Source organism: Neodiprion fabricii, chromosome 2, assembly GCF_021155785.1.
Source record: "Neodiprion fabricii isolate iyNeoFabr1 chromosome 2, iyNeoFabr1.1, whole genome shotgun sequence".
Lineage (NCBI taxonomy): Eukaryota > Metazoa > Arthropoda > Insecta > Hymenoptera > Diprionidae > Neodiprion > Neodiprion fabricii.
The window spans coordinates 36,729,217-36,968,566 of NC_060240.1; the positions used below are offsets into that span (position 1 = coordinate 36,729,217).

Consider the following 239,350-nt stretch of genomic DNA (forward strand, 5'->3'; position numbering starts at 1 on the left):
TCATTTCTTCTTCGCTGTTGACCCTCGAACAAGACAGCGGTAAAGCTCGACCAACAACAGTTCGGATTTGCTAATCCAGTCTCGACTCATCTTCGGAACGAATCACAGTGCGCCGTAAAATTTGTGCATCCCAATGAGGGAGAAAAGGAACGGTTTCCAATTAATTCCGGTGACTATTCGACGCACGAGGTGAGTGGACATCTCATAGATCCTACCAATTAGCATTACGTACAGTATATAAGGTTTCGCGATACCCAACGGAGGAATTATCGTTTCTTTCCGTACAACGAGCGTCGAAAGCGTCGAAAGCGTCGAGCTTGCACGGCAGAATTGACCGACGACGGGCTGCTCGATTGGAGGGATTTTCCCGGGGGTTGGCGCCCCCGGTATCGCGTAGACAAACCGGACACCATGATGACCCTTAATGGCAAATAATTAAGTTCAATCGGCGCTCCACGGGCGTCACGTTACCTTCACAAAATTTCACGGATTCGCTGACCACTTTCGTGGTGTCCGCTGTTCGTTAGCCGGTGCCTCTGCGGGTTCGGATTAATTTATATATTATATATATATTGCATGTAGCCCCGATGACGAGGGAGGAATTGATGATTTGTAGGTTTCAATGCATATCTTATATAGTACACGTGGGAGATTAAGAGTGCTTTAATTTTATATTTACGAAATTACATACATATCATACAATTTCATTGTTGCAATATTCGTCGCTTAAGGATCTGTTATAAGTGTAATAATAATTCGTGCGGGTTATATTTATAGAGTTACAGAAATATCAATTTTCATTTAATATTTGATTGATATATTTTTACTCTCTGGTATGTTTTTTTTTCTTTTTTTGTTTTTCATTTTGTTTCAACTCGCTTCTAATTACTCTCAAATTCAAAATTTCCTTTCAAAGGAATTGTTTCCATTCGGTCGTACACTACATTTATTTATTTATTTATTTATTTATATTCGTATTTGCATATATTCATTATTCTATAGAGTATATGCAATATTATTATACCTGTGTGCATAGATTGGAATGTTAGACATGTTATTTATTTTCACCTCTTTCCGTTTCGTTTTCTCTTTATTTTATATCGCAGCTGAACTTTGGTCGACAAAATTAAAAGTGATATTGTAATTATACATTATAAGCTCTGATTCTTTCGAACCTTTTCGAATAAAATTCTAAGCATTTACATATATATATATATATTCGAAAAGAATACATATTATACATATTATGTATGTATCGAACATCGTCTTAGCTGATTCTGCAGACGTATCGCAGTATAGACAACAAAGCTCCTCGCCGAAGAGTCTGTACATGAACATATACATAAATAACAATATCTATATAAATGTGCACCGTACGATGCATAGCCATAAAATTGTTTATCATACATTCGTGCCCATCGGAGTCGGTGCGGCGAGGCAGGACTGCTGCACCATCTCAAAAACGACCCTTGGACTCGGTCTCTGGAAACGAAAAACGTCTTGCGTATATCACACACTATACGTATACACGTGTATACGCGTGTCTAATCAGGGGTTATAATTTATGCGTTCCCCGAACGCCGGGTTCCTGAAGCGGTGCTGAGAGAGCGCCAAGCCGAGCCGGCGTTGCAGCTCCGTTCTCCTAATCTCCCGGAGCTCCGAGCATCAACGACACCGCCTGATCCTTGTTTTCTTCGTCCTTCTCGATTGGGGCGGCACTTTGTAACAGGACGCGCGTGCCGCTGGACCCGTGTGAGTTCTGCCTGCCACATGCCTCATCCGCCTTGTTAGCGTCTCTTTTTTACCATCCTCCTCCTCCTCCTCCTCCTCCTGCTCTTCTTCTTCTTCCTTCCTGATAAGCGAAATACCCTATTTTCCTCTCCTCCGGATCGATCGTGGGATTGTATTTCTCCAGCCGGTGAACCTTACGCGCGTGGATGCTCGAATTTTGACTGCGTCCGTCTTCGTATCTCGCTTCTGCGCCCCAATCATTAACTTGTTCATCGATTCCCGGGATGAGCCTTCTTCGTGGACGGATCGGACGCTCGGCGGCCTGACTTTGGTTAACGCGAAGCCGCCAAGTGGCGAAGTGACCTGGAGCTGGAGGGCGAGGGAGGAGGTGAAAGATCCAGAGTTGGTTTTCTCCATCCCTCCTTCATTCTTCTTCTTCTTCTTCTTCGTCTTCTTCTCTTCCCGCGTTTTCCTCTCGTCATGCAGCCGTCCTGACACGTGACTCCTGCCGGCCGTCGCAGCCGACGCCGAAGCACGAGAAGCGATCATCAGTGATGGTACGCAGTCTCGACGGCCCACCCATGATTCCGCTCGACGGTTGTCAATCCCGGACGTTTTTTAATACCTGGCAAAAAGACAATTGGGTTCTTCGTTAACTAGAGGAGAAAACTTACACGTGACGTTCAATATTTCATGATTATGTTACGTACGGTGGACTTGACTGATTAATTATCAACTAACAAGAAGAAATATCGCATCTTGTATCTTTTTGAATGGATCCATCCACGAGAGGTGCAGATTTAATTAAGTTCAGATAATGAAATTTCGGGAGCGGACTGATAAACTAATTCGAAAAATCGATGATCATCTAGTTGGACGCAATAATACGTAACGTAAAGTAACCGAATATATCCTCAACCGATTGATGAAAACAAAATATATCACACGATGAAACCTTATGCCAAAGAAAATTCACCTCGATTTTCGGTGTGAAACGCGCGTGCGGCTGCCTCAGAAATTTAGACTGAATTACAAGTGTGTTGGGCTCAAATCGACCCTGGCACATTTCAGCTTTATCAGCAATAAATAATATTACGGTTATTGAACAAATCGTGTTCGATTTAGATACCTATGTTTACGTTTCATCGTTAAATTGTAACGAATCAAATTACCGTAACATGAGTAAATACAAATGAACGGAAATGAGAGATCCGTTCGAGATAATATTTCGATTATTTTTCCTTCTCTTTTTCTCCCTCTTCATTCGACAGTCCGCATAATTCACATAACAGAAAGATTGGAACAAAGCAGGGATAAAAAAAAGGCAACTGGAAATAAAAAAAAAGACAAAAATAAAACAAAAAAAAAAAAAAAAAACCAGTAATACAAATTGTTGGATGTGCGACAGCCGAGGTAATTGTCGCAACAATTCTTGGTTATTATATACATCGTACACGAACAACTACTTCTACGCGCGGAATTGTAGGTAATTGCCCCTCAATTGCGGCGGGTATAATTGCATTGTCATAAAATTAACTCTACACTATTTGGTCATTACCGCTAATTGAGTTGTGAGTTTTGCATAAAGTGATATCGCACACACACGCACACTCCAGATCTCACGTGCTGCTGGATTATAATGCGTCATCATATCGCAATACAATTTGAATAATAATTATTCATAAAACTGTTCTACCTGTACGAAGAGTACAAAAGATGGCAATAATTTTTTTGTCCGTCTGATTATTTTTTTGCCATACCGATACGTTGGGTACGAAGGATTGATCGATTTGGCAATGAATCGCGATGATAGGTAATCGTTAAATTATATCGCCAATGCGATATTATAATCATATACACGAAAGTTCTGATTGAAAATTATTACTATCTCAGTTGCCTGTTACATTTTATATCCGTGCGCGTGAAATCGTTAGCTGAATAACAAGAAATCGTAAAACAAGTTATTTCTCCGAGCCTAATCCCGACTCTGGCACGACTATTTCGACTGGTTCACGTCCCGAATCCTACAGAATTACGCAAGTCTATCGTGTGCCGATCGGCGATGGTCATAATTCGTTAAATGGCTTGTTTATTCGTGAAAGAAAATTGGAATTCTAATGACGGAATCGGCTCGATTATGGTCAGGTTAGAAAAAAGAAATCGAAAAAAGTAATCGATCCACTACGAGTGAAATAAAAAATAATAAAAAAAAAATTGTAAAAAGCGATCGTATCATTCTCCGCAAGTAGGCCGCAACAGCGTCTCTGAATCGAGTATACATGTATATATCTATGTATACAAGGCACGTTTCGTGGTCCATTATAATAAATTCGAGAGTCGGCATCGCGGAAAATTAATGGACGCAGTTCGAGTGCCGACTGTCCGCTAGCGTCTCTCCGTACGGCTCGCGTTATGCGGCATTACGTGCGCCCGGTCACAGGGCGTCGACTATTGCCCTGACGTAATTACCCTCCCTCGTATATATATACATATATATATATATGTGTACGCGTGAACACGTGTACGTATATGCGTATCTACAGCAAAGCGTCAAATACATTCGCAGAGGGTGCCGGTCCGGATGACACCGAGATGCGGCCGCTCTCGCCAATCAATTATGCATGTGTGACTGCGATTGTCATCGACACCCCTGCAGCGGTGCGGAATTTGGGAGGGAAAATTTCTCACCCCTTTAAATATTGTTCGTAGAAACAAACTCGTCTCTCTTCAGCCTCTTTTGTTCGTGTCCTCGATTTAAATTCTATAAGACGCACAATGAGTAACTTCTCCCTTCATCCGTTTCTCCGATGGAGAGTTTAAGAATTTGACAAGTTTTCAACCCTTTATATACGGCGAGATCACCCGACAATTATTTTCCGCGTTTTGTAGGGTTAAAATCTAGAATCTTACACATCGCACTCGTGCGACGTATAAACGCGCGAATTGTGTACCAGAGTGGGAGTTCTGGAACGATGTTGGAGCTTGCCAAGCCGACGACGAGCGCGAGGCAGCAACCCCCTCGCGACCGGTTGCAAATTGAATAACAAACGCGGCATCCCCCGTTGGTTAAATCAGCCAAGCGACCCCCCGGGCTTTTGCGAATGGCACGACATTAACCGCATCCTCCGTTCGCCACCCCATCGTAATTCCCTACCCTCGGTAGTACCTCGTAACCTCCACCCCACGCCCCCCCCCCCTCCCCGCGCGCTTCGCGACTTCTGCTTTGCATAACGATCTTATTCCGTAATCTCTGCCATATTGATCCACTTTACGGGGGACGGTTTCACCCCGTTTCGTCTTGATTGGGGGTGAAAAATTTCCGTCGCTGTATACTTCTAATTATCTGAGCGCATTGTAGACGAAGGCTCGTTGCCTGTATTATAATTGCCCTAATTACTTTCCGAAAAGTAAACCGAGACCGTATCTGCTCTCGATTGAATCGTCAAGCCGAATTCTGATCGCGGCCGAAGAGCCAATAAATAAGCCTGCCTAAAATCGTATCGACTTTCTACAGCACAAAAGTTGGGTTCGCCCGGTTCTCCGAGCCGATGGTAAACCTGCAGGGGGACATGCGTCGAGTCATCCCCGCTAATAATGCGGAGCATTTGATTATCTTTTGACCCTGAAAGCTGAAAAGCACCCTGCGCTCCGATGACTCTGCTCAAAGCCTCTAGTGTATAAGCCACGGCTCGTAATTTCATTCCGGTGAATTTTATTTGGTCAGAATGTGTGGCTATTATAAGATAACCATCTCAGACGGAGAGCCGCCAAATTGATCGGTGAAAATATTCGGGTAACTAAATTTTTAGCTACGTGGAGCAGATTGGTTTCATCGATCTCTGCGTTGCGCGATACTTAATATATGTGACAATATAATCCTGGTTTAGAACTTATCGCAGAACTTTCAGCAGCCGCAGGATTTACTCCGAGGAGAAAGTTAAACGGGACTTTGTGCGACCCACTCCAAGATCCGTATCGATTACCGGTCTTCTGCGGTCTGTTACATCTGAAAACAATTTATCAACAGACGTAGGAGGTTCGCCTCGGTGCTAATCGACGATCTATCAAAATTCAAAGACCGATTGGTTGCATGACAGAATATAGATGCGAGAATGGTAGTTTGAAAAATTTAACACCTCGAATCAAAATCCCACGAGTTCAATTTTGTTGGCCTAAAACAATTCCGAACTAAGAACTTGGATTGAAAAAGTTTGTCCGCTACGAAAGTCAGAAAGATAAAACTACTGTGCGGCTTTCGTCTTCGAAAATGCTAAATGTATATTCCTCGTAAGAATTTTGGATTTAATTCAAAGCTGATTTAGAAAATACAACCTTTAGGTGAAAAAGATCCTCAACAATATTGTAATATATTTTTTAGATCAAAGCACAAGCATGTTGTTTAAAACACGTATAAAATGGGCTGCGATAAATTCACATGACAACTAGAATGAATCGCGTTTGGGACTCGCGCTTTTGCGAAAAAAAAAAAAAACCGTCAACGTTTATTCACGCATGCTCTCTCTCTTGCACGCACGGTACGAATGTGTCTCAATTAGATCGGTCCGAAGTCGGCTAGATACAGAGACGAAGCCGTTGCTCTCGGAGCGCAGAGAGGGTTTTCAGATGAGCGCAAGCGCGGATTGTCGCAAATAAGAAGAGAAGACGAGGCCGGTGGGCGTACACCGAGGGACGGAAAGCCGATGTTACGACGTGGCGTTTCATGCATCGAAGAGCCGGAGCAAAGAGGTTCTCCGCTGGCTAACGGCGCGTGCAATATTACATGCGCCGAGCCGGCGGCTTTCCGCTTTTATTCCACTTTTATGACCTCGCGAAATTTGTTTAGCGCGCCGCCGGAATCAGTTACGCGATGAACGAGAGGAGATTCAATTTCCCTCGTCAGCGACGTTATACCTCGTTAACGCCGCGCCTACGACTGTATTACTTGCAGCGAATTTTCCCTCGCGTGTTTCTTCCGAGCTTTTTTGCAGTTTCTCGTACTCGGACGTTCTGTTCGGCGATACCGAACGGAGTGCAAATTTTTCCCGGCTCACAGTCTTACACGATACAAACCTCGGTTGTATATTTTCGCCCGAGTTACGGACGTGACGACATAATTCGTGCAGCTCACATTGTACAAACCCAACGGTACGAAAATTCAGTAATTACGCTGATTGCTCGCTAATTACTAGGCCGTATAGTCACGCGATGTGTATACTTCAAACCTACCACAGCCTTATTCACTTATCTTACGGAGCGCGGTGGTTCGACTTGGCCGTTTATGCCTTTACGCGAAATCACCGGCAATTCGATAACGACGCGGCCAACCCTCTTACGGTTCTCTCCGAAATCTTTCCGCACCCCGCGCAAACTTGCGCACAGGCTGCAAAAGAGCTCGACAGTTCAATAACGCCGCTGGCTGACCCCCGCGGTGCTGCCGATTGTCCGCGTTAAGCAAATCACCGAGTCTCTGTGTTTGCGTATGTTTTTGCGAGCACTCCATTCTCCAAATCAGTGAACCATCGCGTGTGTTTCGTTGGGTCCCGTCACAATAACCGCGGGATCCTTCGGAGGGTTGATTAACGCCGAGCGTACCCCGATCTGAGAGAAATGACACGTGGAGTACAGCGTGAAAGGAGTGAAGAAAACGATAGTTGGTCGGCCTGAAGCTTTCGGAAGACCGAAGAGTTCGACAATGTGGCTGGTAAATGGTGCAGCTGTTCTCAGGGTGATAAACGGCGAGGAACGCGTGTGCCAGAGTGAGGAGGTCTACTTTCTCAGTTTCTCATATCAGTTTCGACGAAGAGGCAAAAACGGCGTCTTTCCCTTATTATTATTATTATTATTATTATTATTATTATTATTATCATTACTCTTTCGTTTTTTTTTCACCGCGGGATCGGAAGGTGCTAGGCTGAAATAGGCTAAAGAGACTTACGTATGGATCGCGTAAAACCCTATTACCAAGCCGAACAAGACGTGTCTCGATCGAAGGGCCCCGGTTATATATTTCCCTCGTCTTTAGCTTCACCAATACTTTATCCCCGCGGGCCCCGCGTCGATTTGTTCAAGAGGGTAGCAGGAGGCTGCAGCGGCGATGGCGACGACGACGACGACGACGACGACGAACGGAGACGACATCGACGTTGTTCCTTCCCCCTAACACCTCAGCACCGAAGATCACGAAGCAAGACGCAAATTGCAGATACGCAGCAGCGAGCGGCACGAGCGAGGGGCAGGCAGCGAGGACTCTCGTCTCATACAGCAGGCGTCCTTGACTTTTCTCTCCCCGTTCTTTCTTTCTCTTTTCTTTTCGTTTTTTCTTTTTTTTTTTTTCTGGTTTTCTATCGGGATTCAGGTGAGTACGGAAGATGGGGTCGAGTGAGGAAGAGAGTCGGGGTCGTAAGGCGGAGCAGGGCATAGACAGGCGGTGGGCAATGATGTAGTCGAATTGAGTCTAAGTACGCGTTATTCACAAAAGCATCGTTTATTATCCTCTGTATCTTTTTTTTTGTTGTTTGTATTTTTTTTTTTTTTGTAAATGATTTTTCATTAATAATATTTATAATAATATTTTAATAATAATTAATTAATTATAGTACGATACTAGCTTTAGAAGGGAGGAGAGAGAGGGGGGGGGGCGTGATATGCGGGCCGGTCCGAGGCTATGTTCCAAATGTCATAAATAATGGTATACGTGAAACAGTTGTAATTGCGTCCGAAGTTATCCACCGCAGTGCGTATATTGGATACTTTCGGCTGCGTATAGTCGGAGAAGAAGAAAGGCTAAAGAGCACGAGGTACGGAAAATTGAGATTCGGGCGGAGTCTCGTAATTTTCAACGATCGGAATCGAGATTCTTGAAAGAAGCGTGATATGATATTTGGAACTTAGCCAGGAGTTGAAAAAATTCGGGGCTAGTTTTTGTGTGCGCCGAAGGGGTGTTTGGTGTATGGTACATCCGTGTGTATGTTTTCCTTTCTTTGTCTCTCTCTATTGGGTTGTTTTAGTTTTTTTTTTTTTCTCTTCGTTTCGTTTGTACAATATTATATCGTTTTAAATATAATATCATCTTTCACGCACTATGTATAGTATTTACATGTTTGTATCGGTGTTTCTCATCTAGTTATTTATCTTTGTTTCGTATCATTTTCTTCCAACTTTGTGTCCCATCGTTCGTTTTCTACTAATTTCATATACCGCAGTACGTAACGAAGGGTCGCGGTTCCGGGGGTTGGTCGACGACGAGGTCGGGGGCGGAGGCAGAGGCGGAGGCGTTGGAGCCAGACACAATATAAAAAATTACAGCAGCAATATATAATATTTTATACAGAGAACGGATCGTTATCAGGATCTTTCACCCAGAATAGAATTTGGTCAAAATCCGGCAAGGGGGGTTAGAAGAGGGGGCGTCGGGTTAATACTCGTCTCATCTCGTTACACGTACCTAGAGACTATGTACAGGGGCGGGGGAGGAGGGCGAGGGGGTCTGCGCCGTGCCCGGGGTGCCGGGATTTTGCTGCATGGAGTAGGAGTTGTGGTGATGGTTGGCGGCGGCCGCGGCTGCCGCGGCTGCGGCGACCGCGGCGGCCTGATGATGGTGATGATGGTGGTGGTGGATCAGGTTGAGGTTCAGGGGGTAAGATAGGGGGGAGCCCAGGGCCGTTGCGTTGTTGGCGCATGCGGCTCCGGGCCCCACCGGGCTCAGTGCATGCTCATCCCCGTGTGATGATGATGATGGTGGTGGGTGGTGGGGACCACGGTGGTTGCGTGATGATGATGGTGGGGGTGGTGGCCCATTAGCGGCGGGAGATGCGGGTGGTGGGGATGATGGGGTGTCAGCGGGGTTGGAGGGGTCATCTGCATTGGGGTCATGGGGGTTGCCGGTTGCTGCTGGGTGCTGTTGGTGCTCGGCTGACCCGCCGTGCTGCTGTCCAGGGCCCCCTGAACCAGGGGCCCCGAAATGGGACTCTGCTGACTCGCGTTGTCCTCGCTGTCGGAGCAGGACTCGGCCGACGAGCTGCCCGCCCCCGCCGCCCCCTTGCCTTTGCTCGCCCCGCTGCTGCCGCTGCTGCTGCTGCTGCTGTGCGTCTTGACGTGCTTCGCGAGGTGGTCGCTGCGCATGAATCGCTTGTTGCAGACCGGGCAGGCGAATCTCTTTTCTCCGGTGTGGGTTCGAAGGTGCCGCTGCAACTCATCCGAACGTGTGAACCGCTTTCCACAGAATAGCCAGTTGCAAACAAACGGTCGCTCACCAGTGTGCCACCGCAAATGGGCCTTCAGATGAGACGTCTTCCCGTAGACCTTCCCGCAGCCGGGGATGTGGCAGCTGTGGATGTTCTTCTTCCTCAGGTGAACACCGGCAGGTCCGAGCCTCTCTGCCTCCTGGCAGTTCGGGCAGTCGCAGGTCGCCCGGCCGGTGTATCTCCTCTGCGACCTCGGCGAGGGTGCCTGAGCGACGCCGGCGCCTCCGGCCCCCTGGGGGCTCCCGGCCCCGCCCCCGCTCGTCGCGTGATGATGCAGCCCGAAGCCGGGCGGCCCGCCGGGCAGCATCGACTTGTAAGTGTCTTGAAGCAGGTTGTGGCCGGCGGTCGTCGAGCCCAGCAAGTGATTCCCGGCGAGGGCGAGGCTCGTCGAGTAATCCGCCGAGTAGTTGGCCATTTGGGCCGCGTGGACGCCGACGCCGACGGTCCCGCTAACGTCCAGCCACCCGCCGGTCGCCGCGCTGTGGACGTCCCACCAGCCCCCGTCCCCGGCCTTGATGCCGCCGTGCGTCGCTCCCGGCATAGCGTTGAACGGCCACGACTCGTAAGGGTGTCTGCCGTAAACGGAGCCCAGGGTCGCACCCTCCACCTTGCCGAGCAGGCTGCTCTGGTGGTGGTGGGGGTCGCTCGCCGGCTGGGCGCTCGCCGTCCCGGGGAAGTAGAGGTCGCTTCCGTACTGGGGGGCGGTCGAGGCGCAGGAGGTTACCGGAGGCCTGGCGTAGCCCCCGGTGCTGCCGGCGCTGCTCGTCGCCGTCGGCCTCTGCGTCACCCCCGTTGTGGTCGTGCAACCGCCGCCGCCGCCGCCCCCCGAGTGTTGCGGCGAGCTCCCGCTGCTCTGCGGGCTCTTTTTCCACGGGTGGAACCCCTTGCCGACCGCCGCGTCCGCCAGGGGCGGCGGACTTTTGTTGCTCAGCTTGTTGCACTGCGCCGCCAGCATCGCCAGCGGGGTTCCGCGCAGCCCCGGGTGATCCTGAAACACGAAGAGAGAACGAGGATTAGAGCGAGGCACGGAGCTAAGGAACCGGCGAAAATCGTCGTCGGGCCGTGACCTTTGCGGATCGTTGATCGAATCGATCGCTACGTAGCTCGGTCGCATCCTCGTAGGTTACATAATTTTTTATTAATTTTCAAAAATTTAAATCGATGAAAATTCACCGATCCCCAAACACCACTGGCAGAAACCAGTGCGCATGCACCGACGATTCGGTGACTTATCAGCGATATTTCCCTGATATCCAGCGTACCTGTATACATGTACACCGATTTTTTCCATCGACGTACTCATAACCGATTCGCATTCAGAGAGAAACAACAAAGCACGCGTAACGTTACGCGGACCTGGGCGGTAAAAAAATGTCTCGAGTTCCGGGTATTCCGGGACGACGCGAAGGATGATGAAAGATGATCCCGCGTGCACGACGAAGGTAAAATAAGGCCGGGCGGACCCGGAGGATCGGAAAAACCCTCGGCAGTCCGGACGCGGAGTATCCCTCTCCAGGGACTAACGACGTCATCTCGCGGGGCTGTAATAGCTCGAGATTAGCGTCGACCGCGGAGGAGCGCTAGATGGAGCCGGGCACCGGAGGATAATGAGGCCTCCGGCGCGGCGGCACGGCGGTTCGTAGCTTCGCATCAAGAACACTTTCATGCAAATCGTTCGTCTCCGGGATCTCGGTTCGCGGAGCCGAGGCCTCGGGGTGACTACCGAAACTTCGGGAGCTCGGGCGTCGAGTCGGCGCACCGCGACGCTCGGGATTCTACGGAAGCGACAGGAAATTAAAGTCTGGCTGCTGCGGCCATTAACAGTCGGCGCCATCCCGGCGACACGCCCCGAAACCAGGTCCGAGGACCTGCCAACTTCGCTGCAGACGCCGACGCGTATCGCCCGACTTTACTCCGATCCGGACTCCTGTCCTCCGGATTAACCGGGACCCCGAACCCAGAGCGCGTCACCGCGAGACTCGGAGGCCACGCCCATGCCACCCTACGCGAGCATCCCCACGACTCAGGACCCCAGGTAGGCGCGAGGGTTGGTTCAAGCGTATTGATCCGCGCCAACAATGCCCCGGATCTTCCGGGGACAACGGCGACTTCCAATCGCGGCAACCCGTCCTGCTTATCCTGGGGGAAAGGATACGTGACTCGAACGGCTGCTCCCGCGATAAAAGAGATGCCGGGATCCTAGCCGCGTGAGCGTGACGCGGTTTCGACTTTTTTCTTCACACATCGCTTCACCGGTTTTCTATCCGCACGATCGCGGTACGAGCTCGACGTTTTGACTTTGCAGCAACGCTGAACGGGTCGAGAAGTAGTCTGCAATGACCGTATTCGGGAATTTTTTTTTTTTTTTTATATTTCTGGCGCCCGAGAATGGAAGTATGAATAAATAATGATGCAATTTTCGAGGTACAAGCAGTTGAGAAGGAGAACGAACGCCGGAGTGGATCACAGCCGTCGTTTATTCGTTTGAGAAATGAATCGTGTCTAGGATTGTAGCATTAAACCCGTGACAGCGAAGATGCAGATGTTTGAATTCGTAAATGGTGTGAGACGTCGGTCTGTGACAACTGTAGACCCGTTTCATTATGTTCTATAGACCGAAAGTTGTCGGGGGGCTGCAGAGAGCATTCGTGTTAAGAAACGACGGGCGGAAAGAATCGTTGACGAAACTTGTTCAGAGACCTTTTCTTTCAATGGCTCGACTCTTGCGTGAAACACTTAGCTTCAGCATCATCGGTTCAGTGGTTGATAAAAAAAAAAAAAGTCAATTTAAATTTTGACGCAACGAAACGGTACGTTCGGACAGCTATTGATTGGAAAATTTGAAACTTGATTTTACAGTGTACGAAAATGAGAGCCACGTTGCAGGGAGTGAAAATCCTCCCCAGACGATTCGATATAAAATATTGACCCTTAGACGGTTCTTGTACCTCGTTCGCAATTAGAAAGACAATTTCCATTAGACATTCATCAACGTTCTGTGCGAGCAACAGGATCGCGTACGAATGAGTAGAAAAGCGGGGTGCGTACGCGGAAAGTAATCGAGCGGGCGAGCCGGGCCGTGGGGGTTGATGGTGGTAATTGGCCACGGATATAAAGGGGGTGGTGAGTATCCGCGAGGCGCCAACGAGACTACGGTATATATCGACGTCTTTTCAATCTTCGCGGGGTAATTACAGGCTGGGGTTTGCGGGGTTTGGCACGGAGGGAATGATAACCTCATTACCGGGTCGACCGGCTGAAAAAGCACCCGACGTATCAAACCGCGCTGATTACGAGCCGAGAAGAAGTCAGCTCGACGCCTCCGCCGACAGCGGCGTCCTTTGTATCCTTTGTTTTAGGGCCCCGTCTCGGTGACCCAACCGACCCAACGGACCTTGGGCCCGGCTGCTGTGCCTACTGGCTGCCTTAATAACGCCCGGGGCCCGAGCAGCGCGGCGCATAAATTAAAACCCGAAGAAGCAAGCCAGCCAGCCATCCGTGGAGCACAGCTCGGTTACAGACGCGGCACCTTCCCGGAATCGCACCGCGATACGCGGATTCCGAAATCCCAAGCCGTGCCCTTCGGCTGACGCCCGGTTTAAGTTGGGGGCGATTAGCGGCGTGAGCGCAGCCATCACTGCGGCCATTAGAAAGAAGTACAACTCGACGTTTCCCGAGTCACCGTACCGGAACTGAAACCACCGCACGCGGTGCGGCTCGTTGGTCAACGGCACGTGACAGCTGGGTGGGTGGGTGTCAGCGCGTGGTCGAAGGGGAAGGACGGACCTCCACCCTTACAGAGCTGCGGAGAGGACCGACAGCCGTCTGACGGAGCGGCGTCGCGACGCCCGGGGTGCGAAGCGGGAAAATCCGCGGCGAACCGCGACTGACGCTACGTTTCGCGATCTGTCGGGTGGATTAATTGCCGCGCAGGATCGGCGGGATATCGAAATAATTTGCGTCGAGGGTCGTCCGCGGTTACGGGGTGGAAAGTAATCGCTGTTATCATTTTTCGGGGTATGCATTGTTTGTGAAATAACGTGGAGAGTGTGACGGTCGAATCACTGCGGGTATGAGTTTGCTGCGGATTAGCTGATCACAGCGTCGGAATTATGTACGTGTGGAGGAATTTTTTTTATACCAAGTTTTTTTGGTTCTCTGAACGGGCGGGGGAGAATTTTAATTTATAATCATTCTCGTCGCATGTGGTCAGCTGCGTCGAGTCGGGTTTGGTTCGGTTAACCTCGCGTGATGTGGATTATTGAACACGAGAGCTAACGGCTGCTCGCTTTATTAAATTCAAATCATTCCCGAAGAAGTTTACCTCAGTTAACATTGAGTGAACATGGTCTCGGAGAAACCGTCGTCTCTGATCCACAGCACCTGACTCGATATTAGGTGCGTACCTAAGTCACGAAATTTAATCGTCACCCGCGATCAACGACCGATAATTAATCTTGCGCAAACATGAATCATATTTTTTAATTTAATTTATACACCTTCGTGCCATGCGGGCTGAAAATCATCTACTACTAATTCAAACAACGGAACAGAGAGTGCTGGATTGATTACATGCGCGTTGATTATGGAACTAGAAAAAAAACTTATACAGCGACTTTATACCGAGAAGATAGTCAGATGTTAGATCCGAAACGTTGTCATTACATTCGTTAACGGAACATAAAATAAAAACATGAATAAGATTCTACTCGGTGTGAATTATGAAAAACACAACACGTTAATCTAATCGACTTGAAAATTGGGTCAGACATTCACTTGATTCTGAGGATTGTTAATGCACGTGCGATAGCCGCGGGAAACAAGAATCGCGCCTTGGCCCTTTTATTTAATTTTGAAAACTCACGCGCTGCACGCAGAAAGATCCCTTCGAGTCACGAACAAGCCGCAGAGCATTTAATGTACGATTTGACATGCTCGTTACTCGTATAAACAACCGCGGGTAAGCACGTTAGTTCACAGCAAAGAATTCTCCGTTGTTTTTGGTCCAAATGTTTGTGGGTAGCGGAATAAACTGTGAAATACCTACATATAATGTAACGAACGATAAAAAGGATGTTTGCACTCGGACCAGAGCATGAAGTCAGCGGATTCCGTAATAAATAACAGTTATTAATCGGGCGTCAGGTACGCGTGGGATGAAAGTAAGAGATTTTTATTATCTCCTCGGCTGTAGAAGCCAGCGATAGCCGGTATTCGTTTGCCCGATGAACGCACTTGGGTACTCTTCAATTAAACGCACAACGTCGTGAACTGGTTATTCGGTGACACGATCGACGATACGGCGACGCTTCCGGCGGCACGCGCCGCCGTTTCTTTTATCTAGCGGTGTCTGAGAAGCCGGCGCCACAGCGGCAACTCGGACAAATGGATTTTTAACACACTTTTATCCTTTCCGACGAAAGCAGCTTCTCACGTAACGTACGTCCACATCTCGCTGACCACGACCCGCAAGGTATATTAGGTATAACGGAGTGTGTACGAGGAAAGCCTCTCGTCCTATTTAGTGACACGGTAATCGAGGGGCTGGCTTTCGAACTAGAACCTAAATCGATTTAGTCCCTTACTTCCGTTACTGTTTCCAGAGCTATTGTTTTAGCCTGACCGAAGGAATCCCGAGGAAAAACGAACGGTGGAATTCATTTCCGAACCACGCTAATTGCTTTTTCGTCATCGAACCGTACAACTTGACTCCGAAATAACTCGAATGAATACATTCAATAAAGCCCATCGTACTCAAGGTTTCACCTTCATGCTTTGCGAACTTGTCAACACTGGAAAGAACGGACCAGTTCCCGAGCCGAACGATTAAAGCCTTTAGCATGTCGAGGTCAGCCATAGTTGCCGAATAATATCCAGAGTCGATTTTCCCATTGGCCAATTCCGGCGATGACAAAATGCGATTGAACGGAGCTATCGCCAAGCTTCGATGGACGTTTGGTGCGCCCCTAACGCTTCGGAGGGCGCAATTAATGGGGTTATTCATGAGTGACCGCAGGCTGGACCAAGACTACCGATCCTGCTCCGCCCTGGCGAGGTCCAGGTCACCCGCGTAGACGATGCTTGCGCCGTGGATATTATGTATAATGCGAGTGGTGTCTGGGTCCTTTGGGTAAGTTCCCACCAGAAGAGAACAGAGCTACCTGTTATATACCTCGGTCTAAATTATGTTTTTAATTAAAAACCACCGTGAGAGCACGCTTCCATATTCTACACGGACCGCCGCTCTCCGGTCTGGCGATGAGCAGCTCGTCCATGCATCCTACTCGTGTACGAGTAATAAAGGGTTCCCGACGCTAGTTCGTCCCTTCGGGCAAACAAGAAGCTACCTTGATTTATCCGCTCCTACTCCGGCGGACCTTTTCGCCTTACAGGGATTAAATTCAGGACCAGATTTAGGTCATTGACTGAAACAGTTCGCGTCTGGTCGCCACGGGATGATGACGTGGCATCCTTGAAACTTTAATTTCACCCTTCTTATTTAACAATTTGTACGACAGACCGCGTGCGCAGAAACGGATTCTTCGAAGGGTTTAAATCGTTTACGATGCAAAAAAAGAGGACGTATTTCAAGGACGCGAGAACGCCGTCATTATGCCAAATTTCTGAGCTACCTGGAAAAATAATCCTATCCTAAATTCGGCAGGCGATCTATCCGGGATCTATATTCCCCAACACGCGATCCCCCGGAACTGCAAGGCTGGAATTTAAAAGGATCATATTCTTTGGCAGGATCGCAGGACGACTTGGAAATTGCGTTGGAAAATGAAGTTTTGGAACCTCTCCGAGTCGAACGCGACGCTTACGTGATCGGAGAAGTTATCTCCGACTACGGCAAAGGCGTCGTCGGGAGTGCGAAAAGGTTTTACGAGAAGGATAAAGGAGAAGAACGATCGGATGAGGCGAGGAGGCAGGGCTGCCAATTCATTAGGTCCCGTAAATTGTCGCTATGGCGGCGCTGAATATTAAACGCGCATTACAGCGCGGCTATAACTCGCGGCCAGTTAACACGACTGAAGCTCTTCTCCCGGTTCCCGCATAAAAAATTTCCTTTATTTTCACCTTGGCCAATTTTTCTTCCCTCTCATTTCTTTATTAATTTATTCAAATTCCCTAGCTCCGTATTAACGCGCGTCGTTAAAAACTGAAGCCAAAACGCTCTGCTGCAGCTGCGAATTTATTACACCTAGTTTCGTGAATTTTAACGCAAATTCATTGTGACGGAAAATTTTTGGCTGATGAAATTTGCGAATGAAGTGCAGGACGCGCGGCTATGTTCGACTGGAAATCTCTCAACATCACGCGCGTTATTCAACACTGAGCGCGTCTTCATTAGGGTAATGAGCCAGCGGTAAATCTTTCGAGGTATGCGCTTCTAGAACTGCAGCTTTGACGGAAGCTTTGCATTTGCATCGAGTAATTTAGTGGCTCGTAAAAATGTGCACCCAATTAGCGAGCCGGTGTCCGAACTGTCGCCAGACCCAAGTTTTATTAACGCGCGATTATTATCGCCAACCGTATTTTTGCCTGTCCGTTTACGCGCGTAAGTTCCCGAAATTTTTACTATCTGCAAGCGAATATTAAATGTTTTTTCCCTCCACTTCATTATTTTTCTAGTCTTCGGCGCGTCCAGCCTCCTATAATAATACTATCCGTGGAAAAATTTGAACGGACCGTAACTCAAAGTGAAATCGAATGGAAATTTTATAGTGAAAAATTCGAGAAAATTTCCCGGTAGAAATATAGGTGTGGCCCCCAAGTTTCTCGCAGAAGTCAGGTTAAAGGCGTAAAGTTATGCCCACATATCGGAAGCCACGCATTAGCATATAGAGCGAGTCGAGTTGCCTTCTGGCGATCTCTTTTACGTCTTCCGAGGCTGCAGGCTTGAGGTAGCTGTATAATATAGGTAGCGGGAAAAGAGTTTGTAGGTATTTGTTAACGACGTACTTTTTAAAGAATCGTTCTTAGTAGTTCTTAATTAGGCCGCTGTTAGAGCCAATCGATTTTAGAGACTAGTCGCTACCGCGTTGTCGCTCCTAATTTTAACATACGCGCGGCTCGGACGGTGAAAAGTGGAAAATCAAGATGAAAAATAATACTGGCCGGGTTCACGGGATCGGCGAGAATCTTTTCGTCGGGTTCTAACCGCGCCCTGATCTCCGGCGGGGGGAATAGGAAGTCGAGGAGTATAAAATATTCAGATCTAAGCAGGGCTACCGAACACTTACGACCGTATATCCAGATGTTTATTACTATAACGCGGTGGTCTCCAGAACTCGGGTTGCTCCGCGTAGTTATTTAACCGACTTCGGTTCGACCCGCGCGGTCGTCTTTCAATTATGAGAGCCACAAAGAAATTGATATGCAAATCGCACCGCCAAAGGGTCCAGCCGCGTAATTACACGGAAATAAATTAACGAAATGAAGCCATGAGGATGGCCATTTTGAAAATTCGTATTCAAATGAATGTTGGACTAAAAAATTCCATATCCACGTACATTCGGACATGTTGCGGTGACGACACGGCGTTATGTTTACCCTTGCGAGAAGCGCCGATGTCGGCGGTAATGCTTAATTATCACCTGGCGCGATCCGACTATTTGCAAGTTGAAAAAAAAAAAAAAAATGACAACTCCATTCCTGCCAAGGATCCCAGGTTGTCGCAACGCTTGTATACAAGTTCATCGTCGGAAAAAAACTCCTGTACCTTACAGATCAAGGAAGCAAGCTATCGACGCGTGCGCCTGTTCTCAACGAGGGAAGATAAGTAGCAACGAAATAAAACGAGTTCGTACGGAGAATCTGGCAAAAAAATGGGGCACGCGATAATGGGATCACGTAGTAGCGAGTCTGACCACAACGACACCTGCGCTTTGCGATGCGACTTTCATTTCTTTGGTTACTTGAGTCTATCATTATACCGTCTTTACGATGATGCAAAAATAAAGAGCGAGATAGGCGAGCTGCAGCTACGCCAACATCCGACCGCAATGAGAGTTTACTTTGAATATCGTCGATCGAAAATTTCCATGCACTTAAGGGCAATCGACGATTACTGCGGAGTCGCAACGTGTCCAGTCAGTCATAATTTGTAAAATTAGTACCGATAAGTTAAGCTAGCGATACCAGTATGGAATTTGTCAGAAGGTGCGTAGGTGACCCAAGTATATACGGTTCTATGTGAGTCAACCGGGTCTTATCGTGGCCGTTTTAAGGTGAAAGATGGATTTTCGTTAGGGTTGATAAGAAGCTCTACCGGACGATAAGAAACATCGCAAATCCAGTGGTACGCGGATGTCCATCCAGTACTCGGAAAGATAAGGAAGCTTGGAGACAACGATTCTCATCGAGTTGATAAATATAACATTCGACGCGGAATTTGAGAACCTGTATAAAAATCGCCTAATAGAAACGTCTGCATACACAAGTAGGTACTGAAGCAAAATTGAATCCTGCGGAGATGAAAGGTCAGTCCGTATTACAATACGGAATGCTCCGAGAGTCTATTTAGAAAACACTGACCCTGTAGAGAATATAAAGAAACGATCCATAAATTCTCGCCGGGGAGAAGAAGCCCCGAGAAGCGGTGGTGTGCAAGCGCCTAACTGAATAAGTACCGAGCGTAGGTACGTTGGTAGATACTTTGCCGGGAAACTAGTGCCGGCAAACGAGCGTTCGTTGTGTAAGTGAGCATGGCAGTCCGTAATTGTGGGCGCATTGGCGATGAGATACGCCGACTGGCAGGCAGGCAGGGCTGGTTTGTTGGTATCGTGAAAATTTACATAGATTGCCGTAACAACTCGGTGCCGAGCATGGCACGAGAGAAGAGCGCACGCGTACCTGCCTAGTCGAGTGTTGCAAATAACAGCGGTGCAACAAACCGGCAGTAAATCACGCGGTCATTGTGCCTCGGTTCTTCTGCCCGCAACCGAAACGTCTCCATCGACGAGCGTTTGCTTCTCGTTGGGAAGGAGGGGTTCGTGGAGACGGAAAATCACGGGCATATGCTAATACAAATTGACCCGTCTGCGGTAAAACCAACGCGGCCTTCGTACACGTCTCAATGATGAAAGCTCAGCGTGCCGTTTGTCAATGGCCTGAGGTCGGGAGAGTGGGTACAATATAAACACCGTGCACTTCTCGACCGAGAACAAACTAGGACGATACCCAAGTGCACCGAGCTTAACGACCCCCCGAAGCTTTATCGGATCGTCGCTATTGAATCGCTCCATTAGGAGCAAATGCCGCAGCTTCCCCGCACATTCGTACGTCTATCATCGCTTTGTGCACCGACACAGTCCAGCGGTGCGTCGACGGCATCAATGGGGTCCGCATACACAGTGTCCAATTTTATTATCCCCGAGTAAACAGATGGGCCGATGGTTTTACGGATTTTTCGTCAAGTCAGTCGACTCTTGGGATGCCTGATAAAGTTTCCCATGCTATTGATATTCACGCGGACTGAGGGCGTCCGTCGACGAAGAGATATCCGCTACGAAAACCAACCAGCAACACCCTGTAGAAGAAGAGGCTGTGTCGGTTCGAGATTACTGCAACAGACTGTGACATATTAGGTCACCCCCCGGAGGCATCATCATCATCCCCATAAGAACCCTATAAGAACCCCTCCCGCAAGAGGGTCGCCTCGTCAAGGCTCCCGCGCAGATTTATTGTTTCACGTTTTAGCGGTTGACAGAAGCCGTGGGAGTAGCCCTTGCCGTCAAGGGGTCGCGTCCGTTAAGGGCTCGGTAACAAAGGTTCGTAAGTCATCGATGGCCTCGGGTGCCGGCAAATAAGATTGGGAAATACAAAAGTCGATTTGCGAACTTGTTCTACATTCGCTGTTGTAACATTGATGTGATTTCGAAAAAGGTATCGGGCAGTTGTCGAGGAATTTTGCTTTTGAAAAATCCGGCCAAGGATTGACCCGAATTTTAAGCGCCTTCCTGGTTCCAGGGATCAAGTTCACATGTTATACGATCATGGGCTCGCTTTCGGAAACGCGGACTCAGTGCCTTCCATAAAAATTCATAACCCTGCATCTTATACATACGCATTTCCGTTTCGGGGAAAAGCAGAAGGAATAAACCCACTGGGAGACACTTTGTCAAGCAGCTAGCGTGCGGTATAATAAACATCCGCGAAGAGGGGGACGGGATGACGCTGTAATAAATTTAGCTGCTTATTTCACGGTGAATTGTTGACTTTGACTCTATAAAAGCCGTCCGTCACGCGTTCAAGTATTATATCGCAGTCAACGTTCACGAGTCCAAGTAGACTGGATTTCGTATGGAAAATACATCACCGGAGAATCGGGTATTTCTTTATTTCAATTCACGGTGTATGAGTAAGCCTGTCGTTTTTTTTCTATCTTTTCACAGCTTTTTTTAAAATTATCTTCTTCTTTTTTTACCTGCAGTCAGTAAATTCCTGCACGTGACGTCTTCATTTTAATTGATCCGCTCTCACGGTCCTCATTCTCGACGAAAGGAACACCAAAAACAGGCATCGATTTCGTACGTAACAAAGCCGTGTATCATGCCTCGGGCCGTCACGAGCAGCGGAAGATTTGACGAAACCGTTAAAATTTCGTATTGTTCTACCGGCAAGTTTTGGCCCCGTTTTTTCCCCCGTTCGAATATTCATGCCGAGTACAGGGGAAAAAAAAGGAACTGGAAGAAGAAAAAGAGATGTGCAAAAGATTTTTTATCGTCTGTCCTCAACACGGTACAGAGAACTGCAATAAAATGCAACTCTCGGAGAAATAACAGCTGGTTATTTGTTATTACCAAATGAATTATCCTGCGCATGTACGGTTAATTACCAACAGCGAGCAATGATCACCCAATTACGAGTGATATTCACCAGGGAGTTTGAACATCGGCATCAGTAATAATAACGGCTAATGATGATAATTCCCTCGGAGAGTATTCATCGCGTAGTTCATTCCTTCGTTTCTTTCCTGGAGCTTGCAGCAAATGATACTTTTGCTTCGCTCGCTCGTTCGCTGGATTGCTTCGCTTTCTTCACTTCGAGCGTTCGGCATTTTGCATACGATTATCACACAAACACGTGAGAGGCGTTCGATCACGAATACTCCGCTCACCTTATATGTTACAACTTGAAAGACCCTGGCTGCAGTGGAGGGCGAACGAAGGCGAACGAAGGCTGAGCGGTACGAGAATATATATGTATGTAAGTAAATTGTTCTTATGGAATATAACGATAAACCGGAGAATAAACGATGTAGAATTGAATTGCCGTATTTCTCACAACGTTGAAAAATAATTTTACTGCCGTTGATTCAGTTGGCCTGACTCCGATGTAATACGACGTTGCGTGATGTTTTTGAATCGTTACCGTTGGGTGTGAGCCGATTTCCTTGCAAAGAGTTTCTGTTTCTTCTCTTTATTTTATTTTTTTTCTGTCCTTTTTGCAAGTTTGTTTTCCCCCCTTTAATTATCTCCTCCGTCCAACCCTCTTATTTCTGCGCGCAAATTGATACGTCGTAAAGATAAAAGCGGCGGTAATGCACTGCGTATCTGTGAACTACAATGTTACAACATAGTTCTTGTCCGAGACGATAACGATGCAAAAGTGCAACAACAATTACAGTTGATTGCGCGTGCGTCGAAACCAGCCTTATTACCAGTTATCGTTGCTCCATATTCATGAAATGGCATCGCGACCTAGCTTTTATCGCCTGGAATGCAATCTAACGCGCACCTCGAGTATCGCGAGTGTCAACTGAAAAGTACGGCAACCGAACCGCGGCAAAACAGTGTTAAGCGTTACGTGTTATACGTGTTATACGCGTTATACGCTGCATGCTCGGAAGACCCGATATATTCTTCTCGCCACGGTCGTCAAACTCAATCGGACATATCGTCGGGTGGACGGATGGATAAATTACCCCGCTACGGGTGCTTGCAAGCACGCTCCCCTCCGGGTTGGTGTCGCGGTTCGCGCCCCGGGGGATCCCCGGTCATCTTACAAGCTCTTCCTTCTCGCCGATAAAAAAATCACGCCGCACAACTAGGTTTATTAATTTCTCCGTGACCCCGGACCCGATGACTGATCAATAAGCGTCCGACCGTTTCAATGACGGGCCAAATTTTTTCATTCCCAATCCTTCCGACTCCGAAAGAGCGAGGGAGAAGAAATTGGACAGCGTGAAGAGAACGGGACAACCTTGTGCACGGTTCGGCAGGGGAATAACAGTTTCTTGGTATACGACTTCCGGTTATTATTTCCGACCGCACAACCGCGAGTGATAGGCTCTACGTCATGCGGAAAAAGTGCGGAGTGCACTCTCTGTAATTATTGGTCTGACGCCCGGTCGACGGACATTCGGAAAAGGTTTTGTACGCGGTGGCGCTGTGCACTCGACGACGGAGGATAAAAAATGCATGTGTGAGGCACGGACAAACGAGCGTGCGAGGGATCGATCGATCATATTTTTCAAACTGTTTTGTCGCCCCGTTGTGCGGTCCACATGCATACGTTCTGAGGGTGTGCATGATCCATGTGCCCACTGTGAACAGGGAACGAGGAACGAAGAGCGGCCATGTTGTCACCTCGAACATCTGCCACCCGGTTGCTCGGTTCGCAGGTCGACGTTGCAGTGTAGGACTGGTGTCAATGCGAAACGAGCTGGTTAAACGTGTCGGCTGAGTGTTTGTCCGAGCAGGCCGCCGGCGATAATTCCGGCGAAAATGCGGTGCCGAAATCATCGCGAATCGGGCTCGCGTTTGAATGATATCCTACGTACGTAGATATTCAATTAGCTAAACCACGCCGCGATCATATCGCACGAACGCCGGACGGGGATTTAATTATAACCGTCAGTCAGACTCTCTTGCAACGGTGTTAAAATATTTCAACGAAAAACCACGATCTGGTCTCGTGGTAATGTTATTCCCAAGGATAGATCATCGGCTTCGTATATTCTGCGTGCCAAACACGCATCAAGGACAATTAGTGCGAGGATATCTTTTTCGATGACGCGATCGAACGCGATGAAGAAGTGAACAAAGGAATACCTCGACTGGAGGGCCTGGAGCCAAATTGCGGCTAAGAGAGAAAGAGAGAGAAAGAGAGAGAAAATTTGTCTGCATACGTACACGTCGAAGGGACAAATTGGGACAAGGTTTCCGCGACATCCGGCACTTTGGTTAAAGCCTCTTACAGGACTTTGGGCACGGCATAAAGAGGCCAAAAGGATCCGGGAGCCCGGTTCCAGGGGTGGAGAAACTTTGTGTCGAATGGGACGCGCTCCCTCCGCTAAATGCCGGGCTGCGGCCCATTGTTGCACTCAAAAATGTCAACGGCGTCACGCTTTGAGGACGCTCGACGCTCTGTGCTTCCAAAGATTTCTTTCTATACACGGATTACCATTGCTCCTCGAGTGCTGCGGGGATTCGAGAACCTCGAGTAAAGTGCATTACGGTTCATCCGCGCAGGGATCGAGACGACAGGTAGAAAAATTCGTTGCGTTTATTCGATGAACCGGCCTCCCGTAATCCACGCAACGAGTTGGCCAACATTTTTTCCGTACACTGCAATGGGAGAAAGGAAATGATCCGGTGCTCGAGGCAAGAAATAATCATTGACCTAAATTTTCACCGAACCCTCGTACAGGTCCGAATCGGACCGATTTCGTTTCCGAGACGAAGCACGCCTTCCCGTTCAGGAGTCAAGTCATTCCAAACGGGACTCCAACGGTATCCGAAGCCTATCTTTTATGCAGAAACCTCTAGCTTCGAGTGTACGCAAAGTTCCGTGCGACGGGACGTTGAGAACTAAAACTCTGTGTGCATTATTCAGGAACTTGCTACTGGCATTTCTTCACCGATGGTACAAATAACGAGCCATCACTATCAAGTTGTCGTCTATCATTGATGCAATCAATAGGCCATGAGATTGAAGACTCGACTAGTCGAGCCTCTGCACTGCTTGAGAACGAATGAATTTTGTATTCCTTGACGTATGAGTTACCTATCCACGCAACGAGCAAAACTTCGTTGATAGTTTGACTGACGGGAATAGAACACCGGGAAATAAATAGACGAACGACGATGACGCGTAATGGCAAATTTCTTTATCTTTTTTTTTACACTATCTACTTGTCCATGGATCGATACGTTTTTCAACCTCGCAACGCGGAGTTCAGGTGTCGAGAGGAAGGAAGTGGGCAGGCCAAAGTATCTAGTTCTGTCCTGAGCATCCTGTCAAGTGGATCCTCCGCGTACAAAAGGATCAGACCCATAATTGGCTCCTCAAAGCACCTGCGAGCTCGGCTAGACCGTGCTGCAGCAGCATTCTTTGACCCTTGAGAACCTTGCGCAAGGACCTTTGTCTGCCGATATTCGATACGTTCGGGTCGTATGCTGCAGGAAAATTGTCGGAGAGAAAGAAAACTGAGAAGAAGATCAGAGGGACCCCAATTTCCACAATTACGAAAAGGATCCGATGAAATACACTGCGGTACAAGCGCAAGGCTTCGAAACTAGGAGACAAAGTTCTGGGCTCTGTAGAAAACGTGAGTATACAGTTTTGGAAGGGTTGAAAAATCGACAACTGTAATCGGATACACCATTAATAATACATGTTTTGCGCGAAGATTAATTTCGGCTTTCTACAGAAAGATTTTTCTCAGCACTTAATTAATATTCTTCTAGAGTTGGTTTTCTTTCTCGTTCCTTCCTAGTCCCATATATTTCATTACTTTTTTACCGCACCTACTCGTAAATCATCTTGCGGCATACGATCTTCACACAGCCCGGGTAAGGGTCTTCTCTTTTCTGGCAAGTCGTAAAACGAGAAAACTCTCGTACTAGAGCAGACCAACACGTGTTTGCTGGTAGCATAATAGAGCCGTAGATCGTCGCCCGTACCTCGAAACTCACCGTCGCACCCGCCGACCGTCTCTTCTGTCAAAACACGAAGGATCATCCAGGATGATCGGTACTTAACGGGATTATCCTCTCCGCAATAGAGCTATAGCTACTAACTCAAGGATCAAATTTGAACTGGATAAGATTACGGTGCCTGTCACATCATCGAAAAGATTAACAGATCCTTTTCCCTTTTTCTTTCTTCGCTACTTTTTACCGTATTGTGCCGCGCGAGATGGGCGCGATGTTGAAGAGTCAAATCGAGGTCCCGAAGGTTCAAGTGCTAATTTACTCAGCTTTTCCTCAAGGCAGAGTTTGCCGATCTTATCATCCCCAGGGTACAGGGTATACACCGTACTGGCTTTTGGCAAACGCGACAAATCCCGGTCTGAGCGGCACTTGATTCGTGAGGTTTTACCAGGGATTTCGAGGATTAAGATCGTCTATCCACAACGCGAAGGGGAGACAAACGATCTTCCGCGGAAGTGGCTCATTCGGTTCAAAATCGTCTTTTCTGAACCTTGTCTCGGCCCTGAATGATGAAATCGACTTCGTACGCGGTTATTTTTTTTTTTTTTTTTATCTCGACACGCAACCGGGCCACATTGTCCGGACGTCGACAAAGCTCAGCCGACAGAAGAGTCAATTTCTGAACGAAGTAGCGTTCCAACTCACCACGTGACTAGCTGGGGACTTGGCGATGGATTGTAGCTGCGGATAAAGCTGTCCGGCCGCCGCCGGAGTCATGTCGGTCAGCATCTCGAGGACGTTGACGAATCGTTGTTGATTATTTCTTTTTTTTTTTTTTTCAAGAAGCACTCGACGAACTTAAGGGTCGTTACTCGAAAGTCCTTGCGGGTATTAACCGAGCTTCGGGCGAGCCCCGTGAGTATAACTCGAGGAAAACGAATCACAGATCGAGAAAGTAATTGTTATCCTGCACGTGACACTGGCTGTAAGGTACTTCCGAAAATCGGTCAGTCGTACGGTACGCGGTCACCCTGCGGACGTGACAGCCGACGACAGCGGTGCGGGCCAGGTAGATTTTACTCGCGATAAAAATTCCGGACAACATGGGAACCGGTTGCGCGTGTGGTTCCCGTTCTTAGCCCCGTGACAGACTGGCGACCAGCTCAGGATCGGGTTCGGGCCGCGGCAGAGAAATGGGGGAAATCCCAGGCGCCCCGACTCTGCCCCCGACCTCCGCCCCTCTCTACGCCGACAAGAAAAGAGGCCGTTCCCTCGGGGGCGGGGCACCCGCGGATCGGTTACCGCCTTCTGTCGCCCCTCGCCGCCCCCAGAACGAGCCGCTCTTTAACTTTCCCCCACCGATCGAGGGGCCGCGATGCGCGCGCAGCGCCGCGACTCCTGGAGGGAGACACGCGCGCTCTTCCCCGCGGCGGGTCACGCTTATCGTCACCGGAGCTCGAACGCGCGTCGATGGGTTCGACTCATGCTCCGCGGTTCACCGCCCGGGGAGACGGGCTCTGGATTTGGTCCCCTTTTCGACCCGACCAATGGAGGACAAAATGACGGAGGTCGCGTGGCGAACCGGCGTGACGCGGATTGGACCATTTTCCGTCGCAACGTTGCCGCGGATCCCTTTCTCGAGTTCCTCGCATTTCGCACTCCGAGGATCGCGTGATTCATTGTGAAGTCATCAACGTTCATGTTGGCAGCCAATAAAAGACCACGGGAATCGCTTGCCCAGGGTAGTTTCGAGACGTGTTATTTGTTAAGTTATACGAGCGCGCACCGAACGACCCAAAGAACACCGGTGATCGAACTTGCGGTGTTGCAAGAGAAAACCAGCTGCAGATATAATTGGCACTGCAGCAGTTGCAACCGTTATCCTCAGCTTTTTGCCTTCCGCGCTCATACTTCTGTGTGCCATTCGCTCGGAGCTGCGCCGACCAATTCAGTAGTCGGTCAGAGATTCACGCTTGGAAGTGTACCGTGCGCCAGCTGCTCGCTGCTACTGGGAACGCTCGTACGCAAATGAAAGGAAAAACCTTTCGAAGGAAAAATTTTTTCGATCTCTTTACAGGTTTGTTACACTCGCACGACCTCGAGTCTGTTCTCAATGAAACGTATCCGCGGTTATATGCGATAGAAGTAATTCTTCGTTAAAACCGGCATCTGGTATAGATGAAAGAATCGAAACCGATCGCATAACTCGTCGCACGTGACCAACCACCGGTGTAATTTCGTACGCGTAGGTATTCGTGCGGGGCGTGATATTAATTGTAGAGATTGACACACCGTAATCGATCCGAAGGTGAAAACGTGTTACGATTGTGAGTGATCGACGCGTCGTATCTCTACCTACCACTCATAAGCTCGTATAACGCATCGAGACAGTCTTCGAGGCACACGCCAAGGTATATTCCTCTTGAGGAGCTGTATAATACAGTACAAATTACAATACAACTTGCGGAGTTAATGCTAGCCTACATAGTACGTGTAATATACTTGCATACCTACTGCCTGGCTACCGCAACCGCATACCGACTATCCACACCTGTGCGTAAAAAGTTTTACGATAATATCAACACTTTTTATGTGGTACAATTTACAAATTAGCCAAGGATTGACGTGACCGGTACTTAGCACCGGACTCAGTCGAGTTACTTCGGTGTTGAACGACGCGTCGAGCATTGCCTTCAACCGTGCCTTCGATCTTCGTACAGCTTTCTCACTATACATTCACTGCAGGTTGACACCACGCTGTTTTCATCCTTCATATACTCAGACAGCCATCGAGAGATTGTCAATTGCACTTATGAACCTCTCCAGCGCACTTTGTCGGAAGAAATTCTTACGAGTCCAGCGCTTGCCGTAGCTTATATTCTCGAGGCTTTGTGTAACTTTTACCTACAAAGATCGTCAAAGCGATTGTTAGACCACGAGATTAATCGCACGAAATTCTTCGTCCTCGCGGGTGATATTTTCTTGTGTTAAAATATTGCGAAATTCAGATGACTCTGGTTTTTTACTCAGGTACGTTACTTCTTCCTACTCGAGTCACGAATTCAGAGATTTTGCGTCGAGGTGACTGGGTCGCTGCTCAAACGAAGGGCGTTTAAAAACGGTTACGTATTAATTATGTATGCCCGAATAGATTACAACAATTTCGATAGAACGTTCAGGTATGCGATACCTTTTATGAAAATCTGAACCAGCTATCGTACGAGACCTTACACACGCGTCCAGCCGCTCGTATCATGCATCTACGGCGATGGCTGTGTGTAAGGGTATAATGTCAGCCAAATAGCGGACCGTTCCCACAACGTCCTAGACTTCTAATGTGATTTTAATCGGGGAGTTTGAATTTCAAATCCTGTATCGGCTTGAACGTACCGAACGAAGTATAATACACTCGATGTAGTAGAATAGAGAGGACGTCAATTACCTTTCCTAGGTCAATAGCGTAGTGTTGCAGGTTATACATCTCCGTTACACCAATAACAATTCGTCTAATTTGTCATTTCCTGCTCTCTCCTTTCTTCCTAAAGCTCGGGTTATCTTCTCTTTAATATCAATCGAATCGTGGTCAATTTTTCGCCCACGGCTTAGTTCGTTTCGGGATTACCGATATCGGTGCGATAATTTCACGCCTCGTAATCGCCTTCCTTATCCACTTCATGACGGGTGATTACGGTTTAGATATTTTTTTTTCCTTCCTTCCTCATCTCTTTAATTATTTTTTCTTTATACTTTCCGCGATTTTTTCGCACGCATCACTTAACTCTCCGCTGCACTTTCTCACGATTTCGTACAGCCTACGCTGCTGGACGCTCTATGGACTTTACGGTCGGCGCTGCATTAGCTCCTAATTTCCCCATAATGGGAGGACACAGAGGCGCCAACCCGGCCAGACCAGACCGCCACATAATCGCAGATCATTCATGACCGTGTAGCTGCAGCAGCCACGAAACTTCGTCCTGTCTGAGAAGATGAAAGGAGAACGGATCTCCGCGGTTTTCGCATATCCACACAACGCGTACCGTGCATAAATTATTAACCCACCTCGTGACAGCGATCTCGTATTTTCGTCAAGAGGCTGGCTGGACAAAAAATATTGCAATCGCATTGAAAAAAGTGGGTCTGCAACTTGTTCCCAACAATTTTTCCCAGTTTCAATAACAATTTCGTTCCGTACTAAAATTCATCTTGCTCCAATTGCTTGTAGTGAAAATTTTCCAGTTATCAGATGTAATTAAACACTTTAAGCAAGTTAGGGAAGTACTTTTCCGAGCCCTCAAATTCCTCCCCTTTGATCTGGTGTTTTTCGAGAATGAGCTCGAAGTGCGAAGTGCAAGCCAGCACGAATTGGCCTTGTAACTCGATAGTATTCACTCGCGATACCTCGCCGACGATGATGCGAACATCGCGTGTTGCCCTGGACAAAAGGTCCGTGATACCTACACTCCCCACGGTTAATCGTACAGCTCGGAAGAAGATCATCTATCGCGTTGCCCGTGGAGACACGCTGAAGAAATAAAAAGTTGGAATACAGGAAAGAAGATTTCGATTCAACGCAACTGAAATCGCGAAATGAACGCTGAGAAAATCTTATTGCGCCGTCCGTATCTGTTAGATTTATCGACAATTTTTGTTTCACTTGAAAAATTCTCCTCCGACCCTTCGAACGGCGATTTTCTCAATACGGTCCTGCGCTCTGTGCGAATTAGTACGAGTAGACGAACACGCGGGGAAGTTTGTCTAAGCCTGGGCGTATCACGCCTCCCCTACGTCACGCGAAGCGCTAACAATATACGGACAAGCTATCGAAAGGCTTTGTGGTGTTTTATGAAAAGGGAAGTGGATCCATCAGGGTCGAACACACGCCTCGGACCAAAACCTACCCTTCCTTCCTTCCTTCCTTCCTCCCTTCTCTCCATTTTCCCTTTCTCCCTAGTCTGCCCCAATTGTGAGGGTAAATAAAAATTACTTTGTCTGATTTATTGCGACGTTTTACGTAAACCGGATCGCAGATGCGTTCTCGTTCGGGGTTCTTTGTATTATTCTCCAGTGCTTCTGTTCGCTCAAAAGTATTCATGCCAAGGCGGTGGATGTAAGCGCCGCGTCAAAACTGCAGTAACGCATCGTGACTCGCGAGTAAACAGAGGTTTCTTTATTTTCATGCGGGACTACAAGAGAAGTCAGTCAATTAGGAGTAAAAATCTATACTTATCGACTTCCGATCGAATCGACTCTTCCCGATTGATTGGCAGACGCGTGGGCTTCCTCGGGGTTTAAATAGAAATGAAAATGGGTTCGCGGGTACGGAGGCGGGCTTAATAATAACAGGGCGGCCTTGTCCCGGCAAAGTTCAGACTCAAGGATCCATCGCTTGCCTTTTGGCTTTCGCCTTTTGCCATGTGGCCATCGAGCGAAAGATGCTGATGGACTAATAATTACCCGGACCTCGCTACGCTGATGAGCCAAACCGTACACACGTATATGTCTTTCCCTGTATGCGAGCTTTTTCGCCCCGGTGCAAGCTCGTTCAAGCTCGGTTCTCTTCCCCCGAACCAGCAGCCCTTGATACACCCTCGATTCTTTGTCTCTCGACAAGTTGTTTAAATTAATATACAAATATATTGTGCAAGTTGAGATATTCGTCACTTGCCTATAGACGTTTCGAAGAAAACTGTTTTCTGTTCTTCGATTTGAATTGATGCATCTTTTGTTCGCAACAAAGACGATTGAGAGCAGATCGAAAAAATTTTCATCACTTTTTCAAACTTTTCTATTTTCGCAATGCTTCCAAATTATTTAGCGAAAGGGGTTGAACATTGTTTTTTACTCGCAATCAGAACCAGCGCGAAAAAATTTACACTCCTCCAACTCGTGGCCGCTAAGTGACATATCTAGGTGCGTATTTTCATCCCAGATACAATCCGCGGCAATGAAAGTGAAGCTCGTAAATTTTCGCGAAACGAGCAAAATACGTTTCGTATAATAAGGTTGATTTATGCGAACCGCGTTATTCAAAGGGTTGTATACAATGCTCGCACGGTTTCCCGCAAGTAGGTGTACCGTTCACCATAAGATCTCAGCCTCGCGCAGCTCTGAGACCCGCGACTGCAGCATGCCGTGCACTTTTCCATGTACGTGTAACACACCTCGATATATTCCAACGTCGTTATACAGGCTATAGTTGAAGACGCTAGACAAGCGGCGCAGAAAACGGCCGATGTTATGATTGCAGTTCTCGCCTCCATAAATCCATCCAAATCCCGGCACATGCCGACAACGAAGAGTTAGTCTTACACCACAGATCCACCCACCCTTCAACTCCGATGCGCACTTACATCTTCGACCTCGAAAAAATCCAAACAGCCTGAGATGATCGAAATTTTTACGGAAATTATCCTGTTTGATATTACAAATATATGTAGATAAGTTTTTACTACTTTGGTACATCACTTTTTGCACCTGATTTTTTACACGAGATTATTCAAAGGGCGTGAACAGTGCTTAAAAAGAAATATTTCTTATTCTACAGGATGATACAAATTGAGTAGTTTTCCGATTCTTTGAAGACGGCAATTTAATGCTGCACGGTTCAAAGATCACGAGAAAGATATTTTCGACTTCGCTAATTGCTGCTTCACGTTTTATTTTTTTTTTTATTTTTATTTAAGCTAGACTGCAAAATAATGATCATCTTCTTACAAGTAATTAGTACGAAGATAAAATAAATACAGACATCAATCCAGGCTTACGGTCGTAAGTTTACCGGTTGTCTGCACGAGCTATAAGTATAATTACTGATAATGGTGATAATAACAGCATGCAGGCAGTAAGAGGTTTGTAACGATAATAATTAAACGTACCTATACTAGGTACGTTATATCTTACACGTGTCAGATAGTCGGGTATTTGTTGCGCCTCAATCGTTCGAGATCAAAAAGTACAGTGTTCAGAACGTAATGAGCGAAGTTGGTATTTTTTAAAACAATTATCGCACAAAGTTTTACTCACATTCGTTGTTGTCATTCAAGACTGCAGTTATGAACTTGGGCAGTGGTTGAAATCATTGTAACTTCGAGAGTGCGAATATACCGGGTATTCCGTATACATGCGTGCGCGTATAAAGTGACGTGAATCGTGTAATTTATTTATGTAACGTACGGCACTTATATACGCGTCGAACGATTACAAAGATTTACGAGGCCATGCGACCGTCTCCGAATTAAACAGCTTTATTAAAATATTCCAATGCCGTCGAGGACGTGAACAAATTACGGGAGGATCGCGTTACTCAATGCGTTTAAAAGTCATGTGAATTTATGGTATAAGTATTGCAATCGATTTTTAATTCACGGTGGTACGTGAATACAAAAGACTTAAAAAAAAAAAAAAAAAAAAAACGAAAAAAAAAAGAAAACTTTCAAACGAGGTAAATTTTCCGAAACTTTCGCCGGGCCAAAATCTGTCGCAAAGATGTAAAGGTAAAGTGGTGGTGCATTGGTTTGCGTATTTTACACTGTTTTCAAGCCTGCAGGGAATAATAGATTGATTTTTCAAATAATCATTTTTAATGAACCGTAATATAGCGATGCAGATGTTTTCGTGCAAGTTGAGATTGCAAAATGACGTGCAAACTAAGAGACGCCTTTCTCCGCCCCCTGGCAATGCGGTAATCACTATAATTACGTATGGAGCCCTTGTATTAATATCCTCAAGCTATAAACCTATTCCCATATAATATAGTTGTGCGCATGTATTCGCACGAGTTTACACCTTCACATTTACATTATACGTGGAGGTATTCAAAATTTACTCCTTTTCTCTCTTGAAACCACCAACAAGTGACTTAATTCGTTTATTTTTATTTTACCGCAATCATTTTTTGACCGTCGTACAGAATCAAATTTTTTTTTTTTTTTTTGCCTTTAAATACCTTTAGCTACCAAGGATCGCCTCACGGATTTTGCAAAATACGTCTAAACGAGGTTCGCGAGTGTCGAGCGTTGAGAGTCCGTGGAAATTGGTCGGTAAGTGCGTTGGGGGAAATTCGATTGGCAGGTCCAATTCGAATATGGGAATAAATTTGATTTCTGCAAGTAAAATTGGCGGTGCGTGCGATGATTTGAACTCGTCGAATATCGCGCGTATATTGAACGGTGACTCTCTAGGTGGTAGGAGATGACCAATTAGCGGGGGTGGAACCGATCCGCCCAGGACGCCGTCGCCCGGGGTCTTATTCTGTCAATCGGTGGATCAGACGCATCGACGGTTGAACGTTTAATTATTTTTCAATCCAAATTCACCCCCGCCTTAACATAATAACGCAAGCTCCGCGACCCTTGATTTGAAAATTCATACCGAGGATGCAGCGCGGTCATCGTTAGAAAAAAAAAATAAAAATCTGCATACTTCGAGACGGTTGCTTCCACATTTTCAATGCCCTAATCACTAATGTATTGCAATGGCGATGAAAATACCTCGAGGAATTCCGTGTCAGTTGCTGGATGGTGATTCTGCTGGGGTAGGTTTGGAGTCATTATTACCGCTCCTTGAGGGTGAGCTGGCTGAGGGTATTGGTAGGCGCAGTTCATCGTAAAGTTGCGATGATTATTTTCAGTCGAAAGCCTTCAGCGGAAATCTCTCCTCGTCGCGTACGACAATTCGACGAGAACCGTCGCTAGGGAAACACCCTGCAGCAGTTGTCCACCCCGTATGTAGAGTTTCGCTATTTAATTTCACCCGTCACACGTGCGAGACGTCAATATGTACTTTAAAACGTCGATGGCTGGTATGGACACTTCGGAAAATTACCACATACACGAGTCGGCTGTTTGATTATACGGGAATTTTTTATTGAGTTACATTTTCAAGATTGTCAAATCCCGCGGCTATCGGTCGACTTGTTTAGCAAGAATTCAGATGCAAGAAATTCTCATTCGCGTCATAAATGTAATGCTGGTATTTACCGGATCAGTACTCCCGGCTTGTGTTACCGAACGAGCCGATAAACTCAGTTTGTAATGCGGGAGAAACTGAATTTTGTCTTTTTAACAAACATTTCTTGCCGACCGTTTTCTTCAAGTGACTTGGATGCCCTTTAATTCTTCATTTTCCACCTTCGACATAGGTTTCGACCGTCACAATAGGTATAACGTTCCGAAAGGTCGTCTCACGTATATCGTTCAATAAGAGATAATCACAGTAATTTAAGAGCACCACGAGTAATGGAGGCGGAAGAGGAGGAGAGGAGTAGGACGACGACGAGGAGAAGGAGGAGGTGGAGGAGGAGAAGAAAGGGGGGAGAGCAGCACACCGCGGCGATGAATGACAACGACGAGAAGAACGGTAACAAGAAGAAGAACACCGATAATCGAGCTTGACACGATAGGACACGGGAGGAGGAAGAATCGGGAGCGTGCGTCTCTGGGTCGGCAACAATTATAACTGAGCTTTTTGGTCCCTTGTAAGGGGCACGACTCGCGGGAGGCGGATCTTCCTCTCTCCTCTATCCTTCTCTCTTTCTCCCTCTTCCTTCGTCATCTCTTTCGCCCTTCTCTCTCTCTCTCTCTCCCTCTCCCTCTCCCTCTCTCTTTCTCCCGACGTGCAACGCACGCGTGTGTCGCACCCGCCTCGTCGTACCTACGCGGTATGCATGTTGCCATCGAAGAAGGTGTTGCTGGTGGGGTTCGCCATCCCGCCCTCGCCCTCGCCTTTACCTTCGCCTTCTTGATATCCCCCTCGCTCGCCTCTCGAGGAAAACCCTTCGCGTTCCCCCCTCGAGCCTCCTCCTCGGTACAACCCCAACCACGACCCGCCGGTGACTCTCGGCTCGACCAATTAAAACCCATGGGGATCACGTGGCACACCCACGGTCATGCGATCTTTTACGTTTTTCCGTACACACGTCGTTCCTCGGCCCAGCCCCGGTTATTTCGTTTCTCCTTTTTACTCCTCTCTCTCTCTTTTTCTCTCTCTCTCTCTCTCTCTGCGTCTTGGTACAACGGATCGCTTGCGCAAGACGCCCGCCTCTCTTACACGTTAACGGGGTTGCGGGCTTTTCAATCAGCCCCAATGTAGGATTACTTACACACTGGAAACGCTAGACTTTTAGAACCGTAATCAAACGACGGTGATCAAAAAAGCTCTGGTATTTACGCACTGGGGGGGCTGGCGTGTCTTTTCAAAAGTCGAATACTATTTTCAAGCAATTTTCAAATCAGAACTAAGAAGCACAGCGATCGTTTTGCCAATACGTTCGATGCAATATTAAGTCTCATTTCAGGAAACCGCAAATAGTTGATAACAGAACATAATGAACTATCCGAAATTAAATTTTTAATCATCTGCAGGAAAAAGTAAATCACCAATAATATTATAGTTGATAAAATATCAGTAAACGTAGAACCATACGTTGAGCCTGTATCGCGAAATTCGATCAGCGTGTAGGTACGCATATGGCGTTAAAGAGCAAAAAGCTCTGATACAATGGAACGAGCAGCAGGTATTGCGAGACATGCAATCTATGGGAGCGTTGGGAACCGTATCGAATAAATTATTCTAATATACGACATTTAGTCGCGCATACCGTAGATACCTATGCGACACTATCGGAATTCCTGGAGGAACGCGAAACTTTCTACATACACCGACACGATCTTAACATTAAAGATTTCGATAGGTCAACGAATCTTGAGGCTATGCGCATATTCTTCGAACGATCCATAGGACGCCTTGGTGAAATTTTTCATCCCATGTATATCATCGTACCGCGAATTCAGACAGAGATATAATATACAAGCTTCGCGTACCGTACTTGGTGCTTCGATGCCACGTCGTAACCTGTACTTGATGGGATTTGACGTGGGCAGCTATATAATATGCGACGTCTCGAGTTGAGATTTTCAGGCCTTGAGTTATGCGAGGCATAACCACGCTGGAAAAAAACTCGGTACACGTTCGTCTCCGACAATCTGACTGGGAAAAAAAAGCAGTGAGACGAAAAAGGAGAAGAAACATGTGCTAGAAAAATACCACAGGGCGTTGGTGAAACAGGTACGCGTGTAATTACACGCGTGAACCCGTCGTGTCATACGCGCGGTGCAAATTCAGGGTGACGTGCTTTGCATGATGATACTTGATTGTGAGTGGAACGGTTTTTACATCGCGTAACTGAAGAATATTTTTTGCAGAATCATTAGCCATACGATAAATCAACTTAGTCAGGTGCGACGCTGTGTATCGTGAATAATTCAAATAATTGTATCATAATGCAATGTATTCAATGGATCGACGGTGAGTGGCCGCTTTGTTTTTCGAAAGTCATTGCCGTATTATAAATGATATAACCAAGCGTCGAATTTCAGTGAAACAATACTCGCGAATTTCGCAATAGGTTTCATTCGTTTGTCCGAATGTTTGAATGAGGCTACGATAAACGTTTCCAAATATCTCTAAAAGCCATTGCAAAGGTTTAAAACGAAAGGTAACTAAAGCTACTCGCAAGTTACCGGATTCGTAATTCTCTCACTTGAAAATGACAAACGTATGACACGTAAATTTCAACTGCCAGAATATTGAGAGGATCAAAGGTGCTTGATATTCGTCGAAGCACCAAGAACCGAGAACAGAAAGTTAGAAATCACGGCATTTGATCGGCAACGATCACACGAAAACGGCAGTTTATTCAAATCCGGCTATCATGTCATATCATAGATGACGTTTTGAGGGTACAATTTGGTTCAGCGTGCAACAGGTCGTCGAGTCGCGTATACGTGTAAGCATGTGATGATGAATACGTAAAATTCGTGACGATATACTGGCGGAATTGGTACGTCGGTACGAAGCATCGTCGGTGCATATAATGCGTGTCTATGACGTAGACGGTACATGCACGCATACACGTGACGCATTTGTGCGTTGGTTGAATTGGCTCGACGGGTGAATGGGTGCCCCTCGCATGAATGGAAATTTATTCTCAATATTGTACCCGAGCACCGCGAGTATAGCAGTGTACCTCGTTCTTGGTTTGCTCGGCGTGTAATTCGATACAGTGGGAACCCCGCAGTCTTCATTCATCCCGAGGACCGATATGTGTTGAGGAAGGACCGAAAGGATTGGTCCGCGACGACGCTGGGTGCTCCAAATTCGAAATCGCGTCTCGCCTTTGGGTGGTGAGCGGCTTCTTGTGGAGAAAAAGAGGACGATGGTTTTTAAGGATGGAGTTACGTTGAGTGCGACTTGAGCTAAGCTTAATACAGGTATGTTTTATCCCCGGACGTTTCGACACCGGTTTATTAAACGCAAGCTGTGTAACAGCGACGGGGAAACGGTATTATCTAATTTAAATCGTGATACAGCATCTGGGATGACGAAAGCTTGCAGCAAAAAGAAGTCGCGACGCTGCGTTCTGCCGGAGATTTATAAACTCCACCACGTCACAGTTTCATCAGGGCGGTAAACGCCTCTCGGCAAAAGATCTATGTAATTAGAAGAGCGAAGGCACGCCGAGTTGGAAATCTGATTAAACGCGGCGCTGGATGAAAAATGTGTCGATTGGCCACCACAGCACACCCACGTGCACGAGAAATAAGCGAAGACGCGAGGCGTCCGATGGTCGTTACGTGGTGGCTTCAGCCACGTGGGCATCGACGTTAACGCCGAGGGTTAACGAGGTGCATGTTGTTCTAATCATATTTTAATGGGCTGCCAGGTTGTCTGATAAGCGAATTAACAGGATCGCTAGGATATAAAACTTGTACACGTGTATACGTGTGTATGTATGTATTATAAGGTATAACCTCGGCTTGTAACCGTATCTGCAGGCAATTAGCCACCCAGCTGATACTCTTGTGAATTAGTGAGCTAGTTCACGGTGGTATATGAGGTATAGATTGATGCATCCGGCCAGGTGGAGGTAGAATTTTTCCAGAAATTAACAAAGGTACACATCGCGGTTAGCGGAGATTAATGGAGTGCAGCAAAGCTCAGGCACAACGGACAAAAAACGAGGACACATCGATACCGGAGTGCGGCGTTGTGTAGTTTCAACAGCGAGAGATCGTTTCTAGCGGTGAAAAATTGTGCCGGCTATGAAGAGAAGCGAAAGATGAAGAAGAGGAGTAGCAGAAGAAGAAGAAGAAGAAGAAGAAGAACTGTGCGCCGGTTGAACCTGCCAGAGGATCAGACGAAACGGACGGGCGAAGCTTCCAAGCACAGACAGACGCACTCTGTTATTATATCTCGCTAAGTTTCGAACGCGTTTGAGGATACGTTCTGCGCTCTGTCCGTGAAGAGAAAGAATGATAGCCTCCCCCCACGCAGCCTGCAATTAAAAGAGAAATATTCCCAGGGAGGAAGAAGATCGCCGCGCTCTTCATCTCCGTACGGAGTGTAACGGATCATTTCGCTCTGTATAACCGATCGACGGAGGCTCCTTTGCGACCGAAATGACGAGTCCTCGCAAGTCGTGCGACTCGATCGATGAAGTCGTTTACCGATTCTCGGACGATCGTTCGTCCGCTGCGGAGCAACGCGGATCCGGTCAAGATCCCTCCGGAGCCAATCGAGGCATGGAAATGATCCGAAATCGAATCTTCCGTGGGATAGGCAGAGTTTAAAGTGCAGGTTAGCGGTGGCAAACCGACAATTAAAGCACGCATCGGGGCAGCCGAGGCCAAGGGATGGCTGCAACGGTGGCAGTGGCTTCGCCTGCATTTACGGGTTACGCGGGCGTTGTAATCACAATGATTCGGACTTGAGGGTGGTCATCATCTCGTCACTACGTCACCCGCGGCCAGGAACACGGACGTTGGTTATTCGCACGCACACCATCCGACACACCGGCACGGTCGGAAAGGGAAACGATGCTTTATGGACTTATCAATCATTTGGTAGCCGCACGGTTTCGGGCACCGTTTCACCCCGGCCGGCCGCCACGTGTGCCGCAGTATGTGGGTAATTGTTACAGATGCAGCCTGTTATTAGCAGCGATTAAAACATTCCTGCGGGCGCAGCCGCGCATGTGGTGATAACGATTCCTCCTCTTCTTTCGACCGTTCTCCGCTTTTGTTGTATTATACATCTCCGATCCTCCTTTTGTTTCGACCATTGTCAAGATTTATCGTATCTACGTTCGCGCCTCGCCTCAGGCATTCGAATCACACAGCGATATTTCAGTGTCGGTACAGCGTACGGTACGCACGCTCTTTATTTATACCTACGTACCGGATCTTTGTACCAGATCGTGTGCCACGTGAGTACTTATCCGCCGTTCCTGGTGCCGGAATTTAATCGTCGTCGGATCTTACATTCACTTTACGTGTGGCTTTAAGGAACGGTTCGCGATTGGTAAAAGTATCATCGTGAGTTCGTCAAATTCATGGGACGTATATTTACTCTCATAAACTTCGGTGTCACCAGCTTGCGCAAAACTTTGCGTTCTCGAACCAATATGTGGAAGAATTCCTGCTCCACAATTAGCGACTAACGTTTCGGTAGTTTCAACTCTCCTCAACCAAATAATTTCATTCTCAGATTTGCAACGGTAATAGAATCTTCAGATTCTATACTACGTCATGAATATCATTGTGCCGCAGATGAAAATGATTCTGACCTCAAACAAATCCTTCAATCCTGAATTTGGTGCATTTTTTTTCTAGTACGTCGAACAAAATTTTGTCCGTTTGGAGATATCACAGTTTTATTCAGAACTGCCCAGTCCTTTATGTTCGGATAGACTACTTTAGGGTGTCAATGTTTCATTCAACTGTTGACCAGATTAAAGTATCGTGAAATTTTTTCCTCCAGCTAAATGCTTCCGCGCAAAACGCATGAGCCAAAGAAGCGGTTAAATTCTGTGATACCGAAGCGCCGGTCGAAACGTAACGCATGAAAAATCCACCGGTCAGTCTGGTACCAATATGGCGTCCCATTCGAGGAGTTTGCCGTGTGTGAAAGTACGTGCGCACGTCTTAACGAAGTGGTATGAGTCAAAGGTGAAATATGCCTGGTTCGTGCAGCTCGATGGTAGGAGTTGGCGATGGAGGGTCAAGAGGATAAGAACCTCGGCGTTAGAGGGGGGAGAAAACACCGTAAAACACAGAGCGTGGGTGTGAAATAAAATGGAGGGCGATCGCGGAGGGCGAAAAGTGGCATTATAACGTCTGAAATAACCGTTTCGCGAGTCATAAATCAGCGTGCTTATGCTCGCGATGTCCGCGTTTCGCTGACCCTCGGCATCAACGTCACGCTTGCAAGTGTCGCGTACTTCCGGCCACGTTGTGCGTCAAAGTCCCAAGTCTCGTTATCCTCTCTCGTCCATCTACGGGTGCTTCTCTTTCCCTCGGCACAGACGATATGTGGGCACTGCGTAGCGAGGCCGGCGCCGCGGCGTACAAATGTAGGTACGTAGGTACGTGTAGGTACCAACATTCGGTAAGGGACGTATTTTCTATACGGGAGAACCCGTGGCGGGGCGGAGGGGCTCGAACCCAGTAATTAAATAGCTGAACCCTGCAATTAGGGCCACTAAATCGTGGCGGGCCCCCTGGACCCGGACCGGCGAAGGGCCCGCCAGACACAAAAAACAACGTCAAAGCATTGCTCAACTCAAAACTCGTATGGCGCACAGCGCGCGCGCCTCATACCCTGTCGCGGGGGTGGCTTTCGGATATGTGGGAACCAGCCGTGGACTCTACCCACTCTCTCGCTCTCTCTCACTTTTCAGCTAGAAACCTAATCTCCTCGGACCAGCCCCGGAATAATGGGCAATATCTCAAAATTTCAAAGCTCAAATGACTCCGCGTCAAAATAGTTAACCACTATGCGTTTCCGACGATCAATATAAATGAGTATTTGATTATCTGGCGTTGCATCGCCACGGATTCTCATGGGTTCTCACTACTCGAGAAATGGGCTGTGAAACACGTGGAGATAATTTCTGAACCACGGATTGTCAGACGATTAATCTAAGCTTCGAATTACCAAAAATTGATTTCGTAATGAAATTACGATCTAAAATGTCAGGGTGCAAGAGTGGTATAAATTGGAAAATTCGATTAATTCAGGACAGAGATACGTGAATTTTGATCGAAGAGCAGATTTGCTACATTGAAAAATCGCGAGTAAATTTTTAGGTAACGATTACCTGCGCCATCGACGTCGGATGCTCCACTTCCTACCGTATTTACAAATTAACACTGCTAGGCTCGAAGCCTCTTCAATTCCAGTGTACCGGAGCAGTTAGGGGAACGGGTAGATGACAGATAGCGGAATGAAGGATGGGCGAAGAAGCAGCTTCGTAAAAGGGGTTGTAGAGATAATGGTAACAAACAGTTTTACTTCCTGAACAGAGCGTGGGGCACGTATAACACAGTTCCTTGTACTCAGCCTCACGCTCGCGATCAGCGTCGGAGCTGCCATGCAATGCATCATGATTTACCTATGCAAAATTGAACGTACGCACGCACAATGGAGTCCGAGAGATGGACGATCGGCCATCACGCTCCCCGGCGTATTAAAATATCAGGCTTGGGGGGGGAGAATCTCCTTTCTATCGTACATTAAATCATCCTGCACCCACCGCAAGGCCCACGGCTATCTCGCGGGCCTATCGCGGATATATCCTACCGCCGTATATGCACGCTCGCACTCGCAGTCGCGTATCGAGGATACGTATACGCGTGTGTACGATGCCCATGCATATGTATGGTACCCATTGCCTGTGTACCTGACGCGGCCCGGTTTATCGCCAGTTCAACTCGCTCTCTGTGTTCTTGTCTCAGGAATTGCACAGCGAGACACCCGGGATAAGATCGTTTTTTTGAAAATTCTATGTGGTTTTCGAGGAATAAATACCGTGGAGAAGAATGAAGAAATTTTAGTTTAACGGGAAAATCGAACTTGATTGAAGCCAGTAATTACTCTGCGGTACCAGTCGAGGCAGTTGAACTTTGCAAGAGGATACTACGAAGTTGATTCCTTTTAAAAAATTCTTTGGTAGAAGAATATTTGCCGAAATTTCTTACGCTGAAATATGTAACAAGGAAAAAGGAAACGTCGAGCCACAAAATCAAGGCACTGTAAGGGGGGAAATTATAATGACAAACCGAATGGTTTGACTGTTGCCCGAAAGGTTTAAAAAACAATGACAACGACTCGACGCCGCGATGTACGATAATTGAGAAAGATTACCGAACCCTGGGCAATTGCAAACCGAAAACGCCTGTGCTATACACTGAGAAAAATTTCATTTGTCACAGTAACTGGAAAAATTCGATAAAACAGGTATCGTTAAAAAAAACTGTTTCAATATTGTTGGAATTACGAAATACGAGGTACGCTTAACCATTTGCGCTATCGTCGATCCTTTTTTTTGTAATTGCAACGCAAAATCAGCTTGTGATGTTTACTCTACTTTTTTAGTTAAATAGGCCTTCAACATTAATTTATCGTTGCGCAAGCATTAAATTTTCGCAAGACGAACGAATTCGGGCAAGGAAAAATGGCTGGAAACTCGGAGTCTTGCATCGTCCGCACTTGTTCTCCACGCGATCCGGGATGTAAGACCGCAACGTATAATGATGCAAACCGCTGTATCGCTATATGTATAAAATTTTTGAAAATATCGCGTTATAAGCAAGGACTGAAGCCGTATCGAGCGCCGAAGAAAAGGACGGAGTAGACAATTTAATTTTCTAATTATCGCGCATCGCGCCGCGGCCATCGTACATGTATATAGGTAGGTACGCGGCCCGTGACGGTTCCTATCTACGGGTCGCATCTATACGTGGGCATCGACTATAACGTGGGTTATACGAAAGCTAATGGAACATCATCCGCCCTTTGCTTCTCTCCGCATCCCCCCGCCGTCCATCCCTCCCCTCGCCCTTGCGTCCAGTCTTCAATCTCGTAAATATATAACCGCCGGTGCAATACCGGCCGACGTTTTATCGTCGGGTGCAGCAGCTCGGCGCTCGCATGTAGATAAATTAATTGATCACAAGAACGATAACTACGAGAAAGAAAGAAAACAAAGAAATAACCCTCGGAGATCGCGGCAACGAAAAAAGACCGAGCATTTTTCACAATTAAGAAATTTATTAAGCAGTCAGAGAGTGTAACGAAGGGCTTATTACGAATCCGATCACCACTTGAAACGAGGGCAATCTTGAGGGGCAAAGGAGTCGCGGGTCGATCCTGGGCTTTTGTAAGGATCCCAGGAGGGTCTGGTGACCCAAGGATCAAGGAGGGAGGCATGCTGAGAACGCACGCTGAGCGACAACCGCGAACCCTGTCCACCTCTCGGCAAAGGACGACGGGTGGCTAAGCGGTTACAAATAGGATGCTAATGTGTCGACCCCGTTCGCACCTTACCTATACGTAAAGAATCAGAGACTCGTGCCACGATTTTCGTGTTGAGGTGCGAGGGTAAGGGTGTACGTACAGGTATAACGATGTCTTCGGTAGATTTTTGTAATTCGGTTATTTATTATACTGTAACGTTTTAGGACGTTACGAAATAAATATGCGTTCGCGAGCTCATTTGGAGAATCAATCAAAGGCGCAAATAAAATGTTGAGGTCAAGCTTTAATAGCAGAGTACGCGTTTTCGGTTTAAAGTCTGAAACAGGACTGTTTTTACAATAATGTTGGTTGACGCAGCAATCTTATTCTTTTTAAAGACGTAAGAGTTTTATAAACTTCTTTTATCTATGATGACTGCTAGATCATTAAAAAGCGGGTAAGATGGGTGATTTCACCCTTTGTAACAATACTATATATAGCATCTTGAGACCAGGGTTCGAACGTAGTCTCAAAATTCTTCAAACCTTGAACGTTATTATAAAAATTGGTAAAAATTTTATTTTCGAATTTCAATTTGGCAGGGACGATAATTCTGTAGAAGTCTACACTATTTGAGTGTCGATTTCAAGACCTCATTGGTGTCAAGAATCGAACGACTTACACCGATGATGTTTAATTTTACACTAATCGGTGTGGACTTTTGTTAATACCGTGAATGTTCCGACAGCGTAAAATGAGCATCGATGTGTTTGAAAAATATTTCGGACCAATACGCGGTTAGTGGGAGACAACACTACCCAGTCTCCCTTTCAGACTCCTACGCCAGGATTAGTGACGAATAAAGTAAACGGCGTTTGTTGTCATTCCTTGTTTTCGTCTCAACGCGATCAGATAGCGACGAGGCTCGATGAGTGGCGCCTTTTGCGCCCTCCTTGTCGGCATGTGACACTGTAACGATTCGTCAGTTCAGTCCTTATTCAGCTGCGAAACGAATTGGTAAGTGAGACTTGATAGCGACTGTACGAGGCATCGATTCGTGTCGTCTGCGGAGTTCGGATCGTGGCTGATACGGTTGAGTGCGTTGAGTGATTCCGTGCATCTCACGTTGTTGTGATCTAGACTGGGGAAGCTAACTGCGTACAATGCACCCGTCTGGAGGTTGAGCACGTTTCTTGAAAAATCGTTGGAATCTGGTACGTCTAAAATTATTTTAATTCTTATTTTAGCCTGATAAACCGTAATTGTTTTCCAAAACCTCGACGTTGATTCGATCGTTACCTACGAATATTATAATCTATTTTGCGACTTGAAAGAGTTTTCGAGTCCCTTTTATCTGTTGATGGAATAATTTTACAACGAATAATACCTGACATATTTTATTTTGTGTTAACGTAAATTTGACAAAAAATCAATCGTCAATACTTAACGGATTTCTGAAAATTCGCTGCTACTATGAGATCACGTCTGCTGAGCAATGTATTGCAATTAAAGGATGGTTTTTTTCTTCTAAAAACGTGAGCACGAAAATTATCGGTACGGCGTTTAGTTAATCAGCAGCTACGTACCGCACAGTACTGAATTCTTCTACCGTTGTTTCGCTACTTTTCGCCAGTCTTCCGCTGTCATGACATCGTGTCAGCGCAGTGCAATACAGAATCGAAATTTTCCGAAACAAAAATGAAGCATATATAAATCTTGATCATAGTAACTAATTATAACTCAATTACGCCATACCTAATTCCCGGTTTTCAGACAATCATTCTGCCAGTATTTACAAACGCAAGGCCAAATTTCACGAACCCATCGTTTATTTATGTATCCATTTATTTATTTACCGAAGCAATGCAATTTACGTAACATGTAAATCCCACAAAGATAAACGGTATTACTTGTTCGCAGGACTGGTAAAAAAACTAAAAGAGAAGCACAAAATAAACTCACGTAAAAGAATACAACAAAAAATAGTTTTATTTTCATTGGAAACATGCCGTAAATGCTTTCGCGGTATATGTATATGATGCACCCACGTGGGCGAGGCGGGGGGATAAAAATCGGCGTCCACGCATCGAACGGTAAGATCCACTCACCAATACCCCGTTCTCGAGTTCACGGCGGTGGGCATTACAAGCTCGGATAATGGGGTAGCACCACCGGTGCACGGCAATCTCGGGGCTCTTTGCTTTGAGTGGTTTCACACCTTGCGTTCGCTCGTGTGCTGCTGGCACGGATCGGAGAGTTGGAGGGGTCGGTTGGCCGCAGCCTTTTTCTCGTCTTCGCTCGCCGCTACTCGCGCTAGCAAAATATCCAGAGAGAGAATTATTAATGCTTGTGGCTAAAGAGAAAGAGATCGGGGAGAGTGCGGCATATATACAGGCCACGAGAGGTCAACTTGATAACCGCGAGGCAACCGCGTTCTCTGCCTTCAAGAGGTGGTCCGACGTCGCTGTGGAGCGGAAGAAATTAAAAAAAAAAAACAAAAACGGAGAAGAATACGGCTTACCGACCACAGCCGCGCGAATTGTCCGCATTGTGGCTGAATATCTCGGCAAATTCTTGCAAGCTCGGAATGATTGAGAGGGGCGCAGCTTTTCGTATCTACGTCTGAACTGAACAATTAGGATTCGGAAGGCGGTATGAAAGAGAATAACGTTACAGAAAGCTTGGGATCATATCCTGTGAAAATCGTCCAATTTTCTTACGCAATGTCTTATTACAGAACTTGACTTTTCACCAGAAAAATTCCGTGCCGAATCGTTAGAAACGTTTTTTTATCGATGGTAACGTTTCGAACGGAATGAATTTCGAGCTTTGGGATTCTTTGCTGACGAATAAAATAATATCCTTAATCTTGAATAGTTCACGCTCAGATGGAAATGAAATTGGATTTTTATACCAAAATAATGATTAAAAAAAAATAAAAAATAGTGTCCATCATTAGATATTCGTTAAAGAAAGATGCCTGGCTAAAAATGCATCGATCTATGCTCACATCTCCAGTTCTCCAAATCTTTGATTTACTTTACTTTCGCTGCGTGGATTGAAATTTTTCTCGCGTGCTTACACGGGGCAAAATTCTCCGAGGAGGCAAAACGGTGTCCACGTTTCGTCCCGCCGCAAGCTGTCCAATAAATTAGATAAGGCCATATATCTCGAGGTGCTCAAAGCTAGGCTCGAAGACGAAGAAGGACAAGGTTGAAACAGACAACGAAAATACTCGGTCCTCGACGTACGGAGCCGTTCAGCAGTCAGCGGAGTAGAATTATGGCCGCATTCGTCTCCATTACACGGTGAATCATTGAGCCTTCGACCCCGACTTGCGGGTGAACCATCCTCGATATCTGCACCGCGTGTCTTGGATGGATTGTAAATAGTTGCACACCTGAAGCGTTTCCCGCGTAAATTGCATAACGCCGAGCACGATGGAATTTCTTATCGAGAACGTTTTCTACTTTGATTCATCAATTTTTCCGCGAACTCGCGTGAAATTTGACTCGCACGACGGACGAAGTTCAAAGTGAACGAGGCGCGTCCGTTTGGTACGAAAACCCAGACCCATCCCCTTGCATCCGGGTAGATATAGGATATCAAGCCGCTTCGTGTATTCGATGCGATGGTAGAAGGTTTGGGCTTCGGGCTGATTGCCGGCATCATTTTGTATCATTTTCCCGCCACACGCGTACCGCCGATAAATCATTCCTCCTGACGCCGAACTCCAATTGTCCGCGAGTCTGAGAGCCCGTGTTCGTAGCCTCGGTTCGCATTGACGTTTCGCCGACGAACCACCCCGACGGACAACAGATTTCCGAACGATAATTTGAGTATAAATTTCCCTCGTTCACCCGGACGAACTGTTGTTGTTGTTGTCGTTGCTGTTGTTTTTCTTGTTATTATTATTGCCATTATTTCGCGCTGAAAATTTTATACTCAAGTATAATACGCCCGACGCGTAGGTATACCTTTACATACCTGCCCGGATTGGCGTGCGAAATATACCGCGGTATTTCAATGAATTGCTCCGCGCCGCGTGGCTGTCGCGTCAAGTCTGTGAAATAATCGGCAACCTGCAAATGCTCATTTACCTTACCCGTATACACCTCGCCACAGCCTGCGAGGGCAGGTATGTGTGCATAAATTATTCATGCACGCCTCGCTTGACACTCCATGGAATCGGCGATAAATCCAATTACCGGACTGTAAATCGCGTGGGCTGGCACTGACTGTGAAGGGAGAGGATGATGAATATCGACTCTGTATACAACGATTGAGGCTGTTTTGAGACAAAGTAAAAATTCACCCAAGCTCTCGGCGATTATTTTTTATTTTTTATTTTTTTTTTTCCATCAATTCGTAAGTTTTTTCCACTCTCCTCTTTATTCTGCGTGGCACGAAAGGTGCGAGAAAGTTGGTAATGCTTAAACTGAGGTGTACCACCCACATATATACCTACGTATGTATACGTATACCGAAATTCGTATTATCGATAACGTCGTACTGCCTATACGTACAGTAATACGAAGGAAAGCTTGAGAATTTATTATCCTTAATTAAGAACCATTAACAAATAATCACAGGGTTTGCCATTGAAAGGAAAATATACCCGCGGCCAGTTCAATTAGACAGAAACACGAAATTTCATGTCGCCTAACAATAGAACGAACCGGTAGACCCCCGACGGTCCGTTCGTATCTGATTAGATTGAAAATGAAATTAGCAAACAAATCCCATAAAACAATTTATCTACAATCTAAACCCCGCAGCGGTATAAATAGCGCAAGCGCGCGTCCTTGAGCGAGGTCTCCTGCGGTAATTTTCGTTTCAGAAATTCATTTCTACTTGTTTCTTGTTTTTTCTTCTTCTTCGTCTCTCCCTGTTACGTTTTGCTTATAACGCTTATTTTTCTTCCCGTTTTCGTTCCAACTTTTAGCCTTAACGCGACTTTTCACCTTCCTCCGTTATCAGATGAAATTAATCTTTTGCCTAAAATGTCTGCTGAGATTTATCGTCGAAAGCGTACAAATTAACTCTTTCGTCAAATCGTTGGCAACGCAACGATTGCTTACCCAAAAGTATGAAATTTGTATTCCGCGTATTTTAAATTACAGTTATCTGGCGCTGTTTCAAACATAGAAAACACTTCTGCGTGATCACAATTCTCAAGTATAACGTGAAACTTTGAAACAAGTATGTAGCTCGGCTAATTTTCCGTGAAAAAAAAATTTCTGACGATATTCTGCGAAAATTTATTTTGGATTACCATTAAGAGTGAACGGTAAATTTTCCGTTCACCTTATTGTCGAAAATATGAATTCGTGCTAATGGAGCGAAAGTAACGCGGGACGTCCGGTGAATTTTTTCTTCCCTAGTTTCGTCGTTTTTCCATTTTTCCAATCCCCATTTCCTCGATCCACCGATCGAGAACCAATCCCGAATGAGTTAGTAGGGTTAGGGCCGAGCCTGTTAATCTCAATAATGCTCGCGAGGACCGGAAGTTGTGAGCCGTAAATCGGGCTTCGCATCCACCCATCCCCTCCCCCCCCCTTCCGCTGCCGTCCATTTCCTTCCTCCGAGAAGGGCGAAACTACCCTCAACCATTCCGTTTCGTTCGGATATCTGAGATGCTTTTATTTCACTGGACGAAGAACCCGCACCTTCGTGTTTCTGACACGTCCAAGTCTAGTGTACTCGCATATGTATACAAACGTGCATGTACATAGGTCCTTATGTACGTCGCGGTACATAAGGGAATTGATCATTAATAATTCATACAATTAGCAGACGTGTCGTGCTCTCGGCTTTATGCACGCTGTAGTCGGACGCTGACACTGCAGGAACGGAGGGTGTCGATCCACCCCGAATCCCGATAAAGAATTGCAAGGTATACAGCGTTCGGCTGCGGCGAAAAAGAAAGAAAGAAAAAAAAAAAATAATAATGGCCGTCACGGAACGAAAAATATTACAAGAGTATCTTTTTTTTTGTTGAACGAACAAAAAACGTTCCAGGTATGGATTGCGGAACGAAGGTACGTTTCTATCCACGACGAGTAGCTGATCTTCGTAATTTTATGCATTTTCTATCTGAGGATTATTGAAAAATTCAAGCATCGAGAGTTGAAAAAAATCAACAATTCACTACGTTGAAAAACCTGTCAGTAATAATTGCAGAATTCAGCATCATACGTATACTATCTACCTGCAGTTACCCTGTAATCAAGAATCGCGAAGCGCGTGCAGTAATTATTATATACCATATATTTCTCTGTCATCAGCGGAACGACATTCACGTGGAATTGCGGATAGGTTATATATATACGCGGTGCAGGGGTGCAAGCCTTCTAGCTTTCGGCCAGTCCGCAAGCGCACAACCATAGATGAGGTCGCTCCACACCAACAGCTCTGTGCCAATCACACAACGCTCACGGATTCATGCACGCGGAGTGAAACCGGTAGCGGCACCGCACCTCGTCAGCCGGCATTGTGGCGGATTTATAATTAGCACGAGTCTCGTTACGTTTACATTCAATTGACTCCGCGCCACTTTGGGGTCTTGGCTGCTCGCTGCTCGCTGCAAAGGGTGCCGCTGATCACCGAGGGGTCGTTGGATTTTAAGGCTTACGAGCTCGGCTTTCAGACCTCGGGATATTTTACAGGGTCTTGATCAAATCGTCCGAAGTATTGGTATCGCGGTGGAGCAAATTTGAAATTTGTTTACGCGTGGTTAGAAAAAGAAATTGTAGCACTGATTGACGAGATTTGGTGAATGGGACGTTATTGCGACCCGTTTCAACGGAATATCCTTGGAAATATCTCGAATTTGAATCTCGCGATTCTATCTGTATCGTGGGAGCGTGCGGGGATTCAATGATCTAAACCCTCGGTCAAAGACTGCGCCATCCGCTGATCCGAATGAATAGAAACTCGCACGTGCCGTGTTCGGTACAACACTCTGAAAGGGAAGAGAGATCACAGGGTGCATTCTTAATTCAATATTGAAGAACGTTAACGTCACGTGATGCAGCGAATAAAAGAGTTTTTACGCGTATGAGATGTAAAAAAAATCGGTTTCATACCAATGATGGTTAAAATTTTTATAATTCACACGTTGTATATCCACAAGTTTTTAAATGGTTGCAAAAATCAGCACTTTTCGGTAAAGCAGGCCGCGTATTCACTCGACGAAACGATCCGGTGCTTTCGTGGATGGGATTCGGCGGGGGAGGAGAGACGGAGAGCAACACAAATCTCACCTACGACTGGGGCGAGTTGAGTCTATAATTTTGTAGGACGTTCGGCTGTCAAAAGGATCGTGGAGCTGGACGCGGTTCGAGACCGAGGGTGTACGGAGCTCACCCGAGCGAAATATACGACGCGGCACACCCTCGTCACTTGAAAAATCTTTGCCCCGTTGGCGGGGACTAGAAATAGTAAATCTCGCCGGCGAGTATAAATAGGTATAAGCGATAATGGCCGACTGGTCCCATAAGACATCAAAGGTAGCAGTCGAATATCCCACTTGAGATTGCCCGGGAGAATGAGTTGGATCCCTCGCATCTCGATGCGGTTTATGTTGGCATAAAATTAAAGCGAGCTAATCATTTTTTAAAGGCTGGCGCAAGGTGAGCCGATGTGTAAAAGCCGAGCGCAGGATGCGGATAAACTGCAGCTGAACCGTACTCGACTGTCCATAACAGCTAGCTGCGTGTTGTAACAATAAGGAAAAAAGGTTACGGCAGGAATCATGAAAATGAATGGACTGTGTAACGTTGCCAGGGTCGGTAATTATGACTCCTCTAATTACCGACAATTACAGGAGTAACCGGCCCCCGGCTATCCTCGGCGATCCCGGCTGTCCAGACGCGCGAGGAGGATGCGGAGGCTCTGGCAGGATCGAATCAATCACACAGCCCAGAGAAACGGATCAACTCTAGGTATAACAATAATTATCAGTAATTAATAACGATTACTACGTAATGGTAGGCCGAAATCAATCATCGTCCGCATGGCCGCGTGTTTAATAGCCGCGGATATCTGCGCTGCGTTTATTCGCATGCGGCCGCGTGGTTCTTGCAACTTTAAAACCAACGTACGTCGCTTGACTCGCAATCAGCCGCGTAAAAATTACAATCGTAATCCGTTTTGGTTTCGGATCATCGAGAAGAGACGCGGCCTCCAAACTGCAGCTACAAATGCGTGCAGGGTGCGCATTACGCAACCGCATCAGGAACGGTCTACCGCTGAACCGTCCACCGACGGACATCCCAAACCGGCAATTAACCTCTTGAAGACCAATGTGGTGTACCATTACATTCGTCTCGTGAGTTATTGTTTCAGGTCAAGGGATCGTCCGTACTACGGTCAAGCGATGCCTTCCACCACGGTACCCGAGGTATCTGATTCGCGATAATCCATTTCGCCTCATCTGCTGCAATGCTTACCAGTCAGTGGTGATAATGACGTTGCTACGAGCGGAAGACAGCTGTGCGCTCCTTTCCCGAACGCGTCTTTTGCCGACGAGTTACCGGTGAGTTGCTCTGTTTTCGGTTACTTTATTCTGGTCTCAGGTAACGAGATGCGCCGGAAATTTACCAGCCCACATCGTGCCCACCATTCGAACTCCGAAAGGGACACTGGAATCTTGACCTCGGCAAAGTCCATCGACGAGTTAGAAAGACTTGGCGATAACTCGGCAGATCAGATGTCGGACCATTTGCGAGCTGAGTAAATTACGTTTCTGGTTGGAGTTGGAGTACTTTTGGAAGTGGACATCGCGGATACCGGACTCCATCAGGCGCCTGGAGCAGGGAATATTACGTCGATGGTCGGACAATGAAATGACCGTTTACTGGACGGCGCTATGTGTTTAAAACAACACGCGCACGCTACCCGGGGTGAAAATGGTGAGAAGACAGCTGTTTCGTACGAGAAAAACCTCTTGTCTTGAGATGCTATCGGCACAGCTGTCGTCGTGCGTATAACGTGCGGTACGAGTACGGGATGGATGCGGGATGCCAACCCAGAGGCTCTGTTGTTCGATGGTTCGGAAACTGTCGAGAAGAGAAGAAGCAGGTTGCGGCTTATGCAATCTTTGTTGGGCTTTTCTTTTTTCATTCTCTTTTCGCGCTCGTGACTGATTGCGATACTTGTATGGCTGACATCTCACTTCGAGTTTCAAGGCATAAGTATTGGCCTGTTTATCACCAGGTGGTTGGATTCAAAATGCCCGAGGCACTCCTCGCAACCGAGTCGTCCGGCGATCGATTACGATTTCCTGAATGCCTATCCGATAATCGTAGCAACCGGTGATGCTCTTCTCTGAGACCAGAAAAAGCTGTCTCGAACCATCGAGAGACAGAGAGAGCCGATATGTGGAAGATACGAAATGCAGGCAAAAGAAGGTCCGGAGAAGATCATCAGGGGGAGGGGGGGAATGGAAAATAAATAAGTAAAATGAAAAAAGCGCAAAGAAAGGAGAGGCACATTATCCTCCCACGCTGGGCTGCGAGCCACGGGGCGAGCCTAAAAATTCCGCAGATAAAATCGGCTGGACTTGTTGGAACGCTGCGGCTGGATCCCGAGTGCTGGGCGCAATATATTCATAATGGGTGATCCTTTCTTTTTACACACTTGAATTTTTTTACCCCTCTAGGTACTTTTCATTATTTTTATCACGAGTATATACGATGAAATTCAGAGAAACGTCGCAGGTCATTGATGCTGGAGGGAAGACACACGACGTCGTACCATTGATAAAGAATATCTAGTGCAGTGGCGGGGTTTTTGAATAATCAACTTATTTTTAAATGAAAAAATTTCACTTTTCTCTCGCTTGAAAATATCGTCGTTTGAATACAAATTCATGTATTTTTCTTTTGGTGAAATTTATGAAATGTTGGACGTGTATTATATACGTGGAGATAGATTCCGTGACCTGAAAATTCAAATTCTTTCATCACTGGTTAAAAGAATGGTGAAGAGTTTGATTAATTTGAAACGTTGAAACGAAAGTTGAAAACGATTTTTTTCCCTTTAGCAGATGATACGCTAATGTGACAATGATTGGCTGGAAAATAATCATATTCTTTCAATTTTAAGATCTCATCAAATTGTTTGACGGATATTGAAACGGCCGATAATAATAATTGCAGCTCGCGGAGCGTATCCCGAATAGAATCAGCGCTGTGTCAGCTGTACTTAACGCGTTCTGGCTAGCGGATAATAGACGAGTCAAAGACAAAGTAGCTGAGAAACCGGGGGAGCGAAGAAGGGATAAAAAGATGTAGAAAGGAATCTTTCGCGCGTGAATTGTGAAAGTGAAAATGGGATCGTATATACACATAATACACGGCGTCGTCGTTAAGAATGCCGCAATGCATTCGTATCAATTAACCCTTGCGGGTTGGCGCATAATGCATGCACTGCGTATTTCCACAGACACGCTGTGCGTATAGCGTATACGCATTTACATACCGACAAAGTCGTGAAAAAAAAGAAGAGAAATAAAATTAAAAAAAAAAAAAAAAAAAGAAAAAAGAAACTCGACGTTACCGTGCAATTGCTAATTGCAGTTCTCCGATAAAAGCGTTGGAACGCTTTTCGTTCGATTGCACTCTTCCGCACGTGTGTTGCTGCTGCTGCATGCGTTACGTACCTTCATACGCGTTGCACGGATGAAGTATCTCGCCTTGTTTGTACATGCGTGCATGTATGTAGACAGAGTACGGTCGCTGCGCTATGTGGAATTATTATACATACCACCCTGGCAGGCATATACCTAACCGCGATTATATCCAGGTATCAGATATTATCCGTACGCGTATCTCGCCTCGTTCCATCCGCTTGATATTATACCCACCTCACACCTACTCGTTCTTCGATATTTATTTTTTATTTTTCTCCGCACCATTTACCGCAGCGTACCAGCCTCGGCTCCGCGTATACGGTATATGCCGGTCTGATGTAAACCGGTGGTATATTATTCAGAATATCTGACACGAGTACGACTTCCTGGCTGATCCTTGCGCGGCTACTCACCTCGGGGAAACGGGACGCTTCGGCGTTTCGAGTCCAGCAGGGGTCGAGAACAAGTGAACCTGTTTGGAATTAACGAATTGACCAATTTTTTTAATTCACCGTATCGTACAGAATTCACGGTGCGAACTACTCTTACGATTATTTGAAACAGAGTTTACCCTCCCGACCGAAAACTAGGATAGCTAGGATGGTAATTTGTTCGGGAAACGCGCAGCGAACTCGAGGAATTATACGGTCCAGATTGTACTCTTTATTAAAAGTTAATCAAACGAAACGAGTTGGAGGCATCGGCCAGGCTGCGTTTAGCATAATCGATGCCAGCGCTTCGAAGGCACCGATTAGATTAAGGTTACGTCGCGGACGCTCAACTCCTCCGGGATCCTTCTTCCTCGCCTCAACGATTAACGATCATCTTGGTCCGATCATTCGGTTCCCCGAGACTTTTTTCTCAGCCAATTATACATGTGGCTTTTGAAAAATTGACCCGGCTGTATGTATAGTTATCACTTACATAGATAGAAGCGTATACAGAGACTCGATGTACGCAGGCACGTTAATCCTACAACCTGAACAACGGGTATTTATAATTATCACCGGTGCACAAAAATTCCGTCAGCTTTTTCACGTGTCCTGCAAACGTATCCGTATATTACTTATCATCCCTATTTTTATTGGCTGGGTTTTGCGGCTAGTTTCGAATTAGAAAATAAATTGACTTTCAAAAAAATTCATGAACCTAACTTTTTAACAGGGAACTTATGGTTCACGGCTTGGACGAGATATGGACGTATTATTATACCACAGGTGTCTGGAAAGTCGACGATAAAATAGTCGACTTAGTTGCGGTATAACTTCGCGGTAAGAAACCCGGTGCAAGGGAAAAAAATTAATTACAATTTTCTTTACGTACAGAATGGATACTTATTATTTTGCACCTCGCTTACTTTGCACGGTACATTTAGTCTTCTTACGTAGATTCATCGGTTACGTATTGGATACTGGGGAACCAGTTCCTACCCACTGACTGGCGCCATTTCATTCGTTATTTAAATTTTTTTCGTCTGTTCGCGGCAAAGGAGTTGAAAAAGAACGCTTTTGGCAAATAATATATGTAATATTTCGTGACTGTTTATCAGTTGTATAATCCTTAAACGAATGAAAACCTGATAATCGAATTTCGTTACACTTATAGGTAGGTCATCTGTCACGATTTTTTGGTTGAAAAGAACGTTTGGAAATAAGCAGCTAAGCGCAAAAACTATAAACAGCGATTTTTCGTCCGAAACATACAACCGAGCGTGAATAAGCTGGATAAAATAAATTCTGTAAAGCGGGACAATTTTTATTCAAATATACACCTACATCCGAGCCGGAGGGCTTATTTAGCAGACCGTATCGTAATATCACTCGCCGCAATTGAGTGAATATTCATGAGCGCCGCCGCGCCCGAGGTTTCTGCATAGTTGAACAGCCCGTGCTGTCAGTTTCAGCTCTCGACCATATTGCTAGCTGCACCCTGTGCAGCAACGATCCTGTACAATATGTGCAGGTGAGATGTCCAGTCCGTCAATAAACCTCCTTGTTTTCGTTTTAGGGGCTATTTTTTTCGCTCATCCTCTAATTAATCGTTTTTCCGGTCGTGGACTTAACCACCTGCAATATCACCGCGCTAAATCCCGTCATTTCGGACTTGAGTACTTACGCACAGTCGTCGCCACATCGCCGTTTCATCGACCACTCGACACGAGCCAATGGAAGTAAAATTTTCAGGTCCCAATACGCCCGTCGACTTACCGGCTGGAAATAGAAATAAGAAATTGAAAAAAGGTTTTGTCTTGTTCTTGTGTGATTTATCGATTAGTTATTGCTCTGCAGTATGCTTCGTTTAAAGAATACGCTTACACGTGCGGTGATTTGTTTATTCATGGGTTTTAAATACAAGATAATTCCTGCGTTTGCCGTTTAAAAAATTAGACACTTGGGTCAGGTGGCGCAATAGGCGGAAAAGACCTCATTGTATCCATTTTTTCGTACGTAAGACGGGTATATTTGGAGTCATAATGATCGACGCCCAATTCGCTTCTTTCGGAGGAAGCCCTTGACACAATCACGCAGGCAAACATCCCCAACCGAGAAATTCCGGCGCTGCGAACTTTAGAGCTTTCGCTTTTCTGTTACCGAGCTTGCGACGCTGAAAATTCAGATCGATGAAAATAAAAATCTACGTACTACGTGTAACGCGGAGATCTGCTGAGGGGTTGAAAAGTTTTTTTCCTGTCGAAGAAATTCGTCGTCTGGCGGCCAAAAATTTTTCGTCGAGAGACAGCGAGAGGCGCGGAAGAGGGAACCGCGACGATTCCAGGCTCCTTCGCGGGAGGAAGACGTGATCGATGCCCGTGGGACGCAGGGCGTTCCTGGTGCGGGAGGCGCTCGAGACAAATGGACGTCGCGCGTCTCTCGACCACGCCTTCAACCCGGCTAGCTGCTCCCCGAGGATGCCAAGTGCGTGTGCTCCGCGCTCTTACTTCGCGGTCCGCGATAACCGCGCCGAGTCAATAGAGCCCCCGGAGATAAGTGCGGTCTTTGCCGTTCGGGCGTCCAGTCGCCATTTCCGGATCTCTCGAGTACCCACTCAATGGAACCCCGGCTGAGATACTGCAGCTTCCCCTTTCACGCTTTCTACACCCTCGAGGTCACGGTCAAGCCGGATTTTCTCTTATATCCATCGGTTTTGCCGATTTTCGCCAGGCATCTCACTGCGATAATTAAATTGTGCGACGATTTTTTACCGTCGTTTGATTTCCGAGATCACAATTCTATGGTTTGATCGAACAGTTTCTTCATTTTCGATTCTCGAATATACCAATTTGACGAGCCTGTAACTTCTCGATCTATTAATTTTATACCATTCCGATTCTAGATCGTTCGATTCGTTAATTTTTTGATTCCTCGATTCGCCGTTTGATCGATTGTTTCTATTCATAAAAGTTCCCAATTTTTCAAACTGCCATTCTTCTTGTCTTTGGTTAGATACTCGATTACTGGAAATTTCGGCTTCATGTCTGCGATTCCCCGATCCCTCACTTCTCCAATTTATCGTATCGTTGGTATTCTCGTTTTTCACTCACGAATTCCTATGATCCAAAAATTTTTACACGCCAATTAATTGTTCCTTAACTTTTCAATGTATCCCCAGATGCTTCAATTCATAACTAATGAATATTTCAATCGTTTAAGCCCTGTATACGAATGTAATTCCAGTTCCTTAATTCTTTAATGCTTAGATTCGACGGTGTCTCAGTTGAAAAGCTCCATAAACTAAATCATTGAATCGTTTAATCCTGAAAATTGTCAGCAATTAGTCGATTTTCTAATCCTTATACAGTATTTTCATTTGATAAAAAGTCGTGATAGAGTTACCCTTTCTTTTTACCGTACCGACTACTCTCACGTGACAAATTCCAGTTTTCATTCACCGCGTCGAAGTCCGTTCAACCTACAATCGGGAACCGGGAATCAATTCCTTCGGCACGTAAAGCAGACCAATTACAACCGATGGGGTAAACACACGAGGGGGGAAAAAAAAAGAAAAGGAACAAAGAATAAGTAAGTACGAAAAGCCATAAAAACGAAGGTCGACGTCGACAACCATGCACTATTACATCCATTCGTGTGCCTTATCGGCCAACCGGGCTTCAGCAACACGTACACACGTATCGTAACTCTATTCACCGCGAGCCAATATGCCGGAGCTACTCCTGCGGGAAGTTTAAATGGGCAAACACCATTAATTGCTTTGTTTATGTCCCAAAAGCCACACAGGAACTAAAAGCCTCCGTTAAACTAAAACAGGAATCGAACTTTGTAAATAGCCTCCTGGGTGAGCAGATCGCTGTAAGAAGATCCTGCGGTACAACGGCCCAACTTTCGTGCCGAAGAATTGAGTTATATTTAACGTTCCCTTGTCACGAACAAAGAGTCACCCATAAGCTGCAGTGCTGCCTGCATGATCGATCGCTGACACCCGCGAACTACCTTTCAACTTGTCACTTCAATTTCGAACGAAGCGATTCGGCTTATTTTTTCGTGCACCCCTTTACACCAAGTACCACTTTCGGTTATTTTAGTACCGTGGGCACGTGGCCATCGATTGATCCAGAACCGCGGTGACATCAGTGCATCGTCTTTGATCGTTGTAAAATTTGATTTTCAAACAATTCCAGTGCGTTAAAAAGTTCGGATAAACGCTAATCTTGATCGGAATTCGCTTACGAGCAAGCGTCGCGGAACAATGTTCTGAATACTTGTTCTCCGGCATGTCTGAGAACTGGTCTATGGATGAGTGCGAGAAACGAAGCACCGACGAGGCGAAAAAGACGCGTGTTAGAAGAGGGGAGGATGAGTCGCCGCTGGTGTATTATACGTCAAATCACTAGCCGGGGTCGTTAACAATCGCATCTGGCGCTCGGACGTCAGTTAGAAAAGGGAACGGGGCGACGTCCCATAGCGAGACCACCCACCAGGTAGACGCGGCATCACGGCGCCCTGGAGCAGGCATCATCGGGCCCTCGAAACTCAGGCCGGCAGGTATCACCACGGGGCTAACGATACGATAAGGATACGGGCGTACGGGCAAGGTGCAGGTGTTTAGCGCTAGCGCCAGTCATCCTTCTGTCATTACTTTTACCTATCCTTGTAGATCGCGACCGGGCGTCGCGAGGAACGTCACTGAGTCACCTTGGGACTTCGTACACCTCCAGTTTCAACCCCGCCGACCTTCGCCGCGGGGTGCGACACCCTCGAGCTCACCTCGAATCCCGTAACGTCATTCCGATACTCCATTCACCGATATTATTATGCTTTTTCATTCGTCTCAGTGATACTTGTGTACTTTGGTGCACGGTGAAAGGATTTTCTTTTTGTTATTGATCGGGGTGCAGGGTGATGATTGAAATCATACCACTGATGACCTCGCGTGAAAGTGCAGAAGAAAAAGGAAACTGACAATGAGTCGCTAGATCTGTTCATTCCTAAATAACAATCTTCAGTTTCTAGACATCGTTAAGTGATTTCCTTGAGTGTGGTTTCGTTCGGTATATCCTAATTTAATCCTGAAACCTTTCGCACGATTCAATTTCTTTTACGACAAGCATTGGAAATGAAACAAATCCTACGATTCGTCCCTTGCGCTTGATGAAGCTCCGTTTCAAAGCTTGGTATCGGGGTTCAATTCATGCCCACTTACAGAGTTCGAATCTTCCATCAACCGTATAAATGCCAACCCACGAGTCATCGATCTATCGACTATGACTCGAAAGTTTCCATGATCAGTATAACCGATATGTAGATGGATAAATTAAATATTCATTAATGAGATGCCTCATACCTGTATTCACAATTTGGAAAACCGAATGGATTACGAAGGAGCAGGATCGATTAACAATTTGCCGGATTGCGAACGTCTGCGAGAAAATATCAGGCTCGATATGAACGGACAGGGCCAGTGGATCAAGCGTGTATCGCATAGTACGTATAAACCGCGTGACGCGAGGAGACCTCGAAGAACCCGAAGAGACCCACGACGAACACCACGCCCACGTTCGTAAATTTATACGAGCCACGAGCGGTACACACTTTATAGACGGATGCATCGACGTGTGCGTGCGTACGTGCGATACATGCAGTATCGGGGGATGTGCTCAAACTAAAACTCAAACCCAGACCGCGGTGCTATCTTGATTTGGAAACGCCTACCCGTATGTACCTACACACACCGTGGCTGAGTGTGCCTGCACACTTGCCTCAACCTGAGTATCGGTATGCACGTGAAGTAAAACATTGGCCGATAGCTCAGACAATAAACGTCTGTACCACGAGTAACTATGAAACGAGAAAAGAAACTTTGATCAAATGGATACGGACAGTGAAAACATCTTCGGTTTGGATGAATGTGCTATTCCGGTTCGGCTTGTAAGAGAAGAGGCAAAGATGTGGGAGTAAAATTTTAAGAGGATCTGCATTGATGGTTAGCTAGTTCCTCGGTTGACCTGGACACGCCTTGTCTCCGAGCATGTCGTATTTTAAATAGCGTGAAGCTCGAGTTGACCATGAATCAATTTCACTAGTTTTAGCAAACTCAGAGTACGTGATCACACGTGACATTAGGTTCGAAATCTGAGAGGTTTAGTGAAGCGTTGCATAATATTACGGTCTTAATAGTCTCATTTGAAGTGTCATTTTGAACGCCCATCTCTCAATCATTCTTTGACTCAACTTGACATATTGCACTTCGGGGCGACGCCCGCGTTGTGAGTTCGTTGACTTTGTTGAAACGGAACACCCTCTACGTAGGTCTTACAGTATAGTGGAGCACGTACACGACAGGTTACGCGGTTTTAGCCTATCTGTATCAGTATGCACAAATTCGTCAATGTGTCAATGTAGAGCAGGTGAGTTCACACGCGTAGTTCAAGTCCGGAGCGATGTATAGAGTTCTCGAGTATGTGTAGTAAATAATATATATACGAGTGGAGTGCCCGTGGCCACAACTGTACACGAAGCACCAGACGAATGCACATATATATACATATACATGTACAGTACATAGTACAGGTACAGTGTATATGATGTTCAGTGGAGGAAATAAGTGCTTCATTTTCGCGCTTATGCAGCCTACAATTATTTCCCTGGATCAGAGGCTAAAATGATTTACTACTTGTTGGTAAAAAAAATAAAAATTGCATATACGAAAAGACAACGAATAAACGAAAATCATAACTCACATCAAACGCGTGTTGCGCGATCTGTGAAGACGGTATAAGTGCAACGGTGGCGTTGATCTGGCGATCATTCGCCATGGATATGATTACCAATGCCTTTGGCGTAATGAATACGGCGATGATCAATATTTCGTATTACGATGTTTCATTCGACAAAGGTATGTGGCATAATTGGGACGATGATTTCGACGGCGATGACGACGCGACGCGCGACGCGACGATGAAGTTAGGCGTTCGTTCAACTTTGTCGCGGTGTTTGGAACGCGGAACAAAGTTGGCGCTCTAACGAGCTGCGGTCGCTCTGAACTAGACCCGTGTCATAATTATCCCGTGCACGTAATTACAAGGATTTCAATGTAGCCACACCAGGCAAAGGCATGCTCACCTACTCGACTATTCTCGCACGCTGCAACCCCTACTTTCCTGCAGCTACAGTCCACTCGTTTTCATCCTGCAATCATGCAGAATGTGGCAAAACGTAAATTAATCCAAGATATTTTTCTACCCTCGTGGTACCTGACTTGTTTTTCTGCCTTTGATTTTGCTTCCTAATCCGTTTTATGATCCATGCTTTTTCTCTTACTTCTACCGGCACATCGATACCTGCACACCGATTTCAGTGTGGTAAAATTAAAAAAACCAGTTCTCGCAATGACTATAACTTGAAAAGAAAAAAAAAAAATAATGCTTTAAAAGATACCGTGTACCAATTTTCTGCTTGCACAAGATGTCGAGGAACTTTAACTCTGTCCGCTGATCACCTCCGAAAGACAAAGCTCGCGTTAACGGCAATCAAAAGATGAGTTGAAGGAACCCTACAGCTGCAGTTGCAAGTTCAATGCAAGCTTGCACTCTTTGCCCGAGTCACCGCTCAAGAATAACGTCGTCAATTTTTCTCCACCTCGTGTTTTTTTTTTTTTTCTTCTCATTCATTTTCCCTCTGCGTTCTCCCGATTCTTTTTCACCCGCGATCCTCCACCGAGGCATAATGTACGAAACAACTCGACTTCAAATACGCTGAGAATTATTAATCGTGTCGCTTGTCGCCGCCCCAGCATCCGTTTCTATTCCACTCGAGGCGTCGTCGCATCGTCAGAGGCGCACGCGCCGAAACACCCGCGTCTCGATCCGTTGACGGAGTCCTCGTACCCCGGGTATTCGGTCCTCGTCATCTCCGTCACGCCCATCACGGGGCATCTTCGCTCGTCCGTGACAGCAGCGAGACATGTCGGGTGAAAAATTGAAGGAAAAAGAAAAAACGATTCGGACCTGCGTCTATGACTTGCGACCGACTCGCTACATGCAACCAAAAATCGTGATCACTGGATCTCATTTGCGTTCGAAATAATAAAAACTGGTTAAGAATTTTGTAGGTATGTACAGGAGTATCAAATGCGAAGACAAAATGGGATCTCAAATTTCAAGTGCAGACAATTTCTATCACCAATATATTTACTGTTCATTATTTTCTTATCATCGACCAGATCGGATTCGTTTATTACGGTAGAATACACTAATTTTTTTCGAAAAGGGGGTCAGTTCGGAACTTGAAGTGCTCTTTGCAGAAGGAGGTGAATTCTGGTTTCTTGAAGAAGAGGCCGCGATGACTGCCGGTCCGGTAATTACCGCGGGGCGTTCTGGCCCCTTGGCCCTAATTCCGCCCCCCCCCCCCCCCCCCCCCCCAGTTTTTTGGTTCCTCCGAATCGGTCGATGCAGGCATTTCGCGCGAGCTTTGATCTTACAACTGTTATTATTCGGTGTACAGTGCGGGCACGAAGACGAGGAGGCATGGCTTAAGATCGAAAGAGTCCGCGGTTCATGCCTCGCCGCACCAGATATAATTCTTCTCGCAGCATCTTTAGCCGCAGCGGCATCTTCGCTCCTCGGCGCAACGGATCAGAAGCCATTCTGACGCGAAGATTACTGGAATTAACGCTGCTGCACTCTCGCCAATCGGTGGGATAAGAACAACCCTCCCGGTCGCCTAAACTCTTCGAGATCATTATATTCGCACTCTGATTACTCTCCACGCGTCTCGAGAAATGCCGTCACGCTTGTCGAGCGGTTTTTCTTTATTTTTTCTACCAACTTGTTTCTATCTCTGTAATGGAATATAACGTGCAGTGAAAATGCTGGTCGATTCGAGCGATGGATTTCATTTGATTAGAAAATTGCAAAAATTTAACGTCTTGAAGGTACCTAATTGATTTTCGAAAATACTAAAACTTCTACTTTACGTAGGTATTGTATAAATTATTTAAGCTCAAGTTTTTTCATTCTGTTGGACATATTTATGAATGGTACAACAATACCGAACGAGAGCTATACTTTGATCTATTTTTATGGGGGTTTTCCAGTCCAGAATACGATTTCCGTTGAAATCATGGATTGTCCGGAGTGTCAGATCAAACTGACAGATCGTTCTAGCCTCGGAACGAGATAATCGCTGCAGCCTCTTGGACGTCAGCCCCGGAGGCTCCGGATGACGCTCGACAATTTAATTGTTTAATTGAGCGGACGATTAGCGAGCTGGAACAGCGTAGCGACTTGGAAAAACTAAGCCTAGCTGGAGCTATCAATGGCAGTTGATCTCCGTAAACACGCTAATCTCTTGTATAAGAAATCCGCGCGACGAATTATTATTAGCAGAAATTGCGAAGTTCAGCTGCGTTTAATCGTCCGGCACAGGCTTGGCGATAGCTGAGCTGAATATCTTTTACGAGTCGGTGATATACATTTCAACGGAAGATGATTCAGCGGATCACGAGCAAATGAGAAATGCAGGGAGGGAGAGAGAGAGAGGGGGAAAGTGAATTCTTATCCATTTCGTTCGAAGTGCCGTAATTCGGGGCAATTATATCCAAAAAGATACGAATCCGGTTTCGTCGACTCCTTTCCACCGAAGAAACCTGAAACTGCAAATGAAAGCCGTGGATCTCCACCCGCGTCAACTCGGATTATACACGAAGGCCGCAAAGCGGCAATTATCCGAACCGCTCCTCTGACTTTCCAATTTTTAAACTCCGTCCAGCTGCGTTCAATCGTGGCAGTTATACAGAGGCATTATCAATCCTTGTACGAGGGGTTTGCGATTCAGCGTTGAAAATAGAAGGTGAATATATTGAAAGAGCCGGGATTCTTTACCCTCCCCGAACGACGAGCGACTTTGCGAGATATATTAGTTATCTGGATTTACTAATGGCGAATAATTTCGTAATAATAGGAGAGGCGGCGCAGGCTGCTCCTGCGGGTTCCGACACCTTCGACAACTGACTAACTAGGCACTGCTGCTCTATTATAGTCATTATATTGGCCCGTTGTGTTATTTCGCGTACAAAAGATTCCGCTCCTCGTTATATCGGTTCTTGACAGCAAAACTACCCGGCCCGGATAATCCAGAAAGTGTTCAGTCATCTCTGCCTTTACGAGTACCTACTTAACGCAACTGCGAGTCCTCTATATATCGATTTGAGATGATAAAAATAATTCTCGATATTGGTATGAGGTTCGTAAAAATGTTGTTACTTTGGTAGTTGCTCTGCTGGTTTGGTCAGAACTGAAGAATTTTGTTGATTTAATTGACGTCCGCCGTTTGATCGATAATTATTTTATAATTCCCCTCTTTCTATAAAGTGTTGAAATATTTTCCACAACTGTAGATACAAAGAATGCGGAAATTTGAAACTTTTTGCGACGATAATTCATTCTATCGGAAGATCCTTGTCATCAAAAATTGTTCAAAAGTTTACCGCGAAGGTCTCACGACGCACAGGAGCCGTATGACAAATACGAAACGTGTAATCACGCAGCGTGCTATCTTTAGTAGCCGATGGACAGGGTGGGATAGCGCCAGTTGCGCACATTCGTGCCACCCCCTGCAAATCATAGGTTTCGTAATATTTGGTTCGGGGGTTATGCCGTAGCCGGACTTGGCAGAGTCAAACTTTTCCACGTGCGAAAATGGGGCAAGAGGAAAAGAAAGAAACGGATAAAGACACGAAGAGTAGAACGTTACGCGAGGCGAGAAATCAAACCGGGAAAGATAACTAAACGTTAAACGCGTTCGAATTGCCCCTTGGCGGGGGATGAAAGCGCAACGAGGCGAATTCCCGGGGGACATTACGCAGCCCTTGGAAACGGCGAACAGCCCTCGAACAGCGGTGAAACCGAGCGAGGATCCCGAAGACCCTTAATCACCGCCGGAGTCAATATCGCCCGCCTCGAAGCCTCGGCGCAAATAGCGAGGCCATAAATAACTGGTGCCCACCATCCCGCAGCCAGCCCCACGTGTTTTGATTATATTACCTACTCGAGAGCTTGCGCGCACGGAGATCGCGGTGAGAGCTGTATACGCAAGCACGCACACGCGTGCACACCAGATTAAATCAGTCCCGGTTAACCTTTGATTAAAGTTGGGATTGAGACCGTCCGTTAAGTTCCACTCTGTTCCGAATTGCGTCCCCCGTTTCGCCCCGCATTGACGTCCCGACGTCGGACCAGCCGGCGCCTGATGAGCTTTCGCCGTCAGCCTCCGTTTCTTGTTTCAATTTTTATCTCTCATCTCGCTCTTTTCCTGTTTTATACTCACTCTGTTTTCTACGACACGCTCAACTCGCTTCCCTACTGATCGTCGCCGCTGATGCAACTGTAAAAGTTTACGAGACGGTTGTAAAAATGTGACAATGCCGAAAGGTTCTTTGCCTTTTCTCCATCCTCCAGGAAGAAGGGGGATATAATAACAATAAAAAATGAACACGGAATTGGGAAAAATAAATGAACGGAAGTTACGGTGTGCGAGTTATGGACGGAGTTTTGAGGTAATAAATTGAAGTTTGTCCAAACGATTACGATGATACCACGCGATCCATTTTTCATCCCTAGGCCAGCATGTGTGAATTAATCAATAAGATCTTTCCTCCCTTATCGTCCGTGTCCTTCTTTCTTTGCGTTCACATGTCAAAAGATTGGAAATGTATAAACGTGAGCTGGTCATCAGGTTCCTTGCGACACTGAACTACTTTGATGTTAACTGCGATATTAACTGATGGATTACAGGAATCTGCCAAGAAACCCCCCCTCAGACACCCCACTTATAAAAAATGTTAGTACAGCTCTTTAGGTACTAATCGAGGTTTCATATCGAAGATTTTAGTGTTTGAATTTTTTTTAAATTCTTCTATGTATATTTCTCTGCTGGCGCAACGTCACAGTAGCAAAGTACGCTTGGAAATCAGTTAGGCGAGGATAATTTGAGAAGTCAGTCAGCGCAGTGATTTGGTGTTTTTTAAGTGCTGATTAAGGTTTGACGTACAGTCCTTTTTATGAATATAATTCTCCGTGCACCAAATGTTCGTCTCTCAAAATTTTCCGTTAAGAAAGAATTAAGTACCTAAATTTTGAACAGGTTACCTGATTAACGCCTGATTAAACTGCACCTAATTTTGCTGGAATTCGTTGCTGGATTATCCAATATCGCTCTGCCAATAAATTATCTCTGTCCTTTCACTTATCTTCAACTTTTAAAGGCACCGCTTACGAGGGATGCAAATCAAATCGGTGTTACATCCGTACAACCGTCTTCCGACGAGGCAAAAAACCAGTAGCAACAAATCACGGAAAACGTCAGTTTTCATACATTGCAGGTGGTAACAAACGATTATAGAAGATGCTCAAAGTGAAATAGCTTTACGGTGATGCTTTTAATGCCAAAAGAGCGTATAATTTCTTTTTTCATTGCCAATCGTTACGTAGACTTATTTTTAAGCTATCTATTGAAAAAAAAACTATACGTCCTTTTGGCATTCGCAGCGCGATATAATATGAAAAGTTGCCGATTGATGCGCTTGATTGCAGCGTTTGCGAATCACGCCTTCGAGGCAATCGTTATCCTAATTTTCAGAAACATATCTAGATTTTTGCCAGATTTTCCAGGCAAAAACTTGCCCGCGTGATTTGCAAACCTTTCACAAACTCGGCGTTCAGCATCAGAATAAAATTCATTTGAAATAAGTGTAAAATCCAAATCCTGGTTGAGCAATATTAAAAAATAATTACATCATTAAAATCTAAATTTCAGATTTGTCCGTTCTGATTTTCCCAGTTTTCATTGCCGCGCGCTGACAATCCGCGTGGTTTCTTGAACGGCTCGGAAGTCTTTTAATTGTTTTCCTGATCCTTAAGGTGTGCTGCGTTTGTCACGCTCGGGGAAACCGACGCCACATATTATATCCATACCTATGTACGTTCCTTTTGTCGGCGCCTACCGCCATTATGATACAATCAGCTCACACTTGCTCCTCCGCTCAATCTCAGGCTCCTCGCAATTACATTTTCTGCCACGCACTCAAACCGAGGAGCTACGATCATTCGCGATAACGCCTACACACGTTCTTATTATTTGTAGGTAATTTATAGCTGTCAAAATGACACTGTTTTAGGTCGTGCGTCTTAATTATTTTACTCTTTCCCTTTTCCTCTCTATTGTTAAAGAGAATTAGTCTTCATTTATAAGGCCCGGGAATTTTATACTCTACTACCGTTCAAGAAGTCGTTTTTTTCTCCGCCTGCTCACGTCAACTTCTTTCTGTTGTTTGCGACGTTTTGACCATGAAGGCGGAATAAAATAGAGAGAATTATTTTGTGATATAAATCTTTCTAAAAAATTCTGAATTATCGTAATCGTTATACATATCTGCAGGTTTTCAACCGCAATCAAAAATCTCAGACGAAAAAATTTCACCGTCACACTTCGGAACTTCCACAACTGGCTGCTGAGAAAAAACCGTAGAATCTTTCAACTTCGCGTAATAGAATACCAATTGACGAATACCAATTTTAGAATCCAAGAATTTGACTATCCCTAACCTTGGGCTCCCCTCAAAGTAATCAAGAAAATATTTAAAGCTTCTCAACAATTTGAAAAAACTCAGAATATTTCTCAGGATAACGAATGTGCGACAGCTCGATCTAAACAGAAAAAACCATAAGTAAATAAGGGTGAAAGGCAATATTGTCTGCTCCCTAAAGCGTGGCGCATGCATAGATTTCTCTCGCTGCAGTGCCTGGTGTCTGATGCCCCGCATAAAACTGTCCCGTACACCGGTTCCCCAGAAGTGATAAATAATTGATTCAGATCCTCAAATTAACGGGAGCCAACGAGAGATCATGTGTATAACCCAAGGACCACCCGTCGATAGATAAATACATATATGGATACTGTACTGCAGCTTTGCGGGAAGGTTCTCCCTTAACGGGGCGACACCGTTCAAGGGATCCAAGGGTGTCCGACTTCCCGCCCTTCACCCCCTCGCACACCATCCTGTATACGGCCTGTGTGTTTAACGCACGCGTACCCGTGCATCTGTGCGCGTGTGCGTATAAGGTATGTACCCCACTCGACGAAACCCTGCAGGACGCCCTCGACACCCTCATTTCTCTCGACCGCTAATAAATTATTAAAGGCCAGCTCCTGGGTGTGACACCATTGCTCGTGCATGGTTGTGGGAATGACTGTTTTCCTTGAGTAGATCCACCGGTCCCTCATATCTATTCTTTTTCGCTTTACATGTATGGGGTGACGTGCAATGATGCGAAATCAAAGTTTTCGCGAACGGGGTTTAAAATTGTAGGCGAATTGAATTGCTTTTTTATACTAGCCTCCAAACTGGGAAAACGTAACTTTATACGTAGAACTTTGTCTACGATTGGCTGCATTTCTCCTTTTGTTAACAAGTTCCTAATGATCTTGTTCCGTTGACAATTATTGTAGTGAAAACTTGTTTGAAACAATTACAGAATAACAGTGCAGGACAAAGGGGACTCCGTCGTGTCAATGATGTTTATCTAAAAAATTCGCGAGTATACGTATAATTAACTTTATTTAAAATTCTTTGTCACCCGTTATCTCTTCCGTCTGATTCCCTGCGATAAATTCGCGATAGCTGTAATACCTAAGGCCTATTAATCATTTGACACCGCAAGGATGGTGTTTCCATCTTGTAAATTGCGATTTGGAATATAGATACAATGCTGGCGTTGGGATCGAGATGGAATTCCGTACGTGTACGCAGGCGAGCATCGCGATACTTCATCGTCGCAACGGTAAAACGTGCGTGCGATACGCAAATGTGGAGTAATTCTTTTTATCATCACCCGTTCCCTCATAAGCGCCGCGTTTATTTGCAGGTGAGACCGCGGAACACATTCCATTAGCAATATAAGTCCGCAACGGATAATTTAGTAGCATTTAAAGGACGACGGTTAAAAACAACTAAAAACCATCGTGAGTTATATGACGTACTTCGCAGGTTCTGAATACGGGCACCCTCTCGGTCTACGAATTACCGTACGAGAATAATTACGCTCAGAAAATTTCCTCATGGTGCGTACTTCGGGGCCGCATCTACTTGCATTTACGGGTATTATACATGTGAGGAAGTTCTGCTAGAATGGCGAGTGTTTTCTAGAAAACGCGTGCATGGCGTGAGAGATACGAGTCCCGCGTTTACGCGAGCTGAAGCCTTTCACTCGGATTCCGTGAAAATTCATGAAAGTATTTTTTAAACGACGCTAGTTTTACAATTCCTCTCACTCTGCATTACCGCGGTTATTTTCCATTCTGCGAACAAGATACAATCAATCTCGAATTGTATTTACAGATATTTGGACAAAATCTTCTTCCGTCTTGACAATGAAGTGAATTTATATGAAATTATTTTTCAATCAAGCTGCTTCCCGAAAACGGATGCAATTTTCCGATTTGCTAAATCTCAGAGATCAGAGATTTAGATAATTAGTTTCAAAGCATCAAAACCTTCGTTTTTGTCGCACAGATTCATTTTAGTTGATTTTAAAAATTCGACTCTTGCATACATAATTGCAAAAATATGGAGTATTCGCGATTATTTTCCAACGTATTCAACCCTTCGTAGAATTTCTCACCGAGTCAACCGACAAACTTGACCGTTCGTATAAAATCTTAGAGAAGGGTGTCTTTCACGATTTCGAGAATCGACCAACGATCCTTCCCCCCTTTCACCCCAGCCTCGGTCTCATGTAATATTGATGACGTGCCGGGGGTTGAAATGTCCCCTGTGATATACCCTATGATCCGGATGGTGAACTACGGGAAAGCGAGCCGGGGATACGAGCCCTGATTTTCAATGGGTGGAATCCGAATTTAAACTATGATTACCCCATGCGGCAGTCAGCGCGCCTGGTAAGTATGGGGGGCAGCAGCTACCTCGGTGCAACGAGCCTTTGACAAATTAGAGCCTTGAAATTAGCCCTATTTTTCTCTGGCTTGTAACCTGTACTTGACGGCTAATGGAACGATTCGTTTTAGAAGGATACCCGCGCTACCACCAAACTCACTTCGGCCTTAATTACCAACTTGGGTAAAAATAAAAAAAAAAAAAAAGACAACAAAACGCGAAGAGAACGACTCACGCGCTGCTGATCGTACTACAGCATCCCTAAAATTCCACACCAATAAGCTTTGCTCAAATCCTTATTACGCTCGAGTTTCTCATTCCTTGACTTTCGTTCTTCTTCAGAGACAGTTACTTGGCTTCGACTGTGGAGAAATACAATTTACGAGCAATGGCACCACCGTTTAAAACTGCAACGCGTCTCTTTCCTCCAAGTAAACCCTGCAGCGGCATGCGCGTGCAGCACCTTGGATTTTAGTTTTGCAAAAGGTTGCGTCATTTTGCCGTGTATAGGTATAGGTACCTACTTTTGGCGTTAAACTCCTCGTGTGAGCGTCGGCGTCTCATAAATATAAAAAATAAATTGAATTATCTTCGGCGGCACGTAATGATAGGTTAGTTCTTCTTCGCGTGGTCCCTTGCCATGCATACATGTGTGTACATTGTATACGCATCCAACCGGTGTCTCGTTTCGATCAACTATAGAGCCACCCTTCCACCTGATCCTGGAATCGAAAAGTTGCCTTTTGCCCAATTTCAATTTTGAATAGGTACAAAGTTTTTTGCAACCTTGTGATATGACGTGAACCTGCGTAGCTAGAAGATGCACAAATTCTGTTCAACACTCAAAGAATGATGAAAGATATTAATCCACGTTTGAATCCAAGTCTTGAAATTTACAGTCCAATTTATAATGACAAATCGATGTAATTCGCCACTAAAAAAATACTAGTTTATTATTTGAATGATTAGTGTTCCTTGGAATGATTAAAAAATGTAAAGCGAGGTAATTTTCTTTCCATTTATTATTTGCAATAAATTTTTCTTTCTTTACATCGAATACATTTTATACAATTGACAAGAATTAATTACACGATTAACTTACCCTTTTATATACACACTATGTACAGATGAATTATATCGCAACATTGTTTTATTTTCGATTCCCAAGCTTTTTCAGCGAGTGCAAAATACCGGAACACCCTCTATAAAGTGTGAACCTGGGCGTGTTTCCCTCAGAGTCGGTGGACACGTGTTTCATGTATAGCATACGATGCAGACGTAGAAGCGGGATAAGAAAAAGTGGTATTAGTTTCGGGTGAATTTTGTTTTCAGGGATTGAGACAGGGCGGTTTATTTAAATCGGTAATCGGCCCCGTACTAATTAACGTAGGGTCAGAGGGTACCGCTTAGAGAAGATCCAGACGTTTAGCTCTGTCCCAGGGCAGAGTGGCCGAGGGCCCATGGCGCCTCAGGGAAATTAACTTTTTCGGGAATAATTTGTTTCTGCTCTCCTTTTCTTTCCTTCACCTTTTTTTTTTCGTTCCTTTTCCTCCCTCTCCCTCACCCTTCGCAAGGTGCGTCATAAGCCTCCTGTCCCAGCATTATTCGTCCGTACGTATAATACATTATACTGATGTATTCTAATGCATACACCAACCGTTTAGCGACCCTGTTAACTGTGGGAAAGGATGAAGCCGATGTATACTCTCTGAAAATCTCCCTCTCATGAGTTTCGAATTTCAATTACAAAAACACGGAAGAACTATAGAGACTCACTTTCTTTCACGAACGGTCATTAAGACAAATTGTTTCTCCCAACAGGACAACACGTACAACAAAAAAAAAAAAAAATGCAATCCTGACATTGAGAGCTTGAATTATAACCTAGACGCGGGAACTGCAGCATTGGTATTCATGCGTCGATAAATGGTTCATCCCGAGTCTAAACGTATATTCCGAGTTCGAGTGGACTTGTATTTTGCTGCAATTCGCAAACCGTAGGGTCGACTCACCCATGGTGCAGTGGCATGGCGAAAACTCGGAAAAGGGATCTTTATGGAGCTGTTTGCCATCTCCGTTCAAGTGGAGCGAGGTATTTTCACGGGTTTTTCCCTCCCGCTTTTATTATCAAACTTTTCCCCCCAACCACTGCTGTAGTCCGAATCTAAAAACTGGCGATACCTACAGCTCGTTTATGGAAATACGACGCATTCGAATTCACTCGCTCGGTTGTCGATCAATTTCGTCGATTCGACAGAGCCGAGATTCGTTTGAAAATTCATTGCCAGACTGGTTTCATTTTCGTTTCACTTATATGTATAGCTCGCATTTTGATCAAGGAGCATCATTCGAAACCAAATCAAACCAAATCAATTATGAGATTCACGTTTTGGCTGATAATTGCTACTTCCAATTAAACCGCGCGCACACTTGCGACATGTCTTATCAGATGGGATCGGGACAGCCGGAGGGACCCGATACGGTAAGAGATACCTAATGTTTCGTAAAAGAGGGATTAGAAAAACACCAAGTCAGCACCGTCGCGACTTCTCTCCGACTCGAGCATCGATTCCTCGGCGGTCACGTAGCGCCAACTCTCTCTTTCTCTCTGTTTTTCGGGAATTTTACTCCCTCGGTATCTCCAATACTCCCTTTCTCGCCCTCTCTCTCTCTCTTTCTCTCTTTCTCTCTGTCTCTCTCTGTCGTTTCCACCATCTACACCATTATAGTGCTACTTCAGACGAGTATACCGCTGCCTCGAAACGCCGTCTCGAATTGCCACATCGTCAGCATTCTCGACTACCGACTATGCCATCCAAGAAGAATACGGTCAACTTTTCTTGAAACTATCACATGATTACATTTCTCTGTTAGATACTGCTCAAAATCAGATTGAAGAGCAAAATTTAGCCCAATCAGTTCGTTATAATTCCCTGTTTGACTAGTTCGTATCAAACTGGATTATCATAAAATTGAGCTGGCTATGCAGTGTAGCTTCTTCTTCTAATTCAATTTTGAATCAAACCCTTTATGCATCGATCTAATTGTGACCAGAACAAATCGAGGAGTAGATTTGATCGTTTATATCAGCTTCGAGTCATCTTGGCAAAATCATTACTTAACATCGAGTCTGGTATAAGTTACCATCAATAGATAAATAAAATTTGGTGCTTATTGAATTTACTCGTTGTCAGTCGTGGTAAGATCCCGATTCAATCATCGGTTCTGACTTCGATTAACGAGGTGTCCAGCCTTTCGAGTTTTAAAAGCGTTCACCGTTCAAACGACAGATATGCTCGTAAAGAAAAGAAAGCGACGTGGGTTTCTTCGGTGGCTAGATAACGCAAGTCACATTGCAATATGTCCACGCGTAAGGACGTCCATCCGGAACGCTCGGAAGGCCTTGCGTAGAAAGCTGCATATCCACATGTCGCGGCCAGCTCGGCGGCAGCCGACTTGCTCCATTTTGCACAATCTCCGCGTCTTATTGCGTGCCGCTTCTTATTTGCCGAACGAGTAGGTAAGATCTCTTCTCTCCTCTCTTCTCCTCTCCTTTTCGCGACCTCCGTTCATCGCTCTGCTTGATCGCCGCTTCGCTGCCTCTGCCTCGGGGTTCATCAGCCTTGTCCTCAGGCCGTTTCTTTCCTCTCTCACTCTCACCACTTGCATCTGGTATGCATCATTCTCTCGCCGCACCCTTTTGCCTCCAATCCTTCCACTTTGGTGGTCATCTGCCTGGTACGGGATAGGGAGGAAAAAAGATTGTGCACCACCACGCACGAGTCCAACATTTGCTCTGCAATTTTTATGCAATTAACCCGTCGTAATGAACCCACGGTCTGCATCGACCTCGAGCATCTTTCTGAGAGAGGAAGAGAGACCTTGGAACAAGGACGAGGATGCAGCCACGGATGGACGTCCGTAATGACGATTACTTTCGAAAGTACCAGGCTTATCTTTAGTCCATTTCATAACTCGGTTTGATCTCATCTTGAATAAACATTTTTCTTCTTCATGCTTCTTCCACGTGTCGGCCAGAGACACAGGGGCTGCTTTATAGACATCTGGAACTTCGGTACTAGACTCGAGTTGGACAGCAGTTGAACTACCCTCACAGTAGGTGATTATCCTATCGAAGAAAACGGTACACAAGTTCCCAAGAAAAATATAAAACTAATCCTGACTTCCACGGTAACGGTATGCCTACGTGTTGTGCGAAGACAAGGAATTACGGTATCGCTGAACAAAGTCGGAGGACTGTCAGAGAGTTATCAAGTCAAGTCGCTTCCTTCAACTCTCTGAACTTCATGTTCTCCAAATAACAAAACGAGATATAACCGATAAATGAAAACGAAATCCGCATAACTTTCATCCCGTTGGCAACGAAAGGATTCGTCGTCCTTGTCGAGCGACTGGTTATCGGCCAGTCGAGGCCATAGTCCAATGTAGGTGACTTGGACGACGCACAATCAAAGCACGGCAGACACGCAAGTTGATTCGTGTGTGAACCGCGTGTGCGTCAGTCAAATAGCGAGCCAAAAATTTCTCATGCAGGTGCCTAAAGCAGTCCGTCTTTGGTCTCACGGATTGAACGTAGAGCGGGTACTCGGCTTGACAACTTCTTGGCGTTTCCTGAATTATTATTTATGGCGCATGACTTAACGTGGCGTGGATGCACGCAGACATGCGAAGCCGAACATTTTTGGAGTGCGTGTGTAGAGTGGAATTCCGCAGTGTCACCGAGACGACGGAGATATCCGCACTCTGCTCTCACCTACTGCCCCGCTTCGAAATGAACTGGCTGAACTATAACGAGTGGATGTTACGCCAGTCATCGGGGTTACTAAAATTCTATCCCATGAACTCGCTGGATTTACGGTACCAGCTTGGATAAGAGCAGAGGAAAATCGTGGATATGCAAAGATTGAGATTCGAGCTGCTACTTGGATAGAGGAAGTGTCACGAAGTCCGTCATCCCTCCCGGGAAGAGGTAGATAATCGCACTACTTTGCAGATTGACGTTCTTCTGCAGTCCAGTTTGTTCTTCGTTGTCAATTTCGTATGCGAGAAGATTATTATACGGGTATGGCTCGCCTTCCGCAACGACTCGCTGACCAATCAACGAACCAATTAGGAGAACCCCGGCAAATTTCCGACCAAGAGAGATTACTTTCCTGTACATTATCCACGGCTCGGATGAGATGAGTATTCTTTGACGACAATCCAACGTTCCATGGACTTCATTCATAGTTTACACCCCTCTGTAGGTATACTTTTCCGTTGTCGCCAGCTAGCCGCCGCAAAACGTCATCCATCGCTCCTCCACTCGCCCCTTCGTTTACGTAAAAGTACCTACTATGAGAGCGGGTATGAGAACGGGCAGTCAGGTATCGCCATCGCGTGTGTATCTCTTCGTACCGACACACACGCACATTTTTGCTGGCATATAACGACCGACGACGCGACGGTTCTTGTATTCCTCATAGCTGTATGTTCGTGCGGTGTTTGTTACGTACCTATTTACGTGTGGAAAACAATTCTGCATAACAGTGTACCCTCTTCGGTAACCGAAGTTAAATTGACCCCGGAAAGTACTTTTTAATACGTTGAATCCATCATTTTTTTAACGTATTTATCCGTGCAGATTTTTGACGCTGCGGTGTAAAAGTGTTAAAACCTTATTTTCAAGGAGTTGACAATTAGTGTCGGAATGTGTTTACTCGGATGGAACTGGATCTGACGGTGAACCATTATTCGGCGACATGTCGTACGTGGTTGAACGCTAAAAGAGACTGAACGAGTCCCAGTAAATGAACATTGTAACCTGAGTATCTTTTTGAAACGAGTCTTTATTTCTGGATAGAATTTTCAACCCTTTTTCCACCATGCAGCGTCAATTGTGCACTTAAGCACAAGCGACCCATAGCATCTTACACATATAATGTCTTTGGTTCGTTACCTCTACGAGTCGTTGGCTACTTGGCGAAGATGATGATGATGATGATGATGATGATGGCGATGTTTATTGCGCCGCGAGGTGCGATGCCTCGTTTGGACAACAAGCTGTTAATTAACCCGCGGTATGCCACAACCGGAGTTTCAAAATAATTATCTGTCCAGGGCACGATATACATATATAGGTACATAAAGCGCGATTATGGTCGAAATTATACCCAAGCTTCTTATAAAATCTTTTCTTCAGCTCACGCCCTCGCAGAACTTTATATTTTCGCCCGATTCCCAAACAAAGCACGCGTATACGATCCTCGCTAAATTTTGGCTATACGTAGGTACGTTATATGTATATCTGCGGCCTTTAGTGGCGCGCATGAGAGTTCTCTGGACCAGTTTGCGGCCGTTGAATCGGCTGAATATGACGTTCGTGTGTATGCCAGCATGCAAAAACCGAACACATGCCTAAACCCTCCGCAAATTGTATCAGGCGATTTCATTCTCTGCATGTACACGATCATACAAAGTTGCCACGGACACGCGACGCGATATTAGCCAACCGGCTGAACGATCTGTTAGACACGCGAATGCCGATTTTTCTCACACAACTTTGTCGGCTGAAGCAAAGCCTCCAGAAATCACTCAACAAAGTGACAATGATTGCTTTGGCTCTAACGTGCGTGCAGCAGGCAATTCAAAGCTCCGGGTCACCCCGCAGCCAACAAAGACAAGTTTGCCAAAAAACACCTTCACGAAGCTGCTTCTGACTTCTCCTTTTTCACTCGGATGTACGACGTCGAAACACCCGTTTCTTGTAATACGCGTACTCACAGCTGACGAGACAATTCTCGCACGAGGTGCGACTCGTTTAAACCTGAAATCGACTCTCACCGGAGCTCGAGAAGTGATACGGTTCTTTCCTGAAATATCCCGCAGTTCAAGGGTGTAGGATAAAAAATTTTGGTACAGGGACAAAAAAATTGTCTAGGTGTTCGATATCCGGACTCGCGGCACGGCACCCGGGTAATTCCATCTCGGATACCGCGCACGTTGCATATAGAATCCTGAATACAGACGGGCAGGACTCATCCACACGTAGGCAAGAGCACGTAGATGCATACGCAGGTATGTGTATAAACGGAATGAGATACACTCACGGAATATTAAGTAGTAGCAATTACCGACCTATAATTATCCCCGTTTGGATACTCTTGTGCCTCTACGATTCCTTGGGACGTGGGAACGAGGCGCGACCGCTTGCGAACGGGCCGCGATATACCGACTTGTTCCAGTATATTTACACCGCGCTATTCCGATGGACGTATTATAGGTACGATCACGATGCTGCTCTTGGATCTATCCTCGTCCGAGTGATCGATTTGTCTGCTCGTTCATACTCATGCCCTGTGCCCACGTACCTTGAGGGCCAATTAGTCGATGCATTCGTACTTGGAATCCATCCGATCCTTGAACCAGGTGACAAAATCAGATCGTTTACATTGTCAAAATTATGCTATTCGATTCAGCATCGTCCAAATTTTTCGGTGGTCCATTTTCTTCGATGTTGATCGGCATAGATTTTCCAACCGTTCGTCGTCTCTTTCGCATGTGTAAAAACACTGCTCTTGGTCTGTCAAGCAAAGGACTTAATTGGCAACATTTAGGCGTATCGGACACTAGACGGTGCAGCGGGCCGCTGGAGCATTACGTAACTCCAGCGTTGTCACGGATCGGTGTCTTTTTCTTTTCTTCTTCTTTTTATTTGCACTACACGCGTGTCTACGCCATACACGAATACCACGGACCAAGTGATTCCTCAAGATGATGGGTGCTGCGGTAGTTTTCCACGGACACTACAAACACGCGATCGGACATACCGAGGCTAGAGATAATCACTCCGAACAACTACAGCGTTCAAAGATATTCTAATGAACCGATTTGCAGTATGGTTCTTTGTTATCGCGGTACAACTCGCAATTGTTATACAAAACTGTTCCGTGCAGATTTGTTCATTTTTGATGACCTGCAGGTGAGGTAAACGCTTTGCATTTTTTTTTTCCTCTGCTTATAGTTCCGCACGAATGAATGATAAACTGAGGATCTTGAGTCGGATAGGATCCGTGGATCGATGGTTCATGATCTACACATCGAGTCAGAATTCCTAAACGGAAGAATCGCTAGGGATGGTGAAGTAAATCAGACTTTTAGAAATCATTTCCTTCCCCCGTTCTTTGGCACTTCGGTTTTTCGATCCTCGCGGTCAGTGATCCGTTATATGACCTTCGTGTAATTTTGCATTTCTTGCTGTGCAGTGGGTAATTAAAACGTAGTCAGCGTTATCTTGCAGATGGTCGGACAGTGATTAAAATCCATCCAAGTAATGTGTGTGTAAGTGTACTTCGTCACGCGAAGTACTTGTCAGACAAGCTATGCGCATCTTTTTTTTTTCATCCCTCCTCCTCGCTCGGCATCGGGACAAGATAAATGATACGCGGTTGAAAAGTTTTCCTTATTACTGGAGGACGAATAAACCTGCACCTATATCATGTATACAACGCAGAGTCGTTTTTGCCAAATCCTGTAGTCTCATCAACTATACGCGCGGACCGCCAATCATTTACACACGCCTATTTCGAGCGAGAACGATGAAATGCTCAGGATTCTCTGCACGCTTCGTTTATTACCGATGTTACCAACTTTTACAAGAAATAAAAATTCTTTCATTCCGGCCGATCGGTACTCCGTACGTGCCGTATGATTCACGAACAGAATTTCAAGTAGGATGAAAAAATTGAAATAAATCAAGCTATAATTGGGTTTTAACATAAATCACGCGAGTGTACATATATGTTATATTTTATACATATATATATATATGTATATATATATCTACGTATATATATATATATATTACTGTTCGGACAATATCACGGAATTATGAGAATCCGAGAATTTCTTGCTTAATATTGATGACAGTTATGATCTTATAATCTTGGTTTATATCTTAAAAAACGTTAATTTCAATATCTTGCAAATAAACGATTTGAAATCGATTCATCCACTCCGCAGGTGGTTAGAAAAAGAACAGTTCTATGTAGTGTTTTCTAATTAACCATTGCGATGCGACTAACAATAAGTCAATCCCGACGTTCAAATCGTCCGATTATTAGGCATTTTATTTTATTTTATTTTGTTCTTTTTTATCTTATTAGGTGAACTGATCGCAAGGTTTTTTCCGCGATAATCGCAGAGTCGAATCAACGTTCACGGAAGACATGTTAGTACACCGTATTATAATGGGTTGTTTCGAGGTTAACAAGAGCTTGGGTTTGGCAGTGCTGGTGTTGTTGTCGGCGCAGAAGCAGAAGTGACCACTTTGTTAAATGAATTCACAGCATTATCCAATTTGCTCGGAGCGTCAACCTTTGGATTCCAGAAATTCAGTAAACACGGGAAACGCCAAGGAAAGGGTGGCTCCCTTCCCAGAACGCATCGCGTAACAAGACGTCAGGCTAATAATAGGCGCGTTACATGTACCAAGGCGAAAATAAATTGACGGGCATTAATTGTCTCGTGTTTTAACGCCGCGAAGTCAGTCGGCTGCCTCATCCTTGCCTCGAGAGAGGAAAATAATGCACATAACTGTACACCTCCTTCTGCATACCCGTATATTATAAATTATATACACATTTATACGTACATGTGATACAGCGTTGGGGAAAAACACATCAATTTCAACAGTTCACAACTCGCTACAGCAGTTGCAGGGACCTACAAGAGGCAGGGTCGTTGGGCCGCAAGGTGTGGCGGCAGGCAACACCGTCAAATAAAAACTGGTTATCTCTGGCACATTTAGAAAATGGCGGGTCTCACCGGGCCAGACTTGGGCCTCACCGCGTTCGTCCCGGCGTCCACCGATTACCCAGGAATGAGGCGACCCCGGTCTTGTATATGCCCCGTAGCCGCCATCCGTTTCGGTACAGCTGGCCTTATCGTTGGGCCCCGTCTGAGAGGCCCTAAACTCGAGATACCATCGGTCGGGGGGAGAGGCTCGAAGAGAAGTTGATTAGAAAATTTCTACAGAGCTATACACTTGATTTGAAAGAAAATTGATTTTTTTCCGTTCACTTTTGAGTACGAGGAGAAACTCTTTTCAAAGAAGTTCGCGAGTTGGAAATAAATATTTTTTGGTGATTTTCGTTACAAGATAATCAATATATCTATATGTGTACAATTTTAATCACAGATAAACGAGTATTTTTTTCAGCACAAAAATTGTGGCGAGTATCTTTTACTGTGAAAATATAGATTATCCGTTACTTTTTCCAAGCTTTCGTGCGAAGTGAATGCAACGATTATCGCCGGTTGTAAGAGCAATGAGCATAACCCATACAGGGAACGACGAGACGCTTGTTAAGAACTGCCCCATTTTGCCTCTCCGATCAGCTCACAATCGGTACATCTTGCGTACATACGTATAAGCCGTGTGCGCGAATAAGTTTACGCGTTATTATGAGGGCCTGTTATGTAATGTGAATTTTATTGCCGTTGATCACCGCGTCATTATAGGCGGAGAGGCACGCCGCTGCGGGCGCTGGCTAAGAAAGCCTGTAACCGCGGTATTATATACACCGAAGAACTGTTATCCGACCATCTGTCAGCCCGATCATTACCCGCGTGTAAATATATGCATAGGTAATGCCGCTTGTTCCTCTTTTGCGAAGGGGCTTCGCCCGCTTTTCAGTTTTCACTCCCGCGAGCGGGATTCAAAAATTGCCGCGCTTTTCGCCCGCCCCGGAGCGCGGGATATTTGAACTCGACGAAGAACTCGGACCCCGTAGGTTCGCCTTTATTCCGTGGTGCGTCGATGTTACGTATTCCCCGATTCTCCAAACGCGGATCTGGGCTACTCGTGGCCGCCTTTATCGTGCGTGCTGCCTTCGGGCTCCGGACGACTTTCCAAACTGCTATCCATTACCACCGGGCCCTCCATTCCGGCGAGTTGTATGCGGATCTCACGGACCGGGCCGCTCTTGTTCCCTTCTGCTTTCAAGATTCGCGTTAAACATTTTCGGGACATTCCTTTTTCTCCCAACGATCCAATTCCGGGCTCCCCGAAGGAGTCGGGCTTCGCTGCGGATGCGATGAAGGGACTCGTTTATTATAATCACGTGTACCGTTGATCAAATTCCCCTTTCTGCGAAGATCGTTTGTTGACCCGACGCTCGCCAGAAGATCGAAAAGAACTCGAGCGGCTTTGGCTCTTTCAAAAATTCCACTTCACTGAATACCACGTATTGTATACGGTTCGATTCACTGCGAGGTCGAGAAAATCTCAAATCGCACTCTAAGCGTTAGCAACTTTTATAAGAAAGAATTTCAACCGCCGGAAAGTCCAATGAATAATATCCTGCGATAATTACTCGAGGTTAATTAATTCAGTTCACCGATTACAACGGTCGCGTACATCGAAGCGACTTCAAAAAATGTTGTCTGAGACAATAATCAGCAGAAATTTTTTCAATCACGTTTTCGCAAACTTCTTTCCAACTAGCTTAACCATCCAGCGTGATGCTGTAGGGTGAAATTCGAGCTCCCCTACCTATGAAAATTAGCGTAAAATCAAACAAATCTCGCAGCGATTTTCAGGCTGCTATAAAATATGCCTCCTCCTTTAATTCCGGGTAAGTTATTTAGCGACGTGATCATCGTTCCCCCGATATTGCAAAATGGCTGGCGTTAAGGCGCGCGCGCCTTACTCGGACTTTTTGCACCTGTATAATCTGCACGAGGGTACCGAAGTTGGCGAGCGTCGGCGGTTCTCCAAGGTCATCGGGGTCGAGTGGCCGAGCCCCGGGTAATCCTTTCCGCTGTTGCGGTCGGGCGGGGCTATCGAGCCTCGCACCTAATTACCTTAATTGAAATTTTGATTTCCCCCACATTGTGTGCAATATTTTGTACAAAACGTACGTCGAACGTAAACTTGTCCGTATTATACGCGTGTGGGTCGTAACGTTGGGCGCGAAATTGGCGCCGGGTTCAGAACTGGGGATTAAAAGCTCCCGCAACAATCTGTTGCGCTTTTCTGCCGCGCACTACTGCAGTGAATTAACTCGGTGCAACTGCACGTGGAGGCTGCTGCGGCACACGGTGCAAAACCCGCAAACTCACCTGCCGCCTGCAGATCACCGGCCCACCTACCCACTTGTGGCCGCAGTTTACGATTCATTAACCACCGCATTGAAGCGCTTCGCATTCTGCGGCTGTGTCTCCCTATCTACTCGCTCCTTATTAACCGTTCACCTCATGCGCCTCCTTACGCTTATTCGCGCTCGTTCCTTATTCACGGATGTGTAATACACGAGCCTTTACCGGTTACTTGCGCTTTCTTAACGCCACCGGACGCCACGAGTACCTACACACTACACGTGTGCCGAATGTCGCGGCAAATTATTGCAAATTGATTGGAAAATAGAAACGTTATTTTCTTTCTCGTTCACCCTAATTACGCGTACGCATGCGTGGCAGGGCTCGTGCAGAGCCGGCTGTATAATTCCTCGACATACGGGGAGATGTAAAACAATTTAAGACTTCTCTGATTTGTGTATCCTGTTATTATATTCATTCACCGGAGATTTTAATTTATGCCATTTGCTCCTGATACGGCTAAATTTTACTTCGTTTTACAATTCTTTTTAATCAAATGTTAATTCATCATGCTGATGTTCGTGCATAATGGACGTAAGATAATTGGTCCTGGTTCCATTATAACTCTGGTTATTCGTGAGTCCTTGCTAATTACGGCACCTCGCTAGCTGCTTCTCATTTCCTCCCTCCCCCTCTCTCGCTCTCTCTCTCTCTCTCTCTTTCACCACTCTCGCGCTTATGCATATCGAACGCGAACGCGAATTCTAAAAGGGCGAGGCTACAGACGACGACGGCGAGAAATCGTAATCATTTTAATGCGTCATGGCTAGTGTCGGCTTTACAGAGTACATTTCGTGCTCCGGGACTGTTCCATCGCAATCAGCTGCGACCCGCGTCCTCGTGCCCCGGTTTTTTTCTCTCCCCTTGTACAGCGATCTGATTACGGTGCCGCCACAACTATTGAGTGTTTTTTCCTCCTTTTATACATAAACAGTATTTTTTTTTTTCAATTATTTCATTTTGTTCCACGTAGATTTCGTAAAAAATGATTCACGCACGGTACTGGATCAGGCCAATTGTTACAGTAGGTACCTGAAAGACTGGACGTCATCGAGAGAGAATTTTCCAGGATAAATCATCGGAGAAACTCGAGAGGGGAACGCGTCTGCGACTAGGACTAGAATCGGTTGGGGGGATGAGAGGGGTGAGAAAAAGTATGGGAGGTGGAGGAGAAGAAAGAGCCGTTCGAACGTTCGTAGGAAGGTTCTTCTTGCCGAGGTGCATCGGGAAAGGAAGTATGGAGAAACTCTGCTGGCCGGCACACACGGAGCAGCGGAGGCTTCGCAGGTAATTGCCGGACCGACGGGTCGATAATGAGCCCCGGCTTCGGGGAAGCGATTACACCCGGCCCAAGCCCGCAGCCGAGGTTACCCTGGCTCTCTTGCGTCCTCTGCCGCGTCCTCCGAGTCCTTCTCAATCGGCTCTATTTTTTTATACAACAATCCATGGAAGACGGGCCGATCAACCTGCCAAAAACGGGGAAAACGCAAAACTCCTGCAGACGTATTATACTCGCGTTAACTGTACTCGAGGCGTGCAAGCAGGCCACAATTATACGTATCGAAATTCACCCCACGTGCCTTATTTTTATTACCTCAAAGTGGATTTCGAACTCCTTTTGTATCGATTCGCAGATGGATTTAACGATCTTTTCCACGTATGGGAAAAACGCCCAGCGGAATCGGCGCGTTGTTTTTTTTTTCTTTCTTTTTCTCTAATGAACTGTTGTGACCCCCGTGCGATGGTTGATCACGTGATTCGGTTGTACAGACCTGAAACGACTATTTCGCAAAAACTTCAAGGGCTTCTACTAACGAGAAACTTATTTTTTGCAACGCTGAATTAGCTGTAAGGCCACGGAATCCAGTTTTACTAAAAGCTCTCATCAGAATAATGTGTTCCAAAGTGGTACGTTCAGTTGGAGCATAAAAGCTTTGTGTGAAATTTGTAACTCTTACCGAATATCTCGAACTGCAGACAATGAAATACATAGTCTCGCGTTGGAAATAAAGAATAATTTTTGTTACCACTTTACGCTGTATAAATGAATTTCCAGCAGATTTGTTGGTGTTTTTTTTTTTTTTTATCGTTTTTAAATGCAGGGTGATTGTTTCCGCTGATTGCATAAAACATTTTATAATTTTTCCATGACCAAAATCCCAATTATTGTACAGCTGCAGAAGTATATCTTTAATGCAAATAGTTCTTCAGTTTTATAAGAGAGCAAGTATTCGATCGCTAAGAGAACCAGAGTTTCACAGTACTTTCCGCTTGTATAGGTAGCTGATTTCCGATTGCACATGACAGATTCCCGCGTAGGATAAAATGACGGGGCAACGGTAAGTCGGAGTACCTAATTGGTCGTGGAGAAAAATGAACGTAATGAAAAACCGGGAAACCCGTATCACTGATGCAAGATGACAGGTGATTTGCGGTACGAAGGACATTATACGCGTTACATCTGATCTCAGAGCATGCGGAGCTAATTATTGAATTCCCGGCGATGAGTCGTCGATGAGTACAAGAAGATGATGACGAGTAGGAAGAAGAAGAAGAAGAAAAAGAGGAAGGAGAAGAGCGAGAGGAAGAAGTTGTTAAAAATAAGCAAAGGGAGAAGAAGGAGTCTTCCTGCATGCGATACGACGTGCCCGAGGCTTGCTACCGGGATAGGATAGGTGATCTAATTTCCCGTGCAGTCGTGCAGAAAATGATCCTGCCGCGATTACGAAACGGCTTCCAGTCTTCGCCGGCACCGAGTATTCGCCTTTTTCTTCGCATATTTCGCATTTTTTTTTATTCCCGGTCTCGGTGCATTTTTCCCCGGTAGTTTTTCGCGCTCGACGGACTTCCTGCATCTTCGGATCTCGCAGCTGCGATTTCCCGTTAATCGAATCCATACCCACGCGTCTCGCAGATGCGTTTCATAACCCGGCTCGAGTGTCGATGCTTTTCACCCTGCAGCCGAAAATCTAACCCGGTACCAGCGAGCTCACGAATATTGTCCAAGGGTCACCTCGAAGACAGGATTTCCTCTGCTCGAGAATCCGAGGGAAAAACTGCGACGGAATAAACGAGAACTGTGGACTCTAAGCTGCCTCCTGTCAAGGATCGCGTTTCCCGCGGGCACGGCGTTCTCGCAATTAACATAATGAGGTAGAAAAGGTTGATATTAACGCTAGGCTAGTTAATAGCCGAGGTGCACTTACAGCTTCGAGCTGCCGCGGAATGCAAATACGCTCCGGGTTCCCTCGGCTTTAAGTATCAACACGCAGCCACCGCGTTTCGCCGATGATGCACAGGCGTTTCAGCCCATTATCCGATATTGCATCCTACAGCTGTAGCTTGCAATTAGATGCCTCGAATTCACCGTTACGAGACCCATTGCAATTACTCAATTTTTCAACACCTTTGACCGTATTCTTTACGGAATTCTTTATCATTTATCTGCAATATCTCGTTTCCGGTTTATCTCATCGCTGCGGTCTTCGGAGGTCGTATAGAATTGCTGCACCACTTGACCGCTGAGTACATGTTTTCAACGGTCGAGTCTTCTCCATTCACTCTCACAAGTTTCCAACGCATCCAACGCCTTTAAAGCTTTCCGACGGTTCGGTGCATTGAAGTTTAAACTTTAGAGACCAGTTTGCGCTGTCGTCTGAAGGAATCGAATAAGTTATCCCTGGTTATGGACACTGAGTGCTCTTCAAGGATGAAAGCTTGCTGTATCATATTCATATACGAATGAATAACTTCCGAGGAATATGTGCACAAATTATGCGAAAGAAGTTGTATTTACCAGGCGAGAAACCTGCAGCTTCAATGCCTGCGAATATTCGGTATCAACAGAATCATCGCCGGTTAGAATTCCTCGGGTTTCAATTCCCCTGGATCACAACAGGGTGAATTCCAAATGGTCACGCTCCGTCGGTCAGGCGCGCACCATCGCCTGGGTATAAAACTGAGGTCTTCATCACAACGACGACGTGGCGAGTAATTTTGCAGCAGCTGTACAGTCGGATGGATTGGTGCCTCGGTCTTTGGGCGCCAGGTTGATCCAACCCTCTGTCCAGGTTAAGAATTCACTCAAATCGTTGGATCGTTGGCTCTTGGCAGACGTGATTCGAAACCGACGTTCATTATACACGGTTCGTCGTCGTGTATCTCGAAGGGCGAACGACTTCGGACTGGGGTCAGGCGACACGTTATAGGTATACCTATCAATTTGCAGGTGCAGACTACACCATGGAAACGATGGTCTTTGTATATACAAACGAAGAAACCACTAATGGCACTCATCCCTTAATTTAGCTTCTGCTCGCTACGTACGATTTCCGCCGTTCATCCTGTTCACGCTTCGCGTTCATTTAGTTCGTTCGATTATTCAATTCCCCTTTAACGCGTGCATCGGATCAACGGTGTAAGAAAAACGCAGTTCTTCCCGTATACGATTCGTGCTCGATCCGACGGCAGGCGTCACGGCGGCTCGATCGAGGACGCCAAATATCGCCTGCGCTTCTTATCGTATACCGTCTTTACCATTCCGATACCAATCAGTGGATCAAAGACCGGGAACTGTGTATTTTGGGTAAAAAATTCATGGGCTTGGGTAGAAAATCGTTCAACTGCAATTCGAGGGTACGGTACGTATGCATGGTCGGGGGTGGGATTCATAAATAAGCACAGAGCCAAGGCGGAGTCGACACCCGTAGGATTAATTTCGTTCCCCTGTAAACGTCGATAGCGAAACAGAGAGGTCGAGCAGGATGAGCGAAGAGTCGCGGCGGCGGCGTCGGCGTCTCTGGGCGCCGGTCGAAAGGCAATCAGGCAACGAGGACGTCTTTTTGTAGAGGGCCGACAGAGGCAGGCCTACAGGTCTCCCTGGAGGGCAGTGGCGCCTCGCTCGGGTTATAAATTAATTAGATTTGTGCGGGGGTGTGTCGGCGATAACCCGCGCCCCACCCTCACACCGGGTTCAAAAGTTGCTCATCGCCCGGTGATCCTGGTACCTCCGTTCCTCGCAACTTACAGACGACCGGTTGACCCTTCGGACGCACCTCGGCTCTTCCGCGGCGTGCTGTATATTAACTCGTCCGCGGTTCGTTCGCCGTAAATTGGCAAGGTTCGAGCCAGGCGGTAAGATACGCCGAATTGGCACCAACGTCTATCTACCTGCGGACGAACCGCAGTCGCTGCATGCCTCGACCGGACGACCCCGCGTATCCTCCACGAAACTACTCTCTGCAGGTATATAGCAGAGGCTCGCCGTTACATGATGAATGGGGGGCGTAAACACTAGCGGTAACATTGTAACGTTTATTATATTGCAGCCCACCCGACAACGGGAGGATCGCGGCGTTTTTTCTTTTTCTTTTTTTTTTTTTCTCGCGGAGTGCAGACGATGGTACCTCAACTTCCGAAGCACGGCTCCAATCGTCGTTTAGGCTCTGAACCGGGAACGAGAGAACCGAAGAACTACCCATCGTCACTTTGACGATGTTTTGGCACGAGATTCGTCGTCGATCGAAAACGACCTAAGCAACGTGTGACCTTGGAAAATACACCGCCAACTGCCGAGCTCAACTCCCGTCAATAATGGACATCAATGACTTACGTTAATGCTGCCGATGGTGACGGGAGGACTGGACCCTCTGGGGGCGGAACCGCCTCCAGCGCCAACGTTGGCCTCCAGCTCGTCGGTGTCCCTCGGCCGACCTTTTTCACAATACACACAAGAAGATCACAGACACTGACGACGAGATTGACCCGACGGGCGATCGAGGCGAGGTGTAGAAAGTCGACGACGACCGGCGAGCGTCGCTGCTGCAGGGGTGGTGGTGGTGAACGTGGAGATCGAGATCAAGAAACGATCGGGGCATTTCCGGTCGGTTTATCGCTTTCGAATAATCGGGGGTGGGAGATCGGCAACTGCGACAACGGCCCCATACGACAATTCGCAACAATTTTCCGCACCTCCCCGCAGAGCTTTCGCGCTCGTTTATCCTGGACAGGGATCTGATCGGTTCCGCGTTCTCCTCTACGCATGCTCGACTCGTCGGTCCACCTTCAGCCGCGCACTGACCGCTCGTTTCTCTCGGTAAACTCTAAGGCTGCCGCTCTCCGCACTGCTGCACTCTTTCGCATCCGCTACTCGCCTCGCCTCGCCTCGCCTCGCTTCGCCTTGCCTCCTCGCTTCGCCGCGATCGCCACTCGCTGCTGACCGTCAGATTCTGGATCGCGTGTAACGGCTTATACCTTTGCCTTTCGTAACATGACGCGTACCGCGCGGGTACCGAGCAATTGTTGCGTCTCCGCGTGCGTCCTGCGGTCGAGCGCGAGTCCGCAGGTACCTGCCGTCGTGGCGCCACCCCCACCCTCCCCCCTCTCGGCGGCCCCTCCCCCACCCCATGACGGTTCTTCCCCCCCGCCTGTAATTTGCTCGGAGGGTTCGACTTTTCGTTTTATTCGTTCGTTCTCTCTTCGGCTTCCGATTATCTCTCTCCCTTTCTATCCTTCGGTTTGTTGCTTTGTCTTTTTTTTTTGTTTTTCTCAAAGTGTTTTTTATTTTTATTTTTGTTCATTTTTTTACCGTTTTTTCATTCTGACCCCTCTCCGCGGGTATCGTTGTATATATATATATAGACCTATATACTCGCCAGCCATGAATCTTCCGACCAAACGAACCAAAGGACGCGCGCGGCGCACGCGGTGACCGCCCCTTTAATAGATCACGCTCGTATCTCGCGGCATATACGCGTGTCGCCATCTGTCGGCTCGACCACATTCCGATAACTTCGGACTACAGTTCTCAGCTGGCGCTGCGGTCACTCTCACCTTTGCCCACCTGCCTTAGGGAGGATCCTGATCCTTACTGTCCAAGAAACGTCGTATTCGGTATTGGTAGGCCAATTTTACCGGAGCGGGATGGGGGAGAGGGATTCAGGAACACCCTGTGGTATCCAGTGACAGGAAGAACGAAAACTCGGGTAGTATGTAACGTGTATTTATTAAAGTTGCGAAGGGAGAACTTGATACGTTTATGGGAGAGGAGGAGAAGAACCGGGACGAAACTGAATATCGCCATTGTACTTATTTCTGAGATGCGTCTGCGTTATCCTCTCTCGGATCAAATAAAATTCCGCTCAATTGAATCGGAAATATATATATGTAGGTATATATATAATACATGTACATATATACAGATACATGAGTATAATGTAGAGATCCATTCCTCCGGCTTGAAGGTAAATATCGTCAGAATCTTCGTCAGAAAGAGAAACGCAAAATTTCGAAATGAGGAAAAAGAATTTTATTTATTCGAGGTTTGCCGTTTTATGTAAAAAAAAAATATAATATTTAATTTACAGGTACATTATATTAACTTACACAGATTAGAAGGATGTATGTATAAAAAATATATATATATATATGTAAGCATATAAGTTGTGCCGTGTATTAATATCGCAAATGTATTTTGCTACAGCACGTTTATTTACAAAATTAAAACGAAGTAGGAACTTTCATTCACGCTTTTACGTACAGTGTACAATCGGATCAATCGCAGCGAAGATACATCTACAGGTATATTGTATGCACAGGCATCAGAGAATCGATGCGAACACCCGAGGTGTCGAATTCCGAACTTCCTGAACTGGACGACTTTTGAGAAACAATTTTGTTGAAAAGAAACTGATCAATAATTATCTCTTATCGATTATTTCGAATAGTTTGCATACGATGGGAACAAGCTTAATCGCTTTTAGTCCGATTTTGAATTTTTCGGAGCCTCAGAATCCAAACATCGGATGTTAGCGCGCGTCTTAATTAGCAAGCGCGTGTAATCGAATGACAATATCAATCTTCTTCTCCTTCGTCTTCGTCGCATTTCAGGGCTCGGGATAGCGTCCAGGGATGTGATACTGTCGGGGGGAAAGGGGGTCTGGCAGGAAGGCGGAAACAGCGGTCTCGTTCTCCTTGTTGGCGTCCTTCCTGGAGGATTTTCTTTTCTGATTTTCGTGGGTCTTGACGTGTTTGGTGAGGTGGTCGCTCCGCATGAACTTCTTGTCGCAGGTGGTGCAGGAGAACCTCTTTTCCCCAGTGTGGGTCCTGAGGTGTCGCTGCAGTTCGTCGCTCCTCGTGAACTTTTTCCCACAAAATACCCAGTAGCACACGAAGGGCCGTTCGCCGGTGTGCCACCGGATGTGGGCTTTCAGGTGTGACGTCTTTCCGTAGACCTTGCCGCACCCGAGCACGTGGCAAATGTGCTGACGCTTTCCGTCGGCGTTCAGCGGCGCCACGCCGTCCATCAGGCAGTTCGGGCATTGGCACCTGGTGCACTTCCTCGACGCCGGTTTCGCCTCCTCGTTCCCCATCAGCCGGTGCTCAGCCGGCGGCGTCAAGGGCATCGGGGGCCACTGATAAGGGGTTGCGTGCGTCTGGGGACTCGTTGGAAGGCCGGGGGGTGTCGGAGGCATCGGGTACTGCTGGGGGGGGATCACCGGGGGCATGTGAGCCTGGGTGCTCCAGGAGCTCGGGCTGCACGGCATCGACTGCATCGTGTAGGACGGGGTCAGCGGCTCGGGGATCTGGCTGTGGCTCGATGTCGGGGCCGAGAACCAGTAGGACGACTGGCTCGGGGATTGGAAGTGGTGCGGACCCGGGTTGTAGGAAGGGTAGTGAACTCCGCCACCGTAGTCCATCACGTGGCTTTGATGGTGCATCTGCATCGACAAACTCGACATCGGGGTCATGCCCGCCATTGGTGACATCGACGGCATCCCCGACTGGAAATAAAAAAATGGAAGAGACGCTGTTAGACGAATTCTGCAGGTCTTAGCTCGGGTGAAAATAATGATTGAATGTTCGACGACGTCTTACCGCGACAATTAACTGAAGTAGAGCGGGGATCGATTCAATGCCTAATTGTAAAAATGTATTTGAGAAAATTCAAAGAATCGTTCAATCTGATTATCTGCGACCAGGATTTTCGTGGATATGTAGTATACTAATTTGATTTTTGCAAAAAATTTTAACGTCAAATCTATGAATTTATTAGAAAGACTTGCCAACATGTGTTCAAATGACTCCACGATATCTGATTATAAATCCAAGTTTTTGTAAACACGCTTACCTTTATTTAGGGAACATTGTTTTAACGCAAGCGTAAATCTAATATGATACACAAGTTGAGTGAATTATGGAATATACTTCGTAATAAAATTTCGACCTTACTGTAAGTGGATGGAAAAATTTTACACTTGCAACGTTTATCGGTCGTGACGCATAGCATATTTTTATTAAATTTTTGGACAACGATCATTCTATGAAAGCGCGCGCGGATTGGATTTGAAACAATTGCAAACGAAACTACGAAAAAAAAAATCGCAATTCTTACCGAGCGGCATAATACAGAATGAGATGAAAATTGTTGCAGAAAAGCAATAATATTTTTTAACATTAATCTCGTTTAGAATTTTCACCAAGAACTTATGAAAATTGTTGATTTTATTTACCACGTATTCTAAACCGAACCACTCGTATGCGCTCATTCACGCATTATAATTCTTGAATTTATTACATCCATGCGTATGAATATCAAAAACTAAAGATAATTAGAATAACTGTAACATATAGTAATACGCATTTATAACGGACCTGTTGATACTGCATCACTTGAGCCATCGCACTTTGCACTGCTCCAAAAACTGGCGTTGGTTTTTCACGCCGTTCCAGCGATTGTGTTTAACGATGTTCGAGAACAGAGAAAAAATATCACCACGGCACTACAAGATTCGTTGAATTGTAAACGCACGCGTGCATATTCCGAATTTTTGAGGTAAAACGTTTCACTGCACAAGCCGCTAAACTCGCAGCGAAAACAAAACTAAATGACGAAAAGAAGCAAAAATATGAATCAGCGTTTTTCATCGCCTTCTTTTTCTCCCGCGTACAAGTTTTTCACCAAGTTAACCGGACTCGCATCGTCGGCCTGTTCGCCTAAGGCCGTTCCTCGTATAATTGCCGGTTCCTGGCGTGTCGCTAGGGTTTTAATAACCTGGTGGACACCGCGAGGAGTAGAGGGAGGCTGCAACGGTGCCCGGAGTTCGGCGGTGGGGGGAGGCGTTGCATCCTCAGCCACCCGAGGGCCATAGGACCTTAGGGTCGGGACGAGGCGCATGCGCACTCCCCACCTCGCCATCGACGTCGACTCCCCCCCCGCCTCCCCCTGAGGTCCTGCAGGGGTCTCGAGGAGGTAGAACGGATTCATAAATCAACCCTAGCTAGGGATCGGGGTGTACTTCGACTTAAGGAGGCCCCGAGGGTTTCTTTGGGACGCTGCAGGAACCGCGGAGATTCTTAGGAAATTTTTTTACCCCCACCACTTCACACCCCGCCAGCGAGATGAAATGATCCCTGCGTTACGGGGTCGTGATTTCTGTGTCGTAAGGAGCCTTGAAGCTTCTTGATTACGGAAATTACTGGTATTACCGTGTCACGGTTACCGAATCATCGGTTTCGATGCAATCGCATTAATAAAATATATCTTCATAATCGGTGTTAAATTCTGAATACAACTATTACTGGTTGAAGTTCAGCGGTATCGTATTTGAAACCGAATCAGTACCGTACTGAAACGTCAAAGTGGGGCAGACCTTATTCATTATTTGCCAACTGTGGAAGTAGCATCTGCTGATCGTCTTATCGTTTCAAATCGAAAGAACACAATCCGAGTATGGATTTCTTCAAAGCTCTTAATTCGATTCTTAATAACAAACTAAAATTTCGACACAACTTGTATTAACAATTCTATTTATCGACCACTAAGTTTTCAATGTGTTTTAAGTATTCATCATCACATAGTTTTCCGTTACAATCATGGGATGAAAGGGAAAGCACCGTACATAACGAAGTGAGAAATGGTCCGTGTCGATTGGATTAGCACGGTAGTTTTGGGGCATGAAGAAGCGAAATCTGGAGAAGGGAATTTGGTGAAAAAGGGTTTTTGAAATTCTCAAGACAGATTGAAGACGTGATGAAGCTCGCGAGGAACCGGCACAACGTGATAACCGGCGGCATCCCAACGGTGAGTGTAGGAATCTAGGAGAATGGTGCAGTGGTTGTTGGCCCCATAAATCCGTAAAGCTCGAATCGTCGCGAAGCAGGAGGTGTAAGGTACGTACTAAAAAGCCAACAATACACAAACCGGCAGGGCTTCCATCTGGCCTTAAGGTTCCGGTTTATGACCGGCTGTAAAACGATTATCGTCACTGACGTAATGACACTTTCGCGTGCTACCGATCTGTACCGGTCTCATGGTACTTTTTTACTGGCAGACAAATTTACAGCCTCCGTCAAGCTCCTGGCCAACCGATCACACGCACCTTGCCAAAATTCAGCCCAACAATGGCAGACAATGGGGAACAGTACAAGCCCCAGGCCAAGGGGGTGTTTCATTTTCGCCCTCTAGATTTGGCGGCCATATACCATGGAAAAAAGGTTACCTTGGGGCAAATTAGACGAAGAATCTTACGAATATTTAATCGATACAAGCAGTGACAAACTGGGTCCATTTAATTGAACCGAGTTTCAAGTGAACGATTTCGTGGACGATCGAAATTTCGAAGTATTAGTCCTTTTGGAGGATTTTTTAACGATCGGTAATTCTACCTTAGCCTCTTTTTGCAACTGCAGCTTATTCTTCATCCATATTTTTTTTTGTTTTTTTTTACCTTTTTTCGTTTGGAGTTTCTTTACAACTAATTAGCACAATCGTTGAATGTTATCAATTCACGTGCATGATTGACATCGAGCTGCTAATCGCCTTTACCCGTTGCTATCATGGTCGTTTTATGCCTGAAACTTTGCTACAGTCATTTATCAGACATAAGATACTCGCAGGTTTTATTTACACAGCTTCAGAACGCCATTAACTCGTTGGACTGACAACTGAAAGCTGCAAGAACGAGATAAAGAGGGAACGGTTTTTATCTTTTCAAATCTTCAGGTATCACAGAACAGAAACTTGCGCAGCGGGTACAAAAAAGTAGCGGTCAAGTGCGACAATGTCTCTAATTCCACTAATTATCACTGAACTTGTGTTTCGCCGAAAAAGGGTTCCCCGTCAAAATTCAAAAAGATGCCATGTGGTTTTTACCCTTGCGCATGAATAAACAGGCATCCGTCAAGCTTAGTGACACGAGATAAAACAATCAATAGATACAGTCTACACTATTTTTCGTCGATGTCATCAATCATTCGTTTGTGCAGATGCTACGTGGTCTTGTCCGCGTGTCTCGCTCAAAATCGATTCTTCGAACTTACGGTAGAGACGTCTTTATGCGTACAGCAGGGTTTTTCCTGTAAGCGAAGTTTTGCAAACATCGACCAGAAGCAATGGTAGAAATGCCGGATATACTTCTGTCCGGTACCTGTGTAAGTTATGTCGTAAATCTTAGGCGCATCTCCGTCATAAACACGTTGCAGGAAGCGATCCTCCGCCCAGAGAAACCCTTCCTTGGTCAGGGATGCATTGTTCGCAATAATAAACTCCTGAGTGACTCCGTTAGGGGTAAATTGCTCAACCGGTAAACACTACTCCCACGTTATCTGCAGGACCCCTCCCATGAAATTTCATACATCCCTCACCGCAAGAACTTGCTCGGAAATAGCGTCGATCACCCACTAATCACGATCATTCACCCTTAACAAGACGAACTTTGGACTCGACTTTTACTCAAACAGCGATCCCTTCTCCCATTAGAAAATATTACTCACGATTCAATGCAAAACTTTTAGTCATATCAAGTTTGGACTCCCAAATTTGCTTACTAATTGTAAGCATGGTCAAACGTTCTCACATTCGACAGTTGGAAATACTCGATGGAGTCTTGGAGGCTGAACAGATTACTGGCAGCGGTCACTCGCAACCAACGGGCTGGTCAGTCATCATACTTGATACCGCACAAAGTTTTGCGGTGAGTAGACTTCGTCACTGTTCGAAAACAAAAGGATCGTACGAAACAAATCACGCTAAGGGTTGTGGAATGTCTTTTCGGTGGTCTGAAAGGCACCCCGTGCGCCGAGCAAGGTGTGTCTAATCGTTGAGTGGGGTGAAGAAAGAGTCCTAAAACGAACCGGGTGGGTGCCAAGATTTGAGAGACATTCAGGCGCGATGAAGCGATGCAAATCAGGAGGCAGGTTTTCGCTCGAACCCTGATCCTCACCCCCGAATTTTTGCCTTGCCATTCCTTTGGACCACTCTTTGCACAGGAAGCCGTAAAATGCGGCGTAAGAATCTCGTGGAACACTTTGTTGGCAAATCACTGGACAATCAAAGATGTTGTGAAATTAATTTAATCCGGTTCTATATTCGAGGTGGATTTTCGTTCGCGTCTTAAGTGTTTGAAAAAAATGTTAACGATATTTATAAAGGTTAATACGGCTGTTAGCGGTTATGGTTATCCTCGGGGATGTTTGAGAATTGTCGGGGTAATAACGAGCTCCCTTTCTTACAATGGAAAGGAGATATCCTCTCGTCAATCGTAACTCAAAAACGTTTATAGTTTCTCTTTTAAAGAAATCGGCAGACGTTTATACGCTCCCATCGCGATAGATTTCCTTCTTTATGGGATCCGAGACCCGGGCTCGCCACCTGCACCGTCTAGCAGCCAGAGGAGCATCCCTTACCTCGGATAGGCAACCTGAGCAAGGATCAGGTGGACTACACCGCCAGCTCACACGACTATCTCGCAGCGCCAACCTTTGAAGAACTTGTACGGACACTAATCTGCTCAATGATGCACCATGACCTGCCACGTTCCCAGTAAGGTCGCTGTCGGGACGCGGTTGATATTTCGGTTGTTTTTTCCGCCCGATGTGTTTCTCGAGCGATTTTAGGAAAGCATGCGAACACTTCAGGTTACACCGAGATTCCTGAAGGTGCGTGAATTTCGTTGAAAGCCGAGGCAAAAAGTGAAGCGCGAATTCCTGTTCGCAGCATTTTTGAAGTCCCAAACGTGGCCTAAGCTGACCCGAATCTGCACAAGAAGACGCTAAGCACCCTGACTACATAGAAAGCCATACAATCGAACAATGGGACCCTGCACAACTATCGCTTAGCTCCGAAGTGTAAAGGCTAATGGAGCGAATCTGTGCAGTTTCGAGTTTTCACACGCTGCCTTATACGAACGTCAGATTTCCAAAGCTGCCCACGGCTGAACTCCTCTGCAGGCAGAAGACGTCGGCCATAAGCCGAGGATTAAACGGATCTGACTGAGGATGAGCACGCTGGAAATGCCCGTCGCTCACGTGATATCTGCCTTATTTACGTACCTGTAATCTACTTTTCTGCACCCAAAACTCTGGCGGGTAGGGTGTACCCTCACTGAATATAATCCCAGACCAGCGGTAGTCGAAACCTGTAGGTACGGTTAATCGGGTTAAACTGGGATTAGCATGTCGTAAACAGAAGATTACAACTGGTGGATGAGTGTCATTTGGCCGATACGAGAACGGTGCAGTTTCCTTGATCCAGAGGTGAACAAAATATATCGAACGATCACCACAAGTCGATGGAAATTGCATGGACTCAGGAGGATGACGGGGCTGCGGATGTTTAGAAAACGACTGAATCACCGCTCTCGGACTTTGGACAATTATCAGGCAAATGCCTGAAGACTTACACAAGTGTTGATGCGTGGCACGTTTGGCCCAACGCTTCTCGCAGTAGGAGTAGGAAGAAGGGGGAGGATATTAATTGAATCGGTAATCAGCGGTGCCTAATTACAACTCTTGAGTTAATCGGCGTCGTTTTCTCGCGTCATTTGCGTGCAGGCATTTCAGGATGACTCGAATGGCCCGGGGGACGCTGAGCGGGAACACGGATGGACGGACCCGACCGACTCTGCGGACGCTTACGCGTCATTAATCATTTTTTGGGGAAGCAGTCGAGCCTAGCATAGGTCTTCGGTGTTGGTTATGTCGGATACCAAGCCGACGAGCAACCGCGAGCCTCGGGTCTGCGAACAATGGCGCCCAGTGCTCATTTGTTACCCGGTCTTTATAGACAAAGACCAGCCGCGATTGAACCTGGACACCGGGAACAAAGCATGGCTAAAATTTTGTTTGCTTTCGACGTTTCGACCCCTTACACGCTTTCACGCTTCGAGCTCCGCGATTACTCGCTTTGTATCAATTACGATCTCCGCGGAAGAGATTATTAATATAACACCATCTTCGAAAAGATTGTCCGATTCACGACGGATGATCGGATCTGGCTTCGAAGTGTTTTTTTGCTTCCTCTTCTCTCCTTTCTTTATACAACAATTGTTCAGAAGGTGTCGGAAGCATCAGAGACGAAGTGCCGAATTTAGGGGAGAGTGAGAAGAGAAACCCTTTGGAAGGTGATGTGTCTGCGTCACTACCTGTTGCGCGTCTCCTATATTTCTCTGTCGAACAAGAGGTTTTGGCAGGATCGCGATCAGCGGCGCTCCGAAGAGATATAAAAAGCTAGCCGGCAGCTGGGGTGCCTTTTGCGTTATGGTAGAAGCCGCAAGCCCCGCGTGAGAATTCGCCGGTCAAAGAGCACCGGCGTATTGTGACGTAACACTATTACACAACCAACTTTTGTCCGCGAGTCCTACACACCCGTTACCATGGACTACACTCGCATTCCGCCCCCGATCTGCAAAAGACTCCAAAGTCATCCATCCAGCGTGCAGACGTGGAACATTGTTGCTCAACTTTTCGCGTTCGCCAGAAATCTTTCAAAGGAATGAACCTTGTTCACGTTTTCACGTTTCGCGTAATCGTTCCTGCCTCTGGCGACGATTGAAGCCACGTGTCAAGCATGTGTTCGACATCCCGGTTTCCATTAATCCCTGAACCAGTAACGATGGGATCTCCGATATTGTTTTCAAAGATTACAAAATCCACGGCGAGGAGCTCAGGCGTATACAAATGAGATTGTAAAGGTAGGGATGGCACTTCTCTCAAAACTCGACTCAGAGTTTGAAAACAAGTTAAGATGACGAAGATTATCTATTAAGCTTATAATCCCGGTGACTAATCGGTGAGACAGAGCGCTATTACGTCCGCTCAATTTTGACCACATGTATTCACTCGTAATTGGCTTAACCGCAACCAACATTTGGCCACCACCCAGTAGCGAGTACTTTTCTCAGCCCGATTTACGTGCCGTTTAAATGCGACGGTCGGATTTCATTCCCTTTTGGCGTACCTAGGTTTCGGGGTTATCCTCCGTGACAACCATTGCACTGTGCCCTCTTAAGTCTAGGACCCAATGCTTGATTGACACTGACATGATCTTCCAGTACACCCTTCCTAGCACTAACCCTTTGGACTCCCTAGGTAGACAAACGGTCGGAATTTGAATATGCAAGAACCCGGATAAATTCAGTGGTTAAATTCTTTCGGTATGTCGTAATTTCTGACTTTTCCCAGTTCCCTCAGTCTGCCTCAACTCTCTTTTTATTTCCCCCACAAAAACCGGAAGTCCATGAATAAAACGCACACAACAGCCCATCACTCAACGGATTTTTCGAACGTCTGAACACAATTAGCCGAGCAGCGGATTAAGAAACTAATTGTCGAATGCATTATGCATCTCCGCATATTACCGACCGTTACAGTGCAAGTCATGCGACATGCAGCTGACGCAGCGACGAAGCAACGTGAATTTATACGGAAAGAAAATTTTGTCGAAGACTGCAGCGGTTATCCGGATTACCGTTTCACGTAAACATGGTTGTAGGACCATGTCTCCAGGCTGGATAGACCGCACATTTCTGTGTAGCTGTGCACGTGGATGAAAAGTGCCCGAATTTCCCCAAGGACGCAGTTTACAGATGTCGGTAACATACTTTTCTAGACCGTAGCTCGAAGACTGTCTTCTACACTTCGCACAGGATTAAGAAGTCAGAGTTCTTCCACCGCCTTCGAGGAAATTTCTGAATCCCGTCGGTCAGTTATTATCTATAATCTACCCTCTGCAGCGTGCGTCTTTACACCGATCTACGTAAACGTGAATAATTTTTTTCCCGGAGCGCAGAGACGGTAATCCTCCTCGAAAAGTCGATCCCTAAAGAATAGGTACCCGCACCCCCCGCTGCTAGGGAAGTTGACTTTAGCGGTGAGAAGTGCAGGCGAATTTCTAAAACAACACGCCCAGCTCCCAACCAAGCATCAAGTCAAAACGTACGCCTGCCTGCAAATATCGGTGTAACCCGAAAGAGTAAAAAAAAACTGCATCTGGTGACGGAAAACATTCCATGCAGAGTCACGTTCGATTCCACTTCTCAGTTTCGGTAACGCGGTTGCCGTCTTTTCGCCGCTCGAGTAGCGTCTGATATTCACCCAAATAAGGCTCGAAAAAATGACTACAGGAGGGATGCTGGGAAGGGAAGGCGAAAGGACGAGGAACGGCGTTGTGCCCCAAGGGCTCATCGGCGGGGCAGGTTTAATTACTACCGGACCTCTTTGTTTTAACGGACGTTGCTGCAGTGGCGGTTAACGCTTTTGTTGCGAGGGTGTTTCGGATTTCTCTCCGGCGGCGGGTAGGCACAAGGATACATCCGAGCCTAGGATATGATTTGTGTGTCAGCCTCCAGGAACACAGACTCCGGGCTGCAGGGTCCGAGGTCCGCCGCCGATGGGCCCGGCTACGCGGTGAGACCGCAAGGTCGGACTGATCAAACACGTGTCCGTATCCCATGTCAAGCCTGAACGAAATTAAAATTGATAATTGCTTCTCCTAGAAAATAGCCCACGACGTTCCAGGTAAAACCGTAAAAATATTTGATACCAAACTCGGACTATATTCAGCTTTTTTCCTATCCGCGGTTTCGCCGACAGCCGCGCGGAGGTAATTATCAAGATTCAATCCAATTATAAGCCTGCGAATTACTTGCTGGTAACGAAATAAATTTTACTTGTTACGAATATTTTCAATCAAAACTAACACGTGTGTCTGTGATACAGAAAACTCAGTGGCATCTTCGAATCTTAAATTTCTCTTCGTGTAATGTGTACCAATTAATTGGGCAACCACGTCAATGTATAGACCTGCATTTCTCGCAGTAAAGAGTCGTCATTAATCACCCGTTTAAAATGTGTGTAAGTGGTTCAATCGGTATGAGATATATATATGTATATATATTCTTTGCAAAACACATACAGACACACGGGCATTATTCGCTCGGTCATTTACTTCGGAGTAGAAAAACAAACAAGTCGTGCACTGCCGGCTGAGAAATAGAGTGGTGATGATTTGGCAAAAGTTTTTTTTTTTTTCTGTTGGTTTCTTCTTTCCGACGAAATGGATGTTTGCTATTGGGATTCAACAAGTATCGGCAAAGGCTGTTGCGTTTTGGTCGAGGTGAAATAAGTTATTCAATCGGGTATTTCATTCAACGTACATTCAGGGGGATAAAATAAAAACCGAGTGACTCGGGCTTGAATGAAATATCTTAATCAGTTAGTTTGAGGATAAATTATACACATGTGTTAGTATATATAATGAACATAGTAACTGTATCTTTTTATTTTATATCAAACATGTATAGAACATTAGCCGTCATTACTTTTTAGATTTATTCGTTCGTCCATTACATCATTCATTCAATCCATACGTGGATTATTTTTTTTTTTAACAGGTGTATAATGTCGTAATTGTAAATTTAAATTGTCTTTTCATTGCTAAAATTGTCTCTTAGATGTTGATTTATTTATTTTCTTTTTTCTCTTTCAACACTCTTTCTTTAACTTTTATATTTTTGTTGAAGTTTTCACTTTTTTTGTTTTGAATGTATGTCTTGATTATAACTCGACTTTTGGTTACCAGTTAACGAACATCTTCGTAGATTGATGTTAACGATGGCAACATGTTCGTCAGAATGCTAAATTCCTCTTTTTGCATTATCGAAGATCACTCAAACAAGTTTTATAGTTGTTTCACTCTCTCCGGGTCGATACGTAATAATGGTTAAAATTATTATCGCAGTATAATTGCTCAGAATAAACCTATAGAATACCGAGAGACTAAAATTTCAGTACGTTTTTCTCTGAAGAGAGTTCTTGGCAGAAGATGCATCTTACGAAGATAAGTGTAGCTAGTAAAGAATCATACCACGCGTCTAACTCCATAAGTCAAATTCTCATCAGTCCTTGCTTTGATTATTTAGCGGGTATATTCGAATCGTTAGAGACTCTCAAATATATTGAAAGTATAAAAATGTATCATGCATAAATTGCAACAAGTATCTGAACGATTTTCTCACTTTACCCACTTCGAGCACTGAAAGTCTTCGTAAAAGGACATGGGGAAAAGTCAAAGCTCGGACTCGAGGGGCAGGTTCACGCTGAGCCCCGAATACCGAAAAGGTCCAAGACTCCCATAGCGCGTTATTCGAAGAAATGAGATTGGCCGCGGCGTTTGTCCTGAGTTAAGGAACGAGTCCTGGGGCGCATTGTGTGGTTTTATCTTTCAACAGCTTCGTTTGTCGAATCACCCAGAGACCGGCAGGACTCTTTTGCCTCCGTCCGTTTAGCTGCCCCCGCACATTATACACACAACCATGCAGGGAGCATAAGCGTAAGGTCATGCCGCACACCCACTGTGTCCAGTGTCAAAGAATCCGCCGAACCATTCAACGCCCGGTCGGCTACGCGATCAATTGGATAAATGCATGTGTGCCCGTTGTGCAACTGCAGGTACGACACAACACTGCGCCGACTACCGACAAGTGCAACTGCGAAATTGATGCCCGATCTTTTTTTCATTCACTTTTTCTTCGCGTTTTCTCACGAAGAATGGGAATTTATGGGAATTTTTTGTGTATTTATACATATTTGTATTCCGACTTTCTGAAATTACTCAAGTACACCGAGCGAAATAATTCATTGAATTAACTGAAGGTAAATTTAATTGAAATCAACTAATCATTTTATTAGATCAACAGATCTTGACTCGACACTGATGAACATTCACGTCGCCGTCCGTGACAACTCGGTTAATTGATTCAATGACTTACTTCTCTCAGTCTAGGTGGTAAAATGTTTTTCAATAAAAATTTTAGTAAAAGTTTTCCCTGATAAAATACAATAGTAATAATAATGGTAATGTTAATCCGAGGAGAAAAATGATGGCGTATAATTAGAGTTAGGTGAGGAAGAGACGCGAGGATGAGTGATGTAATTCTGACGGACAATCCGAAGGCTTAGGGTCATTTCGACGCGGTTTACGATTTTATAAATTTTCTCCGGGAAAAGGAATTCCGTATAATCGCGTGATTTAACTATACGAGGACTCCGGCAGTCCCGGCGAGTTTTGACCCTCGTCGGTTGCAGCGATGCACACGGTGAGGTTTTACACCTGAGTCAAATTTTATAGCCGAAACTCGTTGTGATTTACCATTTCATCTGTTCACGAGGAAGGGAATTAACGTCACAACAGAATCGCTGGACCCCCAGGACCCACGGGGGACCCACGGGCCCCGGGATCCTAGGATATATAAATGATATTTATGTCAACATTTTCCGTGTAGCGGGCGGCCTGTCAAAGGCAGAACCAGTGTCGAACAAAGAATCCTGATGTTTAAGTGGCCTACGATCCTGGATGATGGCTAGCTCGGATCCCCTCGAGTCACGGACCGGGAATGATCTTCTTGTCGCGCTTTGCGGTCGGAATCTTCATCCTTGACGATCGTCGTCAGAAAGCGAGGACTTCGGGAGAAATTTTCAAATTTCAATTCCAATTGTCCGTCCAAAAATTATGCTTTCATTAAGATAATCAATTTTTACATATATTTCACCGAAAAGTTTTTATAGATATACAATTGTTTGTAAGAAATTGCGATAGCGATCTCGTCACTTTGACAAAATAAAACTTGTTGCATGATATTGTCAGAACAATCAAGCAATAGACGTAAATACATTGTTTCGCACAGTTTTATATCGATTCTATTTAGCGAATAAAGGGTAGTCAAATTTGTCGAAATCATGAAAGTCACTTATCATCGGTTACCGCAATTAGATAATGTAAATTGCGAGTGGCAGAGACACGATGTTCGAGTTTTTCAAAATCGATCAAGATTTTGTCAAAAATCAATAAGGGTTAGTCTGAATTTTTTGTCGACGTTGAGGACCCAAAAACTTGATGTCTCAGAATTGATTTAAAGAAAAAGTCAAGCTCTTTTCTTTCTCAACAGCAAGATTATTTCTATACCTTCACACAGACGCCTACGGAGATGGCATTTTTTGAGATTGGAAAAAAACTGACCGGTCAGTTGGTTGCAGCAGGGCGCGTGGTCCAGAGGATGGATTGACATCGGCGCGTTCAAAGTTCACCCCCCGGGGTTCGAGGCCTTCTTTAAATTACCGACTTTTAGGTATACTCGTAGATCGAGCAACATAATCGGGCTGTGCTAACTTCGAACGAAAGATTCGTCTGACATTCGGTGATTCGGCTGAAAAAGCTATTCGCAGAAGTTTACAGGGTCAGGATTCATACGCGTCGCTGCCTGCGTGTCTCACACGTTAGCCTCGTTTTTCATTTTTATTTCTTTATTTTTTTTACGGGGCAAACACGTGTAGGCACAAATTAGAATACATAAAAGTTTTTTTTATGTGTCTCGTATAGCCGAACGATTTTTGCTCCGGTTTTAATGGTAGCTCATCTTTTCGTTTTCTTATTTTCCGTTTTTTTTTTTTGTTTGTGGGGAATACCTAGGCTACCAACGCATTTCCCGTAAAATTTTATTGTTTAGATCCATGCAAGATTTTCGGGGACATTTTATTGCGAGACGCTAGGTGGCAGAAAATTGGATTTTGTTGTAAATTACGGCTTATCGACGGATTACGAGTGTAAATACCGAGTGCGCAGTTCTTCACGTCTTAGAAATACTTCCAGTTCTTCTAGCCGTAAATTATTCTTGAACCCTTTACAGTGAGTGCGTTTCAAAGGAGATTAACTGCAGCGCAATACAGTAGGTATCCTGAATATCTCCATGAACCGAGCCATGGTGTATGGCAGAACTGTATTTATAAGCAGACTCGTAGTAACCGTAAGGCTTATAGAAACGCTATAGCTTTAGGCCTTCGAGATTTTCGACAACAGGAGCGAAGAGCGAAAGGAACTATGAGGTAATACAAAATGTACAATACTATTATGTACAAAACTTAATTACATAAGAGAAATATTATAACAAAACGTTTTTCTCAACCTTAGTCGATTTAATTTTCTTTCTGCATTTTTTAAATTCCCAACCGATCGGACCATCTTGCAGGACAGATATTCGGCCTTTTTTTAGAGATCAGCCTTAGGTTTCGTGCACCCTTAATTCGGACCTGTCTTTAAGCAACGAACTCTCCATGCTGCATTATATGTGCAGCTACTCGCGACGTGAAGCTGCACACCTGATTGTGAGTTGGACCTTTTGTCGCTACACTCTTTCCCCAATAAGCTCTCCTTTATTCGAACATTAAGGAGCGATGACGCTTTTGTTGCACCTTTAACCTAACCCTTTAACGGGTTCTCCTGGTTACTTTCAATAAATCTTTCGCTGAAACCGTTATTTCCTGTCGGTTTGTAAGAGTTAAGGAGGGACTCGGATGAAATTTCGATAATAGCGAGATTTTTGTTTTTGAAATGAATCAAAAATATGTTAACAAAAATTCCTTGCAGCAAAATTTAAATGATGTTAGTGCGTATTCTGAAAATAAATTTCAATCTCCTGCGATGAAAATATGTGCGCAACGAACTTTTGGCAGAAAATTTCCAGCGTACCGCTGCTAATGTTTGATCATTGCGAATATTTATTTATTTCAAAAAGGAAAGTTTAAATTTAAGTTAAAGGAAGCTTTCATTTGTTTATAGCTCCCGATTCATATATAAATCACATACTTTTGACCGGGAAAAATTCTTCTCCCACCACAAATATTGAGATTCGAAATTTTGCGAAGTACCTTAAATAATGAAAGATTTGTTTGCGCACTTTAGACGATTTTAAACATAATTTATTTGTTTTACTGTAATATTTTCAACAGTACAGTATCGCGTAAGAATATTGAAAAAATATGTGAAAAAATTTACTGGGTACGATAACGGATCCAAGTACATGTAATGAATAAAAACCACAGTAATTCCAACCGTTGCGCAACCGAGAAGGAAGTTTAATGAGTCACGATTATTAATCTGTCCCAAGCACGCGAGTTTTATTACAAACTACAAAATTTTCTAACTCCGCTTCAGACGGCTACCCTCGGAATCCTGATTTAAAAATCAATTTTCCTTACATATTGGTTTCACATTTACTCAATCGTAATTCGATATAATGCATAAAGAATAATACAGATTTAATTGCGTCCGTCCAGCCAGCGTTAAAATTATATCTGATTTCGGCTAGAAATTGAGTCGATTATATGTTCCGAAAATAATTGAACACCGAAGAATATCCTCCTGTCCAAATATTAAACTTTCACAATTTCAATTCCATGTCCAAAAATCGGTGTTATTTCCATTTCGCGAACTGGCAAAGGAACGGAGGATTTTCAAACGGAATAGAACACGGTCACGTGACACCATCGCAGGGCTCCGATTGGCCGGCGGATCTCGAATCAGGCGCGGCAACGTGCCATCTATCAGGATCGATACATTTCGAGGTCTCGCACGTGGGTATAAGCGGCGAAGCGTGGATTAAACAGAGGGAAACCTGATTAAACACGGAACGAACGAAGTATCGATAGGCGGCGCCATCGGTGGCTAGTATACATACGTTTACATCCGAGTGTCTGGCGGTCGCCGATGTCTGTTAAATCGGTGTTCGATGTCGTTATAGTTTAGGCGAACATAATGTGGGCATTCAGCGATATTACGAGCGCAACGCTCGCGCTTTTCTCCTGCCTTATGGTGAGTTAAAATGAAAAATGTGGGGTCTCGGTTCCTCCCTAACTCGCCGAAGGTACGGGGAATGCAACAGTCATGGGAAGCTGTCACATGAATTCCGGGTTCCGGGCCGATGATCAGCTCTTGGCAATTCCAGGATCTCGGATTTCCCGTCGCAATAGTGATGGCTTTATTTACTTTGTCGTGGTTGTCTTTCTCCACTGTCTAACGTCATCATTCTGTCATAACCTAAAAACACATTCTAACCTTGAAAATCAGGCTCGGCAGTAAACTTTTCGCATATACAGCTACGCTTCGACCGGTTTCTGGTCACGTGGCTGGACCTGATTATCATATCATTTTTATGCAGACATGCCGAGTCTTTGCTATTTTTGCTCAGTCCCTACCGCTTCCCATCGTCGATCGATGAACACAGTGTTTGCGGTCCTAATTATTTTATGTTTAACTTGAGCAACGAGAAACTTCTCGTTACAATAACACTCGTAATGATTTTGTCGTCTTCAATCTTATAGGTACAGCTGTTGTTCAGACCTGTCGATGGCGGTGCGGTTCCACTTACGCAGGGTAACATTGATATGACTTTAGGTAAGATGTTATCTTATTTTCATATCATTGATAATCTCGGCAGCTTCTTGCTCAACTAGATTGCAATACTGTATTATGCGCCAATGTAATGCGAGGCAAATGTTGATTTATAGATTGTTAAAACTTTACTACATGTCTCTTTGTCAGACATATTCTTGCCAAGTCTTACCCAATGAAATTTCACAACCAATGCTGAAGATTCGTATTTATTGATTCTTTGTGGCTCAGTCCCAAATATCAATATATGTAAAACTAACAATAGCAATTACAAAGGAAAGCTCCAAAGTTTAACTTTTCAGGTCTGAAGTATCCAGGAAATTTCTAATGTGAAAGTATCTAAGAATTCTAATTCGTATCTTATGACTCAACCGCATATTATACACCACTTCATCCTCATTTATTCATTACAGCATCCAATGAATTAGTCTTTATCAACTTTTACGCGGAATGGTGCCGGTTCAGCAGTATGCTGGCTCCGATATTCGATGAAGCAGCTGACAAAGTAGCTGCAGAATTTCCCGAGGCTGGGAGAGTTGTAATGGGAAAAGTGGATTGCGACTCTGAATGTGAGTATGGAGAGACAAAAGATTAATTTGGAATACAGCCATGCTAATTCCATTCCTTGAACAAATTTTCAACGTCATATTAAAACTGTGGCTGCAGTTTGACATATGCTTTGGTTTTGGTATGAAACATACCAAATAAATTAGGATGTCACTCTATGAATCTTATTATTGTTCATTTTATGAGTATTTCAAGACGTTACTTGACTGAATAGATTTTCAATTCTTTTCTAAATAAAATGTACCGTATTTTTTCATTAGCCTCCGTTGCATCAAGGTTTCACATCACAAAGTATCCAACATTGAAGGTGATAAGAAATGGGCAGCCGACGAAGCGAGAATACAGAGGTCAGCGTTCGACAGAAGCATTCGTACAATTTGTGAGGAAGCAGCTTGAGGATCCTATCAAAGAATTCTTCGAGCTTAAGGAGTTGAATGAACTCGACGATAAGAAGAGAATGATTATTGGGTACTTTGACAGAAAGGATGTTCCGGAGTACCAGATGTTCAGGAGAGTTGCAACCAACTTGAAGGATGATTGCCAATTCCACGTCGGCTTTGGGTAAGTCAATGCTTGACGAGTTTTTGACTTATTTTGTAGATGATTGCATACAGGGTATTCGCTAGTAAACTTGATGTGTTCTAAAGTTGAAAATACTGATCCAAATAATGCGTTGATGAAAGTTGATTCACGCAACCTTCTTGTATATATATATATGTTTTTTCTTGTCAAACTGATGTTGATTCTGCCGCAGAAGCTTTTCCTACATTTGTGCAAGCATGATAGTTATGCATTTGTTTTCTGCAGTTTGTCACACTATTTTATACGGAATATTGCAATTTTGTATACGGTGTAGATTACAGCATATCGTAACTTGTTACAACATCCCACTGTTGCTTCCATCGTTGTATGAGATATTGACAGATACATGGAAACGAGAGGTTTGTTAGCAGGAATGCAGACAGTAGATGTTTGTGTGAGAGTATAAACAAGTAACATCGTTTCCTCTCTATATGATGTGTTTGTCTGTCTATATGTGTGCTGCTTTTCGTTAGCAAAAACATTACAATCATCTAAAGCACTTATTCTCGCCGCTGTTTTTGATGTTCAATTAATAATACTGTTATTGTTTGATCTGACAAGCCCTTGCTACAATCAAAGCTGTGAATTCGGACAGCTTTTTAATTTGGTGTAAGTAATATAATATTTCATAACCATTTGTACGTATGTATTTGCTATTGCTCATTGCTTCTCTTTCCTCTTTATATTTCTGTGTATGTTTTCGTATCACACCAATTTTATGATATATGTTTCCTGTATGAGCTAATTTTGTTCAAAGATACAGTCTGTGATTAACATACAATTTTTTTCAACTGTTCCATGCACTTAGCCTGCGGATTGAATTGCCTTTCGTTACGTTAACTCCCTGTAAAAAATTATGCGAAAAGTTTCAAACCCAATCTGATTGATAACGAGCAGTGAAATCACGTGTGATTGGTTTTGGAAGTAAATTTTGGTCTGGTTCGGAGATATTCTCGATTGTGAAAGCATTGTTTTTGTCGTTTTGATCATGTGATGTATCTCTTAATTTTTATATGGTTTTTCCACGATCTTTTGCTTGCAGTAGTTTGTAACTCAAGATAACACTAATCGCTATCAATCCCAGCTTCAAGAAAAGCCTGATAAAATATAAATATAAACATTCGCAATTATGAAGTTACATGTTCTTATGTTTTCCTTGTGTTACACCAACAGGAAATTATGAACATCATTAACGTTACTAGTAAATTTCATTTAGCGAATATCTTAATGACTTTTAAGTCAAGTCGTATATCATCAGTATGTTACTGTAGAAGGCTGTATTTGGATATATTGCATTCAATCTTCTTAGTTAAAAAATGTTTTACACTGCATAAAGTGCAAACCCTTTAATCATTATCTTCAGAAGCGCCAGTGCAGCAATGCATCCGCCAGGTCAACCCATAATTGTGTTCCGATCTGACAAAGCATTGTCAAACGACGACGATGAGACATACAAAGGCAGTATGACTACTTTCGACGAATTGAACATCTGGGCACAAGAAAAATGTGTCCCGCTAGTGAGAGAAATCACATTTGAGAATGCAGAGGAATTAACAGAGGAGGGTCTGCCGTTCCTGATACTTTTCCACAAACCTGACGACACGGAGAGTGTCAAGGCTTATAAAGACATTATTTCCGGATCGCTGATTGATGAGAAACGTAATTAAAATTGCAGTAAATTTTCTCAGCGCGAAATTTGATCTACATTTTACATACTGAATGTTTGTTGTTTTGTTTTTTGTTTTTGTTTTGTTTTTTTTTTTTTTCACTTTTCCAGAGAGCATCAATTTCTTGACAGCTGACGGTCTGAAGTTTGCGCACCCTCTTCATCATCTGGGAAAGAGTACCTCAGATCTGCCGCTGATAGCAATAGACAGTTTTAGACACATGTATTTGTTCCCAAATTTCCAGGACATATTTCAGCCTGGAAAACTGAAGAGTTTCTTGCAGGACTTGTACTCTGGAAAATTACATCGCGAGTTTCATTATGGTCCTGATCAATCCGAACAGGAGGATACTAATCAAATAAGTGGCCAAGTGAAAGTACCAACTACACCCCCAGAATCAACCTTCAAAAAACTAGCACCCAGCAAAAACAGGTACACTCTACTAAGAGATGAACTATAAGTATGTCTGTGAATTTTTTTCAATCATTATTTAAAAGAAGCTTAAATCTGTAAGTGAGATTTGAAGGGTTGTACGTTTTACTGCTGGTCGATGTAGGGATCACGGAATTTTTCGTAATTTGTATATCAGGTAGAAAAACGGTTGGTAATTATCGTTTCTCTACAATGTTTATAAGATGAAAATGGAAAACAACTAAAGTGAAAACAAAATAACACCAAAGTTCACCCATTTTTTTTTTTTTATGAACCCTAAACCCACGCGATGTAAATAGATAGATGAATACGTCTATGTCTGAGCCGTTATTTTGTCAAATCACCATATCGCAAAACACAATTACCCTGATAAGTTTATTTTATTTCAATCGTTTTAATCAGATTCTTGCACAAAGGTTCGACATTTGAAGATATTATCTATAATTTGTACAAATACATAGTACAATAGGTTTATGTATACAGAAATTATTATCTGCCACTGTAAAAGTAAGCTTCTTAGGCCTGATGATTATAGTAAAACGTAAAATGAGCTTTGTTGTGATTGTTACTTAAATAATTCGCGAATTAAGACAATGATGAAGAAAAGGAAGAAGAAAGTAAATCAAGAAATTGGATCATTTTTCATATTTAAATATGATAACTTGGTGGTGAAACAATACTGTTTACAACCTATGTTAAACGAAGAATAAACACCTTGTAGAAAATGTAAGAAAACAGTATTATAGGCTCTGTGACACCTATAATATGTAAATTAATTGTAAAATATATTAAGAAATTCAAAGCGAGGCAAACGAAAATTGAATAAAAAAATTTTAACAAAATAAATTTAACGAAAAATATAAAGATTCAAACATTTTTACGAACATACAATACGTAATGTAAATGAGCACTTAATCCAAGAATTCACATTAATAGTTTGATACCAATTACTCGTAGTGTTTGTACTATACGTGATCTTGAAACGCTTCCGAGGTCTTTCTAAACTATACAACGGGAAAATGATGAAGCACAGTATGTGATTAATTTGAAATTGTTATTTCCCTCTTCTCTTCGTGAGGTTTCATTCTTCCCGGGATGTTTGAGCAAGCATTCCATTGGTAGAGAGGTAGATCGATGTTCGATTTAAATTTTTCTTTTTTTTATTTCAACCCTGACACAATAATATATCTGTCACTGGATGATGATAATAACTTGAATGTTATTAATATTGATAACAATTATAATAATAAATGATTCTTCTAAGTCAAAGTATTGATGTATAATTTTCGTTCACACGATAACAATATATCGAGAGTGGTAAACAGCTTGGAAAAATCAATCGGAGGAAATGTGCGGGGTTCTAAAGACAGAGATAAAGAGAGAGAGAGAGAGAAACGATGTTCGGGTGATTCCATTATAAAATGGCTGTATTTATAGAGATAATTCTATACATGTACATATGCAATGTTGCACGTTCACCATTTTCTTTTTTCGCCTTATTTTTCGGGTTTTTTTTTTTTTTTTTTTTTTTTTTTTTGCAATGTTATTTTCTTTTACATATGCCATGCTATAATCTTACATTATTGAATAACACGTAACATGTTTTACATACACGGAACACCACACATACGGCTTCACTCTCGCCTGAACTTCCAATGTTTCCATCAAATTTTAACCACCCTTCTCACAACGAAACGTGTCATTTATTTTCACCACGATGCGAATTCGGCAAAATTCTCTTTTACTGTAATAAATTGTTACACTTATGTTTTGATTGCGCGGTTTGAATCGGATTTTTTATTCCCTTCTTTCTCTCTCTAAATCTCACATTTGATAAATGAATATTCGTTCACACCTCGATATCACAGATAAAATAAATTCTAGACCGCATCGCAGATCGATTTTATCCTGAGAAAATAAATTGAGGAAAATTGATGCAAATAGCTGAATAACGGCCATGTACATGCTCACGAAATCTAGGTTAACATTAAACAATAAACATTGCTTAATGCGTGTCATGGCTGCCGTGTTTTTCCACTTCGCAAGTTTGGATCTCGCCTTCTCTGCGGCGATTTCGAATTTTCCGATGAAGCAAAGCTTCGCTGATTCCCCGTTTACTGCAGAGTCGAAAAATGTCTATTTTATGATATTCCAAAGGTGTGATCGACATTTCTTCGCTACCGAAATCACGACACCCTGTTTGCCCCGTATTGCGTAATTATGACCACGTTTCGTCGTAGATTACTACATGCATATGTGTTTTGACATATAATAATTATTTAAATGTTTACTTTAGAAAATGTAACGTTACAAACGTTATTACAACCTTTCAGAAGTAAAAATATAAATAAATATTTCTATGCATACATTTTGTATGTAACATATATATTTGTTTTTTTATTGCCACCCGCATGGCAATATTGCGCTTACTTTTCCTTTCTTTTTTTTTTTTTTTTTTTTTTCCTCATGCATTTCGTTTTCGTTTCAATTTCGAATAACAATTATACACTTCATATATACGTTGCACGATTTCTTCGCGCCGTTATCACTATATAGGTATTATGTAGTTTCAGAATTTGTAACGCTAAATTGATTCCGCTTACACCTTTTAGGATATTTTTACGTCTCTCCCTTTACATAAGCACGAGACCTGCGGTCGGCCTTCTCGGCTGATTCATATATGGTATATAAATCATGTACATACCTATATGTATTATATTTACCTACACAGTTCCACTTCTACGTGACTTGTACTCGGTTAATTGAATAATGAAAGACATTTTCTTATTATAATTATTATTTATCAACATTCACCATATGTTCCGGTCGCAATATATTTATGTGTAGGTAACATTATTTAGCATTGTTATTAATTTCCATCTTATTTACTTTTTCTTTTTTTCATTTTATTACTCATTATTTTAGTGTATTTACGCGATCGTCGAAATGGAAGGAATGACCCATCAAATCAACGATTAATTTTCCTTATTATAAATCATGTATATAATCAACGCTTCCGGATAACAACACTGTTTCTTTTTTCGTGCTATCTGCAATTTGAGTATTTTTCGAGAATTCACACGTTTTTGCGAAGCAAAGCCGGGTGCTTGGATAACATATTTGGTTGAAAAACAAATCAAAGTTACAGGTAATTATTGATACAACTTGTTCCGATCACTATAGATGATCGTTTATTTAGTATGATTTTTTTAGTCAATAAAATTTTGACGCAAATAATTAAATACTGAATTCCCGATGTCGTGGTAAACGATTACTCTTGACGATGAAAACGATTCATGGCTTATCCAAGTATATAAATGTACGTATGTAGCTACCCGAACACTATGCAATCACTTGTGTGTATAATATACATACATGTTGTGTAGTGTACATATTTATAGAAACATACAGTAATAATTTATTTATATTTCTTTGAATTTTTATTTATCATTTAAAACTCGGTGTACCTTTCGGAAACAGTTATGATGAATGATCGTTCTCTTATTTACTAATCGATTACAAATATTCGCGAATTGCATATTGTCTATAACATGCGCAAATATGATAAGCCTATACGTATGAACGCATTCAGCCTATGCAAATGATCTCGTCAATTGAATTGCCATATTGAGAAACTATTTGCAAACGACCGCTTCGCGTACTTAGCATACAATTTCACATTCAACAATAACGGTATACATGCCAGGTATGTATTATATTATTATTCTATGCATCTGTATAGTACATAACGATTAATCAATTCGCTAACAATAATAATAACAATAATAATAAAAATCATTGGTTCATCATAATGTTATATATATATATATATATATATATATATATATATATATATATATATATATATATATATATATACATATATAGAGAGAGGTACTATACTGTTTGATTAATGTTGTATTAAAACCTTGTTGTTGTTGTCGTTTTTTTTTCAATTACTTCAGTCATCGACTGTTTGATGATTAAATAATTCCTTTTGGTTTTCCAATTCCTCTCCTTTCAATAATTTATTTCGCTCATTTAATCTCAAATCGCTTTGGCATAATCTCATCTAAGGAATTATTTCAGATTAGAAGCCTTGAGCGTGTTTTTATTTTATAAAATAACGTTGTACGCTTGCGGTACCCAATATTTTTCGATGATCGTAGAAGTGGAGTTTTTCGTGATAATCGAATCATTATTACGTAATATTAGACAAGCAAGTTCCTGGAATTTGAATTACAACAATGGCATTCCGTTTTATTTATTTTTTTCTCTGTCAATCACGCGAGTAAATAGTATTTAACTTCTGATCAGGATTTCGGCGTTATTTGTAATGACGCGACGAGCTTGGATCGTTTCGCACTTTTTCTGACTCCATCCTTCCGTCTTGTATAATTGCCTTGTCGTTTTCCTCGATTGTCACTGAGGTATATTCAATTTCAGGTAACCTTGTCGTATATGATTTTTTTCACCGTGATATTTCCGTGATTGTGATAAACACCTCAAAACGACTTCAAAGTCGCGGTACTTGTACCAATCAGCAAGTAGTTTTGCGACCCTTGCAATTGCTTAGCCACAGATTTTTAAAATAATAATAATGCCGTGTTGCATTCGAAAGCTGTGATTGGCAGTAAAGGCGAATTGAGAATCGCGTTAAAACGAGAGACGCGAGCGAACTGTTTTATAAAAAATATAATTTAAAACGGAAGACCTCAATCATACATAATTAATACACCGTAAACCGTATAGTAATATGAATTCAATGTATGACACGCTGTACTCGTCATTAATTTTTTGTATGATAACTGCGTGATAACGATGTAACTCACAATGAATGGATAGCCAATAACAGTAATAAAAAGGGAACTTGATATTACAGAATTGCGCGTAACAATTGAACGCACATTTCCATAAAATATGCCTAAAAATTTGTTAAATATCGGCGTGCGCTCGCAATCAACAATCTATATAAAAATACATTTTTCGGTCAGATTGCGACAGTGAAATTATGCTTTATATTTCTGAATTATCAGTTTTACGAAATATTATAACTAAGTCGTAATGTTTAGGCCAAGAAAACCTTAGTTCAAAGCGTTTTAAATTATGTGGTATAAGAATCGTCGATACGTCCTGTGTCGCCGTATTATCTGAGACTACAACTGAACAAATTGCATTCAGCGAAAAATTCGTAAAGGCAAGCACTGAAAGCGAAGTTCAGTCATTTGAAAACGGTAGATTTGTGTTTTCGGGAACAATGTTTTATCGGTTATCCCATTATTCGAAAATCGGAGAAAATATTTCGGTAAGAAAAAATTTTGATTTGCAAAAAAAAAAAAAAAAGAAACATTTCTTTCTTTGTGTTATTATAATATACATACATCACTATAGGTACATGTAATAATATGATGATGTTAGCATCATTATAATACACACATCGTGATCACCGAGGGAAAACTTTGGATAGAATTGGTTAAACCGTTAAGGTATTGTCTTTGGGACGTTATGAATTACTATTTGAGTGATTTATGATCAGTTATGTTTCTTAGAATTTTCATTTTTTTTCGTCTCATTTTTTTCTTATTTCTTTTTTAGTTTTCATTTTTTCTCTTTGTAGTAGTTACACCTAATAATTATGCAAGGCTTCAGGCCTTCTTAATATACGTAATATTGTTTGTATAATATATATCTCTTTCTCTTCACTTTGCACGAACGTAAAATACCATCTACAACGAAACTAGCCGAACAGGATCTCGCCTTGGCGATATTTCCATACATAATGCAGTAGGTATACAATTAATATCATCTGGCAAAATTGAACGCCGTACATATACATATTTTATATACCTACGTACAGATGTTTTGGAAATAAATCTATCAACACATTATTGTCTAATATCTATATAAAATTTGAACAGTATCAACATTACAGGTAATATATTATATGTGTATATGTACGTGAAGGTATGTGTTTGTATTATATATGTATATGTAATACGCTCTGGCAATTCTTTACCATGTTATATTTGTATGGATGTATTATATACGATATGGATCCCCGTATTATAATACATGCATTTATATTTTTTGAGAAAGCAATAATTCCTTAAAAATTATATAGGTATAATTATGCTGTCATCGTATCCGTATCATGTATGTAGTAATTATGGCGGCATATATGTACCTATAGTAACAAATTGAATGGAATTGAAATATGATCGTAAATTCGGGCCAACGCTTAAACGCTTATGCATATTTAGAACGTACAACATTTTCTGTCGTATATTAATTCAATTACATGTTGTACATATAATTTTCCTTTCCGCATGTTATTCTTTGTTCGAATAATTATAGTCGAGATGAAACTGAGATCAATGAATATGTCAGAGATGTTGTTGATGTGCCCAACTATATTATTGAATAAATTTCGTCAAACGCGTGTGTTTTAGCTGAATTTGCAGATACTCTGTATAACCGAGGACGAGAAGTTTAAAATTTTGAAAATAACGCTCTGCTCTTCAACGATTCGTTTCATTTTCTATTTCTTTTCTTCCCCTTTTTTGGAAAATTGCTACAGTTGCAATCAACGTACTTATGTCAATAATTATAGTGATAGTAATGATAATTAGGCGTACAAGGTATTAAACGTGCGGTGTGAATAATTGTAAATTTTAATCACGTAACGATATAGCATTATATAGGGTATTTGATACGCTAACCGAAGCTCAGTTGATTGTTTTAGGAGCAACCTTGTTTTCAATATTATATAATATATACTATATCAACTATATAGCTTAAAAATCTTACGATAAGTATATCGAAAATTATACGGTATATAATATAAGCTTAATTATACAATTTAATATCATTTCAACACTTTTCCTGCATTATTATACGCGCCTCGGACTTCGTTATATGTATAATATTCATAAAATTAGGTTAACTATACAGCGTGTTACAAATATTAACATAAAATTGATCAATTCTTCAGTATAATTGCCGTGCAGGAATTCAATCGCAGACGTCCGTTATACATACATATATATTATATATATATGTATATATATGTATATTATGGCTGAAACAGACGCTCCTAATTGCCTGTCGCGAAATATGCGTGTATGCGAAATGACCGATATTCGATTTAGAACTTTCGGAACTGTTTCTCAAGGCAACTTAGTCACCTTGAAAAACGGATAATTTTCCAGTAAATCAAGTTTCTTCAATTGAGGGGCGATTCTTTTCTCTTATAATTCTGCTCTCTCGTTTTTCGAGTCTAAAGCATGCGCGGTATACTTCGCGTTGTTGTTGAAAACACTTTACGTGGGAAAAATGATCAACCACCTCTTGCGTGATTCTATATTACAACCCTATCGATCATTTGGGTCTTTCATCTCTGTGTACACAAACCGTGGCGGTAATGTTAACGTAAAACTCGATTTGATTTTAGAACGAACGCTTACATTAGGCCCGCAACAAATTGGCTGCGTTGTATCGTAACGTATGGTAATAATATAAATACGGTATAATTGAACGTGTTGATAATTTAGGTATCGTAAACAGGAACGTAACTCGTCGTAAGATTGAAGTCCTTTTTTTATTATAATATACCAACGCGAATTTTCGCCGGTGTCATGTGATTCTCAAAGCGCCAATTTCGTATCCAGAACCAAATTCACTCCCGTAACCTAGCTTCTTTGTGATCCGCTTTCCAATGCCGTTGTCCTGATCCTTATTCTCCCCACCGCAGTCTTCTAGTCGGTCGTATTTTGGTCTCCTTCCGATTTTCCGAAACTAATTCTTGGAAGTCAGAATTGTCACGAATTCTAAACAATAACAAGCCATTTTATCGTCCGAACTAACGAAACAAACCCTTTGAAATTTTCGCGTCTATCGATTTTTCTTACATTTTAAAATATTGTACGGTATCATTAATTTTGCAAGCAACATTTTTCACCCCTCGCTATATTCACCTTCGTAGTTCACCATTCCGTCACCGTCAAGGTCAGCTTCCTTGATCATATCGTCAACCTCTTCTTCCGAGAGTTTTTCGCCAAGATTCGTCATCACGTGTCGTAATTCCATCGACGAAATGAGCCCGTCGTTGTTCTTATCGAATACCCTGTAGCAGAGGTGAACAGGTCAAAAAAATTCACGAACATATTAACAAATAAATAGTCTAGCGGCTGTTTAGCAGCTGATATGCGACGTCGAATAAATCACGCGTATATTTTTTTCACCCCAGTTTTTTATTTATTTATTTATTTTTCTTTTGTAATACGAAAATGATGTACAAGGTATACGCGATATAAAGATCGCGCACCATGATTCGGCTGCACCAGCTGGCCTGGTCGTATTTACAACTTGGACCCCTGGAATAAAGCGCGCGTTTCGTTCTTAAAATTCCGAAAGTTCAATTTCGAGGCTTCGGATAAAAATGGAGCTTTTGATATCGTATTACAATCGTCGCATTGTACATACCTGAACGCCTCGCGCAGTTCGTCCTCGCCGTCGGCTCCCTTCATTTTTTTCGACATCATCTGCAGAAACTCGTTGAATTCGATGGTTCCATTGCCGTCCTGATCCACCTCGTTCACCATGTCCCGCAGTTCCGTTTCTGTAATAGCAAAAAGCAGACAAGATCAGGCGAATTTTTAAACTTGCGTATATAATTCAGATCCGAATCGTGCTGAGTTGAAGAATAAAAAAAGAAGGGGGTGAAAAAGCGGCCGACGCTACCCTGTGACTCTGTCTTACGTCTTCGCATACCATCCTGAATCCCGAATTATACAAGTTCGCGGCTATGTTGCCGGCGTTTTAAAAATGCGTTAATGACGCGGCAGACGTCGTTTGTATGTACATAAAAAATGTACACGTTTCAGGAAGAAACAAAGCTTAACGAGCTCGCCGTCGCTCGAGCTTCTTTCTCTTCTCCGTTTCTCCTTCGTCCTTGGATTCCAGTTCGGAATAACGATCTGTATTGTATTTTTCATTTAAAAATACGCGAAAAGCTCTTTCGCTTCATTGTTTGTAACAAGATTATACATACCGCGAGCTGTTTAGTCTGAGAATGTGAAAAATCGTATCTTGCGCAGAATTTAAAGCCTGTACTATTATGTACATACCTATACCCGTGGTACATGTATATTACATACACTCTCCGTTAAACAACGGCTCTATATAAGGGATATTTGTTTTCCCGCGAGGCGGGGGTGAAAGTGAAACGAAGCGAGATGAAAACGGGAAAAACACGATCGGGAAAATCGCTTCGACGTACACCGTATCAGAAAAATATTCACGGTACCGCGAACACGCGTTTTGCGAGACTGCGGAATTGCGGAAGTCGGGTATGTGTTCCAAATTTCTTATAAGCATTTATCAATTTGCATCGGGAAATACTTCGGGCAGGAATCTCCCTCCCCCTCCCCCTCCCCCTCTAGACTTTATTCCCTTCTACAACTTCTGATAAGTTGCCTGAGCTTAATCGATCGATACCTGCGGGCGAAATTTACGGCGGGAATTGTGCTGCAGGAGGTATATAGGTATATAGAAAGGAGACCTTATTTACGCGGAAATACCGGACTACGTTCCGCTTCTGAAGTATTATACGATTACAAGTGCCGAGATGTGAATCGTGCCAAAGTGCATTTTATCCCTTGTTGCAGGGAATCGTTAATTTTTTAAATCATCGCATTCTGGAACGCGTAGTATTTCTGTTTAAATACCGAGTACGAGCAGTCAGGCTTGAATTCAAATCCACAAACTTCGTGTAATTGTTAATTCAACCAAATCGTGATATTGTATCATGGATGAAAAATGATACGTTTCTATAATAAATTGCTCATTGTGTTCGAAGACAATAGCGAAAACTTTGATGAAAGACTCACCCGTCGGCCTCTGTCCAAGAGAACGCATAACGACACCGAGTTCAGCCATTGTAATTGTGCCATCCTCGTCCTTGTCGAAAAGCATGAACGCCTCTTTGAATTCTGAAACAGAATCGGTAGGCGATTCCTTAAAATCATAGTCATTGGTAAAATTCATTCGAGAAGTAACAAATGAATGGTTGGGAATTAAATTAGAGTAAAAAAATCAACGAACTGGGAGTGAGTTTGAACGAAACGGTTGAGCAACCGTCTGTGATTGGTCAGAGCCGTACTGACGCGTCGATCAGGAGCAGCGCGGGAAATTTGAACGGTGTAAAGAAAATTTCTAGGTCTTGGGATTGTTTCGCGTAACCGGAGACTCGAAATTGGATCAAATTCCGATTGTTACAACATATCTAAAGGGTACGCGCCCACATTCACACGGAGTAGCGAAAAATAACTATCGCAACAAATCATGGCGCAAGTAATAGACACGAGATCGGGCATGAATCAAAGAAATAGAACAATATTACCATCAACCAGCGAAGCTAGTAAACTCGAGACATGGAATATGGCTAGCGGCGACGGTGGATGTGGCCATGTAAGTATTGTCGTCGCGGCTTGCAGTCTGTCCAATTAATCACGCGGTACAAGTCGGGCACTTGGCCAGCTGCAGCCGTAAGGTATATACACGCCAGGTCTTCCTGTCGTCGCGAAGATACGATGTCTGTCGCTGTGTCTTGCGGTCTACGTATGTAAAATCTTAATACCGATGCCGTTCGAATGCCAAAAATGACATCTCTCTGTTGGTCAATTTACAACTTTACACGTCGCGCACTTCACTCGATCAACAGTCTACGTTACAAGCATGTATAATATGTATATTTGCGACGTATATTCACCGAACTTTTAAGCCGAGGAAAGCTTCGCGAGGTTTGTAATATATAGGTATGTGAAAATAGAGGAAGAAAAAATAAAAAAAAAAATGAGAGAACTTGCAGAAAAACGACTTACAGCCCCTGACCGTCTGGCCTCTCAATTTTCACTGACGTTCGTTTCGGCCCAACGTCTCTGCCGAATCGACTATAGGCCCCAAGATAAATCGCGGTATTATTCGAATCTCAAAAAATCTCATAAATAATATATTTCACAGCGTGCGCAGCCGTGGCGCCGCCAAATATCTCTTCAATTGATACAACGCACATTGCGAGGTCGCAACAGCGGTTATATATCATGAGTTTTACCCAAATCATTGATATATTACTCAGAGAGATACATTTATCCTCCACTTATTTGTTAATTATTACTCGTTGATAATAGGCTTCGCCATCGTTCCAGGGATTCGAGAGCATTTGGTTCAATGATCGTCGGACTTTGAGAGTCAGGGTAAAAAACTAGGGGGATTTCTATTTTTGACTAACTTTACGAAAGAAGCGGAAACGCAATTCGCAACTTCGTGTTTGATTTTCACTCGACGCAGCGAGTCTTGTGTGTCGTCGAAATTTATTTTCACAGCTGTATGTACACGCGCGATATTACATTTGCCGATGGGAGTCGTCTACGATACTCGCCGCCCGACCAGTCGTCCTGCTTACCTCGCAAATTTGAAACACGAATTTCCAAACTCCGGATACACGATTTCAGTTCCTTAACTGACGATATTGCAAGTTCAGTTTCTGTCGCCTCTACAGAGAACGAAGCGTAACGAAACTGTTTCGAAACCACGATGAATCACGCTTTACGCACCGAGAGCCGAACGAAAAATAATCACAGATTGTCAGTTTCGCGTGAAAAATGAAGAACCGTTAAACTCGTTGAGGACGTGTTCAAAGTCGTTATCGTTATATTTAACGTCAGTTTAAAACGCAACCTCGCTAAAAACGCTTCACGTTACTACGACATATTTCGTTACTTGCCTGTTAACCGAAATTCGAACATGTAGCCTACTCGTGTACTATTTTTCACGCAAAGTTTCTTCTCTCTAACAAGTGACAGATTTTGCAACGTCAAAATTAATTGGCGAAAGACGTGTCAATGGATGAATATTCACCTTTTCTATCAACAGGCTGTAGTAATAACGAATCTATAGAGCGAAACAGGAAGGCATAAATAAATCTTAACGACTGTTTGTCCGTATATCCTGCGATAAATTTGGTAATATATCCGTTCGATTAACGAGAAACTTTCATGGACTTTGCGCGTACATACAGGGACTATTATATGCTATGTTTATCATAAAAAATCAGCCTTATGTATAAACAGTACGAATTTGATGACTTATTCCAACTATCGGTTCAGCGGTTCTGATATACTCGTCTAAAACCGTTTATTCCAATTACGGGTAAAAAATGAATGACACATATTTTGTTCAGCTCATGATTTTAATTTTATTTCTATCTATTCGAAATGTACTCGTATTTTCGATCATTATTATATTCCTCACGCACATTTCATACGAAGGATCGATAAAAATTCTACACAAAATATGCAATTTCTGCAAATCACAGGAGCGCAGAAAATCAACCATGCAAAATTATGCCTATGTACACAGGCATCATGGATGGCGCTTTGTGCAGAAAGTAGCATACGTATACATATATTATCTATGCCGCTTTCAGCATGCATATACATAAATATATCATATGTATACCATTCGACGTTCTGTTTTACACAAGTTTAACTTTGCCCCTATAAATCCTTCACATTTCCATGTACCGCCTGTACACGAATATGCAAATCAGCAATGCAATTTTCGAACAGAACACCGAAAATTCTATTTTTGATGTATACACACACGTGTACGCAATTTTTCTCGTTATGCGCAATGACAGGAATAACGTTTCGACGAAGTAAATGGTACCTGTCGTACAGACACAGAGCAAATGCTGGCCATGCATGAATCATGCGTGAAAACAATAATCGACGAGTTCTACGTGTCCTGAAAAACTTGTCGAGACTATCGATACTACCCATGAGAAATTGAATCTATACAACCTGTCGGGCTGAAGAATTTATACCGGTTATAATTTTTCATCCCAATAGTTTGTACAAGGATTGTCAATTTTTTATTTCAAGTTACGTCTTTTGTAGTTGACAGCCAGTAGTTGACAGTCCCAAGTACGGACCCACACGACTGTGGATAGGGAAGTTGGCGAAGTGGAACAATTATTTGCGACGGGATTTCGCGCATAACAATCGACCAGATGTTGATTGACAATTCCGGTTGAACTGATTCTAATTAAATTTCTGCAGACGCTCGGAAATCGAGCCGAGCGTGGCTTCTGCGGCCCAGCATAGTTTCGACCGTGGATCTCCCGCTTCGCTAGAAGAGTTGCCAAAACCGCGTTTGATGTGTGTTATTATTACTTGGGTGCGTAACCGTATGAATATCAAAGCCCGGAGAGTGCGAATCCCTGCGTAGAAGTTTATGCCGACGGGTTTGATGATTCCTATGTCGATCAGGGTAGTCCGGGATGTGCGGAGACCCATCGGTTTAATTCGCTCTCAAAAATCTCACGTCACGGTATATTTCGCTCGTAAATTTCGAAAATCTTCTTTCATTCGTATACCTATGTACACATAATACGAGCTTAATTCAAGTAATTCAAGGGAACCTGGTAAGCTCGCCAGTGCAGGTAAGCAGCTTTGAAAAGTGCACTTTCAGCGAGATGTGAATCAGGCCGGGAAGCTTTATTCTTTGTAAAGAAATATTTCTTGTATATTTTATTTTCGCGTTATTGTGCCACGGCGATTTGAGTCGGATGAGATAAGGGAGAGAAGAAAGCAAAACAAAAAAACCTATTCCTCAACGGTTTGCCATGCATCCGGTACGGATAAATATGAAAATGAAAAGTAAACTCGAATTGGGATTTCTGCGTTCGGCGGTTCGCTTTAAATTTCAATTTTTCATACAAAAATACACACAGATTTGGTTATTATGCACTCCAAACAATGCGTACGGCATTACGTAACCTGCGTCACGTTCTTGCAATGATTGTATGGAAAGTTTATTCAACACTACAGCTCACCTGCAACTTGGTCCTCGGTGAGCCCATATTCTGACTGTAACAGAAAATATAACGGTACGGGAATCAATTCAATTGCTCAGATGATCGTGAATGTTGAGTGTGCAACCGATTGGTCATTTAAAACCGGTTGTAAGTTTTATAGACGTGAATCTGAACTTAAATTATTCTCTGATGCTGGGTTATCTCATCGCCAGATAGCTTTTGTACAATTTTATTTTGTATAATTGAATGGAACTATGAAGGCAAATAATTAGTATGATGTTTTTGAACTTGTTTAGCCTTCAAGTTTATATTGCTCTAATTAGAATTGTTAATGTCATAAAATATAATAAAAAGTTTCAATTAATATTGAAATGAATTTCACCAATTTTTTTTCAAGTAGTAGACAGAGCTCGAAATCACCCTCGCTGACTCTGTGAAAAAGAATAGTTGTTTTCAAAGAGTTCCATTTTACTTAATGAATTTCCGATTTCCCGAACACCGGTGAACGGTAATTCTAGGGGAAAAATGACTTTAATGTGAATGAGTCGCAAGGATTACGCTGAAACTGAAAAATTGGTGATATATGTTCTTACAAAAACAGTTTCTGAATTCTCGTCATGTTCCACCGCCCTACGAGTACCGATCATTTCTCAGCACTGACGATTTCTTTCCCTTTTCAATCAGTGTGTCAATATCATCAATCACATGCACCAACGATTGTCAACCGATTCAAATTTAAGGAACACTTTCAAAAACGATGTCTAACTCCATGCCCCGGTTTGAAATTTGAAATCGACCAAAGTCTAGGAAATACTCGAAGGGATTCGGATCCGGTGCCGGACGAGTAAAAGGATTGAAACTAGTCGGTAATAGATTGCGAAGTAGACTCACGGAAAGGTTTCTGATCTGAAAGTCGATCTGATTCGCGAGTCGTCGAAGCTTGCAATACTGGCTAGTGTATCTCCTCTGTTCAGCCATCTCGGCGTTGCAGGATGTGGAAGAACGGATCTAAGCTTCTGCGAGGAGCTTTTGCACAATAGAACAGTTTCGCCCCCCCCTCCGCAGGGTCTCGGAAGGCGAAATATATCGGAGGGATTTTAAGGCTGTTCCACGTTTCCAGATCGCAGTATTAATATTTGTCGCTCTTTTATCGTGCAGGCGACGCGCTCCGTCCTGACGTTGTCCAATCTGAGTCCACGAGGAGGATCTTGGCCATTTGCCTGTTCGTTAGTCGGGCTCTAAACTACGGTTGAACTCTGGGCGGGATGATTAAGTGCTGGATTCCCGCATTATTAATAAATAATAGGGTCACCTGCACCGGCGAAACAACGTGTGCTAGGAGAAAAGCCAACTATAACCCGCTATACGCACTCGATCGAGGCCTGCACGTCTAGGCTTCGCGATCTCGCCGGATATTTGACTTGCCGTGAACATTCGCATTTCAAATCATTGCTCGAAATCAGTCGCCGCCAGAATTTACCCCCGCAAGTATCTATCTCCGGCCTTATAACCATCGGACCGTCTACTGTGATCGGGCGATTCGACCATGTTCATTTCGTCACCTTCGTTGTTATATCCCACAAATTATATCGCGCCTGGATTAAACAATATTCTCATTGTCAGTGCGGTTGCGCATTAAATTTGGACTCGACGATTATCATTCGAGTCTGTAAGCGCGATTCCAAGTCTTGAAGCGCGAAATTTCTGCAAAGCAAATATGCTGAACCGTGAGTTTACTTTCACTTAATTAATCACTACAGACCAACTTTTACTAACTTCTGTAACACAGGTCCAAAAAATGTGAGGAGTTTTTTACTCAGTCGCTATACGCGCCGCAATTTTTTATTTTTTTTGTTATTTTGACGATCATTTGGTTAGAGCCTTCAGAAACTTGGAAACACTCGTTTACACCGGTTATACTTTTTCGAATTCATTTTACATTGCTGCAGTATGATTTTTTGCATCTGAGGGAAAACATTGACAAGTACCGTGAGTTAATTTCGAAAAGCTCACGTATCCGTAGTTAAATTTTTCAGAGTTCGAGTAGTTATCAAAGTGCGCTTAAAACGAGTGAAAATACAACTGGATTTTATCCTTTTTATTTACATAAAGAAGCACTGCCTTTCCGAAAATCTACTCATACACGTTGAAGTTTCTGACGTACTGAAATTGTGCACAAACTATTCAACAAGACTCGAGAATAATTTATCATCGGTCAATATTCCAAAACAATCATTTTTACAAAGTTTGCATTTGATTCTCCTGACAATTTCATATAACAAGGTTTGAAATTGAATTAAACCGTGATATTATATCAAACACCGCGCACTTGATTATAAATTGTATAAACGTCAAAGCCACGCACCAACGATACAACGACAATGTCAGAAGCGAAACGATTGCAGGCAATTAGCACTTTTGGCACACGAGAAGAAAAGGCCCGCTTTAAAGCCGAGGTAACGAAGTGTTAACGAGTGTGAAGATCGTTTTTTAATTTGGTATCAAGGTGACGGAAAAAAGAACCGTGCGGATCGAGGGATGCTGCCGGCGAACGCGGGATGCGATCGTTCGTATCTGACCGCGAGGCTAGAAAAATTTAACCTATGTGCTTCTCGATACACAAGCTTTATCCAGTATGCACGTATCAATGTATCGCATATACAGACACTCGTGGCGAGTGACGAGTAACGATTCTCCGCCGTTCGTAGTTGCACGGAATATCCGCTCGATGGGGACGGGGATAATAAATATAGAGCCATGGTCATCGAAAAAAAATCGTCTCTCGTCTCGGCCACTTCCGTCAATCTGTGCTTTAGCCCTGATCACTATAAATAGGAAATGTCAGAGAGGCTGCGCCGTCTGCATCTCACGATCATCCCGCGTCTCTGTGTGCGGATGTTTAAGTTAACCGGTAAGGTTAACTTAAGTCGTATTTTACGAGACTCCACTTGTTTACAATTTTCACCACTGGCATGTTCGCTCGTAATACCAAAAAAAGTCACGACCGCAACGACGGTGCCAGTTGGCTTTTTCTTGAATTTTTATTAATCCTCCGTGGCACCGTTCTCCTTTACATTTTCATTTTTTCCTTCGTTTTTAACTACGGGCGATCGATTATTTCCGTGCAAAATTCAGCGACAGTTCACAGAACAACAGAACAACAGAACAACAGAAATTTATTCAAGAGTAGGTAACAGGACCGAAGACATATTTGCTAAATTCAATCTATATTCTTTTCACTCGCGATATCAAAGGAAGCAATCAATTTTTTTAATCCTGTCATTATTATTGGGAGATGGTGGAATAAAAACGAAATTGAACTGAAAGAAACCCATTATGAATTCCAAGTTATTTCCAATTATTGAATGACCGAACTGTCGGTATTATTTTCTTTTCTTTGCCCTCTTCTTTTTCAGTACTAATTTTTCTGGATTCCTGAAAAAATATCTTTAGTAGCTATAACTTATATGTATATAATACATATATGTATAACAACCGAACCACCAGCTGCAGGGAATTTGATTAAAACTTTGGGTGAACAACCTGTAAACACTTGGCGCAAACTTTTTATTTTTTCTCTTCCACTCCGTTGTTCATATTTTTTTTACCTTCCTTCTCTTTTCCTTCTTTTCACCCCTTTTTCTTCGTTGTTTCTTTGCATTCCCTGAGTTTGTTTTTTTTTTTCGTACCGACTGTAGATGAAGATGGGATGAAGTTTCGTGCGAAGGAGGAAATTGTACGGTAAATGATGAGAGAGATATTTCTTGACGAAACTTTCAACGACGAAGCAGCGACGGGTTCTTTGTATCGAAAAGAATAAGCTGCTCGAAGCTTGATAGTATAGATTACAAAGCTCGTACACGCTGTGTGGAGGAAGAATGAAAAAACCGTTTTCTCGCAAACGGAACAGCTTATCCATAACCAGGTATCGACGTGGATAAGGCGTTCGAGAATTCAGTAAACCGTACACCTCTGTAACACCATATTACGTACACCATAAACTTTCTACTTTTCATTTTTCCTGTCGATTGCTTATTTTCGGTAATGTTTTTTTACTTGAACTGTTCTGATTTCGTAAAGTTCCATCCTCACAATTTTCCGTTGACTTGATCTACAAGAAATTGCAGAATATTGACGGTCATTTTCATTTACTTTGCCAAATAACATCAGGTACAGAAATCGTGAAAATTTAATTCACAACGTCGTCAGTTCAAACTGCACAACCAATTACATTGAATGAGATTGAACCACGAGACATTTGTCTATCGGGAAAACGAATACAAAAACCAAGGATAACTTTTACCAATTCGAGTTTCGTATTCTCGCTTAGTTATTTTACTCATTCACCGAGTCTTTTTTCCTCATTTATTTTTCACTCCCCTCTACATTTTAACGCATCATGAATGAACGGCCGGAGTTACGTGCGTCGACGAAATCTGTCAGCGCAGACCCTGGGAGAGCTTGACGTGCCGAAGCTTCGGTCTAATTATTCTCTGAAATCGTAAATCGATTGGATGCTGGGAGAATTCGAGCCTCGGACAACTTGTCGTTGTGAATAATTCGAGAATGGATTTGAAAATCGGTGGCTTCGAGTGTCGATGATTAGATTACTCAAGAATTAGAAAATCAAAATCGTCACTTTTAATTTCTACTCCTGTTATCCGACAGCGTTAAACTTACACTGATTTGTCGTATTTGACCGTCAATTTTGCTCGTCAAACGCCTCAGCCTTCCGTATTCGTGGGTGTACTTCCGTTCCGAGTGGGTGGCAGCTTCCGCCATAATTCTGTACGTTGTTCACTGTAACTTCCGCGATTTAATGCCAACGATCAAACACAGAGTGAATTTTATTTTGATCTGTACAATTGTCTATACACCTCACAGGCAAAGGGTCCACAAAGTTTCGCAACTGCTGCATGAAACATCATCTAATCGTGTAGCATGTGTCACATACGCTCTAGAGTTATATCCTAGCAATCGTTTATTGTTGTAACTTGCCTCGGCTGGGATCGGGCGAATAACAATATATATAAAATAAACTTGGCCACCGTACAGCGTTGTTTTGTCTAGATAGAATAAAGTTCAACTGATCAAATATTTTTTCAAGCTTTCAAAGTATAACGTAGGTGCAAAAAACAAATGTTAACAAGAAAACTTCAACTCTGTCTTAATCAGACAATTTTACGCACTTGTCGTATTTTCAGATCCAATTAGCGAACTTCGAACTCTTGCTCGTAACTCGCACCAAGCTTCACATATTTCACATCATTTTTGCAATCCTCCCGAACGAAATCCAAGCAAGTGTAAAATTTTTTTCTCTTTCATAAGTTTCTTATTTTTATGTATATGTATACATTTTTTTTTTGTTTTTTCTTTTTTATTCAGTATGTTTTCTTCCACGAGGGATTTTATACGGTAGTATTCAGTGCAACCGGAAGTCTTAGAACGCGCCCGAGACGTTAACGCTCTCGTCAACTGAAAACTCGACCACCCGTGGATAATGTAACGTGGTATTTTAAAAGAAACTTTAAGAGCGATATAGAAATCTCCGTCACTAAGTAGGCTGCCGGCTGTTTTTAACTGTCAGCTGCTCTTGGATTGGCCGACTAGGCCGAGACCTTTGTGTCCTCGATCCCCGAACTGAGGCGAAGCTCGCGGCCGATTCTCCTTGCCAAATGCCAAAACATTTACGAGTATTTGCGAAAAACCTCAGCCATTGTCGCGTCGCACATCCGCAACCCAATCCGCAGCTCGCTGCTTTTGCGGCTAAATTAAATATTCCCACGTGGTATTTTTTCGTTATATCGCCGCAGATGCCGCCGTTTTTTTTTCTTTTTTTTTTATTAAGTGACCCTCTCGTTCTCATGTGATTCGCAATGACCGCAGAAAATTGCGAAAAATTCTTCAAGGCAGCGGAGGATTTCAATCAACACAACTCAGTCTCGTGTAAAGCGAATTTCGGATCCGTTTTGCGGTAAACTTTGTCGTAGACTTTTTTTTTTTCTCTGTCAATTATAGACACGAACTTGACCAGCGGTTGAACTTGGCATTTGGCACCGAGCTTAGGTTCGCTTTTTTTGAGTAGGTCCTTTTTTCTCGTGACCATTGACGATGAGAAAATTTACACGTAACGGAAATTGCGTTGGATAATTTTTCTCTTTGTCGCGTAATAGTCGGTATTGCAACGCATAAATTGAAAAGCTCACAGCTGCAACGGATGACGAGGAATTATTGCGAGTCGGTTGTATTCGCGAAAACGAGGAAAATATCACGAGTGTATTTCTGTCTATGACACATATTTACACAAAGAACTCGGTTGAGAGTGTATAACATGTGTCAGCATTGCTCGAATTCCCGCCGAGTTATAGTGATGAGAATCTGTTGACTGATTATTGCCGAGGCATTTGTGAACTACGGAGAAAATTTCCACACGATTCGGTAAAGCCGTATCCGGTATTTTGTCCGTCCAAATATTTTTCGCATATCGCTGAGGCTTTTATAAATTTCATGTCAGCCTGCGGAATCTCAAATGTCTTGCATTATGTTTTGTTCTCTTTACTACTGATCTTTGCAAGTTTTAGCAAAATCCCAAGTTTGAATAAAAACCAAAAATTTCTCGAAAAATCCTTTTAAAGTAAACATATATATATATATAAACAGGGAAATCCGTAAACGTCTAGTAAAGTACGTGGAACCTGATGAAACCTTTTGAATTCCGGAAGATATTCCATGAAATTTCAGAGAGTGTATGTGAAAACTCAGAGAAATTTTGTGCATGAAAAAAAGAGTCAACGCGCAATGCCTGGAATATCCAATAGGGTGGATGAATAATGCCAGGAATTCGGCAGTCTCTGGCCTCTGGCCATTCAATATCACGTTGATAATGAACTGGAAGTACCTCAGTCGGCGAGGTCCTCGAAAATCGGGTCGGAGTTAAATTGAAATTCGGTGTTAATTAACGCCCATCGTCCGATTTTGGTAGATTTCGCAGTAGCAATTCTTATCTTCGCGCTGCATCTGCATGCCTGCAAAGTAGTTCAATTCCGATCATGGGATACGTATATAGTTGAGGATAGAATCGTAGGTTAATTGAGTTGTGCCAAGAAGAAAAATCCGTAGCGCTGAATATTCCAACAGACAAATGATCCGTTCGGAGATCGCGAATGATGTATAACATCTACTGCCAGTAAACGAAAAGCTTTTCCAAGAAGTAACAGAGACGCGAGCAAAGATGTCGCCAGTCTTCGGTTCCGGCTCAGCTGTTCTATTATTAGTAAACGTAAAATTTTGCGCTCCCACACATGAAACAGGCATTCCCCACGTCGATCTTGAATAAACGAGCAGGGAAATAAATTTTGATTAATGTGCCACTTCTCGCCGATGCGAAGGACAATGAGAGGCGAAGCTCTGCCAGGTTTACTTGGAACGGTTGGATTTGCTTACGGATAACCGTAAAACCTGATGAATTATGCTCCGTGGCTCGTTTCTTCTGGCCATTTATTCGAACTGCTTCGTCGAGTGTTGTTCTCTTCTTCTGCATGTCGAAAATCGAATATCGAATATCTCGACCTGCCTGAGACGGAACAAGCAGAGGAACGAATTTTTGCTTCGTTCCAAGAAGATAGAACATCACAGTAGAAGCAGCGTTAAAAATTTCATGAATTACTGTCAATGAAATCACATCAGCTGTATTCAACCTGAAGTCTCCTTCTCTTTCTTACATCTTACAGGTACAGCAAAAATTTTTGTTACGCAAGATCCGTAAGAAAGTGTGTAATAAGATTCCTCCACAGTATTGCGGATTATTTTTTTGCACAATCAGTATAATTGATACGAGGGAAGGATTACTCACCAAGTTTATCGTGACGATGAGATCGTATTGCTGCCGTTGGCCTTTCTTCTTGTTCTTTCCAGTCTTGACCGAGGCTGCTTTTGGAGTAACCTTGACTTGTCCTTTCTGCGCGGTGGGCTTTTGCGCGGGTTTCGCGGCAGCTTTTGCCCCGGGTGCGACTTTCTGCCCCCCTGCCAGTGGCGCCTTCTGTCCAGCCGCTCCTTTCTGGTTCACGTGTCCAACTCCGTCCGCCGGTTTGTTGCGAGCCTGCACATCCATTAAACAGGGTGAATATCAAACCGTGGAAGGAGAAATGAGCACAGAGAAAAAATGTAGCCCCAATTCGGATCGTGCATTAGACTTTTTTATTTTTGAATTTCGGTTAGCTTGATATTTTCAACAAGCACAGGACGAGGGGTTGACGACTGTTGTACGCGATAATTAACGAGGAATCGAGATCACGATTGTCAACGAACAATCAAAGTCCATTTGTGAGTATAATAATCAACTGCAATTCGCTGTTCGGAATATCGTTTGATCTTTAGCTCGTTCGATTGATTGATGGACAGTCAATTACGGCTTTTTTGAGCCCATCGTTTGATCCCCGATACTTTTTTGTCCGTTCGTTACTTCCCTTCTGTGGATTGATATCGAAAAAATTTCGTTGGTCAATACAGAGTCGAGGTTCGACGATCCGTAAAGACGGGTATAATTACGATCGTTAATTAGAGAATTGAGATTAATACGGAGACCCAAATATTGGGGGGAACATCGGCGAAACATATTGAAACATGAAACAAGCACCCGGGTGGAGTTCACGGGAGTGGGAAGAGGGCCGGAATTCTTCCTGAAGGTATTAGGTACGCCTTCGTGGTAAACTAACCAGGACTAATGACGCTCTTGGGGGAAAGCCCGCATTGGTTATAGGCACGAAGGTATACGCCGTGCTTTTGAATTCAGGGCATGTCGATGAAACGTCCGCAGTGTCGCCGAATTCGAGAAATCTGAAACGCTGTACGATATTGTAAATTAGAAATGCGCGCCGCGTTCTATTCCCTGCGGTCTTTCATAACGCCGCCGTCCTTCGGGACCAGGGATCAGGGAATCAACGTCCCGGTTCAACTTTACCTAAATTCATGAAGTTACCTCCTCGCAGTCGGGCTGAAGAGGCTCGAAATCGTACGAGGCGTGATAGACCGCCCAACAAAAAGTGCAGATGTCGATTTGGCGTGACGAGAATTTTGAATTTTCAAAACTAAAGAACTCCTTGACGCTTCTGATCCGTAGCTTGAGGTACGCGGGCCATTGACTGGTTTATGAAAAAATTTGAATGGAATGGAAAAGGTGCCTGTTCGTTGCGTGCGACCATCGCCCGTTCAACCACGTCAAAGTAACCTTCTCTGCACTGCTCGCAGTATTTTATCTTGGATAAAACTGGCCTAATCTACCCCGCAGACGTAGATTCGTTGTTGTCTAGTTTCATCCGGCAATTTAATCAACTCTAACAGCCTTCCAGCACTCGGAGTCGACGTGACGGGGATTATTTCGAACCATTCCATTTCGCGAAAAGTGTCAGCTAGTTATTGGAATGCCGTTTTCCCGAGCCGGCAGATTATGCGTCAACGATGCAAGGAAGCGACGGAATCTCGGATATGATCTGCTGGAAGAACGAGACGGGAACGATCGGCGGAAAAAGTTTACCGGATGGGATTTTTTCGATGTTTATGTTATTTTCAACGCTCCTTCTGCAGCATCCATACCTTTTTATCTGATCTGAAAACTCGGTCAGGAGTCGGCGGATCGAAGCTGCAGATTCAAGAGCGTATAACGACGAAGTACCGGTATTGCAAAATTTAAAAATAACGTTGTTTACTGTCTTTACGGGGAGTCGCGAAAGCTCCCGGAACCGAAACTGGGGCATCTGCGTTGGAAACTTTATATAGCAAGAAAGTTTCACCGATCCGGAATATTTCGGCTTAAGTTATGGAACACAGAGGCAGTTGCTCTGCACGCGGTAACTCGTCGTCTATTGCATTCTCCGATCCGGCTCTAACTTCACGTCGCGTCGTCTTCGTTCTCACACTTAAAAATTTCTATTCAAACCCATCCAACGACTCCGACTTATACCACGTCTTCACCTATGCGGCCATAGAATTTCTCGCCGGTTTTAATTCACAACTTAATTTTACGTTCAATTCTACTTTATCCAATATCCCGGCTCCCTTTTACGTAGATTTTCTGAGATATTCACGTCTGAGCTGCGCTAGCTGCTGGGGAAAATCATACGTGTATTCACACACTCTCGTTAAATAACGAATTTCATATTTCCACCTGAAAACCTCGAGGTGGTTAACGCAATGGTGAAAGTACCAAGTACATGAACATTTGACTGCTGAAAAATCTCCCGAATTCCTAACAATTCAAAAGAGACAGAATTGAGCAACACCGTTTGTAAATTACAGTTTTCGAAAAGCTCCTTCGATTTCTCGTACCAACTTTATACAAGCTTCGTGGAAGAAAAAAATTGCGGTGGAAATATCTTATAAATTGAATTATAATTTCGGAAATTACAACCCGCAGTTAATTAAAGGTGATTCCGATGTATCGGGCAGTAGAGCAGGTCGGTGAGTGATCGGACGCACGAATTTCAGACCTACCAGTGTCTCTTCGCGCACAAACGACTCGTCGATTTTAAGTCGGGCTTAGAATTTAGAAATACATCGTGATAAATATTCATACTCGTAAATATTGTCGCATGCCTGTCCAGTTGTGGGCGTCGTTCCCTCCGTATATACATAATTCGACGCCTAGTGTCGGGAAACACGTGCTTCCGAGCCTTCGCGTTGTGCTCGCAAATTCACCGCGCACGAGCTGCAGCTTTACACCACAGCCTTACTCACAATCGCTGTGTTTTAAAGGAGTTATTGCCACTTAGCGGAGAATTTGTACAAAAAATTTCATTGTTTTACATTTTTTTTTTTTTTTTTTCATCCTGCTTTACCTCTTCGAGAGCAATTTAAAACGAAAGTACCGTCTACCTGATGAAAAGGCGTTGTTGCGGGCTTGATTCGCTTTCACGCGATGTATAGCTCGAATGTAGGTGCTACAAAAAATAGCCAGGCTTTGCTCGGTTGCTGCGCAAACATTTAATTGAATTTTGTTTTTTTTTGTTTTTTAAAAGCTCAAAAGAAGAGTAAAAGTGAATGCCGGTTTACTCTGGATCTGGGTTTAAAATTCTTTATATCTGTTACAAGATTTTTAAGGATTCTTTCAAATTTTCAAATTATGTCCAAAAACATGTTGCTTTTCAAAAATTATAAGTAAAACAAATTGACTTGAGAAAATCCGATAGCTTTTTATAGCTGGGATAACGGTATAAAAAATCGCGGACCAAATCCAGGAGGTCGAGGTTCAAACCCTGGTCGATTTTACGCGGAGTGCCCTATATATGCACGGTGATACAACCGTATACTTGCAGCGAATAAATATTTCAACCGATAACAATCTTTCGCAGTAGTGCAGGGTATAGACATGGGAATGTGTAATTATAGAATCGTATGTTATGTGGCCTGAAAGTGCGAGTGACCTGCTTGCTCTGCGAGGCATACTCAATATTCATATTGCGGGAATTGGAGGAGTTTTTCAAATCGAAACACCGAAGGGTTTGGACAGTTTTTCACAAGGGATTATAAAGCAGTTTGTTTTTTTTGCTAAGTCACAGTGCTCATATCCTCGAAATAAAATTCCTGTTACGTTCGCATAAAATGTATGAAATTATTACTTCACAGTTCCCTGACAAATTCACCCTGTGACAGGTAATAATTCATTGATTCCGTATTCACGTGTACCTATACATACTTCTACTCCGCGTTCATCGTATAATAAACGGATATCACGTATACCTACTATTTTTATTCTATCTCGCAAAGCTTAAACAGCAGCGCGGCGGCCTGAGAACTATGGAAGTATAAATATAACGTAAACGTATGTATTGTGTACTGCTTTATGCATGTATTGCAGCGTGCGTGTAGGTGACATCGTCGCAAATAAGATTTTATTGCAAAAGACGTCGTTATTTAACCGACGACATGCACGAAATACGAATGGCGGTACGACGCTCAAGAGTAATTTATACTTGACCGATTTTCGCCGTAGATGAAACGGTCAGCTTTTCCTAACTCTGGTGCAGGGTATCAGATGACATTAACTCCCAATAGCGGATAAGCTTCCGACTGATTTCATAAAATTCAACCGCTTTTTATCGCATATCGGAAACCGTATCGCAGTATGCTACGTTGCGTAGCGTGAATTCTGGAATATAAATCTGTAGGAAGAAACGAATTATTGTTCGAAAAACGGAGGCACAGAATGAAAATCTTATTTTCGCTATTTTAAATTTCACATTTTTTTCATCTCGTTACTATTTTCGCGCTATCGTCGTGAACGTTTAAATAAATATCATCTAATTATAATTTTATGGAACATATCGAGATCAAAGTGAATAAGGATCTAAATTTTTCAGCGGCTATAGAAGTGTAATAAAGTTCTTCGCCAAGTTTAAAATTGTCTGTAGTTCGTATCATCACACGTGAGTAAAAAAAAAAAAAAAAATTTTTTTTATGATACATTCAGCATGTAATAAAGTTTCGAATATGAGTAAAAAAAAAAAATGCTAATGAAATTGGCTGTAATCCCGCTGTCGATTTGGCGAGAGCTTGACACTACCCAATTTCTAGCTATACAATTGCAAATTTGACAGCGGACCGTGAAAATGCTTATGAGCGAAAAATAGGAGCTTCCAAAAGGTTCGCAAATCTTACGCTGAGTTGTATAATCGTAATAGGAATAGCCGTTGAGACCGAAAGCATTGTCTCGACTTCCAGTGACAAATGGCAGGTGTATACATAGATTTCAGATAATTTAGGTAAATACATTATCGTTCTTCGTCATACTCAATCTCGCCTCATCGGTTCCCTTGAAAGCTGACCAATAAATCTAGTCGCGGAGCTTGAGCCCAGTGTTCTTTTTTTGGTGGCTCGATGTTTCGTTTTTCTTTCATTTCTTCGCTATTTTTTCGATTCTTTCGATTTTTTATTTTTATGCTTCTTCTTTTATCGGACGTAAACTCAGCCAGAACAATTGGCCGCAATCCCACTTCAAATTTATTACTCTACCTTTCTCTGCGCACCTGGCCGGCCTGTGATGAAAAGCTTTACGCTCAATTCTGTAATTCGATATTTTTAGACGTGATTGTGGTTCGCTTACAATCAACAACGAATTTTCTTTATATTGATAAGTATAAATAGACGGCTGAAATTTTACTGATTCAAATTCCTGTATACGAAGATATCGTGAAGAACATTTACAAAATGCGACGAACTTGTGGTGTGTTGAAAAATGCTCGATATCAAGAAAGAGTAAAAAAATTAGTAAGAAATTGGAAAAACGAATACAGAGCTTTCGAAGAAAATGATTGACAATTTTTTTTTTTTTTTTTTGGTTTTCTTGTCTCTGCATCCCAGATTCTATTCAAACTTTTTACCTTCGACAATTAACATTCGAAAAATCGTTTTCAAACAAGTCTGCAAACTGAACGGCATTTCTTTTCAAATTTATTTTGATACACGTCAAAAATTTGGAGGAAAAATTTTCACCAGAACCGAACACTCGGTGTCTTATTTTCGAAAGCTTTAATACGCAGTGCGACATCACCGAGTTTCGCACACTCTGAGTGAATAATCCGGTGCGCTCAGGAAAGCTCCTGGTCCCAAAATAGGGAAAATTCATTGGGGTAGGTATGCGGACATGTTCACATGTGTGCAGCAAGAACGTTACGTGGCCGGATTACCCGGGCTCGACATTTCTGTAATCGAAATACCGCGCGGATCCTGGAGTGATCCTACCGGAAGCTGTGCGGGGCCTCCGCAGGCTGGTGCGTCGGATAATGACGCCGAGGGGAACAATGCCGCGGATTCTCGTCCCGGTCAGCCCAGCCACTGACAGGGTCCATTGTTCCTCACGAGCTGCAACGATTATCCGCTCCAAAGTTACGTATCAGCCTTCTGCAGGGTGCATCATCCGACGGATTCCACGTAGCGGCTTTACGTGCGGCATACATGCATATTCATTCGCAACGTATTCATTCCCAAAGCCCGTAGGTATAAGTTATAAGCCGTAGGGCACATATTTTTCCCGTAAGGTGTCACGTTCCGAGGAATATTCAACGTTAATACGGGTATAATATGCTTAATTCTGGATTACTCTCGGCTCAAGACTGGCAAGTTATAGAGACCGCGCGATGCTATAGTCGCTAATTAGTCTCTGCCGTATGCGAAGGTGTCTTGTGCAATTGGCATAAAAGATAATATCTACTTATTATGAACACTATTTCTAAAATCGTTTCAAATACCTATGATTCTTCCAAAGATTGTAATGACTTATCAACAGTAGACAATTGATCAGGATTTTGTGAACAGACGAGAATTCGCTTAATCTGTTTGAGTTTGAGAGAGGATTAACAAATTCCGAAGCAACCTGAATATTCGATGCTGGTTAAACCACGCCAATGCGATCAGCTTATTGTTGGAATAAGAGTTCGAAAATTGATCAGACAGATCGAAGCTCATTTTGGTTTTAACTGTTCAACGAAGCGATGCATCGGTGATCGAGGAAATGATCAAGTAACGACGTCAAAGCTCAGGATTAGCAGACAAGCGGCAGTATACGTAGATGGTACTCCTCAAGCTCGACGATTGGTTCTCGCTGCAGTATTTCAATCAGCTGATTGTTTCCGTCCTGAATTCCGCAGATATTTCAACAGCCGGAAGCAGCTTGTGTAGGTCTGTGTAAAGCACCGCAACGTTTGCGTGAGGCGCGGGTTTACATTCCCAAGAATCCTCCTCGATCGCTTGATCGCATTTATATATCCTGGATCTGATCTGAACCGCGTCTGTTCTTTGTTCTCAGATCTACCCTCGTATCTTTCGGCGGGTATTAGGCAGCCCGTACTCCGTGAAACGACTTTGTTTTCTCTTAGATGGGGCGAACAAAAAACTTGTCTCAGATGTCGGCGGAAAACTTTCTTGCCCGTACGAAGCGTTGGAATAATTGCCTGATTCGGATCACAGATGGGGTCTGGAATGAAATTGTTACGCTATACGTGAAAAACAGCTGATAACGCGACGCCGACAAAACTACGATGCGTAATTTCTGAGATCTTTCTTTCTTCTCTTCTATGCGGCTACGAATTTGACCAACCCAGATTTATACGATTAATTATTCAGTATGTTGACAGAAACTGGAAAGCCTTTATTTCATACGCGAGAAATCGATTTTCTCTTGCTATTTAACCGCTACAAAGTATCGAAGCGCAATGAAATTTTCATGTTTATATCCTCGAACCGGTATTATATCTAGATATAGGTATTATAATACACGGCATTCGCGTGGGTTCAAGAACTATCGATGCAACGTTTCCCTTGACATTCGACGTGATATTTATTCTGGCTACGAACCGTCTATTCGGAGCATTGCAGTTTGGTTGAAAAATCGGAAACGTGGCTTCCTTCGACTCGAATCCAGGCTGCGATAAACTTTCGTAATTCTGCCTTAACTGAAAATAAGAACAATTAACTTTTTCCTATATAATAAATGAGAATTAGGCTGCTCTGTATCGATTCGATGAAACGCTCGATAACCTATTGAGGTAGCAGATAGTGCAACTCGACGCTCGTGCCCGCTGGAATCTTTGAATCATAGATGACCAATTTGAACGGCACTGATTCGCGTGTGACAGATACTGCGAGGCTTTTATCACGCCTCCGCGTCCCTAATAAGAGCTTGCAAAGAACATTCGTACTACAATTCTCGACCGGGATTCCTGGCCACGTGTACAATACGTAGGTACGTACACGTGTGTAGGTAAGACACCCTGCTGAATTTAGAAATTTTCTTTCTTAGAGACAACGAATATACGTAAGATCAAGTTAATAAGGGATAAAAAAAATTAAGATCTACGAATAATAATGTTAATCAGTCATAAAAATATTAGAGGTTGATTTTCTGATTTTTCTGTCGTTTCTCAACCGCGTATGAAAAATGAAAATGGAAAATTGTAAGTGCATTTTAAATTTTTGTGGTTATTTGATTATATTGTTGTTTAACAAAATTTTAACAAAAAAAAAAAAACCGTGCAATTTGATGGGATTGCTTTGTATTACGAACTACAGAGCTGTAGGTTTTTTTGATTTTTTTTAATGAAGAATACGTATTTTTAACTATGAAGACAAATAATAATGAAAAAAAAAAATATTGTAAGTGTAAACTGACGCGAGCTGCATAAATTCTTAAACACTCGAACACTCGAGCAGCATCATTCCGGATAGGCGTCGGATTTCCACTCATCGCATTCCATCGTGCCGGAGGCTTATGTGCTACACGTTAACGAGTAACGGCCGGAGAACTTCGACGTGATGTGACCTAAAAATATCTGAGATTTGCCAGCAGTGATGGTAATAAAAATAATAATGATAATAATGACGACACGGTGCGAGATTACGACTTTTTCCTCTTTACCGATATTACAATTACGTGTTACATAACCAACTTAAGTTCCTCACTCGCGTTAAACAATAATTTTCCTAACCGATTTCTTATAATGACGTCATTTTTCTCACCCGATCGTACGAAAGCTTCGTGAATTATAACACCACTTCTAATTTTCGCACGAAGCAAATTATCTGACGTAATACTATTTCTATTTGATTTAACGTCGAGCCATCTGTTGAAAAATGGCGAGTAATTATACGTGGATGTATAAGTGGTGAGTCGGTCTGTACAAGCTATACATATAACGCCAGACTGTTTTCTGCAAGCTCGAGCCGCCGTTCGAAAAGATAGCTCGAAAGCCAGCTTGACATCGGGAACCAATTTGTTTTGACGTTTGGGTAATCCGTTTGTTGCCAGATTTTCTAAGCTGTTATTAATTGGTCAAGATTCTTCGCGTCTCGAGCGTTGACAGATAACGTCTTTTACATTGAATTATCTAAATGTTGGTAGTTTTATTTCAATCTATTTTCCCGTCAATACAGCTGCAGAACCTCCGATGTCGTTATACGTCAGGCAATGAACGCATTCATTTGATCCTCGTTAACTCGATACGACGTGTAAAAAAAAGTTTCATATTCAACGAGAAAGCTGAAGGGGCTGGAGACGATCTCATTTCCGAACCCCATTTGGCACTAGGGAACGTTGATTATACGTAATACTAAAAGCGAATTACCTCCAAAAGGTGAAAAGATCTAATCGCTAATATATCGACTCAGGTCGTGTTAGAATTTACCGGGAAATTGAAAAAATGTGTAAATGTATTATATACGTATAGTATATTTACACCGAGTTTTTTTATCGGCGTAACTCCGTGTTCCGAAGAATTTGTCCTGCGGATTTCTTTATACAGGCGATATTTGTTGACACGTTTAGGAATTAGGTACGTGTTTCTTGAATAATGCACGAGCAAAGATTCCCGAAGCTGACGAGGTGAAAGCTCGGGGCAAAATTTAAATTTGCAAAAGTTTCTTCGATGAAGAAAAAATAAAACAACTTACGGAATTTTTATTCACCGAAGAGAGTGATCGAGATGTTGAGAAAACAAGCAAAGTGTCTCATTACACGTTTCTCTGATACCGAAACTGAAAATCAATGATCCAGATAATTCTTCTCTACACCGATCCGGTTATCCGGCAGGGAAGAAGAATTTGCAAAGCAGCTGCTGTAGCGTAAACTTCTGCAGTGGTTATAATATCCCAGAAAAAGTGAGAGAGGGAGAAAGAGACAAAGACAAAGAGAAAGAGAGAGACAGAGAGAGTTTTGCAAAATCGGCGATATTAAATTTCTGGTAAGTACGAAAAAAGAATGCAGACGAGGGATGGAAACGAAGACTATAAAAAAGGATCCCAAGCCGTGATAAAAGAATCAGAAATATCCGGCGCGCAAAGCGAGCCCTTGGAAAGCAGCAATATCACAGTCTGGAATGTTTGGAAATAGCCTCATCTCTCTCTCTCTCTCTCTCTCTCTCTCCACGCCTCTCCTCGCTCCACTCCCTCCTCCCCCTCCCCTCACCCACCCCCGCGGCCGCCAACTCGGATCTAGAAGCGGCCGAGAACCATCCACACGACGGCATCAGCGGGAACGAATTGGATCCGGCGTGCTTTCGAACAGGCCGCAAGCTCCGAGCTTGCGGCTCGACTGTTACACCCACGCCACTCAAAAACCGCTATATTCCGAAACCGCGGGACGCATTATAATTATACAGCATCGGACGCGTTTTCGGTGCGCCCCGGCTCTCGGTTTTCACCCTCTTCGTCAGCCACGAGACACGTTACGATTGGCTGAAATTTTCACGCCGGGAGGCAGCATTATAGCCGAGTGTCCGCGGCTTCACTTCGCATCGCGCTGCACGTTTTTGGTACGTTCCTCACTTTGCCTCCGAGATCTTATAAAAGTACGAGCTACACCCGGCGCACACGCTAGTGTCAAGCCACTCTTTATCTCGTCGCAAAGTCTTCCAACTCACGCCGGACCAATCATGGTTTGTCTAGATATATTTCACTCCATTTATTAGTCCAACGGTTGTCAGTTGTCCCAGCCTCGCGTTACCCGACAATTTGTGCCCTTTTTGTTTGTGCTCCCTAATTGGACTGTCAACCTCGCGGGAATGCAATCGGAGTGCCCAGGGCGTATCATTGTTTCAACAAAGCGCATTTGATAATCCAATAGTTTTTCATCGTTAGGATGTAAGTGGCTAATGTTCATCGGCGTGACAAGGAAAGTGATTTCTCACTCGTTCGCAGCTTTCGTTCCATTTGAAAATTATCTCGGGTTAAGAGCAATGATCTTCATACCGTTGTGGAAATTATGTGTAAATCGAAGCCAATGTTTGTCTCGAGTTTTCAGAAAATGGAATCGGTTATATCAGAGAATTGATGAACTCTTTGGTTGCGAGTCATAATTACCAGGATCACTTTGTCCAAATCAGCGAGAATAGTTGAAACGTTTCGTTCGTACAATTGCAGAAAAGAGTGGAGGCGTCGCTTCGGCGAAAATTTAAATCATCTCGATTTTGAACCTACGAATATTGAGGAGAAACGCCAATATCTTGTCCCCGTTTCTAAGCACACATATCATTGTCACATGGCAATTTCCTTTGATGTTCGAACGGCGTCTCGTTTATGCTTACAGTCTCGTAAAGTGGTGCGATCCGTTTTATCCTATTTTCGAACAACTATTTTTGTGCGACATTTGTTACACCGTAGTGCATCTCAATTTTTTCCCCTCTTCTTTTTTCTTTTTCCTCGTTCAGCGGGAACAGAATTCAGATTTGGAATTGAAATATGTATCAGGCGCCTTTTCTCGTTACATTGTTCATCATATTAAATGTGGCAAATCACATTGATCCAGCGGAAATATGCTTTGTAGTAAATCGTACGAATAATCGCGGCCAATTATGTTGATGACCAGAAAAAAAAAATTTTACTCACCGACTAATCTAATCTGTTCTCATTTTTTTCAGGATGAGGAACAAGTTCAAAGTAAGTACCTTAGAAATTAGCCGAAATAATGAAGATGAAACGATGAAATCGGAGTGCTACGTGAAATCTGACTGCAATATCATTTCATTCCTGGTTGGCTGTTCACTATACTCTCAGAGTATGTGTAACGCATAAACACGGAGTGAGGTCGATTCATATTTAAAAATAAATTCCCCGTTTTTTCATCGCGCAGTACGTATCGACTAACCATATGTGGCGAAACGAAAGGGAATGAAATAACAGCAGCATTCGCAGTTCCATCGATTACCTTGTCGCGTTCCTGATCTGTATAAGTGCATGGATTATTTTTATCTTCGCAGTGCTCAGGAGAGCTTTCTCCATGTTCGATTCGACCAAGGCGGGTAAAATCGAAAAGGAGAAGGTCAGGACGATCCTGAACACCCTGGGACACACCTTCGACGACCAAGAATTGGAGGTTCTATTGGAACAGGAGGACGAAGACGGTACGTTCTCAGTCTCATTCCGCTATTCCACATGGCGTTGATAAAATATCAGCTCTCGCGTAAAAATTTACCGTCGGTTCGTTTCCGGTGTAATTATTCCCCGCATAACCCGCGGTGAAAATTTCATCATTCGCGTTGCGTGGGCGCCGGAAAATACGAGGTATTATATACGTAATATCTACCCGTAATCCGAACGAAGATAAAAGTCTCTAATCAACGCAAATATGATCTGTAAAAAACCGCTACGCCGAGTCGTGAATAATCGAAAATAAAAACGCGCATTACAGAGAGAATACTTGAGTCGTACTTCACGGTTATATTGCTCAATTATGCATCTCACCTATTATGCAGAGAAAAGCGCCCTACAGCCGGGTTAAAGAATATGCAGAAAAGCCGGGCCGGATGCATTGTGTTCGTGAATAGAAACGTGCATTCGCAAATACATAAGTCGCTCGCAGTATGTAAGAGTCTTTTGTACAATCGCCGACGGGCACTTTCACGGGTGTGAGTACGCGGGGCTTAGCTACCTATGGAAATCTAGTCTTTGATCGTTTCTGGTATGGAAAGAAGAGAGGAAAAGAAATAACAACGCCGGATAAAAGGGGAAAAACGTCCGTGACAAAGGGGAGCAAATTGTACTTCTGCGATGTTGCCTCTCTGCACAGCACGAGGGTGAAATTTTCTTTGAAATCCACCGAATGTTTCGGAGGAAATTGCGGGGTGATAGCGGCGGTTAATTGACTTATCTAAAATAACATTACCGAAATGGAGAATCAACGTTTGGCCGAAATTCGCGTGATTAACAGAGAGCGTCAAGTGGCGGAGTGTAACGCGATTTTGGGATGCGTGGAAATCGCCTTGCCCAGGCTTGAGGGGACAATAGCCTGGAACCAATAAAGTCCGTCCCTTGATTCGGCGGCGTATCTGGTTCTCATTGGCATGCAGATCACGTACTGTGATCGTTGTCAACACCGCATGGCCACCTCTTGGTCAATGGATCCGGGCTCAAACAGTGCGCACTCAATTCCGCCGTTCGCCGACGAACCGCGACTCGGTGATAATGGGCGAAATCCATGCGATCAAGCGATTCCTGGCTGATGGATCGCGATTTTTCCGCAGGTAGCGGACACCTCAACTTCGACTCCTTTTACCGCGTCGCGAGCCACTTCCAGGAGGAAGACGACGAGGCTCTCCAGAAGGAATTGAAGGAGGCCTTCCGGCTCTACGACAAAGAGGGAAACGGGTACATACCAACCAGCTCTCTGCGCGAGATCCTCGCCGCTCTCGATGACCAAATCACCCCCGATCAGATGGACGGCATGATCGCTGAAATCGACACCGACGGCTCGGGAACCGTAGATTTTGACGGTGAGTGAAAAATCAGTTGTGAAAAGACTTAATTGGATTCCCGAAAACTACTTAATTCGCAAGGTTATTGCAAGAAATACGTTTGTGCACACGCTGTACGTTGCTTTCAATTGCGTCTCACTTCAAGGCTAGAACACACAGCGGCTCTGAAATCGCAATTAATTGCGAAAATGGGCCGCGTGGTTCCGTATTTCCAGTGAACGACGTCACGAAGTGGATCCAGGCGATCTCGATCGCCGTCAAATCGAATCGAATCAAATCAAATCGAGTCCTCGGACTCTCCCTCGAAAGTCCTTGGACCATAAATCGGGTCAACAAGTCGAAGGTGCATCCGTCCAGTCGAGAGCAGTGGACGAATCTCTCAGTTTCCTGCAGTCGCACCGCACAAGCTGCGAGTATAATCATATCTTCCTCGAAAATTTAATTACACCGGCGAGCTGAAGCTGAGAGCTTGGGCACGGCGAATTAATGTTTTGATTACATATACGGGATTAGCGGGCCTTCCCTGTCTCTTCGATGCAGCGGGAGAAATTCCGCAAAGATTTAATTACGGTTGCTTTGTGTCGTGGATATCATTCCATGATCGCGCGGCCTCTGCAGGAGTGGATTACGGAGCCCGGCGTGCAGGGTATCTTAATATCAACCCTCGGGGCTCTTTCAAAAGCTACAGGATGACCTATTTCCTCCTTCCCCCTTTACCCGAGGAGGTAATCTTCCGGCGATCCCTGCAATATGTGCATCCTGAGCCGTCGGCTTCGCGCATAGAATTGTTGAACCCACTTCAAAAGGCTCTTTCAAAAATCAGCGAGCTCCGCGTCGGTGATATTTGTTGGAAGGATCGCCGCTGCACTCGACCTGGCGTCTGTGAAAATTCCGAAAACTTGTATTCGCATTGATAAATTCGGAAGCAATCGGCGTCCGATGAAATTTTTTGTAATCTCAAGTATCTCTTGGTTTTTTTTTAGCGATTACTTCATACGTCGCTTTCATTTTTGTTACAGAATTCATGGAGATGATGACCGGCGATTAATCGCGCTGATTCGGAGTATCTAGAATTAACCGAATTACCTAAAGACCGTTTTTCCGAAGTATCCGCAATATCATCTGCTATACGCTACGTCGAACCTGAACAGCGATTCGCGTATTTTAAATACTGTGTAAATTTCAATTATACTGCATTGTATAAATCGTTTTCTAAACGTTCTACGTGTCATTGATTTTCTACGATAACGAAAGTCACGCTTGTGCGGTTTAAATATTTCTCATTCCCCGCTAAGCTGTGAGACTTAAAGCTCCGACGGTGCAATGAGGCGAATCGAAAATCGAGGAACGAACCGCACTTGAGAAGCGTTTCAATTTTCACGAGAATCTTTCCACGTCGCTAAACCTGGGACGAAATTCCCCTCATCTAGAATTTTCGGCTTGCAGCAATCAATCACCTCGAAACGGGCCGCATGAAAGCTCGAGTGCCATAAAGCGATCCGAATACGCCTAGATCGAAACATACGCGTCTCTGCCAATAAGGCATGCTCTTTTCACCATTTTTTTCTTCTTTCTTTCATCGATTCGCCAATCGGCCCGCCGACTCTTTTAACCGACACCCTTCCTCCCGCATTCACGCGTTTATCCGGCTCACTGAATCGCCTCGCGTGTTCCCAGCGATCCTTTGAACTCAACGCGCTACTCGCATTGAGCGTTTTTCACGTCATACCGATCGACGATATGACCAGCAATTCACTATTCATATGAGCACTCGATTGGCAACGATTGCAGATCCGAAGCCAACGCCACTAGGCGAAATGGAAATCATTTATTGCAAGGAGATGTGGAAATACGAGCCCGAAAGCTGGCTCATCGGTTCGTTCCAATTACAATGAACTCACAATCAATACCAGCCAGTCGGCACGCGTTGTTTAATTGCGTTTTAACTGTTTCGATGCAAATGAGCAGGTCCCAATTAATACAAACCCAAATATTGTCACAGAGGTAAAGTGTATATACATATACATGTGATTAAACGAAAGACAATTTTAGTTCGTCAAATTGATTACACACGAGGAGCTTTCAGCGATGCGTGGATGCACGCCTGCACGAATACATTTCCCGATAACAACAAATCTGCTCACAATCGTCAACGAGGAACCCGCATCGACGACCAAATGGGAAATTGTTCCAAATAAAAATCAACCGTAACGAACATAATGACATTTCATTATTCACAGGATACCTGAATTCAAACTCATCCGAATCCGTTATAATTCCAATTAATTCGCCGAACGAATTTAGCTAAAAACGATAAGTGGCGTGAATTATTTGCGAGAGCAAAATCAGCATGCCGATTGATCGCGTTTAAATATTCGTCACTCTGATATCACGTGGCGGCTTTGCCCAGGATGCGGGAGCAGGAGACCTTGAAGGGTGTGAAAGGTTCAGCGTGTAGGGCGTCGCACGTCTCGCCCAAGGGGTGATAGCTAATGTCCCATCTCCTCGACACTCGGTTTCACATGAATCAACCGCCTAAGGTAATCACAATGTGTGTTGATATAGAACTGGGAAATTATACCCTTGAAGACGCCCAGCCGACAATAAGGTTCGCGTAAACGATCGATAAACGATGAAGATACGATGTGCGCATCGAAGCAGGTGCTGACTGCGTTTTATTATTCGATTTTCGAATCGGCCATGGTGAAGATGAACCCTTGGACAAACTTCTGAAGTACGTATAATTAAGGGGCGAGTTAACGTAGTTAGAGTTATGTTAGGAATTCGGAGGTTCTGCGGAAATATTGTTATTAATCTTGGAGAATTCATACGACTGTGTTTATTGTTCGGAAAATTCTACCGAGTTCAGTTTCTTTCCGAAGAAGTGATGAGAAAGGTTCAATGCTCCCTGTTTTCAATTTCACATGCAGTTGACCCGATCCGATCACCTGCTAAATCGCCGATAAAGGGCGGTCCGCTTTTTACCTTTCCATCCTTGAACGACAGTCGATAGAGCGGAAGATACGGTGGAAAGTGTGAGGGGTTGCAGCCAGACGATGAATCGGAGACTTTTACCTCGGACAAGCGAACCGCGTGAGAAATTGAGATAACAATCTCAAGTTTATTCGGTGGTAAATTAATCGGTGCGAACGTCAGATGTCTAATCACCGTTTTAAGTGGCACTTAGGTGACGTGCTTGCGGGCGATTCTCCTTCTCTCAAGACACACTTTTGTGGGGTGCAATTTGTATCGCCGTAAGCCTCGCTAAACATCACGATTTTCTAGATCTCTCGCCTGTATATCCGAACTTTGTTCTACGATGAAATTTGAACATCAAGAGAATCCGCGAGAACGTGGTTGGAAAAATCCTGTCGAAGAGAATAAAAAATTGAAAATAACGACAAACTTTGTCGGCCATAAAATAATAACGAAGACTCAATCAGGGTGACGGCATTTGCTTCATTAGTCCAGCTGTATCGAACAGCTCTAAATACGGTTGACCTTCAACGACAACAATCTCGGTACTAGGACTTGCGAGTGTTTATATCGAGTAAGTATACCAAATAATCTTCGGACGCTGTGATGTTTTGAAAGTTATCAGTCAGAGCCGAGCGCTCGTATCGTCAGGGTCTCAATTTGTCGATCGGCTCTTACCCGGAATGAGGTAATTTCGCAGCGAGGCGTGTTGCCCCTGATTTATACAAACTGATCCCTCTCCGGCGGAATCGCGAAAAGACTTTGTGACTCGTGACGCGATGAGTTTGTGCTACGATCCGGAAGGATATTGTCTGCCTAATTCTACGAGCTTGCGGGAAGGTGACGGCTTAACTTGCCGAGAAAAATACTTTGCCCCGCCAACGAAAGACGTCCTGCGTTTCAAGGTACATGTAAACTCCGTTATATTACATGCGAAATTCCTCTCAATGAATTTCTGCACTAAATTATTTTTACACCAAATTGCTAACCGCTTATCGAATTGAATTCAACTCAACTTTGATACTGACGATGAACGGATGAATTCGAGTACACGAAATTTGGACGAGAGATGCGTTTTTGGCATTAAGAAAATCACGAATCAATATACGTAATTGCTCTGAAATTATCGATAGTCTGAAATTTGATGGCTGAACATTTTCCTTTAAGCTAATTGTAAGGAAGCATGCGTAGGTGCTTTAATAAAAATGAACTTGCCGACCGACTAGAGCTCGAAGCTTTTCATCCTTTCTTCTGTCGTAGTTTTCGTTTCCAAACATTTTTGTTCATTCGATAATGAATTGGCGCGAACGAGACTAGACATAAAGACTAACCGTGTACGATACCGTACAACCACTCACTGTCAGCTATCTTATGAAAAAATAATAAACACTGTCTACAAGTCTTGCAAACTAAATTCTTCCCGAGGAGATCGTGTGCCTCTGAGGTTGTAGAAAGTTGTTTGTCTGACTGAAACTGTTACACATACATGGCAGATCATGTGAGCTATGAACAATTGCATACTGATATCAGGAGGGCAAAGTTCTGATACACACGGTATATATATATATATATATATATATATATAACCCATGTGAATATAGCGCCGCGATACCTTGTCGTGCAAATTTGCAATAAATTGTTAACTTCAGTCTGTGCGTGACTCTCATGTATATGTATGTATGCACCTATAATATCATTGTACACTATGCTGCATACGTCGGGCAAACGCGTTAGGTACTCGACACGTGTATAACAACGGCTTATATAATATGACGTGAAGTATGAAGTCAGAAGAATATTTTCCATATTCTTGAAAAATGTCCGTTTTGATAAAAACCAGGATTCTACGGGAATTGGTGCTGTCGAATTTGTAACACAATTTTAAGTATCCTTATTGATTTTTACAAAAAATTCAACGCGGCAATTCAGAAATATTTAAAAAAAAAATAAGCACATATATTAGCAAAAGTAGTCCGAGATGAATTTAGGATAAATATCTCTACGAGTGGTAAGTTTATCTCGAATCGTAGAATTTTCTGGAGACTAGAGTGTCTCAGAACTAGAATGAATTGTAAAAAATTGAACGAACCATCGATTCTGCGAAACTAATTAACTATAATTATTTTAATCCGTCATTTGAATGGATTTTTTTTTCTATTAGTTTACTTATATCCTTGGGACGAACGGTTACAAAATTATCCTAATCCAACCTGACATTACTGCTTAACAATTTCGAGTGAAATCGAGCTTCTTCCGAGTTAGTTTTTTTACTGTGTATTCCATTATTGAAACTTATACGACCAAGCCATGTATGGGGAATTGCGTAAAGTTTGCTCTGAGTATCGATCGAGTGCATCGCGAGGCGTTTGCTTCCCGTCGCTTTCATACCCGGGGGTTGTTTGCACTTTGAAAAATCAAAGAGCTGCTTCGAAAGATCGAGGAGCCACTCAGTTTCCTCAATTTTCTATTCCTCCGGCGGTTCTTTCCCTTTGACGGGGCGAGTGCGCCCCGGGCTTTCACCTTTTCACCCCCGCTTTCACACCGCATTATCCCCCCGGTTCAGCCGAGTAATTGCACCCCCGCGTTTGATGAACACCGCAGATTCCCACGCGACAGGATTGACCGGACGTGATTGATTCTCGCCGCCGTAGCTGCTGATGCATCAACATCATCGCGCGATTTTTTCCCATTTCAACAGTTCAGTCGTACATTTGTCTCTTCCAGATCTCACGGATTACCTGAAATCGGTTTTTACTGCGATTGCGAAATGGTGTGTCTAGCATTTTCAATTTCACCTGTCCGCAAGGTCTTCAATTTTTCTGTTATTCTCTCATCGCTGAAGCTCGGAATAAATCCTTTATTTTTCAAATACCTTTACTTCGATCCTCGAGCTCTGCACTCGCTATGGCATAAAAATACAGAATCAGTCATACACGAACAATCCTAAGAGAAGCGCAATTTTTTTAATGTATTCGCACAGTTTGAAACAAGCATAAAATACCGTCTTCAACAATATTTCAAACGCACGTCAATTTCGAACAATCTTGTTCGTCATTTTCCATTCGACTGTTTTACGGGACGTTTAAACGATCGTGAAGCCCAGATCCCACCTCGATTCGCGACGCGAGTGCATGAGTGGCGGTTTAATATACCTGTGAAGAAAATTCCGTAGGGAGTGTTTGTCGCGAACACGGAGCAGAATGGCAAGACTGGTGAAATTAATGTGCCAACAAGCTTAGTTGCGCGACTGTAAGTGGCATATGAGAGGGTGGAAGTCCAAGTAGTCTCGAAGTCGTGAGAATGAACGTGCGACGAATGAATAGGACAACGAAGTGGAGCTTTTCGCGAGGAACGAAAAAGCTCGAGGTGTCAAAATCCCACGCATCATCACGGGATGCACCGCGCGTACGCGACATACATACAACGGGGTGAACGCAACGTCTCTACGAAATGAAAAGGTACGTTATTCGAAAGAGTTGGTAGATGCCTTTAACGTACAACTGCATGTACCTACTGCCGATTGTTTCTCGAGCAACTAGGTCAGCTGGGAAAGAGCCGGTGAGGTCGAGAAGAATTGAGCTAAAAGCTTTTTCTTTCTCGTTTTTCCGTCCATTGTTTTTTCCCTTACTCTTCTCGTATTCTTACGTTTTTTCTTCGCCGCTTGTTTTACCTTTTTTATTCACTCTGTCGCGCAACGACTCGCGACTCGACGGAGGCAAGTCAAGTATGGAGAAAAATATACTCTTGAAAGGCGGTTTAATTGGCGCTGTCTTTTACTTTTCCTCAAACTTGTTATACTGGCCTTATGCCAAAGATAGGATGAACGGGGAAATTTGTGCCGCCGCCGCTCTTATTCAGTCTTGAAATTTTCAGAATAGTACGAGTTCAAAACGTGCCTCGAACATGATCTTTATTGAAATTTCCGACCGGTTATGTGTTTGATGTACTTACGTGATGGGCATCGAAATTTCCACGAACTGTGTGGGTAATAAAAAAGAAGGTTAGGTGTGCATGTACAGATGATTCATCATGCCATTGCATAACAATCGGTATTCACAATCAGTAGCGAGAAAATGTTTGTCAGTCGTTCGTGTTGCTATTTTATTACTTACGGGGTATTCCAGACCGTTTCGATCATCCGTTTTTTTACAGCAATGTTTTTAATTCCGTCTCGGTGGCCATATTTCGTATTCCCAGCGCTATTCAAATAAAATACACGTCGTTTCGTTAAAATTTATGAGCGAGATATTATATATTCACTAAAATCCTGTAGCGAGATAATTATTATATATTTACATATGATTGTTTCAATTTCTTTTTTATCGAAAGGAGGTGACAAAAGTGGAAATAAATAAAATACATAAGATGGCAAATTGTTACAGTAAATTTTTATTTGTCGACGAGTATAGGAAAAAAACAAAAATCAAAATCGAAACGGTGTAGAACGCACCTTCAATATCTAAATAGATTTTCATATTATGGCATGCATTATTCGAGGAAACTTGTATTTGAAAGATTAACTCATGCACGAATAACTCGATCGTGTAAAGATTATTATGAAATAGAGCAATTAATTGAAGTAAAAGGAAACAATATTCCAGACGACAATATTTAAAACTGATGCATACGTGCATTAAATACATGTGGCTTTTACGTATGTATATATCGAAGATACGGTTTCGTGTGCATAAGTGTGGACTTGAGAAACGCTCCGATTTCTCGAATTTCGCAAGATGATTCGCGACGTGTCATTTAGTTTCAATGCTTGTAAAACCCTCGACAGGTGAAACAAATTGTATCTCTCTATCCGATATTAATAAATATATAAGATTGATAAATTTGATATAATTTTGACGATTATGTTGAAATTCAACGACAATACAACTACAGAAAAAATCGATTTTGTCAAATTTTTATAAGTTTCAACGCCGACAGATCTTTCATATATGTGTCATGTTTGCTGCAGTGTGTGAGCTACGTCAATAATAGTAATAAATTGTAAATATATTTGCAGAAATGCAATTTCTATTTCTAGGTCTAGCTATATATGTCGAACTATGTGTATAACATTATTTCTATATCTGACTAAGTTGCTATAGGTCTATGTCTAGTTCTAGCTATATCTGGATTATTTCAACTTGATTTTTATGTACCTGACTCAGGCTTCTAAAGCTACTTGTACTGGCGCTGCGAGCCTGTGAACACAAGTATATTCGGTCACTAATCAGCACCGATCACTTTATATTCATTTTAAATAACAGTTTAATAGCGAGAAAGATCGTCTGTAAAAGTACCTACATAGGCGTACGGTACAGATTTTCGTGTATAACTGTGTGGGACACTCACTTTGTCAACTCGGTCAGCTATCGTCTCTGTCTTCTTTGTTTCCAGTAAACTTTGATAAGCAAAATTGATTTTTAATCAGTTATTACTGCATTGCATTTCATACTTTGACTGAATTCCTTGTCCGTAATTTGCTGAATGTCTGTTTTCAAACAAATGTAAATTGAAATGTTAGTTCAATTTATAGTCGGTTTCAGAGGATGACTTTACAGGTTGGTTAAATTTGAATGTTCCATATTGGATGTAAAGAAAAACCACTAGAGTCACTACCAATCGGTACATAGATAATAAAGAATTATTGCATAGACTATGATTAACATGTATAAATTGTTCCAAAGTCGTTGCAATATTATTATTTGACTAACAATTGTACCAGCAAGAAGTGAAATCTCATCGATCGCGTTCGGCTGTAATTACAATTGAGAGGTGGGGGGAAATTGGAGCCTGAAGTCGTCTCCACAGAAAATATTCGATTACGTGAAGCGGGCATTTGAATCGCCGATTCGTGACTGCGTAATTAACATTTTTCTCACTATCAGTGACTGCAGAAATTTAAGGAGAAAGCGCTACTTGAAAGCCGCCCCGAGAGCAACTCGTCACTTTTCGTTACAAGGAAAAACCAATGGCTCCGATTATCCACGCCTGCAGTACGCGTGACTCAAGGCCCTGAAATTTAGTCCAATTACAGTAGCCGAAAAAAGATTAACGCACGTTATACAATCGGGCGGCCTCGAAATTTTCTCATCGAGCTAACCAGATCCGGAATTTCTCATACCTGCGGTACCGTGCACACAAAATTACGCCGTAGAGTGTGGAAAAAAAATCAGCGTGAGTTGCGCGTTTTCCCCAACCAAGCAAGCGTCGCTGGTAAAATTCATCCAATTTAAGCCTCACCGTCAATCACGCCGGAACAAATACCGTTTTAGTTGGAGCTTAGCGCCTATCGGTTTGCGTAATTTGCCGCGTCATTGATTTATCCTCCTTCTTTCCTTATTTCTCGGCGAAAACCTTGTCGGAGATTTTTCTCAAACAATTTTTATCAAAAATTCGCGAAATTTTTATCGCCGAAATTCCTCCGACGGGGTAAATTATTTTAAAATTCAATCGCCTAGGATACAATGATCGACAAATTATTTGCGGTGTATTAACTATTTCACTCTTCATACTCGAGGGTGCGAGATTTCGTGATAATACTGTAAATGACGGAGGAGGAGCTTTTAGGTCAAGAATCAAAATCTACACGATCGAATTTCTTTGCGTTAATTAAAAGACTCGATTTCAGTTCAGTTTACTTGAGATGTTTAGTTTCTTACGATCTTCGCTGATACGTAGATCTCCTTTAAACTCAAACAAGATTTCTGTTCTTCATTTTCTCTTTGCTCAGTGTTTCTTCTACTTTTATTCCCAAGAAAATCTCCGAGAATGCATGATAGGTACACACCTATAAAATCTTGTCTCAGGCTAACGACTGTTTGTGCTCAAATTGAACGCCCTATTCTCCCAGCAAACTCTGCCAGCTTTAAATACATATACATATAAAAATCCTACGCTGACTTCGCGATATTTGTTTCTACGCATATACGTATATCATTCCCAATTTGAATAACCGCGTATCAACCCACACGTATAGTGCAGATGTAATTACCGATTCCATTTGGCGAATGAGTTTTACATTTTTGCTTTTTTTTTTGCCTATTTTGTTTCATTCTTTTTACTCTGTCTCTTGTTAACAAATGCTACAATATGATATATAATTGTACATTCGTAATTCGAAGATATTATTATTTTGTTGCCGCAGGGACGATTTCTTTTTTGTCAGGCAGTGAGAAATCGTACGCGTTATCTAGGTCGGGGGGAATTAGCAACAGAAAAGTAAATTTGTGTATGTCTATGCCGGAGCAAAGCTTCGTGCAAGGCGTGAAAGATTCTCTCCGCCAATCGTAGGTGAGGCTTGATGGCTGAGGAAGTTTCCGGCGCGTCAACCCGTGTCAAACCCTCATCAAGGGCCGCCACTCCTCATTCTATCATTGGTTTGGCCTAAGAAACTGCCAAAAAACGTTGGACTTTTGATACACTCTACAGGCGCCGAGCTGCATCGTTTGGTAGTTGATATAAACTGATTTAACTTTTGCTGGTTACTAGGGTGAAACTAGTTCAAAAAATCAATTGATATAATTGTAGGAAATTTTTTGGCGGAGAAATTAACACTCGGAAAAAATCCGAAATTGTAGCATTAAACGATTTTTGTTACGTCCAGAATGAAAAAAAGAAATGGTTTGCTTTACTAGGCCGCTTGAATTTTGAACCGTGTTTTTATCCAACAAAATTTCATTTCTGCAACTTCATATTTAAAGTCTAAACATGATTAGGTATAACATTAACTGAAAATGAAAAGATATTTGTGCAGTAAATATGAAGCTCGATAATTGCATAAGCAGTATTTTTCACCCTTCTCTTTCTCTGACCTTTGCGACAAAATCATGGCCCGGAATTTTGCCAATATCGCGATCCACGCTTCGTCCACTTCTCGTAAGTTTGTTTGTTTGTTTTTTTGCGATTTCTTCATCTTCCTATCGCAAATAATGACAAAAGGTTGTTTCTCAACTATGAGGCGTAAAAGTTGCCAACACGTAATACTTCGTAGTGTAAAGGTCTCGGTAAAGGTACTGCAGAAGTGCGCGATGATTTGATATCGATTTCCTATAATGCTTATTCGACTTTGCAGCGTCTCCGGTTTCACGATTTGTGGTAACGATGTAATATAACTGGCTGGAGAGCGGTTAATTTCTCTTATTCGTAATAGTTCGCTGCAATTTCACACAAAGATTTCGGACTTTCGGATTCCTTTATACACGTCGCAGAGATAAATTCACATTTAGAGAACAAGCTGTGATTAGAAGTTATTCGTTCTTCGTTTTTCGTTTTTATATAATTACAGCGCGTGAATTTCAAAATTTTTCGGTAGATAATGAAAAACTACGCCGATTTGACTAGCGTACGCGGCATCCGTGTCGGTTGAGTTTATACCGTGACTTGCTGCACTGTAACGCAAATCCGATGCAGCCCTGATATTCGCTGATCCTCATTCGTTATCCATTGTCACCGGCTTCCGACGGAGTCTAGCTTATGTAACCGGGGCAAACAAATGCCACCCAACTTCCTCCCCAGTTTGCATCGCACGCGATAAACTCGAGATACCCGAAGCAGTTCTGCCCTCGGTATAAATGGGCCACTCCGTAGTCCGTAGACTCTCTCTCTCTCTCTCTCTCTCTCAAGTTTCGAGGAAGTGATATTAATGAGAAGTCGTAATTAAAATGCTGGCCTACTTGGGTAATTAAACGAAAGTTGACAAAGAAGTTTGGTTTTTTTCGTTTCGTGAAATTCTCTGGCTTAGAAGACTCTACGCAGCCCCCTCAATCGAAATCAATTTTAACATAATACTCGTGAATGTTTACATTAACAAGACCCGTTTTAATTATAATATAATATAATATAATCATTTGAACTAGAGGGATAAAAGATTCACGACGAAATAAATATCTGCCCTATTTTCGCGATTTTATTACATATTACAATATTACATTATCACCGACGAATATGCTATTACACGTCATGCATCCTTTCAAAAGTATTAATCATTTAGAGTTATTGAAGAAAAACTTTTCAACTTGTGTCTTTGGGCTCTAATTAATAATATACTGATCGCTAAAGAGTTCTTTTAATCAAGTATTACAGCATGAACGCGGAAGGGCAAGAATTTTATTTTTTCCTCCTTTTTCTCAACAAGTTTTCTAATGTTTGCGTAACGAGCCTAGACTCGATTCTGCACTTCTTACATTGTTCGAAGAGTTGCCGTAGTATTGAAATGTTGATGTTATTGACAAGCAGAAGTATTCGTTGTCGTATTTTTTTTTTCTCTTTTTTTTTGTTTTGTTTCAATTCCATTAGTTTTTGTCAAATATCGAATTCTGTCCTTCATCATCTATTTCAAAGGCTTCTTTATCTCGCTTTTAATTTCTTTTTTCTCCTCTCGACGCCACCTTTCACTACGTCCCGAAAACTCATTTACATTCTAATACGCCTGTAGTGCAGCTCTAGCGGAGAAACGTGCTTTGCCGTAAAACGTCCGGATTGGTGTGGCTTAAAAATTAGAAAAATTTTGCCAAGAGAGAAAATAACCTTTTCACGTGGTGAAACTGTAACGAATATAACATATAGATACACTTGTACTGCGAAATTACTCATTTCACCGCGATATTATTTTCTCATAACCGAATCAATCTCGTTTATAATTAAACCCTCTTTCCAATAAATTTTATACTTCTACAGCTTGCAGTGACGTCAAGTCCCTTAACGAGAAATTAAACCCAGGTTAAAACGCGATTTCACTTGTACCGATGAAGAAAGAAAACGAAGATAAATGAAATAATTTAAAAAGCAAAAAAGGAAAAAAAAACATGCGAACAAGAAAATTGAGAACCGCTCTCGTCTATTTCACTGAGATTGAATTCCATCTTAATACAGCTTCAATTCCTATTTAACCACGTGGTTGTGGCGCAAGTAAATAGAAACAATTTTATTAATATACATAAAAGGACTCGAAAACTTTTCTAATCACGAATGTTCCTCGAGAGTTTCGAAGCCAGGTAGCTGTTTCCTCTACCACCGTCCACGCGCCCCTTGAAAGCTCTGATAATAAGGGCACGGCGAGTCAATTAAAGAAATTTTATAATGACCACGCGATAAAAATCTTCGGTATAGACATAAAGAGCGCGGGGTTTGGCGAAAGAATTCCCGCAGTATTTACGTGATCTACTTTGGAATCTATTCAAGACTGAATCGAACCTGCATATATATATAAACAAGGAGCGTTTGAAACGGTGCAGAACGTCACCGCTGAGGGAATCCTCGCATCGAGTCTTATCGTACCTGCCGTTTTCACTAGTACGTACACAGCTAGATTCTGCACACGATAAATCCTTCCGACGACCTTGCTGATACCGGGGACATCAGGGATGCATTACAATCGGGACTTGGAATTCAGAAGGCGAAAAGGCGGTCATATGGTGATAGCGGTATAAGCTGTGATGATGTTTTTTTTCTCAGAATATTTAAGGGAAGCGTCCAGTACTTGTACAGTTTGGCTCGACGTGACTGTTTTTTATTCGATGTCATTAAATATTGGTAATAAACAGTCGAGTTAAGAACTGTCTGGATATTTGAGTTTGAATACGTCGATAACGATTTGTCGTGTTCTTGACAGTTGGCAGCCCTGAAAAACGATGCAACACATATTTCAATTAATTATAAATCTGGAAGAATATGTATCGCAAAAACTTTTAAAATTTCTCTATTGAAAAATAACGGACTTGGCAATTCACCGGACGCTTCCTTCACAAGAAATTGAATAGCAGTATTTTTTTTATTGTAACACACGTTTCGTCTTCGTCGTAAATCCGAATTACAGCGTCTATGAACCAATAATTATATTCGATTGTTCTCAGTCAGATAATAATTACTATTAACCTATTTCACTGGTATCTAAGTTATTTTGTACATGTAATTTAAAATTTCGGAAAATAATAAATTCGCAAAGTTTGCTACCGATGGAATATTGCCAACCAAGAAAAAAGTTATTTTGGGATTTTAATATCAATTTATGGAAAAACCTGATTGGCTGTAGGCGTAATTTTGTCCAATCTGTATATAACAATAATATAACAATAATAATGATGAAAAAGTAGTATCGTGACATCTGTGTGACAGCGAGAATGATAGAGATCTGAGTATACGTGTCTAGTCGAGTAACTGTGCAGTTAACAATTTTCACGGTTAACATGATTACGGATTTGACGTGACGTTCAATATCGCTCTTCAGCGTGATGAAATTTAATTCCTCGGCTGAAATAGAATGGATTTTCATTCTCTTCTGCTCTTTTCTCGCTTTGCTTCATTTTTTTTTTTTTTTCTTTCTTTATTCAGTTTTTTTTTCATCTTCGTGATCGATCATATCGCTCATGAATTAATTGAATTTTGCATCTCTGATCATCACGTGTATTGAGTGGTATACGATATACACGTATAGGATGGAACGATGAGTGGAGTCATAATTGAATTTTGATGAGGTTAAATATGTAAAAATCAAGTGCGGATTTTCGCGAGATTAAAATGAGTATATTGTAAATTCCTGGATATTATTATATACTTGAGAGGAATGAGGAAATTGTATGTAATAAGTGGATTAAATTCGAGTTGTGAACGAATTAAATTCTCCAGTACCATGTATAATATATATATAGAGGGAGCTCGGTGCACCAAACTTGCGCTTATTATTATTTAAAGTTTGTCTACAAAGTTTAATTGAACGTATTTATCAGGACGGGGGCGGCGCGCTTTAGAATATTACCGATAAGGACATCTCATCGTCTTTCCTCCTTAACGTCCTACACCGTTGTATCGAAAAACCGGAAATTATGCAGTCTCAGGTTACGGCGGATCCTAACTACTCGCTTTTCAATTCACTATCGACAAGACGTTCGACTTGACCCCGAGAAAAGGATAAATAAATAAATAAATAATGCCTTTCAGACCGGAAAGCTATCCAAATTCAGTGAGTACCTGACTGGGAAAAATAATTCGCCGAAATTTGATACTTCGTTAAATCTCCAATGTTACTCGCTGGAAAGAAAAAGGTTAACAATATCTAACGTAAAATTATTTCAGCTTCTCAAATTCTGTCACATACAAGATTTGAATAATGGAATAACTGTTTTAAGAAAAATTCTTCAAAAAAAAAATATTGTCAAACAATTCATTGACGTTTAAATTTTAGACTCGTATGGGTCGAGTTTTTGGTAATCTAAAAATTCCAACATTTGGTACGATGTCGGGTTTTCATTCCATTCGACCGGGCAGCTAGCGGTAATTAAACATCGCGGCTCGTGTTTTCCCAACGCCTCGGGGTTTCATCGAGTATGTAGTTTTCCTCGTGTATCTCTCTACGGGCAAACCTTGCGAGGTTTAAAACTTCGCAATAACTAACAACCTCGAGCTTCGGTACAGCCGACAAGCATTGTTCTGCACGGTTTCATTTCACCCAAAGCGAATCAGCAGTTCTCGCAGTTTTGATTGAACCCGGAAAATTTAAACCCTGAATAAAACTATGCATTCTCCGCGAAATCTCGATGGATGGAAAAACAGAAAAAAAATATATTGAAGAAGGGATTAGAAATCCTAAGATTCGTTATTAATTACCAGATATGTTAAAAGCGAGCTGAAAATTTATGCGAAACATCCCACGCTGCAGTCTAGAGTAAACTGAACTGTGTAAATCGCTTTTAACCTGTCCGCCTCTTCTCACGTTTCTCAGTCTTCGAGTTCGCAAGTAAAGTAGGAATAATATCACAGTAAAAATTTCCTCAATATTCTAAACTTAGATGGGATTTTAAAACTTTTGTACGACTTCTTTGTTTTCTGGTTATTTTATAATACACCTTCAGAGTGACATTTTTCTGCTGGACTATTTTACCGCTTCACCTTGGGTTAGTTTTCACCCCAAACGTTTTCAATTTTGCTCCCTAATCACAGCTTTATAGAAACTTGTTACGGAAATTGAACCATTGGTAGGAGAGAAAAAAAATGTACGATTCTTTCCTCTTGCATGGGTAAAAATTGTTCAAAATTTACATCGAGGGAAGAATGAGGGTTCGATGTCAGTTTGGATGAAAAGAGCGAACAGTTGAGTGGGGAAATTTGTTTGGGAATTTGTTTACTTGTCTGTTTTTATCCAGACAATGACGATTGATGCGTCCTTATCTTTACCTTGCTTCTGTTCCTCGGAGCGAAGTCCTCTTTGCTTGCCTTCCGTCTTTTGTCCTTCAAGATCATACGAGCCGCAGCGAACGCCATCTTTTACGTCTATTTCACTTCCGGTCAGTTCTACCAATATATATCACTAAAAATTCCGTTTTTTGTTATATCGGTGTTGTTTTATCGAATTACTATTGAACCGGTATTGCTGTGTTTTACTTGATTTTATTACACTGTCAATCGTTATCTTTACTTTTATCGCTCAAACGGTGCGTGATATTATTATTATTCAACGTCACACATTCCTATGTGCGATGTAATTCGGCTCCTCGCGCCTTGCGACGTGCAGCTTATACCGAACTCAACACTACTTTGATTTATAATTAGGAAAACACAGCCATATTGACCTCGGAGGGTTGACTAGGTTCACGTTGAATTTTTTATTTTCTTCTTCTTTGGGGAGTTATCGAATTGACATACGCGCTTTGAAATTCGGAACAGAAGTGAAACTCTTTGAATTTATCCTTCGGCTTTACTGTGAGGATTAATTTATACTTTTGTTAATATACTTTAGTTGATATTTGATTTTTGATTTATTCTTTGACTTATTGCTTGGTTAAAAATGAGAACATACGTTTTTCAACAATAACTATACATGTATTATTATAAATTATCTCTATATCTCTATTTCCCTTTTTACCTTTATTCACTCCATTCAAACACCATAACGTGAACATACAAGCTGATGGTATTTTATTTTCAATTTGTTGTTATCTTCATAACCGTTATACTTGACTGTATTTGAGTCTCGGCTGCATCTTCGCTGGGCTGCGAGGTAATTGACAGCTAGAGATATATGGCCATGGATCTACAAGAAAAATGCATTCTCACAGTTTACCAAAAACACCATCGTACACAACGGTTTTAAAATGCGTTTTGCAACAGTGTTTCCATCGACAACGGCGAATAAATCGCTCTTCAAATTCACGTTCTACCTGTACCGGAAAAAATTTACCCATCTTTTCTTCCACGTACCTCAAACCATAATCCCGCCGTTATATATCACATACGTGATATGGCGAGATGAAAGTAATACGATAAGGATGAAGAGGATCGTGATCGTAACGTGCCAAGATTGCCGAATCAGCTCGGGTAATGAGGTTGTATTAAAAACGATCGACGAGACTTTGATAGATCTATATAAAATGCTGCAGCCTTGCACGACGGAAATTACAAACGACGTTAGGCGCTGTTTAGCCAGCGCGTAGCCTCGTTTTTTCGCACCATTCAGTCGTTGCGTATAACGATTACAATTAATATTCAGAGTGTCGCGAATAAAGGATACTGAGAAGAGACGCGATAATAATTGGATCGGGTTCGTTCAATTTAGGAGTTTCTCAGGGGCAATTTGATCATCGCAATCAGTCGATTGGTTCGCATTTATTGGCAAGATCTTCGTTTCCCAGATTTACATTAGATTATTGCGGCGAAAACTGGGACGCGAAAGGATTGAATCCCAGGGGCTCGGTTTTAATGAAATAAAAATTTCATCACCCAACTTTGCCTGATCTGCGACGTTACATGAATATTCAATGCACTCAGCGAGGTATTTACACCTCAGAAGGGTGAATCGCTGGAGGAACTGGAGCGTCTCGAGGGAATTACTTAATAAACCTGTTTTATTTTTATTAAATCTGGACTGTGCTTTTGCCACGTGCGCTAATCGCGCAGCGTAAGTTTCCGCTTCAAAACAAGGCTCGAATTTCGTCATCCTTGGTATCAAAACCTTCGAAAAAATCCCTTATACGGACCGGGCAATCGGCTCTCTGAAACGGCAGGAATTAGCAAATATGAGAGACACCGGAGGTCTTGGTGTACAGAGACATTATCAACCGCCTCAGATATCGCGGGCTTAGTTTCTATCCAATTGGCATTATGTGTCCTCAGCCCAGTGTAAACGTTACAAGTTCAATTAGATACTCTCGAGCGTTACTCGGGCGGGTATTTAAATAAATCTCCATAGAGAAACGTTTGACGACAGGAAACGATTGCGGCACGCGATTCGCGGATATAATAGTAATATATTCATTGCACGCGCTCGGAGCTTCGATTGCTGCAGACGGTTCGATCAGAAGAAGGGTGAAAACAACAAGTCCATGAACATGAATCAGATCGGTTCCTTCATCCGCTTCGTATTCGTGAGAGCCGTCATAAATCAGTTAACTTAATCGAGAGACTCAAGCTGCGTTCCTCGTTCCTCGAATATTATACTTTACACTATTGCACCAGAATGAATTGCGTCGATTTAAAGCTATTTATGGTACTGACAAGCCCGTCACATTTCCTGGCGAATTCATAAACTCTGCACAAATCTTTCATGGCCTCCAGGGGTCGCATGGAACTTGGAAGGGCGACTCGAGCTCGGGCGTAATTGCGCTCTGACGACGAATCCAGGGATCACCGGTGGATCCCTCTTGTCCCCCTTTTAACGAGAGAAATAAAACGGTGGGGGGCCATGGATGGGGCGAGAATAAGGCAAGAGCGAAATTTTTGGAAACAAAAAGGAGTTTCAATTGAGGTACACAGTTTTCTTCTTCACGCGCCCGCACCTATTGAGCTCCTCGATCTCACCGTCCGGATTTATCACGTCGCATTTGCTCAGCCTTCGATAAGCACATCCGACGTAACTGGGACACCCTCGGGAACTAGACTTTCCTACTCCGTCGACGATCCGGAACGCGAGACGCGGCTGCTCGTTCGATTATAGTTTACGAAGATGCGTTGGGGCTGCGGTACGTAAGAGCAAGAGAGGGGAGGTCGGCAGAGTCGAATTGAAGAGGAGATTCGAAAAGGCTGCAAGTGCTAATTTTTAGTTTTTTTTTTTTTCTCCTAATTTTGGCACTTACAGCCTACTTTAATTCGTCTCTTCGATTCTTTTGAATGTTATTCAAAATCGTTTGAATCGGTACGGCATCGAAAAGATCGTGCGAACTGGAAAATGTATTGATTGTTCTTTTTTCCCAGCTGCAGCGTCGACTCTCGGATAATTACCTTGCATTATTTTTTGAAATGAAATTACAATCGTTGGGTATGCGGTTGTGAAATTGGGGGAAAAATTAGGAATGAGAATTTAAGGACGTGCAGTGTAGACACAGGTAAATGCAGAGCTTGCATAGATATGCGAGAAGATTGCGTTATTACGACGACAAGAAGAACTAGTTCGCATCCACTTCTCGCCGTACTAACGAGGACTTCAACAGCTTGTCTAATTCAATTCTGCACCGGAAAAGACACAGGTACCGTGCACACCTTGACGCCTCGTATTGACGTTGAGAAACTAGGCCGTATAGTACATTCTCACGACTGTCAGTCATCAGTCACGGATGTTTGTCTGCGGCGTACATCCTGGTGCGAAAAGAAGAAGAAGAACAAGAAGAAGAAAGAAAAAAAATGATTCCAAGTTGAGCACGGGAAATACGTCAATAATTTTCGGATTGATTGCTGCGGGGAAAGAGCAGAAACGAGTCGAAAAACGCAGCTTCAAGCCGAAGCTCCGGATAAATCAAGCCGGCCGAAACAATTACTATTCTTGAAGAAAATTTTGTATACCGTAGAGTAAAAACCGATGGGGGCAGGGTTCAAATTCCAATTTTTTTGGTGGTGAAAAACTTGAAGTAAATAAATCTAGCTTTGACGAAACATCAAAGTAAGTGCGAAAATGAGAATATTTAAAAATCTGAAACATGGAAATTCTGAATGATCGAAAGATTTTCAGTTCTGTGAATATTTGGCTTGGTGAAATTTCATCACTTCGATCTTTCTTTGTTTGAAATTTTGATATTTTTACTTTCGGAATCCTGGTTATTCTGATTTTCGGTTCTTTTGAATTTTTACACCCACTCGTTGAGTAAGCTACGCTGCGTGAGTATATTTTCGTTTTCGGAATTTTACTCTAGCGAAACTTTATTTTTCGCAATTTTACTCCATCGTAAATTGAATTTTCGGAATCTTGCATTTCGAAACTTTGAGCCGTTGGGTTTCCGACCATTCGAAACTTTGTTGTTTCGTAAACGTTCGATTTCTTTACTTCAAGTTTCGCCACCAAATAATTCGGAATTAGGCTCTTTCGGAACTTTTCAAATTCGGAACTTCAACCCTGCCCCAACCGATGCTATACGCGAGGTGTAACGGTAATTAATGTTACGCTTGCTGCAGTATCCGGCGTAGCAAACTTGCACTGTTAGACGATATAGGATATTTCTTTTGTTGGGCGGTAAAATATTCCCGTATACCTACATATAAATATAACATAATACGAGGTGGGTACATAAATATAATAATGTTCCTCTACTCTGCGGTGCAATTATAAAGTAAGTTTCCCCGAGTTAACGAACCTGCAACCAGCATTATATGTATATTTATTCGACGGAAATCACAAGACGGAATTATTCCGCAAAACCCGAGCATCTTCAAATTTCTGCAGGTTTTTACGACTGCATGCATCTTCAATCTCGCGATCAGTTTCACGGATGAAACACATGGGCGAAATTTCCCGGTTTAATAACCGCAGCTTTCTCGCTTCAGAATTAATTGAACAAATCGCGCCCGGCACTTATACTCTAATTTTCATCTCTCTCGACAGAATAAAATACCGAGATACATCCCTCAATTTATACAGTTACGGACACAGTATCACGCAGCGTTTATTCCGCGTCGTGTCTGGACCGTGCGGATTAGTTTAGTTCGATCTACATTCAAATTTGAAGGGAAATAAATTGGTGTTCCTGCGGCATTTTTATCCGTCCAAAAGGAGCGAGGGACATAATCCGAAGGCATTCCCTAAAAATTCTCCTCTAAATGATCCGCAATGTGGGTCGTGGTAGGCCAAGACTAGACCCGCCGGCGCAATATTTCAGGATATTTTTTGGTCCATTCTTCTCTCTCTCTCTCTCTTTCTCTATATATATATATATATATATATATATATATATATATATATATATGTGTGTATATATATGTGTGTATATATATATATATATATATATATATGTATATCTATCTCTCGGTTGTTCTATAAAAAATGAAACCGAGCATGATAAAATTTTCCTTCCATCCAAATCAATTTGTGTCTCTGTAGTTCTTTTTCTTTCCACGAATCGCGCTGTTTCACTTTATAACTTTGTAGCTGCTGTATATTGCAGACATGAGGCTTCATACATTTCATGCATGTTACAAATTTATCCAAACAAATGATAAGAGAAACTAACGCGACTTTTCATTCGTTTTTCGTTTCACGTTTCATCCTCTACTTGTCTCTTCCGTTTATCTCGCTATTCCAACGCGCACGGCGACCGCTTTTCCCCTTTTCGCTGTCACTGTTTTTCGTCTCTGTCTCTCGATTCTCTCGTGAGCATGGCGTCCCTTGATTCGAGGGCGAAGAAGCGATACATCGGGAGCTAGGAGGAAAAGAAAAGGTGTCGCGATACCTAATTCCGACTAAAGGTACTCCATCCAGTCATTGATGTTCGCTGATAAAACCGACGAAGCAATTATTTCGTAGATCAGTCTTTCAACTTTGAGCTGCAAACTTTTCCGCAGTCTGTATCACCCGTGTTTTGACTGGAGCACTTATCTCGCCATTTTTTCACGTGTAAGACGCCACGTTATACTGCACTGACTTTTGCAAAGCTCTCGATGTAACTTACAACGATTTAATTTACAAAGTAATTACGTCGACCCCTCTCATCCCCCCTGCTACGTTTAATTTAAGCCCACCGTAACTCCTGGTCGCAATTACCACAGCCGTAGAGGGTCGAGCAGAAAAATTAGATGAAGTTTCGCGAGATCTTGCCTTGCTTTCTAAGGAAGATTCTTTAGTGGGGAAATTGTCCAGATTTATCATTGCATATTCTTACTTTATCAAGGTACGTCGCAGCGTTGAGACGGTTGACGATTTTATTCGTGAGATAAGGAGGAGAATGAATTTATCGGCTCGACTACCCTTGCATGCAGAGCCTAAAGTACAATACGCCTCTTTGTGTCGCTGTGAGAAAGTTCAACTTCACTTCACAGAAAGTTGAAATTGCCGATTCCTTATATATTTAGGATTAGCATTTATATTGCGCTATTTGAATACCTGTTAGGCGGGGCTGTCACCGCTAACTTGATGAATATTTCGCGAACCCATCGCGCGTTTCTTTTTCTACCTATTTCGCTCTATTTTCTTTTTACCCACAATCGCTCTCACGCCGCGGATGTACGCAATATTATTAAATTTTCAATACGTTGTAGAAATTTTTCATTTTCCGCACACGAGACAGCGATTCTCGGTCATTCCGACTGATTTTATTATTCAGTATATTCACTCTCGCTTTAAATTTGTGTAAAAATTTCAGAGTCCGCAGGCTTGTCCGACATTCCGTACGATTATTTTCGGGCTAAGCAACACAAAAAGGTCGCAACTGCTGAAGGGTGATTTTACCTTCGGATTATTTCTCCCCGACGAAATCCCTCGAGCGGAAACGCTGTAACACGGCTCCTAGCATTATCCTCTCACCTGCAAAGCGATGTTCCTGTAACCTTACGCCCAGCTTCGCGTATATGCTCTCGCCTACGCACTTATTAATACTCGTATTTGTATCCTCGAGTAAAGCGATACGGTGCAGGATACGGGGGTGTGATACACTCGAGGCTTGAAGCCGGCAGAGTTCACCCGCGATGAAAAATAAATGCGAACCCTTGGATGTGCGGTGGTGAAACACATCCCCTCGAGTAATACGATTAAAATACGATTTTAGAGGTCGACTCGCATGACGTTTTCTATAATTCAACTAATTCATCGGCGCATTGAACGATCCGTTTCGTCCGGCCAGATAAATTGCGTTTTGCATTATTAAAGAAATAGAAGAATTGGTCGTGGAGAGTCACACACAGTTGTCAAACATTTATATTAATTAATTATATTTTAAGTAATTCGAGGCTTCGACAAGGTATTTTTTGCAGGCATTCCGCCTCCGATTAATAAGTACGTGTATTTTTTCTTCTCCGGGTTACGGTTAGTCGAATTTTATACACGAGATCGATATCCGGGAATTCGAAGGCCTCGATTCTCAATGAAATCGGATCGGATCGTATTTATGCCGAATTTCGGATTGCCCTAATCCAGCGATCGCCATCCGCTTATCCGCCGAAACGGCGGTCGGAAAATCCTTTTTTCTCAAAGACAAATGTCCGCCTGATTACCTGAGCGTGCTTTTATTCCCCACCGGGCAATAAAACTTTGATCAAAAATTTTCACTTCTACCTTTTTTTTATCAGGGCTTTTCACCTCCGCATCCCGATACCGATCACTGCCTCGTATAAACGAAACCGAGTTGAAAATTTGACGCGACGTCATATCTTTAAGGCGTATGTTTCACTCGGTCGGGAAATAAAGAAGTTTCATAAAAATAAAACACGATCGAAGCGAGGGTATAAAGTATTCCAACCGGGAAACGTGTTGTATAATTTTATTACAGGTATCAATGAAACGTTCGCATGACGATGTGCCCGTGACGACAGTGTAAATATTTTTTCGTCCAGCGTGTATAACCGTTATACCAGCCATGCTGAATAATACTTGGCAATTACCGATCCTAATCTTTATTTCGCCCAGGGCGCAAGGGCTGCGCACGTCATGGAGTATAATCTATTTAATGCGGCAACGTAACACGAATTTCTCTTTTCTTCTTTCTCTCTCTCCTCCTTCTCTCTTTTCCCCGTATAATCGTGCAGCGCTAAGCGTCGCAATTCCGCATGCGATTTCATCGATCGTTTCTACAATGCAAAAGCATCCTTAAGCGCCCCGAAAACATCTCAAATTAAACGTTACCATTTATCCCGTCTGTGGTCCAGTTTTTGCGCACATGCATTCGAGTCTCGCTCTGATTCCCCCGCCTATTTATGCGGGCCGACCAAATCCCCACTTCGACTACTTCGATATCCCGCAAAAAGGGAATTCCGAGTTCGCTTTGTGCTCGGATGTATACAGCAGATACTTGCGTATCTTGCCGAAAAAGAAGACACGGTATAAAAGCCTCCCGTTGCTCGACTATTGTGCGAAACGCATCAGCCCAAATCTTGAGTACCGGTCGATGTAATAACTGCGATAAGAGATAAGAGCCGTTCAAAGTCCTGTGGACTGTTATTGTTAGTTCAGAACTCGACGCGGGTTTATCGAAAAATAGTAATTACTCTGAAGAACTGCACCTTGATGAGGGTGAATCGATTGTTTTTGCAACTGAAAAACTGGTTTCCCAATTTAACTAGATAAAGAAGTCTAGTCGAAGACATTTGGAATCATCTTTTCGAAACGACATTTGTGTTTGCAAACTTTGCAGTTGGAGAATTTTTTCAAATTTACGCCGATCTATTTTCGCTATAAATTCTCAAGTGACTAAATTTACCCCGGGTTTTGTTCGATCGATGAAAGTCGTGGAGAAATAATATTTCGATTGAATTTCGTTGTTCGGTGTGCCTGTCTAGACTCTATAAAGATTTGTGGTTGAAGAAAAAAAGCAGTTGAGCAAGTAAGTGGGTAATATTGCTACTCAGTGATTTCAGGAGAATTCTCCGTTACGTGAAAGGGTGAAATCACGGTTTTGTCTCACAAAAGTCTGACCGCAGAAACAAAGGAAGTGAGTTGTTTCACGTACCGAAAGGAAGTCTGAAAACAACGAGTCCTCTCTTTAGATGGGTTTTGGGTGGGATACTTGATCTCGGAAATCCACCTTTACAGCCAATAACGGATAAAACATGTTTATATTTACGTCCAGGTACCGGAACATAAACTATGTATCGTTGGAGCCCTTAAAAGACGGAATCTCGATGATCCATATAACTGAGCGTGATTATTAACGAAATGACTTTTAATATAGTAGATTATAGTGCATCGTTTGATCGCCGATGGAGGATTTTTATGGCTATGTAATCGCCTGATTGAAATAATGGAGAAGACGAAAACAATTCTTATAGTTCGAAAAAGGCAATGTCAAATATCTTGGAACTGTGTCCACATCTTTTAAAAATTTTGTGACGTTCTTCAGCCGAGGTTTTAAACCGTGAAGACGCGTTGTCAAGGTGTATTCGATGTGTTTCGAGAAAAGCCTTATGACCCAGCAGCTTTGTCTGATCCAAGGCAGGTATCTTCGCATAACTATTTCAGGAGAGCGTTGAAGCAGTGAGAAGTATAACTTTATGTTATTGCAAGCCTAACTGTTTTGGGTCACGCAAATAGAGGATAACACTTTCTCTCCCCGTATATTCTGTAGCAGCTAGAGAGTTTTCCCATTATACATTTATGTAGGATCGTCGCGTTGGACGGCGACACCTTCCAGATTTAGCTAACTGTAAACGAGACGGAGACAAATTTGCCGAGGTGTGAAAATGCGCGCAATTTCTCGACGACGCGTTGAGGTTCAATAGATTTTTCTTTCCCATTTTAGTACAATTCTGAGTAATTATACTTTATCCAAAAAGAAAGAATACATAGAAATTCGAGTCGTTGAGAAATCTCAAACCTGAATACCCGATTTTCTACAAATATTCGTGAACATTTTTGTTTTGTATTTCCTAATCGATATAAACGATCCAGTAAAAATATTCCGAAATTAAAGTAACGGAAATCACGTCTTTGTTAAATTTTCTATCGGCTTCCAATGCAACTGTGCTGATTGTGAAGATAAAAAATTCCTTTATTTTTAGACACTCTGTCTTGAAAGTTCCAAATGACGTTGTACTTAGAATAATTCTACAGATTTATTTCTAACAGAATTACAACTTTTCGAAACCCTGGACAGAACTCGGCATAGAGAGTGTACTATATACAGGTATACGATCACTCGGAAATTTTGTTCTCCAATTAAACCTGTTCTGCAGAAAATAATTGATGCACAGCTTGCGTCAGATCTATAAAATTTCATTATTACGAAAGTTTCAAGTATTCCGTGAGGACCAAAGTATTCAAAGTAATGCTAATTTATTATGAATTACAGTAATTACGTTTCGTACATATTTCAAATGGGAGAAAAATTCGTCCCGAATTATGTCTGCAGCAAGGGCAAATATAAGATCCGTCGGGTGAAATAATACCAGCTGCAGAGTAATGTCGAAAAGAGAAAGGACCGAGAAAGGTGCGGCAAAGAAAAAGAAAAAAAATTATAACCTAAAGTTTTCAAGAAGCAATCGAACTTCAAAGCGTGTAACGCGTAAGTTTCCAAAGTCCGCAGTGCCGCCCCGAGCTTTTTACAGTGTGGATATAACACACGTATTATACAGGTATATAACCCGGCGTAAAATATTTTACATCCGTACGCGCTCTGCACTTTTAAAACTCCGCCCATCATTCGTGAGACTGAAATATGCCGACTACTCTTGACTTTCGAGTTGATCATTAATCCACTCGAAGAGCTGCAGCCTTTCTGCCGCTCCTCGATCAACCGATGGAAAAGTTTCACCGCCCAGTTTCCTCCTCCTCCTCCTTTTCGCGATCAGATGTGAAATTTCTTCATAGTGTGAAAATCGATTGTCTACACGACTGTAAGTCCGATAATTGAACACGATAATTGAATAATACTTTTCTCACGTAGCTCGAATTTCAGCAATCATTTTCGCAACGATTTACGCGTATTCATTTTTCGCTACCTGAAAAGGTTCGTTCTATTCTTCTGTGAATTTTTCCCCCATCCAACTCGAAAACCGATAAAACTATACCTAATCACACGGGTTTTCTCATCGGTTCTTCAGAAATTTTTAACGAGGTGAAAATGTTGATGAAATAAGGGATAAAAAATTGGCACAATTTGCATGGCATATTTTTCATACTGTTCGACCGAAGTGTCATTCACGTTTTCGCGAATCAATTAGCGAGAATATAAACTGGGCCTCGTGAGCGCACTTGAAACTAACGACCTTTGCCGGTCGTTTTCCGGTACTGGTTAACAGCATTTACGTGTCTACAAGGCGTTCCCACCGAAGTCGCTTAATTTCGGTGAAAAATGAATGAAACGACCTTAAGGTGGTGCAGAAGTAAAATGCAATGCGGTAAGTTGGACATCATGAATATAATTTACTGATATTTCTCTTGGTCAATAATTCGGAAACTGTATTTTTTCTACTTTTTTTAAATGCAAATTCGACGAGAACCGCTGCTGCGAAAATTAAAACATTTCGCAAAATTTTAAATCGATTGAGGAAATATGTTGCAGTTTTCAATACTGCAACATTTACTGTATACAAAACTTGAGAAATAAAAAGAAAATGAATTTAATATTCGTACAGAATTGAGTCTCGACGAAAAGCGGCGCATACCTAAAACCCTTTGCAATCACGCGACCCTCTCGATTCGCTCTCCAAGCGCCGGTATTTTTTTCCCATTTCTCCCTCTTTTGAAATGTCATTATCGCGATGTCGATGCTACTTTATACTACTGACGAGGCTCTTCAACGCGAGGCCTTTTACTGCAGTAAAAAAGCGTAGCAAAGCCGAGAATCATTGGAGTATCGTTCATAGATAAATATTGAACCCTCCGTCGTTTTCTTTTCATCTCGTTATGAATGCGTAAAAAAAATTATATGGGTTTTATTTTCTCCGCACCTCATTAATTCACCCACAAATTTTACGGACAGCGGTTTCGTGAGGTAGTAAATGACACGTCGATTTGCTCATCAAGAATTCGTCTAACGAAACACAATCCGTAACCCGATATATCGGAAATTGAATTTTGAATAGGATCAAGCGCCGGAATAGCCGGGAAAAAATGATAAAAATAATACATACTGATATTGCTTATTTTATCGTAGGATTAATATCAATTCCGTTCAATTAGTCTTCACCGTTGCGATTGATTGTTGAAATTGCAATTTTCCTGAGATTGCGGTTTAGCAGTAATGAAAATAATTTGATGAAAAAACAAGGGCTCCACGGTTATGATTATTTCGAGATAAACGGCAAGAGCACTTTCCGAATTTAATAAAACGCGAATGGAAATCTTGGAAAAATGGCAAAGCGGCGGGGGATCGGATTAAAAAAATAACTCGCGAATGCAGATACCCACCCACTTCGGTTCGAAAATCCTGCTTCTTCCAACCGGTCCCTGTCCCCGTCTTTGTTGCTCCCGCGGGACGTAGTATAGGAGAGTATTGATCACACCCACGCTCCGACCCGCCCACCCAACCTCCACCCTGGGACTCTCCGTTCCTCCCCCGTCTTCCCTCTTCCCGGCTGGACCAGCCCGCGATCCCCCCGGGTTTCAAGAAGCGGGTCCCCGTCCTGGGAAGAGCCAATTTTTCGCAATCGTATTTATAATTTCGGACGAGCAGGAGTTGGTAAAAATTCGTCGAATCCCCAGGCGCAAAAAAAAGTTTCGCGTATATTTTCAAAATTTCTTTTTCACTTCGATTTATCCTCCTCCGGTTACGTATACGCGAATTTGCAAATTTCCCACGTCACGTACGTTTGCGAGCGTTTTTCCCCTTGGCGGATTTACCGAGGATTATTCGCAATATGTAACGATGCAATGTGGCGTCAGCTTTATAACGACCATTTCGAATGAGTTTGATGTGGAAAAACTAACTGTTGAGAGCGGTGAAAAATTCTCTCAACGTTTTTATCGCCCTGGGTTATTTTCCTCAACCGCGTATCATTTCCACCCATTGAGAACCGTGCTGCCAATACCTTTACACGTATCTCAACTGACATCCGGACTCGCGGGAAGAATGACATATGCCTACATATATTCTGATATACGACCGAAATATTAATCTTCGCATTAATTTTTCTCAACGACTCCCGAGTTCAATATGAATATGGAAAAGTCGCGAAACAAATTTTCTGGATTTCGGTGCTGGAGAATATTATTATACCCACAGGGCAGCGATACGTAGTTTATTTCGCTTTTTTCCGAGGCGAGAATTTCACGAACTGCAGAAGTAGGTAGACGACCGTGGCAATTATGCTGTCGTTCAAGGTGACGGAGGTAACAAGAATTCTTTGGTCCGTCCCCCACGTTGCGGAAATGAGATTATTTCCTAGCAGTTGAGTTTTAGAAGGTGCGGGTCGAGTCCCGTCGCGAGCACAATTGCAGGCTCGAAAAGCTCGGCGCAAAGCCATATTTCGAGGAAGCAAGCGTCCGTTCTGCTGGTACTTATACGTACAGTCCTCCACGATAACTCTCGCGGTATCTTGAACGACGCGCGTGAAACTCTTCGCAAAAGTTAAGCTTGCGTCTATGCGTATACATGTATATATATATAGTATATATACAAGTTTCGGGAATGGCTGCAGGATATTTATCGGGAGAAGTTACACCCGTGCATCACCTCAAGTATAGCATCGAGGGTACGCGGTTTATCAGGGCGTTTATCGTTAGGAATATCATCCGAGGCTTCGGCTTTTTGGAATCCTTGGAACCGAGGAGTTCACCGAAAAAATGACATCACGGGTCCTGCGAGTCATTTTCGTCGGGGAGGGGGGAGGGATCAGCGTTCAGGAAATATCTAGGGGAAAAACATCGCTCGGTTGAAACTGTCGGGCTGGATGTAACCGACCAGCGGTGAGGGATGGAAAGTGGATCAAGTATTTTGACAAATTGGTGAATAATAGCACTTGACGCCTGACCGAGCGTGCCTACGGGGGTGGGAAATTAAGTTTCTTAATAGCTAATTTTCCCCTCCCTCATCCCCGCCTGTACAGCCGACCGACTTTTAATGGTGATTGATCGATACCTTGGTGGTGCAATATTTCCAATACACTTACAGCATTGGCAGGTACTTCGTGGGAGCGGATCGTTTTTAAATAAACGCTCTTTTCGGGACAAGCGAAGAATCCAGCAGACGAGCGCCGAACTCGCAGCTTTCGGTCGCTGCAAAATTCGCCGAAATAATATCACACGACAATAAGCGCCCGCGAATCAGCTTCGAGTCGCACATCGCGGCGTGTATTAAGTAATGAGGATTAATTTGTATGAGCAACGAAATGTTGGTACATGTTACAGCGATGCTGGGAACGGGGTTTTGGAAAGGCGCCAGATATGCCGCTAATCCGAGATGTGCAAGTTTTGCACTCGTCGGACTGTATCTGTGTCAGTCTTCAATCTATCCTTGCCAATTTTGCAGGTGATTAGCTAATTGTAAGATTTCGTAATCACGAGGTACGTGTGGTAGGACTAACGTCGAAAGATCGATCGATCTAATTCCCCAAAAGCTCGTTCACGCGTATTTACATACATACAATATTCATGCACGACGCGTGTAAGCAGATTTCGCGAATAATTTTCGCTGCTTTAACCACCGCAGAATTTTGTTCGACGTTTTTTGTCACCCTCACTGGTTCGCTTGCGGGATCACGTGATCTACCCCCGAACTTATCCGCCCCCAAAATCCGCACCTTTTTCCACATCCTATCCGGTCCCTCAGTCGACAGCCACGCGACGTGAGGGCTGTGGCCATAGGAACAGTTTCCTCTTCGCCATTCAGATTCATTCCCATTCATTCGCTCGAAATTTATTCTCTCGGCGAAATTTTCATCAAGCCATTTTCACAGCCATGGTATTTATTTGTTACAACGCAGTTTCAATTGAAGTTGATCAATTTCCTTTATTGCAATTACGTGCGTTTAACTATGCAGATAGCAAATATATTTTCGCACGCTTAATTGCGAGACCAAAAACCGGCGGGGTGCATTGAAACAGAGAAAAACAGGGATGGAAGTGAATATACAAGAAAAAAAGAACCTCTTTAAATACCACATTTTCCATTCCACCGCCTTTGGGGAGCCTTAATTGTGTTAATTCCTCAATTAGTTACTGATTCGCGAAAAAGCAACGAACGATCCAACGGAATCAACGAAGGGCATTAAACAGGCGTAAATTACTCGTGCGATTTCAGCACTGTTGACGGTAATTCTGTGTACACGATTAAAAAAAAAAAAAAAAAAAAAAAAAACCACGCCAACTCGCAGCATTTTTTTGATATTCCGTTTTCCCCATCCTCCCTCTTCACACTTTTCACCACTGGTTTTGTCCCTCGAGTTTTTCGCGCCGATTGCGAAAGAATTCGGCTGGAAATTATCGCTGAAAATTCTCTTCGAGTCGTTCAGCGGTCTTGGACTCGCGGCCGCGGTGCGTTTATCAAAGCGTTTCCGCAGCGCTGAATGAAACGGCAGGGCGTGCCGAGGGTTCACGTCCCAGTTACGGTATTGAACTGTACCCTGGCAGTCGCCACTCGGTAGACGAGTTTCCCGACGGCAGGTGGGGTGGATACCCGGATGAGAAACAAGAGGGAACGACGGGCACACGAAGGCTTCTTATCGCCGCTTAACTTTGCTGATTATTTATTCTTTATCTTGTTTGACTAACCCAAATCTATACCTTGCCCGTGTTGCTTTTGTTTTTTTAAAGGGTCGAAGCGCGCCGAAATCCGTCAATACACGCAATCCACAGCCGGGGGCGAAAGTCTGCACACTTCGTTTTTGGGGGTGAAATCGACCCTCCAAAATCACACGAGCTTCTGGTTTTTACTGTCAAACCTGCAGGAGGTTAATCCCTTGATTACCTATTCAAACAGCCCTTTCGGCCTTAATTGCGACTATTATTTAGTATATTGTCTTCGGCTGAATTCAAGACTCGCTGACGAACAGCGACAGGGATAATGATGTTGTTTCCTCTGGGTTATCTGCATCTGAATAACTCAAATCGTTTGAGGATCGCGGACCTGCACCGGAGTTTCTGTCCCGAGGGTGTCCCAGGGGTCACCGAGACGTCGGGAATGTCGGGATACAGAATTTGGTCACCGGCTGGTGATAATCGAAATTTAACCCTCCGGCAGTTGTGCCACGTCTGGATTATCGGGTGGATACATTTTAGCCGGGTCGAACATTTTGCTTCGGAATATCTGACGAATCTTTTTCACAATTTTTATAAGACTTTATTTTACACGACGTGTAAATGCTTCGCGGATTAATTTGTATTTCCTAAAACAGACTTTTAACTCTCGAGGAATAAGACGACAAACACATTTTTTCGATCCGTTTGGTTAAAATTTGGCAAAACATCTATTCCGGTACATTCATCTTTTACACTAGTCAACTGAACTTCAGACAAAATCAGTGTCTGTCAAATAAAGCCGATGACATTTCCTTGCACTCTTCGGGTTTGATGCCGCGTACGGAGGAGCTTTCGGACAAATATTTCTGCCAAGTCAATAAATTCTCTTCCGCGGAACGATGCGCTGATGCATCACGTACCAAAATCTAAATTGCGCACTTCTGTTTGTATCCGTATTGCCGAATAATATCGGTAATGTGAAGTTTCGGAATCAGGAGACGATATTTGGCACAAAAGTGTATGAAAGTGCACCCGGTTATAAGATAATGCGATATGTAGTTTACCGTACGATTTCGATTGAGATAACTCACAGCTGATGCATGATATTTCGAAGGTTTGAATGCGTTTTATCACCGCCGATGATTTATTCGCCATTCATATTATACGCGGGTTGAAATACTTTATACTTGAGCTTGATCTTAGGCAGGCGGCAACAACTCATCTGAAATATACGCGCTGTGCATGTACGAACAGCTACAAAGAACGTGCAGTAAAGAACCTTTTGCCACTTGGCAAGAGTCATACATCGCCCTGGTTCGGTTTGTATGCGAGAGAAAATCTATGTAGCTTAAAGCCATGGGCAAGAAATATTGCTTCCGTACACGGTTTCTTCAATCCCGTTAATATCTTCCACACACTTCGTAAATCGAGTACTATTTTTGTTGGCCCGATTACGTGACGATATACGAAAGCAAGGACATGATTCTCCTATCGCTTTTCACCGACAACTTGCGCAAATTTATCCATGGATGAATTCTAAATTCCATCATTAACGCGACAGCCGAGTTTTCCACATAATTTTCATCCCACTTTGCATTTCGCATTATTTTTTGTTTCACGCTGATCAAGTTACGTTCTGTGTCCGACTTTTTTATACTTTCTTCGTTAAAACATCTCGTAGCGCCCGCCGTCGCCATTTTCGTAATGAAAAAGCATTTTCCTTGATCGTTATCACGCGAATAAATTAATAAACTGAAACAATTGTGAAGGTAAAACCGGTTAGTAAAAACTTTTATTGCCGGGTCTCGCTTCGTGAAATGCGAGAATAAACGAACTTAACATAAACGAAAGGAATCGGGGACGTTGATCATTCGATAAAAACGCGTCTAGAGTTGTTCAAAAGGATTTTCAAAGTAAAGTTATTTTTTTCATGGCTCGAAGATTTATTAAATCAATTATGATCATTCTACTAATATACTTGTGAATATTCGACTTTGTAGGCACGTAAATTTATGGGAATGCTTTACTGGAACAGAAACTCGAACCGCGCTCTGATCGTCGAAACTTTACAGGCAAAGCTTTCAAAGCATCGTTATTGGTTTATGTGTCAAACAAACTTCGTTAATAGCCCGGATTATTGAAGTAGACCCCCCCATGCGTTACATGTCCTACTTGCGTAATCTCACCCTCGGGGGTAACACCTGAAGTTGATAAAAGTGGTGAAGAATTGCACTTCGGTACCGTGCTTAACATTGTACACAAAAATAGCGTGTTCCAGGGGTTATACACCTTTCACTTAATTATTAATAAAAAAAATTTACCACATGACAAATTTCAGTATCGTATATTCATGGGTCGGTAATCAACACGAAACCCTAATTACACTGCAGGAAAAACTCGTCACGCGTTACAGTTTGAAAAAGAAAAACAAAACGGCATAAAAATGAAAAAATTGAAACCGTCAAACGGCAACGAGTTTTATAACAAATTACGTACCCCACATAAAGCTCGTTATCAAAGTAATTATATTTTTGTCCATGGCACTATTTCCACTTTGAATTTTTAGCTTAAAGTTACAGAATCCGCGGTAATATCGTTGTTAACTCGCCGGTTAGCCTCTATTCATGAAATTCTGATATAATTAGACAAAGACTTTTCGCCTTGCCGCAGCTTACAGGCGTGATGAATAGCAGTTTGGTGGTCAGTCCACATTGATAAGATGAAGCAGCGAAATTCTCTGCCACTTTTCCCTTTTTTTATCACTTTTTTGTTCTTTTTTCATCAAGTGAAAAACGACGAGTTCCGACGACTGCGATAAGAAGTACAATTCGCTCACGATGTAAGCCAGGTTGTTAATACCCGGCTACAATTAGCAAAATGAATTTACGCCTTTGAGAGAAAGAGATAAAAAAAGAAGAAAATATATATATATATGGAAAGCCCAGAGTGGTATCCTTGACTTTTGGAGCGAGGTCCAAGCGGAGGTCAGTTTCTGCTTAAATTCTCGATTTTCCTACGAGGTCGAGAGACCGGCGTCACGCATATCCCGAGAACGAGGCACGCACAGCCTGTCTAGTTTATTAAACGGAGCATATTAAGTATCGCGGTGTTGAATAGTAGGCGGTACCTTACGCTGTGTGAAAATTAAGTAAAGTGCCTTGCGCCCAAAGAAACGACGCTGCCGCTGCTTTGGCTGGCATGCATCGCCTGAACTCGGTTGATCCTCCGTGTTTTTGATTTTTCTTCCTTCTTTGTTTTTCCCCTTCACCATTACGCCAGAAGTCATACGTCACTTTTGATTTCAGTTATAAATCGCTTGAGCGAGAAAATCGAGATCTCGCTCGCGAGTTTGCGAAATCTTTGTATTTCCCAGCAACAGCTGGTGTTGATAGATCGACTTGCTCACATTTCGCAGTGCAATATGCGCCCGTGGATCGCTGCGATAATTTTGATGAAAATCCCTAATCGCGAAGTAAGCCCGAAAGTAAACTCATTTCGAAAGCACTCTAAAGTCGCAGGGTTTCTGCAGGTTGTTGCAGGTATCGAAAGATCAGGCCATTGTCATCGCTGAATTTTCATAACAGCTAATATTGGAATGCAAATCGATCTCTCTTTTTATAATCGTTCGCAAACCGCGTTGTTATAAACTTAAGCTGCAACCAGCTTCGGGGAAAACTTGAAAATTACGAGGTAGCTCTACGTCATAGTTAGAAGAGCTTCGGTTGGTTAACCTTTGCTCGATTAGAGCGTCTTGTACTAGGCTGCAGGTTCGAACTTTGTAAACCACTTCCGACACCGTCGTCAACTCTGCATGGCAACCAAATTAAAATCCTCAACTTTCCTCGGATACGGAGATGACTTTGTAGAGTTTTAAACGCTGTTTTCTCACGCCCCGTGTACAAGTTCGGTTTGATGACAATGCTTTGAAACACGTCGCGCATTCGCTACTAAGAAACTTTTCATATTTAAAAACGAAATTCACATCGTCTCGCTTTCAACTGACCCCGGCGGCTGTGTCTCAAGTTTTCCTTCTGTGTTTCCATTATTCAAAAACTTTGTTGACTTCCAAAGATAGCCTCACTCCGCTTGATGAAACAAAACACTCGTAAAGTTACCGGCACACCCCAAATAAACCAGAAAATCAATATAAAGTGACTAAAAACTGGTTAAAGCGGTGGGATTCAAGAATTAAAAAATTTCCAAACGCTATAAGATACTGTAAAACATCATTTCCAAGGAATTTCAAGAATCGGTGATTTATTATGTACCTTTTTCACGAGTTCGCGCGTCAATTCAATTAACGGCGAACGGCGATACAGTTATTGAATTACAGCTGATTGTGGCTCTGCAGAGGTAATGTATTATTTTGTTAGCCGGTAACCAGTGGTTGAAATTATGCGAGTACCTCGTTGCTCGCGATACCTGGAGCCACAGAATTCCGCCGTATACTTCGGTTTATCAATACAAATTGCACCTGGTGCAGCAGTGCAGCTGCAGTCAACGTTCCGGAGTGGAGTCAATTTCAGTGCTATTCGGATTTGCGCGGCACAGCCATTATCCGCCACTGCAATTTTCCCTCGATGTATAGATATATAGAAAAATGCTCTTGATTGCTCGTTCGCTTCCGACCACGAAGTATAAGTGTATAAGGGCATAAATGTACAAATGTATGAGTGAGTAGACAAAACTTTTCACGGTCCGTGCAAACTCGTCGACCTGTCAAGATCTTTGTACTACTCGGGATATCATTTTGCAGATTCGGTAAGAATTGATACTCGGGAAGTTTTAGAGCTATCGCTAATCTCTTTACCCCTTCCTTTTCACAGCAGACCAGATATGTCTCGCTTAGTTTCTCTCACATGTATCGTTTTCGTTTCAACCCGGATATTCTTCTCATCCGAAGTCGTTCGCCGTTGAATAATATGCATGATATTCTCGACCGGATGATACGCATTTTTGAAAATTGTTCAGTCAGCGGTTGATGAGCTCTAATTTCCAGCGCCAAGCTTGCAGAGCGAAACGCAGCCGATGTGTTTATCATTATTTTTTCACCTCATGATATTCTGCCCGCGTACTGCGGTGGCTAAATTTCGCACGCGTAAAAGAGCTTTGTGGTTGGAAAAATGAAACGTCAGCCGGGCAGCAATTTGCGGTAGGATTTTTTTACCTCCCTCGTATGAGTTTGGTGGAGAAACACGAGCGCGTTTTTGCGCAGACCGACGAAAGAGTTGGAAACCGGAAAATTAGAACCTCCCTCCCGTATCCTCCGAGGCACACTGCAATTAATTCCACCTCATCTCTCTTACAAACTGCAGCGTCTGTACGGCGAAGTAAATAGAGCACCTTCGTTGGGCGTTCGTGTCAATTAAAGTCCGTCCAAAAACGTTTTTCACGTTTATTGCTACTTTTAACCAGCGATTATATTCGAAAAATTTCTCGTCATCAGATATTGATCACCGTCGATTTTCGCCTCCTGTATCCACATGATCAGGAAGATTGATTCGAAGAGGAAGAATCGTGACTGCTGACAGTTTTTCTTCTGTCGGCAGATAAGCCGGGAGGATCGTTATCGACAAAACGTCGCAAACGGTGTGCCCATCGGGATGAAAATGCAATCGAAACTTGTATTGGCCGTAGCCGGTTGAATCACGCTTGGATCGAAGAAAACGCCCGTCCGTATTCATGGATCGAAGTAGGTAATATTGACGTACGTGAAAGCTCTTATCGTGACAGCTGTTTCAATTTATCAGAGTGCGAAGCGGGATGAAGACGCGCAATCTTTTCCTTACTCTTGTCGGTATACCGGAAAAGTTTAAGCGAACTCTTTCGTATACCTGTATACTTCTATTCCATAACGGATGGCGATGCAGTCGGTTTACACATGTGACCACGGAATAAGAACCCTTGCCTCTGTTTACGCATAGTTACATCTATGTTCGAACATGTTTATCCTGAACATCCTTCCAGTCGAGTTTACAACTTGTTAAACTCGTTAATTTTACTGCGTTTATCCCCAACCTACAATTGCGACGCTCTCGGACAGCCGGCTCTGGCTTTTCTTGCCGCCCGAAAGAAGGGCAGAAGAAACTTCTCGGGGAAAAAGTAGATCCTCCTATTTGTCAACGAGCACGCGTATCTGTCCTGCCCAGTTTAACGATTTTCTCATTATTCAAGTTCCTCTCCAGTTCCCTCACCAATTTCGGAATGGCTTCTGCGACTTTGAATTTCCTTCAACCCCGATTATCCACCCTATAAGGTCTGCCCTGTGCACCCCTCGGCCATAACGTACGCTACTTTCGATCAGATAACAGGGTATATTGCGCATACCTACATGTTATTCGTACAGAACGTATCCCCTGCTAATCCCCCCCCTTGAATATCTCGGAGATAATGGACGTCACACGTTTCAAGGATTAGGAAACCTTGCCGGTGAATATCTCGTATACATTATAGACTCGGAAAAATATACATGCGGTAAATACATGTAATACTTGTAATCGTTGCTATACACGAGTATGAAACCATTTCAACGATATTATCTTCCACCGAAAATAAAAAAAAGAAATCAGTCAAATAATTATATGGTCACACGTTCTGTCATTTTCACTAATTTTTACGGAACGACGAACAAAAGAAATCTCGATCTCTGAGAAAAATAACGTGTAACGCAGATTTATCAATGTAACTTCTCCGTGAAACTTCAGTGATTCGCATATTTAGTCGCCTGTAAACTTGTGATGGAAACACTATTGCATCGTCGCTGAAAAAAAAATGTTCGTTTTCACGTGAAACTGTCTATTGTAAATTTTTTATTTATCTTTTTGTTCTACCTAAATTACGCGAACAAGTCACACGAAGTTTTGTAATGTGACGCTGTTGAATCGTGACCCGTGCGTCTTTCCGAATTGACCGAATTACAGATGTATGCACGAACTTTACGCATCTCGTGACGATCGCGCGTAGCGTGGAAGCCTAGAGTCCGCGGTATTACGATTCGCATGTGCCACGACATTCCGAGATAACAATCGATTAATTATTCAAGCAGCGGGTGGGTAGGTACAAGATATCAACTTTCAGTCGCAAAACAATGTGGATCGTTGCCTCGGGGCGCCGAGTTGTTGAACACGGATTACTAATAAAAGGAAAAAAAATTTATTTAAACAAGTAAAAAATACACCGAATTATTCGTTCTTTTGTCCGATGTGCCCAAAGTTTGTTAATCTCTATAATTTAACACGTATACGGCGATATTAATAATCCCCATTTGCAGTAATTGCTTATTGCCGCGGCGTTTACTCTGCGAAACTTGACCGGGAAACTTACTGTAATTACAAGCCATAAACTGTCATGCAATTTCTTGTGGGATATAAATTTATGAATTATAAGCTCAGGGTTTATCTACCCGTGGAATTATTAGCCCTGAATAAACGTTCTCGAATATTTTCTTTTCCTTTACATCCGAGAAATAAATTACACTTCAAACAAATTGTAACCACTCTGCGAGAGAAAAAAATCGATAATCGAAAAATAAATCTCGATGTACATTCGAACACTGCTTGAATTCTGTAGTGGTCGACTTAACGTGCTTAACGCAATTTGATTCAAAAAAAGTTGACAGAGGATAACACTACTTGGCGTAGGAAATGCTTTTCTGCCATTATTCGCTATCCGTTGGCATCAAGAGGGGTAAATTTCCATAAAATTCGATTTGCGTTAAATTTCACACCGTGTTTTTCTTCACTTTTCCTCCACTTGAATTTCTCCTGTTAAAAAAAAAAAAAAAAAAAAACAAATTAAACCGTTTCGCATTTACAGATATTCTTAAAACTCTTTTCACGTGTTCACGCGTGATATCTTGTTGTTTTCAAAGCTTCACGGGCGTTGAAAATGCCAATAAATTTAATACATGCTTTAAGATCAATCGCGGTAAAATCCTTCAGCGGAATTTCCACACCTACGGACGTTCGGAATGCGGTGGCACAGAGTCGAGACACAAACTAGCAAACGCGGCGTTGTGGCAGTCGATTAAATAGCGCGGCACAAGGCGTGTAAAAAATGTACATGCGTAAACTCCGACTCGATCGTTGAAACACCGGATGAGCTTAGTTACAATACGTTCCCTGAGAAGAGCGCGGTGAAGCGACACAAAAAGTATGACGTGATTGGAAAGATCGAATGTTGTTGAAAACATGGAATGAAGAACCGGTAATCGTACGAATCACCCCGATCCGCGATCGAATCCTGCATTTTATGGCGGGTTCGGTGTGCGGAACAACCTTCTGATTTACCAGCCGAGTGCCGGCGCTTTTTAAACCTTTAAAACCTGGCCTTGTCCATTCCCTCGTTTGTTTATTTTTCATACGTTTGTCAGGGCATCGGTAATGGCTATGTATGATATTGTGACTGACTTACGTGTCTGGCAGAGGGCAGATGGGCCGCGACTGACACCCCTTCGACAACCACGCGCCCCTCTCAACAGCGCCCTCAATTTATACGCCACTGCGCAAGCTCGTGAAAGCTCCGAGTATACCGCCACTACAGTCAGTAACAGTTTCGGGTCACAGGGTAAGACTCGGACAAATGATTAGTAGATACTTATGCCACGGACTGAAATACACCCGGTGAGATATCAGACGCGCGAATTCCTACAAGGGAAATATTCGAATTTTTTTCAACAAGTTTTTCCTTTCGATCCCTTTTTTCTATCTTTCTTTGCCTTTCTTGCCTCGATTCACCCGCACCAAACCCAGGCTCCGAGTGGATGGAATTATTTTGGACTCTCCTTCCTTCATCTCCGTTTTGACCCGTCGAGATCACAATTCGAGAGATTCGTCATTCTGGGAGATGCGAAATGAAAGAGCGATGTAAAAAATGATATGATAAGAATAATGATTCTTTACTTGACCCAGAACGATCCGATCACGATCCTATTTCTTAATCTTATCGATTTTTAGAAATCATATTTCATAGCAGCATTCTGCGCACTCGCAATTTCTTTTTTTCGTTTATCCGAAAAGTTTCATTCTTATCTTTCTGTAACAGATTTTTCATGTGAAAGCACAGAATTTCTGTCAAATATTGTCGGTACCATTCATTGAATCCAAGTCACTAGGTTCTCTAACAAACGTATCGCGAGAAAATGATATGATTTCAAAAGTTAATTGTATCATAAGCACTATTCAATCTGGTTGAACTGTCTGGTAAGAATATCATCGGATCCCTTTTTATCTTAATTTTAACCTTGGTATGTGCAAATCCGACAACAAGATTCTTATCTCGAAGATAAGAACCAATTTCTGAGTTTTAAAGACCGAACCAATTAAAATGACTATTATAATACGCTGCGAGGCCGCAAAAGATGTAACCTTCTTTGACCGGTTATTGCAACATTGTCCGGAGTCACCTTGTAACGTTGTAAAAATCCTGTGTAACGAGAGAAACAAGAAAATGCGCTTCGAAACGGTGCGCAATGAAGTCGGTTCGCGTTATTGCCGTTTAAACAGGCCTTGGCAAATCGCAGGTGGATTATATCAGGCAACTCTAGCGTGTCCTACGGTGGTTATTACACGTATAGGTGCGACGTTCTTTGCTCGACGAAGCTGTGCATGAATGAGCCCCTGGCTTCAATGAATCCGGGCTGGCCAGCAAGGCGCCTTTTTGCCATACGGTCGGCTTGCAGACTGACAAAAAGTGCTCGAGGCTGCTTGCGTAAACCGCGTGTGTACATACACGTGGGTCAAGTTGTGCTGACGTTATGATCTCGGTCATAAAAAATTGACTCAAAATCTGCGAGTCTCGCTTCCGACCTTCGTCAGTTTATACCGCGATTATAATCTCCTAAAGTAAACCGTTCTTGCTACCGATCGAAAGTAGATTATACTAGTTGCAAAAACGTAATCGCATTGCGGGAAGCTCGCCGAGGAAAAGCATGATGAACGATAGCTCATGAATCGTAGAGTTTCGCCAAATCCAAATGTCTATATTTGTTTTTGATCCATCGGCAAACGCGGGAAAATAATTGCATGGATTTGTCAGAAAACTCTTGTTGATGTTTGGCAAATAGATATACGATTTCCTTTGATGAATCTTTCTCACATCCCGGGAGGCGTTCGATCCTTTTTTAATACCCACCGTCTCCTTCGCGGGGAAGTACATGAAGCTCGGATTTTCACTGCGAATCTGCGCAAAAGCTATCTCGTTTTCGGCGCAAGGATTCACTGAAACGATTCTTGAATCAAGGATATTGACGTCCCTGTCTTACTGTAATACGAGGGTTCAAAATCGGTCTTTTAACTTCGCTTGAATTCATTCCGAGTGTTTAACCGAATGAACGAAGACTGAAAAAGGCGTGGAAGTGAAGAAAATTCGTTCCCGGCAGGTGGGCGAGTGGATTTTCTCGCTCACCGAAATCCTGTGTAACTTTGCAAATGGCCAATATTATGGAACCGACCTGGTACATGCAACTTCAAGCACTCGTCTGCTCGGCAGTTATGCGACTGAAAACTGGAAGCAACATCCTATTTTCAACTGGTTCTCAACAGAACTCTACGGGGTTTATAGAGTTACCTCCATAGTTTACTCCGTGCACAATTATTTCTGCCTGTGCGGTTTCCATTGTTTCATGAGATGTTATTCACACAGGTGTTACAAAAATTTGAATGCAGCGTGAACGTCCAACGTATCGAAAGAAAAACATTAGGTACTCTCATTTTGAAAGCAACGTATGTTGTAAAACTTTTAGGAATCTCCGTTTTAGCTGAAAACTGGAGTTTATGTTGAAAAATCTTTGCCCGGGAGGGAGAGGTTGTCAAACCAAATAAACGGCAATTGTATTTCTTATCAACGCGTGCACTTCGCCGGAACGCTGAGAGTTATTTTAACCATTAAAAATACCGTGGTCCAGCCTGTAATGTATATAACCGTTTAATGGAAATACCGTCGGTTGATTGACGCGAAGGGTCGGATACCGGCGAGAGCGCAATTTCGAGAAGCGATCATTTATCCGAGGCAGTCTCACGAGCTCCATTGCCCATTTTGGAGCGCGGTATAACTTCCGATTTCTTCATCCCCTCCGCGTCCTCTATTTTCTCGTTATCCTAACTACCGCGTGAATATTCATAACCTCGCAGGTGTTCTTTTCTCTTCTCTCATCTTTAAGTAGTCACGATTTTTGCTCGGGTATTTAAAAAATGGAAGAAGCGCGACACATTCTTCTATCGAAACAATTGCACCGACGTCTTTTCCACCTCTTTCCGGAAAAACCGTGCCTCGCATTCAAGTATCTCCGTTTCCCACCCTAGGCAGGTATTGTATACGAGGTCCTAATTGTCGCCTTGACTAGCGCCACGGCAAACCGTATACATATAATGGGCTCAAACCATTATCGTCACTAGCGTTGTTGTCTGTCGTTCGTGGCATATAGGCACAGCCACCCCCTCGTGCTTTGAGTGACGACATAAATATGCATTAGGCAAGGCAAACAACGCTGAAATTTATAAGCGGCTTAAAAGAGGCTAGGCGGAGCTCGTGCCTCGTATTAATTAATATATTCCTAATTGGTTCAGCCCATATCCGCATGGACAAAACTCCTGCACCTCCTCAATATCCCATAATTATCAATACCCGGTATCGACGATGTAGAAAAGTGCTATTCGTTGACTGGCAATTGCATGTTCTGGGAAGAATGAAAGAAAGAACTCGTCGCAGGGATCTGCTTCGGAAATATAAGCGATGAGGAGGAACAGGCGCGAATACAGATTTCTAATCCTTATATTGGCGATAAAGAGGGAGGAGAAGAGTTTAAAGTATAGATTCGGTGAATGCTCGTGCGGATATCGAGGTGCCTTTAAGAGGCGTGGGCGGGCGGAGGGCGAAGGACAATAAAATCTTGGCTTTCGGCAGAATGTTGTCCGGGCTTCAGCGATATTCCTCGGGAAAAGAGGCTCGGTGACCATGTCCAAAGAAAATACTGGGTATCGCATGCTAGTCACATCTTGGCTCGGGTATAGAACGCTTCTTTCCGTCGCCCCGCACCAATTTCAACCCCGAAATCTTTTCTATGATATGCTCGATGCCGCGTTTCCGGAATTTTGCAGCGGGTCAGAATATCGGCGAGATATATATTCCGAGACGCGTCTTCATTTTCAATCGCACGCCACGAATATTCTCGCCTGAATCCGGTAATCAAGGGGCGAAAATGGGGAAAGCACGAGTCGAGAATCAACGGGCGAACAATGAGTCACGTCGGTTACCCGTTTTGCCACGGTACCAAAGCTGCTTCGTCTCCTTTCAGAAGTATTCAAATTGACAATGAGCCCACGGCTCGCCCCGCGTCGGATAGAAAGCCACGCCAAGGGTTGACGTCGCGTGATTGAGAGGTCGGCTTCCACCCCGACCAAGAAATGTGACGACTTGAGTCGCACCGACTGAGCTGCTATTTTTCATCTCGTGAGAAACACCACTTTACAACTACGAGACTTGCTGGCTAACGCGCCCCTGTCCGATGTGCACGGTTGTTACCACTTAGATTTTTACCCCCCGAAAATCGATTGATTTCGTCACTGAGAAGAATCCCATTTTTCCTAATTACTAGAAACTCATAGAAAAATGGATATATTACTTTGCGATATAATTACGGTTTGAATATTTTCTAAATTAGGTACACGAAAATACCGTGCAACTAGTAATTATTTAACGTGATTACAATTGTCAACATTACATCCTGTGGTTGTTGAAACATTGGAACTATCTGTTTGGTTTACTATATTTTCGCAAAATAATAATAATAATATATAATAATAGTAATAATTAGGACTCGCCCGACAAAAGCGCGTCTCGTTTTCCGCTTCGACGAGTTCAATTTGTTCGAAATTTTTGTGGAATCGTGTATCGGTCGACTCCAGCGTGCGTGTTTTTCTTGAGGAATTTCCATCGCCATTAAAATTGCCAATATGTAAGACTAATTTTGTTCTCTCTTGTATTTCGGGCGAACGACGATAATTTGCAACATTTGCAAAAAATCGTTTCGCGTGACGCGTGAGATGTTTGTACGGATTTCGATCACCCTTTTCGTAGGGCAGTCACTTCGCGTCTTGAGAAGGGTTACTACGGTAGTTCTATTTCCTCGGAACGCGTGTCTCCGGCATCAATCTTGCTCACACGCGATACGAGCGTCTCTTCTCGTCGGGTCGGCGTAGAAAGCCAACTTGCAAAAGTGTGTACCTGAGGACGGTTACCAAGTACTCGTCGATGAAATATGATACCGAGGTGCCGTGAAGATGATCTCGCGGAATCCGGTAGCACTGTGAAATAAATTTGTATCCCTCTTTTCTTCCAAGTAATTTGGCCCCCTGAAGACGATCCTAGCAGAATTTTTATAACCACTTGATACAACCAGCCGTCGTTTATTATATTATGCAAATGCGTCATATGCCGAGGCATGACCACGCGAAATTTAAACATTATTAGGACCAAATTTCACCAGGAGCATTATGCCGGGCGAATGGCATTATTCAGTTTTAATTCAACCCCCGCTGCACCTTATTTATCTCTTGGCAAAGTCGGGAATACGTTATTTTCAATATTTTTCATCGCACTCGCCAACGATTTTGCAATGTCAGCAATTTGCCATCCTTGAGACGAATGGAATTGTCTTCTTTTTTTTTTTCATCTAAAACCTAGCTAGGTACAAAATGATGTTATTCCGTCTGTCTGAGGATTGTTAACGAGCTCATCTTAATAATTAATACCCAAGTTCAAGTTTAGAGTGCGAAAAATAACGATGACTTGTAAGTTACTGAAAAACCAACAAAGAAAATAAATATCCTCAACGACAAAAAGCTGAAGAGCCAAACGAGATTAGCTATCCACGAAACCGAAATCCGTTCGCAATCTTGTGACAGTTCAAAGATCCCATTCAACGTGCTCGCGTGTTTGCATAGGAAAAACGATTGTGCTCCATGTACGCAGCCGACGAAATTGAAAAAGCAAGGGATAAGGGTGACGCGAAGAAGAGGGCCAAGGGAGTTCCTTACACTAGACGGAGGCGATCACTCCGGTGATTGAGTATCGCCTTGCTTGGTGAACGGTCAGCCGGGTCGTTTTTTCTTTTTCTTTTCTTCTTTTTTTTTTTGCCCGTGCCTAAAGGAGCGCTGCTAATCTTCTACGCTGTGGGTGAGGCACAAAAGAACACGAAGTTTGGTTCAACCGCCCGACGATCAAGCTCGTGGAAAAGCCCTACACGGAAGCTTTCCTTGCTTTCCTCGGCTGACGTCGTGAGTCACTCATCTTTTAACAATTTTACACGGTTCATTCGGCTGCAGGCGAAGGAGGCGCTTTCTACTTCAGGTTTGAAAAATTTGTGTATTCGTTATTTCTGATGTATATTATATATAAGAATATTTCTTTCAAATATTCTGAATGTATTCTGCATACAAAATTACGTACATCTTTAAATCACGTCAAATATACATTGCAATCAGTTATAGGTAAAGGGTGACTGACTGACTGATCATGAGACCTGTTGGAAGTTCACGTCTACTTAGCGTGAAATTGGCCAGAATCATTTCGTTTCACGTCCGCGGGTATCTGAAAGCCCATTATAGACTAGAAAAGGAATGTAAGAAATGTCCAATCGGTCGCGGCATTCACTCCCCGCTCTTTCCATGATTCAGGTATCTTCCGATTGAAAGATAATTCTTATCCCCGTTAGTATTCCTTATCTCACTCGTACCCTTTCATTACAGTCACTCAATTTTTTGTCTCGGTAAATTTTTCACTTAGTAAAAATTCGATCTTCTGGGACTTGCAGCCTGCGAGAGAGCCGATATTCGGAATGATATCTGTGTAGCCGGGATCGGGTTACAAAGCCGTGATCCCTTCAGAGTTGAATTTGTCGGGTTAAAAAAAGCTCCCGCGATTGCAGGAGGGTCGAAAAAACGTAAAGCCCCGCTTGATCCTCGTCGACGTCTCGACTGCTTGAATACGTATGCAAAAACTTTGGTCTGGGGTTAAGGAGTCTGGCAAACAGGTCGTGATTTCATCAATTTGTAGCCATGAAATTTCATTCGCGAGTATCGGACTCCGCCAAGTGCTGCAAGGCGATCTTTTACGCTCAGCTTGAGTGAACTTCCGAAAATCGATGTTACAGAGCGAGAGCTTTCACAGTTCAGGACCAAGGGTCGAGATTGTACCCTTTAATGGTACAACGAACTTCAGCGGGAAAAGAAGGAGAAAAACTTGGCGTGCGAATCGCGCGTTTCACGCTTTTCACGATGGTACGAAACGCCTTATCAACGGTCCTCGAGCTTTGCCGGGATCGTCGGTAACGGGAGCTCGCGGAATTTATTCTCTGCATTGCTGACAACGCTCAGAGCTTGCAGAGCTTGCGATAACCGACACTTGAGTTGGGTGAAACTTACCGATTGAGTGAAGTATTGGACATATTCTTAGCAGGCGAGGCTCACTTACCTGCGAAAGAAAAAACACACAGATTTTTTTCAATTCCGTAACAATTCGGGATTAAATTATTGAGCAAAACAAAACTTCCCGTTGTATAAGCGTCAAAAGAAATCGGGCACCTCGAGCAACCATTGATTCTGTCACAGGCAGTAAACATTTCAGAATAAATGAATAAGAAAAAAAAATCAATGTACAGTAATGTTCATTAATTCCTTCCTCTTCCGGCTACCTTGCTTTCCGTCCGAATGAAAATGCGACTTCAATTCTATACGAATTATGTGACAATGACTCCGAATCTCTCACGTCAGCTGCATTGCTGATCATTATCGCATAATAAAGTTCGCATTTTGTTTCGGACCGAAAATAAAATAAAGAAGAATTATCTTGACCTTGGAGATTTGTTGATTACAGTTATTCTTGGATATGAAGGTCACAACTCAAAAACACTTTTTATCGTGTTAACGTTTCGGCCCTGGTGGGGGCCCTCTTCAGAACAATTTTATTTAAATATCTGTCACGAACAAATAAAAATGATATACAAATAGGTTTGACAAAGTAAGACATATTGATGTAACTGATATGCAAAGATGTTGAAGAAGTATAAAAGAGAAATTACCTCATATGTGATAACACTTCCGATTAATTAATGCGTGTTGATAATTAAGAATAAATAGAACAAATAGTCAAAAACGACAGAAAACGAAAACACTGCGTTAGCAACACGTAACTCCCACGAATTCATATTTATAGTTGGTATGTTAAAAGAATTAAAATGCACAGCCGTTATGGTTGAGTCAGAGCACATAAGCACAGTGGAACGTCTAATGTGTAGTGGGAAGAGGTCGATCTCAATAGTTATCAGAGCAACGCAGAGTCAACGGGTTAAACAGAAAAACAAAAAATTTTTTTGTGTTAAGAAGGTAAAATCAAGAGCAAGCTCAGTCAGTAATGGACAAATTACGAAGGTCGTATCACAGAGGTGTAAATATTGCTTAGATGTTCTATGTCTTGTTTACGGTTGACAGAATTAGGATGTGCTACGATATTGCACATTTCCAACAGAAGCCTATTATAATACAAAGGTTCGACATCAATAATACTAGCTTGAGAATAGTTAAAAGAGTGGTCGAAATCGATGGCATGTCTCGTCAATGCAGTATAATTATCCTCGTGTTCGTGGATGTTGCGTCTATGTTCGGTTATCCTGGTGTGTAGTTGTCTACTAGTTTGACCTATGTAAGCCTTGTTGCAATGATTGCAAGGTATTTTGTAAACTACACACGAGCGATTGACCAGGGGTAAGGGGTCTTTGCCCGAATCGAACATCGAGGATAAATCATGTGCGCATTTGCCCACAAATTGAATTTTGTATTTAGAGAATGTTCTATTAAGAGACTCAAACAGACCCGCTACATAAGGGATGGAAATATAGTTTTTTTGAATGGTCTGTGTAGTAGTTGCATCGAGATTGTTGTTGGGGCTGGTAGATGCCAAGATGGAATCATATTTGAACTTTATATGTTTGTTAAGCAGGCGAGAAGGATAGTCATTCTTACATAGTACCTGCTGAATTAAGGACAAATTTTTTTCGTGAAATTCCATGCTTGAGAGTCGGATCGCTCTGTCAACTAAACAATTGATCGTTCCAATTTTGTATGATTTGGGATGGTGAGAATGGTAATTTAAATACCTTTGTGACCAAGTAGCCTTGTGGAACCAATCAGTTTTAATGAGCTGATTGTCATTGATAATTAGTACATCTAAAAAGCTGATTTGGCGATTAGACTCTAATTCGGATGTAAATTGTAGTCTCGGATGGAAACTATTAAAAACTGAAAGCGTATCGGCGACTTTATGCGAAGGGACAGCTGTAATTATGTCGTCTACGTATCTGAAAAAGAATGCAGGCTTGAAGTCAAGTTTATTAAGACAGTGTTGTTCAAGGTCATCCAAAACCAAATCAGACAAAATTGGAGAGAGCGGTGAGCCCATAGGTAAGCCAAACGTTTGGGCATATATGTGATGGTTAAATTTAAATATGGCAGCCTTAAAACATATTTGTTTTAAAAATAAAATAGCCGGAAGGGAAAGGCGTTGATGAACATTACCGCGCACGATGAAATCTCGTTATGAATGTATTTATTCGACAGATTATTCTACGGAATTGATGAGCGGCGTAGCTGCCCAAATATTCGATCGGGTCGGAACCAAATTCCGCGTTGATTAAATTCCGACCTCGTCCTTTTACCGACAATGTATTTCGACTTGAAATCGAAGCGTTGAAACGCTGGTACAAAACCGAAAAAGTTTACCCCGGTCTTAGAGTAATGTGGTACTCCTGTTTCATCCGTTCAATTACTAACGACCTTGGCCTCGGTACGAGGGTAGAACTAGCTACGGACCACGTGAGTGGCATCGCTGACTACCCCGTCTGCATCAAGTTGCTCCATAGACACGAGATAATGTCAAAGTACGTGCACACACCGGAACGTGGGCGTGTAAATTATTCCTGCAGACAAGGACGGCCTCGCCGCGAGCCAAAGGGATATTATCCCGAAGGTCCTGTGGCGCAGATGGTGCCACTCGATATTAACAGAAAATCTCGATTTTTGGATGTAGGTACATGCACGTTACACGTGGAACGATATTAGAAATGGGGAAATATCATAGCCGGCTATTCGCCTTCATGATATTTCCATGGAAGTAAGATCTACTTGAATATCTTCCCATTGTTTGTCATTTCGCTTTGATGTACGATAAAAATTAACCAAAGTTTTCGAGCTTTTTATTTGTGCGTCTATCTTCTTTCCTGCAGGACTCTTTTCATCTTTTAGAACGGAATGATTAATGTAATTTATCGATGAGAATTTCCGATACAGTCTTGAATTACTTTTCAACTGAGGAATACTTTTTGTCTGTAAAAATGCCTAATTGAGTGGCTGATTATTTCTCATCAATTCGATCACGCTGAGTGCGCTTTAGCGCGGCAGTAATATAATAATCAAGTAGAGTAATGAGTGGGAAAAGGTGCGGCATAAGGTGTTTCAGCGTGGCGAGGTATACTTGTAATTTACGCAAGTTGTTCTCCGGTATTTCGACCCATCGCTTCCTCCCGCCCTTTGCCCTTGTTCTCCGCAACATAAATCTATCCTAGATCCAGCCAACGCCTTAGATATTTCACGATATCCGTGTCAGAGACCAAGAAGCTTATTTATCGTTTAATTACTCGGCGACGTTACGGCGAGCTAGTCGAACGGATTAAGCGCTTTCCGAATGCCGTCGGGATTTTTGTGTCCTGCTTCTTTATGCCGATGGTATTAGCGCGTGAAAATTAATGAAAACCGGCGTTTAAACTTGTGCGAAATTAACGCGATCAGTCTCAGTAGTCAACGCTTTATTACAATTGCATCTCAGACATTAGGGAATTTTGATCAGTGAATTTGGAGCGAAGCGACGGGCCGGGTTCGGGAAATATTTTACGGCAGAATACGGAAAATGTAGGAGGTGAGGAGAAATAACTTCTCGGAACCTGCAATAACATATATCGGGAAAAATGTACGGAGGCCGTATTACCCGGGATGAAAGAGAGGGAAAAGACTCGTCTGTGTATACCTACTTTAGCCGATCCGCGAGTGCCTTCGGTAAAACACTCGCTTTCAGGCGTAAGTGGATGAAAGCCATAAATTTACCGAACTTACTTCTATCAGCAAGTTTTTCTCTACCACGACGATTCCTCGTGCAACGGTTATAATTTCTGCTGACAAGTCTCGTATTTTTCGGAATGAGATGTCGAGACTCGGAAATTTTCTTACGCCGACAAACAACTCGCCGCATTTCACTGATGCGGTGTTACTAAATTTTCTATTTTTTACTCATAAGAAATTCAGGTTCAACTTACATATCCGAATGCACGGGAATATGCAAAACTTTCCTGATTTATTCAAATCTATCTAGTTATCTATCTATATATATAATTTTATAAACAAACTTCAAACGGCATTTGCATTCTCTCATATGTTATCGGTTTTCACTTTACTGCTACGGTAAATATACAGTATAAAATATATGCTTGTATATATTTTTTTCACTTGTACATTTTTCGAATCGCGTCATTTTAAATTCGTTCACACCAGCAGGCGATAAATCGTACTAGACCCTATCTACGGCATTTTTTGCGAACATGGAGAGAAAAATATTTTATCTCCAGATCCACCGCAAGACGAAGATGCTACATACAAACCAGAGAATCTCTTCAATGCATCCACAAGAGAATAAATAAAAATGGTTTATTTCACTGGATTTATTGTAATATTGTTCAAGCATTAATATTTGGATGAAAATTATTTAAATTTCTTTCTACAAATCACTAATATTGAATTCTTCTTGGTAAGACTCTGATTATCAAATGACAAATTCTGAAGGTTAGTCAATTATCATTAACTTACAGTAACTGATCAGAAAATTTATGATCCTGCGAATTCGGAATATTGAAGTCTGAAATGATAATACTACCTGTTTTGTTTGAAATGTTCAAAAATCGCAACAATTTTTTCAATACTATATCTGGCGTCGAATATCAATGATTAGAATGTTGTAAAATTTTCAAAGATACTCAAAAGATAAAAGAAGTTTGTTAACTCACGATACAAACCACGACATGATTTATATGCTTCACTCCGTGGATCATGACCAGGGGCAAAGTTTTATGCAAGTTTTTATTCACCTCCTATACAGCTGTATTATTTTCATATCATCCAGAAATTTTACGTTCCGTACGTTATATAGGTGAATATGTTTATTATACACGTGTACGACAGGCGTCTAGTAGAGGGTTTGAAGTGACGTGCTACATCTCGCTGTCTCTGAATAATTCAGTAGTCATAAAACGGGGATCTGCGTTTGCGACCTTTCCTATCCTAAAATGGTTCTTCTTCTTAACGATAACCAGTGCAAAACAAGCTTGGAATATATTGGCTAGGGAACTTTCCTGGATGCATGCGACAAGATTGGAGCAGCGCGGATCGAAACTCGGTTATTAGCGAGACTGGAAAAGTAAGCAGCGTTGTCATTTGTGTAAAAAGCGTGTATAAAGGAAAGGAAGCTAACTGGCGCCCAGGAAAACATACCAATTCTGGCATCACTCCCATTTTCGGTCACATTTTCCGCTCGGAAACGGTTCACAACATCCACACAATTAAATTGTTTTACTGCTTGTTACTTGGCAGTCTAATTTTCTTAAAATTTCGAGTACTTATCGAGGCTTTTACCTATCCACGGACTACATTCACGAATTATGAACGAGGCACATTTTTCCCATATTTTCCACGTCCTGCGGGCATCGAAGATAGGGAAGTTAGCGGACCGAAAACGAGACGCTCCATCATCCTGAAATGGAGGAGGTCGAGAGAGGTCTTCAGCTACGTATTTCAGTACACTTCGATACATCGTCGTGAACACACTTCACCGATTTTATGCCAGCTTTTCTCCTCCTCTTCTTACACGCTTGAGCAGCTTTCCAATTTACCCAATTTTCGCCCCGAAATTCCTTATTGCATTTTCCGAAAGCTGTCGCGCTTGTTCAGCGAATAACCACCGACGATTCATGCTGCAATTAATTCACGCTATCAATTCTACTATGCAAAAAGAAAAAAAAAAAAAAAAAAAACAAATAAACAAAAATCAACTGAGACATGACGATGTGAAAATTATGACGAGCGAGAAATATCATGCTTATGAAAATAAGCGCTGACTTCTGAGATCGTATATCAAATACGGAGTAAAAGAAGAAGCAAATCCGCGCCTGTATCGTTCGACTGAAATCACAACTCGACGACGTCGCGATTGATTTACAATTATTCGAAATTGCCGGCACGTCTCGACTTGATCGTAAAACGACTAACGGCTCACTAATTTTCCCAACGACGCGGACGTCGTTGCGTTTCATGTCCTACATTTTCCCGACGTTTCCATTCCTCGTAGAAAACACACGGAATTTCCGAGCGTGTAAACGGCGCAGCTATACGTACCTATACAAATCGAGAGCACGTCGCGAGCAGAATACTCCTTCTGAAATCGCATCTTATATTCCGTAGAAGATTAAATTCTGTGCTTTACGACGAAACTGCAGACGACGTGTAGGTTCAGGTCTAAAACATCAGGCAAAACTTTTATCCGGGTTGTCTCCTGTCGAGAAAATCGTGTTTGTCATTCCTTGGGGAATCCAATAAGTATGGTTGAATTTACCACGGATACGTTTGCTCGCTGCGCTATCGTCGGAAAATCGAATTTAGAAATGGCTGAAATAATAGACGATGACAAAAGAGAAATCAATATCAATACCGCTCAATGCAATACCGCGAGATTTTCCGCCCCACGTTGTCGTCTTTTCCGACGAGTTTTCTCCCGGAACGCGAGGTCTTTCCATGGGAAAATATCCGGTCTTTGCATCCCGTCCTGTGAGCCTCAACGCGTTATGATCTGACGGTATAATACAGGCGTGATTTTCCATATTCATCGTTTCGAATATTCGTCAAAATATGGAACGCCTAACTCTGGGCAGGTATCGAAATTCATTAATCATCTATTTTGAATACGCAGTATTTAATGCCTTGAGATTCGATCAATACCTTTATAGATGGATAGATGAAACGTACAATACCTGTATGTATCAGCGAGGTCAAATAATACGTTTCAACGATTTCTCCGCTGCTCGATGTATAATGAAGAAAGATCCCCGCGATACGTCTATTTTTTTCCTCCGTTCAACGAACCGTCGGGTTTGATGAAAATAAATGGCACGAACATTAGTCTCACGACAGCGAATGTCCACGGTGCTTATTGCTGGTAGTTGGAAGCAACACAAATGTAGTACGTTATTCTTACTGTTAGTCACCGCTATTCGTGAAAAAAGTTAAGGACCGAAAGACAGAGAGAGAGAGAAAGAGAGAGAGTGAGAAAGTGAGAGAGTGTGTGGTTCGTGTCTCGAATATTAATTGAATTTTTTTGTTCCTTCTGGAAAAGGTAGAATCATTTTGGGGGAAAAATGTCGTACCCCTTTTTCGTAGCACGTAGACAGTCCGATCAGTATTTCGAGCACGCCCTCGAAAACGAGAGGTGGAAGTAAGTTCTCAACTCGCGTAGGTACATGCCTATATACACTGGGACAGAGACTGCGACTCGCAAAGCAAACTTTTGGAAAACTCTTCGTCTCTGCGAGGACGCTCGGTTTGGTGGGGAAAAAAATTAATGGACAGTGAGCCGTTTCGCGAATCCAGTTTTTTCCGTCAAAAGAACTTTCCCCTCGAATTGATCCGTCGCTCCTCGAAGACTGAAAGGAGGGTGACAGAGTCGAAATAACGAGAATCTCGTGCTGGTTAAGTCGTTAAAATTATAATCATCCCGGGTAAAAACTATGTAGAATTATCAGAACGACTCTCGAGTCTTATCTCCGCTCCGCTGCGGTGCTTCGGAATTATTCTTCGGCACGACGAAGCCAAAACGGTGCCCACTTCTCCCTACGAACGGAAGAGAAAAACCCTCGTCATCCCGCCGACTATAGACTCTGCAAATTGAGAGATTCTCCCAAGGGGCGCTGGCTTCGCGCTGAATGCAACGCTCGTCATCACGTAGCGACTAGTGAAATTCGTTGAAGAAAGTTCGCGATGTATCTCGTCTCAAGAATTTTCCGGGAACAGTCAGCTTGTCAGAGAGCAAACTCGGTTAAGCTTCGGTAAAGCGACTTACGCCGAACGTGCGGCAACCGGAAAGCTCCTCAAAGCGCCACCAGACGTTCCGCCATCCTGTTCTATCCGGTGTTTCAACTTAACGGCCAATTTCCTATCGCCGTTAACGCGCTCCACGAGACCCTTCACTGTTACTAATCAAGTTAAGAGGCTCGAGTTCGTTTTGCCGAGAACCTGCGAACGGTCCTCGACTCCGCAACGGACCAACAAACCTCCCAAGTATACGAGCGCTCAAGGTAAGCGGCCGCTCTTGACGACAAACGTGGGTCGGGAGAAGAGCGGTGCTCACCAATTTACAAGCTCCCGATGCCTCTTCCACGCAGGCTTTCCTCGATCACTGTTCAACTGGGGTAAGTCAACGGCGCCCTTCCTCGCATCCTTCCATTTACTAACGAACTTTCAATCACGCCGAGTGCTCTTTCCGCGGGAAAGCTCATTTTTCAACTCTCCAAAAACGCAGAAGAATAATGGACACTCGGAATTGCTCGCTTCGATTATTGCTTGAATACCTGTTGAAGAGCTTTTTAGTCCCTTTTCGTAAGGTGAGAGGGGTTTAATAGCTCGGCTCGAAAGGAAATTTTTCTGGTCACTAATTTCGGCCGTTAGGATGGATTCGGAGTAAAGTCTGTTATCTGAATACTCGGAGCACTTTTGTCTAATTATGCGGTGAATCCTACTACGTTTATTGTTTGACATTTTAATTACGGGCTAATGATACTCAATGATCCGCTGATCATGTTGTTATTTATGTGTATGAAGAATCAATTTACCAATTAATTTTTTATATTCGATTCTAAGACGTTGAACCTCTCCAGGAAACTCGATAGAAGCTCGTTCTTAAATTTGAAAAATGCGAGGGCCGCCGAATTTCTTCTCAAGTTCCGCCCTTGACGCAAATTATAATAGCTTGCGTCGAGTTCAAACTAAAGTGTAGAATAAAAGTAAACGAAATGATTTTTGTATAAAAAAAATCAGATCGCGCTCACTCGAGTACAAATACGAAGTGAACTATGACAAGCAACGGATGTGAAAAATTCTTGACTGTTACATTATTACCGTAACACAAGAATCAAATTTGATGAGAATTTATTGTCGGTATGGTTTTACTCGCAATGATCATTTCGCTCACAATATTGGAACCTGGTAGTTTGTATTAATAAAATCGTTGAAATTCGTTAAAATTTCTCGGGAATATCCATGATAAGATTTTCCTCAAAGTCCGTGTCAGCTACTGATTTGAATTTATGTGCGTTACTTCAGCCCGAAATTTCACCTCGTCCGGTGTATATGGATATATATGTGTGCATACGTATATATACGAATACGTTTTCTTCGTCGGATTCCGTCACGTTATGTGAAGAAAAGATTCCGTGAGCGACATTACCATAATATTTATAATAAATGAGTAATCGCGGAGTAAGTGTATCTGCAAACGAAAATGAATTATTTCTCCCAGTATGCGTGGCGTATAATACATCTCGGAATAATAAAACAAAAAGAAAATGTTCGTTATTCTTCTCTTTTCGGTACGGCTTTCGACGTTTTCAATTTACATTCCCTTTGTTCGTTCTGTCGGTAATAAGAAAGAGAACAAAAAAAGGACGACAATAGATCGCTTTTCTTACGTTGTCTTCATCTCGCGACTTTTCCTCTCATTGTTCTCCAAACTCTTCGAAGACACTTAAATGTCCAATAAAAATTGTTTATATTAAAATCACCTCAGACTCGGGACTCGGTCGTGACACTTATAGCTGATGTATTAAAACTCCCGAATTTTTCCTTCCCTTCGAAAAATTTCCATATTATTTTATACGTAAGATCTCAAGCTCAAAAGACCGAGTACTTAAAAGCAGGTGGTTCGAATTTTAGACTCAAATAAATATTCTCTCTACGTTCAGCCAGCTGCAGTCAAATATGTGAACATTTGATTACTCTCACGAATTGCAAACACGAGCGAAAGGTAATCGACGTCAAAGGAAAGTCCCTCCAATGTTTCGTGATGAAGAAGCAACCGATCAAAGTTCGAACTAATCAAAGTCGAGCTCAACGCTTCAGTAAACGTACAGACATTTACCGAAGTCGAATATTTCAGCCTTCTGTGTTTTCTAGTCTCGTGAATTCTTTATCCTCGAGATATATATCCAGGACGTTTATAAAGTCCGTGAGGTTTTATTTTCGTACTAGTATTGAAAATAACTATAATTTCAATTTTTATCATCAATTGAGTGTTTCTTCACTAAATTGCGTTAATTACAGTCGTTATTATATTGGGTTAAACGCACGCCCGTATTTTCCGGGTTCAATTTCGGTCACATCCTTGAGGTTTGAATCCCCGTCACACGTTCTCTATAACGTAATAGCGCAAGAGATGTTTAGGCAGGCTAACGAGACCATCTAAGACATTCATCACTCCCACAGGGTATCAAATTTGACTCCACTAATTACGTGGCATACCTACGATTTATCGCGTTACGGACTAATTTTTGTTCACGAATGCACGCGTGGCCGTGATTGTCAGACGTTATTAATTTTCGTCTCACCGGTTATTCGGAATCCCGAACAAACCATTAATAATTCCCCCGCGAATCGAAAGGCGTTCGTGGTTCAATTCACGCTTCATCGTTTCCTACAATTTATTTTCTTTGCGAAAAGTTGTACGATTCTTGGCGTGTTTTCGCACCTGAGCGAATCCTCTGTGGACTTGGTATATATAGGGATCTTCTCTATACCTATATCGATATATACATATGTATATGAAAAGGATCACGTCTCGGGTGGAAATCCGCGTTGCCATGATACTGTTGCTGTGGTTACGACGTGGCTCCTGGTGTAGAGGTTTATAAAATCATTTCCTTCTCGGCAACGCCCCAGTTTCGAGTTTGCACGAACTGTTATCCAAGGTTAAGCTTGCTCGATCCGCACCAACGATAAGGGCTGAACCTTATCCCGTTGACCGTTAATTACATCTGGGTAATTATACTCTTGGAGGACCCGGATGTACATATAACTTTACATATATACGTACACCCGTTGGCCAAAGCTGCGAAATTGAAGCTGGCGAGCAATCAGAGAAACTCCTCGTGAAGAAATACTTGCTTAAATTTCGGCGGCATTTTCCCCTGGCTATATTAATCGCTGGAATTTTTCATTAAAATTAGTCCGAATCAACGTCAGTGTATTACTTTCAATTTTCTTACAATTTTCTGCTTCACTTTTTCGGTGCGAATCTTAATTGATAAAAAAAAAAAAAATATGCGTCACGTCATTCCGCAAGATTAATCGCTATTTTGACAAAGATCCATGGATATTTTGCAGGACTTGCACGTTCGCCACGTATTTCAACTTTATCCAGAATAAGTATCGCTCGGTTGTATTTGCACAGATGAGGCTCGTGAAGAAGTTAATCGATGCGATATTAATCACGTGCGTGTCCAGCTTTGTTAGTCTTAAGGCTTGAGGGATGAAAACCGGGAAAATAGGTGGTGGAAGATCGAGGTGAGCCAGCGCTGGACCCTTCATCATCGATTTTGCAGGTTCGATTATGGACTTGAGTTTCGACGGCCATATAAATCAAAGGGTAGACGGCGTCTCGCCATGATCAAAAAAAGAGTCTCATTTTATTTCCAAAGCCGACTTATATCAGCCTGGTTTAACCTGCCGTGGCATAAGGTGTCAATTTGATTTATGATACTCCATTGATACCGTGAAATGAAAAGTTTTCCAACCACACAATCAGCACAAAGCATGACGCGCGTGATTTAATAATATTTTTGTTTATTCGAAGGCTTTCGCGCAGTCGTACAATTCCTCATTTCTATCCCAAATGTATGCTCACCGGAGTAAATTGGCAATTTTCCAACTGGACTGGTATCAACCCAATCAGATCACACGCAGTCAATACAATAAATTTGGTGAGTAATCCGAGATTCGCTGATCAGACTCTCGGTTCGTTACGTAAGAATGTGATATACGTGTAACGGGGGACGAGCAATCCGGGTCCCTTGCCTCTGAGAACGCAGAGCAGAACGGATGATACGCAATAAGATTGGAGTCTCAGCGTGTTTTCTTGTCTTTTCTTTTTTTTTTTCGTTAGGCTTTGCGCAAATTGGAGCTCGCGGAAAGATATTGGGGGGAGGAAAAAGGAGAGAAGAAAGAGAAAAAAAGTTTAATAGCGAGCGCGGCTGGAGCTGAGGCTTTTCAACGAACGTTTTGCCGAGCCTTCAATCGTCCAGAGTTGAATATTCTCTCACGTTTTATACATAAAAAAAAAAAAAAAAACAAGGCTGAATAAACCTCTGTGCCGCCATCTCTTTGATACGAGGCAGGATCACGTTCATTCTGAGAAATATACAACGCGCGTGAATAGATTCAACCTTTCACCTTTCGCCCTGAAAACAATCCCAGATTTTTTTAATACAAAATGAAAGGATGAAAGAGAGTATGCGGTTCAAATACAAAAGTTCGGCTGATTATGGTTGACGAAAATACTTTTGCGAAAATTTTGCAAGTCACGACTGAAGTACAGGTTAGTAAAATATTGCACGCAGTTACATGGTAGCATCTTCAGAATTTTGTCATGGTTTTTGAATTTTATTATCATTATCTCATTACAGTTGACGAAACTCTTGAGATACAATAACGGAAATTATCATACTCATATTAATCTGTCTTCTACTCCACAAAACTACCTTCAAATTAACGCGCACGGAGATTAGGATCATCCCGTAAATTAGAAGGTAATCTTCTTCTCTCAGCGCAATTATTCATGTTTATCGAATAATCGAATCACCTCGCATTCCAGACGCCATATTACGCATTGTCTTGGCGTGTAAATGAAAAAAATATTTAGTGGACCGCAGTATAAGGTATTTGTCACGCTACGATGCAGCGGTTCTCTGGATCGTAGTTTTTGTGCAACAGTTGGGTAAATTTCTAGGTTCAATATCGTGAGGTGTATAGGCTTAGCAACAGGTGGGTTGCATTCAGGCTCACAATATGCCCCGTTAAAACGGAAACTTTTGAACCGTAATGGTTGGATATACGCGGATTGTATGTATGTCTAATGCCACTGCGAGTGACTCCAATTAACGTCCGTGAAGATTCTTGGTCCCTAAACTCACGCACTACGAGGTAAAATATCTTGAAGATTTTTCCCGTGCCTCAGTTTATGTAAATAATCAGCGTAATGCTCGTATGAATGTCGCAGAATTTTGCCGCCTCAATTTTCACCCTGAAGATATAAAATAAGCGATTCTTTTTCCCTTGTATACGTAGCTTGAAACATTCGAACTAAAAAAAGAATTGCTTGAACCAATTTTTTGCAAGCAAGTGTGGTTTCGTAATCGAAAAACGCTACTAGAAATGGAAAAATGAAGATACAGATTTGCTAGCCAGAGTTCTGAATGCTCATACAATTTCAAAATTCTCGCAGTGGTGTTATTTCATTAGAAATTGGGACGCAAACGTCCAGCCACTGTTGTAAATCGTCCGCTTTAAAGCTCCCGGTGGAAGTTGCTCTCGTCACGTGAACGATGCGAGTTAAAGCAGCTAGAGAGTAATTGGCACTCTACACCTGAAGCTATGACTGCAATGGTACTTCTGTGTTGTTATTTCAGGTGTTTTGTTGCGCCACTTCTGTGCTAAAAGGCGAGCAATTGGTTAGGTGATTCAGTGTAGTCGGATATGTATATTCAGTGATGGACTCACGGGTAGTTACGTCGCATGTTTCAACGATGCACGCGAAGTTTAGGTGAAATCCTTGCAATAAAGCTGATGAAAACTGGTAATGGTTAATTGATTTTATTTAATAGAAGCGAGCTGATCTTAACACCGGCAATTTTATGGGTGAAGCGCGAATCGACGCGTCTCACGGTATAATAGGAGCTAAAAATGATGATCAATTAGCGCGGATACTTGAGACGACTCTCCCAATTTACCTGCAATGAAAACTGCAGGAACGCGTAAATGTGCGAATACCTAAGAACAAGACTGATCTCTTCTGCCGCCCTCAATTAAAGGAGGGCTCAAGGAGAATTTTATTTTACACCCGACGGTTTCAAGTCTCAGAAAGTGAACTGTTAATTAACTTCGCGCCCAGTTGTCCCAACGAGCGTACGCACACTCGATTTGTCCACCGAAACTCAACTAAAATGCCAAGAGAATCGTATTTGCCATGTCAGAGTCGACGAGGTTCAATTGACGAGTAATTTTACACCCGCGATATTTTCCCCGTGTGAAGGCGGGGTCGAGGATGTGCGGAATCGAAGCAAAGCCGTCGATATCGACGTGCGGTTTTTACTCCGTGGCGTGGATGGAAAAAGCTTCGGTCTTACTTGTTGCTCCCCGCTTTATCCTTCGGTTTGAAGAACAACCAACGATAGTCCTCACTTGGAGTTTAACCCCCTATTAAATGGTCTGCTTGAATGGTGATTTTTTAATTTTAATCAGGCCTGATTGAAGGACGTTTTCAATATCGGCACAACTTTCTTCTCGGTTTCTGTATGGAAAAAAATTTATTTCATTTATCGCGATTTCAGGGTTTTTGGGAAACTTGCGATGCTCGGAGCATATTTCTTTGCTATTTCACGTGTATGGTCAATCTTGGAAAAAATTTGATCCCGCTTTCTTCACGTACCTCGTACGGATTTTCGAACGCAGCGCGGTAATAGATACTTCAGACTGTGGAAGGTTAGGCAGAATCATTGAGGAAGCAATTTCCTGTCAATTTCCCGGGAAGTATGGAGAAACGATAACGGAGACAAAACCTGCCGCAATACACAGACATGTGTGATTGTACTGTGGACAACGGTTGATAGCTTTCAAACTGGTTTTAAATTCGCCATCAATTGTCGTATTTTGATACATTGACCTTGGAAGAATGAAAATGCGAAATTGACCTTGAGTAATTAATTCCTACGATACGGTATCGAAAGCAGAAAAATTCTTCTAATTAGCATGTATCAATTCTTATTCTTTCGCCATTCTGCTCTCCAAGCTGCTCCAACGGTGAAAAGATTGGCCTTCGCAAATTCGGAAAGCGGAGTAAATATTCACAACTGCATCCCACCTTAACTTTGATCCTTCCACATGAGACTTAAATTTTGTCAAAGTTTTTAATTAAAATTTTCAGATCAACGCGATATTTACGGCCTGTAAAATCAGATACCCATCATAATCGCAACCACCGCACGTTTCGTTCGCTTTAAAAATTCACGAGAGAGATTTCCCGCATTCACCGTACCATTTGTCATTGTTTTCATTTATAACCGTATCCTGTCAACTTGAAATCCCGAGTTTCAACCAGATTCCAATTTCTCTTTGGCGCGAGGAGGAATTTTCACGAATCGCTGCCTAATAATTCAGCCACCGAAAACTCTCGAGCATCGCTTGTGTATTATATACATGATTGTTCGTGAAAACTTTGGGGCTGCTAAATCTGACTGTTACTTTAGGACAGTGGAAAAGTGCCGGATGAGTACATCGCGTCCTCGATCCCCGAGCTTACGTTTGGGTTCAGAACATCACGCGCATCTGCCGCCGAATCCCGAATCCCTTATCTCTAAACTGATCCTCGGACTAAGGGAACATTTAGGGGGAAGGTTTCCGACCCTTGTTAGAGGTCGCGAAGACCTTTCGGAATACGCTGTAGCCTTCTCGATTTCCGCGTAGCTCGCCCACTCGCGTAAGAATCAATTGCAAATAACATGTGCAGAAAATAACAACGCGTTGTTCGTTTTGCTTTTCCATTTTTTCATTAGCGAGCAGACTGAAAATATCACACGGACATATATGAAGAAGGGGAAATTGAAAATGATCTGCATTTTTGATATTCCTGATGGATTGCGATCAAATATTTCCCCGAGGTGTTCTCGCTCCGTTTCCCATTCTTCGATCCCACGGGAGTCGAGACCTCATATCGGATTGTATGTGAAATTCTTTCTATCAAGGAATGCCGAGTGGAAATTTCCTCGCCGGGTGAATTAATGAAGTTCACCTCGTGGGCGGTGCTGGGCTGCTGCAGAAACGGCGTAACGCAATTTATGCGATAGAAGCTATGCATGTGTAAGTAGAAAGATCGCGTAGACTCGGTGTACTTGCATGAAAGTCAATACCAGCGCGTTACATTCGCGTAAGAAATTATTCCTGTGCAAACGGAGGACAGAAGATGGAACGCAAGGTACGATTTGCAAGCTAATTCTTTCCATTTTTCTCGAGCTAATGTACGCCTGGTGAAAGAAAAAAAATACTCGGGATATCTGAACGTAATTTGGAATGCTTTGAACTAACGCAGAGCGCCTTTTACCCGGAATTCATGAATATCTGGATGAAAATTGCACTGTGTGACATTTTGTTTCTTTTACAGCAGATTCATCGCCTTTTCTTTTTGTGAGCTTCAACCCGCAAAGCTTTTGACGAGCGTCTTCTTTACAACGGAGCTTTCAAACAGAGTCAGCTCAATTTTCACCTGATGCGAATCGTGACTTTCACGGCAAATGGAGAATGCCAAAGCGAACTTTGCAGCAATTTTTCCAATCGACGCAGGTCCGCATAGCACGTGGATCTGAGTTACGTATATTGGATAAACGTGACTTGATATTCGCTGAACGTGTTAACCGACTACGAACGAAACTCTCGCGCAGCTCTCGGATTACAGAAACTCGTTGAGTCGCAAAGTTACAACAACCGTTTCTCACACGAGAAACGAATACCCATAATTCACCTATAAGATTCCTGACTGTTCGGCTGCTGTACAGAGCTGCAACAATAAAAATAATAGCTGCACTCTTGTAGCCCAGATTTATTCAAATGAGAACTCTGAAAATTACTACGCGGTCACGATATTTCTGAAACACTTGTTCCGTTTATTGCATTATGAAAAGTGAATAAAGGAAACATGAAAGGGGAACTAAAGAAGGCGACCAGAGCTTCACTCGGACTCGATCGATACGGACGTGAAAACGAATAGAAGAATTTTCAATTACCTTCTGTTTGTTGGAGGGAATGTACAGAACCCTTATTTGATCCATCACGGTCGCTTGGTATCACCGCTTTCACAACTCGACCCACTATTAATCCACCCGTGAATTTTATCATCTGCGTTGATAACGCGATGAGATCTTTCCCACCCTTCCAAATCAATTCCCATTCATGAAATGAACAACCCGTGACTTGGTCGTCTTTTATCAGGCTCGATTCAGCCGTTATCTCAGTTTCGAGATGTCACCCAGCCCGTTTAACGACTCGTGGAAATGGTTTTAATTCTCGGACAAGAGGCTTAAACCCGAATATGATCAAGCCTCGAAACGGGGCTGCAGGAGAGAGAGTCCTGGTTTTAACAAATCAATGAACCAGCTGCAGAGTCCCATCCTCGATCGTTGTCAAGTGACGTGGATCGCTGAGTCTGCACAGTTTAACGGCATCGATTACCGCTCGAATCGATCATGCAATCCAATCCACACGATTCAAGCCTCCCGCTCTCCCGCGTAATCTCTGAATCGCCGAAATCATCGGGCATTAAACGATGTTGAAAACAACGAGGAAGAATGGGCGTGGGTACGGGATTTCACTCCGAATTAGCGACAACTCACAGGGGAATTAATCGAGGCCATTTCAGGAAGAACCAGGGATTAAACAATCTCCCATATTTCGTGAAAGATTGTGCGAAGCGAAATCACAAAGGTGCTGGAAAGATGTCGCGATAAAGAGCTTCGTCGTTTACTCCTGCAGCAGAACGTGATTTTGGAAAAGCTGGCTTACTCATTCGTCATCGCGGGATAATTCGGGACAGCTCTGAAAGGATATTGTATCAAAGTCGGGAGAAGAATATAAGGAAAGTAATGGACGGGAAGACGAGACTTCACGATACGGAGTTTTTGGTTACTCCACATCCTGAAAGAATGAGAAAAGTTCCACACCAAGTCTAGCCCGGGTTTCGAGTTTTTCTACTTTCGCCAACTTCTCGCTACGGTAAAGTACACACGTTCGGTAAGATCAGGGACACACAAGAACGCGAATGACTATCAAGCCTTTCATTTCTTCGCCACGGTAGAGAGATTACCTCTTCGGCTCATGTTGCATTTTTCTTTACTCGGTCGCATGGTTTTACGCCACTGTGCTTTTCATTTGGTGAAAAATTACCTCCCATTTGCGACGGCGCATCAGTGACGGATATCCAACCCTGAACGAGGGCGTCAGAGATACCTGGAGTCATTTTTTATTGAAAATTTAAGGGGTCTGGAATCTAGTTTGCGATACAGAGAATCCGCGATCCGTCACCGAGAGAAATTTTTAGTTCCGATCGCCACACAGTCTTTGACTGATTTGATTTATCACTACTGCCGAAAAATATAACGCTGGATACTAAATGACGATTAGTCTTGTAATCGTTCTTTTTGATTGTCGTTACTGTTACTATATTTCTTTGTAACTGTAATCGCAGGAAATAGTTACTTGCACCTTGGTTCTTAGGAATTTCAACAGTGTCCAAACAGTTGTTGTAACGTTACCTATTTTACTCAAATTTTCTAGTTGCTACAGCAAACGGAACTCCTTTCAATACGGTTATATACTTAATTCCATTGTCCACAGTAAGAATTCTTCTTACTTTTCACATCCCAAGACGTATATGTTGTCGACGTTTTTTATCCGCAACTCCAGACATCGAAAAAAAGGGTCGGGAGAGAGTGAAAGATAGATGGATATAGGATTGTTTTTTCACCCTGCCCAGCAAGAGCTTGAAATTCTTCCAAAACGACGATTTTTTCGTGAATTGGAAAGGCAAAGAACTTATAATCTACAGATTCAATGCAGAATTCGTAAATATATTGCACTCATGTATTCTACTTGTTCTTCATCTATCAGAGCATGATACTAAGTTATATAATTGGAAATTTCAATGGAAGGGTGAAATTCAACGAATCGTAATCAATCAATTTTCGCTGACATGTCCAGTATGCGACTCAGATCATCTGTAATTTTCAATCACTGTCCCGAGAGACAGAAATTGGGCATCACGGTGTAAAATTTCTGTAGGTGTGTCAATTGTGAAGAAAATAAACACAGCTCCTCGAGAAATTCTACGTTGTAAAATACGAGCGCTGGAGGACAGAGTGAAAATGGGATATAAAAAGCGGAGGAGTGAGAAAAAGTAGAGGGTACAATAGAGTGCACGTTATATACTATAATGTTATGTACCTACCCGTTGGCCTGGAATTTCGAGGGTTTTATTGCGGTTTGGAATGTGAAAGCTTGAGCTCGGGAAAAGCTTGACGAAAATTAAATTTTATTTAGGCGGTGGAATCGCGGGAAAACGATCGTCGAGCTGAATGATCGGGCGACGAAACATGTTTTCGCTCTATACCCGGGACAAAAAAAAACGTAAGTACATCTACATCTTCGGTGTTTACCCGGTATAAACACGATAGCAATGGTCGATAATATTCGATATGCGAGCGGTAAAAAAAACACCGAGCAAACAAGTCGTGATACCCATACGTATATTTCAGGCACAGCTGATAACCGCAGTACACATTCTGGATTTGGGATACCCGAAAAGGAAACAAAGAACAAGGGCGAATACAAAAACGGGAAAGCCCATTCTTTATACTACGAACACAGCTACGTGTAATCCATGCAGAAACCAAATGTATAATTTGGAATTCAAATTAAGTTTTCTACGTTCGCATTTTCCACGTGCCGATTCGGAACGGAAGGGAAAAAGCGTAATACAGTTGATTGGTATTGTTCGGAGAAAAAATCGATGCGCTTGTTACGTGCTTCTAGAGAAAAACTCGATACCGTGTAGTGGAATTGAGTCGGAATCCGACGATCGGTGAGTAAGAGTCCGGCAATATTTGATACAGAAAATAAACTGAGAAGAGAGTAACGGAGAAATATAACGCAAGAGATTCACTCTCGCAATAGGCAGTAGCGCGGAGTTCGATGTCAGGCTTATAAATTTGAGAGAGGCTTCGACGATCGCGTTTCCAGGCAAGCATTTGTCGTCTGCCGATACGATATACGTTTCGGAAAAGTAAGGTGAAGGAAAAAACCACACCGACGCCACCCCAATAATTTATTTACCAAACCGTTATACGAACATGTGCCATTTCAATTCAATTCACAAATTCATCGCGTTCAGTTCCGCGTGCATACATGTGCTAAAATTCAAGAGTGGCTACATCGCACGAAATGCTGAAACACCTTAGAAACGTGCTATTCACACCTCGCTAACACTTTGCATGAATTGTACAGTCACGGAAAAAACCAAACTAATTTCCGAAACACAATGAAACGCGGTTACGTATTTTTTCAGCCACTTAAATGCTTGCTTTTGCCGTCGGCTTAATCGCACGAGCTTGCAACGCATGTTGACAGGTTAATGGCTTCACCTGCCCTCTGCACACACGTCTTTGAGGGTGTGACGTGTACCCCCTAATAATTGTTTCTTGGAATTGTACCCGACTGTTGCAACACAACGCAAACGCTGCTACGTCAGCGCTCCGTCTATAGGAACCAACTCTTGTTACCGAATCCAAATTGCACGCCATGGACTTTTCATGTAGTTTCAACTACCGAAAAGCACCTTCAAAATCTTCCCTGTCTATTGTTTTTTTTTTTGTTTTTTTCATTTGTCAGTATAGATTGGCAGACTTGTTCCTTGTTCATAACAAAGTATAACAGAACAGTGTTACATTTGATACTGAAGAAGTTAACGAGATGTATACAAATATTTTCAACGGTCTGGACACGCCGGAGGGCAACAAACGCTACCCAAACGATCAATCATATCAGCCGAAGACTGCTAATTAACGCAAGGCGTCAACTCTGTCAACACTTGCTTGTCATTAGTCTCAGCTTCAAGTCACGCATACGGTAGCGAAATTCCGTTGCACGCAGAGAACCGTAATGTATAAAATAGTTTTCAAAGGGTCAACCTACAATTTCACACCATTCTTTATAGGCAGCTCATCATCGGAGAGGTGGTTAATTACAACCCACTCAATTCAATTAAACAATTTGGCTGAAAAGGTGAACCGTAAATACGATCCCCTCAGATTGCCAAACAAATTTCCGGTTGGGTTTCACTTGTTTTAATTAATACCGAAAAGTTAAACTTTCCGGACTCCTTAGTTTACATGTAGAATAATCGGATCGCAATCAGACGTAAAGAGAGGTGGATTATTTATGACAAGTTCCGCACTGTTTCACTCGCAAAAAAATAGTCAGTGGAAAGTTTATTAATTGCGCCTTTTTGGCAAGTCTGACGCTCTTGTCGCGAAGCCCTTGTAAAGTATCAATTCTCTCCAAGGTCACATCCTCGATCCTCGTGCGCGTGCAAGGGAAAAAATTGTTCGCATCAGACTGGGCGGTACCACAGCTTCCAATATATTTTCGCGAGAAGTTTTCGGTTGGCTAACACAAAAGGTTCCCATCAGCTTGCTGACCCGGGTTTTCCCTAGCTTTATGAATATACCGAGCCCGCCAGTCTCGGTGATTTTTGAATTATGTTATGCAAATTTCAAATTGCCGAGGCACCCAACTTGTAGACATCTGCACGACGCTCCTGCACGTATAGGCATGTATGATTTTGCCTGTCTTTACATAGATAAATAATCAAGGGCGTACATCTATATACATAGGATGCAAATCTGAGTAAAGTATACACTTTGCAGGCGGGTAGAAATGACGCTCTGGATTAAAGCTGGGGAAATACAAGGCAAAGGTCCAATCTTCACGAGTCGGTATCAAGCGGATGTCGTTATTTCGCGGTTTTGTACAGAATGGCAAAATTGACAATCGCAAAATAGAAAAACGCCCTTATCTTACCCTATTCGCCTGGTTAGAGTAATTAATGCATACCGCGATTGGGAAATTCTTAATTATTACCCAAGTTAGGGTGGAGTTCTAATCCCTACTTATATGAGAAGTAAGTACAGTTGCTTATTCAATCTCTCGGATCGTAAATGAACGCGTGAAGAAACATGTCAACTCAACCTCGTGATCGTTATTAGAAAAATTGATTGATCAACGAAGCAGTGTAATTTAGCGACGGACGAAAATTTGTCGGTAATTGAGATGCAATTTTAGACGATCACGAGTTTTAATATTTTTTCATTGTTTTTCAAATAGTCGTTGATCCATCATCCTAGCCAGCCTAATGAAAGCTTCTACATGCATTTAAATTCGAACGGGCGCGGAATTCAACCGGCTTGAAACGTTTCTCGAGTACCTGACAACGAAATGAGATGAAAAGACGTTTTTTAAGGACAAGCAGAGCGGCAGTAAAATACTATCTGCACTAATTTCGAAGCGAAATAATTGCGGTGCGCGCTTGCATGATTGCATGTGGGAGCGTCTTTGGCTGTAAGGAAGAAGCTTGAAACATCGATAACATTTTATTTCAAACTTACCCGACGCATAACGCGAAGCGAAAACGAAGATGTCTTCATTTTGGTCGTAATCCTGGCAAACTGGAATACTTTATAAACACGGCGCCTGTTGCTTATCTAGTACCAAAGAGACGGCTGGTTCTGAGACCGATATTATCCCCGTGAAAAATCTCCCGCGCTGTACAGTATGGTAATACGTTCTATATAATTTGGAACTAATAACCAACGGAGAATTCGTCGAATGAAAAAGAATCCTGTCGACTCGGAGTAATCGAGCCTTCAGACTAATTTCCGGAATCCTTATTCGCCCTCACTACAGGCGGTCGAACGGCTTCTTGCGGCGCGGTTTTGGCTGCCCTTTTAATGCCCCCTGATCACCTCGCACTTCGCTGCCACGTTGATCGCTGGAAGAAAAGCTCGGCTCTCCAGTTCGCGACGTTATTCACCAACCAAAGACGAAATGAAGAAGAGGAAAATCGGGATGCACGGATCTAGACGCGACTACCAGGCGTCTGATGCTCCACAACCGGCGGCTTCCACTCCTTGGGAGCGGACCTCCCGTCGTCGTCGAGCTTTCGCGCACGCTCACCAGCTCAAGGACCGTTGTCAGGGCCGAGCTTACGGACAGAAGGGCCACTATTAATCACCCATAATTACTCCGAGGTGAGATATAATTATCATCCATTTTTTGCCGATGAAATCTCCTATAAACACTTGACAGAAATCGATGTTGCATCGGTGTCTACCATTTCGGAATTTACTATGCGAAGTACTTTTCAAGATCGCACCGCACAGATACCGTCCCGCCTCTGATGCGTCATGTTCGAGGATTCGTATTCTCAATTAGACTCGATACTCGAACAATTTATTGGAACTTGTACAACGCATCGAGGTATAGACTCACGGTGATATATTAATTTTGCGCAATCAAGAGGCCCTTAGTTACAGACCATTGAAGTCCTTGGTTTAGAAAATACCCAGTCATTGACTGTTGAATTTGAAATAGGTACACTATATACATTATTTCGGCGAATCCATTCTGCAATCCAGTCAATTTTTTTTTAGACTCAACTCCAACAAGATCGCTCCAAATGTAGGTAGATTAGCCACCGTGTACCAAGGGTTCGTACTCAAGTAATTCATGCCGCAGTGAGCTGCTCTCTCAACTTGATATTTAAATAATGGTTAAAGTTAGTTGACGGTAGCTATATTTCTACCATGAATTCGCCCCGTCGACGACGGTGAAAAGTCTCGGGGCTCTATTTGACCCCGCGAAGTTTTAACTTCTTGGTCTCTTACCGTTTTAACCCTTTGAACCCAATAGAGGACTGAATTTAAAGTGTTTGCTATTTGTGCAAAGCAAGCGCCGTTCAAAATCGAAGTTACGAACGCGTGGATACTTGATTCGTTTGAATATTAATATTGCAAAACGCCGTGTTTAAAATACTTTCGAAATGTCAAGAAATCCGATTCGCCTGAAGTCACTCGTGAAGTCGCATATTCTTTATTAACTTACAGGATTATAATTCCTTAGTAAACGGTCATGCTTGAAATAGCACGAGAATGCTTTCGTTTTTTTTTTTTGTGTAATTTTTTCTTGTACGTGCTTTCAAATTCTCCGAACTTTTCCCACATTACTGTGACTAGACAAGTGCAGCGAAATTTCTACAATTGCCAAGTTTCATACCGAGCAGACTGATGCTGTTAATCTTGCAGTTCGGTCAGCAAATTTCTAGTAATTTATCCAGTTTATTCCCTAGACGAGACATTCCGAAACTGTAGCAATTAGATTTCATTACATCGTAAATTGCAGTTGTCTGACCAAGTCCAAGGCACTCGTACCTATTCCGCACAGCGAGCAAATCGGGGACCTCCAAACGAAACATTCTAACCTGAATAACGCAGAGATGAAACTAGTTGGCTATTACTTGCTAATTTAAACTTCATCGGAATAACGCGGAAAGGTTGAGGTGTGTAAAAGTCGGCATTCGAGAAGAAATAAAACCTGTAAATTAGTTGGCGTACTCTTGCTGATCGAATAAATCAGGTTGTGAAATTTCTGCTTTATGGTGCTTTAGATATAGGAAAATACGATCAGCTGCTTGCAGTACCGCGATAATTGCTTCATGCGTATAATATCTGCGGCAAAGTTTTGCGAAAGAAGAGCTTCCAGAAAAGTTTACGATCTCGCAGACCCTGCGCTGCGTCTCTCGGTAAGTGCCTGCAATTTTCTTCCCCGTCGATTTAGATTACCTCCCCGGGAGTCGTGTTATCAACAAATTACGGTATAGAGCTCCGGTTGCCGTCGTCACGTCTGCGCCAGCTTTCAAGCTTTATGGCTTTGTTTTCCTGTAACAATTCTACCCTGACATCAGCGGTAGTTCGAATTTATTCACGTGGTGTGAAACATTTTTTATAGTTTAGCATAAGCGATTATTCGTATTCTCGTTCGATTAGCGTTGAATATTTTTACGTAGCCACAGGAGACGAATCATTTGGGACTTTAGTTTTTCTGGAAATAAAAACTATCGTTGATCGTCAAGCTTGCTGTACTGATACGAATAATTAGATTTCAGAAATATGATTGCGCAAATGACAAGAGTACGGGATGATTGATGAAACCAATACAAGCTTCCCTTATCGGATGAGATAAAGCCGTGGATCCTTGGCGAATACTCTTCTCTTGAGCTTGACTGTGGTAGCAAAAAACCAAGAAAATCATATACATAACCATGTATACTTTGATCCTTTGGAGTAAACTTCATCAGATGTGCGAAAAAAGAAAGGCGAAATCGAAATATGCTTCGGCGGCATCGCGACGCCACCCAATCGCTTCTATAGGCATCGTCTTAGTTCACCGTATTCTTTTTGGGATGCTGTTATTCTAACTTTCACTTTCATGCATCGCCCGGTCAGTCGGGTTTCAAATTTACGGAGTAAGTTCGGACGTACGTATGGGAAGAAGGGATTCCTTCACATCGGTGCTCTAGCCGATTTGTCTTCTGAAAAACGGAGACAATCAAAGTTGTTCACTGACTTGGGATATGTGATTTTCTCCAAAGCCTTAACAGCAACCAAAATTGTATCTTATCCATAGTGAGTAATTAACTAATTCGAATTGTTACAAGAAAACTGCAGAGCAACTGAATTTGTAAGAAGTGTAGCACGGTTCATTTCGCACTTTTTTTTAAATAATTTAGAATCGCTCATGTAAGATTTCATTATTGTTTCGAGTCAGTTCAATCATTTTCTTTCTCAACTTGCAGGTCGATAGGCGTATTTTATGTGTATGAACGGTGTGTGAATGCACGTGTTGTTTCCGTCCTCTTTTTCTTTGTTCATCCTGAAATAACTAATCCTTCCGACAAGGCTTTTTTTGAATAAATCTATAAGACTCGTTAGTCCGATGCAAATAATAAGATTGTGTCTTAAAAATTTCATTTCGTTAACCCGTATCCACGTTTAAATTATAATTGCCTCATTTCTTCACGGTTCTGCATTTACTCACAAAATTTTAGATCGTTACATGCTCGTTCTCAGAGCCCTGAACATGTTTAAGGGGCTAAGGTCAGTTGGGAGGACAAAAAAATCGCCTTATTGCTGTTTTTCTTATGGCTTATTTATTCCCACGATAGGATTTTTTTGAATGAAATAATAGATGTTTGAAAAAGTTACAATAATTTTTTCAAGACAAAATATTGATTTGCAGCGGGGTTGTAAGCGGTCTCCGAGATGTCGAAAGAATGACGATTTACGGTGTTCACAGCTGCTCAAGACTGGATCATCTGTAATCAAACATTTTTGTGGGATCATTAGGAATAGAAAACTGCTTTGTGAATCACAGGTAAGTGGAAGCGCAATGTTGTTCCAAGTCATCAAAGACATTATATATGTAAATACATGTATAACGAAATTTTTGTTGCAGAGAAGTTTCATCACATAATGACTACAGTCAAACCAAAAATGGCGTTGTGCATGGCGATAAAGTGAAGATCAGCTACCAATTTTCTCATCTCCAAGACCAATTGAGTTGAAGAATAAATTTACACAATAATTACCTTTCAACTTTCGAATACTCTTACGTATCCTGGAAAAACTCTGCCTGGTCCGTTTCACCTAATACGTCATGTAATCTAAATCAAGAGAAATACTGAGAAAACTTTCATTGTTCGGATCTAACTCTTGATGCATTGCTCGCAGCGTATTCGGATTCAGATTGCGCGCAATCGATTCCTCTCACAAAATTACATCTCTGTAGCGCGTCAAAGAATAAATTGCAGCATTATTCATATTCGTCGAAATTTTGTTCTAAAATTCAGAGAAGTTAGCCTGACTTTCTTCGCGATTTTTGTTACAAAAAAATTTCATCCCTGTATCTATTCATGCCACTATTCTTAGACTAACTCGACTTCAAGTATTCCAAAAACAGCGTTCAAATCATTTTGGAATCAAGACTGATAAAATACTAATGAAATATGGGGAAATTAATTTATTCATTCATTTTGATGCAGGTTAAATTAAACATTAACAACACAATAACATACGGTATACATCGTACCATGCAAAGGTGCGCTGCGCTTAGACGCAAACCAGAACTCGAACTATACTTACTAAGTAAGACTTTGACTATCTGATATAATATTTTTCATCTTGTACTTAAAATTAGGTATAATGCACTCCTGTGTCCTGTTACGATAATTAGAATTATTGGGTAATGTTAAATCATACTTTTGCATTCCCGTTTATCTTTCAATATTATACCGTTTGGTAACTAGTTGAATTACTACACACTGACACAAACACTTGTATTCGAAGAAGTAATATTGAATAAACAGCTGGAACTTAAAGGCTATGAAGTCGTGATTTTTCTGTTTCACCTTTTTGAAAATCATGTGCAGATTTGATGTGTTTTTGTGACGATTTTTGACCCAATGTTGGATGAGGTTAACCATGCACTTTTTAGAACCTGGAATATTTCCCACAATTCGTGGACTGATGTGACCTTAGGGCATGCGAAGAAGACGCCTAGAACAACGTTGGATCATTAGCCATACAGTAGAAAAATGAATGATCGTTTTGAAGTTGTAACTACTGATCAGTTGCTCAGATCGGGAATCGGGTTGATTAATTCGACCCTCAAAAACTTGAAAAGCGCATCAGAAGAAGTTGAGGAACTACGAAGTAAACACAAGTGGATATGAATAATCGCAAAAATTCTGTCGTTTTCAGCTGTAAGTCATGAACCGTTGCTCGCATCGTATTGGGACTGAGCTTGAACGATTCCTCTCGGTAAAATACGTCGGAGTAACGTCGCCTGATTTAAAGACCCAAACCGGTGATGGTCGGTGATTTTTGTTTTTTTTTCTTATAGGAAGAAACGAAATGAAGCTTCTTCAAACTTCGAGTGTATATTAACACACAATTGAAAAGTACGTGCAAAAATCTTTATCATCCAACTGTCGCAGAACGGCAGAGTTGTTAGCTGACCCGTTGACTAAAAAACATATCTGTGGTCTAGTGGAGTAAGTTTCCGGTAAAGCATCGCTAAATACCAGGTTCGATTCCTGGCTCCGTCGTTAATTTTTCAAATTCACCAGTTGTTCAAATTTACATATTTTCTAAAAAACATATCTTTCGTCAACGACTGACCATCGAAGTGCCTAGCCGCTTGGATCTGAAATCGTTAGGAAAGATGAAGTGCGTATTTCTTGTCTGAAATGTGAGAACTAAATCATTATACATCATATCATATCATCATACATTATGCATCATACATCATACAAAGTATTGAAGTTCGAAACCAAAGTTCGGATGTTCAAAAAGTGAAGTCACCTAAAATTTTTTTTCTCTTGACGTCATCGATCTAGAATCAGCTAGCCAAATTCCTCAGTCTAAAAACAACCGCGCAGTTGAGCGGAAGAATGAAAATCGCGCTCCGCAGATTTCAAGTACCGGGTTCTCTTCCTCCTGGATCGTGCGGTTCAGGTCCGCTTCCTGGTGCAACTCGAGTTCTAGAACAAGTGCTCCGTAGTTTCTTTGCTCCAGGTCCGCTACCTGATAAAACGCGACTTCCAGAAAAAGCGCTATATAATTCCTGCGCTCCAGGTCCGTTACCCGGCGAGACTCGACTTCAAGGAGAGGACGAGGAGCACGAGAAAGAAGACGTGGAAAACAAAGGGGACGAGGTGGACAAAAAGGATGTTTAGTGCAAGCATTTTTGGCGAAAATTTTGATGATTTTGAAAAGTAATGGAATAAATTCTTTCTGGCGCTATTCCGACGTAATTTTGCGAGAGGAATCGATTGGGCGCAGTCTTGATACGCTGCGATCAACGCATCAAAAGTTACGGCTAAAAAACGAAAACCTGAGATTTCGACATTTTGCAGCAGGTGCTTTTTCCTTCGTGATTTCTATCCTGTTGATCCCACGCTGTTTTCGCTGCGTTTCCTGAGTTCCTGGGGGTCCAATTGGTCAGAAAAGGGTCATACAAATCGAATCGGAGACCAAAAGTTTTTCGCCCATAAAAACAGCAAGGCTTACCCCTTTGTATTTTTGGCGAAAATTTTCGCGATTTTGAAAAGTGCTGCAATCAATTCTTTATAGCACTATGCCGACGTAATTTTGCGAGAGAAATCGATTGGGCGCAGTCCCAATACGCTGCGATCAACGCATCAAAAGTTACGGCTAAAAAACGAAAACCTGAGATTTCGACATTTTGCAGCAGGTGCTTTTTCCTTCGTGATTTCTATCCTGTTGATCCCACGCTGTTTTCGCTGCGTTTCCTGAGTTCCTGGGGGTCCAATTGGTCAGAAAAGGGTCATACAAATCGAATCGGAGACCAAAAGTTTTTCGCCCAAAAAAACAGCAAGGCTTACCCCTTTGTATTTTTGGCGAAAATTTTCGCGATTTTGAAAACTGCTGAAATCAATTCTTTATAGCACTATGCCGACGTAATTTTGCGAGAGAAATCGATTGGGCGCAGTCCCGGTACGCTGCGATCAACGCATCAAAAGTTACGGCTAAAAAACGAAAACCTGAGATTTCGACATTTTGCAGCAGGTGCTTTTTCCTTCGTGATTTCTATCCTGTTGATCCCACGCTGTTTTCGCTGCGTTTCCTGAGTTCCTGGGGGTCCAATTGGTCAGAAAAGGGTCATACAAATCGAATCGGAGACCAAAAGTTTTTCGCCCAGAAAAACAGCAAGGCTTACCCCTTTGTATTTTTGGCGAAAATTTTCGCGATTTTGAAAACTGCTGAAATCAATTCTTTATAGCACTATGCCGACGTAATTTTGCGAGAGAAATCGATTGGGCGCAGTCCCGGTACGCTGCGATCAACGCATCAAAAGTTACGGCTAAGAAAACGAAAACCTGAGATTTCGACATTTTGCAGCAGGTGCTTTTTCCTTCGTGATTTCTATCCTGTTGATCCCACGCTGTTTTCGCTGCGTTTCCTGAGTTCCTGGGGGTCCAATTGGTCAGAAAAGGGTCATACAAATCGAATCGGAGACCAAAAGTTTTTCGCCCAGAAAAACAGCAAGGCTTACCCCTTTGTATTTTTGGCGAAAATTTTCGCGATTTTGAAAAGTGCTGCAATCAATTCTTTATAGCACTATGCCGACGTAATTTTGCGAGAGAAATCGATTGGGCGCAGTCCCAATACGCTGCGATCAACGCATCAAAAGTTACGGCTAAAAAACGAAAACCTGAGATTTCGACATTTTGCAGCAGGTGCTTTTTCCTTCGTGAATTCTATCCTGTTGATCCCACGCTGTTTTCGCTGCGTTTTCTGAGTTCCTGGCGGTCCAATTGGTCAGAAAAGGGTCATACAAATCGAATCGGAGACCAAAAGTTTTTCGCCCATAAAAACAGCAAGGCTTACCCCTTTGTATTTTTGGCGAAAATTTTCGCGATTTTGAAAAGTGCTGCAATCAATTCTTTATAGCACTATGCCGACGTAATTTTGCGAGAGAAATCGATTGGGCGCAGTCCCAATACGCTGCGATCAACGCATCAAAAGTTACGGCTAAAAAACGAAAACCTGAGATTTCGACATTTTGCAGCAGGTGCTTTTTCCTTCGTGATTTCTATCCTGTTGATCCCACGCTGTTTTCGCTGCGTTTCCTGAGTTCCTGGGGGTCCAATTGGTCAGAAAAGGGTCATACAAATCGAATCGGAGACCAAAAGTTTTTCGCCCAAAAAAACAGCAAGGCTTACCCCTTTGTATTTTTGGCGAAAATTTTCGCGATTTTGAAAACTGCTGAAATCAATTCTTTATAGCACTATGCCGACGTAATTTTGCGAGAGAAATCGATTGGGCGCAGTCCCGGTACGCTGCGATCAACGCATCAAAAGTTACGGCTAAAAAACGAAAACCTGAGATTTCGACATTTTGCAGCAGGTGCTTTTTCCTTCGTGATTTCTATCCTGTTGATCCCACGCTGTTTTCGCTGCGTTTTCCGAGTTCCTGGGGGTCCAATTGGTCAGAAAAGGGTCATACAAATCGAATCGGAGACCAAAAGTTTTTCGCCCAAAAAAACAGCAAGGCTTACCCCTTTGTATTTTTGGCGAAAATTTTCGCGATTTTGAAAAGTGCTGCAATCAATTCTTTATAGCACTATGCCGACGTAATTTTGCGAGAGAAATCGATTGGGCGCAGTCCCAATACGCTGCGATCAACGCATCAAAAGTTACGGCTAAAAAACGAAAACCTGAGATTTCGACATTTTGCAGCAGGTGCTTTTTCCTTCGTGAATTCTATCCTGTTGATCCCACGCTGTTTTCGCTGCGTTTTCTGAGTTCCTGGGGGTCCAATTGGTCAGAAAAGGGTCATACAAATCGAATCGGAGACCAAAAGTTTTTCGCCCAAAAAAACAGCAAGGCTTACCCCTTTGTATTTTTGGCGAAAATTTTCGCGATTTTGAAAACTGCTGAAATCAATTCTTTATAGCACTATGCCGACGTAATTTTGCGAGAGAAATCGATTGGGCGCAGTCCCGGTACGCTGCGATCAACGCATCAAAAGTTACGGCTAAAAAACGAAAACCTGAGATTTCGACATTTTGCAGCAGGTGCTTTTTCCTTCGTGATTTCTATCCTGTTGATCCCACGCTGTTTTCGCTGCGTTTCCTGAGTTCCTGGGGGTCCAATTGGTCAGAAAAGGGTCATACAAATCGAATCGGAGACCAAAAGTTTTTCGCCCAGAAAAACAGCAAGGCTTACCCCTTTGTATTTTTGGCGAAAATTTTCGCGATTTTGAAAAGTGCTGCAATCAATTCTTTATAGCACTATGCCGACGTAATTTTGCGAGAGAAATCGATTGGGCGCAGTCCCAATACGCTGCGATCAACGCATCAAAAGTTACGGCTAAAAAACGAAAACCTGAGATTTCGACATTTTGCAGCAGGTGCTTTTTCCTTCGTGATTTCTATCCTGTTGATCCCACGCTGTTTTCGCTGCGTTTCCTGAGTTCCTGGGGGTCCAATTGGTCAGAAAAGGGTCATACAAATCGAATCGGAGACCAAAAGTTTTTCGCCCAAAAAAACAGCAAGGCTTACCCCTTTGTATTTTTGGCGAAAATTTTCGCGATTTTGAAAACTGCTGAAATCAATTCTTTATAGCACTATGCCGACGTAATTTTGCGAGAGAAATCGATTGGGCGCAGTCCCGGTACGCTGCGATCAACGCATCAAAAGTTACGGCTAAAAAACGAAAACCTGAGATTTCGACATTTTGCAGCAGGTGCTTTTTCCTTCGTGATTTCTATCCTGTTGATCCCACGCTGTTTTCGCTGCGTTTTCCGAGTTCCTGGGGGTCCAATTGGTCAGAAAAGGGTCATACAAATCGAATCGGAGACCAAAAGTTTTTCGCCCAAAAAAACAGCAAGGCTTACCCCTTTGTATTTTTGGCGAAAATTTTCGCGATTTTGAAAAGTGCTGCAATCAATTCTTTATAGCACTATGCCGACGTAATTTTGCGAGAGAAATCGATTGGGCGCAGTCCCAATACGCTGCGATCAACGCATCAAAAGTTACGGCTAAAAAACGAAAACCTGAGATTTCGACATTTTGCAGCAGGTGCTTTTTCCTTCGTGAATTCTATCCTGTTGATCCCACGCTGTTTTCGCTGCGTTTTCTGAGTTCCTGGGGGTCCAATTGGTCAGAAAAGGGTCATACAAATCGAATCGGAGACCAAAAGTTTTTCGCCCAAAAAAACAGCAAGGCTTACCCCTTTGTATTTTTGGCGAAAATTTTCGCGATTTTGAAAACTGCTGAAATCAATTCTTTATAGCACTATGCCGACGTAATTTTGCGAGAGAAATCGATTGGGCGCAGTCCCGGTACGCTGCGATCAACGCATCAAAAGTTACGGCTAAAAAACGAAAACCTGAGATTTCGACATTTTGCAGCAGGTGCTTTTTCCTTCGTGAATTCTATCCTGTTGATCCCACGCTGTTTTCGCTGCGTTTTCTGAGTTCCTGGGGGTCCAATTGGTCAGAAAAGGGTCATACAAATCGAATCGGAGACCAAAAGTTTTTCGCCCAAAAAAACAGCAAGGCTTACCCCTTTGTATTTTTGGCGAAAATTTTCGCGATTTCGAAAAGTGCTGAAATCAATTCTTTATAGCACTATGCCGACGTAATTTTGCGAGAGAAATCGATTGGGCGCAGTCCCAATACGCTGCGATCAACGCATCAAAAGTTACGGCTAAAAAACGAAAACCTGAGATTTCGACATTTTGCAGCAGGTGCTTTTTCCTTCGTGAATTCTATCCTGTTGATCCCACGCTGTTTTCGCTGCGTTTTCTGAGTTCCTGGGGGTCCAATTGGTCAGAAAAGGGTCATACAAATCGAATCGGAGACCAAAAGTTTTTCGCCCAAAAAAACAGCAAGGCTTACCCCTTTGTATTTTTGGCGAAAATTTTCGCGATTTTGAAAAGTGCTGAAATCAATTCTTTATAGCACTATGCCGACGTAATTTTGCGAGAGAAATCGATTGGGCGCAGTCCCAATACGCTGCGATCAACGCATCAAAAGTTACGGCTAAAAAACGAAAACCTGAGATTCCGACATTTTGCAGCAGGTGCTTTTTCCTTCGTGATTTCTATCCTGTTGATCCCACGCTGTTTTCGCTGCGTTTCCTGAGTTCCTGGGGGTCCAATTGGTCAGAAAAGGGTCATACAAATCGAATCGAAGACCAAAAGTTTTTCGCCCAAAAAAACAGCAAGGCTTACCCCTTTGTATTTTTGGCGAAAATTTTCGCGATTTTGAAAAGTGCTGAAATCAATTCTTTATAGCACTATGCCGACGTAATTTTGCGAGAGAAATCGATTGGGAGCAGTCCCAATACGCTGCGATCAACGCATCAAAAGTTACGGCTTAAAAACGAAAACCTGAGATTTCGACATTTTGCAGCAGGTGCTTTTTCCTTCGTGATTTCTATCCTGTTGATCCCACGCTGTTTTCGCTGCGTTTCCTGAGTTCCTGGGGGTCCAATTGGTCAGAAAAGGGTCATACAAATCGAATCGGAGACCAAAAGTTTTTCGCCCAAAAAAACAGCAAGGCTTACCCCTTTGTATTTTTGGCGAAAATTTTCGCGATTTTGAAAAGTGCTGAAATCAATTCTTTATAGCACTATGCCGACGTAATTTTGCGAGAGAAATCGATTGGGCGCAGTCCCAATACGCTGCGATCAACGCATCAAAAGTTACGGCTAAAAAACGAAAACCTGAGATTTCGACATTTTGCAGCAGGTGCTTCTTCCTTCGTGATTTCTATCCTGTTGATCCCACGCTGTTTTCGCTGCGTTTCCTGAGTTCCTGGGGGTCCAATTGGTCAGAAAAGGGTCATACAAATCGAATCGGAGACCAAAAGTTTTTCGCCCAAAAAAACAGCAAGGCTTACCCCTTTGTATTTTTGGCGAAAATTTTCGCGATTTTGAAAAGTGCTGAAATCAATTCTTTATAGCACTATGCCGACGTAATTTTGCGAGAGAAATCGATTGGGCGCAGTCCCAATACGCTGCGATCAACGCATCAAAAGTTACGGCTAAAAAACGAAAACCTGAGATTTCGACATTTTGCAGCAGGTGCTTTTTCCTTCGTGATTTCTATCCTGTTGATCCCACGCTGTTTTCGCTGCGTTTCCTGAGTTCCTGGGGGTCCAATTGGTCAGAAAAGGGTCATACAAATCGAATCGGAGACCAAAAGTTTTTCGCCCAAAAAAACAGCAAGGCTTACCCCTTTGTATTTTTGGCGAAAATTTTCGCGATTTTGAAAAGTGCTGAAATCAATTCTTTATAGCACTATGCCGACGTAATTTTGCGAGAGAAATCGATTGGGCGTAGTCTCAATACGCTGCGATCAACGCATCAAAAGTTACGGCTAAAAAACGAAAACCTGAGATTTCGACATTTTGCAGCAGGTGCTTTTTCCTTCGTGATTTCTATCCTGTTGATCCCACGCTGTTTTCGCTGCGTTTCCTGAGTTCCTGGGGGTCCAATTGGTCAGAAAAGGGTCATACAAATCGAATCGGAGACCAAAAGTTTTTCGCCCAAAAAAACAGCAAGGCTTATCCCTTTGTATTTTTTGCGAAAATTTTCGCGATTTTGAAAAGTACTGAAATCAATTCTTTATAGCACTATGCCGACGTAATTTTGCGAGAGAAATCGATTGGGCGTAGTCTCAATACGCTGCGATCAACGCATCAAAAGTTACGGCTAAAAAACGAAAACCTGAGATTTCGACATTTTGCAGCAGGTGCTTTTTCCTTCGTGATTTCTATCCTGTTGATCCCACGCTGTTTTCGCTGCGATTTCTGAGTTCCTGGGGGTCCAATTGGTCAGAAAAGGGTCATACAAATCGAATCGGAGACCAAAAGTTTTTGGCCCAAAAAAACAGCAAGGCTTACCCCTTCGTATTTTTGGTGCATGAGACAGTATTCAACGCAGTGTCCTGATTCAAAGATCTGAAAAGGTGATTGTCTGGACTTTTTTTTTGATAGGGAGAGATAGAATGAAGCTTCTCAAAACTTTGAGTGTATTTCAATGCACATTTGAAAGGTACGAGCAAACCTTTTCATCTTTCAACTGTCCCAGAACGGCAGCGTTATTAGCTAACCCGTTAACTGAAGAATATATCTTTAGTCAACGGCTGACCATAGAACGGCGTAGCCGCTTGGTTCTGGAATCGGCAGGAAAGATAAAGTACGTATTCCTTGGCCGAAATATAAAAACTAAGTCATCATACATCATATCATACATCATAGATCATACATCATACATTATACATCATACATCATCATACATCATACGTAGTATTAAAGTACGAAACCAAAGTTCGGATGGTTAGAAAGTGACATCACCCAAAATTTTTTTTCTCTTGACGTTATCGATCTATATAGACAAAAATCAGCCAGCCGAATTTCTCAGTCTGGAAACAACGGCGCAGTTGAGCGGACGGATGAGAATCGCGCTCCGCAGATTTCGAGTACCAGGTTCTCTTCCTCCTGGATCCAGCAACTCGTCTTTCAGGACAAACGGTCCGTGGTTCTGGCTGTCCAGGTTCTTGACCTGGTGACTTCTAACCAAGCGCTGCGTAGTTTCTGCACTCCAGGTTCACCACGTAGTGAAACTCAACTTCCAGGAAAAACGCTCTGTAGTGTCCGCGCCCAGGTCCGCTACCCCTTACCACCTCCGATCACCTCCAATGCCGACCGCTAACCGACTCGAGTTACAACTCGTATCCTGATAAATATTTACAGTAAAAATTAGAACACAGTAAAAATATTGTGTTAGTACTAATATGAATTTTGATTGACACATTTTACCAAAAATATTATGAGAAAATTATAAAAAATTATAAAAATTCTATCAGCCCATTGATAGCCACTGAATTTTGGTTCGCGCGAAAAATGAATCGAAATAATTTATTGGAAACATGACAGGTTTGAAAAATTAAAGATAAAATTCAATAAAAATTGCCATTATACATTATAAAAATGTTAGACTCACCGTGCACAAATCCTCGTCCTCCTCGTCCACCTAGTTCTTCTCGTCTTCCTCGTCCTCCTCTTACTTGTCCTCCTCCTCGTACACCTCAATCACCTCTAACGACCACTGCTAACCACCGCGAACCTCGGGTTATGCATCGAATACTAATAAATATTTTAAGTATCAGAACACATCAAGAATATCGTGTAAGGAGTAATATAACTTGCTTATCGACAGATTTGACCAAGAAGATCATGAGAAAATTATAAAAAATTACAAAAATTCTATTAGCGCATTGATAGTTAGTGAATTTGGGTAGCGTGTCTGGAGCGCAGGAACCACGGAGCGCTTGTCCTGGAAGTCGAGTTTCACCAGGTAGTGGACCTTGAGTGCAGAAACTACGGAGCGCGTGGTCAAAAGTCACCAGGTCAAGAACCTGGACAGCTAGAACTATGGAGCGCTTCTCCTGGGTGTCAAAATCCGTCCTGAAGGTCAAAAGTCACCAGGTCAAGGACCTGGACAGCCAGAACTACGGAGCGCTTGTCCCGGAAATCGAGTTTTACCAGGTAGCGGATCTAGAGCGCAGAAACTACGGAGCACTTGTCCTAGAACTCGAGTTTCACCGCGTAGCGATACCGGAGCGTAGAATCCAGGAGGAAGAGAACCCGGACTCGAAATCTACGGAGCGCGATTCTCATATGTCCGCTCTACCGCGCGGTTGTTTCCAGACTGAGGAATTCGGCTAGCTGATTTTCGTGTATATAGATCGACGACGTCCAGAGAAAAAAATTTTTAGGTGACGTCACTTTCTGATCGACATTTCTAAGTCGCAGTCGACAAGTAGTCTTACGTACTCACTTTGTACCGACTCAATCTTAAGCTTCCACACCGACACTACTTTGGCTGCTACAAATTTTGGTGCGAGCTCGTTAGATAGAGTCTATAGAGCAGAACCCTCCTACGATTCCAGGCCCACCTGGGCCCACTTGCCCGCCGAAAACTGGTCACAAAAATTCACCCAGGGGTATCCGTCTTTACATTCTTCAGTCAACGGTTGCTCGCATCTTATTCGTACTGCGCCCAATAGATTTCTCTCGCAAAATTACGTCGGAATAGTGCCACAAAGAATTCATTTGCAAAATGAATATTAAAAAAATCGCGAAAATGTTCGCCAAAAATGCAGAGGGTTTACTGGCCTTACTTTTTCTCCGAGCGAAAAATCTTTTGTCTCAGAATCCATGTGTCACACATTTCCGTCTAATTGGACCCACAGAAACGCGGAAAACCCACCAAAACGATCGTCGGACCAACAGAAGAGAAATTACGGAGGAAAAACCAGCAGTAGAGATATGACCAAAAGACGTTATGCTTTTGTAGGCTGTAAGTCAAAAAATTAATGTTAAAATAAAGTAAAACAAGAAGAATCATAGATGAAAATAATAACGTATTTCATGTCGTCAAAATATTTTTGAGCGCTACTGTATGTTTCGGAATAATACATCAATGAATTGACTCTACAGCGTCTTGAAAAGTTTCGAAAATCACGTATTTAAGAAGAAGATGAATTAAGAAAGAAAAAAACACGTATTAAGAAAGGAGATGAAGTTCACTGCACGTTCCAGCTGCGAATGTCGTGTAGCTTGTTATTCGTCGTGATGTTTCACTTCACTCTAACCCTGTTGTTGTTGTTATCCAGACAATTCACATGTCACTCGGAGGGTCCTAATCATTGTACCTTTTATTGCTGTTACTCCAACATGACGACACATATGGTTTACGAATCAAAACTCAATTTGGAATGTAAAGTAGGAACGATCATTTACAGCATACTCCAATACTTTCGCATGCTTGACTTCTCACGCATGTGTGAATCTCCACTTATATTTTAATTTTCATTCCAAGGTAACGCAAATATACTTGGTCAAATGCACTATCGTAAAGATTTATTTTATAATATTACACCAACAACTATTATTGAATTTTCATAATAATAATTTCTTATCATAATAAAAATGCGAATAAACACTTATTTAATAATAATATATAATTATATATTAATTAATCATAATATTGTAAATCAATACCTTAATAGTCTAAAGATGCAATGCACATTATAAAATATGCCAACTTTTGAATCGCCATATTTATACCTAATTTTCTTCGTTACAACATATTTCATCATAATATACGTATATGCACGACTTTTGTGTTCAGTAATTTCATTATTGTTCATCATAATTTGGAATGCTCAATTGCGGTACATAAGTTCGACAAATAATCGTATTGGGTCGGCAAATGAATCCTATCAGGTTTTACTTTGGTCTGCTATACAGCGAAAACCGAAAGAACTTATCTGCCGACTCGATACATATTGGAGAATTTTCATGAATGATCGAATTGAATGATTCATTCGCACAAAGTTAAAAACCGCATTCAAACGCTGTCGTTTTCCATAAGAAACAGTGATTCACTGGATCACTGATGTTGCCGTATCCCGTGCATCCATTTTCATTTCTCTCTAGCAAAAACTTCCACACTTCTAGAACGATTCGATTATTGTTGATACATAGAAGGTGATGAATTGAAAAAACGTTTAATTCTATCATCGACTGATAGCTACAAACTGATAATAATCAACGAATAAAGTAACGATTAAAACATATTCTGCAAAGCTGTTTACAAAGCTCGAAGGTTAAATAAATTGCAAATTCATCCGTAAGAATTACAATGTGTCAAGACGAGGAGATATAACTGCGATAACGGAACAATATATATATATGTATATTCTGTAAAATACAATAATATGGCGACTGTTATAGTGATAATCAACCTGCAATTGTTTGAACGAAATTCATTGTCAACGATTCACCGCAGACAATGTCCGAACACTATTGATAAAATACAATACGTAAGTACAACAACTATTGTAGCTTATTGTTAGCTGAGAATTTGTTGTTGCCGAGCTTCAGACTTTTTTAATAGGTACCATGGAAGTACATAAGTTGCGGACATACGTGGTTGGTTAAAGAAAAACATTAAATACATTTCGTTGGCGCCCCTTACTCACTCTCGCGCTACCTTCGTGGACTAAATGCGTTTGGCAGTGTTTAATTTATTGCGAAAATGTCCAGCGCACCAGTATAATCGGCAATTCGAAACAACCCGCGTCACTTTCGACGCCAACTTTCGTCACTGGTAGCATGAAGGTCGGAAGAGCGAGCAAAGGCCAGCAATTAGTGGTGCGTATACGATATGACGGTTTAACGAACTTAAAAATTAAACTACATATACTTATGCGTGATACAAATTTGTTCGAAAATGGAAGGAAAGAAATTTTTTTTCTTTTTTCAATATTGAGATTCGAGTACTAGGTATAGATACAGATATATATATATATATATATATATATATATATATACTTATTTAGTTGTTGGAAGAAAGAATAAAGAACAAAAAGAGAAAAAATAAAAACACGGCTCACTGAAGCATCGGCACATGAGGTATTTGAATTTTTGCCGAAATTAGTGACGGCTCTACTATATACCAGAGATTGTTTTCTTACGATTAGCAATTTACTTTATTTTTACTTTATTCTCGTTTTTCTTTTCGTACCTTATCTACCGGAATTTCAAAAATCGAAGACATATGTTTTATGTATTTGTATTAGTTTTGTACTTGTACTGTTCAGCAAGGCAGCGAGTTGCACTTTGTTACTTTATATTTTTATTTTCTGGATTATATAATCACGCCTAAAACATCCAAGCGTCAATTGTGAACATAGAGCTGCGCAATGTCCCATGCTCTAAATTTCAGAAATAACTTGTACCGTGTAAACATCGGTGACAAGATTCGTAATTTTGCAGCCTGACGCTTGGAGATGTTTAGCGCTAGAGCGGTCCATTTTTGTATTTCTTACAAGGTTTGTATTTTCTGTATAATGTGTTACACGACGAACTGTTTAACAATTATTATTACTATTATTATTGTTATTATTATTACTATTATTATTATTACTGTTGATATTATTACTACTATTTCTATTATTATTGTTACGACTATTATTATTATTATTATTATTTATATTATTTTTATTGTTAGTATCAATGATGATGAAAAAAAAAAAAAATCAAATATTCACGGAATTCTGCAGTTAAAATTATAAATTATGACGGAGCTGATTGATTGAACGAATCTTTTAGCAACGTGAAATATTGCCTAGAGAAGATTCAAAATTAATTTTCTTCAAAATTTTCAAGACGAAACAATTGTTATTTTATTTCACATACGTTAATCAACTGCGTGAGTCGTATTGCCTTCATAAATTCCGATGTACCTGCATATCTCTCCTATAATACATTTCATGTATACATAATTATTTACTTTACGTGTGTGCGTGTGTAACGAAAATGTTAAAATATTTCGAAGGATCGAAAATATAGCATATAGCATATAGTTGATAATAATTTGATTTTTCCGTACACAACTAAACGCTTCAACGACAGTCTAATTGACGTTTCAAAAAATTGAGGCAATAGTTCGAAAATCAATGAGAGTATTTACCTTAAAAATTAGGCCTATATATTTGTATCTATGTTAATACGTACGCGTTTGTATGCGGGTTGTGTGTATTTATATTTATACATAGTTGTATGTACATAAAAACAAACGTAACGTGTGATTGATTTCATATCTGTCGTAATATAGTATAATATGAATATTGTGAATAATATAATATGTATCTATGTATAATATAACGTATGTCAACTAACTAAAATTGGACCATCCCTTAATATACGATAATAAGATTGACAAGCAGATACTCTAGATGTTACATACAGACGTCCTTCGAATTACACTAATTTATGGGATCGTTCCAATTTTTATTAATATATTAAAATAAATGAACGATAGTTTACGGTGGTGTCTATCTTCAGCTGAGGTATATTGTACAAAAGTTTGTTACACGGGTGAAACTGAATTGCTGCGGTACGTTCGCAACTTTATTTGCCCCGCAATATTTCTAAAACACTTGCAATTATTTTCGCATTTGTTATACCGACTGATTCGAATATAAAATTATAAAACAGGCAAATGGAGTGACAGTTTTACTGAAAACGACGAATGATTCGCAACTTTTATGTAACCCCAAAAACTGTAAGCAAGTAGTTTTACATTAGCATATTGACGAACTAAACTTTCAATTTTATCAATTGTTCCGTAGCTAAGAATTCTCAACAAAAAATGCGCATAATTTGCAGACAATTGAGAATTTCGAAAAATTCACAGCTGTGTAACAAGTGATTGTTTACAAACTTATGAAAATGAATTTGTAACGCGAGTCCGAATTGTCTTCGAAGTAGTATATTCCAAATCGAATGGAAAAAAAAATAATGATTTTACATTCAAGTTTATCAAATATCATCATACGAATTTTTAATCTAGGTCGAACAGATAAGTAAATTAATTAAAACAGCAAAGGTATGAAGTTTTCAAAGCCACAAACGTACCGCAAACATGTGCTCAACCATATACTTACATGTCACCGACATTTTTCACGTTGCCTAAAATTATGTACTTATGCATACGTTTCCGTATTTAATATCAGCATGTGTACATATATTCATGTAAATATACTTAATTCTGGCGCAGACCCAAATTTTGTATAAAAAAGCAAAAATAAAAAAAGATTGTCCGAGCTTTGTACGTTACGGAAATAGTCGTTAAAAAGCCCGCGCATTCTTTTACATGCCTTTTTATACTTGAATATATATATATATATATAGATGTGTGTGTGTGTGTGTGTATATTTGTATGGAATATACATCATCGTATATATAGAATGTATGGAAGCAATATTGCAATATCAATGCGAAGAATTAATCAACTACTCGTAAGTATGAGAATGAAATAAAGGTCACAATCAATACGAAGACGGTAGTGAAAAATAAGACAGTGCTCTCTAAAAACATACCTCGCCCATGTGTACAATTCGTAATCCCGCGAACAGGTGAGATAAGATACGTCCTCGGGAGCGGATACTCGAAAATACGTATACGTCGTTGCGTATTTCACATACATAATATATGTACGTATGTACGTATATGTATTTATAAAACTTACGTTTAGACGGTATAATGTGTATCATACAATTCACCGTAAAAGTGGAGAGTAGAAAATTATTGAATTAATGAGAGACGCGGAAGTAAGCAATCAAGTTAAAAAAATAATACTTGTCAAATATAGAACAAAATTACAAGGTATTTTACAAATATTGCAAAGTCCAGTGTCCTCTCCGTTTTCATAATTTCAATTCGAAAATCACATACATCACATATATGGTACAACACTTTCTTCCGATTTATATCTATTGTATATTACATAATCCTCCCCCTTTATATCCGTATCGTGATTTAATTTTCCTGTTACCGTTCGCATATCTTTTTCATTCATCTCTTCGCTATTGTATCTATACGCGGTATGATTTACTTTTTTTCACTCTCGGTTTAAATTTCTACCCCTTTAATAATAAAAACTTACGGTTATTCTCTACCGCAGAACTCTATTTTATACATAATATATAATATATATATACCTTTCGTGATACACTTGTTTTATGTGCGCAGCGATATGCGGGATCGTTAATATCTTTCTATTTCGAACAGAGACGAAAAAGGAAAACCGACAAAATAAAAATTATCGAAAGGTACTCAACGATCCTTAGCTGGGCATACGTATACATATTGTACAGTATACTTGGTTGTATTCTATCCATTAACTAGGTTTCATTCTCTTCTCCACTCTTGTTCTCATGCTATTCGCTATTACTTATCATAGCTCTCGCGCACCGACGTACCTACGAGATATATATACCATTGCAATGATATCTGTTATCGTACAAGTCTTCGCGCAGCAGACAGTTTACAGTTGGATATTTAATTTCGTGAATATTTATTCGTATTCCTATTATTAATGTTATTGTTACCGTTATTGTTATTATTAGTATTATTTCTTTTAACTCCGAGTGTCTTTTCTTTTTTTTTTTTTTCTTCTTGTCGCAATTTTAATTTTCAAACACATTTCTTCATATTGTGGGCGACGCCGGGCCTTCGTTGCGTTCAAATCGTTTGAAAATCTACATGATTTCGAACTAGACCAAGACCTAGAGTCGAAACACACTTCCGCTAATCTTTTTGCGCTAGGCAGAAAAAATAGCATACAAGAGAAGAAACAAGAAATACAATTATGCAACAAAAAATTCGGTTTACCGTCTCTGCAATAGTGCGAATTATACCGACCAATGAAAATAGACGAAACAACGTGTAAACTACAAGTTATCGTCGTTCCACAGCTAACGTTGGTCCATCCTCCAGAAAGTATAACGTGTTACGGTACTAGCAAAACTGATTTTTGGAGCAAAGAAATAAAAAAACGCCAAACGAGTTGTTATTATTAATAATCTTCAACTGTATTGTAATTTATTGAAAGAAAACAAAAACTTGTTTCCTACATCTTTATTTCTAAAAAATTGAAACTTGGAGAGTGTTTCATGTGGTGTTGTCGCGGTATACATGTAATATTGTAGGGTACGTAAGAATTAACGGTCTTTGTGCAGCTATTTTTTACTCTTCCGTTTTTCTTTACACTTGAGGATATGATGTAATAATAAAAATATGATATGACGTGAAAGTCGTTAGAATAATATTTGTATGATGATAATGCGATGCTAATAATAACAATAATAATGATGATGATGATGATAATAATAACAACAATAATTAAAATAATAATTATGATAATAATTATATCCAAAATAATAGTAGTAATAATAATAATAATAATAATAATGATGATGATGATGATGATGATGATGATGATGATGATGATGATGATGATGATGATGATGATGATGATGATGATGCTGATGATGATGATGATGATGATGATGATGATGATGCTGATGCTGATGATGATGATGACGATGATGTGTCAAGTGATAAATTATTACGATTAAATCTAACTTTTCTTGTTTCAATTTTACAGATAAAATTGATATTCAACTTAGAATAGAACGACAAACTTTTTATTTACCGGTGTAACTAATTAATAATATAGATATAACATGCTGATATACGGTTTGAAAAAAGTTGTTTCCCAAATTATTTCTGTATAAGTGTTTGTGTTTCTTTCCTTTTTTTTTTATGCATATTTTTTCGATTTCGTTTAAATTTCCATTCTTTCTTTCTTTCAATAAATTTAAAAATTGTCCATAACAGTTAATTTATACTTAAGGTTTCGTTAATATTAATTATGGCACAATATAAATATTATATTTAAAGTCTTTTTGAAGACATAATAAAAAATAAATCTAGGTAGTCTTTCTCCTATATGTTCGTCAATTTTGTCAACATATCGTTCTAATGTTTTACCACTTTTTCTTTTCTTAACTACAACCCTCGCCTACACGCTTTTCGATTTCACGATGAAGAACGTTTTACGTGATTCTTTTACTTTTCGGTTCACACAATTCTTCTCCCTTTATTTACTTTATTTTGCCTTATTTTATTACATTTTTTTTTTTTTATTATCCGTTCCTTTCAGACATAATAGTAAGTAGTAGTAATGATAATGATAACAACAATAATAATGATAATCATAAGAATGTAATTTCGTATCGACTGAAGTACGCGTACGCCGTATCATATTAGTTTTCGAAAAGCAATTTTCTTCAGATTTTTGTTTTCTTTCTCATTTATAACAGGTTTCCGATCTTTGGTAAATCAATATCACATGAAATAAATTTTTTTTTTTTTTTTTTTTCAATTTCTTCTTCTATTTACCAATCAAACAATCTAATCAGTCAAATTCCACCAAAATTACGGAAAACAATAAAGAAAACTCTAGAAGAAGCAAATTAGACACAAAAACAATGTACATAATATAAATTTGAATTCACTTAAAAACTGACGTCTAAAATTACAAAAATCAGCCTTTCTCAACAAACAATCAAAGAAAAAGGAAGAACGAAAATTTCTTTTCTATAATAAATTCTCGTACATATCAAATGATATTTTGTCACAGCGCCCGGAAAATATGTTGTGAGCATCGCTACTATGATTCGCTCAAAACTAACACAGTCAATAATAATCGACCCAAGGAATAAAATAAAAATTAGGTTATATTAAATATTACTCTTGTCTAGTTAGGTGTATATATTTATACGTATATACGTATAAATACGTGCATACATATAATATATACATATATCTACGTATATTTAAACTTAATTATAAAATAACGGAAAAGTCATCAGCCATAATTAACAAATATTATCAATAAATTCTGGATCAGCCAGGAAATATACAAAAAAGACAAAGCCTAATAAAAAATTCAACCTCCATAAATTGGAAACATAATGCTCGATTACGGAAAGAAGAGAAAGAAAAAAAGGAATAAAAATAAACAAGAAAGAAAATAAAATCACTGGAGCTGAATTTCTCACTGTTCTGCGATCTTTGTCACACATGCATATTAGCTGCAGACTGAGATTGTGCGTAAGTTTGAATGATCAAGTTGAAATTTGATTTTCACATAAGGGATCAAATATTATTTAAAAAAAAAAAAATACCGAGTGTCGTACTGTGTTACGACTCTATTGCTCCAGGTGACTTTTTTTCTCGCCCTTTCGAACCTTCAAAATCAACGTCAAATAATAATAATAATAATAATAATAATAATAATAATAATAATAATAATAATAATAATAAAGTTTCGTAAAAGACGCATTAAGATAATAACAAATAACCGCGTACATGTTCCTGTAAGATTTTACGATTTTCCTTCATGCAAATACAGTGCATGGAATAATGTGCATTGAGGAACGTATAAATTTTTAATAATAACCTCGTATGCACTGCTTTACTACACATGCGTGCGTTCAATTGCATGCATTCTTTACAATCACCCCTTACCACGCATCTATAAAAAGAATACTGACGCTTACTCTGTCCGGTAAAATTGTGCAATCTCTTTCTCTATTGCAATAGCACATTTTATACGCACCGTCAACCATCCCAAATTAC

General features: G+C 42.6%; 5 protein-coding genes and 2 long non-coding RNA genes across 18 annotated transcripts; 4 read left to right on the top strand and 3 right to left on the bottom strand.

The window, feature by feature from the left end:
• Positions 1-645: 645 nt before the first annotated feature.
• Positions 646-89,667, bottom strand: LOC124175078 (transcription factor Sp9). Of its 4 annotated transcripts, none has more exons than XR_006869082.1 (3): positions 88,963-89,667; positions 77,705-77,707; positions 646-2,356 (listed from the first exon to the last, which is right to left on the bottom strand). XR_006869082.1 is itself a non-coding variant. In XM_046554942.1 (3 exons), the coding sequence occupies exons 1-3, from the start codon at positions 26,645-26,647 to the stop codon at positions 9,176-9,178; spliced, it is 1,803 nt and encodes a 600-aa protein (XP_046410898.1). In that variant the 5' UTR covers positions 26,648-27,058; the 3' UTR covers positions 8,020-9,175. The 4 variants fall into 4 exon arrangements, 1 of the variants encoding a protein (XP_046410898.1); XM_046554942.1 differs by lacking the exons at positions 646-2,356; positions 77,705-77,707; positions 88,963-89,667 and adding exons at positions 8,020-9,915; positions 9,984-10,962; positions 26,564-27,058; XR_006869083.1 differs by lacking the exon at positions 77,705-77,707.
• LOC124175080 lies at positions 22,731-58,777 on the top strand. The gene is made up of 2 exons (XR_006869084.1): positions 22,731-25,533; positions 58,667-58,777. It is a non-coding gene; the product is annotated as an uncharacterized LOC124175080 (long non-coding RNA).
• A 1,212-nt stretch (positions 89,668-90,879) lies between the features above and the next one.
• On the bottom strand, positions 90,880-92,125 carry LOC124175641 (transcription factor Sp5-like). Its single transcript, XM_046556042.1, has one exon. The coding sequence runs from the start codon at positions 92,123-92,125 to the stop codon at positions 91,235-91,237; it is 891 nt and encodes a 296-aa protein (XP_046411998.1). The 3' UTR covers positions 90,880-91,234.
• A 14,914-nt stretch (positions 92,126-107,039) lies between these two features.
• LOC124176593 (endoplasmic reticulum resident protein 44) lies at positions 107,040-113,482 on the top strand. 2 transcript variants are annotated; one of them, XM_046558086.1, is made up of 7 exons: positions 107,040-107,271; positions 107,781-107,853; positions 108,264-108,419; positions 108,678-108,978; positions 109,561-109,608; positions 110,363-110,658; positions 110,777-113,482. In XM_046558086.1, the coding sequence occupies exons 1-7, from the start codon at positions 107,215-107,217 to the stop codon at positions 111,124-111,126; spliced, it is 1,281 nt and encodes a 426-aa protein (XP_046414042.1). In that variant the 5' UTR covers positions 107,040-107,214; the 3' UTR covers positions 111,127-113,482. The 2 variants fall into 2 exon arrangements, with proteins under 2 accessions (XP_046414042.1, XP_046414043.1); XM_046558087.1 differs by lacking the exon at positions 109,561-109,608 and having other exon boundaries at positions 107,042-107,271; positions 110,777-113,426.
• A 1,545-nt stretch (positions 113,483-115,027) lies between these two features.
• Positions 115,028-215,469, bottom strand: LOC124176594 (neo-calmodulin-like). 7 transcript variants are annotated; one of them, XM_046558089.1, is made up of 9 exons: positions 186,106-186,122; positions 162,348-163,203; positions 154,337-154,378; positions 132,827-133,072; positions 124,993-125,026; positions 120,986-121,087; positions 119,580-119,715; positions 119,072-119,220; positions 115,028-118,924 (listed from the first exon to the last, which is right to left on the bottom strand). In XM_046558089.1, the coding sequence occupies exons 2-9, from the start codon at positions 162,432-162,434 to the stop codon at positions 118,893-118,895; spliced, it is 828 nt and encodes a 275-aa protein (XP_046414045.1). In that variant the 5' UTR covers positions 162,435-163,203; positions 186,106-186,122; the 3' UTR covers positions 115,028-118,892. The 7 variants fall into 7 exon arrangements, with proteins under 7 accessions (XP_046414045.1, XP_046414046.1, XP_046414048.1 ...); XM_046558090.1 differs by lacking the exon at positions 186,106-186,122 and having other exon boundaries at positions 162,348-162,464; positions 163,036-163,203; XM_046558092.1 differs by lacking the exons at positions 154,337-154,378; positions 162,348-163,203; positions 186,106-186,122 and adding an exon at positions 215,306-215,469.
• Positions 142,982-147,428, top strand: LOC124176596 (troponin C-like). Its single transcript, XM_046558096.1, has 5 exons — positions 142,982-143,393; positions 144,375-144,393; positions 144,714-144,857; positions 145,977-146,225; positions 147,227-147,428. Exons 1-5 carry the CDS (start codon positions 143,391-143,393, stop codon positions 147,253-147,255), a joined length of 444 nt encoding a protein of 147 aa, XP_046414052.1. The 5' UTR covers positions 142,982-143,390; the 3' UTR covers positions 147,256-147,428.
• On the top strand, positions 149,708-220,073 carry LOC124176597. Of its 2 annotated transcripts, none has more exons than XR_006869422.1 (3): positions 149,708-150,088; positions 218,994-219,128; positions 219,210-220,073. It is a non-coding gene; the product is annotated as an uncharacterized LOC124176597 (long non-coding RNA). The 2 variants fall into 2 exon arrangements; XR_006869421.1 differs by lacking the exon at positions 149,708-150,088 and adding an exon at positions 215,581-215,947.
• Positions 220,074-239,350: the final 19,277 nt, after the last annotated feature.

Excerpts from the sequence above, each read along its gene's own strand:
- LOC124175078 (XM_046554942.1), bottom strand. The coding sequence starts at position 26,647 with ATGCTGACCGACATGACTCCGGCGGCGGCCGGACAGCTTTATCCGCAG. Across the intron at positions 10,963-26,563 it reads AGTCCCCAGCTAGTCACGTG|GATCACCCGGGGCTGCGCGG; the intron begins GTGAGTTGGAAC and ends TTCGTGTTTCAG. Across the intron at positions 9,916-9,983 it reads CCATTTGCGGTGGCACACTG|CGGCACCTTCGAACCCACAC; the intron begins GTGAGCGACCGT and ends GATGAGTTGCAG.
- LOC124175641 (XM_046556042.1), bottom strand. The coding sequence starts at position 92,125 with ATGCCGTCGATGTCACCAATGGCGGGCATGACCCCGATGTCGAGTTTG.
- LOC124176593 (XM_046558086.1), top strand. The coding sequence starts at position 107,215 with ATGTGGGCATTCAGCGATATTACGAGCGCAACGCTCGCGCTTTTCTCC. Across the intron at positions 107,854-108,263 it reads TAACATTGATATGACTTTAG|CATCCAATGAATTAGTCTTT; the intron begins GTAAGATGTTAT and ends TATTCATTACAG. Across the intron at positions 108,420-108,677 it reads AGTGGATTGCGACTCTGAAT|CCTCCGTTGCATCAAGGTTT; the intron begins GTGAGTATGGAG and ends TTTTTTCATTAG.
- LOC124176596 (XM_046558096.1), top strand. Across the intron at positions 144,858-145,976 it reads GGAACAGGAGGACGAAGACG|GTAGCGGACACCTCAACTTC; the intron begins GTACGTTCTCAG and ends ATTTTTCCGCAG. Across the intron at positions 146,226-147,226 it reads GGGAACCGTAGATTTTGACG|AATTCATGGAGATGATGACC; the intron begins GTGAGTGAAAAA and ends TTTTTGTTACAG.
- LOC124176594 (XM_046558089.1), bottom strand. The coding sequence starts at position 162,434 with ATGGCGTTCGCTGCGGCTCGTATGATCTTGAAGGACAAAAGACGGAAG. Across the intron at positions 154,379-162,347 it reads CTCCGAGGAACAGAAGCAAG|GCTCGCAGCGCCAGTACAAG; the intron begins GTAAAGATAAGG and ends TTGTGTTCACAG. Across the intron at positions 125,027-132,826 it reads TCATCGTCACGATAAACTTG|TCAGAATATGGGCTCACCGA; the intron begins GTGAGTAATCCT and ends TTTCTGTTACAG.